The sequence below is a fragment of the Heptranchias perlo genome, chromosome 35, assembly GCF_035084215.1.
Source record: "Heptranchias perlo isolate sHepPer1 chromosome 35, sHepPer1.hap1, whole genome shotgun sequence".
In the NCBI taxonomy this organism is placed as follows: Eukaryota; Metazoa; Chordata; class Chondrichthyes; order Hexanchiformes; family Hexanchidae; genus Heptranchias; species Heptranchias perlo.
This window is the reverse complement of record NC_090359.1, coordinates 21,524,596-21,759,297: the sequence shown is the minus strand read 5'-3', so window position 1 is coordinate 21,759,297 and position 234,702 is coordinate 21,524,596. Positions and strand designations below refer to the sequence as shown.

Here is a 234,702-nt window from a genome sequence, read left to right as displayed (position 1 = left end):
TTCACCTCCCGTGTCTACGGAGTGTGTGGCTAAGGTCGGGAACTCTGGTGTGGAACATCAGTCTTGTATTCTGCTTTCCCAATGGCTCAGCGAGTAGCTGAGTGATACAGACCATAAGGTTCCTTCGCCCCACTCTTGGCAGCCGTGCCTTCAGCTGTGTAGGCCCTAAGTTCTGGAATTCCCTCCCTAAACCTCTCTGCTTCTCCACCTCTCTCTCTCCTTTAAGACAATCCTTAAAACATAACTCTTGGACCAAGCTTTTGGTCCCCTGTCCTAATGTCTCCTTTGACTTGGTGTCAATTTTTTTGTCTAAAGCGTCTTGGGATGTTTTACTATGTTAAAGGCGTTATATAAATGCAAGTCGCTGTTGTTGATCACTGGTCTATGTTGAATTACCTATTCCGGCTGGAGCGGCAGTAGGGTAGGCATTAACAATTGGCTTCAGGGTCCCTAGCTCTGGGGGAGGTAAATCAACCAGGTATCCCACTCCTGATCCCTTTCCAGCAACCCCTGCTGGAAGTGTGCAGTTGTGGATATTAGAGTAGGGTGGCGTCAGGGTGTGCTATGATGCTCGTCACGAACGAATAGCCCGTCGACACTCAATTTCAAGGCTCATACGTGAATTATGGCCACTTTGGGGTTAGGTTTTGGAGGTTGACTGGCACCTGTGGAACTGTCAATATTTTAAGGAGAGAAGGGAGTGAGAAAATTGGCAAAGAGAAAACCTTTCATTCCACACTGCCGCTCTTTGCTGCTCCAATACATTGTGCCCCCTTAATGAAACATTTAATTTTTTTGTAAATATCTCACCAATGGTCACATAATTTAATATTTAGGAAATTTAGGACTAGTTATCTAGTCATATATTTATTGAGGAACGTTGCAGTAATATAAATTAATAATTGAGAAACTTGCAGTTATCTATATATATTAAAAATCTTATGTTTGTATGCACATCCAATCCGCGTTAGTTCCTATGTCAACATTTATAATTGAAAAAGCCCCATAGGAACATGTCACCATTTGTAATGGGAAAAATCTTACTTGAAGGTCTCAGTCTCTCCCAAAAGCTTAAGCTTGGACCGGATATTTTTGCCCAGAGCGGTGACTCTGTCAGCCAAAGGCCGATCCTGCAGTCTGAGCATGTACATTGTGCCCAGGGTACACCAGCACCCTTTTCTTTGGCCCTGTTGGGCCTTGGGCAACCTCAGGAGGAGTGGCTGTGTGACACTCTGCTTTACAAGGGCAGATTGGGGTAGATGGACTGAGATGAGGTGGAATTTCTTCACTCAGAGGATTGTGAATCTTTGGAATTCTCTACCCCAGAGGGCTGTGAATGCTGAGTCGTTGATTTTCAGACTCTAGGGGAATCAAGGGATATGGGGATCGGGCAGGAAAGAGGAGTTGAGGCTGAAGATCAGCCATGATCTGATTGGCGGAGCAGTTTCGAGGGGCCGTATGGCCTACTTCTGCTCCTATTTCTTGTGTTCTTATGCCGCTGTTGCTTCTTTGCAGGGATTTGGTGGCGGGGGGGGGGGGGTTTCTCCGTACTGGGTCTAGGGCAGATAGGGGTTCAGATCTGCCACTTTTGTGCCAGCAGAACGAACCCCAGGAATTTTGGTGCCCAGATATCTAACTCCAACTGGTACATCTTGCACACCGTCTTGCTGTGTTTTCCCAGCTTTAAAACTAGTAAGGGATAAATGCATAATAAAGGAATATTTATTGAAAATAAAGGCCACTCATTTATGGTTTTCACAGAATAATGGACACAATCATGGAAGTAGATCCCCAAAGCACCAGTAAAAAACCTAGAATATCATTTAATGCGAATTGAATTTTACTTATTCAGTCACTGCAAATCGATGGCACTGATGTTATCCCCTACATTGCATAAACACCCCTTTGTAATAAAATAGAGTAACCTCACTCACTTTCAGAAACACCATGGGAGATCTGCTAGTATATAATGTAACTAATATTTAGGATTAGAACAGATTGTTTGCATGCAAGGACATTTTAAGTTTGGTCAGAGAGGATGTGCAGAAGGAGTATGAAATAGCTGAATGAGAAAAGAAGATGAAAGACTAAACTATAAAACAGAATTGGAAAGAGAAAACAGGCAGAAAGTGGGGACTAAAAGAACAACAGCTGTACATTGTCATTGTAAAATTATGTACATGGAATTGTCAAAATAGTTTTAAAGTATGCAAGAAAATCTTACTAAGTGAAGGACACTATTTTAGACTTTCATTCCTCTTTACCCCCCCAGGGACAAAGCGTGTGACAGAAGGAGACCCGTGTTTACCAGATAATAATTGCGAACTTCACATGAACCAAATTAAACTGTTCAGAGAGCTGAGGTACAGAGAGAGGACCATGAAAGACTTTGAAGGTGCAGTTATCCTAATAACTTTTGATTTTGTATATTAAAACTTTGTGCGTTGAATAAAAATTACAGTTTATTAAAAATTCAAAACAAGAATAGGGTGGTGCTTCAGTGTATGGTACCGTGAAGTGGAGTAATTCAGGTTTAACCTCCCACTCCACTGAGCTCCTTATCTCAGGAGTGCTGCCGTGAGCGAATCTGAATGGTGATCCCGTGTAGAGGGAAAGAATAATTGGACCTCACTGGGCCTCATCTGTATGAACCAGGCTTCCCACCCTGCCGTCTCGGACACAGTGGAAGGATGGAATCAGCAACGGGAGAAGATGGGGTCATAAAAGAGGGTATACGCTCTCGTAGGATGGGATGCACCCTTCTAAAAAATAAAGGATTTAAAAACTAACCATTTCCAAAGGCATACAAAGTGTATAGTAAACAGTGACACAATTATCATAACAACGATGACAGCAAAAAGTAAAAGCAGGCACCTCCAAGCCCAGGACCTGGCTTATAGTTCCCATCACCAGAGTTAGGGCAGGAATTCTCAAAGTGCTAAGCAGTGACATGGAATCAATTGTGCACATAGCTTTAACCTGTGTGCCATACGCCTGGCATATGCAGGTTGCTTATGACTGGATTGACCGTCACACGTCACTAACCTGAACTCTTTATGGCTGCTTGAGTCACTGACCACATAACTTGCTATACTGATTATGAATTGACTGTTTACCCCGATAAGACATCAGGGCCTGCGTCTTTCAAACTCGGAAGCGGAAGGAATTGGGCTGTCCATAATGGCCAGTTGGAAAAAAGGGAAGATTTCTTGTCAGCAACAAGGTGGACGTGTTGCCCCTCGAGGGAGGGAGGTGAAGAAAACAAAGGTTCCTGAGATCCATTACCAGCCAACTACATATTCATTCCTGCCAAGCTATTGCAGGAGAATATCCTGGCTATGGAGTATTGATCATAGTGCAGCACAGCAGGAACACCGGCCAGGTGTAAAGAAACCTGTCTTGCACAACCATGAAGGGAACATGATTTTCTTTTACCTGCGCTATTATCCAGAGCATCTGGACCCAGATGGATCATGATGGCTTCCCCGACTATTGCTAAACGCGTAGAATGTTGTGCCATGCAGGATAACGGTCAGCTAGCTGACCCATCAGTACCATGGGGAAAGTCCATGGTGAAGACAACCAGGGGATCCAAATCGTTACTGCTTTCTGCGATGGATTTGATTCTCCTTGCAGTGCAAAAATACTTTGTTTTTAACATTTTTCCTGCCCTGTTTTCAATATTTTCCTCCCCTTTTTGAATTATCTTTGTCATACCCCATTTCCTCTCTGTGAGGGCTCTCGTGGTTCTCAGTGCCACTTTTGAGGGCGTACCTCTCAACTGTCCTGCTTTAATCAAAAAATTAAAATAGTGCCACTAAGAAAGACCCCCAAACCAGCAAATACATCTGATTTGCTACAGAAAATTGAGCTTCTATCCCAAGCACCCACCCTTTTAACAAGAGGAATGCTTGAAGAGGGCACTAGGAGTTGTGCAGGAGTGCTACAGGGTATGGCACTTTCTGTAGGGAAAGGACTGCAGCTGACGGTCTGATAAAGATGAGCTGCTCTTTGAGGAATCATGGGCATCAATCGGCAATTACCGTGGCCCAACAGATTACAGGCTATGTCAATAAAAGCTAAAGGGATGGAAACCAACAGTCCTGACTGCCCCTGGAGGAGAATTGACAGTGTAGCTGGGGAGTTAGAATAGATTTGAGGAGAAGACTTTATGGGAACAACAAGGAAATGGTACTAGTAAGGGTGGCTGCTGATATAGCAACTGGAAGTATGAATATTATTGCTACAGTTGCAAGACCAAATGATTGTGAAATATTTAGCCCCAGGTCTTAGAGATCATCACTTGCAGAATCAACTGCATAATGCAGAAGTGATAATGTCTAAAACCTGGTGCTAAATGTGTATAACTTAAAAGAGAGTGCCTATATTTCCCTTTTGCCGGGAGACAATTGCTTTGGTCACTATGTGTAGTGACATTGTAAGTGTGTTCATGAAGATTTCCTCTAGTCTGTATTTATAGCAAAATCATAAAACACATTCAAAAAATATGTCATTACACACAGCAATCAAAACACTTTTCCCCATTGTTGTCATTTATGACACTAGAAAATCAATAATACTTAATTTAAGAAAAGAAAATCTGTGGAAGGATTTTAAATTTTCTTTGATATATTTAACTTTATTATTAATGTGTTTTTTTCTGTTTTAATCATGGTGAGAGCAGTGTAATAACTGGTCATGTAGTCTAGCTTGCAATAATTGAAAGTAGCCTTGTGAAAAAATGGTATCACACTGGTGCTGCCAGACAGGTCCCATGGCCACACCCACTGCATACAATAAGGTAACACACCTCTAAAAAAAATAAGCATTTAATTAATTTGCATTTACTTGCTTTTCTCTAGAGCTGAGGAAACTGTGCTGCACTGATAATCCTGGTGAGATTGAGATGTCTGCAGCAAGTAATGGTAGGTTGCATACAGGTACTTCACTGTAAACATAGAAGTGCCAAACACTACTGTATTTGTTGGGAAAAATAGGTTTTTGTTTGACATTTTCTCATTCTGACAAGAACTATGCCTGAATAGGCCTTTATCATGTAACATCTTTCAGGCATATCCTTGAAATTACACTGCACGGAGATTGCCACATTTGTATTAAATCCTTTTCACTGCCATTTAATGGCAGTGTCAACCCCTTTGTTTTAAATGGTTTAATGCTTCATTTAGAATAATGGACCAAGGAATTTCAAATGAAAGTTTGTACACAGCACAATTCCGAGGACATTGTTTTTATTTTATTTATGTGTCCTGTTTTTAAATGTATTTTCCTTTCCTGCTTTCGGTTCCCTCAGCCCTATGCGACATGACATCCCCTTCACAGTGGCCAGGTGGCCTGCTGCCAGGTCTCTGCCAGTGCTGTTGTTGAGGTGGCTGCTAGGAGTTGTGCATTTCTGGGCTGGGGTGGGGGGGGTGGGGAATGGGACACATCCAGTCAGTGATTCCTCTGTCCATGTTGGAAAGTCATGATGTGGAGATGCCGGTGATGGACTGGGGTTGACAATTGTAAACAATTTTACAACACCAAGTTATAGTCCAGCAATTTTATTTTAAATTCACAAGCTTTCGGAGATTCTCTCCTTCCTCAGGTATACCTGAGGAAGGAGAGAATCTCCGAAAGCTTGTGAATTTAAAATAAAATTGCTGGACTATAACTTGGTGTTGTAAAATTGTTTACAAATGTTGGAAAGTGTCACTGATGGCATGGCTCCTTGCAGAGAATAGCTACCATTTATGTCTTAAGAGGAATGTGCAGAAGAGGAATAAAGAAAAGTTACTTTGAAGAAATACTTTCTGCCTCGATGGATTAGTGGGTAAAGGTACTGCCTTGTGTAGCAGACTAGAAGGTCCATGTTAAGTTCCTGGTCTGTGTTAGCTGACCTCAGCCAGTGTGCTAGTTGGTACCATTACAATTGACCGTAGCACCCTGGGCTAGTTCTCACTCTTGATCACTATCAAGTGACACTGGCTGGACGGTGTGTGTGGATGAGGACGGCATCGGGTTTGCCTGTGATGCCCCTGTGGGAAAGTAGCCCATTAACACCCTGTGTCTTGATGCCCATTCACACATGGGTGAAGAACATGGGCTGCCATCGCCAGTGGAACTATACCCCAGCAAGTAAAAACAGAAAATGCTGGAAAAGTTCAGCAAGTCAGGCAGCATCTGTGGAGAAAGAAACAGAGGTAATGTTTCAGGTCGAAAACCTTTCATCAGAACTGGAAGATGATAAAGAGTTAACAGTTTTTAAGCAAGTACAGAGCCTGGGGAAGGGGCGGGGGCGGGGGAGGGGAGGGAAGGAAAGAACAAAAGGGAAGGTCTCTGATAAGGTAGAGGGTGAGTGATTAAATGACAAAAGGGATGACAGTGCAAGGCAAGGGGGGTGGGAATGGGACAAGTTAAGAAACAAAAGGTGGGTCTAGAGGAGCTGTAAATAGCAACAGCAGAACCAGCAGCTGCCGCACCACAATAAAAATGGAAGCGGTGGTTACGATCTGAAGTTATTGAAATCAATTTTGGTCCGAAAGGTTGTAAAGTGCCTAATCGAAAGATGAGGTGCTGCTCCTTGAGTTTCTGTTGAGCTTCATTGGAACAGCGTAAGAGGCCGAGGACAGAGAGATCAGAGTGGGAGTGGGACGGGGAATTGAAATGGCAAGCGACCGACAGGTCAGGGTCACACTTGCGGACTGAATGGAGGTGTTCAGCAAAGCGACCACCCAGTCTGCGTTTGGTCTCCCCAATGCAGAGGAGACCGCATTGTGAGCAATGAATACAGTATACTAATACAGTGTACTATACAGTACATACCAGTCTCTGAGACTGGACTATTTTGATATTTTAATAATTCCTAAATAAGGATACAGTATTCCAAAGTGTTTTGTAACTATGTAACAAGATTTTTAAATTAAATCTAACGCCCTATAAATAATCTGCAACCCTACTTGTCTCAATTGACCCATCTCAAACTCAAATATTACAAATAAACAAGAAAAACAAAACTACTTACTTTGCATAGGAGGCATGAAGGATTGTGGAATACATCATGCTGAACAAAGCATGATCTTTGTTTGAAACTGGGCATACAAGTTTACAGAGCAAGTCTTCATCTGTTCCCTTTTTGAAACTTGTCAGTTACAAAGATTAATTATAAGTTTTTAAGAACCTTTGGGGGGAAAAGTTCGATGGGGCCTATTATTGGGCGTGGGTAGCGTGATCCGCTCTTCACCTGCGCCCAGTGGATGAGAACTTCGTCCGGCCTGAGGACTCACCATCAAGCTGCGTTGAAATCCAGGCCTTGCGCGTCGATTCAATACAATTCGCATTTTCCACCGGGGGAGCCCCAATCTTTTAAAGGGAGGATGTCTCTTCAAATCTCTTAAAGATAGCCAGTACCTGTTACTTGCTAAAAATAACAATCTGCTGTTTGAATGGAGATCAGACATCGCGCACGTAAAACACAAATGCAGGTCCGTTCCCTGGGCACTAAATTGGGCCGTGTAGCGCCCGTTGTTTCGGCGCGATACGGCCCCTTCAACATTCAAGATGGAGTCTTGTATGCGCACGCATGTTTCCAGACGTGACGTGCGCCAGACGCCATTTTGGTATAGGAGTTAGCGCAGGCGCAGATAACGAACGCTGGAATCATGTAATGTAGGGAGAAATTGGCTTCAATCAGTGTACAACACTGATTTAAAGGATAGACACCATTTTGGGACTTAACGCTCAACTCAATGCACAGTCTTAACCACGACCATCTGAACGTGTCTTAGAGTGCCTGGAGGACACCCCACCGGCGCTATTTAAAGGGACAGTGCAGGATTTACAGGTTAGTGGCTGGATTATTGCTTCTGGCTGCCCAGACATTTGTAACTGTTTTTGGAGGTCTGCTACACTTGAATACTAGGACGCAGGGACATAGCCTAACATTTAGAGCCAGGACATGCAGGAGTGAAGTTAAGAAATGCTTCTACGCGCAAAGGGTGGGGGAAGTTTGGAACGCTCTTCTGCAAACGGCAGTTGATGCTAGCTCAATTGAGAATTCTAAATCTGAGATTGATAGATTTCTGTGAACCGAGGGTATTAAGGGATATGGGGCTAAGGTGGGTATATGGAGTTAGGTCACAGGTCCACCCTGATCTGATCGAATGTTGGAGCAGGCTCGAGGGGCAAAATGCCACCGCCACTTGCTGCCTCCTGATATGTGCCAGCTTCTCCTGCAAGAAAGCGGGACGTGTGTCTGGGTGATGTGCCTATCATGGTTGAATAGCTGCCAGTGTGTGGGTGGCTTGCAACGGTGGTAATGTGTAAGGGTGAGAGGGTTGAGTACTGATGGAAAGAGTTTGTTGTTATGTGGACGATTGGGGGTGTAGTGCGAGGAGCAATGGATGCGGCTAGTGGTGTAGTTGGTAGGAGACGCCACTTGACAGTTGACCTCACTCACCTTGACCACTCATGTCAAAGCATTGATCTTCTTCCTGTACTGCATCCATGTTCATGATGCTGTGCGCCTGACATTGACTTCATCCCATACTGCCCCCCACTGCCTTTTGGATGTAGGTCTGGAGGGCCTCATGCACACCCCCCACCCACTGCGGATGTAGGATGTCCCTCCTTCCGTCCACCTCTTGCACCAAGGCCTCTGGTGCATCAGCAAAGAACCTTGGTGCACAGACTCTCAGATCGGCAGATTGGTGAGGTCTGGCATGCAGATTGGAGGATGTGTGAGATTTAGTGGTTCACAACCTTTATTCAATGTTTTAACATAACTGATCAGGATGTAAAAATAGGGATGGGACCTGCAACTGTGCTTTACGTGTGCAATGTCTGATCTCCGTTCAGACTCCATGCAGACAGCAGGCTGTTATATTCAGCAAATAACAGGTACCAGCCACCTTTAAGAGATTTCTAACAGACAGCCTGCCTTTAAGAGATTGGAGTTTCCCTCTGCTGGTGGAAAGTGCAAATTGCACGGAATCCTCGTTCAACGCTGATTTCCAACGCAGATTGCAGGTAAGTCCTCAGGCCTGACAAAAATCTCGTCCTGCCTGCGCAGGGACCATTGGGCGCGGGGTAATAGCGGATCGTGCTACCCCCGCCCAAAAACAGGCCCTATCCAATTTCCCCCCCCTATGTTTCCACACTGATGAGTTATGTTATAACATTGAATAAAGGTTGAGCACTACTAAAGCCCACATCCTCCAATCTGCATGCCAGACCACACCAATCTGCTGTTCTGAGTTGCTACCAGGCCTAGAAGAGTGCGTGCACCAAGGTTCTCTGCTGATGCACTACAGGCCTTGGTGCAAGAGATGGACAGAAGGAGGGACATCCTATATCTGCGGGGGTGGGGGGGGGGGTGGCGGGTGGCAAGAGGCCCTCCAGACATATGCCCAAAAGGCAGTGGGAGGCAGCGCGGGACGAAGTCAATTCCAGGCGCACAGCACCACGAACATGGATGCTGTGCAGGAAGAAGTTCAATGCTTTGATACGAGTGGTCAAGGTAAGTGAGGTCAATTGTCAAGTGGCGTCTCCTACCAACTACACCACTAGCCCCATCCACTGCCTCACGCACCACACCCCCATCACTCACATACCAACAAACTCTTTCCATCCGTACTCAATTCTTCCAATCAGATGCTTCCTCTCACCCTTACACATTACCACTGATGCAGTCCGCCCACCCACAACTCACAGGCCACACACACTGGCAGCTATTCAACCATGACAGGCACATCACCCAGACACACGTCCCACTTTCTTGCAGAAGAAGGTGGCGCATAACAGGAGGCAGCAAGTGGCAGTGGCATTTAGCCCCTCGAGCCTGTTCCGCCATTCAATGAGATTATGCTGGACCTGTGACCTAACTCCATATACCCGCCTTAGTCCCATATCCCTTAATACCCTTGGTTGACAGAAATTTATCAATCTCAGATTTAGAATTCACAATTGAGCTAACATCAACTGCTATTTGCAGAAGAGCGTTCCAAACTTCTCCCACACTTGCGTGTAGAAGCGTTTCCTAACTTCACTCCTGCACGTCCTGGCTCTAAATGTTAGGCTATGTCCCCGCGTCCTAGTATTCAAGTATAGGAGACCCCCAAAAACAGTTACAAATCTATTGGCAGCCAGAAGCAATAATCCAGCCACTAACCTGTAAATCCTGCTTGGTCCTTTTAAATAGCGCTGGTGGAGGTCCTCCAGGCACTCTAATACACTTTCAGATGGTCGTGGTTAAGACTATGCGTTGAGTTGAGCATTAAGTGCCAAAATGGTGTCTATCACTTTAAATCAGCATTGCGCACTGATTGTATCCATTTTCTCCTAACTTTACATGCTTCTGGCTTTCGGTATTTGCGCTTACGCTAACTCCTATACCGAGATGGCGTCCTGGAAACGTGCATGTGCAGCCAAGACGCCACCTTGGATGATCGAGAGGCCGCGTAGCGCTGAAATAACGGGCGCCACACAGCCCAATTTAGCACCCTTTATATTTACACCCTTTTGTTTATTTTTTTAAACAGTGAGTATTGCTTCCTTGCATCCTTGGTGCATAAATTAAATTCATCACATGGGATGAAAATTTCATCTGCGTGCTAGGTCGACTGAAATTGTAAACTCATTCTTTATTAACATGGTTAAGGTTTTGCAATATCCAGTGCATGGAAGGGAAACTTTCCTCCATAGCATGGTACTGAGCCATGCAGACCAGGGAGATCCCACCTACATTCCCCAGTCTGTGTTACATTAGCTGATCTCAGCTGGAGCTGTGGTGGGAGGGAGAGAAATACAGTTGGCCTCAATGTCTACGGCTAAGCATTCAGAATTCCTGCTCCTGATCATTATTCAGGGGAGAAATGTGTATGTGGTGGCGGGGGAGGGGGGTGTGGAGAGAGAGCATTGTCAGATGATGATAAATGTCACGCTGAAACTTCCTGCTGACAACTCTTTTGCCCAGGCTGACACGTGGCCACTTGAGTAAGGTGCCAAAGATCCCTTGGAAACATACCCTGGCATAAGTCATCACTTTAAAGGGAGGTAGACTCAAGGGAGAAAACAGGTGGGAAAATTGGAGTGAGGGATACAAAATCAGTGGCGATGTCATCAGGGGAACATAATAACATAAGAAAGCATGGATCATGAAAAGGTCTTTCAGCCCTTTGAGCCTACTTTTTGCAGTGGAGCATGTTTGTGTACATTCCACAATGTCACCATAAGTTATATTGGCTGGGAGGTGTTCCTGTGCCTAACAGTTTGTTGCAGCTGTACTACTGCACATGGTTTGAATGACAACATTGTTGAAGTATCTCCTGGATTAACAACTATCAATTTTGATGTTAGTTCAAGCCTCCTCATACAGTGATCTTTGAGCATTCCTTTTAGCTTATGCCCTTCTAATTTTCTGTCCACGTATCCTGACTTTGTCTTGGGTACGGCCATTGCCAGCCCTCCAGTACCTCACCCAAATGTCCAATCCTCCCCACCTGCACATTTTCCAGCAGGAATCACTGGATTGCAATTAACAGTTAGAATCCTAGTTGATTTTATTCCTCACCCTATTCTGGAACACTGAGACTAATAGTAGCTCCCCGAACTGCTACTCTGGCTAAGATCAGCTAACTCGGCACAGACCAGGAATTAAACCGGGAACCTTTTGGTTTGTATCTTCAGTACCACATCAGGAGCTACACTTATAAATCAGGTCACTGGGTCGCTGGACTTATGTTTTAAAAATCAACAAAGAAAGAAACAAAAAATGGTAGAAAAATAATCATATTTTCTTTGTTTCGGTTTAAATTTTTTCAAAAGGGTTCTTGTTAAACTTGAGCTTGCAAAATCAAATTCAGTTACCTTGTTGCATGATATAAAATTAGTGTTAATTCATCTGCTCCTTATGTTCTACTTCATATGTAATATGAAGTAATATTAAAACAGATTATAAACAGCCCCCACATACCTAGGAGTTGAAATTTGTCTTGGGCGATAATGCAAGACAGGCAGTATTGCACTGCCCACCTGTTTTACAACCCGCCTGATATTTAGTTCTATTGAAGTCAATGCAACTGAATATTAGACAGGATATATAACAGGCGTCCAATGCGATACCGCCTGTTTTGTGTCCCTGCCCATGTTCACCCCCATACGCTCCCAATTTCAATTTATTTTTATTTTTAACCTTCCAATTTTCCTCCCCTTTGCTGTGGGGGAATGCTTGCTTTCTGCTCGGTACCATCCCAAATGGAGTGGTTCGGATGAGGAGCGCTGTGTGCTGCTAATCCATGGAGCGGTACTTTAGCGCTGCAGGGTGCACTGCGATTTCTGCCATACCGTGTGGAGAACTGTTAAAACAGAGTGTATGGAAAATGAAAGTGCCTTGTCACATTAGATCTTTAAATATTCAGGTATCGAGAAGAATGTGAAGAAAGGCACGAGCTTTGTAGCTCCTAGTGGGACGGACAACATCCTGAAACTGAAGAAGAATAAAGAGGTGCTATGTGAGAATTCCTCTGCCGTAATTGAGAGTCAAAATGGAGACAGCACGTGTTCAGATATGGAAAAGAAAGGCCAGAAAAGCTTTGCACTGAAGAAAAAGAAAGCTGTGCTAGAAAAGAAACAGGCCAAGACATGTCTCGAGGAAAGCTGCATAGACAAACCAGGAAAAATCAGTAACAAGAGTCATGAAGAGAAGGCTAAACGCAAAACCAAGTGTGTTGGAGGCACAACTAAAACAAATAAGGTGTGTTTCTGATAGAAGCCATCTGCATATCTGGATAGATTAAAAACATGCTGGGATTGATACAGATACTTCCTTAACAATGCCTGGATTAAGTATGTCAAGGTTTAAGTTAGAAAATTAACAAAATCGTAGCTTGTGGAATGGTTAGTTAAAGGCAATGCTAAAATCTCTGATGGTTAAAATAACAAAAGGTATCAAGCCTACTCGGAGGAGGGGAGGAGGGGGAAGACCTTGAAATGACGATATTAAAATGTGAATATTTAATGAGTTCATATTAAATTACTCTGTCTGCTCTCTTAATGGAGACAGTAACCTGATTGAACTAAAGTTAGATTAGGAATTTCATACAAACGAGTTTATCACTAATTGTGCGCCACTCAGTTTCAGGACACAGGTGTAGTGGCTTGGAGACCAACATGGGTAATCACAGATTTAGTCCACATCTGTTCAATTTAGGGTTGCCAACTCTGGTTGGACGTATTCCGGGAGATTTCATCCAGCCGCCACACTCCGGCCATTGGTCTTCTGACACGTCCATCCTCGCGGCGCGCTACCTGCCTATGCCAATTGGAAAGCTAGCGGACTATTTGATACCCAGTTGTATGATTCTTGGCTGTCAGTCAAACAACCTTTTTCCTCATCTCCGATATTTCTTTTTATGCCCCTATGATTTTTCGCCTGGATTGTTCGCAGCAGTGTCTGGGAGATTAATCTTTAATCCCTGGAGACTCCAAGGCAGCCTGGGAGGGTTGGCAACCCTAGTTCGATTTGATCTATTTAAGTATAAGAAAGGAAGTCTAGATTTGATGTCAAGAAGAAAAGGTGGGGAGGGTGGAGATTGGTGTAAAGGAGGAAGGGTGCTTTTGATGTAAGAAAGGTGGAGTTTGATGTTTTTAAGGGGAGAGAAAGAGAATTAGTGAGAGTGGATGGTGTAAGAGTAAATTCGGGGTCGGGGGAAGAGGTCTTCAAAGTATGAAGAGTAAGAGCTCAGTGGCATTCAGCCTCGCATCGAAAAAACACAGGCAGTGCAATATGGTGTACAAACACCTAACACGTTTTACAAAATTCTGTTATCCGCTGTTTTAACAGCCTGTTTAAAACAAGTGGTTAACGTCTTTGTTAAAAAAGCAGACAGAAGAATTTCATATTTATGTGATAAGCGTTTGTTCACTTATACTGCGCAACATAATTTTACGATCATGATTCCTTGCGTAGCAGCTAGATAATAATTACCTATAAACCTGTGGAATTTTTTCTTTTGATTGTTTTTAAAAAGTGTTACCTTTGCTTATATTTTCAGGAGATTCCAACACTCAGTGACAGTCAGTATGAAAAGCTCTTCCAGTCTGTCATAGACAAGTCTCTAGAGGAATGCATAGGTACTGTACCTAGACGTATGATTAGGATTTTGTTCAGTCTTGCGCCACATTGTGTTGTAATTGTTAGTCAGTCCTCACAGTAACAGCTACACAGTCAGCGGTGTGTAAATTGTGGGCAGTGCACACCTGAAAACCTAATTTGCGCTGCCAGCAGGTGAGGTACTTAGCCAGCAGCAGGGACTCGAAAGATGCCCCCACTGTCTACTTAATGATAGAGGTCTGTTATATTTAGTAGCCACCCAATCACAACTAAAGCATGTTCCAAACAAATATCTGTGGGTCCAACATTTTAGCATGTGCTGGGGAATGTCCACTGCAAATCTCCACTGCTAACCTCGCTGGACTTTCTGGGGTCAAAAGATTCCCTCAGTAGAATATTAACAGCTTATTAATATTTGCCCATCTTAGGTGCCTGCCACAAGAAGGAGACGAGGGCAGGAAATGCAGTACTGGCTAATTACTCGAGGAGAGGACAAATGGAACCTTCATTGTCCCCCTTTATAACAGTTTTCTAAATCTTAAAGCCTGGTAACTCCTGGCCTGGGAGTCCCCTCCTCTGGCTACACCCCTCTGACGCAGGTGATTCTGTTTGGGGTGTGCGGAGGTTCCGTCCCAATCGAGGTCCTCCAGTGGTGCGCCAGTAGGCCTGCGGAAGTTTGGGCCGTTGTCCCCAAAGTTGATGGGGTGGTAACTGTTACATTTCAAAGAAATTTTGAAGTGAGATAAACACCTTTCAAAGAGATGGGCTAAGATATAGCAGATGGATTTTAATGCAGATAAAATAAGGTACAGGAAACAGGAATGTATACACGATGAAGAAATGTCCATTAGCAAAAACGGAAAGGGCATTGGGTTAATTATTAATTACTCACTGAAAGTTGCACGTGAATTTGAAGCTGTTATCAGCTAAGTTGATGAAGTATTGGGATACGTTTCACAAGCATTTGACTGTAAATCAAAGCAATTTATTCTAACCGAGTACAAATCGTTGGTGAGGTTCCATTCGGAACATTGCATGATATCTTGGGGCCCCAATCTTTAATGGCATATGTGGAACAGGCTCCTAGTAATAGCATTTGAGGCTGAGCCTGTGATGGCTCTTTGCTAGAGCAGTCCAAAACAAATCCCACTGTTCTGCTGTCTCCCCATAGTCCTGTACTTCCTTTGTTTCAAATATTTATCCAGTTTTCCCATAAAAGATGCAATGGTCTGTGCCCCCTACTCTATGTGACAAAGCATTCCGTGCACCAACAATCTTTTGTGTAAAGACATTTCTCCTAACCCCTCTCCTCATTCCCTAAGAGTAGATTTGGATAGTGCTTATCTGAGCACATAAACATTGCAGAGTTTTGCTTCATTCACCTTTAGAGATTGCGTGTATCCATTCAAAACTTTCTCTCAGGAGATTAAATGGGGAGAACGGAGTCTTAAAGTAGGGAAATTGTAGAAAGGAAGAAAGAACTTGCACTGATATCGCACCTTTCATGACCTCAGGACATCCCAAAGCGCTTTACAGCCAATGAAGTACTTTTTTTGATGTGTAGTCACTGTTGTAATATCGGACACACAGCAGCCAATTTGCACACAGCAAGATCCCACAAAGAGCAATGTGATAATGACCAGATAATCCATTTTAGATGTTATTTGAGTGGTAAATATTGGACAGGACACCGGGGATAATTCCCCTGCTCTTCTTCAAAATAGTGCCATGGGGTCTTTTATGTCCACCTGAGAGGGCAGACGGGACCTCCGACAGTGCAATGCTCCCTCAGTGCTGGACTGGAAGTGTCAGCCTAGAGTTTTGTGCCCAAGTCTCTGGAGTGCAATTTGAACCAACATCCTTCTGGCTCAGAGACGATAGTGCTACCCACTGAGCCATGGCTAACAGAAGGAGCTGGCTTCATGGGCCTTTTCTTATTCCATGCTTTTTTTTAACATATTTTTAAAAAAATGTTCTCCCCTCCTAAAGATGCTGACTCAGCCTGGGGTTTGGTTTCACAGGTACGTCAGCCCTCCAGTACCTCAACCAAGTAACCATTCTACTTGCGTGAATCCAGACGGTGAATGTTGGCAGGTTGTTCAACTGTGAGGGGTATAACATCCGAGCGCAAATCTGGCCTTGTAGCTACAGTCACTGACTAGTGTTCAGGACTGAAAAGATTTACTAGAATGGTTCCAGGGATGAGGGTCTTCAGTTACATGGATAGACTGGAGAAGCTGGGGTTGTTCTCCTTAGAGCAGAGAAGGTCAAGATCATGAAGGGTTTAGATAAAGTAAATAAAGAGAAACTGTTCCAATTGGCGGAAGGGTCGAGAACCAGAGGACATAGATTTAAGGTGATTGGCAAAAGAACCAAAGGCAACATGAGGAAAAACTTTTTTACCCATCGAGTAGTTATGATCTGGAATGCGCTGCCTGAAAGGGTGGTGGAAGCAGATTCAATCATGGCTTTCAAAAAGGAATTGGATAAATACTTCAAGGGAAAAAATTTGCAGGGCTGAGGGGGAATGGGATTAACTGGATTGTTCTCACAAAGAACCGGCACGGGCTCAATGGGCCGAATGGCTTCCTTCTGTGCTGTAACCATTCTATGATTATATGACTGGGAATCCTGGCTGAGTTTTCCCTCCCAAACCCAGAGGTGCGGAGGCTAATTGTAGCAGCTCTACTACAGCCCTGCCGGAGATCAGCTAATTCAGCACAGGCGAGGGACCAAACCTAGGGGCCTTCTAGGTCTGTGTCACTCAGTACTTCCATTCTTTTATTCTTCTCTACGGTACTTACTGGGTAAAAAAGCAGTAGTTCACTCACGTCCCATTCTTGTGTCTGTCTCGGTGTGAGCTCCTATACAGGTACAGTTAATCACATCTAGTACCAGAGGGGTTATGTGTCTCATTCTAATATAATGTTAGATTGATATCCTAGAGTTGTTAATTGTATCCATGTGATTTATATCAATTAGTGTTAATTGTATTCAGGTGGTGGGTATCATTTGGGGACTCCCTTGTATCCATTTATAGGAGGGAGCTTATCTAGGGAGTGCACTGGGTGTAATGGGATCTCTGAGAATAAAGGCTTGGAAGCAACTGAAGACCAGGTTCTAGTATTCTATCTTCCACCACCTGGCTATCTGACTTTTTACAGAGTTACTACCCCATTTACCTTTGGATACCAGGGTGACATTTTACACATTTACCTCTGATTATTTACCTCCTTCAAGATGAAATTCCTCTTTTAATGAAAAAAAAGGGAGAATGCCAGTTTATCTTGATAATTAGTAATCCACTGACGAAATCGCAAGCTCAGAAATCACACATTTCATAGCTGCATATTCTGGTGATTTCGATAGCAGGAAGAAAAACAGGCATTCCCCTGGTTTTTGTTAAAAGAGGAATTTCAAGCCCCAGATCCACTAGGGAGAGCCTATTACTGCAAAATGTAAACAGTGTTTGGAAGAAGTTGACTCAGTTAGGCAATAGACCATTTCTCATTCCATGTTTTATTATGTTCTTAGATTGTCAGTGTTGGTTACTGTAAATGTAGAGTAAACAATGGTGTAAAGTACAGGAGTGCCTATCTATATCTGTACAGTATTCTCCATTTTATACAGCGTTCTCTATCTCTACCGCACAGTGCTCTCTATTATCAGAACATGCTCCATACTCGTACTTTCCAAAGTAGGAGCATTAGATACTGGAAACACACAGCAGGCCTCGGAGTATTTCAAAAGAGAAAAGACAAGTTAACATGCACTCTCTGTAAACTGGAGCTCATCCAAAACTCTAATGCCTGTATCCTAACTCGCACCAAGTCCTGTATATCCATCACCCTTGTGCTCACTCCCGGTCTGGCAGCACCTTTATTTTAAAATTCTTATCCTTGTTTTCAAATCCCTCCATGGCCTCGCCCCTCCCTATCTCTATAACCTCCTCCAGCCCCTACAACCCTCCGAGATCACTGCGCTCCTCCAATTCTGGCCTCTTGCGCACCCCTGATTTTCATCATTCCACCATTGGCAGCCGTGCCTTCAGCTACTTAGGCCCTAAGTTCTGGAATTCCCTCCCTAGACTTCTCCGCTACTCTACCTCTCGCCTCCTTCAAGATGCTTCTTAAAACCTACCTCTTTGACTAAGCTTTTGGTCACCTGTCCTAATTTCTCTGCTTATGTGGCTCGGCGTCAAATTTCGTTTGATAACGCTTCTGTGAAGCGCCTTGGGACGTTTTACTACGTTAAAGGCACTATATAATTGCAAGTTGTTGTTGTAAGTAAGAGGCAGCTGAAAGATGGCAAAGAGAGGGATATCGGAGAGGAGGTTGAGAGCGAGATGAGTGATATTATGATGGATAAAAAAAAATTTAGATAAATTATTTGGGCTAAAGGAAGATAAAGCACCGCAGGGTCCAATAGGTTACATCCTAGGATCCTGAGGGAGGACATTGCCGAAGCCCTAAACATTAGAGGTAGGCTGCTCAGGAGTGAAATGAGGAAGCACTTTTTCACACAAAGGGTAGTGAAAATGTGGAATTCTCTCCCGCAAAAGGCTGTCAATTGAAATTTTCAAGACTGAGGTTGATAGATTTTTGTTAAATAAGGTTATTAAGGGTTATGGAGCAAAGGCGGGTAAATAGAGTTAAGATACAGATCAGCCATGATCTGATTGAATGGTACAACCAGCTCGAGGGGCTGCATGGCCTACTCCTGTTCCTATGCAGTACTCTAGGGCACTGTTGATGATTGACCAGACAGCCTGGCTCGCTAATCGGACCTGACGGGGTAGACTAGTTGGGAGCTATGATTCTTCTTTGGCTCCAAATAACTCTGCAAGCCAGTGCCCTTTCGGGTAGGTTGGTTCTGGCTGGACATGCAGTGGGAAGCTTACCAGCGCTCTGTGCTAGTAGACTGCTTGGTTTTTACCTGGTCAAGCAGCACATTTGCTCTTGCGGGCCTGCACTTAAGCTCTCTGGATGGATGTAGGTAAGTAGCGTTTGTCCCTCTGGGGAAACTGTGTGTTCAAATCAGGCAGATAGAAACTCTAACCTGTGGATTTGTCGGTAGTTTGGAGACTCTTACACACCGTGGCCGGTTTCTGTGCATGTTACACATCTGACTGACAAAAGAAAAATTCAGAAGCAGTACTGATGATGGGGTAAAGGCAGGGGAATTGGACTAAGTGCATAGCTCTTTCAGAAAGCGGCAATGGGCCAAAAGGCCTCTCCTGGGGTAAATTTCTGTATCAGAAAAGTTAGCATTTTACTTTGTGCAGTAAGGCCAGTAGAGGGTGCTCTTAGATTCGAAACAATCAAGAGCTGGCAGACTCAGTGCAGAGTTAGGTGATAGGAGTCAGAAAATCTGTAGGGCAGCAGGCCATTGGGATGTGCCCACTGGGAACCTCCGGCACTGACCCTGTCGATGTATGCGAGTCTAGGGGCGGTTTCCTCATTAAAATATCATTGGTGAAGCCTGGAATCTGGGCATAGGCTGCCTGTACTGGAGGGGGAGTGGTGCCAGGGCTGATCTGCACTCTTCCCCTGTCCCTCTACCTCCTGAAAACATTCTGTAAATGAGCCATTGAACCTCTTTATAAGGGGGAAATAAAAAAAATAATCTTCAGGGGCCCATGCCACGACCGGACTAGGTAGGCCCAGCTTTTGTCGGCTAGAAGGCTGGCATGCCTTATTTCACTAGGCAGCTTCCGAGGCGGGGGAACGAGAAAACTCCTGGGATGGGAGTGCCCGTGGATGCAGTTGACCTTGTTTGGGTGGGCATTGTGGCAGTGATGCCCAGTGCCCGGCCCGCCAGTGAAACCTAGCAGCAGGCAGGACTGTAGCCAGAAGAGTGCAAGTTAAGTTTTATTTTTTTTGAAGGTTTCCTTGTGAGCCAGGTGGAACAGGAGTATTCCTCTGGGCCCCATAAGGAAACCTTGGGCCTCTCCTTCCCCAGGCTTTCCCCTCCGAACCCAATTGCGTCAAGATCCCCCCCCCCCCGCCCCTTACACTCTTACCTTATGCCGGGGACTGTTCCCTCAGCTCCTCGGTCATAGCTTCCAGCCGCTCAAAATCCTGCTGCTGCCCACCAGCTAGGTTGCATTTCCCGCTCTCTTCAGGGGGTCTCTTCAGGGGGCTGGGGTGGGTGAGGGGAAGTCCAATTTAAATGAGGCCCTTGAGTTAAAATCTCCTGAGCCTCAAGCTGCGGGGTGCCGGACAGTTTGCCGCCTGCCTCAGCCACCACACTCAGCACTTACAACCCGAGTTAAAATTAGGGCTTTGCTGTCAAAGATCACACATGGATATTGGGTGCTTGGGCAAGGAACGAAAGCGTGACCTGCACCTGTGGAATAATACCCCAACAAGGAGTCAAAGACTTCAGCAAAAGAGCGAGAAGAGAAAATTGGTGAAATTTTTTTCATTTGTAATTTAAAAAATAGTTACAGTGCAAATTAAATGAGATTATTAATGGGTAAATTCAGTTGCTTGCCTTTTAAATTCTCATGTTTGCTCCTGTTTTGAAATTAAACGTCTAAGAATAATGAAACTGACTTTTATTTCATTTTATAACAGCTAGCAGTAAGAAGCTAATGCATGAAGTACAAAGCTTGCAGGAGAACAGTGAACTGCTGCTTGTCAGGTTAGTGTCCAGATACTAATGTCTTGAACGATTCATGAGTCCTTGCCTCTACCACCCTACCCGTATCACCATTCCAAGTATTAATCATGATGTGGAGATGCCGGTGATGGACTGGGGTTGACAATTGTAAACAATTTTACAACACCAAGTTATAGTCCAGCAATTTTATTTTAAATTCACAAGCTTTCGGAGGCTTCCTCCTTCGTCAGGTAAATGTCAGGAGCTCCTCGAAGCCTACGCATTTATACATATAGAACAATACATGGTGTTTACAGACTGCCCCTGCAACTGCCCGTTGCCAAGGCAATCACCGTGTTCAGACAGAGAGGTGTCACCTGCAGAACCCCCGAATACACATTCAACAAAAAAACAAACAGGAAAAAAAACAGAGAGAGGCAGAAACATCCGGAAGGCAGAGAAAGCCAGCAAATGACCCATTATATTAAAAACAGATAACATTTGTTCGCTGGTGGGGTAACGTGTAGCGTGACATGAACCCAAGATCCCGGTTGAGGCCGTCCTCATGGGTGCGGAACTTGGCTATCAATTTCTGCTCGACGATTTTGCGTTGTCGTGTGTCTCGAAGGCCGCCTTGGAGTACGCTTACCCGAAGGTCGGTGGATGAATGTCCATGACTGCTGAAGTTTTCCCCGACTGGGAACACTTCAGCAGTCATGCTGAAGTGTTCCCAGTCGGGGAGTCATGCTGAACTTCAGCAGTCATGCTGAACCCTCCTGTTTGGGGAACACTGAAGTGTTCCCCAAACAGGAGGGTTCCCTCCCAGTCGGGGAACACTTCAGCAGTCATGGACATTCATCCACCGACCTTCGGGTAAGCGTACTCCAAGGCGGCCTTCGAGACACACGACAACGCAAAATCGTCGAGCAGAAATTGATAGCCAAGTTCCGCACCCATGAGGACGGCCTCAACCGGGATCTTGGGTTCATGTCACGCTACACGTTACCCCACCAGCGAACAAATGTTATCTGTTTTTAATATAATGGGTCATTTGCTGGCTTTCTCTGCCTTCCGGATGTTTCTGCCTCTCTCTGTTTTTTTTTCCTGTTTGTTTTTTTGTTGAATGTGTATTCGGGGGTTCTGCAGGTGACACCTCTCTGTCTGAACACGGTGATTGCCTTGGCAACGGGCAGTTGCAGGGGCAGTCTGTAAACACCATGTATTGTTCTATATGTATAAATGCGTAGGCTTCGAGGAGCTCCTGACATTTACCTGATGAAGGAGGAAGCCTCCGAAAGCTTGTGAATTTAAAATAAAATTGCTGGACTATAACTTGGTGTTGTAAAATTGTTTACAAGTATTAATCACTCAGGTGAAGAAGTGCTTCCCGCCAAGATTCCCTGAAGTTGCCTTTAACCAGATTAATGATGCAACCGTTAACTTACTAAAAAGGTGGTGATAAGAACATAAGATAAGAACATAAGAAATAGGAGCAGGAGTAGGCCATACGGCCCCTCGAGCCCCTGATGCACCTGTTTTCATCTGTGCTCATGTGAAATGTTTTTGTCCCACACAGCGAGAGCTCTGTGCCGTCAGAGCCTTCCGTAACCAAAGGCAATGAGGATTCAGAAATGCAGGGTGTTCGGCAAACAAAGACCAAAGCAAAGGACAAGAAAGTCAACAAACTGTCTCGGAAAAATAAGGTTCTCATCGATACAAGTAAGCAATGAGTAAAGTCTGTACAGATTAAGCAAATAATTGATAAAGAAAGAAAGGAAGTCGAACCCTGGGGAAACTGACTCTTTGTATTTATTCTGCAGTTATTGATTTATGAATAAAGTGCTCCACAAAGGGAAGAATAATTAAAATCTGTTGATGCTTTGTAATTGTGACAGAAGGATAATAGGAGGCTTCTAAAATGAACAGGTTAGCGCCTCCGTTAAAATTGCAGACAGAGGAATGCCATACAAACACATTAAGCGTTCAGCTAATACTGGCAACAGTAATGTTTTGCTTTCTGCCTTACCTTCCTCCTACAATCTGCAGCTTTTTAAAACCCCAGGTTGGTGACACTCTTGGGTAAATTCGCTGAACCCTTGCTACTAGTTGGGGAGAAGTACTTGAAGGGTTCATGGGTCAGAGAATCGGCATTACAATGTCGTAGCCCTGTCTCTGACCCATGCTCACTTTTGAGTGTGACATGATCAAGATCAGTGAGTTTACCCGTTTATTACTATTACCTCATTTATCATGTTTTATTTACTGTTTTCAGCCTTGGTGGTGTTTAGTTGTGCACCGTGGTACTTAGCTCTTCATTCTGTTTTTTTCAAATTTAACAAACATGACAATGTTTAAGTTTTTAGTGGAGTCCAGTGGATCTCTGTGGGACATTGCTTGCGAGACCGAGGAGTAGGTCAGCTTCTCCCCCGTGGCGTAAGAATGGTGTTGTGAATTGGCCACCCGTTATGGAAACCAGGCGATTTCCATTTCCGTTGATCTCAATGACGATGACAATCGGGCAGTTTCTATCACTGCCGGCTGATCCACAGTTTTATGTTTGGGTGCAAGTTGAAAATCTACCCCACTTCCTCTAAATTGGCAGACAAATTATAAACTGACAAAAAAAAAACCATGAGTGGTGGAGGGAGGGATGTCGGTCAGGACGCTTCCCTGCTCCTCTCCAAATAATGCCGTGGGATCTTTAACTGCCCTCTGAACCACTGGAACAGGCAGACAGGGGCTCGATTTATTGCCTCACCTTGGGACAATGCAGCACCTGCTCAGTACTTGACAGGAGTTTCATCTTTGATTATGAATTCAATTTTCTGATATTGGGACTGAGACCCACCACCATCTGATGCAGAGACAAGGACGCTACCAACTGAGCCAAGGCAGACAGATGAATAATCAGCAGGGACCCATTTTAATTTTGTTGGAGCAATGTGATAATTGACAAATGTGTGCTCGGAAATATCTGCAGAACGGTAAATCAGATTACAATGCAGATTGTTGTAGGTGAAAGTTTTAACATTTATGGAATAAATATGTGGAAAATTCATGGAAACATCATGGAAGTTCCATGACAGCGGATCTGCACTGACTCTGGTAGTAAAGAAAGAGCTTGTATTTATACAGTGCCTTTCACAAACTCAGTATGTCCCAAAGCGCTTTACAGCCAGTGAAGTACTTTTGAAGTGTAGTCGCTGTTGTAAAGTAGGAAATGCAGCAGCCAAATTGTGCACAGCAAGCTCCCACAAACAGCAGTGTGATAATAACCAGATAATCTGTTTTTTAGTGATGTTAGTTGAGGGATAAATATAGGTCAGGACACCGGGGAGAACTCCTCTGCTCTTCTTCAAATAGTGTCATGGGAACTTTAACGTCTACCTCGTGTCAGCCTAGATTGTGTGCTTGTCCTGGAGTGGACTTAACCCACAACCTTTTGACTCAGCGACGAGAGTGCTACCAACTGAGCCACGACTGACACAGTACATTTCCTGCGTTCACGTGTATACTGTGTGGAGGAGGAAAAAAACTGATTGCTCCGAAGAACATGTAGATTGTAAGCACTGACTGTCTACCACACAACTTGAAGGGTGATGGGTTGAGGCAGTGAGAGTTGAGGAGAGTGAGAGTTAAATATGTGACCCACAGTATATAATATCAAATATATATATATATATATATATATAAAATAATGAGTAGTACTTTCTAATAAAAACCTGTACATTATCACTGAATTACCTAAAGCAATGATATCTTTTTATTAATTCTCGGAATGTGGGCTTCGTTGGCAAGGCCGGCATTTATTGTCCATCCCCAGTTGCCCTTGAGAAGGCAGTGGGGTGGGCTTTCTTCTTGAACCATTGCAGTCCGTACGTTCTTTGTAGCGGTTTAATACAACTGAGTGGCTCTTTAGGCAGTTTAGAGTCAACTATGCTGGTGTGGGACTGGAATCGCGTGCAGGCCAAGACCGGGTAAGGACGGCAGGATTCCTTCCCTAAAGGACATTAGAACATTTACAGTAAGAATATTTTATGCATCAATTACATGGAATATTGATGTCTCTCATGACACCTACCATTCACAAAAAATGAAAACATATTTATTAGAAAAGGTCATAGATACTGAAAATTGCAAAATACTGGTGCAAAGCATACTTTGTGCAACCCAAGGATGGTAGCACAAAATTGATTTTCTGGAAGACCTTTGCACTAAATGTGGTAGATTAAACTGCACAAACATAGGGAAAATTATTTGTCAACACTATTTATGGGAGGGATTTCCAGGCAGTAATTTTTTTAACAACTCTTTCATTATTAGATGAGATAAATGAAGTAAACAAGGAAGGACGAAAGCACAAGCGAAAAGGCCAGCCAAAGAAAATTGTTCAGGACTACACCAAATTTATTGATGACGACGAGGAAACCGCATTAGGTAAGTCTGGTGTCTGTCCACTTGTGGAACTTAAATTTGTGGGCGGTTGGCATTCTTGGACACTGTTGTGTGTGTATGTGAATAGTGTTTATAGCTGTGCGTGTGCACATGTTTGGTGAGGACAGGATCGGACGTGGCTGCGTGTGGTCACCGTCAAACAGCATTCTGCGTTTATAGTTGGCTGTAGTTTAGATGTGCAAACCATTGATTTCCTTTCTGAATAGCACTCAGACTTCTAATACATTTATTTTATATTCCTTTCTCCCTTCTCCTCTGCTTCTCTTCCTGAAGCTATTGGCTCTGAGGAACATAGGAACAGGAGTAGGTCATTCAGCCCCTTGAACCTGTTACACCATTCAGTTAGATCATGTCTGATCTGTATCTCAACTCTTTATCCGCCTTGCTTCCCTTTCCTTTATTAACCTTACCGAACAAAAATCCATCAATCTCAGCTTTGAAATTTTCAATTGACCCCCAGCCTCAGCAACTTTTCGGTGGGGGGAGAGAGTTCCAGATTTCCTTGCTGGGTTATGGTTCCATGAGTGCCAAGCACCATCTCCTATCTCACCTAAGTGGCCATTACTCATTTGTGAACCTTAACTGAGTTTCAGCACGCTGTTTAACTGTGGAAGCATTACAGCTGAGCCCGATTCTGTCTCACTCAGAATCCACACATAGACGTTTTCAGCAAGAGTCACTAGGTAGTGGTCGGAAGTGGGCATCCAATAGGACTTTTATCTCTCTAACCCAAGGGCATAGTGGCCAATTGCTGTCTTGTCTGAGATCCTTTAACTCAGCACAGATTGGTGATCAAACCTGAGACCTTCTTGTGTTTTTAATATATCATTCTTCGGAACGTGGGTGTCGTTGGCAAGGCCTTCAAGACCAATGCAGGTGGCGGTGGGGGAACATATATAACCAGCAGTCTGTCCTCCCTCCCTTCCACAAATGAATCAAACCTTCCGAGCTCATTTCCACAGAGGCTACGTCTGGTGTTAGAAGTTGAAGCCAATGGTGCTGACTAACTACCACCATCCGAGACATTATAGACGAGGCAGTCTTGTTTGCCATTCTGCGCACCAGCTTATTTGAAGGCATACTTAATGTAAAACCATTCCACGTGTTACAGAACACACAATATTTTTTTAAAACTAACTGATCACTAATGACGTTGCTTCCGGGTAGCCTGGGGTCTCGAGTACTATTGAGAATGTTTAGCTGTTGTGTTTAATCTGTCCTATTCCATTAAGGCAGCTGCTCAGCGTCTTCCTGTGGGGAAGTGGTCTAAATGGGGGAATCCCAAGGTCAATCACAGGTAATTGTTCTGAGGGAAGTTTCTTAAATGTGCAAATCACAACTCCTCCACTTAGGGAGAGGCAGGTTATCAAGGACATAAGAAATCAGCAGGAAATTACTGACTTTCCTTCTCTTTTTAATACTTAAAAAAAATATTGTTCAGTTGTGACTTGTTGTTGTTTAATTGAGTTAAACAAGGTTTAAGTTAACGTATACTTTGTACATGTGACAAAGTGTGTTACATTGAGGTGTGATACTTTGAGGTGTGACGGACACATAGATGTAAGACTTTTATAGACAGTCACATAGAAGATTTGTTTATAATTTTCCTTTCCATGTTGAGTTACTTTTTTAACTCATTTAGATTTGGCGGTATCACACATCATTCCCAGCTCAGGAGGGTGAACAGGTGACCTAATCTCAGGCTTCTCTTTATGTCCCTTAAGGAAAAGTTGAGGAAGTTGGGCTTGTCCTATTTGGGAAAAGGGACGTTTTAAGGAGACTGATTGTCAAAGTTGATCCAGGTAAACTGTTCACAGTGGCAAAGGATTCAAATACCAGGGCATACAAGTTAAAAGTTAGGAAGCTAGGCGCAAGAAAGGAAGGTAGACAGAACTTTCTTTACGCAAAGGGTGGTATCATAAATAGCACAGGCCATAGATCATTCCTGGTCTGATTGTTCCGCATGGTACTTTCACCCACTTAATTATAGGGAACCTGATTGAAGAGGGGGTTGGGTTGAATGGATTCATGGGATTGACAAAAATAAAATGGTGCTAGATATTTTATTGAAAATACAAACATTACTCAACTGGGTGTTTCTCAATAGTCATCAGGATAGCAAACCTGGTTTAGGAGATCAGTACCCCGGCCTTCTTCTTTCATTCTCATTACTGAGCCATGAAGGTAGTTGGTTAAATGTGTAGGGCAACGGGGTCAAAGATTCATATTTGATACTGTAATATCTCAATGGTTCTCATCCTCAGAGTTCAGCAACCGTCCCAGCCCCTCCTTCATCGCCACATCCAGGTCAGACACCACCAGAGGGAGCGGGTCCATGGAGCCTTCTCGTGGGGATAGTAGCCACGATATGCCAGCTGGCTACTCCGATCCATGGGCCACTCCAGCGGCTATGAGAGAATACCTGCCAAAGGAGGAGGAGGAGAGTGTCCAGGATAGTCCAGCACAAAGTGCTTCCACGAGTCTTTCTAGGGGTACCAGGGAAGTTGGCCAATGCAGAAATGCTGCGTTTGGGGGCCAACAGCCAGAGGGAGAGGTAGAGGAGGTTCTTGCTTCCAAATTCTTGGAGCTACAACAGGAAGGGTTTCACATCTTGCATAGAGATCTGATGCAGCTGCAAGAAATCTTGGGGGAAGGAATCAATAGTTTTTCCCGGAAACTGGGCAAGAGGCTAGTTAGACTGTCCAATCAAATGTCAGTTTTGGTGGAGCTCCTGCGTAACATTAATACCGCCCTGGTGCCCAGTCCCTCTGTACAGAGCTCAGTCGCCTGTCAAACCACCAATAAGGAGGTTCAAGACCCTTCTGGGACAATGTCTTCCCTCACCTCCACAACAGAGCAAGCTGAGCCAGAGGCCATAAACAGCAGGGTGTCCGCCACTCCTCTGCTGTCTGCCACACTCAGGAAACGTCGGTCACCTGCAACAACAAGGAGTGGTGGAACACCCTCAAAAGTAGTTAGAACAGGTATATAAGAATAGACTATCGACTGGGGTGCAGTTTGTCTGAAGTCTCGAAACTGTTGCTCGGTCAATGGAATTTGTATAATATCCTGTTATTTTAGCAATTGTTTTTGGCTAACTTGATATTTTTATAATTTTGGAAAGGGGAGCTGTTTTATTTGGTGAGGTGGTCCGATCGTGGAGGCGGCTCCGTGTTGATAGTTTGTTCTGTGGTTGAAAACAGTGGATGTGGGAGGGTGCAAATGGATGCCAAGGTTTCCCAACCATTTGTTAGTTAACAGAAGTGTGTGAGAGAATGGATTATCTCGGGGATAAATGATGTAAAATTCCACAGTTTGTTTACTTCTGTTCAAAATGTTCTTGGTTTCTGTTTCCCGTTAGATGCCATGTGAATTTCCTTTTTAATTGGGGAAGGGTGGCAGTGGTGCGGAAACTGTGAACTTGGAAAATGCTTAAAAGGGAAGCCCAAGGCTACAGTGCATCATTGTTTCATGCACTGTCTCACAGAGAGGTAGGGTGAGTTTTGCCATCTGCAGTGCGCCTGCTTGATGAGTTCCTGATCTTGCCCAGCCTGTCAGGAAGAAATGCTGGGCGGAATTTATCTCCATAGGGAGAATAAACAACAGGGTAAATCAGCCCGTTCTGCACTCATGTAATTCTGAAGGGTGATGCCTTGGCAGAAGCCATGAAACAAGCTATCTGCGCATCTTCATAGTTGGTGACTGGTGTATGGAGCTGGTGTAGGGGGAAGGGACAAAAGAAGAGAGTAAAGGGGGCTTAAAATGAAGAGCAAAAAAAAACCAATTTTGTGTTTCCAACTGTGAAACAATAAATGGTCCTGTCAATGCAATCCCTTAGTTTGGTGTTATTTTTCTTGTTACACTACATACAATGCATGTCTACGCCTCCTTGGAGAACAGCTGGGCAAAACAAGCATTATAACACAAAATCCAATTTGCCTTGATGTCCTTGATGTGAGCAATTAAGGATCCAGCTTAATGTGCTGTAAACTTGAGATCATGTTGGGCCTTTAGACATGCAACAGCAAGAAGCAGGTCACCTGATGGCATTGGTGTACGATCACAGTGCTGCCTGCTTCTTGTGAATCTCTATGTGATCTGGCCGTGCTGGAGGTGCCCGAGTGTAATTGAAGAAACTCTCGATAGGGAGGGTGGCTCTCATTCACCTCCTTATAAATAATCACAGATCACAAATTGGATTAAGTAAACTGTGAAATAGTGTGTTTGGAGGTTGTGTTAAAAGGAAAAAGAAAGTAACTTAAAATGGTGAACAAAAATATGCATTTTTTTAACGCAAAGGAAGAAACAGAAAATGAAAGTCAAAATAGGTAAAAAGACAAATATCCCAGTTATTTCAGTGTACAATTTAAAAAAAAACTTTTCTTGAATTATCTGGAACAATAGCTCTGAATTCGAGGTCAGTACATGTACAACCCTGGAGCAGTAACTCAAAAATAATTTTGCAATCCTGTGTCTTTTGCTGAAGTCTTAAGAATGGACTAATGGAGTAAGCAACTAGTGTTGCAGACTGTGACGTCTGTCACCCGCAGAGGAAGAAGACTTACCATGATAATTGAGTTAGCTTTCATTAGGCATATTACATGCTCCTCCATGCCAGCAGACGTCTAAAACATAAAAGATCGGAAACTTAATGTAGCAAACACATGGGAAATGTTGAGATCTCAGACTGCCTGTAGATCCACAGACACTCCGATCACAGACTAAAGTGTTTGTTTTGTAGAAGGGCACATGATTCAACATGTGTGCAGCTGACAGAAATCAGGACCCTGGGGAAGGCAGTGTGTCAAAAAAAACAGGTACAGAATAGTGCCTGCTTTGCCAGTACAGCTGTTGACTGTTTTATGTAGTTTGACATTGTGAGCTGCCCTATGATGTCACCTAGTAAAGTCTGAAAGGAGCTGTTAATGCAGGAGAAGGAAGCACTCACTGCTGCTGGCAGAGCTCAATTCATCTTCACTGCTCGTGAGAGAAAGACAGACTTGTGTTTATATAGCGTCTTATCACACCTCACAGAAATATGCCAGACCACTTCACATCACTGAATTAAGTATGAAATGTAGTGACTGTTATTTAGGCAGCTGCAAAAGCCAATGTGCACACAACAAAACACCATAAACAGCCACTGGATAACTGACCAGTTTATCCATTGGCTGTTTGTGGTGGTGGCTGAGGGAGGAATGTTGGCCAGGACACCAAGAGAACCTGCTCTTCTTCAAGTAGTTCCAGTGGTTTCTTTAACATCCATCTGAACCACTTGAACAGTCAACTTGGGGCCTTGGTTTAACATCTAATCTGAAAGACAGCTGATCTGACAGTGCAGCACTCTCAGTACTGCACAGGTATGTCATCTTAGATTATGCGCACGAGCCCTGGAGTGGGACTTGAAACCAACAGCTTACTGACTCAGAGGCAACCATGCTACCAGCTGAGCCAAGATGACAACAGTGCTAAGGCTGGACTCACCAACTTACCCGCACTGTTTCTGGCAAGGCTAAACTTACCTTCACGGTTATTGGCGAAGCTGGACTAGCCATTTCTGCTACTGACAAGGCTGGACTAGCTTTCACTGTTCCTAGCAAGGCTAGACTCGCCTTCACTGTTGCTGGTGAGGCTAAACTGGCCTTCACAGTTACTAGAGAGGCTGGACTAGCCTTTTCTGCTACTGCTAAGGCTAAACTGGCCTTCATAGTTACTAGCGAGGCTAGACTAGCCTTCACGGCTACAGGTGAGGCTGGACTCGCGTTCACTGTTACTAACAAGGCTGGACCAACCTTTACTTTTACTGATGAGGCTGGACTAATCTGCACTGTTACTAGCAAGGCTGGACTAACCTCCACTGTTACGAGACTGAACTAGCCTTCACTGTTACTAACCAAGCTGGACTAACCGCTGTTATTAGCAAGGCTGGACTAAACTTCACTGTTATGAGGCTAGACTTGCCTTCACTGGTACTGATGAGGCTGGACTAACCGCTGTTACTAGCAAGGCTACTAACCTTCACTGTTACTGACAAGACTGGACTAGTCTTCACTGTTACTAGCAAGGCTGGACTAACCGTCACTGTTACGAAATTGGACCAGTCTTCACTGTTACTAACCAAGCTGGACTAACTGCTGTTACTAGCAAGGCTGGACTAACCTTCACTGTTACGAAATTGGACTAGTCTTCACTGTTACTAACCAGGCTGGACTAACTGCTGTTACTAGCAAGGCTGGACTAACCTTCACTGTTACGAGGCTAGACTAGTCTTCACTGTTACTAACCAGGCTGGACTAACTGCTGTTACTAGCAAGGCTGGACTAACCTTCACAGTTATGAGGCTGGACTAGCCTTCACTGGTATTGATGAGGCTGGACTAACCACTGTAACTAGCAAGGCTGGACTAACCTTCACTGTTACTGACGAGACTGAACTAATCTTCACTGTTACCAGCAAGGCTGGACTAACCTTCACTGTTACGAGACTGGATTAGCCTTCACTGTTACTAACTAGGCTGGACTAACTGCTGTTACTAGCAAGGCTGGACTAGCCTTCACTGTTACTAACCAGGCTGGACTAACCACTGTTACTGATGAGGCTGAACTAACCTTCACTGTTGCTGGCAAGGCTGGACTAGCCGTCACTATTTTTGCCAAGGCTGGACTAACATTTACATAGCACCTTTCATGTCCTGAGGACATCCCAAAGCACTTCACAGCCATTAAATTAATATTGAAGAGTAGCTTCTGTTATGTGGGCAACACAGCAGCCAATTTGTGTACAGCAATGACCCGCGAACTACAGTGAAATTTATAACTAATTAATAGTACATCAGGTGTATCTTTTACATACACCTGAACGGGCAAATGGGCCTTTGTTTAATATCTCATCTGAAGGATAGCAGCTCCAACGTTGTGGCATTGGACTGTCAGCATAGATTATGCGCTCAAGCCCCAGAGTGGAACTTAAACCCACATCCTTCTGACTTAGAGGTGCGAGTGTTACCCACTGAGCCCACCGTTATGGTATTTGCAGAAAGGTAATTATTTAATATGGTGGGACTTGTGTCAAAGATACACGAATCTTCAAAAATGTAGAAATTTAAGTCATCATCCTAAATTAAATACAGCAAACTAAACATTTGAACGAGTTGCAGATTCCTTATTAAAATGATAATGTTTAAAATCTGGAATGACATAAATTCAGTTTTAATGTCAAATTTATGTTGCTTTGCCCCCTTTAAGTGGACTGTTTTACTGATAATCTAATGGGCTGAATCTCAGGCGGATGTCGCATTGTGTTTTGAACTCACAGTTATAATTGAACCAGATTGGCCCTCACCTTTAAGGAGGAGTGGAGGCCCTGTAGACGGTGCTGTTCTGTGGTAAAATACAAACCATTAATCTCATACGAAAGCATAGCCATCTGCTGGTAGGAGCATGGTACTGCTTTAGCACAAAAAAAACTGGTGTTCTTGGCTAAATAAAAGTGTCAAAGGAGAGGGAAAATTCAACAGTTTTTTTAATCCTTTCTACTGATATACACTACAAGAAAAGATCAATATCCTTCCAAGTTTTTGATCACTGGATTTAATGGTGGAATGTCATGCAGTTCTTTCAAGGCATTGCTTTGTCTGTGCGATTGGCCAATGTTAGAAACATAGAAAATAGGAGCAGGAGTAGGCCATTCGGCCCTTCGAGCCTGCTCTGCCATTCAATATGATCATGGCTGATCCTCTATCTCAATACCAATGTTCAGTCGTGCTTTGCACTCCTTAGCCAACGTGACCGAGTCCACGCGAATGCATTTCTAGCCATGTTTTTGTGTCGGCACACTGACATTTTTTGCTCGGGCATCAGGAAGGAAATGGCCAGGCATAAATTCAGAGACCATTTCCTCCCCTGGATGAAAGGACAAGCATCATTTAAAAAGCACAAAAACAAAAATGTATTTTTAGGTATAAGTTTTATTTACAACTTAAAAGAAAATTAAAATACTTTATATTTTAAAATAAATTATATGCCTTATGTATACTTTCTTTCATGAAGTATTTTTTGAGTGTTGAGGTTGCACTAATTGTACCACCTGAAAACTATTGCTGGATTAATATAGACTCTGCCTATTCCTGTGTGGGGCATTGCAACATAAATGTGTCAAGGAAAATGGGGAAGGGAAGAGAGGAGATCCCCAGTGTTGCAAGAGGGGAATTCTGTATGCAACACTAAAACACATTCTTGTTACAACACAGATTGATCAGCATTCAGCCTTGATATAAGACTCGGTGGGCCCTCAAGATACTTATTTGTTATTTCGTTGCTCCACCATTGGTGGTCGTGCCTTTAGCTACCCAGGCCCTAAGCTCTGGAATTCCCTCCCTAAACTTCGCCGCCTCTCTCTGCTCCTTTAAGACCCTCCTTAAAACTTAACTCTTTGACCAAGCTTTTGGTCACCTGTCCTAATATCTCCTTATGTGGCTCGGTGTCAAATTTTGTTTGATAAAGCTCCTGTGAAGCACCTTGGAACGTTTTTACTACGTTAAAGGCGCTAAATAAATGCAAGTTGTTGCCCATTATTTCTTTAAGTATTGTTCCTGCTTTCGGTCTCCTCGTGCGTCATTCCTCCATCTGAGAGAGTGGGCAGGTGGGTGACCTGTTTTCAGGTCTTTGCGAAAAGCTACAAGGTGACCGAGCGTGTCGTGGGTTGAATTGCCCTCTGATTTCCCCTCCCCTTCTTCCCTCTGGAGAAGAGTCTTGCTTTCCTATGATATTTCAACAACTAGGTTGCCAACCTGTTGTGCGGGGGACCATAAAGCTCCTCTGGTTTACCACAAAACCCTGTTTTGGTCTGCCAGCTTAGAGAATAGCTGTGACTGCTTTTAACTCAAATCACATGCCATTACTGCAGATGCCATAAAAATACTTGGATATAAGTATAAATATTGTGAGGGATTTTGATAAAGTAGATGGGGAGAAACTGTTTCCGCTGGCAGGAGAGTCGGTAACCAGATTTAAGATAATTGGCAAAAGTATAAGAGGGGAGATGAGAATTTTTGTTACGCAGCGAGTTGTTATGATCTGAAATGCACTGCTTGATAGGGTGGTGGAAGCAGATTCAATAGTAACTTTCAAACGAGATTTGGATATATACTTAAAAAAAAACATTTGCAGGGCTATGGGGGGGGAGAGTGGGACTAATTTGTAGCTCTTTCAGAGAGCCGGCACAGTGAGGATGGGCCAAACGGCCTCCTTTTGTGCTGTACGATTCTATAAAGAAATCTGAATATGTATGAACTGCAAACTTGAGGTTGCTGCATTCAGTCTCTTTTCACTCCTGGGTAACCGGTTGTTTACTGAAGGTGGCCTCTGCTGATTCAATGTCCTTTGTTTCCTTCCAGATAATTATGTAGCCTGGGTTCAGTGCAGCAGGAAGAAATGTGGGAAGTGGAGACGGTTGGAAGACAATGTGGATCCAGCGACCCTGCCACAGGACTGGATATGCAGTCAGAATCCAGGTACTGAGTAATACTCCCATAACAAACATGATAATTGTAAACAATTTTACAACACCAAGTTATAGTCCAGCAATTTTATTTTAAATTCACAAGCTTTCGGAGGCTTCCTCCTTCCTCAGGTGAACGTTGTCCACAAACATGATAATGTTATTGCTCAGATTAGTCTGCCCTCCACACGAGGCGCAGTCAGTTGAAAATCATTACTGAAACTATTTTTAATATTGTCGTCAGAAGTAAAGTAAATACTAAGCGCCTTGGGACGTTTTACTACGTTAAAGGCGCTACATAACTGCAGGCTGTTGTTGTTGAGTTGGGTAAACACCAGAGGCCAGCTAGAGATAAAAAGAAAAACTGGAAAAGTGAAATTAAAAAAAAAACAGTCCTGAAATGGTCTGCTGGGTAGGATAATGGAGGTAAAAACCTTCAAGATCCAGTTATATAACATGATGGCATAAATCATAGAATTATAGAATAATACAGCACAGCAGGAGGCTTCTCAGCCCATCGTGCCTGTGCCGGCTCTCTGAAAGAGCTACCAATTAGTCCCACTCCCCCCCCCGCCCCCCCCCCCCCCCCGCTCTTTCCCCATAGCCCTGCAAATTTTTATTATTCGAGTATATATCCAATTCCATTTTGAAAGTTACTGTTGAACCTGCTTCCACCACCTTTTCAGGTAGTGATTTCCAGATCATAACGGCTCGCTAAGTTAAAAAAATACTCAATTCCCCCCCCCTGGCTTTTTTGCGAATTATCTTAAATCTGTGTCATTTGGTTACCGACCCTCCTGACAGCGGAATCATTTACTTTATCAAAACCCCTCATAATTTTGAACATCTCTATTAAATCTCCCTTTAACCTTCTTTGCTCTAAGGAGAACAATCCCAGATTCTCCAGTCTCTCCACATGACTGAAGTCCCTCATTCCTGATAGCATTCTGGTAAATCTCCTCTGCACCCTCTCCAAGGCCTTGACATCCTTTCTAAAGTGCGATGCCCAGAATTGGACTCAATACTCCAGCTGAGGTGTAGGTTTTAAAATCCTGGATGGATGAATCCTACAAGCAAGTGGGGGTGGGGTAGGTGTGTGGGGGTGGGTGTGTGGGAGTGTATGGGTTCAGCACAGAAGATGCAAAGATAAAGCTGTAGCCTTGAGTCTGAGCAAGGTATCAGCTGTCGCTCAGTGGGTAGCACTCCCACCTACTGAGTTAAGAAGGTTGTGGGTTCAAGTCCTACTCCAGAGACTTAGGGCAGAGTTTTCACTTCCAGCCAGGAAGGGAGCAGGGGGAAGATTTTCAGGCACAAAACCCTGAAGGTGGGATCGTACCCTTAATGAGGCCAATAAATTTTACTTCTGGGATTCGCACTCGGCAGCCAGCCTGCTTGACAGGCTGGCTGGCTGTCGGGCAGGAAAGCCTGCTAAAGCAGGCCGCAGCCGGGGATCAGAGGTGGGTAGGGATCATGGGGGCGGGGAGGAGATTGAGGGGCGGGGAGCAGATCGCGGGTGGGGCAGGGAGGAGATCGGGTGTGGGGCGGGGAGGAGATCGGGGGTGGGGCGGGGAGGAGATCGGGGGTGGGGCGGGGAGGAGATTACGGGCGCGGGGAGGAAAACCCAGGGGGGAGTGGGGAGAAGATCGGGGGGAGGGGGGCAGAAAAGAGATCGGGGTGGGGGGGGGCCGGGAAGAAGATTGGGGGGGATCGGGGGTGGGGGGGGGGCCAGGATGAAGATCGGGTGGGCTGGGAAAAAGACCAGGGGGGCCGGGAAGAAGATCGGAGGTTTCTGCAGGTCGGGTGAAAGTGGGGCTCCACCATCGGTCGGGGAGGCGGGGGTGGGGGGCAGCCGATCGTGGGGGTCCTGTCGGTCAGGTGAGCTTGTTGGGCCTGGATGAAGCACTCCCGTTCCTCCGGGCCCACAAGCAGTGCAATAAAGTCCATCACCTCATGGATCTGGCCCTTCCTGCCTGCTTTCACCTGACGTGATCCGGAAGCGATGGGAAACCCAAACAGGTACGGTTAAATTCATTTTAATTTTCCAATATCAAAATATTAAATATCTCAAGTATTTCAATGAGGTACATTGATTGCCCCTTTAAGTATCAGCCAGCTTTAAGTGGGGGAACATCCTGGCGTCTGCTACGCACACACACACAAACCTGCTTGGGTTAAACCCAGAAATGGACGAGTTGGAGCCGGGATGTGGTCCCGCTCCAAAAAGCTGTTATTCCAACCTCCCACCCACCCCAAACCCACCCGTTCTTGGGGGTTGAAATTTACCCCAGGGCACAAAATCTAGGCTGGCACTCCTGTGCAGTACTGAGGGAGTCCTGTGCCGTTGGTGCCGTCCTTCAGATGAGACGTTAAACCGAGGCCCCGTCTGCCCTCTCATGTGGATGCAAAAGGTCCCGTGGCACTATTTCGAAGAAGAACAAGGGAGTTCTGGTCACCGGTGTCCTGGCCAATATTTATCCCTCAACCAACATCACTAAAGAAACAGATTATCCGGTTATTATCACATTGCTGTTTGTGGGATCTTGCTGTGCGCAAATTGGCTGCCGCGTTTCCTGCATTACAACACTTCAAAAGTACTTCATTGGCTGTAAAGCACTTTGGGACGCTCTGCAGTCGTGAAAGGTGCTATATAAATGCAAGTCTTTTCTTTCTATAATGAGGGAAAGCTGATGCCCCAGTTGTACAGACATGCTGGTAGCAGATGCTTGTTATCCGGAGTAACATTGTTGAACTGTGTGTTGCAGACCCCCTGTACAATATATGTGACCTACCAGAAGAGGTCTGGGATGGAAGAGAGAATGACATCATTTACGCTGAGCTGGTTCCTGGTTCCGTAGTGTGGGCCAAGCAGTTTGGATATCCATGGTGGGCTCATCAGTACAGTACACAGAGACTATTCCTGTTTTTTTAATATGTTGCTATTCATTTCCCCTCCCATTTTTTCAGATACATTTAGCCTGCTGTCTAGGTGCCAGTTTGGTTTATGGTTGCATTATTGCTTCAGAGTCAGAAGGTTGTGAGTTCAAGTCCCACACCAGGACTTGAGACCATAATCTAGGCTGTCATTCAGTACTGAAGGAGTGCTCCATTGTAAGATGTGCTATCCTTTGGAGGAGACATTAAAACTGAAACCTTGTCTGCCTGTTCCAGTTGTCCAGTCCTCAACAAACACCAAACAAAGAGCACATTAACTGGCTTTTACAGGATCTAGTGTGCAAAATGGCTGCTGCATTTGCCTACATAACAGCAGTCACTGCATGTCCAAATAATCCATTGCTTGTGAAGTGCTTTGACATTCCTAAGAGATGTGATAAGCTGCTGCGTAAATGCCATAAATTACTTTGATACGCAAGTAAACACGTTGGCTCGTTCTTTCTTTCTTTCTATCCGCAACCTGCTCAGCATTACTCACCTGAGAAGAGAGCCGTCTGACCTGCTCCTTAGACTCTGTGAATGCTAGTATGGATTAGCTGCAGAGTTCTGATGAAGGGTTGCACCTGAAATGTTAATTTCCCTTTCTCTTTCAGACCCTGATTGACCTGCCGCACATTTCAAGCAATTTCTGTTTTTCTTTTAACAATTAAATCCCATTCTTTGATTTTTTTTTTCTGATGTTTAATGTGAGATCACTCATGTCCACCTGAGCAAGTAGACAGGCCCTCGTCTGAATGACAGTGTCACCAACAATGGAGCTCTTCCTCCATACTGCATAGAAGTGTCAGCTTAGATCAGTGTTGTCCAGTAGAAATTGCTGACTAGTTACGGTGACACTAGTCAAATTCTGTTTCTGCATTCAAATTCTGTTTTTAAAGACAGTGAGTTCAACTGTTCTATTATTGTATTTAGGTGGCCAGGGATGGTGGAACATGACCCTCAGACTGGGAAGTACTTTATGTTCACAAACGACTCAGATCAGTTTCCGGTCAGTATAAATTCTACTTTCTAGTGTAGCACTGAGCCACAGTCACCAAAGGTAACAGGTCCAATCCTCGATCTATGCTGAGTATTTGTTCTCTGGGTGTGGGAGTGGCTGTATTTCCTACCCTTACCTAGTTACTTGAAAAGTGGCAGTATAACTTTTTTTATATTTCAGTATGTACTTTATTTCATAAAATTTAAAGATACACACAGTTCATGTAAAAGGACACAATTTCAAGCGATAGAGTTCAAACCAATACAATATAGGTCGCACACACTATGATCTCATTATTACAATACAAAACACAGTATATATCTTCTAATACATTCTGTACAATACAAGGTGGAGTGGCCTTACACGGTGGCTTCTCCCCATAGGGTCTTTTCGTAGGCCGCACCTCGCTTCAGTGCGTCCCGCAGCACATACTCCTGGACCTTGGAGTGTGGCATTCGGCAACACTCGGTCGAGGACAGCTCCTTCAGCTGGAAGACCAGCAGGTTTCGGGCAGACCAGAGGGCCTCCTTCACCGAGTTGATGGTCTTCCAGCAGCAGTTGATGTCTGTCTCGGTGTGAGTCCCGGGGAACAGCACGTAGAGCACAGCGTCCTGAGTTACTGAACTTCTGAGGATGAACCAGGACTGATACCAACAGATCTCTCTCCACACCCTCTGCGCGAAGGAGCAGCCCATCAGGAGGTGAATGATGTTCTCCTTCCCGCCGTAGCCTCGCGGGCAGCTTGCGGTGTCGCTGAGATTCCGTGCATGTTGGAAGGACCACACTGGGATGGCCTTTCTCACCACCATCCAGGCTACATCCTGGTGCTATTGCAATTGTTGTTACAACTGAGTGGCTAGCTAGGCCGCTTCAGAGAGTATTGAGATTCAACCACCTAGTATGGAACTGGGGCCACATATAGGTCAGATTAAGTAGCAGTGGCAGGTTCCCTTTCCTGAAGGACATCTGTGAACCAGTTGAGTTTTTTATGACAGTCCGGCAGCTTTCATGGTCATTTTTTTCCCTGGTGCCTGCCCACTATTTACCAGATTTATTGAACTGTGAATTTCACAACTCAGCTGTGGTAGGATCTGAACTTCTGCATTGCTAGTCCAATGTCATAACCACTATATTACTGAACCCCCAATAGTACAATTCAGCAAGTCAGTATCTGACTCATAAACAGTGTCTCTGGGAGGCTTAGAGAGTTGATTGCTCATAATCAATCAACAGTGCCCTATGCTGGTCGGGTTTTGGTTAGGTGGGTGGTACGGTGAGTTGGAAAGGTACACCCACTGCTGTAGAAATCAGGCCCAGACTATTTTAACTCGAGGGCCTCATTAACCTGCCAGTGGTCCACTTCCCACCCAGAAGTGACCTCTGGAAAATTGGACCCTGATCTGTATATTTAAAGAAGGACCCTGCCAGCTTTGGGCAGGCGGTTTAGCTCTTCCCACCCCCACCCACCTCCCCAAAACCCATCCGGATGTGTACCGGGCAGGTATGGTTAAAATTGCCCCCTGCGTATGGACGTTGAGTGGGGAAAGGATTGCGCTGGGTTGTGATACCCCTCAGTTGAAATGGCCTCCTGACGCGCACTGTCTAGCCTCACATGCGAATGAATAATGGGCCCTTGGGTGAGGTACTGAGGGACCACAAGTGCCTGTGGAACCGTCCCCCGTTAACAATCATAGAATGATACAGCGCAGAAGGAGGCCATTCGGCCCATCGTGCCTGTGCCAGCCCTTTGAAAGAGTTATCCAATTAGTCCCCACTCCCCTGCTTTTTCCTCAAACTCCTGCAGTTTTTTTTCGCTTGAAGTATTTATCAAATTCCCTTTTGAAAGTTACTGTTAAATCTGCTTCCACCGCCCTTTCAGGCAGTGCATTCCAGATCATAACAACTCGCTACATAAAAAATGTTTTCCTCATGTCGCCTCTGGTTCTTTTGCCAATCGCCTTAAATATGTGTCTTCTGGTTACCGACCCTTCTGCCATTGGAAACAGTTTCTCCTTATTTACTCTATCAAAACCATCCGTGATTTTGAACGCCTCTATCACATCTCCTCTCAGCCTTCTCTGTTCCAAAGAGCACAATCCCAGCTTCTCCAGTCTCTCCACATAACTGAAATCCCTCATCCCTGGTACCATTCTAGTAAACTTATTCTGCACCCTCTCTAAGGCCTTAACGTCCTTCCTAAAGTATGGTGCCCTTCAGGCAGGGAGAAAATTGAGGGGGGAGGGGGCAATCAGTCTTACTGTGGAACTGAGTGACAACCACATTGAACAGTCTACATACAATGATGTCCCTTACCAGAGCAATTGAGCAGCTGCTGCCTGCAGACACTCTTATTTTTCAACACGCTACCTGACATTTAATCAGAAGTATAGAAAATCCTGAATTGTTATATCTTTTTGACATCCTTTTCCAACTTTCTCCCACCCTCTTCTGAAGGCGCTGACTCATGCTGGCATTCAGTTCCTCAGGCAGCAGCAATCCTTCAGTACCTCATCCGGGTGACCTTAAAGCGTACCTCTTTGACCAAGCTTTTGGTCGCCTGTCCTAATATCTCCTTATGTGGCTCGGTGCCAATTTTTTGTCTGAATCTGCCCCTGTCCCCATGTTGTGCCTTGGGACATTTTACTACGTTAAAGACGCTATATAAATGCAAGTTGTTGTTGTCCCACACCCTACGATCACACACACGTGCGGTTTACTGCAGGGGTCATGGGGTAGTAATCGGGGGCAGGAACCTTGGTTGATTTTATTTTCCACTCCCAAGCCCAGTCATCACTAAGGCCAATTATGGTGCCCCCCTGCGCCCGCCCCTGGTTGAAATCAGCTAACTCGGCATTGACTGGGATTGAGCATCTTCTTGAACTGTATAACTTAATTCTACATTGGAGGATGGGGGGAGGGGTGCATTTTGAGCCATGTGTAACTGGTTAAAAGTATCATTGTTGAACAGTGTGAAGTGAATATGTTGATTGCGATGCCCTTGTTCACTAAACACCTGTGTTGCATTTTCAGTCAAAATACCATGTTACATTTTTTGACAATATTGTAAGCCATGCATGGATCCCTGTATCACTGATAAAGAGTTTCCAGGAACTTCCTCTGGAGAAAAATGTGTCAGTGAGTAAACTTCATTAACAGAATTTCTATTGCACGAAGCGCCCTTTTCTTCTCAAGTTCTTTTAAATGAATAAGTAGCGTCTGCTCCATGTGAGATGCATGGGCTTGATTTTAACTCCCCCTGCCTGGCGGAAACCAGGCGGAGCGGCGGTTAAAATGGAGTGGGGGACTTACCAATTCCTTTCTAGTCCCGATTTGGCCGGTTGCTTTTTTAAATTGCAGGCAACAATTACGCCCGCCACAAGCTGGCGGGGTCCTCTTTAAATATGTCATTATTGATGTCAACAAGGGCCTGATTTGGCATTTTAACTTGAGGCCTGAGCGGGAGAGCAGCGATGGCTTCCCCACTAGACAAAACCTACCGGGTAGAGCAGCCAGGGCCAGAAAAACAGGTTTTTAAAAAATATTTTTAGTTTCCTTGTGGGCCAACAGGAGCAGGAGTGCTCCTTCAGGCTCCACCAGGAACCCTAGGGCTTCCGCTGCCCCAGGCTTTCTCCCCCGTACCCCGACCGGGATTCCCCACTTACCATGTCCCAGGAGCCATATCTCTGGGTCCCCGGCAGCGGCCTCCTGCAGCCCGATTTTAACGGCCGGGCAGCTACTTCCTGATGTGAAACGAAATTTTGGCCTGTTTTTGGAGTGGCCGGCTGCGGTCCCTTTAAGAGCCGCTCGTTAAGCCGCTCCACGCCAGGAACCAATGAGTGTGCGCACACCCCGTTGATTGGTCCACAAAAATTGCGTCAGGGTCGTACAACGGGTGTAGGACCCCGATTTAAATACTGAAATAAGGCTCCCGCCGATTTCAGGCAGGGCCGCTGACCACCCATTTTGAGGCCTGCTCGAAGAGCAAGTGAGGTTTCCAACAGGCAGGGCTTATTTTATTAAAAAAAACATTTGTTTGCCTGAGCCCTGTTCTGCAAGCATACGGAAATTTTTCCCATGTTGTGCCTTGTTCCTTTGTTAACAATCTGGCCTCCGGGTCAGGGAAGTTGTAGGTTGAAGCCCCGCACATCATCTAGGCAGACACTTGAGTGCGGTACCGAGGGAGTGCTGTATTGCCAGAGGTGCTGCCCTTCCGATGCGACAATGAACCAAGCATTAATTTTTCCTGTTGCAGTCATTTAGAATGCGCTTAAAGACCCTGTGGCACTATTTGAAGGAGAGTAGGGGACAAGTGTCCAGGCCTACATCCCTCTCAGCCAACACCACCACGAAAAGCAAGGCTAACTGACCATTCATCTTGATGCTGTCTGTGGTGCACTGTTCCTGCAGAATGGATGCTCATTTTGCCTGAACAGCAGACACTATAGATTTTCAAATGCTTTGAGACGTTTCAGTGATGTAATAAGGTGCTACATAAACACACATTTGTTGAACTATAAAAGACGGTTATGGGAAGAATCCAGCATTGTTTCATTTTATTTCTCTTGAATCCAGAAACGTGATTTCGTGAAGAGGATAGAAGCTGGTAAGAAGATGGCTGAAGAAGCACAGAAAGTGGAAATACAGGTGTTTTAGCATCTCTTGTTACTTTTGTGATTCTCAGCATTAAAGCCAGGTAGGCTGCCTTCTCTTGTATCTCTTGGAGTTATTCAAAGAAGGCACCTGCTTTGAACTTCGCCTGATAAACTAGTGAGAAAACAAGAGCGTAACCAAATTGCAATGAGGCAGAACACCTTCCCTGTCCTGACCATACATTAGAAACATAGATGTCGTTCTATTCTTTTATCGTGCTCATCAAGATGAGGGATATTAGTGCTGATAAGGGGACAGCCATTTCAGGCTCCCGGTCACAGAATTAAGCACTCCCCGGTCAGGTACAGCACAGGTTAGTTACAGAGTAAAATTCTCTCTGTGTTGCCCTGACAACGGGCATGATTTTAACGCGGAAAAACGGGTGGGTGGCGGGGGGGGTGGCAATAAAAATTTTAAACATCTAAAACCCGCCTCCAACCCACCCATTTCCGGTTTTAACGGAGGCGGGATGGGGGGGCGCAGGCAACCAATACGCTCTCAGGAGGCGGATGGGTCACTAAAAGCTTTCAAGGAGGCTGCGGGCCTCCATTTTAACAGAGTACATTTGACGCATACCCGTGTTCGGTGTGAGAACACATCTGGTGCAAGTGTGTGTGTGTGGGGATGCACTATTGTACTATAACACTGTTTTGTTTTTATTAATTATTTTATTTGGCAGGACCGACTGTCTCACTTTGGCTTTGTTGTCCGATACAAGGGAAATGGAGATGCTGAACTTTCCGCAGACAATTCCAGTCAGGAATCACTGGGTAACTATATGTTGTGTTATATTTGCTGAATTCACAATTTCTCCCAACACATTGGAAAAACTTAAAGATGCTATTTTCTTTGGCAAATGCATTCTCTACAAATAAATTTTATTCAAAAATGCACCATTTTAAAGTAAATTGTAGGTATGTTAACACCGCGTAAGAATGTTAGTTGTAGCAGACAAGACGCAACTTATAGTGGAGACACTGGGGCAGAAATCTGTCGCCGCCCGGTTATGGGCGGGAAGGTGGCAATGCAGGCCCAACGTGCACCCAATCCGGGAGGCCCGAGGCCGGTTCGAGACTGGCTTTATCTAAATAATCCGGGCGAGATACCGGCGCCTGTCGCACCTCCACAGGCAGCTTGCTGTTCTGCACGGACGAATTTCAGATGCCTGCCTCACCAGCAGCGGCCTCAGGTGAGTGCTGGAAAGGGGCGGGGGGAGGACAGTGGGAGGGGGCTGATCTCAGCCGGCAGGGGTGCTGTGGATAGCGACCGGTTCTTAAGCCACCTCCACGCCAGGTGAGGCTGAGTGGAACCTGCTCCACATCCTCAGGACACCAATTTCCCGAGAGGTCCTAAAACAGGTGTCTGGTCACTCATTTACATACGTAAGGGACCTAATGTAGGCGGCCGCTAGAGATGCCTGAAAAATCGCCCCACCCAATTTCAGGTCGGATAACTGTCAAGCGTCCTTGGACGTCGGTCCCTGAAATTGGGCCTCGTTGCACCTGAAGGAGGTCCAATTTCTACCCCACAGTACCACCATGGGGTAAAACTTCCTCTGATTGCAACGTAGAGTGACACTGTAGATTGGTTTCTCCATTTGCTATTTCTAGCAATGTGCTTAAAATGCTGCTACAAACAACGATCAGAGGAATTTTTACCCCAACTGTCGCTGGCTTTTTTGAATTATTGCAAATCGCACATGAAATATAAGCCCATTTACAGAACACCTGTTACAGCAGTGTATAAGGGAGACAGTTCAGCCAGGTTCACTGAGCAGAATTCATGGGATGACACGATATTGACAGATGAGGATCACCCTGAAGTTCTCCCATTGTTGCATCCAGTTAGCTCTTAAATTATTCCATGATTTTTGCTACACTAAATATTCATAAGTCCATTCCGTGTGTTGATCACTCTGTGCATGAAGAAGCAGTTCCTGATATCAGTCCTGAATTTGCCTTTTACAGTCCTGTTGTCCTACTCTCGCACATTAATTTAAAGTATTATTCGGGACTTACTTTTTGCATTTCCTTCAGTATCATATTATATTCCTCTATGAGATCACCTCTCAGACGCCTCATTTCCAGGTTGAAAAGCCCAAGTGTCTCCAGTCTTTCCCCATACCTCAGATTTCTGACCCTGGGAATCAACCTCATGTCTCTTCTCTGCACTGCCTCCCATCGCTTGAACTTAGAGATTGAGAGGTGGGAATGAGAAAACACACTGATCATGCGCACCCAGTGAACGTGACTGTTCGTTCTGTGCGGCTACATGTACAGAATCATCAGCACTGAAGCAATTACTTTTGTTCCGCAGAAACTCCCTGGAACGGCAAGGGCTCAAAAAGCTCGAAGTCCAGGAAGAAGGAGGATATTTGGAGTGAGGTAGGTCTCAGCAAAATGTTCAGACCAAGAAAGTCCCTAGTCTGTGCCAAGTCACCTGATCTCAGGCAAGGCGGCTGTAAGGGCACTGCAGTTAGATCTCGGCATCTCTGGGCTAGGAAAAGAAAATGCAGCTAGAACTTCCACTCGTGGTCACGATTCAGCGATCCTTGCTGGAAATTGCATGCTTGTGAATGTCAGGATGGGGTGTGGTTGTGATGCCCCACATGGCTGAATACAACAACAACAACTTGCATTTATATAGCGCCTTTAACATAGTAAAACGTCTCAAGGCGCTTCACAGGAGCGTAAATCAGACATAATTTGACATCGAGCCACATAAGGAGATATTGGGACAGGTGAGGTAGGTTTTAAGGAGTGACTTAAAGGAGGAGAGAGAGTTGGAGAGGCGGATAGATTTAGGGAGGGAATTCCAGAGCTTGGGGATTAGACAGCTGAAGGCACGGCCGCCAATGGTGGGCCGAAGGAAATCAGAGATGCGCAAGAGGCCGGAATTGGAGGAGCGCAGAGATCTCAGTAGGGCTGGAGAAGGTTACAGAGGGGCGAGGCCATGGAGTGACGGACCGGGAGCCAGTGTAGGTCAGCGAGCACAGTGGGTGATGAGTGAATAGGACTTGGTGCGAGCTAGGATACGGGCAGCAGAGTTTTGGATGAGCTCGAGTTTACGGAGAGTGGAAGACGGGAGGCCGGCCAGGAGAGCATTGGAATAATCGAGTCTGGAGGTAACAAAGGCATCAACAGTCACTATCTAAGCTCACATGTGAATTACGGCTATTTTGGTGGGGTACCGGCAGGCTACTGGCACCTGTCAAGCTGTACCCCAACAAGAATCAGCACATTCAGGACAGAGGGGGAGGAAGGGCAGCAGATTTAAAGTTTTTGTCAAGTGTGCATTCATGCATGTGAACACATAGGTAAATATGAACTTGTTCCCGGGCACATCAGTCAGTGGAGTGGAATCAATGGAGCTGAACTCAGGAATTCGCTTTGATGGGGCATCACAGGGAAGTGATGCTGCTGAACTGTAGAACCCAATCCTGCCGAGATACAACAAAACGCCTTTGTTGTATCACGACATCGGTGTTTCAACAATTCTTGCATTACACAGGGAAGGTTTACTCTATCACACATGGAAAAGCGATGACCAGGGAGTGACCTCTCATTTAGTTGAGGGTTCAGATTTGATTATATATTGAACAATAGCGGATACTTGGAAATGAGCAACATGCTGTAATTTAATCATGCAATTAGGATGGTTTATATACAAAATAGTTGGATACCTGGTAAAAGAGTTTGAAGCTGTAATCGGGATTCAGATGGCTTATCTGCAAAGTAATTAATACCCAGAAATCAGTTACAGATCGCAATCTAATCAAGGAGATCATTGTGTATGGATTGTGTAATCCATAACAGTCCTTGTAATAATTCCCTGATATTTTAATTTTCATGCACTTTTTGGGGAGGACGTTATTCAGTTTTTGGTCTGTTTTTGCACTGACATAAATAGGGAGAATTTTAACTCCCTCTGCCTGGGGAGTGGAACGGGAGTTAAGATCCAAGTGCTACTCTTACTGCTCACTTTTCGCCCCATGGCTATTTTAAAACCGTGACTTTCTGGGCGGTCAAGGACTCAAGCAGAAGCCTCATAAATGTAGGCAAATCTGGGCCCTATCATTTAGAAACGGCCCCAATGCAATTTTAACTGCCTGCTTCTGTTCCTCCGGGCCTCAAAGAAAGTTTGGGCCCTGGGCTCTCTTCCCCCCCCCACCACAAAACCCTCCTGAACTTTCCCCCCGCTCCCTCACAACTCACCTGACTGGTGGCTTCCAGGCCTGCCTCTGGATGCCTGTATGACGTAGGCAGCTGGTTGGCAGGATGTTAATGAGGCCCAGCTGTCAAAATGGACTGGGCCATTCAGTGCAGGCCACATGTCCCACCGGCATCCCCCCTGGGAGCTTAAATGTCCCCCTTAAGTGTCAGTATGGACATCGATTGCCAGAGTGATGTGCGATGTTAATGCTGTGGGCTTAACCTTTGTAATATCAGTACCACAAGTTTATTAAAAAATACTTACATTTATAGAGCACCTTCCCACATTGTCGAAATATCTCAAAGATGTTCAAACAGTGAAGTACTTTTGGAGTGCAGTGACTGTTGTTATGTCCCCCAGTGGCCTAATGGGTGAAGAAGTTGGCTGGTGCAGTACTGAGCTATTCACACCTTAATATCCCAGGTTTAATACCTGGTCTGTGCTGAGTTAGATGATCTCAGCTAGGGCAGTTCCACTTTGCATCAGTGCCTTTGGGCTGGGAGTGGAGGGCTAAATTAGGTAGGGTTCCCACTCCTGGTTGCTATGCAGCGACCTCTACTGAAAGGGCCTGTGCATGGATGTCGGGTGAGGACAGAATTGGGCTCTACACTTCAGCAGAATGCCAACACCCACTGTCTTAGCTTACACACGAAGAATGTGCATTTGGGCGAGGTATTGGAGGGTGTCCAGTGCCTGTGGAACTGTATTCCGGCATAAGTCAGCACTTTTACAACAAGTTGACATAAATCAGGAAGGGAATAACTGTAAGTATTTCGTAAAATAAAAATCTCTCACCGGGATCAAAGAAATTAGATAATAAACTTTCTATTTGCATGTGATAAAATTCATTTCTACTTATTCCTTTAGAAAAGTGTTCCTTTAGTAGCTAATTTACTAAGGTAGTGCATGTCTGTCTCCCCTCATCTACACGCACACAGTTTCAGCAGAGGTTGCTGGATAGTGATCAGAAACAGAATCCTGAATAATTTTCCCCACCCTAATGCAGGGTTGCTGAGGCTAATTCTAGCACTTTACTGCACCCCCCACCCCACCATCGCCAGCTGAGATCAGCTAACTCAACAGGGAACTCAGATTGACCCTGGGATATTCCTGTTCTGTATGGTTTAGCTACTCAAGGGATAAGCTAGTAAGTAGCTGATCCAGAGTACCATGTAGGGAATCTCAATTGTGGGAATGTGTGGGGATTCTTGATTGTGGGAACGTGTGGGGATTCATCTGATGATTCCCAATTGTGCCTAGTGCTGCTGTACTCTCTCCTTGAGTTATAATTAAGACTAGCTATAACAAGGAACCGTCACACATCAAAGCTTAACAAATGCTTGCCATTTTATGCTTTGTAATTTCAACTCCTCTTTATTTACAAAATACAATATATGTTTGCTTATAGGACAGTGCAGAGAAGGTGTCTATTATGGCTGAAACTCACCAGCAGAAAGCAAGAAAGGAAAAAGGGAAGTACGGTATTTTTTTAATACACATATATATATGTTGAGAAACCTAGATAAAGGACCAAGTCTGCTGGTGCGAGACACAACCAGGATTGAAAAGAGTAGAAGGTGAGATAAATAGGAAGTACTGATCAAGAGGAACTTGAGAGAGAGTTGTATAAGCATCCTTACAATGGTGAGTCTTTCGTTTGGATTACAGGAGACTGGCATGCATGAATCAGCTCCCCCCCCCCTCGCCGCTCCCCCCCATTTACACTGCTAAATCCAGCTTTCTTACCACGGTCAGAAAAGAGTGCCTGATATGGCAACGTAAACATAGGGACCTGCTAGTGTATGGGTGAGGGTACCCTATGATCCAGATTAAATAAACACCAGTGTAAAAGTGCCTTATAAGAATGAAATAGAAGGAGAGACAGTGGGGCAAAAAAGGCTCCAAAAAACCACTGTGGGAACCCTGAACATTCCCGTGGGACTCAGCAGTGTCTATTATCCCACTACAGAGACTTGAGCACATAATCCAGGCTGACACTTCAGTGCAGTGCTGAGGGCGTGCTGCACTGTTGTAGGTGCCGTCTTTCGAATGAGACGTTAAACCGAGACCCCATCTACCCTCTCAGGTGGATGTAAAAAATCCCATGGCCACTATTTCGAAGAAGAGCGGGGGAGTTCTCTCCAGTGTCCTGGGCCAATATTTATCCCTCAACCGACATTACTGAAACAGATTATCTGATCATTATCTCATTACTGTTGGCTGTCGTGTTTCCTACATTGAAAGTGACTACACTTCATTGGCTGTAAAGTTCTTTGGGACATCCTGAGGTCATGAAAGGCGCTGCATAAATTTCTTTCTTCTTTCTCTTTCTTTCCTTCTTGGTGGTGGTTCTGCCCCAGGTGATGCAAGATTGCAACTGCTGTCGCTGCAACTATACATTGAGAGGGAGGGGAGGTTCCCAGCTTACATCAGGAGCAGCTCTATTCATTTGTACAAAGATCTGTTCCTCCGCCCAGTCTTCAGGCTGATCCAGTAGTGTTTGAGCCAGGAACAAATTGCCCGGTATTAATTTCACTGACGCAGATGCCTGCAGGCCAGACTGAAGTGCTAAATGGGAGTTGGTTATATTGGAACCACTGTGGATAAGAGCAGAGACCCGAAATAACAGGAGGTGGCAGTGCTACCCCAGGTGATCTAGTACTGGAAAGTACGCCCCCTTTTCCTATAACTCTCCAAGCTCGTCCATGAAGAGAGGTCGCTTAGGTGAGTTACCAGAGGGCCAGGCAACCTGGTGGAGCTAAACCCAGAAAGACTCACCAGGGGGTGAAATTCAACTTGGGCAGGGATGCAAAACGGGCGGTATTGCATCTGCCGCCAATAGTACGTCCCGCCCAATATTCAGTACCGTTGACCATCATTTTCCAACCCTCCTTGGATACAGGCGTCGTGCCGGAGGATTGAAGGACTGCTAACATTGTACCGTTGTTTAAAAAGGGAGAGAGGGATATACTGAGTAATTACAGGGCAGTCAGCCTGACCTCGGCGGTGGGCAAATTATTGGAATCAATTCTGAGGGACAGGATAAACCATCATTTAGAAAGGCACAGATTAATCAAGGACAGTCAGCATGGATTTGTTAAGGGCAGGTCGTGTCTAACTAACTTGATGGAACTTTTTGAGGAGGTAACAAGGAGGGTCGAAGAGGGTAGTGCATTTGATGTAGTCTACATGGATTTTAGCGAGGCTTTTGACAAGGTCCCACATGGCAGACTGGTCAAAAAAGTACAAGTCCATGGGATCCAAGGGAAAGTGGCAAGTTGGATCCAAAATTGGCTCAGTGGCAGGAAGCAAAGGGTAATGGTCGACGGACGTTTTTGTGACTGGAAGGCTGTTTCTAGTGGGGTTCCGCAGGGCTCAGTACTAGGTCTCTTGCTTTTTGTGGTATATATTAATGATTTGGACTTAAATGTAGGGGGCATGATTAAGAAATTTGCAGATGATACAAAAGTTGGCTGTTTGGTTGATAGTGAGGAGGAAAGCTGTAGACTGCAGGAAGATGTCAATGGACCGGTCAGGTGAGCAGAAAAGTGGCAAATGGAATTCAATCTGGAGAAGTGTGAGGTAATGCATTTGGGGAGGGCAAACAAGGCAAAAGAATTGACAATAAATGGGAGGATACTGAGAGGTGTGGAGGAAGTGAGGGACCTTGGAGTGCATGTCCACAGATCCCTGAAGGTAGCAGGCCAGGTAGATAAGGTGGTTAAGAAGGCATATGGTACACTTTCCTTTATTAGCCGAGGCATAGAATATAAGAGCAGGGAGGTTATGCTGGAACTGTATAAAGCACTAGTTAGGCCACAGCTTGAGTACTGTGTACAGTTCTGGTCACCACATTACAGGGAGGATGTAATTGCATTAGAGAGGGTATAAAGGAGATTTACGAGGATGTTGCCAGGACTGGAGAATTTTAGCTATGAGGAAAGATTGGATAGGCTGGGGTTGTTTTCTTTGGAACAGAGGAGGCTGAGGGGTGATTTAATTGAGGTGTAGAAAATTATGAGGGGCCTAGATAGAGTGAATAGGAAGGACCTATTTCCCTTAGCAGAGAGATCAATAACCAGGGGGCATAGATTTAAAGTGATTGATCGAAGGAATAGAGGGGAGTTGAGGAGAATTCTTTTCACCCAGAGGGTGGTGGGGGTCTGGAACTCACTGCCTGAAAGGCTGATAGAGGCAGAGACCCTCAACTCATTTAAAAAGTACTTGGATATGCACTTGAAGTGCTGTAACCTACAATGCTATGGACCAAGTGCTGGAAAGTGGGATTAGGCTCGGTGGCTCATTTTCGGCTGGCGCGGACACGATGGGTCGAATGGTCTCCTTCTGTGCTGTAAATTTTCTGTGATTCTATGAAGTCAGTGGCGCTGAATATTGGACAGGGCGTATAAGAGGCGCCAGAAGCAATACCGCTTGTATTTGATTTCTCGCCCAAGTTGAATTTAGCAGGGAAAATAGAATCTATTATTAAGGACGTAGTAACAGGGCACTTAGAAAATCATAATATGATTAGACAGAGTCAACATGGTTTTATGAAAGGGAAATCGTGTTTGACAAATCTATTGGAGTTTTTTGAGGGTGTAACTAGCATGGTGGATAAGGGGGAACCAGTGGATGTAGTATATTTGGATTTTGAAAAGGCATTCGATAAGGTGCCACATAAAAGGTTGTTACACAAAATTAGGGCTCATGGGATTGGGGATAATATATTAGCATGGATTGAGGATTGGTTAATGGACAGAAAACAGAGAGTAAGAATAAACGGGTCATTTTCGGGTTGGCGGGTTGTAACTAGTGGGGTGCCGCAGGGATCGGTGCTTGGGCCTCAGCTATTTACAATCTATATTAAAGATTTAGATGAAGGGACCAAGTGTAATGTATCCAAGTTTGCTGACGATACAAAGCTAGGTGGGAAAGTAAGCTGTGAGGCGGACGCAAAGAGGCTGCAAAGGGATATTGACAGGTTAAGTGAGTGGACGAGAAGGTGGCAGATGAAGAATAATGTGGGGTAATGTGAGGTTATTCACTTTGATAGGAAGAATAGAAGAACAGAATATTTTTTAAATGGTGAGAAACTATTAAATGTTGGTTTTCAGACAGATTTGGGTGTCCTCATACAAGAAGCACAGAAAGTTAACATGCAGGTACAGCAAGCAATTAGGAAGGCAAATGGTATGTTGGCCTTTATTGCAAGGGGGTTGGAGAACAAGAGTAAGGAAGTCTTGCTGCAATTGTACAGGGCTTTGGTGAGACCACACCTGGAGTAATTTTGGTCTCTTTGCTTGGGGAAGGATATACTTGCCTTAGAGGCGGTGCAACAAAGGTTCACTAGATTGATTGCTGGGATGAGAGGGTTGTCCTCGGAGGAGAGATTGAGTAGAATGGGCCTATACTGTCTGTAGTTTAGAAGAATGAGAGGTGATCTCATTGAAACATATAAGGTTCTAAGAGGGCCGCTGAGAGGCTGTTTCCCCTGGCTAGAGAGTATAGACCTAGGGGACATAGTCTCAGGATAAGGGGTCAGATATTTAGAACTGAGATAAGGAATTTCTTCACTCAGAGGGTCGTGAATATTTGGAATTCTCTACCCCAGAGGGGCAAGGATACTCAGTCGTTGAGTACATTCAAGGCTGAGCTCGATAGATTTTTGGACTCTAAGGGAATCAAAGGATATGGGGGTCAGCCAGGAAAGTGGAGTTGAGATCAGCCATGATTGTATTGAACGGTGGAGCAGGCTCAAGGGGGCATATGACCTACACCTTCTCCTATTTCTTATGCTCTTATGAATTTCACCCCCACCGTCTTTGGGTGAGGGGTGGGGAAATCCCCCTACAACACATTCTCAGAATTACTCGTTATTAAAACAGCAACAACACCAACTAATGATGACTTATCGTTTTAAAATGCAGGTGTCAATCATATTAGTGCTGAACCAAAGAGACGACGGAAACAGGAATCTCCAGTGCAGTTGGTGAGGAAGGTGTTTCTGACTCACCCCAAACGGTTTAGAGACCCCACGGTGAAAAAGAACAGCACAGGGGACAATCAGAGAGGTCAGATAAATAGAAGTTACATATTACATTGAATTACATAGAATACACAGCACAGAAACAGGCCATTTGGCCCAACTGGTCCATGCCGGTGTTTATGCTCCACATGAGCCTCCTCCCACCCCTCTTCATCTAACCCTATCAACATAACCTTCTATTCCTTTCTCCCTCACATGTTTATCTAGCTTCCCCTTAAATGCATGTTACTGGGCAGCAGCTTAAATGCAGCATTGAGTGGGATATAATAACGTAAACGGGGCAAATATGAACCTGCTGAATATTTTTGGCAAATTTGCAGAGAATCTGGCAGAAATGTTCCCATGTCGCAATCACTAAGAACCCTATTATAATACATTCAGCACTTAAAAGAAACCATATGCAGAAAATAATGTTGCCATTTGGCATTATTTTGTTATCATCAACATTTTTAAGCGGGCGTCAAATTGGTCTACTTCATAGTCGGCTCAGTCTTGACCTAACTTCGTTAAGATTTGAATTTTTATTGTTGCACAGCAGCTGATTGACAGGTGGATCAAAATAACAGGGCAGCGTCTTTTTTTTTATTCGTTCACGGGATGTGGGCGTCGCTGGCAAGGCCGGCATTTATTGCCCATCCCTAATTGCCCTCGAGAAGGTGGTGGTGAGCCGCCTTCTTGAACCGCTGCAGTCCGTGTGGTGACGGTTCTCCCACAGTGCTGTTAGGAAGGGAGTTCCAGGATTTTGACCCAGCGACAATGAAGGAACGGCGATATATTTCCAAGTCGGGATGGTGTGTGACTTGGAGGGGAACGTGCAGGTGGTGTTGTTCCCATGCGCCTGCTGCCCTTGTCCTTCTAGGTGGTAGAGGTCGCGGGTTTGGGAGGTGCTGTCGAAGAAGCCTTGGCGAGTTGCTGCAGTGCATCCTGTGGATGGTGCACACTGCAGCCACAGTGCGCCGGTGGTGAAGGGAGTGAATGTTTAGGGTGGTGGATGGGGTGCCAATCAAGCGGGCTGCTTTATCTTGGATGGTGTCGAGCTTCTTGAGTGTTGTTGGAGCTGCACTCATCCAGGCAAGTGGAGAGTATTCCATCACACTCCTGACTTGTGCCTTGTAGATGGTGGAAAGGCTTTGGGGAGTCAGGAGGTGAGTCACTCGCCGCAGAATACCCAGCCTCTGACCTGCTCTCGTAGCCACGGTATTTATATGGCTGGTCCAGTAAGTTTCTGGTCAATGGTGACCCCCAGGATGTTGATGGTGGGGGATTCGGCGATGGTAATGCCGTTGAATGTCAAGGGGAGGTGGTTAGACTCTCTCTTGTTGGAGATGGTCATTGCCTGGGACTTATCTGGCGCGAATGTTACTTGCCACTTATGAGCCCAAGCCTGGATGTTGTCCAGGTCTTGCTGCATGCAGGCTCGGACTGCTTCATTATCTGAGGGGTTGCGAATGGAACTGAACACTGTGCAGTCATCAGCGAACATCCCCATTTCTGACCTTATGATGGAGGGAAGGTCATTGATGAAGCAGCTGAAGATGGTTGGGCCGAGGACACTGCCCTGAGGAACTCCTGCAGCAATGCCCTGGGGCTGAGATGATTGGCCTCCAACAACCACTACCATCTTCCTTTGTGCTAGGTATGACTCCAGCCACTGGAGAGTTTTCCCCCTGATTCCCATTGACTTCAATTTTACTAGGGCTCCTTGGTGCCACACTCGGTCAAATGCTGCCTTGATGTCAAGGGCAGTCACTCTCACCTCACCTCTGGAATTCAGCTCTTTTGTCCATGTTTGGACCAAGGCTGTAATGAGGTCTGGAGCCGAGTGGTCCTGGCGGAACCCAAACTGAGCATCGGTGAGCAGGTTATTGGTGAGTAAGTGCCGCTTGATAGCACTGTCGACGACACCTTCCATCACTTTGCTGATGATTGAGAGTAGACTGATGGGGCGGTAATTGGCCGGATTGGATTTGTCCTGCTTTTTGTGGACAGGACATACCTGCGCAATTTTCCACATTGTCGGGTAGATGCCAGTGTTGTAGCTGTACTGGAACAGCTTGGCTAGAGGCGCAGCTAGTTCTGGAGCACAAGTCTTCAGCACTACAGCTGGGATGTTGTCGGGGCCCATAGCCTTTGCTGTATCCAGTGCACTCAGCCGTTTCTTGATATCACGTGGAGTGAATCGAATTGGCCGAAGACTGGCTTCCGTGATGGTGGGGATATCGGGAGGAGGCTGAGATGGATTATCCACTCGGCACTTCTGGCAGAAGATACAATGCTGATTGGGGGATGTAAAGGGGCAAATGACTGACTGGTGCATCAAAATGTATGTTGATCTCCAGTGATATTGTGCATGTACAGAAACAAAATGTTGCAGCCAGAAATTCCAAGAGCAGAGAATTTGCTGAGAAACTCTTATCAGATAGGTCTTATGTCAGTGACACCCTGCCCGTCATATCCTGCCCACTCCAGAACTTATCTCTCGAAACATTGGCCGACACAGAAAACTGACAATATAACCAGAACCAAAGAGACACCTTATAGTCAGTCCAACCTGCTGAACACATACAGTCAGCATCACGGTCACATTATTAGGATTATATTAGGATACCTTTTCTCGCTGTGAGGTGACCTCACTCCCCATGGCTCCTGCTGTGAGGGGAGCCCCACTCCCCACTTGGGAGGCAGCTTCGTTTCTTAACGTCTCCCTTTGGGAGGCTGTTGCCCTCCCCATATCTCACGATGAGAGGCAACATCCTTGCTCCCTACATCTCTCATTGTGAGGTTACCCACTCCCCCGCATTTCCCACGTATTTCCCAGTCTGAGGCAGTACCTCCAGCCGTGAGGTGACCCACTCCTCGTGCCTCCTTCTGTGAAGTAGCCCTACACATCACTTCTCCCACTCTTTGTCATATGGGTGGGAAGAGACAGTGTGCACACCTGCTGAGAATATTCCAGAAGTGCTGTTTCATTTTCAACATTTACCTTTACAAGAATTGACAGTAAGGTAAAATTAGAAGTAATTTACTGTCGTAATTCATAAGAATCTAATGTAAATGTTTTGATATTGTTATTAACCCCCAGTACACTGTGTAAGTTGAGGAGCAGCCATTTTAATTCCCAGTGCCAGCCTGGCTATATCTACTCCAGCCCAGCTCTTTTACTTTTTTTTAATCACTTTCAGGGTACTAGCCATGTCACATGGTTTTCATGGACCAATCAGTTTTCCAAAAAGGGACAGACAGCGACAGAATTTTTTTTCAATAATTGTTGCCAGGGCGAGCAGCCATTTTGAAAGAGGCAACGGCCATTTTAATGAGCATTGGTGATATAACGTGGCATAATGGGGTAGATTTTTGTCTTCGCTGTCTGGGCGGTAATCTGGCGGAGTAGATCGCCCGCTCGTTATAGAACCCGCCTGATTTTCGTTCCTTTGAAATCACTGAAATGAAAATGGTACAGGTTCTATAACACTGGGCAATCTGCTCCGCCAGATTACCGCCCAGTCGGTGAAGACGAAAATGCGCCCCAATGATCCACAAATAGAAACAATAGTGTCACTTCAAGTTTGAGAATACCTGAGTTTTCCAGCGATCTAAGAATCACCCTTTTTATTACCTTCTTGTAGCAACAGCTGTGTTTTGTATGTTAGTGCTTATCGAGGTTAAATTCTGTTTCTCTGACTCAAGTAGTTTTATTGAATAGCAGGAGATGCTGATAGGGCGAGATGAAGTAAGGTGGGAGGAGGCTTGTGTGGAGCATAAACACCAGCATAGTCCAGTTGGGCCGAATGGCCTGTTTCTGTGCTGTAATTTCAATTGCAATTTCTCTTACAAGGATGTCACTTTTCCCAGTTTTGCTTCAAGACTCATTTTTTGAGTTATAGTTTTGAATCCAAAAAAGATTTACCCTTAAATTAAACACTTACCTTATTTCTTTTTCTTTTTAATTTTTCTCTCCTCCCTCCAACCTGTCTGGCGAGAGTGTGACTTCACAGATGCAGCTAGCCCTCCAGTACCACCACCCAAGTAGTAGCCATTCTTCATGTGTGCACCTAGATGGCGGGTGTTGATAGGCTATTTAACTGTAAGGGGCAGCACAGCCAAACCAATCCTGTCCTTGCCTGATGTCCACACAAACAAGGGTCACTGGTTGTAGATAGAAGCAGGAACTGTGGCTGTTTTCCCCCTCCCCAACCCAGGCATCCTGACTTTCTGCTCCAGCTGAGATCTACTGAGATATTAGCACAGAGGAAACTGGGATTCAAAGTATGAGGAGGATTCGAGAAGGTAAATAGCGAAAAATTATTTTCACTGGCCATTGAATCAGTAACAAGAGGGCATAAACTCAGGATTTGTACGAGAAACACAAAGGAGACGTTAGAATAAATGCTTTCATGCATTAGAATACGAAATACATTACCACAAGTGAGAGGTTTTGATAGAGCAGATAGGGAGAAATTGTCTCCACTGGCAGGAGGGTCGGTAACCAGAGGACACAGATTTAAAATAATTGGCAAAAAAGCCGGTGGGAGAAGAGGAGAAATTTTTTTGCTCAGCGAGTTGTTACGATCTGGGACGCACTGCCTGAAAGGGCGGTGGAAGCAGATTCAATAGTAACTTTCAAAAGGGAATTGGATAAATACATGAAAAGGAAAAATTTGCAGAGCTATGGGGAAAGAGCAGGGGTAGTGAGATTAATTGGATAGCTCGTTCAAAGAGCTGGCACAGGCACGATGGGCCGAATGGCCTCTTTTTGTGCCGTATGATTCTATAAGCAGTTATTGAAGTTGACTCAGTCACACTGTAAAACAGGGAATAAACATTTGGAGAAGAAAAGTATTGAAGGGTATAAGGAAAGAATAGGCAAAAGAGAGCTTTGACGTGGAGCTAGCACCAGGACAGGCAGATGGATCAAATGAACACCTTCCGTGCTGAAATGTCTATGACTCTAATCCTCGTCTGTTTGGCTAAGTACCACACCCAGTAGCGTATTTACCAACTGAGCCAGCATGGTGTTTCTAAGAGGCCTGCGAGATATTGCTGTACATGTTAGTGAGGTTGAAGGAGAATGTTTCATCATTAAGGACTCTTGAAAATAAAAAAGTTTTTTAAAGAGATATGATTAACTTTAATATCCTTTTGTTCCTCTGTTTATTTTTTATTGACTTTGAGCCAAGTACTGATGACATCAGTGGTGGAAGTAGCAGGGAGCAATTACTGAACCTGAAAGTGTCTAGAAGCCTGAATGCCTTCAGCAGAGGAATGAAAATTGGGGTGGGGGAAAGAAGGAAATTCAATCTTCTCACTATAATGACCTCGTTCAATCTGGCTGTTGAGACTTGCGGTCACCCAGTAAATTGAGAAATTCTACACTTAAAAGCAATAAGCCCAGAGTTCATCCCCCAGACTGCCTGTCACTCAATTACACGTCCTCCAGAACGAGGAAGTTCAGCCGCTCTAGGTGAGGCTTCTGGATGGAGTGTATGGAAGAAGGTAATTGAGCTGGAGTGAAAACCATCTGTTACCCTCATCTCACTGCCTGAAACAGTACATTTCCCCCCAGCCCCCAGCTGAACTACCAGTAGTGGTGCAAACCTGGAAATTAAGGTGTGTGGTATCACACAATTATTGAACGTGTTCACATTAAATTCCGCTGTCTGCTATTTTAATGGTGACGCTAATCTGTCCATTGTGTTAAACCTCCTATTAAAATAGAGACCAGAGAAATTTGATCCGAGCACATTAAGCGTTGATACAATATCAGGCTATCGTTGTTTACCTTTAACTGCTTTTAACTGATTCAGTGATTGTGCAATTTCAATTTTGCACATGCAAATTCGGCCCCCATACACTGATGCCTCGATATTAACAGGGAGGCGGGAAGGGTGCGGGGGAGCCCGGTAGTGGGCGATGAACCCGGCAAGGCCGGGGACGTGGAGGCCCAGTAGGGCCTCATTTAAATAAAAATATGCAGAGTCTCGCCCGACATCCGGCCAGATTGACTACCTGACCGGCAGGGCAGGAGCGGGAATTTGCGGCAGGAGGCCGCAGCCGGGGACCTGTGGGAACGGTGGTTGTGAGCAGAAAAATGGCAGGGTAGGTGTTGCACGACCATATTCGGATTGTTATGACAGAAGTGCCAGATGTTAAATACACCCACCCATGTTTTGACAGGTGTAATGAAATGATACACCAATGACAAGAATATTCCATCAGACACATTTCCTATTAATTAAGCCTTAGCAACACTGGCTGTCAGATACGCCATGGCTCAGAGGGTAGCACTCCCACCTCTGAGCCAGAAGGTTGTGGTTTCAAGTCCCACTCCAGAGACTCGAGCACACAATCCAGGCTGACACTCACAGCCCAGTATTGAGGGAGCGCTGCACTGTCGGAGGTGCCGTCTATGAGATGAAACGTTAAACCGAGGCCCCGTCTGCCCTCTCAGGTGGAGGTTAAAAGATCCTATGGCACTGTTTCAAAGAAGAGCAGCAGAGTTCTCCCCACGGTCCTGGCCAATATTTATCCCTCAACCAACATCACAAAGAAACAGAATATCTGGTCATTCTCATATTACTGTTTGTGGGATCTTGCTGGACACAAATTAGCTGCTGCATTTCCTACATTGCAACAGTGGCTACACTTCAAAAAGTAGTTCATTGGCTGTAAAGTGCTTTGGGACGCCATGAAAGGTGCTGTATAATGCAACTCTTTCTTGCTCTCCTGGTGTTCAGTGTTGCAGGGGTGGGGGAGATTCATAATTAAAGGGCTGTTTTGCCTAGTGGAAGGACAGTTGATTTGCACTGGGCAAGGCACCAGGGCTTGCTTCAGCCCTGGTGGGCCACTGGCCGTGCTGCACTGCAGGAGATGCTGCAGCCATTTCTTTCCCTCCACCCGTGACGGACAACCCAGCAGCAGCAGAAATACCGCTGGACACCCAGCAAAATAAAAAGTCAAATATGCCCCACTTCGCAAGAGCAGATTGGGGTCAGCATTTCTGGAGCGTGATTACTTGCTGGATCAGAAAATAGAGGCCAGTTAATCGAACCTGAGCCGTTATACTTTGTACAGCTTAGGGTTGTGCCTGTATCCGCCAGGCCATCAAGGGAGCAGGTTAATCGTCTTTATAAATGGTGGGTTGCTGCTGTGCAAGAACAACAACAACTTGCATTTATACAGCGACTTTAACGTAGTAAAACATCCCAAGGCGCTTCACAGGAGCGATTATCAAAGAAAATTTGACACTGAGCCACATAAGGAGATATTAGGACAATTGACCAAGAGGTAGGTTTTAAGGAGCATCTTAAAGGAGGAGAGAGAGGCAGAGAGGTTTCAGGAGGAAATTGCAGAGCTTAGGGCCTAGGCAGCTGAAGGCACGGCAGTAGTGGTGGAACGATGAAAATTGGGGGATGCACAAGAGGCCAGAATTGGAGGGGTGTAGAGATCTCGGAGGGTTGTAGGGCTGGAGGAGGCTACAGAGAAAGGGAGGGGCGAGGCCACGGAGGGATTTGAAAACAAGGATGAGAATTTTAAAATCGAGCCATTGCTGGACCTGGAGCCAATGTAGGTCAGTGAGCACAGGGGGCAGTGGGTGAACGGGACTTGGTGCGAGTTAGGATACGGGCAGCAGAATTTTGGATGAGCTCAGTACTCCTTGTATGTTAAGCTAGCCATGCTGTCTGGCAGGTGGTGGAATGAGATGCTGAGTGGAGGCCTAGTACTTAAACCAGAGGAGCAAAGAGAAAATTGGAATGGAATCATGTTGGGGAGCCTGTTACAGAGTGGCATTAATATAGAACTAAGAGGAGGTTGCCTCCTGCCACCATTGGGAAAAATAAAACAAATCCTTTACAAATAAATGTCAATTATAGATTCACCAATCCTGCATTCCCAGGAGGTAGCATCCACTCGAAGGGAGTGTGGGTCAGAGGTAGGGCTATTACATTGTAACGCTGATTCTCCAACCAGAGATTTCTTCAAGCATGGCTTCCTGCTGGGAGCACTAAATTTACCTTTATGCATTTGCTGTTGGGCGCGTTTAATACTAATGCATCATTGCTCTCTTTCACAGTTGCTGAGAAGTCGGCAGTCTCAAATGGGATTAAAGAACCAGAGCTGGGTCTTCTGAAAGCAAAGGTAACTGAGGACAAAATCAGGGGGCATGATCACAGTAAGAGCAAGTCCAGCCTCAATCCGGACCTTTACACCATGGAGTTGAGCGTTGTGACTGATCTGAATGAAGAGGAACATTCAACGGAGCAGAAAGTTCTCCACAAAGATCCCATCATGTCTCACAGAGATGACCAGAACAATGAAGATTTTGCCGAATTGTTTGAGGAAGCTGTTGAAAAAAACAAAGAAGCTGACTTGTTCTCGGATGATGACATGGCAATTTTAACGTCGAAGAAATCAGAAGAGGAAGAAGAGTTTGCTGAATTCATGTTTGAGGAATAATTGAGAGTATCTGTCACAAGTATCTCAATTTCATTCTCAACTGCAGAATGTGTAATCTAATGCAAAAAAGGTTATCACACGTGGGGTCTGTGATACAGTGGTTTGTAATAATGGTCCCACATTAGTTGTCTGCAAACCATGTGTTTATTGTAGGGCTACCACATGTTTGGGCTGTCCACCAGGGGTTTATTGTAGGGCTACCACATGTTTGGGCTGTGATCCAGGTGTTTATTGTAGGGCTACCACATGTTTGGGCTGTCCTCCAGGGGTTTATTGCAGGGCTACCACATGTTTGGGCTGTGATCCACAGGTTTATTGTAGGGCTACCATATGTTTGGGCTGTGATCCAGGTGTTTATTGTAGGGCTACCATATGTTTGGGCTGTGATCCAGGTATTTATTGTAGGGCTACCACATGTTTGGGCTGTGATCCAGGTGTTTATTGTAGGGCTACCACATGTTTGGGCTGTGATCTAGGGGTTTATTGTAGGGCTACCATATGTTTGGGCTGTGATCTACGGGTTTATTGTAGGGCTACCATATGTTTGGGCTGTGATCTAGGGGTTTATTGTAGGACTACCATATGTTTGGGCTGTGATCTAGGGGTTTATTGTAGGGCTACCACATGTTTGGGCTGTGATCCAGGTGTTTATTGTAGGGCTACCACATGTTTGGGCTGTGATCTAGGGGTTTATTGTAGGACTACCATATGTTTGGGCTGTGATCTAGGTGTTTATTGTAGGGCTATCATATGTTTGGGCTGTGATCTAGGGGTTTATTGTAGGGCTACCACATGTTTGGGCTGTGATCCAGGTATTTATTGTAGGGCTACCACATGTTTGGGCTGTGATCCAGAGATTTATTGTCGGTCTACTGCATGTTTGGGCTATGCTCCAGCGGTTTTTTGTAGGGCTACCACATTTTTGGCCTGTGGTACAGGGGTTTATTGGAGGTCGACCACATGTTTGGGCTTTGATCCAGAGGTTTTTTTGTAGGTCTACCACATGTTTTGGCTATGATATAGGGGTTTATTGTGGGGCTATCAAATGTTTTGGCTGTGCTCTAGGGATTTATTGTAGGACTACCACATGTTTTGGCTGTCGGGTTACTGAAGTTTGTCCTCAGGACTTTATTGTAGGTTTTGTTTCATGTATGAATCAAGATTTATTGACATAGCGGGGGTAATTTTGACTTCAAGCGATAGTGTAATATGTGCGATATTTGCTCGGCCACCCGTTAAAACACTTCTCTTGATTTACATATCAGGACGGGTGTTTAATGAGTGGTCGAGCTGATATTGCATCAAAATTACCCCCCATAATGTGATGATGCAGGTCTCTGCCCCCCACCTTTAGTTCCTTCTCTTTGATTTAGTGACTCTCCCCTTTTTATCTGAATAACTAAGATGGTTGCTTTTTGTGAATGTCTTGCCAGCAGTGTAGTTCAATACTAGTTTTATTTTGGCCAGTTGTAAGAGTAACCCCAATTAGATTAAAGTAGATATGTTTTATATTATTTCAGCAGCCGGGCCCTTTATTAAGACTCAGTGATGAAGTGTTTAAAATTCTGAATCTACATCTTTTGTTCTATTGTTAAAATTACTTTTCTAACTCCCCCAGTCGCTTAGCAGGTGTGTGCACTGTGTGTCGTGCTACAAGCCATAGAGAGCACGAAGGTACCAGGTATGATTTCCTGTCTGTGCTGCGTTAGCTGCTCTCTCTGTGTTCAGTGTATCCTCATCCAGGTCAGCAATTGGGGTGTTACAATTATCTTCAATATCCCAGGGTTAGGGAGAGGAAATAAACAGCCCCTGGTCCTGACACATATCCTGCTGGAAAGTGTGTTAATGTCAGCTGAGGATAGGGTTGGGCTATTCCGAGGCTCCTACATGAAGTATAACCCCTTGGTTGAGTTACCTGAGGGCTGCCAGCGCCCATGGACCTGTACCCCAGAGTCAGTGCCTTCGATAAAGAAGGAATAAAATAGGGGGGGGGGGGGGGGGGAGGGGGACTTCATTAAAAAAAAATGTGTTCAGAATTTTAAACGGTATAAGGGCTCTCTCTTTTTAAAGTCTTTTTTAAAAAGTTGGCCATTGTTAATTCAAGGAGTCACGTTAGAATGAAGAAGAGGAAGGAACCACCAAGGTTAATGGACAGGCTGGCGTCACGTCCAAAAGCAGCTTAATAATGCCGTACCAATGTCAGACCTTTCATTTGTCCTTAAATAGAAGGAGCTGTTAATGGACGGAGATGCTTCTTGACAGCATAAGTTTGTTTGACTGTTACTAATGACCTATTATCCTAAATTGTTTACAGACTAAGGGTGGAGGACTGAAACGCAGGGCAGGAAATGCTAGGATAGCAACCAGCACTCTACCTTTTTATACGTTGCTATTGACATTTCCTTTTCGCTTTTTGTGGGGAGTGTCGGGTGGTCTGGGCTCTGGACCTCTCCAGGCCACCCACTGTCACTGTTGTTGGGTGAGTGCCTGACAGACTCTTGTCAGTTTCTTCTCCCACCAGGGATAGGCGGCTTCACTGCCAAGAACTCACCCAATTAGCTTGAATGTCTGTCAGTAGCACTGCCAGGCTGCGGTACATTTTAACGTTGCTATGGAAACTGTATGCCGTTGCGATGATACTCAGCAGACTTTCAGACTCCGCTGGCTGACTGCTTCTCCCTTTCCACTTTAACATTCTTCAGGGCGTCACGATAGGCCCAACAAAATAATAAATACGCAGTAGATTTATGTTTTGTAAAAAGTGACTGAGGATCTAACAAAATATATGTATGTGTGTGTGTGTGAGTGTGTGTGTGTGTGTGTGTGTGCCTTCATCCTGGTGAAATGGGCATGGCAGTAGATGGCTAAGTGCACCATGCCAGTGAGCTGGCAGAAAGCAGTAATGTATAAATAAGAAAGATGGTGTGTAAAATCTCCTCTGTGTGGGGATCAGGCAAGCACTTCCGCTGGGTTTAAAAACAGGCTAGTGGCAGCAACGATTTGCAGTGTGACCCTGATTCATTGCTGTACGTGTACAGCTAGCTGTCATATGTCACACACTGCTACTGCCAAACAATTTATTTCTTCCAGTAATCACTCGCACCGTCACCTTGCAGAGAAAACAGTTTCTTTAGTGTCTCAATATAATTACCATCAGACCTGGTTTCACCAGCCTCGGGGTGGGGGGGGGGGGGGTGGAAGGGGGGGCTCCAACATCTGCTCTTCCTTCACAATAGCATTTGATAATAGAGATTATGAGGCTATATTTCTGTTTGCAGGACAGTTCAGCATTCATTTATAATCGTGGATATGTCCAGAGTTTGTAGGGTTTTTTTTGGTTTTGTGGATTTTGCATTAATGCCCAACCAGACATACTGATTTTAGAAATTGTCGGCGTGGAGCTTCCTGATCACAGCTTTGTCATCTCTGAAGAAGGAAGGTTAATGGGGTTATACCAGTTCTCAAGAGAAATGTGGGAGAGTTACCTGCAAAGGCAGACCTCCAGAATGGAGGCTGTGTCAGTACATTTTTCCACTTTCACTGATCTGAATACTGGGACATTCTGATTTTGATTTTTGGAGGAGAGGATCAGAATTGGGGAAAGTATCTGTTTTATAACTGTCGGAACGTGTGGAGTAGATTGAATGGAAACCAATATTTTTTTTTTCCATTCCTCGCACGAGCCTGGTCTCACGTACAGACAGGTTGATAGTTATAACTGTTTCTAAGATCTGGCTGGGGAGCAACGACTTGTTTTCAACAATGAGCTCTGCAACGCATGGAAGCCACTTAAGCCACTGTGCCATGTGGAGTGCTCGTATTTAATGCTAACTGCTTCTCTTTTCACACTATTGTGAAAGCATTTGATATTTCTAAAGTGTTTGGAACATTTAGGTCCTTGTAATTTATTATTGAGATGCACGTGTTTCGTTTCTAAAATAGAGAAACAGGCATTCCATTTGTAAATCGTTGATATTTTTCTTCTTGACGATTATATAGAATGCTAAATTCAGGTTTGTCATGTTCCCTGTGATTCAGGGCCAAAGCTCCTTGTGTATTTATCGTAAGTATGAATGCTCACAGATATATCTGCCAAGAGAGGAAAAATATATTTGAACTGCTCTTACGGGGAATTTCAAAAGTTGATTTACATTAAAAGAATATTGAATTTTGTGGCCAAAGTATTGAAAATTGTCTTGCGTTCCTTGGTACTTATGCTTGTTTCCACATACCTAATTATCCTTAATTGGCAATCACACTTCAGAGAGGTCACAAGATGGCTGGTGCAGGAAATGGAAAATACCACAGTAGTTGTAGCAGAGATGGCTCTTCTGAGTTGGGGTTAAGGCACTTTACATAGGCAGAATGAACATAAGAACATAAGAACATAAGAAATTGGAGCAGGAGTAGGCCAATCGGCCCCTCGAGCCTGCTCCGCCATTCAATAAGATCATGGCTGATCTGATCCCAACCACAAATCTAAAGAACACAAGAAGTCGGAGCAGGACCCGGCCACATAGCCCCTGGGCCCTCTCCGCCACCCACAGGGCATTGACCGATCCGAACTCAGCTTCATGTCCAATTTCCTGCCCGCTCCCCATAACCCCTAATTCCCTTTACTTCTAGGAAACTGTCTATTTCTGTTTTAAATTTATCTAATGATGTAGCTTCCACAGCTTCCTGGGGCAGCAAATTCCACAGACCTACCACCCTCTGAGTGAAGAAGTTTCTCCTCATCTCAGTTTTGAAAGTTGTAAACAATTTTACAACACCAAGTTATAGTCCAGCAATTTTATTTTAAATTCACAAGCTTTCGGAGATTTTCTCCTTCCTCAGGCAAATGAAAGAGCAGCCCCTTATTCTAAGATTATGCCCCCTAGTTCTAGTTTCACCCATCTTTGGGAACATCCTCACCGCATCCACCCGATCAAGACCCTTCACAATCTTATACGTTTCAATAAGATCGCCTCTCATTCTTCTGAACTCCAATGAGTAGAGTCCCAATCTACTCAACCTCTCCTCATATGTCCGCCCCTGGAGGGAGCCTTAGTTTGCATCTAACCTGTGCTGCCCTTGACAGCTTTATTTACTGGGCACTTGAGACCGCAAAGTGTTCCATTCCCCAGCAGTAACACCTTGATTAGTGCAACATTCATAAAAAGTAAAAAAAAAACAGGATATTTTGTGAATTAATGCATTATTTGAAATTATGTGATAAAATAGATTCCTTTTCGTGGTCCATTGACATGCTGTGCTGAGGAGGGATTGAGCAGAAATCTGAATGCAGGCTTCCTCACATGGTGAGTTCTAAATCTCGGCCTGATCATTGGGATGCAGTGAAATGCTTCCCCCCCCCCCCCCCCCCCCCCACACTTAGGGATGAGGAATTCGGAAAGAATGAGTCATCCTGGATTACCCTTGGATATTCCTGGTGGTGGGTTATAGTGACATTTATTAGAGGCATGGCCGGGGCGGGGGGGGCGCGTATCATCGACCTCCCCATTCGTTTGGGGAGAAATAGTGTGTAACATAAAAGGGACCCTGAAGACAACAGAAAATGGAGACGGTACTACACTGGAGGAACAAGTGATTGACATACAATGGTGTTGACAATAGCAACGGGTGAAGGTGAAAAGGAAATAGGGTTGTTTGTTGAGTCGACATTTAATGGGATAGATTTTCAGTTTGCCTCCCAGTTGTAACACTGCCGCTGTGGATCTGCCGCTGGTCGTAGAAACTGTCCGAATTTAATTTTCTTGAAACCAATTACTGTGGAGCAGCAATCACAACATATTAAATGCTGAACTAGTTTGTTAAATCGGTGCAGTGCAGGTCAGAGGATGTCACACTGAAACTGTCCAGTTGCTGTGGCTAGACAGTACCTTGAGTAATGTGTACAGTTTTGGTTACCGCGGCACTAGGGAGGCATTCAAGCCTTAGAGGTTGCAGAGAAAGGGCCATTAGGCTGACCCCTCGCTTCAGAGGACTGAAATAAAGACAGAAAATGCTGGAAACGCACAGCAGGTCGGTCAGTTTCTGCGGAGAGGGCAGACAAGTTAACCTTTTGGGTGAGGACCCTACTTACGAACAATGACGGACAGGAAAAAAATCCTTTGGCCCATCCAGCCTGTCCCACACAATTGTGATACCTACCTTGTGTATCACAATATATATATACTCCCCACCCCACCCAAAACCATGTGATCTCCTGGGAACATAAGAGGAGGGCAGGCATTTTGATGCATTCTGACAAAAGGGACAAGGGAAAATACATACTTAAAAAAAAACACTGACGAACCCAGAGAGGAATCTTGAGTGGAATGCATGCAGCAGATCATCTCAGTTAAGTAATGGACAAAAGCATTTAGTTGAGATACAGATCAGCCACAATCTAATTGAGTGGAGGAACAAGCTCGAGGGCCTGAACGGCCTACTCCGGTTCCTATGACATTAAAGAGACCGAGGGTGTGTAAAACGCTAAGGAACAGGGAGACCTGGGGAAATGGGAGAGACGGAAAACCTGGTGGTCAGGTACGAAATTAAAGCAAATTAAAAAACGAGGATCTAGCTAAAATTATCTTATGTTATTTTCACACATGCTGCCTGAATTAGACTGTGGTTTCCAAGGATCTTGCTGAGCTGGTGTTGCTTTGATTTCACTGATCTTACAAAGACAGCAATGAAGGTGTAGAATTAAAAGATAGGAACCAAGATCTTGCATTTATATGGCACTGTTCACATCCTCAGGACATCCCAAAGCACTTTATAGCCAATTAATTACTTTTGAAGTGTAGTGACTTGTTTTATAGGTAAACATGGCAGCCGACTTGTGCACAGCAAGATCCCACAAACAGCAAAAGTTTGCTTTGGTGGTGGTGATTCGTTGATAATGAATGGTGGCCATGACACTGCAAGAACTCTTCAGAAAGTACCGTGGGATCTTTTACATTCACCCAAACAGTGCCCTGGGGCCTCGGCTTAACGTCTCATCCGAAAGGCGGCACCTCCGACAATGCAGTGCTCGGTACCGCACTGGGAGTTTCAGCTTGGGATCTGTGCTCAAGACCTCGCGCAGGGCTCGAACCCACAGCTGTGAGAGGGCTACCAACTGAGTTAAGTTGACAATGTGACAAAAGAGGGGAATGAAAACTGCTTTATAAGAGGGTTTGATACTTACTCCCTTATTTGTCGGTGAGTCAATAACTAGAGGGCTTCAATTTAAGATCATCACCAAAAGAATAAAGGGAGAGGCTAGGAGAAATATTTTTATGCAGAGGGTTGTTAGGGAATGAAATGCCATACCATAAACAGTGGGGGAAGCACAATCCGTAATAGCTCATCCGTAACAGGTCATTCGGCCCAACTGGTCATAGAATCATAGAATGGTTACAGCACAGAAGGAGGCCATTCGTCCCATCGAGCCTGCGCCGGCTCTTGTCAAGAGCAATGCAGTTAGTCCCATTGCCCCGCTCTTTCCCCGTAGACTTGCAAATTTTTTTCCTTCAAGTATTCATCCAATTCCTTTTTGAAAGCCACGATTGAAACTGCTTCCACCTCTCATTCAGGCAGCACATTCATACAAACATACGAATTAAGAGCAGGAGTAGGCCATTTGGCCCCTCGTGCCTGCTCTGCCATTTGATAAGATCATGGCTGATCTGATTGTGACCTCAACCCTACTTTCCCGTCTACCTCCTATAACCTTTGACTCCCTTGTTAATCAGGAATCCATCTAACTCAGCCTTAAAAATATTCCATGACCCTGCCTCCACCACTCTCTGGGGAAGGGAGTTCCACAGACTCACGACCCTCTGAGAGAAAAAAATTCTCCTCATCTCTGTCTCAAATGGGAGATCCCTTATTTTTAAACTGTGGCCCCTAGTTCTAGTCTCTCCCACAAGGGGAAACATCCTCTCAGCATCTACCCCTTCTAGTCCCCTCAGGATATTATATGTTTCAATAAGATCACCTCTCATTCTGCTAAACTCCAACGTATACTGGCCCAACTTGTCCAATCTTTCCTCATAAGATAACCCCCTCATCCCAGAGATCAGTCGAGTGAACCTTCTCTGAACCACCTCCAAAGCAATCATGTCCTTTCTTAAATAAAGAGACCAAAACTGCACACAGTATTCTAGATGTGGTCTCACCAATGCTCTGTACAATTGCAGCAAAACATCTCTACTTTTATATTCCATTCCCCTTGCAATAAATGACAACATTCCATTTGCCTTCCTAATCACTTGCTGTACCTGCATACTAACTTTTTGTGATTCATGTACTAGGACACCCAGATCCCTCTGTACCTCAGAGTTCTGCAATCTCTCTCCATTTACATAATATACTGCTTTTCTATTCCTCCTGCCAAAGTGGACAAGTTCACTTTTTCCCACATTATACTCCATCTACCAAATTTTTGTCCGCTCACTTAACCTATCTATATCCTTTTGCAGACTCCTTGGGGGTGATTTTAAACCCCAAGAACGAGTGGGTTGGGGGTGGGTGGGAGTTAAAATCAGTTGTTTTTTTGGGTCACAACCGCAAAATTTTTGGACTTGGCATTCCCAGTGGGAAGCCTGCACTTTTCCGCCACGACGTTAAATCCGGACATAAAGCCGGGTTGCGATCGCGACCCAAAAAACAATTGTTTTCAACTTCCACCCGCCCCCAACCCACCCGTTCTTGGGGTTTAAAATTCCCCCCCTTATGTCCTCTTCACAACTTACTTTCCTATCTACCTTTGTGTCATCAGCAAATTTAGCAACCATATTTTCAGTCCCTTCATCAAAGTCATCGATATAGATTGTAAATAGTTGAGGCCCAAGCACTGATCCCTGTGGCACATCACTCGTTACATCTTGCCAACCTGAAAATGACCCATTTATGCCTACTCTCTGTTTCCTGTTAGCTAACCAATCCTTTATCCATGCTAATATGTTACCCCCTACACCATGAGCTCTTACTTTGTGCAGTAGCCTTTGATGTGGCAACTTGTCAAAAGCCTTCTGGAAATCCAAGTACACCACATCCATAGGATCCCCATTATCCACGTTGCTTGTTACTTCCTCAAAGAACTCTAATAAATTAGACAAACACGATTTCCCTTTCACAAAGCAGATCATGGTCTATGCCGGTGTTTATGTTTCACACAAACTTCCTCCCATCCTACTTCATCGAACCCTATCAGCATATCCTTCTATTCCTTTCTCCCTCATGTACTTATCTAGCTTCTCCTTAGATGTATCTACGCTATTCACCTCAACTACTCCTTGTGGTAGCGAGTTTCACATTCTCACCACTCTCTGGGTAAAGAAGTTTCTCCTGAAATCCCTATTGGATTTATTAGTGACCATCTTATATTTATGGCCCTCAGTTTTGGTCTCCCCCACAAGTGGAAACATCTTCTCTACCTTATCAAACGCTTTCATAATCTTAAAGACTTCTATCATGTATGGGACACTTGGCTTTGTAAATAGGGGCTTTGAATACAAAAACAAGGAAGTCATGCTAAACATTTACAAATCACTGGTTAGGCCTCAGCTGGAGTATTGTGTACAATTCTGGGCACCACACTATAGGAAGGATGTCAAGGCCTTGGAGAGGATACAGAGAAGATTTACCAGGATGATACCAAGGCTGAAGGACTTTAGTTATGTGGAGAGTTTGGAGAAGCTGGGATTGTTCTCCTTAGAGCAGAGAAGGTTAAGGGGAGATTTAATGGAGGTGTTCAAAATAATGAGGAGTTTTGATAGAGCAAGCAGGGAGAAACTGTGAAACTGTTTGATTTGGTAAGTGGGTCGGTAACCAGAGGTCACAGATTTAGAATAATTGGCAAAAGAACTAGAGCGGAAATGAGGAGAAATGTTTTCACACAGAGGGTTGTTAAGATCTGGAACGCACTCCCTGAAAGTGTGGTGGAAGCAGATTCCATAGAACTTTCAAAAGGCAATTGGACACGTACTTGAAGAGGACTAATTTGAAGGGTTATGGGGAAAAAGCTGGGGTGTGGGAGTAAATGGGACAATTCTTTCAAAGAGCCGGCACAGGCACGATGATCCGAACAGCTTCTGCTGTAAGATCCTATGATTCTACGTCACCTCAGAGCCCCAGCTTGTTCAGTCTTTCCTGATAGGTATGACCTCTCAGATCTGGTATCAAGTAAAAGATGTTTGCATCTCCTCCAGTGCTTCTATATCCTTTTTATAATATGGAGACCAGAACTGTGCACTGTACTCCAAGTGTGTATAATATGGAGACCAGAACTGTGCACTGCACTCCAAGTGTGTATAATATGGAGACCAGAACTGTGCACTGTACTCCAAGTGAGCATAATATGGAGACCAGAACTGTGCACTGTACTCCAAGTGTGTATAATATGGAGACCAGAACTGTGCACTGTACTCCAAGTGTGTATAATATGGAGACCAGAACTGTGCACTGTACTCCAAGTGTGTATAATATGGAGACCAGAACTGTGCACTGTACTCCAAGTGAGCATAATATGGAGACCAGAACTGTGCACTGCACTCCAAGTGTGTATAATATGGAGACTAGAACTGAGCACAGTATTCCGTATAATATGGAGACCAGAACTGTGCACTGTACTCCAAGTGTGTATAATATGGAGACCAGAACTGTGCACTGTACTCCAAGTGTGTATAATATGGAGACCAGAGCTGTGCACTGTACTCCAAGTGTGTATAATATGGAGACCAGAGCTGTGCACTGTACTCCAAGTGTGTATAATGTGGAGACTAGAACTGTGCACTGTACTCCAAGTGTGTATAATATGGAGACCAGAACTGTGCACTGTACTCCAAGTGTGTATAATATGGAGACCAGAGCTGTGCACTGTACTCCAAGTGTGTATAATGTGGAGACCAGAACTGTGCACTGTACTCCAAGTGTGTATAATATGGAGACCAGAACTGTGCACTGTACTCCAAGTGTGTATAATGTGGAGACCAGAACTGTGCACTTTACTCCAAGTGTGCATAATATGGAGACCAGAGCTGTGCACAGTACTCCAAGTGTGTATAATGTGGAGACCAGAACTGTGCACTGTACTCCAAGTGTGTATAATATGGAGACCAGAACTGTGCACTGTACTCCAAGTGTGTATAATATGGAGACCAGAACTGTGCACTATACTCCAAGTGTGTATAATATGGAGACCAGAGTTGTGCACAGTACTCCAAGTGTGGGAAGTGGATAAATATTTGGAAAAGTATGGGGGGAAGGGCAGGAGAATGGGGTGGAGTGAATAGTTGTTTGAGAGAGCTGGCACATGGGCTGAATGGCTTCCTACGATTCTAAAAGCAATTCTGTATGAACTCGCTGCTTATTAATATTGCGCAGCACAATTTCAACCAAGTATGATTTTCGTGAAGAGTTAAGAGGATTCAGAGTGGTTGGCTCACTCCAATTACGCCGCGCCCAGTCAGGGTGGGTCCGCCATCACCCCTAGACTGGCTGATGCCACCATGCACACCAGTCAGTCCGCAATGCCCAAAGTCACCATTGCTGCACTAAGTAGGGTACCTCAATGTATCAGCTTCCCAATGCTCCCACAGTAACAATACAAGGGAGGCTTTCGTCACTTCTGTCATCTCTATGTTATGAAGGTAACATTTTTAGGAATAGTAAAAGAACATTAGGCCCAGCAAGCCCAACTACAACAACAACTTCCATTTATACAGTGCCTTTAACATAGTAAAACGTCACAAGGCGCTTCACAGGAGCGAAAATTTGACACCGAGCCACATAAGGAGATATTAGGACAGGTGACCAAAAGCTTGGTCAACGAGGTAGGTTTTAAGGAGTGTCTTGAAGGGCGGAGAGGTTTAGGGAGGGAATTTCAGAGCTTAGGGCCTAGGCAGCTGAAGGCACGGCCGCCAATGGTGGAGCGATTAAAATCGGGGACACACGAGAGGCCAGAATTGGAGGAGCGCAGAGATCTCGGAGGGTTGTAGGGCTGGAGGAGATTACAGGGATAGGGAGAGGGGCGAGGCCTTGGAGGGATTTGAAAACAAGGATGAGGATTTTAAAATCTACCACGCCTTCTCACTGTATCCCTCTACCCCATCTCTAAAGAAACAAATCTAGTAGCCCCATGAACCAATTTATGCTGTCTGATTGCCTGGTAACTCATATCTAGAATACAGGTCCATGCAAGGACAGACTTGCAGCCAGCTGCTGGTAAGATCTCTGTTCTAGAATCATAGAATCGTTACAGCACAGAAGGAGGCCATTTGGCCCATCGAGCCTGTGCCGGCTCTTTGTGAGAGCAATCCAGTTAGTCCCATTCCCCCGCTCTTTCCCCGTAGCCCTGCAAATTTTTTCCCTTCAAATATTTCTCCAATTCCTTTTCGAAAGCCACGATTGAATCTGCCTCCAACGCCATTTCAGGCAGCGCATTCCAGATCATAACGACTCGCTGCGTAAAAAAGTTTTTCCTCACGTCTATTTATAATTATTTTCTGAGTAATGCTACTTTCTCTTTCTGGCAGGTGACAAAAACGATGGTGGGGAGCTGCAGTCACTAATTCCAGGGGCGAATCCCCCAAACCTGACTACGAAACAGGTAGTACAGTGCACACTAACACAAGGATAGTCATTATCAGCTATAATTAAATTGCAAGGGCTATAAGGAGTGTGCATTTGGCATTTTGGAAACCTAGATTAGAATCATAGAATCATACAGCACAGAAAGAGGCCATTCGGCCCATCTTGTCTGTGCCAGTTCTTTGAAAGAGCCATTCAACTAGTCCCACTCCCCCCCCGCTCTTTCCCCAGAGCCCTGCAAATTTTTCCACTTCAAGTATTTATCCAATTCCCTTTTGAAAGTTATTATTGAATCTGCTTCCACCTCCCTTTCAGGCAGCGCATTCCAGATCATAACAACTCGCTGCGTAAAAAGAATTTTCCTCATGTCGCCTCTGGTTCTTTTGCCGATTACCTTAAATCTGTTCACTCGGTTAATCCCGGGGATGAGGGGGTGGACATATGAGGAGAGGTTGAGTAGATTGGGACTCTACTCATTGGAGTTCAGAAGAATGAGAGGCGATCTTATTGAAACGTATAAGATTGTGAAGGGGCTTGATCGGGTGGATGCGGTAAGGATGTTCCCAAGGATGGGTGAAACTAGAACTAGGGGGCATAATCTTAGAATAAGGGGCTGCTCTTTCAAAACTGAGATGAGGAGAAACTTCTTCACTCAGAGGGTAGTAGGTCTGTGGAATTTGCTGCCCCAGGAAGCTGTGGAAGCTACATCATTAAATAAATTTAAAACAGAAATAGACAGTTTCCTAGAAGTAAAGGGAATTAGGGGTTACGGGGAGCGGGCAGGAAATTGGACGTGAATTTAGATTTGAGGTTAGGATCAGATCAGCCATGATCTTATTGAATGGCGGAGCAGGCTCGAGGGGCCGATTGGCCTACTCCTGCTCCTATTTCTTATGTTCTTATGTTATTATGTCCTCTGGTTACCGACCCTCTGCCACTGGTAACAGTTTCTCCCTATCTACTCTATCAAAACCCCTCATGGTTTTGAACACCGTTATTAAATCTCCCCTTAACCTTTTCTGCTCTAAGGAAAACAATCCCAGCTTCTCCAGTCTCTCCATGTAAGTTCCGCATCCCTGGTACCATTCCAGTAAAACTCCTCTGCAAGGCCTTGACATCCTTCCTAAAGTGCGGTGCCCAGAATTGGACACAGTACTCCAGCTGGGGCCTAACCAGCGTTTTATAAAAGGTTCAGCATAACTTGTAGGCAGTAGTGGTCACCCTATTATAGAAAGGATATGATTAAGCTAGAAAGAGTGCAGAAAAGATTTACTAGGATGCTACCGGGACTTGATGGTTTGACTTATAGGGAGAGGTTAGATAGACTGGGACTTTTTTCCCTGGAGAGTCGGAGGTTAAGGGGTGATCTTATAGAAGTCTATAAAATAATGAGGGGCATAGATAAGGTAGATAGTCAAAATCTTTTCCCAAAGGTAGGGGAGTCTATAACGAGGGGACATAGATTTAAGGTGAGAGGGGAGAGATACAAAAGGGTCCAGAGGGGCAATTTTTTCACTCAAAGGGTGGTGAGTGTCTGGAACGAGCTGCCAGAGGCAGTAGTAGAGGCGGGTACAAAGGGCCTGTTTCCATGTTGTAACTTCTATGATTCTATTCTATGATTTTCACTTCTGGGACCAGGGGTTCGAATCGGGCCAGGATGGATGAAAGTCCCCAGGTTCGATTCCTGGGCTGCCACAGTTGGCCTCAGAAGCCCTGGGTTAATAGAGGACAATAATCAATGAGGTGTCCAATCCCAAGTTAGGGATCGATATGCAGTGACTGCTGTTGGAAAATGCCTGTGTGTGAATCTGGAGTGAGGACATCATCGGGCTCGGCTCTGTTGATCAAATAGCCTGCCAACACTCACAGCCTAGGCTCACACATGAAGAATTGCCACTTGGGCATGGTCTGTGCTGTGTTAGCCAATCTCAGCTACGTCAGCAGTTGGATGCTGGGATTGGCTTAGTAATTACTGGCAGGGTGCAGTTGGATTCCAATACTCCCAAGTCCCTTTTTTCAACTCATTAGACTGCCCTTACAGTGTGTGCTTCTTAACTCTCCAAGTCTAGAAAACATTGAGGCCGTGTGATCGGTCTGACACACGCACACGCCATTTCCAAGTAATCTTACACCAACATCAGTGAATATGAAATGTCCTAAACATAAAGATCAGCACTTTGCCTCATTATATATCCCCTTACAATCAGTGAATTACTTTTGAAGTGCAGTCACTGTTGTTATGTAGGCAAGTCCAGCAGCCAATTTGTACACGGCAAAGTTTCACAAGCAGCAAATGGGATTTCTGAATGCAATGATATGTTTTTTTAGGGGTGTATCTTGGAGGAGGAATGTCCAGGATGTTGGGAGAATTCCTTGCTCTTCTTTGAATAGTGCCTTGGGTCCTTTTATGTCCAACTGAAAGGGTAATTGTCTCATCGGAAAGAGTGGGTGCATGGAACAATGTGGTAAGCAGATTTTAAAACTTTGTAATTTTCAAAGACACAAAACACACTCACATGCAAATTCATGATGCAATGTCGGGCTTCAAAATACGGCACAGCATAGAGTGTGTTAAAGCACTTTGTTAGCCAGAACTTAAGGCAATAACATCAAGGTGATACCTGGGTCCCGATTTTAAAATGGGGGTTGGGGCGGGAATGGTGCCCGCGAGCCCCAAAGTGGGAGGCGCACCCGGAGGGTCCGGGGACGTGGAGGTCCAGCTGATCAATTCATAAAAGTTCCCGCAGGCGATCGGTGGGGAGGTGGTGCAGAGTCTGGAGGTGATCGATGGGGGTGTAGAGGCTGGAGGGGATTGGCGGGGGTGCAGAGGCTGGAGGGGATCCGGGGGGGGGGTGCAGAGGCTGGAGGGGATCGGGAGGGGGGCAGAGTCTGGAGGGGATCGATGGGGGTGCAGAGTCTGGAGAGGATCGATGGGGGTGTAGAGGCTGGAGGTGATCGATAGGGGGTGCAGAGGCTGGAGCGGATCCGGGGGGGTGCAGAGGCTGGAGGGGATCGGGGGGGAGTGCAGAGGCTGGAGGGGATGGGGGGGCAGAGGCTGGAGGGGATCGGGGGGTGCAGAGGATGGAGGGGATCAGGGGGTGCAGAGGATGGAGGGGTGCAGGACCCCCCCCCCTGACTTTTATGGACATGCCAGCTTTTGGATGAGACAATAACATCTGGCATTCTCAGGTGGACATTAATAATTCAAAGAAGTGCAGGGAATTCTCCCTGTATCTTGGCCAATATTCCTCCCTGAACAACACCACCAGAAATAGATCATTGAACGTAGAATTATAGAATCTTACAGCACAGAAGGAGGCCATTCGGCCCGTCATGCCTGTGCCAGCTCTTTGAAAGAGCTGCCCAATTTACTCCCACACCCCAGCTTTTTCCCCATAGCCCTGCAAATTAGTCCTCTTCAAGTACATGACCAATTGCCTTTTGAAAGTTCCTATGGAATCTGCTTCCACCACCCTTTCAGGGAGTGCGTTCCAGATCTTAACAACCCTCTGTGTGAAAACATTTCTCCTCATTTCCCCTCTAGTTATTATTTTAAATCTGTGACCTCTGGTTACCGACCCACTTACCAAAGGAAACAGTTTCTCCCTACTTGCTCTATCAAAACACCTCATTATTTTGAATGCCTCTATTAGGCCACCCCATAACCTTCTCTGCTGTAAGGAGAACAACCCCAGCTTCTCCAATCTCTCCACATAACTGAAGTCCCTCGTCCCTGGTATCATCCTGGTAAACCTCCTCTGTACCCTCTCCAAGGCCTTGATATCCTTCCTATAGTGCGGTGCCCAGAATTGTACACAATACTCCAGCTGAGGCCTAACCAGTGATTTGTAAAGGTTTTTGTGTTCGCTGCCCCTATTTACAAAGCCAATTATCCCGTACGCTTTCTTAACCGCCTTATCAATTTGCCCTGCCACCTTCAAAGACCTGTGAATGTGCACCCCCAGGTCCCTCTGCTCTTGCACCTCCCTCAAAATAGCACCATTTAGATTATACTGCCTCTCCATGTTGTTCCTCCCAAGGTCCATCACTGCATACTTAATTGCATCTGCCATGTGTCTGCCCATTTCACCAGTCTGTCTATGCCCTCCTGAAACCTGCTACTGTTCTCCTCACTATTTACCACATTGCCAAGTTTTGTATCATCCGCAAACTTCAAAATTGTACTCTCCATACCCAAATCCATGTCATTTATATATAAGAAAAGTAATGGTCCTAATACTGACCCCTGGGGCACCCCACTGAATACTTCACCACTACTCTCTGCCTCCTATCCCTTAGCCAATTATGAACCCAAGTTACTACGGTCCCTTTAATCCCATCTGCTTCTATTTTCCGAATAAGACTGTTATGTGTTACTTTATCAGATGCCTTTTGAAAGTCCATATATACAACATCAACTGTACGACCTTCATCGACCCTCTCTGTTACTTCATCAAAGAACTCAATTAGGTTAGTCAGACACGATTTGTCTTTAACAACGTGCCGGCTGTCCCTTATTAACCCATTTCTCCAAGTGAGAATTAATTTTGTCCTTGACAGTTTTCTCTAGTAGTTTTCCCGCCACTGACGTTAGACTGACTGGCCTGTAGTTACCAGGTTTATCCCTCACCCCTTTTTTGAACAGGAGTGTAACGTTTGCAATTCTCCAGTCCTCTGGCACCACTCCCACATCCAAGGAGGATTGAAGATTGCGGTCGGAGCTTCTGCTATCTCCACCCTTGCTTCCCTCAGCAACCCAGGATGCATCCCACCTGGACTGGGTGAATTGTTAACTTTGAGTGAGGCCAACCTATTTAGCACCTCCTTTCTATCTATTTTTGTCCTATCCAATATCTCTACTCCCTCCTCCTGTACTGCGACATTAACTTCATCCTCTTCGGGGTTACGGGGAGCGGGCAGGAAATTGGACATGAAGCTGAGTTCGGATCGGTCAAGGCCCTGTGGGTGGCGGAGAGGGCCCAGGGGCTGAGTGGCCGGGTCCTGCTCCTACTTCTTGTGTTCTTTAGATTTGAGGTTAGGATCAGATCAGCCATGATCTTATTGAATGGCGGAGCAGGCTCGAGGGGCCGATTGGCCTACTCCTGCTCCTATTTCTTATGTTCTTATGTTCTTTTGTGAAGACAGATGCAAAGTCCTCATTCAGTTCCTCGGTCATGTCCTCTGCCTCCACAAGAAGATTTTCTCTTTTGTCCCTAATCGGCACCACCATTCCTTTTAACTATCCTTTTACTTTTCATATGTTTATTGGATCACTCGTTCATTTGCTATTTGTGGGACCTTACTGTGCACAAATTGGCTGCATTGTTTGCCTATATAATAATAACAGCAACTGCACTTCAAAAGTCATGCATTGTTTGTAAAATGCTTTGAGACATCCTGGGGGCATGACAGGCACTGCAAATTGTTTCTATCTTTCTTAACAATCTGGGTGGAGTCTTGGAGCATCTTTTTTTAATTTTCAGTTTTCCCCTCTCCTCTCCAAAAAGTGCTGGCTGACTTATTGCTCGTTTTTAATACTATGCTTGTTCCTCTACCTTTAAGGGTGCTTGCTGGTTGGCTTAATTGCAGCTCTGCTGCCCGTTCCTTGCTGGTTGTTTAGCTGTCTCTTTGAGGGTCCTCACTGGTTGGTTTTATTTTTTCCATGTTGCACGTCCCTTTAAGGGCTCTTACTGGTTGAGCGCTCTACAGTGCCTGCCCCTTTAAAGTCTCCTATTAACTGGCTGACTGAGTGCTGTGCAGTGCCGATCTCTTGACGGGCTCCAACTATCTGGCTGACTGAATGCTGGCTGGTACCTGTCCCTTTAAGGGCTCTGACTGGCTGTTATGCCGTGCCGATCTCTTTAAGGGCCCCGGCTGGCAAACTGGCTGTTGTGCTGTGCCTGTCCCTTTAAGGGCTCTGACCAGCTGTTATGCTGTGCCTAGCTCTTTAAGGTCTGCGACTGGCTGAGCTGTGCCTATCCCTTTAAGGGCTCTGACCGGCTGTTTTGCTGTGCCTACCTCTTTGAGGTCTGTGATTGGATGTTGTGCTGCGCCTACCTCTTAAAGGTCTGTGACTGGCTGTGCTGTGCCTACCTCTTTAAGGTCTGTGACCGGCTGTGCTGTGCCTACCTCTTTAAAGGCTCTGACTGGCTGTGCTGTGCCTACCTCTTTAAGGTCTGTGACTGGCTGTCGTGCTGTGCCTAGCCCTTTAAGATCTGTGACTGGCTGTGCTGCGCCGATCCCTTTCAGGTCTGTGACTGGCTGCTGTGCTGTGCCTATCCCTTTAAGGTCTGTGACTTGGCTGTCGTGCTGTGCCTATCCCTTTAAGGGCTCTCTGGCTTTGCTGCCATCCCGGCTTTCCAGGGCTGGAATTCAGCGGAAATCCGACCCCTCGGCGCCGGATACAGTCCCTTGCTCCTTGCAAGAACACAAGACTTCAAGCTATTTATATATATATATATACACACACACACACATAGTGTGTATATATATAAAAAAACACCCTTTAAGCATCGCAGGAAGAGAAAGAAAAAGAAGCAGAAGGCACACGTCGGATCGAGTGCTAGCGACGATCCAAAAACCCAGGAGCAGCGTCTCCAGCCCGCCCTGCAGATGAATCAGGTTGGTGCAGATGAAACCTCCAGTGCCAGACATTTCCTGATCTGTGTTTGTCTGGGTGCATTTTTTTCTCTTTGCACTTTCCCAGTTGAAGCTGGAGGGAGAGGGGGTGGTGGTGGTTTTGCTTTCCTCCCCATTTCATTCCCCACCCTGACTTGCTACAAAGAAGAAACCCACCCCACCAGCATTGGCCCAAAACACTCATCCAGACATTTTGAAGAACCAGAGAGAGAAAAAAAAATGCAGTGACAGCCCCAAGGGCTGCATGTCAAGTAAGTACCGATGCAGTATAGGAACAGGCCAGAGCTTCTCTTTAAACACACTTGTGCACTTTCTGTTGTTTGGACCCCCCACCCACCCCAAAAAGCGGCCTTAATCCCTTCAGAATGCAACATTTTTTCTTTGCATCTTTAAAACACTGCCTGTCCTTCTAGCTTAAAAAAAGACCCAGGCTTTTATTCATCCTCCAGCACAGTCAAGTCAGGCCTAAATCTATCGTTTCACCCCTTCCCCACTTTTAAAAAAAAATAGTAATTATGCAACAATTAAAAGGATATGTTCACGTTCCTGCCAGCATGTTTAGTCATTTTAAACTTTTGATTATAGATGCACTGAATTTTTATATTTAATTTCTTTTGGTCGGTGTTAAAGGGTTGCAATTTTGTATATTTTCCACGACTACGTATGCCTTGTTGTGCAGAATTGGGTACACAATAGTTTACAGGTTTTCTGGGAGTCACAGAAGGTGATCAGATTTGTATGTCGCAAATACTTTGGTCACACTGTGAACACTGTCCTGAGAATTCAACGTTTTTTATATATATATATATATATTTTTAAACTTTATTTGACTGGCAAGTTATTTCTGTTGCTGTACACTAGTAACTGTTAAGATGGGGGAATCCTTTTGTGTTAATATTCCTAGGTTCTTCCAACCCCCCCCCCCCCAAAAAAAAACTCCCACAGATGAGTTTTGACAACTGCTGCTTTAATGTGTGAAAGGGGACTCTGGAAGGGGGGGGGGGGAAGAATAGGGTGGAAATTAAATTACTGACCATTTTTTCGGGTTCGTAAAGTACCCCTCTAGTGATGCTGCCTAACTTGCTTGTTTCTTGGCTAGCCATTTGCCACTACTCTTACATCCTCTCTGTATTGAAAACACGTGAATCATCGCTTCTGTTTTTCGTACATTTTGTGAAGTTACACTTCAGGGCTGGCAGGAATTCCTAATCTTTTGGAAAAGGCACATTCCCACACAGTAAACAGTGTTTGTCGTGCTCGTGACCTTTACGCTCATGGTGTAGTGGTGCTGTTGCTCGATTTCGCAGTGAAGTGTATTGGTGGTTGTGCAAAAAAAAAGTTTTGTACTGTGGCTGTTGGAACTGTGAGAAGCTCAGCCGCACCCCCCCCCACCCCACAACTCGGGTTGTTTCTGGAGAGAGCATAGAATTTTACAGTGCGTAAAGAGGCCATTTGGCCCGTCGTGCCTGTGTTGGCTCTCTGCAACAAAAAAAAATTCTCCCAAGCTCTGGCTTTGTCCTTTTTGTGAAGCAATACTGGTTGCAGGACTGTGTTTGGTGGAAATAATTTCATATAATCATACGGCACAGAAGGAGGCCATTCGGCCCATCCTACCTGTGCCGCCTCTTTGTGAGAGCTATCAAATTAATCCCAATACCTTGAAAATTTTTCAAATTGATTTTGAAGTGACTATCAAACAAGAAACATATTAGCACACGTTTTAAACCAGTTGTATAATTGCATTCAATAAGCCTAGTGACCTGGCTTCAAAACAGAAAGCAGAAAGTAGGAGTTAAAAGTAGTTACTCAGACTGACGGAAGGTGGGAAGTGGCGTTTCACCGGGATCAGTGCTGGGGCCACTGTTATTCAACATTTAGTACAGTTTCGAAATTTGTGGACGACACCAAATTGGGGGGGTGTAGTTAATACTGAGGAGGACTGCGACAAAATACAGGAAGACGTTAATAAACTTGCAGAATGGGCTTGTAATTGGCAAATGAATTTCAATATAGATAAGTGTGAGGTGGTGCATTTTGGTAGGAAGAATAAGGAGGCCACATACTGCTTGGATAATAAGAGTCTAAATGGGATAGAGGAGCAAAGGGATCTGGGGGTACAGATACACAAATCACTAAAAGTAGTGACACAGGTTAAAAAGGCCATAAATTAAGGAACCAAGCACTGGGGTTTATTTCTAGAGGGATAGAATTGAAAAGCAGGGAAGTTATGTTATACTTGTATAGAACCTTGGTTAGACCACACTTGAAGTACTGTGCACAGTTCTGGTCTCCATATTATAGAAAGAACATAGCGGCACTGGAGAAGGTACAAAAAAAATTACTAGGATGATGCCAGAACTGAGAGTTTATAACTGTCAGGAAAGGTTGAACAGGCTGAGGCTCTTTTCTCTAGAAAAGAGAAGACTGAGGGGTGGCCTGTCAGAGGTCTTTAAGATTATGAAAGGCGTTTGATAGGGTAGACGTAGAGAAGATGTTTCCACTTGCGGGGGAGAACAGAACTAGGAGCCATAAATATAAGATAGTCACTAATAAATCCAGTAGCGAATTCAGGAGAAACTTCTTTATCTAGAGAGTGGTTAGAATGTGGAACTCGCTACCACAAGGAGTAGTTGAGGCGAATAGCATAGATTCATTTAAAAGGGAAGCTAGATAAACACAGAGGAGATCTACCAGAATGATACCCGGGGATGAGGGATGTGGAGAGACTGGAGAAGCTGGGGTTGTTCTCCAAAGAGCAGAGAAGGTTAAGGGGAGATTTAATAAAGATGTTCAAAATTCTGAGGGGGTTTTGATAGTGAACAAGGAGAAACTGTTTCCAGTGGCAGGAGGGTCAGTAACCAGAGGACACAGATTTAAGATAATTGGCAAAAGAATCAGGGGGGAGATGAAGAGAATTTTTTTTACCCAGCCAGTTGTTATGATCTGGAATGCGCTGCCTGAAAAGGCAGTGGACGCAGATTCAATAGTAACTTTCAAAAGGGAATTGGATAAATACTTGAAAAGGAAAATTTTGCCGGGCTATGGGGATCGAGCAGGGGAGTGGGACTAATTGGATAGCTCTTTCAAAGAGCCGGCCCAGGCACGATGGGCCAAATGGCCTCCTTCTGTGTTGTATGATTCTATGATGGGGTGTGCGCAGAACATACCACGTGTCATGGCACCTCTTCCCCCTTTTATAATTTTGAGCTCTTCGAGGTGAAAGATGTCGGTACTGGGCAATGGAACACTTTTGTGGCCTGTGTCAGCACTGAGTGCTCCTAGGTTAGGTGTGGCCCGAGGTATATGCCACCACTACGTTGTCCCAGCAATAGACCTTAACACCAACCTCAACAAGAGTGCCCTTAGTGCACCTTTGTGACAGGTCACATCCCACACCAACCCTTTTTTGTGGGTCTCACTAAGCAAGATTGCCCATTCAGTGCCAGACGTACAGGAGGCTTTGTGCCTAGGAGCCACATTGATATGGCCCAAACCCATTCCATGTAGGACTCTTCAGAGAATCATAAAATGACACAGCACAGCAGGAGGCCACTCGGCCCGTTGTTCCTGTGCCGGCTCTTTGAAAGAGCTATCCAATTAGTCCCATTCCCCTACTCTTGCCCCATAGCCCTGCAGATTTTTCCCCTTCAAGTATATATCCAATTCCCTTTTGGAAGTTACTATTGAATCTGCTTCCATCGCATTCCAGATCATAACAACTTGCTGCATGAAACAATTTTTCCTCACACCCCCCCCCCCCCCCCCCCCTCTGATTCTTTTACCAGTTACCTTAAATCTGTGTCTTCTGGCTACCGACCCTTCTGCCACTGGAGACAGTTTCTCCCCATCTACTTTCATCAAATCCCTTCTTACAGCCAAAAGAGAAGGGACTCTTTCAACTCATCAGTCAATCAGCTAGATTTGAACCCGAATCACGGAGGTGAAAGGACATGATGCTTTTTCCATTTGATCTAGCCAGTCCTGGGTATTCATTACTCAACACGTGAATTTTTTTTTTTATTATTCGTTCATGGGATGTGGGCGTCGCTGGTGAGGCCGGCATTTATTGCCCATCCCTAATTGCCCTTGAGAAGGTGGTGGTGGTGAGCCGCCTTCTTGAACCGCTGCAGTCCGTGTGGTGACGGTTCTCCCACAGTGCTGTTAGGAAGGGAGTTCCAGGATTTTGATCCAGCGACGGTGAAGGAACGGCCGATATATTTCCAAGTCGGGATGGTGTGTGACTTGGAGGGGAACGTGCAGGTGGTGTTGTTCCCATGTGCCTGCTGCTCTTGTCCTTCTAGGTGGTAGAGGTCGCGGGTTTGGGAGGTGCTGTCGAAGAAGCCTTGGCGAATTGCTGCAGTGCATCCTGTGGATGGTACACACTGCAGCCACTGTGTGCCGGTGGTGAAGGGAGTGAATGTTTAGGGTGGTGGATGGGGTGCCAATCAAGCGGGCTGCTTTATCTTGGATGGTGTCGAGCTTCTTGAGTGTTGTTGGAGCTGCACTCATCCAGGCACTAACCACGGTGGGTTCTAAGTGTTTACAGTTCTTCCCTCTCAACTTCAGAAGGTTGCTGATTTTTGTTGGAATTGAGATGATGGGGTGATTTGTGGAGGGGGCTTCGAATTATAAAGGGATGGGACAGAATGGACAGAAATAGACTGTTTCCACTGGTTGAGGGGTATAGAATGAGGGGACGTGGCTATAAGAATAAGAGATTTAGGATAGAGAGCAAGAGGGAGCTTTTTTTACACAGTGGGTTGTGAATTTGTGGAATGCACGACCGGAGTTAGTAATTGAAGCAGAGACCACGTCAGCATTTAAGAACAGGTTAGACAGGTGGTTGGAAGAAAGAGGGATAAAGGCACATGGGATCTGGACTAAAAAAAATCCAAAGTTGATGCCCTTTTCGCCTTCCTGTGGCTCAGTGGGCAACACTCTTGCCTCCGAGTCAGAAGGTCGTGGGTTCAAGTCCCGTTCCAGAGATTTGAGCCCCATAATCCAGGCCGTCACTCCCGGGGCCAGTACTGAGGGAGCGCTGCACTGTCGGAGGTGCCGTCTTTCGGATGAGACCTTGAACCGAGGCCCCCGTCTGCCCCTCTCCAGGTGGACGTAAAAAGATACCACGGCCACTATATCGTAGAAGAGCAGGGGGAGTTCTCCCCGGTGCCCCGGTCGATATTTATCCCTCAACCAACATCACTTTTTAAAAAAAAACAGATGGTCTGGTCATTTTCACATTGCTGTTTGTGGGAGCTTGCTGTGCGTAAATTGGCTGAAATGTTGCAACCAGTGACTGCACTTCAAAAGTACTCAATTTGGCTGTAAAGCGCTTTGGGACGTCCTGAGGACATGAAAGGCGCTATGTAAATGAAAGTCCTTTCGTTATGTTTATGAATGACCAAAAAAAACCTGAAGCCCGACTCCTCTCGCTCTTTCATGACTGAAACAGCGAATTCTGCTGCAGTCAGCGCAGGGGAGCAGCTGACTCTCTCGCTGAGTACAAAGTAGGAGTTATCTTCACTTTGCAATGCAGCTAGAACTGCACAAAATATGCTGTCTGTCGGGACTCCCAGCGCAGTGCGCCACGAGAAGCAGGTCTGCGTCTGTGGCTTTTTGTCTTCCTTTCCTTTCCGTCTTGACGAGTCATTCTCGGCCATCCTTTTGTGAGGCCTGACCGCAAAGAGAGGTACAGCCGTTTCCCCCCCACCCACTCCCTTGCCCCCAACTCCACAAGGAAGGCGGGCATCCAGTGCTGGAGTCGTCGTGCCTGCTCTTGTGCTCTCCCTATCTGCCAGTCACAGGGCTACAGAGCTTCCAACCCCATATCCTCTCCATCACTCTACTTCCACCTCCGTAACATCGCCCACCTCCGTAACATCGCCTGTCTCCGTCCCTGCCTCAGCTCATCTGCTACTGAAACCCTCATCCCTGCCTTTGTTACCTCCAGACTCGACTATTCCAATGCTCTCCTGGCTGGCCGGCCTCCCGCCCTCCGTAAACTTCAGCTCATCCAAAACTTTGCCCCGTATCCTAACTCGCACCAAGTCCCGTTCACCCATCACCCCCTGTGCTCGCTGACCTACATTGACTCCCGGTCCGGCAGTGCCTCGATTTTTAAAATTCTCATCCTTGTATTCAAGTCCCTCCCTACCTCGGTAACCTCCTCCAGCCCTACAACGCTCCGAGATCTCTGCGCTCCTCCAATTCCGGCCTCTTGCGCATCCCTGATTTTTATCGCTCCACCATTGGCGGCCGTGCCTTCAGCTGCCTGGGCCCGAAGCTCTGGAATTCCCTCCTTAAACCTCTCCGCCTCTCTCTCCTCCTTTTTAAGACACTCCTTAAAACCTACCTCTTTGACCAAGCTTTTGGTCGCCTGTCCTAAAATCTCCTTATGTGGCTCGGTGTCAAATTTTGTTTGATAATCGCTCCTGTGAAGTGCCTTGGGGAGGTTTATCATGTTAAAAGCGCTGTATAAATGCAAGTTGTTGTTGACATTGGTAGAGATGTAACAGCAAGTTACATTTTGGAGGGGGGGGTGCGGGAGAAGGTTGTGATTCACCAGGAAGGAGAGAAAAAAAAATTAGATTTGAAACTGGGCCCTGCAGTGTCTCAGTAAGTGGCTGAGAAACCCCCCACCCCCCCCCCCCCCCAACAACCCCTCCGGCCCAAGAATATTCCAGGTCTGATCCCAGCTTTGTGCTGAGTTAGCTCAGGGAGAGGCTGTGGGGACGGAATAGTTGGACTCGGTGGGATTGGATATTGACACCAATATCGGGTGTAAAACGGGCTGCCGATTCGTTATCGCCCGTTTTGTGTTGCTGCTGCCGATGTCGAATTCCCCCCCCCACCCGCTCTGGAAAACGTTGGGTGAGGATGAGATTGGGCTCAGCCGAGTTGACGTCCCCCGTGGTCAAATTTTGGACACTAGAACTGGTTAGGCCACAGCTTGAGTACAGTGCGTACAGTTCCGGCCGCCACATTACAGGAAAGATGTGACTGCACTAGAGGGGGTACAAAGGAGATTTACGAGGATGTTGCCAGGGCTGGAGAATTTTAGTATGAGGAAAAATTGGATAGGCTGGGGTTGTTGCCTTTGGAACAGAGGAGGCTGAGGGGAGACTTGATTGAGGTGTATAAAATTATGAGGGGCCCAGATAGAGTGGCTAGGGAGGACGTATTTCCCTTAGCAGAGGGGTCAATAACCAGGGGGCATAGATTTAAAGTAATTGGTAGAAGGATTAGAGGGGTTCTGGAACTCACGGCCTGAAAGAGTGGTAGAGGCAGAAACCCTCAACTCATTTAAAAAGTACTTGGATGTGCACCTGAAGTGCAGTAACCTACAGGGCTACGGACCAAGAGCTGGAAAGTGGGATTAGGCTGGATGGCTCTTTTTCGGCCGGCACGGACACGATGGGCCGAATGGCCTCCTTCTGTGCCGTAAATTTCTATGATTCGAAGGGATACGGGGGATAGGGCGGGAAAGTGGAGTTGAGGTCGAAGATCAGCCGTGATCTTATTGAATGGCGGAGCAGGCTCGAGGGGCCGTACGGCCTACTGCTGCTCCTATTTCTTATGTAAGGACTTGCACAACACCAGGTTATAGTCCAACAGTTTTATTTTAAATCACAAGCTTTCGGAGCTTACCTCCTTCGTCAGGTGAGAAGGAGGTAAGCTCACCTGACGAAGGAGGTAAGCTCCGAAAGCTTGTGATTTAAAATAAAACTGTTGGACTATAACCTGGTGTTGTGCAAGTCCTTACATTTGTCCACCCCAGTCCATCACCGGCATCTCCACATCATGCCTATTTCTTATGTTCTCAATTGCCAGCCTGTCGCGAGGGACTCTGTGAATAATGACCCAGGAACCCTGGTTGTTTTTTTTTCCTCTCGTGTTCTCTCGTTTTCCCCCTGTCCTGTTCCCCCGCAGCCACGCTGAGGGCAGTTTTAGCCACTTTTGACTTCCCTCTTCCTCACCAACTGGGGAAAAGAATGTGGGGACCTTTCTGGCTCAGCTGCGCACTGTGGGGGGGCGTGCCTTTATCTTGGCCGCTGTGGAGCTTCACGGCTTGTGGTACACACAGCTGCCCCGCGGCAGCTCCACGGTTACCTATTTGTCAGATCATCCTTTGCAGAAAAGATTAAAAAGGTCCATTATCTGGGGACCACAAGGCGGCTGCTCGGTGGAACAGGAAGATGCAGGTTCAGGCCCGTGAGACGTTTTGTTCCACTTGTAGTTCTTATCTCAATCATGTCTCTGTGGGGAGAGGTCAAACACCGCCTCCCCCCGCCCCCCCGAGATAGATAGGTAGATACAGTGCCTCAGAGGAAAATCTGAGGCCTAGTCTTGGTAGGGCTGCTCTTGTGCGCCTTCTAGTGGCCCCTGTTAATTGTATCCGTGTGATTTATATCAATTAGTGTTAATTGTACTCAGGTGGTGGGTATCAATTGGGGACCCTCTATCCATTTATGGGAGGCAGCTTATCTAGGGGGTGCACGATGTGAAAGGGGGGATCTCTGAGAATAAAGGCTTGGAAGCAACTGAAGACCAGGCTCTAGTATTCTATCCTCCACCACCCGGCTGTCCGACCTTTTACAGCCCGCAGAGGAGGAGAGGCCTCGAGCAGGTCCTCGGCTTGTCTTCCCAGCCAGGGAAGTTCATAACCTCCCACAGCTGTACACCTCACGAGCTCATCTGCAAAGGGATAGGTGAGCAAGCGAGAGAGATTAGATCAGCATCCAGTAAAATCATTTCAAAGAAAGAACTTGCATTTATATGGCGCCTTTCACCACCTCAGGGCGTCCCAAAGCGCTTTAAAGTACTTTTTATTTTGAAGTGTAGTCACTGTTGTATTGTAGGGAAGCCGATTTGCGCACAGCAAGATCCCACAAACAGCGATGTGATAATGACCTGATGAGCTGGTTTTTAGGTGTCGGTCGAGGGATTAATATTCGCCAAGGCACCCGGGGGAGAACTCCCCTCTGCTCTTCTTCCACTGGTGGCCATGGGATCTTTTAGCTACATCATTAAATAAAATTAAGCTACATCATTAAATAAATTAGCTGCATCATTAAATAAATTTAAAACAGAAATAGACAGTTTCCTAGAAGTAAAGGGAATTAGGGGTTACGGGGAGCGGGCAGGAAATTGGACATGAATTTAGATTTGAGGTTAGGATCAGATCAGCCATGATCTTATTGAATGGCGGAGCAGGCTCGAGGGGCCGATTGGCCTACTCCTGCTCCTATTTCTTATGTTCTTGCCGTCTGCCCTCTCAGGCGGACGTTGCCTCGGTTTAACGTCTCATCCGAAAGTCGTGTTCCGACGGCGCAGTGCTCTTCGGTACAAAAATGTCCTTTTCGGGGCCTCTCCGTGTCCCGACCCTCTTCCGACCGGCTTCGAGCCTGGCAGGGAAACCACGGGGACCTCAAATTAAAGCCGAGTTAAATTTGCAATGGGGGCCTGATGACATCATCAGACTTGATTTGCATATTTAAAGAAAGACCCCCGCCGGTGTCAGCTGGGTGCCTTTGCCGCCTGCGCGGATCGGCAAAAGAGATGAGATTTTTTTTTAACGCAGCGAGTTGCAATGATCCGGAATGCGCCGCCTGAAAGGGCGGTGGAAGCAGATTCAGTTGTAACTTTCAAAAGGGAATTGGATAAATACTTGAAGGGGTGAAAAATTGCAGGGCTTTGGGGAAAGAGCAGGGGGGGAGTGGGTCTAAATTGGATGGCTTTTTCAAAGAGCCAGCACAGGCGCGATGGGCCGAATGGCCTCCTTCTATGCTGTATGATTCTAAAAGCAGATTAAAATCGGGGTTGGCGTATAGCTGGCAGGAAATTGGCGGGTAAATCATCTTAACTGCCCACCTGCCCTGTTAAAATGCCCCCCTCTCTCTTTCTCTTTCACCCCCCCATTCCCACTGCTGCTCCAACACTATTGGGGTGGCAGTGGGGATTGGGTGGGGGGGGGGGGAAAGAGTTGACCCTGAAGCTTATGATATCATTACACCAATCAGCATAATTATGTCACAGACTGAATATGTCGTTCGAGGCTCCTGCATGTGAGATGTAAAGTGCATCAGCGTACACAAGAAGGAACTTGCATTTATATAGCGCCTTTTACAACCTCGGGACCCCCCCAAAGCGCTTTACAGCCGATGAAGTAGTTTTTGAATTGTATTCACCGTGTTGTAATGTAGGAAACACGGCAGTCAACTTGCGCACAGCAAGGTCCCACTAACAGCAATGTGATAGTGACCAGACAATCTGCTTTTTAGTAAAGTTGGTCAAGGGATAAACATTGGCCCAGGACACTCCCCCTGCTCTTCTTCCAATAGTGGCCGTGGGATCTTTTACGTGCACCTGAGAGGGCAGACGTGGCCGTGGTTTAACGTCTCATCTGAAAGACGGCACCTCCGACAGTGCAGCACTCCCTCAGTACTGGCAGTGGGAGCGTCGGCCTGGATTATGTGCTCAAGTCTCTGGAGTGGGGACTTGAATTTCTTTTAAATGTGCCCCGTGCTACTCCTCACAGCCTCGTCCTTGGCTGATTTGATACAGAAAGTGACCTGGACGCGCGATCCCCTCGCTTGAGGGAACAACTACAGTGACACAAGGCAAAAATATTCAAACCCCAAGTTTTAAAAGAAAAAAAAATAAGGAAATCAGGCACAACATTTTCCAGAGAGGAGTTGTGGAATTAGTTACCAGGGAAGGCCGTTGAAGCAGACCTCATCAACGGGCTCAAGAACAGTGGTTTTCATCCTTTTCTGTGTGAGGAGCTTCCTGCAAATACCGGCGCGCCCCCTCCGCGTACCGGCGCGCCCCCTCCGCGTACCGGCGCGCCCCCTCCGCGTACCGGCGCGCCCCCTCCGCGTACCGGCGCGCCCCCTCCGCGTACCGGCGCGCCCCCTCCGCGTACCGGCGCGCCCCCTCCGCGTACCGGCGCGCTCCCTCGCGCCCCCTCCGCGTACCGGCGCGCTCCCTCGCGCCCCCTCCGCGTACCGGCGCGCTCCCTCGCGCCCCCATGCAAATACTGATACACCGCTGGGGACTCCATGCATATATTCACACTCCCAGACCCCCCCCTGCAATCGCCGGCATATTCCTGGGGACCCAGGTTCTAAAAGTCCATGTCAGTTCCTCAAAGGAAAACAGCGCCATCATTGCAGAAAACCCGTTTTGTTAATCCATAGCATTTTAGTGATTCAACAAATCCAGAAATCCAGTGATGGATGAACGGAGTTCTGGTGACCCCACAAATCCATTCTGATCTCAAAGACTTGCATTCCTATAGAGCAACCTCAGGCCGTCCCAAAGCGCTTTACAGCCAATGAAGCACTTTTCGAAGTGTGGTCACTGTTGTAATGTAGGAAACGCAGTGGCCAATTTGAGCACAGCAAGATCCCACAAACAGCAATGTGATGATAATGACCAGATCATGTTTTTTTTTAGTGATGTTGGTTGAGGGATAAATATTGCTCCAGGACACCGGGGAGAACTCCCCCCTCCCCCCCCCGGGCTCTTCTTTGAAATAATGGCTGCGGGATCTGTTACCTGAGAGGGGCAGAGGGGGCCCTCGGTTTTAACGTCTCATCTGAAAGACGGCACCTCCGACAGTGCAGCGCTCCCTCGGTACTGGGACTGGGAGCGTCGGCTTGGATTACGTGCTCGAGTCTCCGGACCGGTGGGGCGCAGACCCGCGAACCTTCTGACTCAGAGGCGAGAGCGAGCACAAGTCTAGAGACGTGGGGCTGAAAGGCTTCGAGCTTTCTGGGGTGGGTGGGGGGGGGGGGGAATATTCAGGGAAAATAGTCAGATCAGGTGCTGTAGCTTAATGTGGAACATTTTTTTAAAAAAAGAATTAAATATTTTTAAATTCTCTAAATCCACCAGTGTTGATTCCAGCCGAACGTCCTTGAAGTCTGGTGTGAGCCCGTGGCTGACAGGAAGGGTGATATTTGTTTTCCTGCTGTATTTATAAAGATCTCAATGTTACATCACCATCGTATCCATCTGGTCCCAATAACAAGCTGAAGTGTTTTTGTTCATCCACACCAAATTCTGTTGAACCTTGAGCCATCGCAGTTCATTTGGAACTGTGATTTTTGTGTGGTTTGGGCAACATACGAACAGGAGGAGGCCATTCAGCCCCTCGAGCCTGTTCCGCCATTCAATTAGACCGTGGGCTGATCTGTATCTTTGCTCCATCTCCCCGCCTTGGTTCCCTAATCCTTAATACCCCCACCCAACAAAAATCTATTACACTCAAATTTGAAATTTTCAATTGATCCCCGGCCTCAACAGCTTTTTTTTGGGGGAGAGAGTTCCAGATTTCCACTCCCCTTTGTGTGAAGAAGTGCTTCCTGACATCACCCCCTGAACGGCCTGGCTCTAATTTTAAGATTACGCCCCCTTGTTCTGGACTCCCCCCACCAGAGGAAATAGTTTCTCTCTATCGACCCTATCAAATCCTGTAATCATCTTAAACACCTCGATTAGATCACCCCTTAATCTTCTATACTCCAGGGAATACAAGCCGAGTCTGTGCAGCCTGTCCTCGTAATTTAACCCTTTTAGCCCCGGTATCATTTTGGTGACTCTGAGCTGCACCCCCTCCAAGGCCAATGTATCCTTCCTGAGGGGCGTTGTCCAGAACTGCTTGTTTTTTCTTCCCCCCCCTACTTTTCGTCGCCCTCTTCCTTAAGGTGCTGGGGTACGGGTTCTCTGATATCGAAACCCACTGTTAACCCATCCAGCTATGCTTCATATGTGTCAGTTGGTAGCACTCTCGCCTCTGAGTCATAATCCAGGGCTGACGCTCCCGGTGCAGTACTGAGGGGGGAGTGCTGCACTGTCAGAGGTGCCGTCTTTCAGATGAGACGTTAAAACCGAGGCCCCGTCTGCCCCTCTCAGGTGGACAGAAAATATCCCTCGGTCGCTATTCGAAGAAAAACGGGGAGTTCAACCTCAACCAACTCCACCAAAAGCAGACTCCATGTTCATTTATCTCATTTGCCGTCTGTGAAATCTTGCTGTGCGTCAATTAGCTGCTGCGTTTGCCTACATTAACAACAGTGACTGCCCCTTCACAAGTATTTCGGTGTATGTGAGACGTGGTGCTATATAAAATGCATATTCTTCCTTTATCATATGCTCATTTTCCAACAGGGAGTCACTGGGTAGTGATCAGGAGTGGGAATCCGGGTCGTTTATTGCCCCTTCCCCAAGCACCCCCCCCCCCCCCCCCCCCCCGGCCTTCCAAGCGCAGAGGCTTTGAGGTCAGTTGTAACACCCTAACTCATCAAACTTGGGGTGGACTGAGGATTGAGCCCAGGATCTTCTGCTCTGTACCATCCATTGAAAGAAAAAAAAATGTAAAATTAACTTGGAGGGTGTTTCACTAATAACTCCACGAGGTCCGTTCATTTTATTTAAAATGATTTTATTCAATAACAACATCATCAAACTGCATTTATATAATGCCTTTAAACGTCCCGAGGCGTTTCACGGGAGCATAATTGGACAAAGTTGGACACCGAGCCGCATAAGGAGATATTAGGACAGGTGATCAAAAAGCTTGGTCAAAGGGGTTGGTTTTAAGGAGCCTCTTGAAGGAGGAGAGAGAGTGAGAGAGTGAGAGGTTTAGGGAGGGAATTCCAGAGCTTAGGGCCTAGGCAGCTGAAGGCACTTTGAAAAGCTGTCCACAGGCTGCTCCGATGGCTCAGCCAGTGAACAGCTGAGCCGTTGAGAACACATGGGTTCCCGGCTCAGTTACCAGGTCTGTGCTTGAGCTAGCTGATTCCAGCCAGGGGGCAGGGGGTGGAGAGGACCGGGCTCAGCCGCGATGGTCCTCTCTCTCTCTGCAGTTTAACAGCCTGAGTTACGGCCACTGGGGTGAGATGCCGGTGCCTGTATCCCAGAAGGGGGAGCAAGCGCCTTCAGGAGGGAAGAAAATGGGAAAATTAAAAACTCCAGGAAGGTGACCAAAGAATAACTTGGGACCACGACTCTCCCTCCTCCTCCCCTTCTAGTTCTGTCTTCTGTTTGCTCTTTCGTTCCCTCTCTTCTGCCCCGTCCGTCCTCTCAGTTGGAGGGAAAAGATCCCATGACCACTATTTCGAAGAAGAGCAGAGGAATTCTACCCAGCGTCCTGGGGCCAATATTTATCCCTCAACCAACATCACTAAAACAGATTTTCTGGTCATTTATTTCGTTGCTGTTTGTCGGAGCTTACTGTGAGCAAATTGGCTGCTGTGTTTCCTACACTACAACAGTGAGTACACTTCAAAAGTACTTAATTGGCTGTAAAGTGTTTTGGGATGTCCTGAGGTGGTGAAAGGTGCTATATAAATGCAAGATCTTTTTTCTTTCTTCTCTCCCTCCTCTTCTATGCCTCTGTGTCTCTTTGTCTCTCTCTCTCTGCCTTTCTTTTTTCTTCCTCTCTGTCTTTCCATTCTCTCTCTGTCTTTCCATTCTCTCATTCTCTCTCTCTGTCTTTCCATTTTCTCTCTCTGTCTCTCTCTGTGTGTCTTTCCATTTTCCCTCTGTCTTTCTTCTGTGTCTTTCCTCTGTCATTTTTCTCTCTCTCTCTCGCTCTCTCTCTCTCTGTATTTCCGTACTTCCTTTCTCTCGCTCTTTTTCTCTCTCTCTCTCTCTCGCGCTCTCTTCTTTCTCTCGCACTCTCTTTTTCTTTCTCTCGCGCGCTCTCTTTTTCTTTCTCTCGCGCGCTCTCTTTTTCTTTCTCTCGCGCGCTCTCTTTTTCTTTCTCTCGCGCGCTCTCTTTTTCTTTCTCTCGCGCGCTCTCTTTTTCTTTCTCTCGCGCGCTCTCTTTTTCTTTCTCTCGCGCGCTCTCTTTTTCTTTCTCTCGCGCGCTCTCTTTTTCTTTCTCTCGCGCGCTCTCTTTTTCTTTCTCTCGCGCGCTCTCTTTTTCTTTCTCTCGCGCGCTCTCTTTTTCTTTCTCTCGCGCGCTCTCTTTTTCTTTCTCTCGCGCGCTCTCTTTTTCTTTCTCTCGCGCGCTCTCTTTTTCTTTCTCTCGCGCGCTCTCTTTTTCTTTCTCTCGCGCGCTCTCTTTTTCTTTCTCTCGCGCGCTCTCTTTTTCTTTCTTTCTCTCGCGCGCTCTCTTTTTCTTTCTTTCTCTCGCGCGCTCTCTTTTTCTTTCTTTCTCTCGCGCGCTCTCTTTTTCTTTCTTTCTCTCGCGCGCTCTCTTTTTCTTTCTTTCTCTCGCGCGCTCTCTTTTTCTTTCTTTCTCTCGCGCGCTCTCTTTTTCTTTCTTTCTCTCTCTCGCGCGCTCTCTTTTTCTTTCTTTCTCTCTCTCGCGCGCTCTCTTTTTCTTTCTTTCTCTCTCTCGCGCGCTCTCTTTTTCTTTCTTTCTCTCTCTCGCGCGCTCTCTTTTTCTTTCTTTCTCTCTCTCGCGCGCTCTCTTTTTCTTTCTTTCTCTCTCTCGCGCGCTCTCTTTTTCTTTCTTTCTCTCTCTCGCGCGCTCTCTTTTTCTTTCTTTCTCTCTCTCGCGCGCTCTCTTTTTCTTTCTTTCTCTCTCTCGCGCGCTCTCTTTTTCTTTCTTTCTCTCTCTCGCGCGCTCTCTTTTTCTTTCTTTCTCTCTCTCGCGCGCTCTCTTTTTCTTTCTTTCTCTCTCTCGCGCGCTCTCTTTTTCTTTCTTTCTCTCTCTCGCGCGCTCTCTTTTTCTTTCTTTCTCTCTCTCGCGCGCTCTCTTTTTCTTTCTTTCTCTCTCTCGCGCGCTCTCTTTTTCTTTCTTTCTCTCTCTCGCGCGCTCTCTTTTTCTTTCTTTCTCTCTCTCGCGCGCTCTCTTTTTCTTTCTTTCTCTCTCTCGCGCGCTCTCTTTTTCTTTCTTTCTCTCTCTCGCGCGCTCTCTTTTTCTTTCTTTCTCTCTCTCGCGCGCTCTCTTTTTCTTTCTTTCTCTCTCTCGCGCGCTCTCTTTTTCTTTCTTTCTCTCTCTCGCGCGCTCTCTTTTTCTTTCTTTCTCTCTCTCGCGCGCTCTCTTTTTCTTTCTTTCTCTCTCTCGCGCGCTCTCTTTTTCTTTCTTTCTCTCTCTCGCGCGCTCTCTTTTTCTTTCTTTCTCTCTCTCGCGCGCTCTCTTTTTCTTTCTTTCTCTCTCTCGCGCGCTCTCTTTTTCTTTCTTTCTCTCTCTCGCGCGCTCTCTTTTTCTTTCTTTCTCTCTCTCGCGCGCTCTCTTTTTCTTTCTTTCTCTCTCTCGCGCGCTCTCTTTTTCTTTCTTTCTCTCTCTCGCGCGCTCTCTTTTTCTTTCTTTCTCTCGCGCGCTCTCTTTTTCTTTCTTTCTCTCGCGCGCTCTCTTTTTCTTTCTTTCTCTCGCGCGCGCTCTTTTTCTTTCTTTCTCTCGCGCGCGCTCTTTTTCTTTCTTTCTTTCTCTCGCGCGCGTGCTCTTTTTCTTTCTTTCTCTCGCGCGCGCTCTCTTTTTCTTTCTTTCTTTCTCTCGCGCGCTCTCTTTTTCTTTCTTTCTTTCTCTCGCGCGCTCTCTTTTTCTTTCTTTCTTTCTCTCGCGCGCTCTCTTTTTCTTTCTTTCTTTCTCTCGCGCGCTCTCTTTTTCTTTCTTTCTTTCTCTCGCGCGCTCTCTCTTTCTTTCTTTCTTTCTCTCGCGCGCTCTCTTTTTCTTTCTTTCTTTCTCTCGCGCGCTCTCTTTTTCTTTCTTTCTTTCTTTCTCTCGCGCGCTCTCTTTTTCTTTCTTTCTTTCTTTCTCTCGCGCGCTCTCTTTTTCTTTCTTTCTTTCTTTCTCTCGCGCGCTCTCTTTTTCTTTCTTTCTTTCTTTCTCTCGCGCGCTCTCTTTTTCTTTCTTTCTTTCTTTCTCTCGCGCGCTCTCTTTTTCTTTCCTTCTTTCTTTCTCTCGCGCGCTCTCTTTTTCTTTCTTTCTTTCTTTCTCTCGCGCGCTCTTTTTCTTTCTTTCTTTCTTTCTCTCGCGCGCTCTCTTTTTCTTTCTTTCTTTCTTTCTCTCGCGCGCTCTCTTCTTTCTTTCTTTCTTTCTTTCTCTCGCGCGCTCTCTTTTTCTTTCTTTCTTTCTTTCTCTCGCGCGCTCTCTTTTTCTTTCCTTCTTTCTTTCTCTCGCGCGCTCTCTTTTTCTTTCTTTCTTTCTTTCTCTCGCGCGCTCTTTTTCTTTCTTTCTTTCTTTCTCTCGCGCGCTCTCTTTTTCTTTCTTTCTTTCTTTCTCTCGCGCGCTCTCTTCTTTCTTTCTTTCTTTCTTTCTCTCGCGCGCTCTCTTTTTCTTTCTTTCTTTCTTTCTCTCGCGCGCTCTCTTTTTCTTTCTTTCTTTCTTTCTCTCGCGCGCTCTCTTTTTCTTTCCTTCTTTCTTTCTCTCGCGCGCTCTCTTTTTCTTTCTTTCTTTCTTTCTCTCGCGCGCTCTCTTTTTCTTTCTTTCTTTCTTTCTCTCGCGCGCTCTCTTTTTCTTTCTTTCTTTCTCTCGCGCGCTCTTTTTCTTTCTTTCTTTCTTTCTCTCGCGCGCTCTCTCTTTCTTTCTTTCTTTCTTTCTCTCGCGCGCTCTCTTCTTTCTTTCTTTCTTTCTCTCGCGCGCTCTCTTTTTCTTTCTTTCTTTCTTTCTCTCGCGCGCTCTCTTTTTCTTTCTTTCTTTCTTTCTTTCTCTCGCGCGCTCTCTTTTTCTTTCTTTCTTTCTTTCTCTCGCGCGCTCTCTTTTTCTTTCTTTCTTTCTTTCTCTCGCGCGCTCTCTTTTTCTTTCTTTCTTTCTTTCTCTCGCGCGCTCTCTTTTTCTTTCTTTCTTTCTTTCTCTCGCGCGCTCTCTTTTTCTTTCTTTCTTTCTCTCGCGCGCTCTCTTTTTCTCTCTTTCTTTCTCTCGCGCTCTCTTTTTCTCCCTGTATATCTTTCCATTCTGTCTGTCTTTTCCTTATCTTCCTTTATCTAACTCTCCAATAGACTGTCTGTTCCCACAGTGTTGCATCTTTATTCTGGCTGTGTAAATTGACTCCGCTATTTGCTCAGAGGGCACTTGCTGAAAGTGGCTGAGCATAAACCATGTAGAGATTTTCAAAGCCTCTCTTCATATCTGTGGTCTTAAGATAAACAGAACGATTATGCCATGAGGACTTTGATTTTGGTGCATTGTTCTATTGTAGTGGCCAGTGGTTAGCAGGTTTCTAAATTGGCTGTTTTTAAAAAAAAAAAAAATCCACAATTCAAATTACTCCAGATCTTTTACGTCCACCCGAGAGGGCAGGAGGGACCTCGGTTTAACGTCTCATCCGAAAGACGGCACCTCCGACAGTGCAGCACTCCCTCGGTACCGGCACTGGGGAAGGTCGGCCTGGGATTATGTGCTCGAGTCTCGGGGAGAGGGCGGGAGAAGACTCCTGATGTGTATTCTAGGAAGGGAGCATTTGACAGGGGAGGACGTTGCTGGTCTCTGTTCAGACAAGAAGTGTTGCAGGGCGGAACGTTCCTGGTGACCCATCAGAAGTGGGAATTCTGGATCCCCTGCCGCAGTGTGAAGGGTATTCCCAAGGAGAAAGTATCCTGTTTGGTAACGTCTCCCTCCGGCAATAAGTCAACAGGCTTGAACTAACCCCGCACAAACCGTTTCCTTTCTTTGTCGATCCAAATGAGTTCACTTTTTGTCATCTTTTCTTCCCTTGTGCCAACTGAGAATTTTCCTGCTCCCCCCCCACTCCCACACTCTTTTTTTGCAGCTGCTAATGTCTAGCGGGCAAAGCCAGTGAGTCCTGCAGAAAGGCAGCTATTGTGTTCCGTTTGGGTTGGATTCAGAAAGCCTGTCTTCATTTGGCCGAGGCTGGGGATTCTTTTGAGTATGCGAGCCTTCTTGGTAATAATAAAGAGCGGGATTATAATGAGATTTTATTGACTACCGCAAGGCTCTTGCTCGTAAGCTTGTGTGTGCCCGTGCTTCTGTTTGCCACACGGTGTCAGTTGGTTCAAGTCCCACTCCAGAGACTCGAGCGCATAATCCCAGGCCGACACTCCCCGGCGCCGGTTCTGAGGGAGCGCCGCGCTGTCGGAGGTGCCGTCTTTCGGATGAGACGTTAAAACTGAGGCCCCGTCTCGGGTGGACGTAAAAGATCCCACGGCCACCATTTCGAAAGAAGACCAGGGGAGTTCTCCCCGGTGTCCCGGCTAATATTTACCCCTCAACCAACTTCACTAAAACAGATTATCCGGTCGCTATCGCGTTGCTGTTTGTGGGATCTTGCTGTGCACAAATTGGCTACTGTGTTTCCTACATTACAACAGTGACCGCATTTCAAAAGTACCTCATTGGCTGTAAAACGCTTTGGGAGGTCCTGAGGTCACGAAAGGCGCTGAAGAAATGCAAGTCTTTTTTCTTATTTTTTTTTCTGTCTGATCTGGATGCCTGATAGCTGAACGAGCTTCCCAAATCCTTCCCCCGTTACTACCCCGAGGACCGCTTGCAACGCGGTCCAGTTAAGGTGAGAAACGTGCTCACACTTACCCATTAGACAGTGCATCCTGGTGTAGCTCCCTTCCCCCCCCTCTCGCTGGGAATGGGAAACTAGGAACTCCTGTTCCCAATTTCAGGAAAAACTCTGGGAAGCTGTGCCCTCCTGACAATCTGCCATCACAGAGTTGCATAGGAGTCTCAGCCGTGGCTCAGCGGGCCGCACTCTAGCCTCTTGACTCAGAAGGTTGAGAGTTCGAGCCCCACTCCAGGAACTTGAGTGCATAAATGAGAGCGAGGGAGTGCTGCATTGTTCGAGATTCTGGCCCCGATTTTAAAACCGGGGGCGGTAACGGTGAGAGGGAGCCCCAAAGTGGCGGAGAGTCAGGGGACGTGGAGGCCTTGCCCATCTTAACGGCAGGGCCTCGTTTAAATAAATGCTCCCGGAGTCCCGCCCGACACCCGGATAGGCAGGCGGGAGCGGGAATTTGGCAGCAGTAGGACGCAGCCAGTAAGTGGACTGGGCTTTATTTTAACCCCTTCCCATGCACCATTCTCGCTGTTAAACTGTGGCCCCCCCCGTTGTCTTGTTCAGCAACGATGTAAAAGGTCCCATGGTACTATTCGAAGAAGAGCAGGGACTTCTACTCTCAACGCCACCAAAAGTGGATTAACTGGCCGTGTATCTCATTTGTTGTTTTCTGGGAATTCGTTGTGTGCAGATTGACTGCCGTGTTTACTTACATAACAGTGACCACACTTCAAAAGTAATTTATTGGCTGTGAAGCACTAGGGGACGTCCTGAGGATGTGAAAGATTCTATTTAAGTCAGTGTTGTCCATTACACTCCGCCCCCCCCCACTTGCCAGATGTAGCTAATTGGGAATCCAGATGTGGCTAATTGCATTTCTGATTTAATTTTTAAAAAAAATCAGAAATAGACACCGTCCTTGGTCGTGTGATCTCAATGCTCATACTCGCACGGAGAATGCGTGTGAACTTTAACCTTTTTGTGCGTTTGTTGGTAAAACGGTAAGAGGAAAAGCAGAGCGTGCGAGTGTTTTTTGATCGCTGCGAGTGCTTTACGTCCTAGGTTACTGAATGGCGATGGATGGTTGTTAAGTAAATATACACGTGTGAAGTACATTTACCTGTACTGTGTGAGTGCACGAAGGCGTTTTCTGTTAAAATGTGTGCATGTGGTTAAAACAGTGTTGTTGGAGCCACACCTGTGTTTAGTCAGCAATATCTGTTGGGATATTGTCTGGTTTAAGTGCAGGACCTTTCTTTTCTTGCAGTATCTGATCACAAGATTAAATGTAATCCCATGGTACAATATGCTCTCTTCTAGTAGAAGCTTATTGTCCACAGACCAGAATGGGGTTTTCTTGGGTTAAAGTAACTAATGTATTTATGTATAATTCATGGAAATATGAAGCAAAAAGGGATTCGACAAACAATATTGAGTATACTATAAAACAAATTCCTCCCAAACCCATGACCTCCACCACCTGGAAGGACAAGGGCAGCAGGTGCATGGGAACACCATCGCCTCCAGGTTCCCCTCCGAGTCACACATTGTCTCGACTTGGACGTATATCGGCCGTTCCTTCATCGTCACTGGGTCAAAATCCTAGATCTCCCTCCCTAACGGTACTGCGGGAGCACCTTCACCACACGAGACTGCAGCGGTTCAAGCAGAAGGTGGCTCACCACCACCTTCTCAAGGGGCGACTAGGGGTGGGCAATAAATTCCGGCCTCGCCAGCAATGTCCGTACCCCCAGAATTAATTTTTGTAAAAATTAATCTGATTCTGTAATGGGTTAATTACCCCTTTTGAACAACTTATCCTGAAGGTCCTTCCGTTTTGCAAAGTAACGTCCTTGTTACCGGTGAGGGGAATTCACCAGGTTTCCATCCATCTAGGGAATTGGTGTTTGATGTATGTAACATTAGCGTCACATTATGGAGTCCAGCAGTTTACATCCAGCAGTACACTTAACAAATCCCAAATGACATTTTCATCTACTGGGAATCACTCCGCAAACAATATTCCAGCTTTCACGGTGGATGTAGCACCGTGAAAGGGAGAGGGAGGCTTCGTGGGCGCACAAGTGTCCGCCTTGGCTCAGTGGGTAGCAGTTTCGCCTCTGAGTCAGAAGGTCATGGGTTCAAGCCCCACTCCAGCGCTTCAATCACATAATCCAGGCCGACACTCCCAGTTCAGTACTGAGGGAGTGCTGCACTGTCAGAGGTGCCGTCTTGCGGATGAGATGTTAAACCGAGGCCCCTGGACGTAAAAGATTCCACTGTCACTATTTCAAAGAAGAGCAGGAGCGTTCTCCCTGGTGTCCTGGGCCAATATTTATCCCTCAACCAATGTCACTAAAACAGATTATCTGGTCATTTATCTCATTTGCGGTTTGTGGGATCTTGCTGTGCACAAAATAGCTGCCGCATTTCCTACATTACAACAGTGACCACACTTCAGAAGTACTTCATTGGCTGTAAAGCGCTTTGGGACTTCCTGAGGTTGTGAAAGGCGCCATATAAATGCAAATCCTTCTTTCAGAGTGGGCGAGAACTCTGCTTTGTTCTGTGGAGAGCAGGGGTGGGAATTCTGACTCGTAACTCCTGTTTCTCCTTTGCTGGCCTGAAGCCTTTTGTTCCTTGTGGCCGATTGCCCAGAGAGACCAGGTTTCTGTGTAAGATGCTCACTGTAGTTCAGGCACGTCGCGTAGAGAGCTGTGGTGCTGTGGGCCCCGGTTTCCTGTGTGTTCATCAATGACCTATTTATGCTTCTCCCCAGTCGAATTACCTAAGTCGTTTCAATTCCGATAAGAAAGCGAAAAGAATTTGCTGGTAGTTAATACTTCTGGTTAAAGGGGCACGAGTCTCTGAGTGAGGGGAAGACAGGCAGCTGAGTTAGCTTAACTAGTCCAATTGTTACAACAGGATAGATTCCCTCCGTTTTTCTTGAACCGCTGCAGTCCCGTGCGGCGAAGGTGCTTCCACAAGGTGCTGTTGGGGAGGGAGTTCCAGGATTTTGACCCAGCGACGACGAACGGCCGATATATGTCGCAGTCGGGATGGTGTGTTTCTCAGAGGGGAACTTGGAGGTGATGGCTGTTCCCATGCACCCGCTGCCCTTGTCCTTCTAGGTGGTGGAGGTCGCGGGTTTGGGAGGTGCTGCCGAAGAAGCCTTGGCGAGTTTCTGCAGTGCATCCTGCGGATGGTACGCACCGCAGCCACGGTGCGCTGGCGGTGGAGAGAGTGGGTGTTTATGCCTATGAGCCCAGACAGTGTCCGCAGGATATTTGACCTTGGAGACCATCACGAACATACCCTATGTCCACACATCGGAACTTTCCAGCTGGTGTCTTTGGATAGCGATCAGGAGTAGGAAGTCCAGGTGATTTTTTTTTCTCTCTCTCTCCCTTCCTGCTTAGCCCAGATGTGCTGTGACTGGTCATGGTAATCCTGTACCTGCCCTGAAACCAACTCACACCGCACAAAGCAGGGATTGAATTTGGGACCTTCTGGGTCTGTGTAACTCAGTTTCACACCACCCAGTAAACTAACCAACTAAATTCGTGGGAACAGGAGCAGGCCATTCCGCCCCTCTAGCCTGCTCCGCCATTCAGTTAGATCATGGCGGATCTGTATCTCAATTCCATTTACTTGTCTTTGCTTCATATACCATAGTACCCTTATCTATTGATCTCAGCCTTGAAATTTCCAATTGACCCCCAGCCTCAACAGCTTTTTGAGGGAGAGTTCCAGATTTCCACTCTCCTTTGTGTGAAGAAGTGCTTCCTGACATCACTCCTGAATGGCCTAGCTCTAATTTTAAGGTTATGCCCCCTTGTTCTGGACTCCCCCCACCAGAGGAAATAGTTTTTCTCTCTCTCTCTTATCAAATCCTTTTAATCATCTTAAATACCTCAATTCTATACTGTCTCTAGGAGTGTTGAGTGTTGTGTTTGATGGGACAGTGTAGAGGGAGCTTTACTCTGTATTTAACCCGTGCTGTACCTGCCCTGAGAGTGTTTGACGGGACAGTGTAAAGGGAGCTTTACTCTGTATCTAACCTGTGCTGTACCTGCCCTGGGAGTGTTTGATGGGACAGTGTAGAGGGAGCTTTACTCTGTATCTAACACGTGCTGTACCTGCCCTGGGAGTGTTTGATGGGACAGTGTAGAGGGAGCTTTACTCTGTATCTGACCCGTGCTGTACCTGCCCTAGGAGTGTTTGATGGGACAGTGTAGAGGGAGCTTTACTCTGTATCTAACCCGTGCTGTACCTGCCCTGGGAGTGTTGACTGGGTGGCTGAATTGGAAATCTATACACTTTCGCTTCTTTCAATGAGCAAAATAATTGTCATGGAGAATACTCTTATGAGACTCTTCTCTAAAAGGCTTATCTGGAGACTGCTGTACATTCTGCAGATTAAAGAAATGGAGCTTTAAACTCTGCAGTTATTTTTGTTTTATACTGGATTTAGGCATCAGTCCAGGTGTTGCTTTCTCTTATCCCTTCTGCATCAGGTCTCCGAGGGACCCAGCGGGTTTTGGGCGCCGTTTTTGAGTGTGACGTCTGGAAATTATTAAGATGTAATCAGACATTGAAAATCTTTTTGTTTTACAGCAAGAACTTGCATTGATATTAGCACCTTTTTAACGTAGTAAAAAGTCCCAAGGCACCTCACGGGTGGGATTATCAAACAAAATTTGAAAGCGAGCCACGTTTGGAGATATTAGCACAGGTGACCAAAAGCTTGGTCAGAGGTTTTAAGGAGCATCTTAAAGGAGGGGAGAGAGAGGTGGAGAGGTTTAGGGAGGGAATTTCAGAGCTTAGGGCCCAGGCAGCTGAAGACACGGCCGCCAATGGTGGAGCGAAGGAAGTGGGGGATGCTCAAGAGGCCAGAATTGGAGGAGCGCAGAGATCTCGGAGGGTTGTAGGGCTGGAGGAGGTTACAGAGATAGGGAGTGGGGGGCGAGGCAAGGATTGAACACCTTCGTGAGAGGAAGGGGGATAGTTCCTGGGGGATAAAATAAAAGCCAATATTTTTTTTTAAACCCACTTCCGTCTCTTCATGGTACTAAGGTATCTTTGACGGGCAACTGAGGACCAGGTCATGTTCCTATCCCTGCCCTACCTCCCACCAGGTAGAATTACATAGAATTTACAGCACAGAAACAGGCCATTCGGCCCAACTGGTCTATCCCGGTGTTAATGCTCCACACGAGCCTCCTCCCACCCTACTTCATCTCACCCTATCAGCATATCCTTCTATTCCTTTCTCCCTCATGTGTTTATCGAGCTTCCCCTTAAATGTATCTCTGCTATTCGCCTCAACTACTCCTTGTGGTAGCGAGTTCCGCATTCTCACCACTCTCTGGGTAAAGAAGATGATTATGAATTCCCAATTGATTCATTGACGATGAGTTTACGGCCCCGAGTTTTGACCTGCCCTCCCCCCCCCCCCCCCCCCAACAAGTGGAAACGTCGTCTTGATGAATGGCGGCCAGACCGTAGTTGCCCTCGTGCAACGCTGTCTACTCCTGCGGTGTTCGTACAGCGGGCGGGAAAGCGGGCTCTTTCCCCCCAACCCCCCCCCCCCCAATCCCTTGGCTCCTCGCCAGACTCCAAGCACCACCCTCCTCCTGGTGCAGTTCAGAGCCTGTCACCGGGTCCCGGGACTTTTTGCCCGCCCATCGGGCTTCCCTGGAATCTCCGCTCGCTCTCTCTCTGCTGCGTTCAACCGCGTTGCTGGTTACGAAAGCCGCACTTTCTTTTTTTTTCAGCCGCTGCCCCATCCCCTCCCCATCCCCTCCCCATCCCCTCCCCATCCCCTCCCCATCCCCTCCCCATCCCCTCCCCTCCCCTCCCCAGCTGCTTTGCATTCTGCCAATCGTAGCAGAAGACCTGTGTGCGCAGTGAGTTGGTCTCCACGCGTCGCAGGAGCTGAAGCATCTTGATTCGGGAGAACGTCGACCTTGTCTCCAGAGATGCAAATCGCGCCCTTCCTCTGGGGCCGAGCCACGCAAACATCTCGGGAAACTTTTAGAGACTGTAATCCGGGAAAAAATTGATTGATTTGGCACTTGGAAAAATATGGGTTAATAAATGAAAACCAGTACGGGTTTGTTAAAGGCAAATCGTGTTTGACTAACCTGATTGAGTTCTTTGATGAAGTAACGGAGAGGGTTGATGAGGGTAGTGTGGTTGGTGTTGTGTATATGGACCTTCAATAGGCGATTTATAAAGTGCCGCATAATAGACTTGTTAACAAAATTGAAGCCCATGGGATTAAAGGGACAGTGTCAGCGGTGGATACAAAATTGGCTATGGGACAGAAAGCAGAGAGTAATGGTGAATGGTTGTTTTTCAGACTGGAGGGAAGTATACAGTGGTGTTCCCCAGGGGTCATCATTAGGGCCACTGCTTTTTTTTGATATATACTAATGACCTGGATTTGGATGTTCAGGGTATAATTTCAAAGTTTGCAGATGACACAAAAATCGGGAATGTAGTAGTGAGGAGGATAGTAACAGACTTCAGGAGGACAGAATCAGATTGGTGAAATGGGCAGACGCGTGGCAGATGAGATTTAACGCAGAGAAGTGTGAAGTGATTCATTTTGGTAGGAAGAATGATGAGAGGCAATATAAACTAAATGGGACAATTTTAAGTGGGGTGCGGAAACAGAGAGACCTGGGGATGAATGGACTCAAACCTTTGAAGGTGGCAGAACAAGTTGAGAAGGCTGTTAAAAAGCATACGGGATGCTTGGCTTTATAAACCGAGGCAAAGAATACAAAAGCAAGGACTTTATGCTAAACCTTTATAAAACACCGGTTAGGCCCCAACTGGAGGATTGTGTCCAATTCTGGGCACCGCACTTTAGGAAGGATGTCAAGGCCTCGGAGAGGGTGCAGAGGAGATTTACTAGAATGGTACCAGGGACGAAAGACTTTAGTTACATGGATAGACTGGAGAAGCTGGGGTTGTACTTGGAGCAGAGAAGGTTAAGGGGAGATTTAATAGAGGTGTTCAAAATCATGAAGGGTTTTGATCGAGTAAATAAGGAGAAACTGTTTCCAGTGGCAGGAGGGTCGGTAACCAGAGGACACAGATTTAAGGTAATTGACAAAAGAACCAGAGGCGAGATGAGGAAATTTTTTTTTTCCGCAGCGAGTTATGACCTGGAATGCGCTGCCTGAAAGGGCGGTGGAAGCAGATTCAATAGTAACTTTCAAAAGGGAATTGGATAAATACTGAAGGGAAAAAATTTGCAGGGGAGTGGGACTAATTGGATAGCTCTTTCAAAGAGCCGGCACAGGCACGATGGGCCGAATGGCCCCCTCCTGTGCTGCCGTGAAGGACGCCAAAAAAATACGGTGAAGAAAGCGCCATCAAAGGAGAGACGGCCGAGGGAGGAGAGCCGCTCCATTTACGTCTACAAAGGTTCACCCTCCTCGCCCCGTGACACCGGCATCTGCTCCAAGGCACAAACATCGCGAGCTCCTTTTCTGTGAACGATATTTCCGAGGGCATCGCGGGTGAAGCTTTCCCCGTTTTCCCCCCCCACCCATTACAACAAGCGGCCGGTACCCATCAGCTTCTGGGGAGACCCAGACCGCTCTGCGTCCGCTGCTCCCCGACGCGGGGGGGAGGGGGCTAGCCGAGCACGGGCCGTGTCGGAAAGGGGGCAAAGGCAGTGACCCAAGTTACACGAGAGAGAGAGAGTGGGGGAGGGAGAGGAAGCTGTTGAAGATTGTAAATTTGGAATTAAGATGTGCATTTTTTGGCAGGTTTTAATTGCTCAGCATTTGCTAAATTCAGAACTGTTGTTGAATGAGACGAGTCCCCCACTGTGGCCCCCTGGTGTCTTCTTAAACAACATTCTCTTGAGCTTGGTTTGCATTGCCCCGAGTTTAGAAGGTTGAGGGGTGACCAAATGGAGGTGCTCATTCGATAGGGGGGAGTTACAGGGAAACTCTTTCCGGAATCCGCAACAAGGGGGCATGATCTTAAAATTAAGGTTAGGGCTTTTAGGATTGAAATCTGGAAGGACTTTTCACGCAAAGTGTACTGAAAGACTTTGCATTTCTGTCGCGCCTTTCACAACCTCAGGACGTCCCGAAGCGCTTTACAGCCAACTAAGTACTTTTTTTTTGAAGTGTTGTAATGTATGAAACGCAGCTGCCAATTTGCGCACAGCAAGATCCCACAAACAGCAATGTGATAATGACCAAATAATGTTTCTTTGTGATGTTGGTCGAGGGATAAATATTGGCCCGGGACACCGGGGAGCACTCCCCACTGCTCTTCTTCGAAATAGTGGCCGCGGGAACCTTTTACGTCCACCCAAGGGGGCAGACGGGGGGCCTCGGTTTAACGTCTCATCCGAAAAAGGGCAGCTTCGGCAGTGCGGCGCTCCCTCGGTCCTGGCACTGGGAAGCGTCGACCGTGCTCGAGTCTCTGGACTAGGACTCGGACCCACGACCTTCTGCCGACCGAGCCAAGCTGACACGTGCCAGGGAAGTGTGGTGGGGAACATTCTAAAAGGCCCTGAGAGTTTCTGTGAAGGAAATTGAGATTGTGTGTGTGTGTGGTGTGTGTCCTGCAGAGCAGCCGAGGAGCCCTGCGGTAAACAGGATGCACTCTTGGCCCGTGTAGCGGCATCAGCTCCGCTGGGAGCAAGGACAGGGCTTCACCACAAGTGTGCCTCCTGCAGCAGCCAGGGGTCATTCAGAGTGTCGGCCTTGTTTGAAGCAACCGAAAACAAAACCCAGCTTTTTTTTTAAAAACTGCCGATTTTAATCTGAAATGAAGGTGGAAAAAATTTGCATGTCTTGGGGAATCTCCCCATCCTCTTCCTCTTACGTCCGTCAGTATCTGCAAAGATCGACCAATTAATTGGTGCGTAGACTCTTCCATCAGAGCCAGTGAGGGAAGGAAAGTCCATAACTCTGGGGAGGGATCTGAACCTCTTTGATGAGGGGGTGGGGAGAGTCTAGTTAACCCCGTGTATGCAGCAGGAGTATCGCGATACAGTCATAAAGGTGGAAAACAAATCTCTGGAACCCCTCCCCTTATTTTCCTTGATAAACAGCGGTGACTGTATCTGTCCCTCTCCTTCTCTCTTCTCTCCTCTCCTTTCTCTTTTTCTCCTCTTCTCTCTTCTCTCCTCTCCTCTCTTTTTCTCCTCCTTTCTTCTCTCTTCCTCTCCCTTTCTCTCTTCCTCTCCCTTTCTCTCTTCCTCTCCCTTTCTCTCTTCCTCTCCCTTTCTCTCTTCCTCTCCCTTTCTCTCTTCCTCTCCCTTTCTCTCTTCCTCTCCCTTTCTCTCTTCCTCTCCCTTTCTCTCTTCCTCTCCCTTTCTCTCTTCCTCTCCCTTTCTCTCTTCCTCTCCCTTTCTCTCTTCCTCTCCCTTTCTCTCTTCCTCTCCCTTTCTCTCTTCCTCTCCCTTTCTCTCTTCCTCTCCCTTTCTCTCTTCCTCTCCCTTTCTCTCTTCCTCTCCCTTTCTCTCTTCCTCTCCCTTTCTCTCTTCCTCTCCCTTTCTCTCTTCCTCTCCCTCCTTTCTCTCTTCCTCTCCCTCCTTTCTTCTCTCTTCCTCTCCCTCCTTTCTTCTCTCTTCCTCTCCCTCCTTTCTTCTCTCTTCCTCTCCCTCCTTTCTTCTCTCTTCCTCTCCCTCCTTTCTTCTCTCTTCCTCTCCCTCCTTTCTTCTCTCTCCCTCTCCCTCCTTTCTTCTCTCTCCCTCTCCACCTCCAGTTTAATAATTAGAGAAACTGCTGCGCTCTTGAGTGCTTTTCACTGCTCAGCAGGTCTCCGTGCTTTTCAAGGACGCTCCTGTCCCAGTGGTTAGGTCAGGATAGCACTGCAGTGTAAATAAATTGATGTGTTTTCTTAAACTGTGTTTTGTTTAGATTGTTGTGATTGAGTCTGAGGTGTTTTTTGTTAAATTTACACGCAAATTCCCCGAAAGGGGTTTCAGTGATACAGGACCTCCCGTCTCTATATTTTTCTTGCCTTTCTAATTGTACTCGAAATATTCTTTATTCCTCTTTTCTCTTTCCCCCCCCCCCCAGTTCCCCACTTCCCTGTCCGCCAGACAGTCCCGACTCTCACTGGGGTTCAGCCTAACGAGCGCTGACAAGCCTCTGGGAACCCCTCCATTATTCGTATGTGAGTCTAAATTGTGAGAAGTGATGGGCTATTCGACCAAGTGGGGCATTGCAGTTGGGCCTGATCCTCTTCTCTGTGCTGCCTGCCACAGACCTGGCAGATATTGAGTGACCAGACACAGACGGGGAGGTGGGGGGGTGGAATCGAACATGGGACCTTAAAATCTTTAGTAAGATAATGAACTCATGCCAGTGGTCCCAGCTCTCTAGAGATTGTCTGGAATAGGGAAAGTGGGTGAGGCTGCTGGTGGGCAGGTTCAGTCTGTTCTTTCTGCCCGCAGGGCATCTGCTCTGGCAGGTTAGCTTCAATACTGAATCCGGTGTCAGCCGTGGCTCAGTGGGCAGCGCCCTCGACTCTGACTCTGGTTCAAGTCCCACTCCAGACACTTGAGCACAAGACCTAGACTGACACTCCCAATGCAGTACTGCCGGAGTGCTGTACGGTCAGATTTACTTAAAAGATCCCACAGCACTATTTCGCAGAAGAACAGGGGAGTTCTCCCTGCTGTCCTGGGGCCAATATTTATCCCTCCACCAACATCACTAAAAGCAGATTATCTGGTTATTATCACATTGCTGTTTGTGGGAGCTTGCTGTGCGCAAATTGACTGCACTGACAACAGTGTCTACATTTCAAAAGTACTCCATTGGCTGTAAAGCGCTTTGGGACGTCCTGAGGTAGTGAAAGGCGCTATATAAATGCAAGTTCTTTCTTTCAAGCCTTTAATAGTGACCTGCTTGAAGCTCTGCATAATATTTATTTAAAGGAAAATGAGTGATTCTTACGCCACTGATGGGTAATCAGTCACCTAAATATTACTTGGGGAGTAGAAATAGCCAAACCACAGCACGATAACTTTCAAATCAGAGCTCCAGAAACGACAGAGCTGTTTAACCGAACCTTAGTATACAGGCAGGCAGGCTTAATGAGTTTATTAACCTATAGAGTACTTCCACCTCCGTAATATTGCCCGTCTCAACCCCTGCCGTAGCCCACCTGCTGCTGAAACCCTCACCCAGGCTCTTTGTTACCTCTAGACCCGACTATTCCAAAGCTCTCCTGGCCGGCCGCCCATCTTGCACCTTCTGTAAACTTAAACTCTGCTGCCCCGTATCCTAACTCGCACCCACTCCCGTTTACCCATCGCTCCCTCGTGCTCGCTGTCCAACGTTGGCTCCCGGTCCCCGAACGCCTCCGTTTTAAAATTCTCGTCCTCCTGTTCGAATCCCTCCGTGGCCTCGCCCCCCCCCCTCCCTATCTCGGTAACCTCCTCCAGCCCGTACAACCCTCCGGGAACTCTGCCTCCCTCCGACTCTGGCCTCTTGTCCAACCCCCACTTCCTTCGCCCCACCATTGGCGGCCGCGCCTTCAGCTGCCTAGGCCCCGAGCTCTGGAATTCCCTCCCTAAACCTCTCTCTCCTCCTTTCTTAAAACCCACCTTATTAACCAACCTTTTGGCCTCCTGCCCTAATATCTCCTCCTGTGGCTCCGGGTCACGGTTTTGTCTGATTACGATTCTGTTAAGGGCCTTGGGACATTTTACTACATATAAGGCGCTATATCTCAACCGATTTGACCATATAACCCAGTATCCTAATTGCTTTTTTGTTGCCTGAAAGTTTTGGACATGTTGAATAGTGCATCAACTAATGCCCTTAAATCTCTTTCAATTTCTTCCTTAGCTAATTCTAACCTACCCAGGCAGGACTGGTGCCCCTTTGTTCTTCCACTGTACAGTTCTTTGAATTTCCCTGTATTAAACTTCAGCCCAGTACAAACTTTCGAGCTCTCCTTGTGGAAAGGGACGTCTCAGAGAGAGAGAGGACCTTTACAGGGGTGTATAAGGTACCTGCGTAGCATTACGTGGAAATGACAAAGAGGCCGTTCGGCCCAACCAGCCCGTGCTTGTGTTTGTCCTTCACACCAGCAGTAGTCCTAATCCCGTGTACCTAACAGGACGCAGAAAGCAAACTGGAACCAGTACTCTCTGACACATGGTGGGAGCACAGGATCGGGCCGTGAAGGGCAAGTTTAGGACCCGCCTATTTATACAAGAGGGGGGGATCGACAGCTGGAACAAGTATGGTCAAGGCCGGGAGATTTAAGAAAGGGCTGGATGGTTAATGGCGAGACTGTGGGGGTTGGTACTGCGGAAAGGTGAGACCAAATGGGCTGAAAGGCCTGATTCATTTTGCGAAGCGCATCGCTCCTTTAATCTCCGCATGTAAGGGACAAATTGGATAGGGCCTGTTTTTGGGCGGGGGTAGCACGATCCGCTATTACCCCGCGCCCAATGGTCCCTGCGCAGGCAGGACGAGATTTTTGTCAGGCCTGAGGACTTAACCTGCAATCTGCGTTGGAAATCAGCGTTGAACGAGGATTCTGTGCAATTCGCACTTTCCACCAGCAGAGGGAAGCTCCAATCTCTTAAAGGCAGGCTGTGTGTTCGAAATCTCTTAAAGGTAGCTGGTACCTGTTATTTGCTGAATATAACAGCCTACTGTCTGCACGGAGTCTGAACGGAGATCAGACATCGCACACATAAAGCACAGTTGCAGGTCCCATCCCTATTTTTACAGACTGATGAGTTATGTTAAAACATTGAATAAAGGTTGCGCACCACTAAATCTCACACATCCTCCAATCTGCATGCCAGACCTCACCAATCTGCCGATCTGAGAGTCCGTGCACCAAGGTTCTTTGCTGATGCACCAGATGCCTTGGTGCAAGAGGTGGACGGAAGGAGGGACATCCTACATCCGCCGTGGGGTGGGGGGAGGGAGCAAGAGGCCCTCCAGACCTACATCCAAAAGGCAGTGGGAGGCAGTAGGGGATGAAGTCAATGTCAGGTGCACAGCATCATGAACATAGATGCAGTACAGGAAGAAGTTCAATGCTTTGACATGAGTGGTCAAGGTGAGTGAGGTCAACTGTCAAGTGGCGTCTCCTACCAACTACACCACTAGCCGCATCCATTGCTCCTCGCACTACACCCGCAATCGTCCACATAACAACAAACTCTTTCCATCAGTACTCAACCCTCTCACCCTTACACATTACCACCGTTGCAAACCATCCATCCACAACTCACAGACCACACACACTGACAGCTATTCAACCACGATAGGCACATCACCCAGACACACGTCCCGCTTTCTTGCAGGAGAAGCTGGCACATGTCAGGAGGCAGCAAGTGGCGGTGGGATTTTGCCCCTCGAGCCTGTTCCACCATTCGATCAGATCAGGGTGGACCTGTGACCTAACTCCATATACCCACCTTAGCCCCATATCCCTTAATACCCTCGGTTCACAGAAATCTATCAATCTCAGATTTAGAATTCTCAATTGAGCTAGCACCAACTGCTGTTTGCAGACGAACGTTCCAAACTTCTCCCACCCTTTTGCGCATAGAAGCATTTCCTAACTTCACTCCTGCTCGTCCTGGCTCTAAATGTTAGGCTATGTCCCTGCGTCCTAGTATTCAAGTGTAGCAAACCTCCAAAAACAGTTAAAAATGTCTGGGCAGACAGAAGCAATAATCCAGCCACTAACCTATAAATCCTGCATTGTTCCTTTAAATAGCGCCGGTGGGGGGGTCCTCCAGGCACTCTAAGACACGTTCAGATGGTCGGGGTTGAGTTGAGCGTTAGACACCATTTTGGGACTTATCACTTTAAATCAGCGTCATACACTGATTGAAGCCTTTTTCTCCCTACTTTACACGATTCCAGCGTTCGTTATCTGTGCCTGAGCTAACTCCTATACCAAAATGGCGTCTGGTGCACGTCACGCTGGAAACTTGCGTGCGCATCCAAGACGCCATCATGGATGTCGAAGAGGCCGTGTCACGCCAAAACAATGGGCGCTACACGGCCCAATTTAGCGCCCTATCATTTTTGTGACCAGGGTCCCTCGAGGAGTGGGAATATTGTAGGAGTTTCAATTTGTGCATAGCAGAGTTCAGTGTTCCCTTTGAGTAATTGTTAACGGGCAGCAACAGCGGTGTCGAGTTGCCTTTTATTGTAGGTTTATTTTCTGCATAATTTAAGGAGCGGTACATTGTTCGCCTTAATTCTTGATGGCGAAACACTGACGAACCAGTGAGTTGGGAGCGTGATATTCCAACCAGGCTACCAGTGAAGAGCTGGTGGGAGTGGGAAATTGATCATAACTGCGCCCTTTTTCCAACCGTGGAGAGACAATTACAGATCTTGTTCGTTCCGAACCGGGATTGTGTGTTTCTGGAGAGAGCATTTTGAGCTTGGTAATGCCGAGGTGAAGTACTGGTAACCGCGTGGAACGTCTTAAAGGCGCTATATAAATGCAAGTTGATGTTGTTGAGTACGGGCTTGTTCTTGAAATCCTCGTGACGACAAAGATTGACTAGGATGATACCAAAACTGAGAGGGAAAGATCGAACGGGTTGTGGCTCTTTTCTCCAGAAAAGAGAAGGCTGAGGGGTGACCAGACCGAGGCCTTTAAGATTATGAGGGGGTTCGATAGGGTAGACGTAGAGAAGGATGTTTCCCAGAACTAGGGGCCATTAACTAAGACTCTCTTACTTCGGTAAGAGAAATCCTCTGGTTACATCGCTGTGCCACTCTTGAATTCTCAGTCAGTTTGTTGTACCTCCATGTGGTCCTGCTGGAAACGACGTTAATTTGTTGGCTAAATCGACTGCGCAAAGAATTCAAGATGGCTAAGGTGATCTGCGGAGATCAAATCCCCAGCAGGGAAGGGGAAGCAAGCCCTCTTATTTTTTTTAAAAAAAACACAAATCGGATGACCCCCAGGGGTTCATCCAAGCCGGAAGGGACGAGGACCGAGCAAACAACCTCCCCGCCACGGAGTTACCGGTGACCCTTGGTGAAAAATACATCGGCTGGACTACTGCTAGACCTCTCCCTACGAGGCAAGCAACTAAAACCTCATACACACAAGCAAGTGAGGATGACTTCATGATGATGAGACCAATCCAAATGCCCAATAGAAAACCTACTCCGGTTGTTAAAGACCGAGAGAGGGGTATATTAATTGGTGAAGACAAGACAAAGAGTGAGGAAGAGCGACCTTCGGGGATAGAACCCCAAAAGGAAATGCCAACCATTAAAAGCAGGATCATTTATAACTCAGGGCCTCAAAGTCTCACCTAAAGAAAACAATACAGAGAGCGAAAAGACCAACAACGGGGATCCAGAAGAGGACCAGTAGACCCGGTTTGCGCTCCATGTGGTCGGACGTCAACGCTTGGTGAAATTTTGAGACTCGGTGATAGGACTTTCCCATAACAACGGCCTCCCCTACTCTTCCCCGCCCAGTACCCGCTGCTCCCCCACCCTTGCCTGTTGTGTAACCGGACTTTACCACATGGACGAGCCACGTAAAGACTCGAAACAGGCACTCATTCAATGGAATCGTGTTCCACAAGTGTATCTAAGATGATGACTAATAAATCCAATAGGGAATTCAGGAGAAACTTCTTTACCCAGAGAGTGGTGAGAATGTGGAACTCGCTATCACAAGGAGTAGTTGAGGTGAATAGAATAGATACATTTAAGGGGAAGCTGGATAAGTACATGAGGGAGAAAGGAATAGAAGGATATGCTGATAGTGAGGTGAAGAAGGGGTGGGAGGAGGCTTTTGTGGAGCATAAACGCCAGCATAGACCTGTAGGGCCGAATGGCCTGTTTCTGTGCTGTAAAATTCATTGTAACACTGACTTGCTGACATTCCTCTGTTTTCTTTTTATCTCCCCTCCCCTTCCCAGCTAATCCAGGTACCTGCATCGACGACCGTGAGTTGAGGGACCGTCTGCGACTAAACCCCCGCCCAGGATGCCCCCTCGTCCATCCTCGGGGGAGCTATGGGGCCTCCACTTGATGCCCCCCCGCATCCTGGTGGACTGCTGCCTGCCCAACGGGATGATCGTCACGCTGGAGTGCCTGCGAGAGGCCACGCTGATCAGCATCAAGCACGAGCTGTTCCGAGAGTCCCGCAAGTACCCGCTCTTCCACCTTCTGCAGGTTAGTCGCTCTGCGGGGCTGCCGATCCCGGTTTGGGGGGGGGGGAGCGCGGGGCAGGAGGGGCGGTCGGCCCCATCGTCAAGCGCGAACTCCTTGCCTGGGTTCGGTTCCATCGCCCTCCGTTACCTCACCCCAAAAGCCTTGACGGTGGGTGTCAGCCAGCAGTGCAGGGCAACGTGACCCATATCGCGCGCGCGCACACACGCGCGCACACACACACGCACACACAGAATAACGGATGTCAGCTGTGGCTCAGTGGGTAGCACTCTCGCCTCTGAGTCAGAAGGTCGTGGGTTTGAGCCCCGCTCTGTGGGCTGACGACTCCCAGTGCCAGTACCGAGGGAGTGCTGTGCTGTCGTAGGTGCCGTCTTTCGGATGAGACGTTAAACTGAGGCTCCCGTCTGCCCCCTCGGGTGGATGTTAAAGATCCCACAGCACTATTGGAAGAAGAGCAGGGGAATTCTCCCCAGTGTCCTGTGACGAGCATTCCTCCCTCAATCAACACCAACAAAAATCAGATTAACCGGGGCTTCATCTCATTGGCACTTGTGGTCTGTTGGTGGTGGAGATTGGCTGCCATGTTTGTCTACATAACAACTGCTTTACCACGGTAATTTAATGGGTGTCGAACTTTGAGATATTTTGATGATACATTTTTTCTTTTTCCAAACCATGTTCTTTTTCAACACCATCCCCAATCTGTTTTTGACCTTCATGAAGAGTGGTAGCCTCTATCTGTGGCTCCCGTAACCCCGTTCATGATCCATCCATAGTCAACTGGAGTTGCCGGGGCTGGGCGGAGATGGGGATACGGTAGCGTAGTGGTTATGTTAACGGACTGGTAACCCAGTCCCTTTCAACCTGAGTTCAAATCCCACCCTGGCTGTTTGAGAGTTTGAAAATTCTGTCAATGATGAGTACGGCAGTGTGGTGGTAATGTTACCGGACTGGTAATCCAGAGGCCTGGTCTGATCGTCCACAGAACGTGAGTTCAAATCCCACCAGAGCTGTTTAATTTTTTTTTTAAAATGGAAATAAAAAGCTGGTCTCAGTAAAGGTGACCACGAAGATGTCGGATTGTCGTAAAAATTCGACTGGTTCACTGATGTCCTTTAGGGAAGGAAACCTGCCGTCCTTACCCGGTCTGGGCCTATACGTGACTCCAGTCCCACACCAACGTGGTTGACTCTTAACCGCCCTGTGAAGTGGCCTGGCAAACCCCCCAGTTGTATCAAACCTGCCACCAGAGGGTTCAAGATAAAGGCCCACCAACAACTTTTCAGGGCAACTAGGGATGGTGCAATAAATGCCAGCCTGGCCAGCGATGCCCACATGGATTAAAAGAAAAGCCGGGATGCCAAGATGCCAATGATCAGATTAATTGCTGTTTGGCCGGCTGGCGACCCCCCCACCCTCGCATGAACCGCCGGACTTGGGCATGCGGGTAACTTCACCGTGCAAGTTACGTCCGTTCTCCCGTAGGATGAATCCTCGTATATCTTTGTGGGAGTAACCCAGGAGGCGGAGAGGGAAGAGTTCTACGACGAGACGCGGAGACTCTGTGACCTGAGGCTGTTCCAGCCCCTCCTTAAAGTGATCGAGCCAGTGGGCAACAGAGAGGAGAAAATCCTCAACCGGGAGATCGGTGAGTGCCAGCTTCACCCATTACCCGTCGTCGGCGTGGAAAATAACTGTCAAAATAAGACCTTAGCGAGGGCGCAGAGGAGATTTATCAGCACGGTGACAGGATGAGGGGTTTCAGTTTATGTGAGAGAAACTGGGGTGGTTCTCCTTGGAGCAGAGAAGGTTAAGGGGAGATTTAATTGAGGTGCTCAAAATTATGAGGGGGTTTCGATAGAGTGGATGGGGAGAAACTGTTTCCACTGGCCGGTAATGAGAGGACACAGATTTAAGATAATTGGTAAAAGAACCAGAGGAGGAGATGAGAATCTTATTTATGCAATGAGTTGTTCTGATCTGGAATGCGCTGCCTGAAAGGGCGGTGGAAGCAGATTCAGTAGTAACTTTCAAAAGGGGGAATTGGATAAATACTTGAAAAGGAAAAATTTTCAGGGCGGTGGGGAGTGGGACTAATTGGATGACTCTTTCAGAGAGCCGGCACAGGCACGATGGGCCGAACGGCCTCCTTCTGTGCTGTATGTTTCTACGATTCTAAGTGATTGTTTCGTTACATTTCCCTTCTGTGTGTTTTAGTGCATCGGTCAGCACCTTTTGGGTGAATTACTGCCCACTTTTTTTTAATGCAGATGTTAATGGGTTAACGCCTCCATTAAGGTAGCACAGAGTGGGATTTACACTGGGATTATTTCAACCGGAGCAGAGAAAGCTAAGAGGAAGAGTCAGTGGAGGTTTTTTTTAAAGGGTGTGAACAGGGACTATATCCTCTGGTTCAGGAGTCACTGACGAAGGGTCATACTGTCACTAAGAGAATGAGGCAGAGAGGTTAGGAGAAATTTCTTTAAACAGTTGGTTGTTTTGCCACAGGGAGTGGTTGAGGCAGAGACCGTTGGATCTTTGAAGGGAAAATTGGATATATTTGAAGCAGAAGATGATACAGGGATTTGGGGAGAGAGTGGGGCAGTGGGATTGGTTTGGGATTGATACAGGGCTATGGGGAGAGAGTGGGATAGTGGGATTAGTTTGGGATTGATACAGGGCTATGTGGGGCAGTGGGATTAGTTTGGGATTGATACAGGGCTATGGGGAGAGAGCGGGGCAGTGGGATTAGTTTGGGATCGATACAGGGCTATGGGGAGAGAGTGGGGCAGTGGGATTAGTTTGGGATTGATACAGGGCTATGGGGAGAGAGCGGGGCAGTGGGATTAGTTTGGGATTGATACAGGACTATGGGGAGAGAGTGGGGCAGTGGGATTAGTTTGGGATTGATACAGGGCTATGGGGAGAGAGTGGGATAGTGGGATTAGTTTGGGATTGATACAGGGCTATGGGGAGAGAGCGGGGCAGTGGGATTAGTTTGGGATTACTCTATCAAAGTGCTAGCACAAACGATGGACCAAATGGCCTCCTCCTGTGCGGTAAACTTCTATGGTTCTGTGTGAATGAAAATTACAGGTAGGTGAAATGAAAGCCACCGGGGGTGATTTTATGAGTCAGGGATGGGGGGCCTCACAAATTCAGGCTGCCAGTGAGTTCCGCGACCATTAAACAAACGGTTGGACAATCGGGGGCAGTGGGTACATCCCCACTGTACCCACCCTCCCCCCCCCCCCCCCCCAGTCCGTGGATAAAGGTAACACCCAGTGTAGCAGGGAGGGTGAAAACCCAGCCGAGCTCCCTGACCTTGCTGGAAAATGTGGGGTGAGGACAAGGATGGGGCCGTGATGGCCTTTGTGGTCGAATAGCCAACGATGCTCTAATGTCCAGCTTCAGCTACAAAGAGCGGCCACTCGGGCAAGTGGCCAGTGGCCCCCTCCCCACCACAAACATTCCCCAAGCCAGAGTCAGTACCGTCAGGGCAAGAGGGGTGGAAACCAAGGAGGGAAATGGCGGGGGGGGGGGTTGCAAGAAAACCACTCAGTAACCATGTCCTCCCCGACTTTAGGGTTCGCAATTGGAATGCCGATCTGCGAGTTCGAGCTGGTGAAGGACTCGGAGGTTCAGGATTTCAGGCGCAACATTCTAAGCGTCTGCAAGGAAGCCGTGGAGCTGAGAGACTCCAATGGCCCCCAGAGCCAGTCCCTGTACGTGTATCCTCCCAATGTGGAATCTACGGCCGACCTGCCCAAGCACATCTACAACAAGCTGGATAAAGGTGAGTGTGGGGATTTGGGGAGGGGTGGTGGGAGGGGGGGGGGGGGGAAAGGATGCTGTGTGATTCACCTGAGCAAAACCAGCCACGTACCCAATCGGGTCTGAGAGGGAACTCCCGGACTTAATTCATCAAATCTTACAGCGCGGAAGGAGGCCGTTCGGCCCATCGTGCCTTGTAACCGAGGCCCCGTCTGCCCCTTTCAGGTGGACGTAAAAGATCCCACGGCCGCTGTTTCGAAGAAGAGCAGGGGGAGTTCTCCCTGGGGCCAATATTTATCCCTCAACCAACATCACTAAAAAAAAAAACAGATTATCTGCTCATTTTCACATTGCTGTTTGTGGGATCTTGCTGTGCGTAAATTGTCTGCCGCGTTTCCTACATTGCAACAGTGACTACACTTCAAAAGTACTTAATTGGCTGTAAAGTGCTTTGGGATGTCCCAAGGTTGTGAAAGGTGCTATATAAATGCAACTTCTTTCTTTATCTAATTACTGACCTCAATTGTTTAATCCCAAGAGTCAAAGGCTCATCCTGTCTCAGCAACCCTCACCCCACCCCTTTCCATCCCACCTTCGCTGCTAAGGAACGAAGAACGTACCTAAACAAGTCGGCATCCATATTACGAAAGAGAACAGGGAAGATATGGGGAATGGGACTGAGGGGAGAGCTCTTTCAGAGAGAGAGAGGAAATGAGGGAGATGGGCCGAATGGGGCTGAGGGGAGGGGAGGATCGTAGCTCAGACGACTACGCCGTCCTTATTGGAGGAGTGCAGTCGGTGAAGCATCCAATTGGGAGGACGGTAGACTGCGGGGAAGATGAAGGAGCATGCTCAGGTACCAGCCCTCTGGCTGCTGCTTTATGAGGGTGCGACCTATTGTAAATGATAAGGTGCACCATGCTGACAGTGGCCCGAGTTCTGATTTGCAGTTGATGAGAGCTCGTTGGGTCCCTTTAAAGCCGAATGCCTCGTCCTTGTAAGGTACGGGAGAAATATGAGGGGTTTTGATGAGGTAAGGTGGGGGGGGGTGCAAAAACTTATTTCCATTGGCCAGTGACGGCATGGATTGAAGACCACACTAAAGGAGCGAAGAAGAAATCTTTTTACACGCAGGGTTGTTAGGACGTGGAATGCCTGAGCAGAAACAGTGGGGGAAACAGAATCCAGAAAAGGGAAGTGGAGCAATATTTAAAAATTTTCCTTTTTCCAAGAGTGGGACTGAGTGGATAGGTCTCTCAGAGAGAGAGCACGGGCGCGATGGGCTGAGTGGCCTCTTGCTGTGCCGTCACATTCTACGATCCTACATCACAAACAATCGAAAATTTTGACATCTGGTTTACATTCCAGATATTTCACCAGCTCCAAAGCTGGGCCTGTTGCCAGCGGGACCCTGGTTACAGGAGCAGTGGTTCCGATCTTGATTTTAGAGCGAGCTGCTAATTTGTTTTCCTGAACTGGAATTTTGAATTCCCCTCTTCCCATCCCCTAACCCGCCCCAATTTGCAGGCCGTATAATCGTGACGATCTGGGTAATCGTCTCGCCGACCAACGACAAGCAGAAGTACACCCTGAAGATCCCGCACGACTACATGCCGGAGCAGGTGATCGCCGAGGCCATCCGCAAGAAGACCAGGAGCATGCACCTCTCCCTGGAGCAGCTGAAGCTGTGCGTGCAGGAATACCAGGGCAAGTACATCCTGAAAGTGTGCGGCTGCGACGAGTACCTTCTGGAGAAGTATCCCATCAGTCAGTACAAGGTGAGTCGCTCGTCCTGTTGGCAGGGTGTGGCTGTGAGAAAGAGAGGGGATACCTCGCAATACTGCCCTTCCCCCCCCCCCACGGCGGGGAGCCCCTCTCGCAGGGAGTGCAAGCCGGAGCATCGGAGCTACAGTGCAGCTGCCCCGTCTCTGGCCCGTGCTCCCTCTGGGTGAGCCTCCCAGCTGGGAGCGCGAGACAGCAGAATTGCCCCTAAAGTCTCAAAGCGCGACCAGCGACACCCAGTGGCTGGAAACCTGCCCTACAGGATCATTAGGCACCCATCCCAATTCCCCTTCTTGTACTTACAGCTGAAAATTATGTTATTCCCTCCTAAAGGATCCTGTGAAATCAAACGGAAGGACTCCATCTCTCTCCCTGGCTGAACCAGACTGTTCGTAACCTTGGCGTCCTATTTGCCCCTGAGCTGAGCTTGTTTTGTTTTTTCTGGTCCCTTAGCTTATGGGAGCTAACCAATTATAGCATCCCAACAATGCTGGTCCCAGTTGTTTTATTTAATTAAAGAAAAACTGTACGTACGTTGAGAACACATTAGTACTGAGGCTCAGTTAAGAATGCCCCAGGATTAATACACTTGCTCCCCGTGCCCCTCAGTACATAAGAAGCTGCATTATGATCGGGCGTCTGCCGCACCTGATGCTGATGTCGAAGGAGAGCCTTTACACCCAGCTGCCAGCGAACACGTTCGTGATGCCCTCGTACGCCCGTCGCATTTCCACTGCCACCTCCTACATGAACGGAGAGGTGCCCGCCAAATCCCTGTGGTCCTTCAACAACTTGCTGCGGATCAAGATCCTCTGTGCCACCTATGTGAACGTCAACATCCGGGACATCGACAAGGTAAGCGGGGACTCGCGTCGAACTACGTCCAAGCTACGGCACAGGAACAGGCCACTCGGCCCAACCGGTCCGCGTTTATGCTCGACACGAGCCTCCTCCCTCCCTACTTCATCTCACCCTGTCAGCATATCCTTCTATTTCTTTCTCTCTCTTTCTCCCTCGTGTTTATCTCGCTTCCCCTTAAATGCATCTGTGCTATTCGCCTCAACTACTCCTTGTGGTAGCAAGTTTCACATTCCCACCACTCTCTGGGTAAAGAAGTTTCTCCTGAATTCCTGATTTGGATTTATTAGTGACTATCTTATATTTATGGCCACTAGTTTTGGACTCCCCCACAAGTGGAAACATTTTCTCTATGTCTGCCCTATCAAACCCCTTCATTATCTTAAAGACCTCGATCAGGTCACTCCTCAGCCGCCTTTTTTCTAGAGAAAAGAGCCCCAGCCTGTTCAGCCTTTCCTGATAAGTATATCCTCTCAGTTCTGGGATCATCCTTGTGAATCTTTTTTTTTGAACAATCTCCAATGCCTCTATATCCCTTTTATAATATGGGGACTGGCGACTCTTTCTCCATAAGTAGCCCCCTCGCAATCATAGCCGACACACCCGTCTTCACCCCTTCCGAGCTGAGCTTCTGTCCCCGGATCCGCTCCATTACCAACACCGCCAACTTCCACCTCCGTAACATCACCCCGTCTCCACCCCCTGCCTCGGATCATCTGCTGCTGAAACCCTCATCCGTTCCTTTGTCACCTCCGGACTCGACCATTCCAACGCTCTCCTGACCGGCCTCCCATCTTCCACCTTCCGTAATCTCCAGCTGATCCAGAACTCTGCCGCCCCGTATCCTAACTCGCACCAAGTTCCGTTCGTCCATCACCCCCTGCGCTCGCTGACCTGAGTTGACTCCCGGTCCGGCAACGCCTTGAGTTTAAAATTCTCATCCTTGTGTTCAGTTCCCTCTGTGGCCTCGCCCCCCCCCCCCCTCCCTATCTCTGTAACCTCCTCCAGCCCTACGACCCTCCCGCGATCTCTGCGCTCCTCCAATTCTGGCCTCTTGCACGTCGCTGAATTCCTTCACCCCACCATTGGCGGCCGTGCCTTCAGCTGCCTAGGCCCCAAGCTTTGGAATTCCCTCCCTAAACCTCTCCGCCTCTCTCTCCTCCTTTTTAAGATGCTCCTTAAAACCTACCTCTTTGACCAAGTTGACTTAATATCTCCTTATGGGGCTTAGTATCAAATTTTGACTGATAATCGCTCCTGTGAAGCGCCTTGGGGATGTTTTACTATGTTAAAGGCGCTATATAAATGCAAGTTAGCATTCCTGAGCAAGCGAGTGTTGAAGGAGATGGGACATTGCAAATTAACCCTTGCACGTACTTTTAAGCACAAGTCACTGGATAATGATCGGGGCCAGGAACCCTCGTCGAGTTTCCCATCCTCTCCGTTCCCCAGCTGAGAATCGGCAGCTACCGGGGACTGCACCTGGGTCCTTCCTGGTCTGTACGGCAGAGAACTACACCCAGCACTGCACTTTCTAACTGAGCCATTGAGGCAGCTCCTCAATTTTTAAGCTTCTTAAGCAATATTCTTACCCCACCCACTACGCGCAAGCCTGCACTCGGGTGTCGGCCATGGCTCAGTGGGCAGCACTCTCTCCTCTTGAGTCAGAAGATCGTGGGTTCAAGTCCCACTCCAGATACTTGAGCACACAATCCAGGCGGACACTCCCAAGTGCCAGTGCTGAGGGAGTGCTGCACTGTCGGAGGTGCCGTCTTTTGGATGAGACCTTAAACCGAGGCTCCGTCTGCCCCTCTCGGGTGGACGTAAAAGATCCCATGGCCACTATTCGAAGAAGAGCAGGGGAGTTCTTCTTGGCCAATACTTATCCCTCAACCAACATCACTTTTATATAAAAAAAAGATTATCTGGTCATTATGTCATCGCTGTCTGTGGGATCTTGCTGTGCACAAATTGGCTGCTGCGTTTCCTACATTGCAACAGCGACTACACTTGGGGGGAATAAAGTACTTCATTGACTGTAAAGCTCTTTGGGACGTCCTGAAGTCGTGAAAGGTGCTGTTATAAATGCGGGTCTTTTTTTAAAATCATTTTCATGCAAATAGTGGAAACACGAAGCCAGTTCATCGAGTTGAGAAAAGACGAGCTAGCCCTTAGGTTTGAGACTGTACGTCGGAACCCGTTTTATATGCTGTTGGGTATTGCCTGGTCACGCAGGAGGACGCAGACCCTTCCAAACCTCTGAGATCTGACTTTCAATCCAACCACAGCAGGATGAGCCCCTTGTGGCTTAATAATCTGCAGGAGTTCGGGTTCATGTCTTTTATCTCTTGTTTAGTTTGCGCCGTGAACCTCGTCTCGAGTGGGAAGCTGAAGTAACGTGTGTGTATGTGTGTTTTGTTCCACTCTCCAGATCTACGTGAGAACGGGGATCTATCATGGGGGAGAGCCACTGTGTGACAACGTCAACACTCAGCGAGTGCCCTGCTCCAACCCACGGTAAGCAAACTGCACACTTGCTCACTCTGAATCATACAGCACAGAAGGAGGACGTTCGGCCCATCTTGCCTGTGCCGGCCCTTTTGAAAGAGCTCTCCGATTAGTCCCGCTCTTCTCCCCCCCCCCCCCCCCCCCCCCCCATAGCCCTGCACATATTTATGCAGTTCCCTTTTTGAAAGTTGCTATTGAATCTGCTTCCACCACCACTTTCAGGCAGTGTGTTCTATATAAGCAAATCACTGCCCTCAGCCGGGAAGCTGTACCTTTTCTATACTCAGCTGCGTAAAAGAAAGAAATTGCATTTCTATAGCGTCTTTCACGACCTCTGGGCGTCCCAAAGTACATTACAGCCAGTTAAATATTTTTGAAGTGTAGGATTGTAGGGAAACACGGCAGCAAATTTGCACACAGCAAGATCCCACAGACAGCAATGAGATAAGTGACCAGATAATTTTAGTGTATGTTGGCTGAGGGGTAAATATTGGCCGGGACACCAGGAGACCTCCCCCTGCTCTTCTTCGAAATAGTGGCCGTGGGATCTTTAACGTCCACCTGAGAGGGGCAGACGGGACCTCGGTTTAACGCCTTAAGCGAAAGACGGCACCTCCGACAGTGCAGCACTCCCTCAGTACTGCACTGGGGGGTGTCAGCCTGGATTATGTGCTCAAATCTCTGGAGTGGGGCTTGAACCTATGACTTTTGGACTGAGAGACGAGAGTGCGACCCACTGAGCCAAGGCTGACACCCGAGTGTAGGATTGGAATCACATGTAGGCCAGACTGGGTAGAGGAAGCATCTTCCCTTCCTTGACAGACATTCATGAACAAGTTGGGTTTTTACAACAACAGAAGCTTGCATTTATAAAGTGCCTTAAACGTCCCAAGGCACTTCACAGGAGCGTATTCAGACAAAATTTGACACCGGGCCACATAAGGAGAGATTAGGACAGGTGACCAAAAGCTTGGTCAAAGAGGTAGGTTTTAAGGAGCGTCTTAAAGGAGGAGAGAGAGGCGGAGAGGTTTAGGGAGGGAATTCCAGAGCTTGGGGCCTAAGCAGCTGAAGGCACGGCTGCCAATGGTGGGGCGAAGGAAATCGGGGATACGTAAGAGGCCAGAGATGGAGGAGCGCAGAGATCTCAGAGGTTTGACGGGCTGGAGGCATTCCGACAGCTTTCAAAATTACCGGGTTTTTTGAGTTCTGTTTCATACCGTACCATGATGGGATTTAAAAGACCACCGGGCTGCTGTCTCTGAAACACTGCATTCTGTTGGTCTCATCTCCTCCCCATGCTTCCTGTGTCAGTGTATTGTGTCTCTTTCGTTCTGAGCGTGCCCATAATTTTCCAAAGAACTGCTTCCAGTTCCTGGAACTGGAACGCCTTAGCTCACTGGTGACACCGCTGCCTCTGAGTCAGAAGGTCATGGGTTCAAGCCCCACTCCCCCAGAGACTTGTGCTACATAATGTGTAGGGTAACAGTGAGGGAGCGCTGTCCTGTCGGAGGTGCCGTCTTTCAGATGAGGCGTTAAACCGAGGCCCCTTCTGTCCTCTCGGGTGGACGTAAAACATCCCGCGGCCACTATTTTGAAGACTAGGCGTTCTCCCCGGTGTCCTGGGCCAACATTTATCGCTCAACCGACATCACTAAAAAAAAACAGATTATCACATATTGCTGTTTGTGGGATCTTGCTGTGCGCAAATTGGCTTTTCCCTACATTACAACGGTGACCGCACTTCAAAAAAAGTACTTCGCTGGCTGTAAAGTCCTGAGGTCGCGAATGGCGCTGTATAAATACAAGTTGTTTCGTGTCCTTCTTTCGTTCTCTGGGAGTGGCCCGCTTTGCTCACTGGGACTCGAGCCTGCCTTCTCAGGCTTTTGTGGTTGGTCCGCTCGGAGAGTTCAACGTCGGTGGGTCAGCCTGCGTCACGGTGTACTTGTTAGAATAAGCACCAGGGACTCCGAGCTCAGGCAGCTCCTTCGACAAAGCTGTTGGGTGGGAATTTTCTGTGTGCGCTCGCTGTATTGCAGAGTCTGTATCGTGGTGACTATGGCAACAGGGAGTTGACTCATTTTAACCAAGCCCGCGCTGGGATCTCAACTTGCACCTGCTTGTATTCCCTCGAGTATAGAAGATTAAGGGGTGATCTAATCGAGGTGTTTAAGTTGATTAAATGAGTTGATAGGGTCGATTGAGAGAAACTATTTCCTCTGGTGGGGGGAATCCACAACCTTAAAATTAGAGCTCGGCCGTTCAGGGGTGATGTCAGGAAGCACTTCTTCACACAAAGGGGAGTGGAAATCTGGAACTCTGTCCCCCAGAAAGCTGTCGAGGCTGGGGGTCAATTGGAAATCTCAAAACTGAGATTGATAGATTATTGTTGGGTGAGGGTATTAAGGGTTATGAAACCAAGGCAGGTAAATGGAGTTAAGATACAGATCAACCCATGATCTAATTGAATGGCTGAACAGGCTCGAGGGGCTGAATGGCCTCCTCCTGTTCCTGCTGCCTAGGGCTCGGGGGCAGGTGGAACAAAGGCTGGTGCTGCAACAACAATGTGGATTTATATAAGGCCTTAAATGTAGGGAGAGAAAAGAAATGTCCCAAGGGGCAGAAAGGAAAACTGGGAAGGTTGGGAACTTGGGGTGGGAGGGAGAAAAACACAACAACAAACGCTGGATAACACAGCAGGTCAGTCAGGGATCTGAAAGAGGAAATATTTCTGGTGCGGTTCTCTGTCTGAAACGCTTAGCCTGCCCTCCTCTCCTCCGGTGCTCATTCACCGGTGTATTTCCAACATATTTTGCAGCATGCCGCAGACTTTACATGGAATTGCACAGAATCTACAGCACAGAAACAGGCCATTCGGCCCAACCGGTCCATGCCGGTGTTTATGCTCCGCACGAGCCTCCTCCCTTACTTCATCTCACCCGATCAGCATATCCTTCTATTCCTTTCTCCCTCACGTGTTTATCTCGCTTTCCCTTAAATACATCTCTGCTATTCGCCTCAACTACTCCTTCTGGTAGCGAGTTCCACATTCCCACCACTCCCTGGGTAAAGAAGTTTCTCCTGATTTCCTTATTGGATTTATTAGTGATTATCTTATATTTATGACCTCCAGGTTTGGATTCCCCCACAAATGGAAACAGCTTCTCTCCATCTACCCCATCGAGGCCCCTTCGTGATTTTAAAGACCTCTATCGGGTCACACCTCAGCCTTCTCTTTCCTCGAGAAAAGAGGCCCAGCCTGTTCAGTCTTTCCTGATGTTATAACCTCTCAGTTCTGATATCATCCTAGTGAATCTTTTTTTTGCACCTTCTCCGGTGCCTCTATATCCTTTTTATAATATGGAGACCAGAACTGTGCACAGTACTCCAAGTGTGGTCTAACCAAGGTTCTATACAAGTCTAACATAATCTCTCTGCTTTTCAATTGCATTCCTCAAGAAATGAACCCCAGTGCTTGGTTTGCTTTTTTTATGGCCTTGTTAACTTGCTTTGCTATGTTTAATGATTTGTGTATCTGTACCCCTAGATCCCTTTGCCCCTCTACCCAATTTAAACTCTTATTACTCAAGGAGTTTGTGGCCTCCTTATTCTTCCTACCAAAATGCACCACCTCACACTTATCTATATTGAAATTCATTTGCCGTTGTCTTTGGCCTGAAGAGTTTGGGGTACAATTTCAGCAGGGATTTCCCTGATCTCCCTCAGTAACTTCAGCAGAATCCGCTCCCCCCCCCCCCCCCCCCCCCCGGAGAAACGGAACAAACCCCGCTTTCCGAGATCACGGTGGGAGATTGGGAGGGGGCGCCCCCCCCCCCCCCCCCCCTGTGGAAACCCTAGCCCTCCCCATTGTAGAGCGAGGCAGCTGCTGAAACCCCGGTCCTCATTGCTGCTCTCTTTCCAGGTGGAACGAGTGGCTTTCGTATGACATCTACCTCATTGACATCCCGCGTGCCGCTCGCCTCTGCCTGTCCATCTGCTCCGTCAAGGGAAGGAAAGGAGCTAAAGAGGTAGGAACTTTGAAAATCGAGAAGGCTGGATGGAGGGCGCAAGGCCCAGGTAGTGTAGGTGCACCTCGATTTGAGAAGACTAGGAGAGAAGATTGGGTGAATTGAGTACAGTCCCCGCCTGTTAGTAGCGGGTGCGTTCGCGGAGAACGTGATTCACCCGCGATACGCTGTGGCCGCTATAGATATTTCTGGTGGGTGTCACTTTTGCTGCCATCCATTGTCTGAAACCAGACCAGTGCATGAGTTATGCTCCAGCTATTAACGTGGTAGCAGCAATATAACACACAACCAGCTTGTGCCTGGTGCCATCCTAAATGATGTATCAAAGCCCCATCAAAAAAAAAATCGATTTCCGGTTCAATAATTTCCCTTATTAGTTGATTTGTTTCTTCATTTCTCCAACAGTGGCTCCTTATTTAATTCTTCATCTACAATGTGGCTTAATTCATGTCAGATTGAATCCGGTGATCGATCGTTCGACCATAAACATTTAAAGTTTGTTTGCTTGCCAACGCTACTGGCAGACCCTCGATAAGGTCCCCTTTTAATTTTTTTTTTGATGGACGACTGACCTGTGGATTTTCACGATGTGTCTGCAGCTTACTGCACAGAAGGAGGCCACTCGGCCCGTCGTGCCTGTGCCGGCCCTTTGAAAGAGCTGTCTAATTTAGACCCACACCCCAGCCTTTTTCCCCCCATAACCCTGCAAATTAGTCCTCTTCAAGTACAGGTCCAGTTGCCTTTTTGAAAGTTCCTATGGAATCTGCTTCCACCGCCCTTTCAGGGAGTGCGTTCCAGATTTTAACAACCCTCTGTGTGAAACGTTTCTCCTCATTTTCCCCTTTTGCTGATTATTATAAATCCATGACCTCCGGTTCCTCCATAAATCTTAGCCCCCATTTTCTTATTGCCTCCAAATTCAAGCGTAGGTAACTAACTACGGGGTCTTTGCTTTACAGTCCCCACCGCTTACAGCGAGATCCAGAGAGGAGGGGGAGAAACACACAAATCTTAAAATATTTTTGTTAAATATCAGAATAATTTTTTTTTTAAAAAGGTGCATTAGTTTTGTACCTCGCTCGTACAATATCACAGGGGATGATTCTGGAAACGGCTGTTTCTGCCCGAAATAAACAGAGCACTTAAGACGCTGTTTCCAGCAACTTTGTGACGTTGACGTCAATGCAAACCATTTTTCGGCTGATGTAAGCAGCTACCCGTTTTAAACGCGGTCCTTTTTTTAAAGTGGTGGGGACGGTAGGCGGTGATTAGATGACGCCCAAGCTTGGGCTTTAAAAGCCTGTGTCGCCTACGGGAGAAAGGGTAAAACTGTGGGAGTTAAAGGGCTCTGCTAGTTTTTGAGGGTTGTGGTCCTGGGAAGATATCGCACCGAAGTAGGAGACGGGTGCAGTCGTCTTGGATTGTCAGCTCCGTGCGTTTATAAGAGAGAGGAGGAAGACTGGGGAGGAGAGAGCGAGTTTTGGAGCTCGGGAGGGACAGGAACAGAAAGTCCCGAGGGGAGAATGACTATTGCAGCATCAATTAAAACACAATTAAGAAAGATTGTGGGGGAGAGGAGGAAAGCTCAGCCATATATTCGCGCTGCGGTAAGGTATGGGATGGGGTGATGTTCTGAAATCAGGGCATATGATTACAGTATTTAAGGGGCCCGCGCTCTGCGCTCCCAACTTCAGTAATAACCCAATTTTTACAAGAGTGCGTTGTCTTTGAATTTACCTTTTAGCGAAGACCCCTAAGTTTAATTAGCGTCAGTCTGCACTTTGGCTGTCTTGTATAATTCAAAAGGCTGTGCTTTCCCCAGGCTCCTGATGGTGTTTTGCAGTGGGAGTGGGGTGTACCACTGTAGTGGTTCTGTAGCCTCCTGATGGCAGCTCTGATCCCCGTTCCCCCCCACTACCCCACCCTCAAACCCTAGCGTTTCCTTTGTTTGAGGTTGACTTCTCATTTATTTTACCGAATTCACATTCTGCAGGAACATTGTCCGTTGGCCTGGGGGAACATTAACTTATTCGACTACATGGACAACCTGGTGTCGGGAAAGATGGCCCTGAATCTCTGGCCTGTGCCTCACGGCCTGGAGGACCTACTGAACCCCATTGGAGTGACGGGGTCCAACCCCAATAAGGTGAGGTTAGATCTAGGTGACCTTGGGTTGGGGTGTGGTGGGCTACAATTGGCCTCGGCCAAGAAGTGAAAAGCTGGATAGGGTCCCCACTCCAGATCACTATTCAGTGACCACCCCCATCTCCCTACCAGCTCAAATGTGTATGTGTTTGGATAGCGGTTGAGGACTTGATGTCCCCATGATTGACTGACCGAGAGGATGTCACGGTTCAGGTGCGTGGCTAAAGATCAGCTGAGATCATCTAACTGAGCACATAGAGATAGAAAGGAAGGACTTGCATTTAAATAGCGCCTTACACCTCCTCAGGACATCCCAAAGCGCTTCACAGAGGCGCTTCCATGGCCTCTCTGTAACCTCCTCCAGGAGGACTCCTCCTGGGATCTCTGCGCTCCTCCAATTCTGGCCTCTTGCACATCCCCGATTTTAATCACTCCACCTTTGGCGGCCGTGCCTTCAGCTGCCTAAGCCCTAAGCTCTGGAATTCCCTCTCTCCGCCTCTCTCTCTCTCCTCCTTTTAAGACGCTTCTTAAAACCTACCTCTTTGACCAAGCTTTTGGTCACCTGTCCTAATATCTCCTGATGTGACTCAGTGGGACTTGAACCTTCAAACTTCTGACTCAGAGGCGAGAGTGTGAACCACGGCTGACACCTTGATATGCGCTCAGGCCCTAGAGCAGGGCTTGTGCCCACGACCTTCGGACTGAGGCGAGAGTGCGACCCGCTGAGCCAGCGCTCATAGCATCAGAAGTGCAACCTGTGACCTTCTGGTCTGCATGGGTCACGCTGTGCAAGGGCGCGAGGAAGCCAAGTGTTGACGGGTGATATTCAACCCAGTGTGCATTGATTTTTTTTTTCAATGCGGAGATTTCCAAAGCTATGATGTAATGTTGTACTTTCCCTTCCCTTGTTCCTCAGGAAACCCCCTGCTTGGAGTTGGAGTTTAATTGGTTCAGTAACTCTGTGAAGTTCCCAGTTGCCGCGGAGATTGAGGAACACGCGAACTGGAGCATGTCCCGGGAGCTGGGCTTTAACTACTGCCTGGTGGGCCTGGTAAGCGATCGTCTGTGCCCCTGGTCCGAACCAGGTGTTTCGACGCTCGGGGGCGAGAGGGAATAGAGCACGTCTGAGTCGGGCTGAGGTTCTCCCGGGGAAGGGAGGTCGAGGAGGCCAGCTCGCGGGTACTTTGATAGACTCTTGACCCTGCCTCCCCCTCTGGTTCACGTGTGGCCCAGAGGGAGAGAGCGGGAGAAACAAAGCAAGACAAATGAAGGGGAGAAAAACATCCCACAGAATAAAGACAAACTTGCATTTATATAGCGCCTTTCACATCCCCAGAGCGTCCCGACGTGCTTTGCAGCCAGTTAAGTACTTTTTTGAAGTGTGGTCACTGTTGTAATGTAGGAAACGCAGCAGCCAATTTGCACACAGCAAGATCCCACAAACAGCAATGTGATAATGACCAGACAGTCTGTTTTTAGTGATAAATAGAGTTTCTCCGCATCTACCCTATCTTCTGATGGGGGGAATCAAGAATGAAGGGGGGCATAATCTTAAAATTAGAGCTGGGCCCTTCAGGGGTGAAATCGGGAAGCACTTTTTCACACAAAGGGGAGTGGAAATCTGGAACTCCCTCCCCCCAAAAGGCAGTGGATGCTGGGGGTCAATTCAGCTTTCAGGACTGAGATCGATAGACTTTTGTTGGGTGAGGGTATCTAGGGACATGGGGCAAAGGTGTGTAAATAGAATTGAGTTACAGATCAGCCATGATCTGATTGAATGGCGGAACAGGCTCGAGGGGCTGAATGGCCTCCTCCTGTTTCTATGTTAAACACCTCTCCCGTATTTCATTTCCGTTTAGGTACGAAATTCGGGAGAGGTGTTTAACGGGTGGTCGAGCCGATATTGCCCGTTTTACACTACCGCCCAAAATCAAAATTACTCCCATTAGGAACAGGAGGAGGCCATTCAGCCCCTCGAGCCTGTTCCGCCATTCAACCAGATCATGGCTGATCTGTATCTGAACTCCATTTTCCCGCCCTGGCTCCGTAACCCTTAATACCCTCGCCTAACAAAAATCTATCAATGACCCGTTCTGCTCCCATCTATGCTGTTTACTGTGCCACCTAACTTTGTGTCATCAGCAAACTTAGGTTTATGGCTCTCTATTCAGTCAACCAAGTCATTTATAAATACAGTGAAAAGCTGAGGCCCCAGTACAGATCCCTGGGGGACATCGCTAGTCACATCCTGCCAATTTGAGGGCGTACCCATTATCCATACTCTGTCTCCTACCTCCTAACCGATTCCCGACCCCTGTCAATAGGTTGCCTCTAATTCCATGCGCTCTCAATTTTGTTAACAGAATTAACATTGAATTCTAGGGGGCGATTTTAACCTAACCCGCTGGGCAGGAATTCCACGGGATCGGGTGGAACGCTGGTTTTACATCCCGCCCGATATTACTCTCCGTTCACTTCAACGGAGGGTAAAATCAGGCTGAAGGTCAGGTTTCAATCTCCCCCCACTCCCCCCCCCCCCCCCCCCACAGAAGTCGGCCGTTGGGACTCCGCCTGAGTAATTCCTCCTGTGTCCCGCAGAGTAACCGCCTGGCACGAGACAGCAACCTGACGGACAGCGACATCGAGCAGCTGCGGAATGTCTACAACCGCGATTCGCTGTCTGAGATCACTGAGCAGGAGAAGGACTTCCTTTGGAGACACAGGTAAAGGAAGGGCTGAGGGAGGCGACTCTGTCACTGCGGGGAGGGGGGAAGCAGGGACTGGGATTCATGGTGGGTGAAATTTCCATACTCTGTCCACTGGCCTGGATGGCAGCAGCCGCCAACAACGTTCGAGAAGCTCGACACCATCCAGGGCAAAAGCAGCCCGCTTGATCAAGCAGCCCATCCAGCACTTTAAACATTCACTCCCTCCACCACCGGCGCACCGTGGCTGCAGTGTGTACCGTCTACAGGATGCACTGCAGCAACTCGCCAAGGCTTCTTCGACAGCACCTCCCAAACTCGCGACCTCCGACACCTAGAAGGACAAGGGCAGCAGGTGCATGGGAATAATATCCCCTCCAAGTTCCCCTCCAAGTCACACACTGCCCCAACTTGGAAATATATCGTCGTTCCTTCGTAGTCACTGGGTCAAAATCCTGGAACTCCCTACTTGTGGGAGAACCTTCACCACACTGACTGCAGCGGTTCAAGAAGAAGGCCCACCGCCACCTTCTCAAGGGGCACCAAGGGATGAGCAATAAATGCCAGCCTGGCCAACAACGCCCACAAACCCAGAATGAATAATAAAAACTTTTTTATATTACTGAGGGGGGAGAAACAGCCAACAGCACAATTAAAGACTCTGTCCTTCCAAACTTGTGTGTTTTGAGAGAGCACCTTGTCACTGTATAACACTGGGGTACAGTACTAGTGGGTACAGGTCTGTCACTGTATGACACTGGGGTACAGTACTGGTGGCTACAGGTCTGTCACTGACACTGGCGTACAGTACTGGTGAGTACAGGTCTGTCACTGACACTGGGGTACAGTACTGGTGGGTACAGGTCTGTCAGTGTATGATACTGGGGTACAGTACTGGTGAGTACAGGTCTGTCACTGACACTAGGGTACAGTACTGGTGGGTACAGGTCTGTCACTGTATAACACTGGGGTACAGTACTGGTGGGTACAGGTCTGACACTGTATAACACTGGGGTACAGTACTGGTGGGTACAGGCCTGTCACTGACACTGGGGTACAGTACTGGTGGGTACAGGTCTGTCACTGTATAACACTGGGGTACAGTACTGGTGGGTACAGGTCTGTCAGTGTATAACACTGGGGTGCAGTACTGGTGGGTACAGGTCTGTCAGTGTATAACACTGGGGTACAGTACTGGTGGGTACAGGCCTGTCACTGATACTGGGGTACAGTACTGGTGGGTACAGGTCTGTCACTGTATGACACTGGGGTACAGTACTGGTGGGTACAGGTCTGTCAGTGTATGACACTGGGGTACAGTACTGGTGCGGACAGATCAGGGTAGAACTCCTCTGCTTTTCCTTGGGATCTTTTACGTCCACCTGAGCGGGCAGACAGGGCCTCGGTTTAACATCTCATCCAAAAGACGGCACCTCCGACAGTGCAGCACTCCCTCAGTACTGCACTGGGCGTGTCAGCCTGGGTTATGTGCTCAGATCTCTGGAGTGGGATTTGAACCCACGACCTTCTGACTCAGAGATGTGGGCTTGAGAATTCAGCCCAGGTTTCGCACTCCAATATCCCCTGCATGCGGACATCCGGTGAGGACGTGGCTGCGCCACGCTGCCTTCCGTGGTGGAAGATCCTTCTGACGCTCAATGTCACACCTGAAGAACGTGCAGGTGGTAACAGGACTTCCCAGTAGTAGCGACCCCTTTAGGAAAGGAGAGAAAATGAGGGGATACGGGGCGTGGTCTGTGATGAACAGATGGAGAACTCCCGTGAAGCGTAACTCGTTGCCTTTATTTGCCTCTTTAGACATTACTGCGTGAACATACCGGAGACCCTCCCCAAGTTGCTGCTGTCGGTGAAGTGGAACTCCCGGGACGAAGTGGCTCAGGTAACGAAGGATTGGGGTTTTTCCCCCCGATATCTGCGCCCGCCGGTTCTGAGAGGGGGCTTGCTGTCCACCTCCAGCGAGCTTCATTTTACCGGGACCGTTCGGTTCCGGGAACGCACACGTCTCGGGACAGACAGACAGAGAGAGAGAAAGCACGAGACAAAATACAAGAAGACGTTAATAAACTTACAGAATGGGTGTGTAAATTGGCAAATGAATTTCAATATAAATAAGTGTGAGGTGGTGCATTTTGGTAGGGGAAATAAGGAGGTCATAAACTACTCGGATAATAAGAGTCTAAATGGGGTAGAGGAGCAGAGGGATCTGGGGGTACAGATACACAAAGTAACGACGCAGGTTAACAAGGCCATGAGAAAATGCAAACCAAGCACTGGGGTTCATTTCTAAAGGGATAGAATTGAAAAGCAGAGAAGTTGTGTCAAACTTATATAGAACCTTGGTTAGACCACACTTGGAGTACTGGGCACAGTTCTGGTCTCCATATTATAGAAAGGATATAGAGGCACTGGAAAAAGTACAGAAATGATTTACAAGGATGACGCCAGAACTGAGAGGTTTTAACTATCGGGAAAGACTGAACAGGCTGGGGCTCTTTTCTCTAGAAAAGAGAAGACTGAGGGGTGACCTGACAACGGTCTTTAAAATTATGAAGCGGTTCGATAGGGTAGACGTAGTGAAGATGTTTCCACTTGTGGGGAAATCAAAAACTAGGGGCCATAAATATAAGATAGTCACTAATAAATCCAATCGGGAATTCAGGAGAATTCTTTACCCAGAGAGTGGTGAGAATGTGGAACTCGCTACCACAAGGAGTAGTTGAGGCGAATAGCACAGATGCATTTAAGGGGAAGCGAGATAAACACATGAGGGAGAAAGGAACATAAGGATATGCTGATAGGGTGAGATGAGGTCGGGATGGGAGGAGGCTCGTGTGGAGCATAAACACTGGCATAGACCAGTTGGGCCGAATGGCCTGTTTCTGTGCTGTAAATTCTAAGAGACCAGTCGGAAACCCTCGCAGGCGCACGCTTTTGTGCTCACATGTCCTGCGTACACTTTGCCTCTATGTGTACTGCCTCTGACTTGTATTATGCACTCCTCCTGATAAAAGCACACTACAGGTGGCAGTATAGTGAGTAGCAGGCAAAAGGCACTTCACAGTGGGTTGGTAACGATATAGTGACTTTAAAATGTGTATCGCTGGGCTCTGCAAAATCATGCCAAAGATTTTTAGGAATGATTTAGCAAGGAATCATAGAAAGGTTACAGCACGAAAGGAGGCCATTCGGCCCATCGAGTCTGCACCAGCTCTATGCAAGAACAATCCAGCTAGTCCCGCTCCCTCACCCTATCCCCGTAGCCCTGCAAATTTTTTCCTTTCAAGTACTTATCCAATTCCCTTTTGGAAGTTACGCTAAACTTTTATAAAACACTGGTCCGGCCTCAGCTGGAGTATTGTGGCCAATTCTGAGCACCGCACTTTAGGAAGGATGTCAAGGCCTTGGAGAGGGTGCGGAGGAGATTTACTAGAATGGTACCAGGGATGAGGGACTTCAGTTATGTGGAGAGACTGGAGAAGCTGGGATTGTTCTCCTTAGAGCAGAGAAGGTTAAGGGGAGATTTGATAGAGGGGTTCAAAATTATTAATGGTTTTGATAGAGTAAATAAGGAGAAATTGTTTCCAGTGGCAGGAGGGTCGGTAACCAGAGGACACAGATTTAAGGTAATGGGCAAAAGAACCAGAGGGGGAGATGAGAATTTTTTTACACAGCGAGTTAATATGATCTGGAATGCGCTGCCTGAAAGGGCGGTGGAAGCAGATTTAATGGTAACTTTCAAAAGGCAATTGGAAAAATACTTGAAAAGGAAAGATTTGCAGGGCTATGGGGAAAGAGCAGGGGAGTGGGACTAATTGGATAGCTCTTTCCAAGAGCCGGCACAGGCACGATGGGCCGAGTGGCCTCCTCCTGTGCTATGGTGATTCTATGATTCCTACAGGAATGTCACATGTGACATGGCTGCTGTAGTGATGCAAGAGGCGGCACAGGCTCGAGGGGCTGAATGGCCTACTCCTGTTCCTCTGTTCCATTGACTTTCTCAGCCGTTTTGTTCTGTGCGGTTGTGAAGGACTTTGCGAAGGTTTCCACCTGTCGTTTCCAGTAGTTTCTGAAGATATTCCTTCAGTCTGGATGTGAGATTTTCCCCCTCAAGGTAACTTTTGTCACCTCTCTACATGCCTTGGGGGGCCACAAGCAGGGGGAGTGGGGCCCTGGTACTTTCCCCACAGGGAGGGGGAGGGAGGGAGGGAGGGAGAGGGAGTGGTGTTCACGTGCCTCCTTGTGGTCGGTAATGGAACTGCACGAGCAGAGGCCTGGCCGTTGACTCGGGCGCAAGGCCTCGGCTGGGGTAGTTACCCAGAGATCTCCTGCGGGGGCCGCAGTTGACCGTGGCAACTCCAGCGGCGAGGGTGGGCTTTGCGGAGGAGAATTAGGTGGGATTCCTGCTCTGGGCCACTATCCAGTGACCTGTCCCCCGGGAGTTCAGATGTGTGGACTTCACACATCAGAAAGAACTTGCATTTCTATCGCGCCTTTCACGACCTCCGGACGTCCCAAAGCACTTTACAGCCAGTGAAGTACTTTTTTTTAAAAAAGTGTTGTAATCTAGGAAACGCAGCAGCCAATTTGCGCACAGCAAGATCCCACAAACAGCAATGAGCAACCTGTTAATCTGTTTTAGTGATGTTGGTTGAGGGTTAAATATTGGTCCGATGGGGGGGATCTCCCCTGCTCGTCTTCCAATAACGCAGTGGGATCTTTTACATCCACCCGAGAGGGGCAGACGGAGCCTCGGTTTAACACCTCATCCGAAAGACAGCATCTCTGACGGTGCAGCACTCCCTCCGTACTGCACTGGGAGTGTCGGCCTAAACCTTTGTGCTAAAAGCGTGACCAAAAATCATAACGTCTATATATAACGGGCTGGCTGCTCTCCTGTCGGACTTTTTTTTAATCTCCCCCGCCAACCCTCTCGCTCCTTTTTGTTTCCCTCCGTTGCTTCTCACCGCAGTTTCTCTCTCACCAGATGTATTGCCTGCTGAAGGACTGGCCTCTCATTAAACCAGAGCAGGCGCTTGAGCTGCTGGACTGCAACTTCCCCGATCCCATGGTGCGAGAGTTTGCGGTGAAGTGTTTGGTTAAAGGGCTGACCGACGACCGACTGTCTCAGTACCTCATACAGCTGGTTCAAGTGAGTGGAGACCACACTGTCACCTTTGTGGCATGTTTCAATCACCCCAACCATATCGTATATTTTTAAAGCAGTTCATGTCCGTTGTAACGATAAAGCCTCTCGTTTATACAGCGCCTTTCACGACCTCAGGACGTCCCAAAGCGCTTTACAGCCAATTAAGTACTTTTGAAGTGTAGTCATTGCTGTAATGTAGGGAAACACGGCAGCTCAATTTGCGCACAGCAAGCTCCCACAAAACTGCAATGTGACAATGACCGGATCATTTTTTTTTAAGCGATGTTGGTTGAGGGATACATATTGGCCCAGGACTCCCCCCTGCTCCTCTTGGAAATAGTGCCATGGGATCTTTTACGTCCACCTGAGAGGGCAGACTTTAACGTCTCATCCGAAAGACGGCACCTCCGACAGTGCAGCCCTCCCTCAGTGCTGGCACTGGGAGTGTCGGCCTGGATTATGAGCTCAAGTCTCTGGAGTGGGACTCGAACCCACGACCTCCTGACTCAGAGGCGAGAGATTGCGACCCACTGAGCCACGGCTGGTTTGTGAGCATTCCCAGAGTTACAGGAAGAACTTTGAGGGGAGAACAAAGATGTGTTAGAAGCGACCTTGTAGAGGCACTAAACAGGATTACACCGCCTTGCAGTTATCAAGCATGTTTTTAATGTAGAAAAGCATCCCAAGGTGCTATCACAGAGGCGTGAAGTAAAACAGACAGAAAATATAAACCCAGAACAATACTTTCAGATAACAGCAGGGTAGCAGAGCGAGAGGGCCCGGGGTCAGGGGTGTGAAGCGTAATCAGCTCCTGGAACAGGTTGGAATGGCAGTGGAGTTGTTTTAAGAGCTGGCGAGATTCTGTAATGGGGAGAGGGTGGGATTGGTATTCAGGAGGAATGGAATCAGATGGGCTGAATGGTCGCCATCATTGAGAGACAAACTTTTTTTTAAAAGACGAGGAAATTCTGAGGTCCAGGAATCATACAGCACAGAAGGAGGCCATTCTGCCCATCGTGCCTGTGTCGGCTCTTTGAAGGAGCTATCCAGTTAGTCCCACACCCCCTGCTCTTTCTCCATAGCCCTGCAAATTTTTCCTTTTCAAGTATTTATCCAGTTCCCTTTTGAAAATTACTATTGAATCTGCTTCCACCGCCCTGCGTTTAAAAATAAAATTCTCCTCATCTCCCCCTTGTTATGTTGCCAATTATCTTAAATCTGTGCCCTCTGGTTACTGACCCTCCTGCCAGTGGGAACAATTTCTCCTTATTTACTCTATCAAAACCCCGTCATGATTTTTGAACCCCTCTATTAAATCTCCCCTCAACCTTCTCTGCTCTAAGGAGAAAAGTCTCAACTTCCCCAGTCTCTCCGCATAACTGGAGTCCCTCATCCCTGGTACCATTCTAGTATATCTCCTCTGCACCCTCTCCAAGGCTTTGACATCCTTCCTAAAGTGCGGCGCCCAGAATTGGACACAATATTCCAGCTGGGGCCTAATCAAGATCTAATTGATGTTTTTATATGAAGGAAAATTACAAACTTGCTGCAGGCAATTTGTTCACTGTAAAAGTTTCAAACGCAGAGCTACACAAGATTAAAAATAAGGGCCTTCTGACATAGGGACTCTGGCCTGTATTATCAGCTCTTTTTTAATCTGCTTAAAAATCTTGAAGCTAGAGGGACATGCAGGGCACACCGATCGTAGTAGGGCACATACTTGGTGGAAGGAGACTCCGGGTGAGAAATTCAGGGGTGGGGGAAGAACTGGGGAGACTCCAGGCGAGAAATGGGGGAAGAATTGGGGACATTCCAGATGAGAATTGGGGAGACTGTAGGCGAGAACTAGGCGAATTCCAAATGAGGTTTGGGAAAAGGGAGTTGGGGAGATTCCGGGTGGGAAATGAGCATGGAACTGGGGAGACTGTAGGCAGGAATTGGGGAGACTCTAACTGAGAAATGGGGGACTCCCGGTGAGAATTGGTAAAGGGACTTGGAGGGGGACTCCAGGTGAGAAATGGGGATATTTGGGGAGACTCCGGGTGAGAAGTGGGGGATATTTGGGGGGACTCCAGGTGAGAAATGGGGATATTTGGGGAGACTCTGGGTGAGAAGTGGGGAGACTCCGGGTGAGAATTGGTAAAGGGACTTGGAGGGGGACTCCAGGTGAGAAATGGGGATATTTGGGGAGACTCCGGGGGAGAAGTGGGGGTGTTTGGGGAGACTCCGGGTGAGAAGTGGGGGGTGTTTGGGGAGACTCCGGGTGAGAAGTGGGGGGTGTTTGGGGAGACTCCGGGTGAGAAGTGGGGGGTGTTTGGGGAGACTCCGGGTGAGAAGTGGGGGGTGTTTGGGGAGACTCCGGGGGAGAAGTGGGGGGTGTTTGGGGAGACTCCGGGTGAGAAGTGGGGGGTGTTTGGGGAGACTCCGGGTGAGAAGTGGGGGGTGTTTGGGGAGACTCCGGGGGAGAAGTGGGGGGTGTTTGGGGAGACTCCGGGGGAGAAGTGGGGGGTGTTTGGGGAGACTCCGGGGGAGAAGTGGGGGGTGTTTGGGGAGACTCCGGGGGAGAAGTGGGGGGTGTTTGGGGAGACTCCGGGGGAGAAGTGGGGGGTGTTTGGGGAGACTCCGGGTGAGAAGTGGGGGTGTTTGGGGAGACTCCGGGGGAGAAGTGGGGGGTGTTTGGGGAGACTCCGGGTGAGAAGTGGGGGGTGTTCGGGGAGACTCCGGGGGAGAAGTGGGGGGTGTTCGGGGGGACTCCGGGGGAGAAGTGGGGGGTGTTCGGGGAGACTCCGGGGGAGAAGTGGGGGGTGTTTGGGGAGACTCCGGGGGAGAAGTGGGGGGTGTTTGGGGAGACTCCGGGGGAGAATGGCAGTGGGGGGGAGGAATGGAGCTGTGATGCCTGCTTCACCTGTTGCCCTGGGTTTCTCTGCAGGTCCTGAAGTACGAGCAGTATCTGGACAACCCACTGGGAAGGTTCCTGCTGAAGAAAGCATTAACAAATCAGAGGATAGGACACTTCTTTTTCTGGCATCTGAAGTGAGTATGTGACCCTGGGCCGTGCTGGGCTACCGTGGGCTCTGGGCCTTGCCAGGCTACCGTGGGATATGTGCCCCTGGGACGTGCCAGGTTACCGTGGGATATTACAGCAGGATTTATTCACGAGTGTCGTTGTTGACTTTAGAATTGGCTACTGCTGAGAATTACCGAGCCACGCCCAACGGAAACGGGCCAAATCAGAATTATTTTTTTCCTCCCTCTCCACCTCTTCCATCCCCCAGGGATAGCACTAAGCTGTACAGAGCAGAATATCCCAGATTCAATGCACTTTCCCCCCTCCCCCAACCTTGCTGGAAAGTGGACTGTTCTCAGAGTCGAGTGCGATGTTGTGATGGCTTCCACTGTCGAATAGTATTGTCAATGACTGTGTCCAGGCTCACATGTAAAGAAAGGATACATGAGGGTATAGTCCTTTTCCCCCGCCCCCCCCCTCCCCCACCAATACCCTAGTGGGGATGGGCAGTCTAATAGTTAATGATTCTGGACTAGCAACCCAAGTGTAAATTCAATAACTCTGGTGATTTGTGGGCTGGTACCAGGAAAAAACGGCCATGGAAGCTGTCGGATTGTCGTTAAAAACCCAACCGGCTCACCAACGTCCATCAGAGAAGGGCACCTCCTACTCTTCCCCGTGGTTGTCTCTCACTGACCTCTTAAAATGGCCTAGCAAGCCATTCCGTTGTAGAAACGATGTCTGGGAGGGGGCCCACCACCACCTGCTCAGGATGGGCAACAGAAGCCAGCATCGCTCACAACAACTTTCATTTTATATATACCCGCATACGAAATCGACGGGCAGGAAATGACCTGCTGGTCCATCGAGCCTGCCCCACACCCCACGATGGCTAGAGCATCATGACTAGATGCTTCTTCCCTCCCCCTCGCTCCCTGGGAGAGGCAAAAAAAAAAAACACCGAGGAAAAAATTCACGGCCAGTAAGGGAAATTGTAATAAAATGTCCTTCACAGGAGCCCAATCAGACAAAATTTGACACCGAGCCACCTAAGGAGATATTAGGACAGGTGACCGAAAGCTTGGTCAAAGATGTAGGTTTTAAGGAGCGTCTTAAAGGAGGAGAGAGAGAGACAGAGAGGTTTAGGGAGGGAATTCTGGAGCTTGGGGCCGCCAATGGCGGGGCGAAGGGAGCGGGGGATGGACAGGAGGCCAGAATTGGAGGAACGCAGAGATCGTGGAGGGTTGTAAGGGGCTGGAGGACGTTATGGAGACATTATTCATGGAGCGTCACGCGTGATTGTTGTGCGTCAAGGTGATCCTAGTGCCCGCCCTCCGCAGGTCCGAAATGCACAACAAGACGGTAAGCCAGAGGTTCGGCCTGTTGCTGGAGTCCTTCTGCCGAGCCTGCGGCATGTACCTGAAGCACCTGATCCGGCAGGTGGAGGCCATGGAGAAGCTCATCAACCTGACGGACATCCTGAAACAGGAGAAGAAGGACGAGACGCAGAAGGTGGGCAAGTGAGGGACAGGGGTTAGGAACGGGAGCAGGCCATTCAGCCCCTCGAGCCTGTTCCGCCATTCAATCACATCGTGGCGGATCTGTATCCTAACTCCATCCACCCGCCTCGGCTCCATAGCCCTTAATTCCCTTGGCCAGCAAAAATCCATCGATCCCAGATTTTAAATTATTAATTGAGCTGGCATCTACTGCTTTTTGTGGGAGAGAGTTCCACACGTCTACCACCCTTTGTGTGAAGAAGTGTTTCCCGACTTCTCCCCTGAATGGCCTGGCTCTGATTTTAAGGTTATGTCCCCTTGTCCTGGACTCCCCCCACCAGTGGGAAAAAGATTCTCTCTATCCACCCTATCAATTCCTTTCAAAATACTAAAAAAAAACCCTCAGTCAAATCACCCCTTAACCTTCTATATTCCATGGAATACAAGCCTAGTTTATGTAATCTCGCCTCATAATCTAACTCTTGGAGCCCTGGTAACGTTCTGGTGAATCTGGGCCGCACTCCTTCCAAGGCCATTATACCCTTTCCAAGGTGCAGTGCCCAGGTGTACTCCAGATGTGGTCTAACCAGGGTTAGACGCAGTTTGGGTCAGAGATAATCCCAGGGCTGAGAGGCGTTAGCTATAGGGGAGAGAGAGAGAGCGAGAGACCAGAGAACCTGGGGCTCTTCTCACTAGAGAAGAGAAGGTTAAGGTAGAGGTATTCAAAAGTTAATGAGAGTGTTACCGATTCGGGATCTGCCGCAGGTATCTACTTGGCTTCGTTGGTCTCAGTCGCTCCCTTAAGCAGCCTGGTTGACTTTTTTTTAATGGAAGCTGTCTTCAGCCACGGCTCAGTGGGTATCACTCTCGCCTGAGTCTGAAGGTTGTGGGTTTGAGTCCTACTTCAGAGACTTGAGCGCATAATTTAGGGCCGACACTCCCAGTGCCAGCACTAAGGGAGTGCTGCACCGTCGAAGGTGCCGTCTTTCAGATGAGACATTAAACTGGGGCCCCATCTGCCCTCTCGGGTGGATGTAAAAGATCCCACGGCCACTATTTCGAAGAAGAGCAGGGGGCGTTCTCCCCGGTGTCCTGGTCAATATTTATCCCTCAACCAACATCACTTTTTTAAAAAAAAACAGTTGATCTGTGCATTATCACATTGCTGTTTGTGGGATCTTGCTGTGCGCAAATTGGCTGCTGCGTTTCCTACATTACAACAGTGACTACGTTTCAAAAGCGCTTAGTTGGCTGTAAAGCGCTTTGGGACGTCCTGAAGGTTGTGAAGGGTGCTATATAAATGCAATTCTGTCTTTCTGTCTCACTGCCCAGTATCTACTGTCGCAGTGGAGGGACCCGGGAGAGTAACAATGAAACTCCCTTGCGATCTGGAGCAGATGTCCACTTCTTAAGCACTTCGTACCCATTTAAATCCCCCTGAAGCCGGACCGAGTTAAACCTAGGCGAGGCGTCGTCCGATTCAGTTCATAAGCTGCCCGACACATACAGAACACTGAGTGCGATGAAAGTCACTTGTTACCATCAGTTCGACTTCTGTATTTGTACCGTTACAAAAATAAATAACAGCAACTTACATTTATGCAGCACCTTTTAACGTAGCAAAACGTCCCAGGGGGGCATAATCTAGGCAAAAATTGACACCGAGCCAAAGAAAGGGACGTTAGAACAAGTGACCGAAAGCTTGGTCAAAGAGGTAGGTTTTAAGGAGCGTCTTAAAGGAGGGGAGAGAGAGAGGCGGAGGGGTTTAGGGAGGGAATTCCAGAGCTTAGGGCCTAGGCAGCTGAAGGCACGGCCGCCAATGGTGGAGCGAGAGGCCAGAATTGGATCTCGGAGGGTTGTAGGGCTGGAGGAGACAGAGATAGGGAGAGGGGGCGAGGCCATGGAGCGATTTGAACACGAGAATAAGAATTTTAAAGTCGAGGCTTTGCCGGATCAGCACTCGTCAAATTGGCCACTTTTTTGAGGGGGGGCGGGGGGCGATTCCAAACGTAGAAAGATTGATTCGCTCTGCTATCTGTCCTGCCAACAAATTCAAAGGATATCTTTCTCTCGCAGCCTTTCTGCTGTTTTACCGGGTGGGATTTTAACCTGACCTGCCGGGTGGGTTTGGGTCTGTTGCCTGTTTTACACCCCAGCCGATTTTACACTCCATTGGGGTTTCCCGCCTGGCACGTTAGGTTAAAATCACCCCCGCTGACTTGCGAGCGAGCGCGGGAGCGTTGGTGCGAGCGAGCGAGCGCGGGAGCGTTGGTGCGAGCGAGCGAGCGCGGGAGCGTTGGTGCGAGCGAGCGAGCGCGGGGGCGTTGGTGCGAGCGAGCGAGCGCGCGCGGGCGTTGGTGCGAGCGAGCGAGCGCGCGCGGGCGTTGGTGCGAGCGAGCGCGCGGGCGTTGGTGCGAGCGAGCGCGCGGGCGTTGGTGCGAGCGCGCGCGCGGGCGTTGGTGCGAGCGAGCGCGCGCGCGGGCGTTGGTGCGAGCGAGCGCGCGCGGGGGCGTTGGCGTGAGCGCGGGAGCGATGGCGCGAGCGGGGGAGTGTGTTGTTGAAACCTCTTCCTTCTCCCTCCCCAGATGCAGATGAAGTTCTTGGTGGAGCAGATGAGTCGGCCGGATTACATGGAGGCGCTGCAGGGGTTCATCTGTCCCCTTAACCCCGTGCATCAGCTGGGCAACCTGAGGTAACCACAGGGGTCTCTCTCCTCTCCCTCACCGATGGACTGACGTGGAGGGGGAGTCGAGCGAAGGCTCCTGCTTACGATGGCTGTCTGACTCCTGCTGGAACGCAAGTGTGAGTGTGAGAGAGAGAGTGTGTGTGCGTGCGTGAGTAAATGTGTGCGGAGGTGTACGTGTGTGTGTGTGGAGGTGTGTGCTTGTGCTTGTGCTCCAGGGTCGAAATGCCTGCTAACGTCCAGTCTGGGTTCACGTGGGTGAGATACCAGCGGGTTCCTGGGAAACCTGTACGCAGCGAGCGTCTACGCCTTCAGGACAGAGCAGGGTGCAGTGGGCCATTTGAACACATTAAGGGCTCAATCCCTATTGTCGCCAGCTGCGGTTTTAAGCCTGTCGCTGTGGATATAGCCTGCCCTTGACATCAAGGCAGCGTTTGACCGAGTGTGGCACCAAGGAGCCTTAGTAAAATTGAAGTCAATGGGAATCAGGGGGAAAACTCTCCAGTGGCTGGAGTCATACCTAGCACAAAGGAAGATGGTAGTGGTTGTTGGAGGCCAATCATCTCAGCCCCAGGACATTGCTGCAGGAGTTCCTCAGGGCAGTGTCCTAGGCCCAACCATCTTCAGCTGCTTCATCAATGACCTTCCCTCCATCATAAGGTCAGAAATGGGGATGTTCGCTGATGACTGCACAGTGTTCAGTTCGATTCGCAACCCCTCAAATAATGAAGCAGTCCGAGCCTGCATGCAGCAAGACCTGGACAACATCCAGGCTTGGGCTCATAAGTGGCAAGTAACATTCGCGCCAGATAAGTGCCAGGCAATGACCATCTCCAACAAGAGAGAGTCTAACCACCTCCCCTTGACATTCAACGGCATTACCATCACCGAATCCCCCACCATCAACATCCTGGGGGTCACCATTGACCAGAAACTTAACTGGACCAGCCATATAAATACTGTGGCTACAAGAGCAGGTCAGAGGCTGGGTATTCTGCGGCGAGTGACTCACCTCCTGACTCCCCAAAGCCTTTCCACCATCTACAAGGCACAAGTCAGGAGTGTGATGGAATACTCTCCACTTGCTTGGATGAGTGCAGCTCCAACAACACTCAAGAAGCTCGACACCATCCAAGATAAAGCAGCCCGCTTGATTGGCACCCCATCCACCACCCTAAACATTCACTCCCTTCACCACCGGCACACAGTGGCTGCAGTGTGTACCATCCACAGGATGCACTGCAGCAACTCGCCAAGGCTTCTTCGACAGCACCTCCCAAACCCGCGACCTCTACCACCTAGAAGGACGAGCAGCAGGTACATGGGAACAACACCACCTGCACGTTCCCCTCCAAGTCACACACCATCCCAACTTGGAAATATATCGGCCGTTCCTTCATTGTCGCTGGGTCAAAATCCTGGAACTCCCTTCCTAACAGCACTGTGGGAGAACCTTCACCACACGGACTGCAGCGGTTCAAGAAGGCGGCTCACCACCACCTTCTCAAGGGCAATTGGGGATGGGCAATAAATGCCGGCCTCGCCAGCAACGCCCATGAATGATTAAAAAAAAATATATATATAATACATGGTGTTGAATGTCACTGGGTAAATTTGACTTTGGGCGAGAGTGTAATCCGGTATCACCCGTTTTACACCATCCCGAAAAGTCAAAGTTACCCTCATCGTGTTTTTCTTCCCCAGGGTGTTACCCTCCTAGGACAGATATTTCATGTCTCCACTTCCCCCTGGTAATATCCTCCGCCCAAGACTGTATGTGCCTGGCTTCGAGCCACTCTGCTGACTTTAACTGCAACTGGTGCAATGTGCATCCCTCCTATGTGGAGCTGCCTCACTGTGTGTGTCCCTCTCCTGTCCTGTGTGGAGCTGCCTCACTGTGTGTGTCCCTCTCCTGTCCTATGTGGAGCTGCCTCACTGTGTGTGTCCCTCTCCTGTCCTGTGTGGAGCTGCCTCACCTCGAAACGGCACCCAGTGTATTCCATAGGAGGTTAAAAACAGACCTTGGGGGAAAGGAAACCTCTAGGACTGGCAAAATGTAAGAATAAGTTTTCGAATTTAAGCACTCCCGAACAGAGCTTCACCCGACGGGAGCAGGTATCGAGAATTCAGGCTTGTGGCCTGCATAACCTCCCCCTCTCCCCACCCCCTCCGTAACGCACAGAAAATCACGTGGGCCAGCTGCCAGGCATCGGGTGACACCCAGTACCCAGATTGTAAGATATACTCCATAATTACAAGTCTAGGAGGAGAGCGTTAAACAGAAAACACCCCTCGCCCCCCCCCCCCCCGCCCTCTCCCCTACAGTCCTTCTCTTTAAACAGCAGTGACTACATTTCAAAAGTGCATCATTGGCTATAAAGCACTTTGGGACTTTGGGATGCCCTGAGGTCGTGAAAGGCGCTATATAAATGCAAGTCTTCCGTAAAGGCACTGTTCTGTTGGCGGGGCGGGAGGCCTACAGCTTTAAGTGGCGGAGCAGCCTGACTCCCATCGTCAACGCGTTGTAAACCTCTCCGTCTGATTGTCGCACGGTCTCTGAGCTGTCTCCCTCTCATCCCCGCAGACTGGAGGAGTGCCGTATCATGTCCTCGGCCAAGCGGCCGCTCTGGCTGAACTGGGAGAACCCGGACATCATGTCGGAGCTCCTCTTCACCAACAACGAGATCATCTTCAAGAACGGAGACGGTGAGCCTTGCATTCCAACGGGTCCCCCGCCGCCCCTCTCTCCTCCCGTTAACCACCTCCTCCTCCCTTAAGCACCTCTCCCCCTTTTCGAAAAAAAAATTAGTAATTAAGAGCGAGAACCGCTAGCCATTTGCATCAACGTCAATTTCAAAGTCACGGTTTCAGCGGCCTTAAGGGCTCCTCTTTGGGATTTTCAAAAGGCCTTCGATAAGGTACCGCATTGCAGACTCATGGCTAAGGTCAGAGCGTGTGGAGTCAGAGGACAGGAGGCAGAATGGACAGCAAGCTGGCTACAAAACAGAAAACAGAGAGTAGGGGTTACGGGTAGCTGCTCAGACTGTCAAAAGGTGGGAAGTGGTGTTCCACAGGGATCGGTGCTGGGACCACTGTTGTTCACCATTTACATAAACGATTTGGACTTGGGACTCGGAAGTACAGTTCCAAAATTTGCGGATGACGCCAAATTTGGTGGGGGTTTAATACAAAGGAAGAATGTGTCAAAATGCAAAAGGACGTTAATAAACTTGCAGAATGGGCGTGTAATTGGCAAATGAATTTCAATATAGATAAGTGTGAGGTGGTGCATTTTGGTAGGAAGTTTAAGGAGGCCACATACTGCTTGGATAATAAGTCTAAATGGGGTAGAGGAGCAGAGGGATCGGGGGGTACAGATACACAAATCACTAAAAGTAGCAATGCAGGTTAATAAGGCCATAAAACAGGCAAATCAAGCACTAGGGTTCATTTCTAGAGGAATAGAATTGAACAGCAGAGAGATTATGTTAGACTTGTATAGAACCTCGGTTAGACCACACTTGGAGTATTGCGCACAGTTCTGGTCTCCATATTATAGAAGGTGCAAAAAAGATTCACAAGGACGATACCAGGACTGAGAGGATATCCTTTATCAGGAAAGGCTGAACAGGCGGGGGCTCATTTCTCTAGAAAAGAGAAGGCTGAGGGGTGACCTGATAGAGGTCTTTAAGATTGTGAAAGTGTAGACGTAGAGAAAATGTTTCCACTTGTGGGGGAAACCAAAACTCGAGGTCATAAATCTAAAATAGTCGCTAATAAATCCAATAGGGAATTCAGGAGAAACTTCTTTACCCAGAGAGTGGTGGGAATGTGGAACTCGCTCCCACACGGAGTAGTAGAGGGCGAACAGCATAGAGGCATTTAAGGGGAATCCAGATAAGTACATGAGGAAGAAAGGAATAGGAGGGTATCTTAATAGGTTTGGATGAAGTAGGGAGGGAAGAGGCTCTTGTGGAGCGTAAACACCAGCATGGACCGGTTGGGCCGAATGGCCCGTTTCTGTGCTGTAGTTTCGATGTAAATCGATATTTATTTCAGGCAGAAACGGCTGTGTTTACTCACTGGCTCGCAGTCATCACAGCCCTTAGGCTTCCGTTTCTTTTACAATTTTAAAATACAGATTTAGTATCACAGAAAAGCCACAGAACACACTTGGTCCGTGCGATCTCCTGGGACTGGTTTCGATCGCCCGAGCTGGGGGGGGCGGGGGGGGTTAGAGAGGAAATTCCCCAGAGTAATTTTTCCCTTATTGGCCCTGGGGTTTCTTTCCTCTTTTTTTTTTGCCTCTTCCAGGCGGTTACATTGGGCGGGGGGGGAAATCAAGTGTCTAGTCATGATTGTCTGGCCACCATGGTGTGTGGGGCAGACTTGATGGAACAGCTGGTCATTTCCTGCCTGTTAATTTTGTATGTTTGTGCGTCCACAATACAGTAGGTTGGAGGCAGTGAATCACAAGACTGCAACTCTATTGAGTGGTGGTATTAGAAACCATGGTGGTGGGACATCAGTTTGTTAGTATCTGAACCCTCGGAATAAACAGCAACAACTTGCATTTATGGCGTGCCCTTAACGTAGTAAAACGTCCCAAGGAGCGATTATCAAACAAAATTTGACACTGAGCCACATAAGGAGATATTAGGACAGGTGACCAAAAACTTGGTTAAAGAGCTAAGTTTTAAGGAGCGTCTTAAAAAGGAGGAGAGAGAGAGAGGCGGAGAGGTTTAGGGAGGGAATACCAGAGCTTAGGGCCTAGGCAGCTGAAGGCACGGCCGCCAGTGGTGGAGCGATTTAAAATCGGGGGATGCGCAAGAGGCCAGAATTGGAGCAGCGCAGAGATCTGGGAAGGTCATAGGGCTGGAGGAGGTTACAGAGATAGGGAGGGGGGCGAGGCCATGGAGGGATTTGAAAATGAGAATTTTAAAATCGAGGCGTTCCTGGTCCAGGAGCCAATGTAGGTCAGCGAGCACAGGGGGTGATGGGTGAACGGGACTTGGTACGAGTTAGGATACGGGGCTGTCCACCCACTGCTGTGTGCATTCTGTGAAATTTGTTTTGAACCTCTGCTTAATTTTTAATTTTATTAACCAGCCACGGCGTCTAGCGGGCGAATCGTGTGTGCACGAAGCCGCCCGCTGTAAGCACTGAGGACTGTAGTGGGTTGTGTGGCCATTGCAACAGTCGGCAGCAGTTTTAACATGACTGCTGCAATCTTTTGATTGGAAAAATATTTTTTTTGCACGTGTGACAACACACATCTGGGATCAGCTGGCTCTGGGGGCTACTGATGCAGCTCTCTGAATCACAATGTGTTTTTTTTTTTGGATTTCACACAATCTTTAATTAGACACTGCAGTGAAGTGGATTTTATTTGTTTTGCCAAGCCCATATCTTCAGGCTTTCAGGTTTTCAACCTTTGTATAATTGGCTGTGTTTTTTTTTTGTTTTCGTCTCGTCAAATTCAATACATGGAAAGAAAGAGTTTGCATTTATGTGGCGCCTTTCACGACCTCAAGATGTCCCAACACCTGCAAAGGAAGAAAAGTTCAGCATACAGGGGGCTGTTGGTTCACCATCAGCCCGCTTTGCGTTACTGGCGCAGAACAGTTTAACCCCCACGAGTCAGCCGTGGCTCAGTGGGCCGCACTCGGGGCTCTGAGTCAGAAGGTCGCGGGTTCAAGCCCCACTCCAGAGACTTGAGCACAAAATCTAGGCCGACACTCCCCCAGTGCCGGTACTGAGGGAGCGCAGCGGGCCCGGTCCTGTCCTGTTTTTCCTTAACGTGTAAACAACGGCTTGAAATCCTCCCCTCACTGCCCGTACCCCGTTTGTACTGTGGCTCCGTTCCCACCCGTTCTAGTTCTGGCGACCCCAATTGCGTCTTCGTTCTTCGTTAACCCTGCGGGGCCCCGGTTTTCCCTGGCGTGCGGTTACGCAGAGATCACCTTCCGGGAGTTTACCCCGCTGGCCGGCCGACGCTCAACTCCCGGGGAGAGTACACGCTGCTTCTCGAGACTCATATAGCCTCCATCGCTTATAGTCCAGCCCTCCTTCTGAAGCCAGGGCTCGGGTATAAACAGGGTATCATCAGCTTGAGTGAATCTCTGTGTGAGGGGTTTTTGTTTTGATGTGGGATTAGGCAGAGTCTGTTCTGCCGAGTAATGCGTTTAGGGAGTATTCTGCTTTGTAACCCACTGTTTTTCCGTTACAGATCTACGGCAGGATATGCTGACACTGCAGATTATTCGAATCATGGAGAACATCTGGCAGAACCAGGGGCTGGACCTCAGGTATGTTTAACTGCCCAGCCTGTACAGCCCGATTATATACACGTCCGGTCTGGTACGGCCCCCTGTCCCATGTACGTCCGGTCTGGTACGGCCCCCTGTCCCATGTACGTCCGGACTGGTACGGCCCCCTGTCCAATGCACGTCCGGTCTGGTACGGCCCCCTGTCCCATGCACGTCCGGTCTGGTACGGCCCCCTGTCCCATGCACGTCCGGTCTGGTACGGCCCCCTGTCCCATGCACGTCCGGTCTGGTACGGCCCCCTGTCCCATGCACGTCCGGTCTGGTACGGCCCCCTGTCCCATGCACGTCCGGTCTGGTACGGCCCCCTGTCCCATGCACGTCCGGTCTGGTACGGCCCCCTGTCCCATGCACGTCCGGTCTGGTACGGCCCCCTGTCCCATGCACGTCCGGTCTGGTACGGCCCCCTGTCCCATGCACGTCCGGTCTGGTACGGCCCCCTGTCCCATGCACGTCCGGTCTGGTACGGCCCCCTGTCCCATGCACGTCCGGTCTGGTACGGCCCCCTGTCCCATGCACGTCCGGTCTGGTACGGCCCCCTGTCCCATGCACGTCCGGTCTGGTACGGCCCCCTGTCCCATGCACGTCCGGTCTGGTACGGCCCCCTGTCCCATGCACGTCCGGTCTGGTACGGCCCCCCTGTCCCATGCACGTCCGGTCTGGTACGGCCCCCTGTCCCATGCACGTCCGGTCTGGTACGGCCCCCTGTCCCATGCACGTCCGGTCTGGTACGGCCCCCTGTCCCATGCACGTCCGGTCTGGTACGGCCCCCTGTCCCATGCACGTCCGGTCTGGTACGGCCCCCTGTCCCATGCACGTCCGGTCTGGTACGGCCCCCTGTCCCATGCACGTCCGGTCTGGTACGGCCCCCTGTCCCATGCACGTCCGGTCTGGTACGGCCCCCTGGCCCATGCACGTCCGGTCTGGTACGGCCCCCTGGCCCATGCACGTCCGGTCTGGTACGGCCCCCTGGCCCATGCACGTCCGGTCTGGTACGGCCCCCTGTCCCATGCACGTCCGGTCTGGTACGGCCCCCTGTCCCATGCACGTCCGGTCTGGTACGGCCCCCTGTCCCATGCACGTCCGGTCTGGTACGGCCCCCTGTCCCATGCACGTCCGGTCTGGTACGGCCCCCTGTCCCATGCACGTCCGGTCTGGTACGGCCCCCTGTCCCATGCACGTCCGGTCTGGTACGGCCCCCTGTCCCATGCACGTCCGGTCTGGTACGGCCCCCTGTCCCATGCACGTCCGGTCTGGTACGGCCCCCTGTCCCATGCACGTCCGGTCTGGTACGGCCCCCTGTCCCATGCACGTCCGGACTGGTACGGCCCCCCTGTCCCATGCACGTCCGGACTGGTACGGCCCCCTGTCCCATGCACGTCCGGACTGGTACGGCCCCCTGTCCCATGCACGTCCGGACTGGTACGGCCCCCTGTCCCATGCACGTCCGGACTGGTACGGCCCCCTGTCCCATGCACGTCCGGACTGGTACGGCCCCCTGTCCCATGCACGTCCGGACTGGTACGGCCCCCTGTCCCATGCACGTCCGGACTGGTACGGCCCCCTGTCCCATGCACGTCCGGACTGGTACGGCCCCCTGTCCCATGCACGTCCGGACTGGTACGGCCCCCTGTCCCATGCACGTCCGGACTGGTACGGCCCCCTGTCCCATGCACGTCCGGACTGGTACGGCCCCCTGTCCCATGCACGTCCGGACTGGTACGGCCCCCTGTCCCATGCACGTCCGGACTGGTACGGCCCCCTGTCCCATGCACGTCCGGACTGGTACGGCCCCCTGTCCCATGCACGTCCGGACTGGTACGGCCCCCTGTCCCATGCACGTCCGGACTGGTACGGCCCCCTGTCCCATGCACGTCCGGACTGGTACGGCCCCCTGTCCCATGCACGTCCGGACTGGTACGGCCCCCTGTCCCATGCACGTCCGGACTGGTACGGCCCCCTGTCCCATGCACGTCCGGACTGGTACGGCCCCCTGTCCCATGCACGTCCGGACTGGTACGGCCCCCTGTCCCATGCACGTCCGGACTGGTACGGCCCCCTGTCCCATGCACGTCCGGACTGGTACGGCCCCCCTGTCCCATGCACGTCCGGACTGGTACGGCCCCCTGTCCCATGCACGTCCGGACTGGTACGGCCCCCTGTCCCATGCACGTCCGGACTGGTACGGCCCCCTGTCCCATGCACGTCCGGACTGGTACGGCCCCCTGTCCCATGCACGTCCGGACTGGTACGGCCCCCTGTCCCATGCACGTCCGGACTGGTACGGCCCCCTGTCCCATGCACGTCCGGACTGGTACGGCCCCCTGTCCCATGCACGTCCGGACTGGTACGGCCCCCTGTCCCATGCACGTCCGGACTGGTACGGCCCCCTGTCCCATGCACGTCCGGACTGGTACGGCCCCCTGTCCCATGCACGTCCGGACTGGTACGGCCCCCTGTCCCATGCACGTCCGGACTGGTACGGCCCCCTGTCCCATGCACGTCCGACAGACGCACCAGTGTCCGGTCTGGTACGCACCCCCAGTGTTGTGCAGTGGTCTGTACTAGTTTGGCTCAGTGGTAGAGCTCTCTGTCTGAATGTTACGGGTTCGAGTCTACACCCGGACTTGATGGCTGTTCCACCAAAGCTCGTCCCTCTCGTACTCGCACTCCCCCGTTGAAGCTCGTCCCTCTCGTACTCGCACTCCCCCGTTGAAGCTCGTCCCTCTCGTACTCGCACTCCCCCGTTGAAGCTCGTCCCTCTCGTACTCGCACTCCCCCGTTGAAGCTCGTCCCTCTCGTACTCGCACTCCCCCGTTGAAGCTCGTCCCTCTCGTACTCGCACTCCCCCGTTGAAGCTCGTCCCTCTCGTACTCTCACTCCCCCGTTGAAGCTCGTCCCTCTCGTACTCTCACTCCCCCGTTGAAGCTCGTCCCTCTCGTACTCGCACTCCCCGCCGAAGCTCGTCCCTCTCGTACTCTCACTCCCCGCCGAAGCTCGTCCCTCTCGTACTCTCACTCCCCGCCGAAGCTCGTCCCTCTCGTACTCTCACTCCCCGCCGAAGCTCGTCCCTCTCGTACTCTCACTCCCCGCCGAAGCTCGTCCCTCTCGTACTCTCACTCCCCGCCGAAGCTCGTCCCTCTCGTACTCTCACTCCCCGCCGAAGCTCGTCCCTCTCGTACTCTCACTCCCCGCCGAAGCTCGTCCCTCTCGTACTCTCACTCCCCGCCGAAGCTCGTCCCTCTCGTACTCTCACTCCCCGCCGAAGCTCGTCCCTCTCGTACTCTCACTCCCCGCCGAAGCTCGTCCCTCTCGTACTCTCACTCCCCGCCGAAGCTCGTCCCTCTCGTACTCTCACTCCCCGCCGAAGCTCGTCCCTCTCGTACTCTCACTCCCCGCCGAAGCTCGTCCCTCTCGTACTCTCACTCCCCGCCGAAGCTCGTCCCTCTCGTACTCTCACTCCCCGCCGAAGCTCGTCCCTCTCGTACTCTCACTCCCCGCCGAAGCTCGTCCCTCTCGTACTCTCACTCCCCGCCGAAGCTCGTCCCTCTCGTACTCTCACTCCCCGCCGAAGCTCGTCCCTCTCGTACTCTCACTCCCCGCCGAAGCTCGTCCCTCTCGTACTCTCACTCCCCGCCGAAGCTCGTCCCTCTCGTACTCTCACTCCCCGCCGAAGCTCGTCCCTCTCGTACTCTCACTCCCCCGTTGAAGCTCGTCCCTCTCGTACTCTCACTCCCCGCCGAAGCTCGTCCCTCTCGTACTCTCACTCCCCGCCGAAGCTCGTCCCTCTCGTACTCTCACTCCCCGCCGAAGCTCGTCCCTCTCGTACTCTCACTCCCCGCCGAAGCTCGTCCCTCTCGTACTCTCACTCCCCGCCGAAGCTCGTCCCTCTCGTACTCTCACTCCCCGCCGAAGCTCGTCCCTCTCGTACTCTCACTCCCCGCCGAAGCTCGTCCCTCTCGTACTCTCACTCCCCGCCGAAGCTCGTCCCTCTCGTACTCTCACTCCCCGCCGAAGCTCGTCCCTCTCGTACTCGCACTCCCCCGTTGAAGCTCGTCCCTCTCGTACTCGCACTCCCCCGTTGAAGCTCGTCCCTCTCGTACTCGCACTCCCCCGTTGAAGCTCGTCCCTCTCGTACTCGCACTCCCCCGTTGAAGCTCGTCCCTCTCGTACTCGCACTCCCCCGTTGAAGCTCGTCCCTCTCGTACTCGCACTCCCCCGTTGAAGCTCGTCCCTCTCGTACTCGCACTCCCCCGTTGAAGCTCGTCCCTCTCGTACTCGCACTCCCCCGTTGAAGCTCGTCCCTCTCGTACTCGCACTCCCCCGTTGAAGCTCGTCCCTCTCGTACTCTCACTCCCCCGTTGAAGCTCGTCCCTCTCGTACTCTCACTCCCCCGTTGAAGCTCGTCCCTCTCGTACTCTCACTCCCCCGTTGAAGCTCGTCCCTCTCGTACTCTCACTCCCCCGTTGAAGCTCGTCCCTCTCGTACTCTCACTCCCCGCCGAAGCTCGTCCCTCTCGTACTCTCACTCCCCGCCGAAGCTCGTCCCTCTCGTACTCTCACTCCCCGCCGAAGCTCGTCCCTCTCGTACTCGCACTCCCCGCCGAAGCTCGTCCCTCTCGTACTCGCACTCCCCCGTTGAAGCTCGTCCCTCTCGTACTCGCACTCCCCCGTTGAAGCTCGTCCCTCTCGTACTCGCACTCCCCCGTTGAAGCTCGTCCCTCTCGTACTCGCACTCCCCCGTTGAAGCTCGTCCCTCTCGTACTCGCACTCCCCCGTTGAAGCTCGTCCCTCTCGTACTCGCACTCCCCCGTTGAAGCTCGTCCCTCTCGTACTCTCACTCCCCCGTTGAAGCTCGTCCCTCTCGTACTCGCACTCCCCCGTTGAAGCTCGTCCCTCTCGTACTCTCACTCCCCCGTTGAAGCTCGTCCCTCTCGTACTCTCACTCCCCCGTTGAAGCTCGTCCCTCTCGTACTCTCACTCCCCCGTTGAAGCTCGTCCCTCTCGTACTCTCACTCCCCCGTTGAAGCTCGTCCCTCTCGTACTCTCACTCCCCCGTTGAAGCTCGTCCCTCTCGTACTCTCACTCCCCCGTTGAAGCTCGTCCCTCTCGTACTCTCACTCCCCCGTTGAAGCTCGTCCCTCTCGTACTCTCACTCCCCCGTTGAAGCTCGTCCCTCTCGTACTCTCACTCCCCCGTTGAAGCTCGTCCCTCTCGTACTCTCACTCCCCCGTTGAAGCTCGTCCCTCTCGTACTCTCACTCCCCCGTTGAAGCTCGTCCCTCTCGTACTCTCACTCCCCCGTTGAAGCTCGTCCCTCTCGTACTCTCACTCCCCCGTTGAAGCTCGTCCCTCTCGTACTCTCACTCCCCCGTTGAAGCTCGTCCCTCTCGTACTCTCACTCCCCCGTTGAAGCTCGTCCCTCTCGTACTCTCACTCCCCCGTTGAAGCTCGTCCCTCTCGTACTCTCACTCCCCCGTTGAAGCTCGTCCCTCTCGTACTCTCACTCCCCCGTTGAAGCTCGTCCCTCTCGTACTCTCACTCCCCCCGTTGAAGCTCGTCCCTCTCGTACTCTCACTCCCCCGTTGAAGCTCGTCCCTCTCGTACTCTCACTCCCCCGTTGAAGCTCGTCCCTCTCGTACTCTCACTCCCCCGTTGAAGCTCGTCCCTCTCGTACTCTCACTCCCCCGTTGAAGCTCGTCCCTCTCGTACTCTCACTCCCCCGTTGAAGCTCGTCCCTCTCGTACTCTCACTCCCCCGTTGAAGCTCGTCCCTCTCGTACTCTCACTCCCCCGTTGAAGCTCGTCCCTCTCGTACTCTCACTCCCCCGTTGAAGCTCGTCCCTCTCGTACTCTCACTCCCCCGTTGAAGCTCGTCCCTCTCGTACTCTCACTCCCCCGTTGAAGCTCGTCCCTCTCGTACTCTCACTCCCCCGTTGAAGCTCGTCCCTCTCGTACTCTCACTCCCCGCCGAAGCTCGTCCCTCTCGTACTCTCACTCCCCGCCGAAGCTCGTCCCTCTCGTACTCTCACTCCCCGCCGAAGCTCGTCCCTCTCGTACTCTCACTCCCCGCCGAAGCTCGTCCCTCTCGTACTCTCACTCCCCGCCGAAGCTCGTCCCTCTCGTACTCTCACTCCCCGCCGAAGCTCGTCCCTCTCGTACTCTCACTCCCCGCCGAAGCTCGTCCCTCTCGTACTCTCACTCCCCGCCGAAGCTCGTCCCTCTCGTACTCTCACTCCCCGCCGAAGCTCGTCCCTCTCGTACTCTCACTCCCCGCCGAAGCTCGTCCCTCTCGTACTCTCACTCCCCGCCGAAGCTCGTCCCTCTCGTACTCTCACTCCCCGCCGAAGCTCGTCCCTCTCGTACTCTCACTCCCCGCCGAAGCTCGTCCCTCTCGTACTCTCACTCCCCGCCGAAGCTCGTCCCTCTCGTACTCTCACTCCCCGCCGAAGCTCGTCCCTCTCGTACTCTCACTCCCCGCCGAAGCTCGTCCCTCTCGTACTCTCACTCCCCGCCGAAGCTCGTCCCTCTCGTACTCTCACTCCCCGCCGAAGCTCGTCCCTCTCGTACTCTCACTCCCCGCCGAAGCTCGTCCCTCTCGTACTCTCACTCCCCCGTTGAAGCTCGTCCCTCTCGTACTCTCACTCCCCGCCGAAGCTCGTCCCTCTCGTACTCTCACTCCCCGCCGAAGCTCGTCCCTCTCGTACTCTCACTCCCCGCCGAAGCTCGTCCCTCTCGTACTCTCACTCCCCGCCGAAGCTCGTCCCTCTCGTACTCTCACTCCCCGCCGAAGCTCGTCCCTCTCGTACTCTCACTCCCCGCCGAAGCTCGTCCCTCTCGTACTCGCACTCCCCCGTTGAAGCTCGTCCCTCTCGTACTCGCACTCCCCCGTTGAAGCTCGTCCCTCTCGTACTCGCACTCCCCCGTTGAAGCTCGTCCCTCTCGTACTCGCACTCCCCCGTTGAAGCTCGTCCCTCTCGTACTCGCACTCCCCCGTTGAAGCTCGTCCCTCTCGTACTCGCACTCCCCCGTTGAAGCTCGTCCCTCTCGTACTCGCACTCCCCCGTTGAAGCTCGTCCCTCTCGTACTCGCACTCCCCCGTTGAAGCTCGTCCCTCTCGTAGTCTCACTCCCCCGTTGAAGCTCGTCCCTCTCGTACTCTCACTCCCCCGTTGAAGCTCGTCCCTCTCGTACTCTCACTCCCCGCCGAAGCTCGTCCCTCTCGTACTCTCACTCCCCGCCGAAGCTCGTCCCTCTCGTACTCTCACTCCCCGCCGAAGCTCGTCCCTCTCGTACTCTCACTCCCCGCCGAAGCTCGTCCCTCTCGTACTCTCACTCCCCGCCGAAGCTCGTCCCTCTCGTACTCTCACTCCCCGCCGAAGCTCGTCCCTCTCGTACTCTCACTCCCCCGTTGAAGCTCGTCCCTCTCGTACTCTCACTCCCCGCCGAAGCTCGTCCCTCTCGTACTCTCACTCCCCGCCGAAGCTCGTCCCTCTCGTACTCTCACTCCCCGCCGAAGCTCGTCCCTCTCGTACTCGCACTCCCCCGTTGAAGCTCGTCCCTCTCGTACTCGCACTCCCCCGTTGAAGCTCGTCCCTCTCGTACTCGCACTCCCCCGTTGAAGCTCGTCCCTCTCGTACTCGCACTCCCCCGTTGAAGCTCGTCCCTCTCGTACTCGCACTCCCCCGTTGAAGCTCGTCCCTCTCGTACTCGCACTCCCCCGTTGAAGCTCGTCCCTCTCGTAGTCTCACTCCCCCGTTGAAGCTCGTCCCTCTCGTACTCTCACTCCCCCGTTGAAGCTCGTCCCTCTCGTACTCTCACTCCCCCGTTGAAGCTCGTCCCTCTCGTACTCTCACTCCCCCGTTGAAGCTCGTCCCTCTCGTACTCTCACTCCCCGCCGAAGCTCGTCCCTCTCGTACTCTCACTCCCCGCCGAAGCTCGTCCCTCTCGTACTCGCACTCCCCGCCGAAGCTCGTCCCTCTCGTACTCGCACTCCCCCGTTGAAGCTCGTCCCTCTCGTACTCGCACTCCCCCGTTGAAGCTCGTCCCTCTCGTACTCGCACTCCCCCGTTGAAGCTCGTCCCTCTCGTACTCGCACTCCCCCGTTGAAGCTCGTCCCTCTCGTACTCTCACTCCCCCGTTGAAGCTCGTCCCTCTCGTACTCGCACTCCCCCGTTGAAGCTCGTCCCTCTCGTACTCGCACTCCCCCGTTGAAGCTCGTCCCTCTCGTACTCTCACTCCCCCGTTGAAGCTCGTCCCTCTCGTACTCTCACTCCCCCGTTGAAGCTCGTCCCTCTCGTACTCTCACTCCCCCGTTGAAGCTCGTCCCTCTCGTACTCTCACTCCCCCGTTGAAGCTCGTCCCTCTCGTACTCTCACTCCCCCGTTGAAGCTCGTCCCTCTCGTACTCTCACTCCCCCGTTGAAGCTCGTCCCTCTCGTACTCTCACTCCCCCGTTGAAGCTCGTCCCTCTCGTACTCTCACTCCCCCGTTGAAGCTCGTCCCTCTCGTACTCTCACTCCCCCGTTGAAGCTCGTCCCTCTCGTACTCTCACTCCCCCGTTGAAGCTCGTCCCTCTCGTACTCTCACTCCCCCGTTGAAGCTCGTCCCTCTCGTACTCTCACTCCCCCGTTGAAGCTCGTCCCTCTCGTACTCTCACTCCCCCGTTGAAGCTCGTCCCTCTCGTACTCTCACTCCCCCGTTGAAGCTCGTCCCTCTCGTACTCTCACTCCCCCGTTGAAGCTCGTCCCTCTCGTACTCTCACTCCCCCGTTGAAGCTCGTCCCTCTCGTACTCTCACTCCCCCGTTGAAGCTCGTCCCTCTCGTACTCTCACTCCCCCGTTGAAGCTCGTCCCTCTCGTACTCTCACTCCCCCGTTGAAGCTCGTCCCTCTCGTACTCTCACTCCCCCGTTGAAGCTCGTCCCTCTCGTACTCTCACTCCCCCGTTGAAGCTCGTCCCTCTCGTACTCTCACTCCCCCGTTGAAGCTCGTCCCTCTCGTACTCTCACTCCCCCGTTGAAGCTCGTCCCTCTCGTACTCTCACTCCCCCGTTGAAGCTCGTCCCTCTCGTACTCTCACTCCCCCGTTGAAGCTCGTCCCTCTCGTACTCTCACTCCCCCGTTGAAGCTCGTCCCTCTCGTACTCTCACTCCCCCGTTGAAGCTCGTCCCTCTCGTACTCTCACTCCCCCGTTGAAGCTCGTCCCTCTCGTACTCTCACTCCCCCGTTGAAGCTCGTCCCTCTCGTACTCTCACTCCCCCGTTGAAGCTCGTCCCTCTCGTACTCTCACTCCCCCGTTGAAGCTCGTCCCTCTCGTACTCTCACTCCCCCGTTGAAGCTCGTCCCTCTCGTACTCTCACTCCCCCGTTGAAGCTCGTCCCTCTCGTACTCTCACTCCCCCGTTGAAGCTCGTCCCTCTCGTACTCTCACTCCCCCGTTGAAGCTCGTCCCTCTCGTACTCTCACTCCCCCGTTGAAGCTCGTCCCTCTCGTACTCTCACTCCCCCGTTGAAGCTCGTCCCTCTCGTACTCTCACTCCCCCGTTGAAGCTCGTCCCTCTCGTACTCTCACTCCCCCGTTGAAGCTCGTCCCTCTCGTACTCTCACTCCCCCGTTGAAGCTCGTCCCTCTCGTACTCTCACTCCCCCGTTGAAGCTCGTCCCTCTCGTACTCTCACTCCCCCGTTGAAGCTCGTCCCTCTCGTACTCTCACTCCCCCGTTGAAGCTCGTCCCTCTCGTACTCTCACTCCCCCGTTGAAGCTCGTCCCTCTCGTACTCTCACTCCCCCGTTGAAGCTCGTCCCTCTCGTACTCTCACTCCCCCGTTGAAGCTCGTCCCTCTCGTACTCTCACTCCCCCGTTGAAGCTCGTCCCTCTCGTACTCTCACTCCCCCGTTGAAGCTCGTCCCTCTCGTACTCTCACTCCCCCGTTGAAGCTCGTCCCTCTCGTACTCTCACTCCCCCGTTGAAGCTCGTCCCTCTCGTACTCTCACTCCCCCGTTGAAGCTCGTCCCTCTCGTACTCTCACTCCCCCGTTGAAGCTCGTCCCTCTCGTACTCTCACTCCCCCGTTGAAGCTCGTCCCTCTCGTACTCTCACTCCCCCGTTGAAGCTCGTCCCTCTCGTACTCTCACTCCCCCGTTGAAGCTCGTCCCTCTCGTACTCTCACTCCCCCGTTGAAGCTCGTCCCTCTCGTACTCTCACTCCCCCGTTGAAGCTCGTCCCTCTCGTACTCTCACTCCCCCGTTGAAGCTCGTCCCTCTCGTACTCTCACTCCCCCGTTGAAGCTCGTCCCTCTCGTACTCTCACTCCCCCGTTGAAGCTCGTCCCTCTCGTACTCTCACTCCCCCGTTGAAGCTCGTCCCTCTCGTACTCTCACTCCCCCGTTGAAGCTCGTCCCTCTCGTACTCTCACTCCCCCGTTGAAGCTCGTCCCTCTCGTACTCTCACTCCCCCGTTGAAGCTCGTCCCTCTCGTACTCTCACTCCCCCGTTGAAGCTCGTCCCTCTCGTACTCTCACTCCCCCGTTGAAGCTCGTCCCTCTCGTACTCTCACTCCCCCGTTGAAGCTCGTCCCTCTCGTACTCTCACTCCCCCGTTGAAGCTCGTCCCTCTCGTACTCTCACTCCCCCGTTGAAGCTCGTCCCTCTCGTACTCTCACTCCCCCGTTGAAGCTCGTCCCTCTCGTACTCTCACTCCCCCGTTGAAGCTCGTCCCTCTCGTACTCTCACTCCCCCGTTGAAGCTCGTCCCTCTCGTACTCTCACTCCCCCGTTGAAGCTCGTCCCTCTCGTACTCTCACTCCCCCGTTGAAGCTCGTCCCTCTCGTACTCTCACTCCCCCGTTGAAGCTCGTCCCTCTCGTACTCTCACTCCCCCGTTGAAGCTCGTCCCTCTCGTACTCTCACTCCCCCGTTGAAGCTCGTCCCTCTCGTACTCGCACTCCCCCGTTGAAGCTCGTCCCTCTCGTACTCGCACTCCCCCGTTGAAGCTCGTCCCTCTCGTACTCGCACTCCCCCGTTGAAGCTCGTCCCTCTCGTACTCGCACTCCCCCGTTGAAGCTCGTCCCTCTCGTACTCGCACTCCCCCGTTGAAGCTCGTCCCTCTCGTACTCGCACTCCCCCGTTGAAGCTCGTCCCTCTCGTACTCGCACTCCCCCGTTGAAGCTCGTCCCTCTCGTACTCTCACTCCCCCGTTGAAGCTCGTCCCTCTCGTACTCTCACTCCCCCGTTGAAGCTCGTCCCTCTCGTACTCTCACTCCCCCGTTGAAGCTCGTCCCTCTCGTACTCTCACTCCCCCGTTGAAGCTCGTCCCTCTCGTACTCTCACTCCCCCGCCGAAGCTCGTCCCTCTCGTACTCTCACTCCCCCGCCGAAGCTCGTCCCTCTCGTACTCTCACTCCCCCGCCGAATCTCGTCCCTCTCGTACTCTCACTCCCCGCCGAAGCTCGTCCCTCGCGTACTCTCACTCCCCCATTGAAGCTCGTCCCTCTCGTACTCTCACTCCCCCATTGAAGCTCGTCCCTCTCGTACTCTCACTCCCCGCCAAAGCTCGTCCCTCTCGTACTCTCACTCCCCGCCAAAGCTCGTCCCTCTCGTACTCTCACTCCCCGCCAAAGCTCGTCCCTCGCGTACTCTCACTCCCCCGCCGAAGCTCGTCCCTCTCGTACTCTCACTCCCCCATTGAAGCTCGTCCCTCTCTTCCCCCGTTGAAGCTGCTCTGTAGTTTGGTTTTGAGTGGTGCAGACTTTGATACGGTATTTGTTCCTCCCTCCCAGGATGCTGCCCTATGGGTGTCTGTCGATAGGAGACTGCGTGGGTCTGATTGAGGCCGTGCGGAATTCACACACGATCATGCAGATCCAGTGCAAGGGCGGCCTGAAGGGGGCGCTCCAGTTCAACAGCCACACGCTGCACCAATGGTTAAAGGACAAGAACAAGGGGGAGGCGTGAGTCTGGTTTCAACCTTTCCTCCCGCGCATCCAAACAAGTACTTTTGTGGGCAGGCGTGGTCTGCAGGGTAGCAGTGTAGCTCAGGAGAGGGGGGGGGGGGGCATGGTTTAGTTACAGTAAAAGCGTTTGCACGTTGAGGCTCAGTAGGTAATGGCACTGTTCAGGGTGACCGTAAACCATTCAGACCAGTTAATCCCCAGTCTGTGCCAAGTTGCCTGAGGCAGCGATGGGGGTTTTACAACTGGATTTAAGCCCCAATCTCCCTACCCCCCCCCACCACCTCCGACGCGGGTCCCTGTTCCAGATCACCATCCAGAGACCCATGTGGGAAAGTGTAGGCATCAGGTGAGGGGAGGCATCAGTTTCGACTACGACTGATCCCCATGGCCAAATAGCTGTGACGAATATCCACTTGGGCAACGTACTCAAAGGTGCAGGCGCATGTGGAACCGTACAGTGTATCGACAAAATCTAATTCATCGAGTGGAAGCCCTCACAAATGCCAGTCGATTGGGCAGATATGTGGCAAGCGCAGTTTAATGTAGATAAATGTGAAAGGGGGAAGAACAGAGAATAGTTGCCCCTTGAGGAGGTGGTGGTGAGCCGCCTTCTTGAACCACTGCAATCCCGTGTGGTGAAGGTGCTCCCACAGTGTTGTTCGGGAGGGATTTCTAGGATTTTGACCCAACGACGATGAAGGAACGGCCGATATGTGTCCAAGTCGGGATGGTGTATGACTTGGAGGGGAACCTGGAGGCGATAGTGTTCCCATTCGCCTGCTGCCCTTGTCCTTCTAGGTGGTGGAGGTCGCGGGTTTGGGAGGTGCCGCCGAAGAAGCCTTGGCGAGTAGCTACAGTGATTTCCTGCGCATAGTAATAGTAATGTACCCTGAATGTTAAAATTCTCAATGGAGTGGAGAGATCTCTGGGTACAGACCTTTAAAGGGTAGATGGAAAAAGCCATAAAAAGGGGCAGGTAGGATTCTAGATTTACATAGAGGGCCGTCAAGTACAGAAGGAACGAGGTGGTGATGAATCTTCACTGGCCACAGTTGGGGCACTGTGTGCAGTCATGGGCACCCATAATGGAAAGGATATTGGATGCCATAGTTAGTAGCGTTGCATTCAGTGGAGCAAAGAAAGTTAAGGGTGCCTGAAGGGGCGGTGGAGGCAGATTCAGTAGCAACTTTCAAAAGGGAATTGGATAAATACTTGAAGACAAAAAATTTGCAGGGCTATGGGGGAAAGAGCAGGGGGGAGTGGGACTAATTGGATGGCTTTTTCAAAGAATCAGCACAGGCACGATGGGCCGAATGGCCTCCTTCTGTGCCGTATGATTCTACGGGGAGAAGTGTTCGGAATTATGAAAGGGTTCGAGAGGGTAAATAGTGATGGATTTTTTCCAACGGTTGGTGAATCATGAACCAGAGGACATGGCCTGCGGATTCATACTAGAAATATAAAGGGGAGGAGATGAGAAGGAATTTGTTTCGTTGTTAATGGTTATTGGGACCTTGATTGGTTATTGAAACCCAGTCAATCACAGTATTTAAGAGGGAATTAAATAAACACCGCGAGGGGAAAATTATTAAAGAGCAGGGGGACCTGGGATTACAGTGCGTAGTTCTGACCTGGAGCCCGGACTGACACAGGGCACAATGGGCCGGATGGCTGAGATTTCTATGATTCTTTATATAATGCGTTTGTGCTCGAACACACCATGGGCGGGAAATGACAATGGGATATTTTTCAAGAGCCGCACAGAAAGACTTGCATTTATATAGCGCCTTTCACATCCCAAAGCGCCTCGCAGCCAGTGAACTACTTTTGAAGCGTAGTCGCTGTTGCAGTGTTGGAAATGCGACAGCCAATTTGCGCACAGCAAGATCCCACAAACAGCACTGAGATAAATGACCAGTTAATCTGTTTTAGGTGATGGTTGAGGAATATTATGAAGGGGGTTCGATAGACGGAGTGAAGATGTTTGCGCTTGTGGGCGATTCCAAAACTAGAGGCCGTAAATATAAGATAGTCATGAATAAATCTAATAGGGAATTCAGGAGAAACCCTTTGCGTGTAGAAGTGTTTCCTAACTTCACTTCTGAAAGTCCTGGCTCTAATTTTTAGGCTATGTCCCCTCGTCCTAGACTCCCCAGCCAGCGGAAAAAGTTTCTCTCTATCTACCCTCGCAGTTCCCCTTGATATCTTGAAAACCTCGATCAAATCGCCTCTTAATCTTATAAATTCCAGGGCATACAATGTTAGTTTGTGTAATCTGTCCTCGTAATTTAAGGAGGGAGAAAGGAGTAGAAGGACATGATGATGGGGGTGAGATGAAGTAGGGAGGGAGGAGGCTCGCGTGGAGCATAAACACCGGCACGGACCTGTCGGGCCGAATGGCCTTTTTCTGTGCTGTAAGTTCTCTGTAAATTCTATGTTTTATATAAATGTGTGATTCTCTTGGTTACTAGTTACGATGCTGCGATCGATCTGTTCACCCACTCCTGCGCTGGATACTGTGTGGCCACGTTCATCCTGGGGATAGGAGACCGACACAACAGTAACATCATGGTAAAGGATGACGGTCAGGTGAGCGGGCTAAAGGCGGGGGGTGGGGGGGGGGGGGGTGGGAGGAGGTGCAATAAACGACGTTCTCCCTGTAGCTTTCCAACAAGTTGATGGCGAGCATGCAAAACCAAAAAAAAAAATCAGGACAGGAGCTTAGAGATGGAACCTTGGGCCCTCCAGCTCTGTTCCTCCCTTGACTGTTGGGGAGAGGGAGGGGGGTGGAATAGTGCTGCTTATTTTAATGTGTGCTCCCTCCCCTCTTCCAGCTGTTTCACATCGACTTTGGCCATTTCCTCGATCACAAGAAGAAGAAGTTTGGCTACAAACGAGAGCGAGTCCCTTTTGTCCTGACCCAGGATTTCCTGATTGTCATCAGTAAAGGTGCCCAGGAGTGCACCAAAACCAAGGAGTTTGAGCTGTAAGTAGGAACATAGGAACAGGAGGAGGCCGCTCAGCCCCTCGAGCCTGTTCCGCCATTCAATCACATCATGGCTGATCTGTACCCTAACTCCATTTACCCGCCTTGTCTCCATATCCCTTATTACCAGTGGCCAGCAAAAATCCATCGATCCCAGATTTTAAATTATTAATTGAGCTGGCATCTACTGCTTTTTATGGGAGGGAGTTCCACACGTCTACCACCCTTTGTGTGAAGAAGTGTTTCCCGACTTCTCTCCTGAATGGCCTGGCTCTGATCTTAAGATTATGTCCCCTTGTCCGAGACTCCCTCCACCAGTGGGAAAAGTTTCTCTCCATCCACCCAATCAATTCCTTTCAAGATCCTAAAAGCCTCAATCAAATGATCCCATAACCTTCTATATTCCGGGGAATACAAGCCTAGTTTATGTAATCTCGCCTCGTAATTTAACCCTTGGCGCCCTGGTAACATTCAGGTGAATCTGCGCTGCACTCCTTCCAAGGCCAATATATCCTTTCTAAGGTGCGGTGCCCAGAACTGTACACAGTGCTCCAGATGTGGCCTAACCAGGGGTTTGTACAGCTGTAGCAAAACTTCCTCCCTTTTATATTCCAGCACTCTAGTTACAAAGGCTAAGCCTTTTTGATGATTTTTTGTACCTGACTATTGCATTTTAGTGATCTGTGTACATAGACCCCCTAAATCTCTTTGGGCCTCCAGTGTTCCTGGCGATGCACTATTTTTAAAAAAATACTTGAATCTATCCTATTTTGGTCCAAAAGTGCGACGTGTAACCAGTCAAAGATCCATTTGAGAAAGATGGGGTGAGATAGGAATGGGATGCAAAATATGCATTGAAACAGGATGGGATGCAGAGAATGCATTGAGATGGGATGTAGAAGATGCATTGAGATGGGATGGGAAGGGGAGAATGCGTTGGGATGGGATGGGAAGGGGAGCATGCGTTGGGATGGGATGGGATGGGGAGAATACGTTGGGATGGGATGGGAAGGGGAGCATGCGTTGGGATGGGATGGGATGGGGAGAATGCATTGGGATGGGATGGGATGGGGAGAATGCGTTGGGATGGGATGGGAAGGGGAGCATGCGTTGGGATGGGATGGGATGGGGAGAATGCGTTGGGATGGGATGGGAAGGGGGGAATGCGTTGGGATGGGATGGGAAGGGGAGAATGCGTTGGGGTGGGATGGGAAGGGGAGAATGCGATGGGATGGGATGGGAAGGGGAGAATGCGATGGGATGGGAAGGGGAGAATGCGTTGGGATGGGAAGGGGAGAATGCGTTGGGATGGGATGGGAAGGGGAGAATGCGATGGGATGGGAAGGGGAGAATGCGATGGGATGGGAAGGGGAGAATGCGATGGGATGGGAAGGGGAGAATGCGTTGGGATGGGATGGGGCGAATGCGTTGGGATGGGATGGGTTGGGACGGGGAGAGTGCGTTGGGATGGGATGGGACGGGGAGGATGGGATGGGGAGAGTGCGTTGGGATGGGATGGGGAGAGTGCGTTGGGATGGGATGGGATGGGGAGAGTGCGTTGGGATGGGATGGGATGGGCTGGGCTGGGGAGGATGGGATGGGATGGGATGGGCTGGGGAGGATGCGTTGAGATGAGATTGGTGAGGCTGGATGTTGGTGGGTGGGATGTGGAGGGCCCTGAAATCTCGCTGAATGTAGGATTCATGCTCTCTCTCTTTCCCTCCCACCCCCATGAACGTATCGCAGGTTTCAGGAGATGTGCTACAAGGCCTACCTGGCCATCCGGCAACACGCCAACCTCTTCATCAACCTCTTCTCCATGATGCTGGGCTCGGGAATGCCCGAGCTGCAGTCGTTTGATGACATCGCCTACATCCGCAAGACCCTGGCACTGGACAAGACGGAGCAAGAGGCCCTGGAGTATTTCACTAAGCAAATGAACGATGCCCATCATGGGGGCTGGACGACAAAGATGGACTGGATCTTCCACACCATTCGCCACATGCCCTGAGCGGATTCGGACATTCGACCAAGGGAGTCGATGAAAACTGCTTATTCTCTGAAGTCAGAGGCCCTGCAGGCAAGGGACCGGTCATTGCTGACTTGAGCTAGGGTTACCTTGGAAACCAGGCAACATTCCTACCGTAGGATTGGCCACGGCCGATCTTTTTCTAACACTACACGTTAACTTTTTGCACCGACAAGGAGTTGAACTCTGTATAGGGTCTGGGTGAATTTTTTTTTTCCCCCCCCACTGTTGGAAGTGGGCAGCGGGCAGAAGTGGATTTTTTGAGACGATAAATTCCGTCTTCAGTGATGTACGCTGACTGGGAAAGGGTGAGGTGCGAGGAATGACCGAGAACCAACACGGCTCAGAATCCGAAGGGGCTTCAATCCGCTGGTTTTAGCACGGAGCAGTTTTCTCTTCCTTTGCCGCGACGAGGAGTGTTCGACGCCTTGGTTTGGCCAGGTCCTCGCGTGGAGTTAGGTACCAGGGACCGAGAGGCAGAAATAAAAACCTGACTGGGCCTGCGGGCAGGGAGAAGGGGGGGGGAAAAAGCTCCACCAACCTTTTAATCGTTCTATATTTCTGCACTCAGGAAGTTCCTCGTTTTAGGGAAAACAAAAAGAAACCCGAGGAAAACCAACGGATCCGAAGGAGCGGGAGAACTTTGAACTCGCGGGTTTGTACGCTGAGGCTTCCTCGGTTGAGTTTACGGTTGAGTGCGTCGTCGATGAGGCCCAACTTAACTGGTTGGAGAATCCCTCTTTTTGGAGAGTTGGGGTTTTGAAAAAAAAACATGGTTCTAAAATCTGTTGTAAACGGTGGTGAGAAGCTGGTCGATTCTTTGAAGATCTTTCTATTTATTGTCGGCAATGGGCTGGTTGACCTCCACTGGATTGTAGGCATTTGGTTGGGAGGCCTGCATTGGGTTGTAGGCATTGTTCTGGGCGGCCTCCATTGGGTTGTAGGCATTGGGTTGGGTGGCCTCCATTGGGTTGGTTGGCCAATTGTTTGTTGCTAAAGGCTGGGACCTCTTCAGCAACGGCGTCAATCTCCCCTCCCTCTCTTCCGTTCGCTGTGCAGTTCCGAGTTATCGCTGCAGCCTTTCCTTGGCACCTTGGGAGGCGAGGGAGACGAAGGGGGATCGAGTGTTTGCTGCCATCTCGTTCCCCCTTTTCCCCCCCCCCGACCCCTTTTTTTGTTTTGTTGCACTATTCCCTTTTAAAAAGGAAACTACCACCCATGAAGGAAAAAGCAAAGATAACCCCATCCTCCAGGGAGACCTCCCTGGCTGCAAACGTTTAATGAAGGAACCCCACCTTCTCTGTCCTGTCCACGCTGCTGTCTCCTCAGGAGATACCAGATGTTGACTGAGCTCTTTGCTTGGAGCGAATCAGGCCTGAAAGTAACCCTATCGTCAGGAAGGAACTACCATTGATTCACCATCAGTATCTGGCTGCAATGAGCCTCAGAATTCCCATGGGATGTAATGCAAGTACCTACCAGTATTAAAAGTAGCTGCGGATTTTTTTTCGGGGGCGGTGGGGGTGGGTGGGGGAGGGGGAGTCTTTTGGGAATGTTATACATCAGCGTTTTGTGGGACTATATTCTCCGGTTGGGACACACACACAGATGCCCGTTGATGGTTATCATCGCAGCCTGCCGTCGGAAGCTGTGAAACAGCCACAGCTGTAGTATGCGTGCATGAGATGAGTGAGACTGGGGTCAGATGTAGGGGAGTTTTCACTTTGAAGCCACTCGGTGGTAGCTACCGCCCTCGCTCGATCTCCGAGACTCGCGGGAACGCAGGGGTGGGGGGGGTGACTGAAGTGTGAGGGGGAGACCGGAATTTCAAGTGGGCGGTTAGAGGTTAAAATGAAGAATGGGACCCCCCCCCTCCCCCCTCCCTCGCCGGCAGGGTGCGAAAGTTAAACCTTTTCAGTGCAAGCTTTGATAATGAATCATCCGACTAATTATCGGACCCTTCCCCTTTCCAACCTTAAAATCAGAGCCAAGAGGGAAATCAGTTAGCACAAAGGAGAGTGGAAATCGGGAAGTCTCGCCCCCCCTCCCCTCCCCCCCCCCCCCCCCCCCCCCCCCCCCCCCAAAAAAAAGGCTGTGGATGCTGGGGGTCAGTTGGAGCTTTCAAGACTGGGATGGATAGATTTTTGTTGGGTAAGGGTATCGAGGGATTATGGATCAAAGGAGTTGAGGTACATAATCTGGCTGACTGCCTTTCATAGTATCATTGTATGTTACAGCACAGAAGGTGGCCGTTCGGCCCATCGTGCCTGTGCCAGCTCTTTGAAAGAGCTATCCAATTAACTCCACTCCCTCCGTCCCCCCCCCCCCCCCCGTTCTTTTTCCCCCGTAGCCTTGCGGATCATAACAACTCGCTGCTGTAAAACAAATTTTCCTCATATCCTCTCCACACACCCACCCCCCACCCACCCACTTTTGGCCAGTGATTTTAAATCTGTGTCCTCTGGTTACCGACCCTCCTGACTCTGGAAACAGTTTCTCCCTCTCTACTCTATCAAAACCCTTGACAATTTTGAGCACCTCTATTAAATCTCCCCTTTTAACCTTCTCTGCTCCAAGGAGAACAATCTCACCTTCTCCAGTCTCTCCACATAACTGAAGTCCCTCATCCCTGGCACCATCTCTAGTAAATCTCCTCTGCACCCTCTCCGAGGGCCTTGACATCCTTCCTAAAGTGCGGTGCCCAGAATTGGACGCAATACTCCAGCTGGGGCCCAATCAGTGATTTAGCGTGAGGTCAGGCATAACTTTTGTACTCTGTGCCTCTGTTTATAAAGCCAAGGTTCCCCACAAGCTTTTTTTTTTAAATCAGCCTGTCGTGATTTTTTAATTTCATTTTCTGTCTTGAAGTTTATTTTAGATATTTTCCGGGGGGACACCTCGTTGGGAGGCACTCGGCGCCCGAAGAAGTCTAGCGAGCGTGCGAGTGTCGTTTCCTGCTTCGACCCCGCGCCCTGACTTGCGGTGCTGTAATGCGAGGCCGTTTAATGCCCTCCCTCCCCCGAGTACGGGCGGGCCGGCCGGTTCGATCCACCGTGCGAGCAGACCGCTCGCGTTCCGGTAGCCCGTTTGGAGGAAACTGCGCTCGAATCGGCCGGACTTCCCCGACCCGGGTGGGAAACGCAAGACGGCCCGTTTACTCTGCGTCTCCCCTCGCGCAATAACTCCCCGCCTCTCGAGTAGAGGGGATTCTGGCTTCCGAGAACCGCGCACGGCCGCGGGCCGGAGATTCCGATGCTCGCCTCTGCGAGAGCGCGAAGATGGGAAAACCGTCCCCCTCTTTTTTTTTTCCTTTTTTCCCCCCCCACCCCGGTACCGGAAAGTCAGTTGTTTAAACTGAAAGGACTTTTCTTCTAATGCTTCGCCTGTCGAAGATGGGAATAGATGTCGTGGTCGTGCCATCTTAATGAGAGGGAAGATGTGAGTTAACAAAAAAATAAGCTGGTGCAGGGGACGTCTTTGATGGAGGACGGGAGTAATATTGAGCACCAGTACAAGTGGAGTGTGTAAAACGAGTTATTTGTTCTCCGTGGGGAGTTAGTGGCGTTGGGAGTGGAGATTAAATGGGGTTGCAACTTTACACAGACTATTGCTGTAGAATACGAACACCCTTGTTTCTGCCCCCAGTCCACCACCCTTTTTATTTTTACTCTTTCCCCCCCCCCCCCCCCCCCCCCACCTTGTCCGAGCCTAGAAAGTCAGCAGGATATTCAACTGTGGGGGGCGTCACCGCTGAGCCCGATCCTGTTCTTACCCAACACTTTCCAGTGTGGGATGGTGGGGATTGGCTTTTTCCCCCGCCCCTCCTCCTCCTCAAGGGCGCCGAGGCAAACTTTTAGCCTCCCGAACCGGGCTGAGGATCAGCGCCGAGCCAAGAATTAAATCTCAGGCCCTCCTGGTCTGGCTTACACTGGCCGCTTACCCACCGATCGGTAACATGTGGATGGAAGGAGATCCCATTCGCAGCTTATAATAACACAAGATAAGACTCTCCTTCCTCACCGTTGCTGCCCCTGTCTGGCCCCTGTCACCCCTGCTTTAAAACTCATCCCTGCACCAAGTGTTGCAGTCAGACTCCATTGATAGAGCAAGACAGTTGCCACTGTTAACACACCCTCCACTTTTGGCTGACACTCCCAGTGCCGGTACTGAGGGAGCGCTGCACTGTCGGAGGTGCCGTCTTAACGGATGAAAACATTAAACCGAGGCCCCGTCTGCCCTTTCAGGTGGACGGAAAAGATCCCGCGGCCATTATTTCGAAGAAGAGCAGGGGGGGGGGGGGAGTTCTCCCCGATGTCCTGGGGCCAATATTTATCCCGCAACTAACATCACTAAAAAACAGGTTATCTGGTCATTTATCTCATTGCTGTTTGTGGGATCTTGCTGTGCGCAAATTGGCTGCCGTGTTTCCCTACATGACAACAGTGACTGCACGTCAAAAGTACTTCATTGGCTTTGGGACGTCCTGAGGTCATGAAAGGCGCTATATAAATGCAAGTCTTTCTTTCTTTAAAGGCATCGTTTATGTAGTTCCCCAGCCAGGAAGTGTGGGGGTTGGGTGAGGATACGATTGGGCCTCAGCACCATCTCCATTCACACACGCAAGGGCGAGATTGTCTGCCTGGGGAATTGGGGTCAGCTCAATGGGTTAGGTACTGACCTTTCACCTGGGTTCGAGCCCAGCCTAGGCTGCTGGGATGAAATACAGCTCCGTGTGCTGGCTGGAAGGGTTCTGAGTGAGACGGGTTTGAACGGCCGCTGCCCAGTTCCTAGTGGGAAACAGAATTGAAACACAAAAAAACTCATTTGGCAATATCGTTCAGAGAGACTGCAGGAAGACTGGTTTTGGAAATTAGAAAACAAAAGCAGTAGGGGGCGCTCTTCTGAGCTTGCGGCTGAGCAGTGTTTGATGGGACAGTGTAGAGGGAGCTTTACTCTGTATCTAACCCGTGCTGTACCTGCCCTGGGAGTGTTTGATGGGACAGTGTAGAGGGAGCTTTACTCTGTATCTAACCCGTGCTGTACCTGCCCTGGGAGTGTTTGATGGGACAGTGTAGAGGGAGCTTTACTCTGTATCTAACCCGTGCTGTACCTGCCCTGGGAGTGTTTGATGGGACAGTGTAGAGGGAGCTTTACTCTGTATCTAATCAGTGCTGTACCTGCCCTGGGAGTGTTTGATGGGACAGTGTAGAGGGAGCGTTACTCTGTATCTAACCCGTGCTGTACCTGCCCTGGGAGTGTTTGATGGGACAGTGTAGAGGGAGCTTTACTCTGTATCTAACCCGTGCTGTACCTGACCCTGGGAGTGTTTGATGGGACAGTGTAGAGGGAGCTTTACTCTGTATCTAACCCTGTACCTGCCCTGGGAGTGTTTGATGGGACAGTGTAGAGGGAGCTTTACTCTGTATCTAACCCGTGCTGTACCTGCCCTGGGAGTGTTTGATGGGACAGTGTAGAGGGAGCTTTACTCTGTATCTAACCCGTGCTGTACCTGCCCTGGGAGTGTTTGATGGGACAGTGTAGAGGGCGCTTTACTCTGTATCTAACCCGTGCTGTACCTGCCCTGGGAGTGTTTGATGGGACAGTGTAGAGGGAGCTTTACTCTGTATCTAACCCGTGCTGTACCTGCCCTGGGAGTGTTTGATGGGACAGTGTAGAGGGCGCTTTACTCTGTATCTAACCCGTGCTGTACCTGCCCTGGGAGTGTTTGATGGGACAGTGTAGAGGGAGCTTTACTCTGTATCTAACCCGTGCTGTACCTGCCCTGGGAGTGTTTGATGGGACAGTGTAGAGGGCGCTTTACTCTGTATCTAACCCGTGCTGTACCTGCCCTGGGAGTGTTTGATGGGACAGTGTAGAGGGAGCTTTACTCTGTATCTAACCCGTGCTGTACCTGACCCTGGGAGTGTTTGATGGGACAGTGTAGAGGGAGCTTTACTCTGTATCTAACCCGTGCTGTACCTGACCCTGGGAGTGTTTGATGGGACAGTGTAGAGGGAGCTTTACTCTGTATCTAACCCGTGCTGTACCTGCCCTGGGAGTGTTTGATGGGACAGTGTAGAGGGAGCTTTACTCTGTATCTAACCCTGTACCTGCCCTGGAGTGTTTGATGGGACAGTGTAGAGGGAGCTTTACTCTGTATCTAACCCGTGCTGTACCTGACCCTGGGAGTGTTTGATGGGACAGTGTAGAGGGAGCTTTACTCTGTATCTAACCCGTGCTGTACCTGACCCTGGGAGTGTTTGATGGGACAGTGTAGAGGGAGCTTTACTCTGTATCTAACCCGTGCTGTACCTGCCCTGGGAGTGTTTGATGGGACAGTGTAGAGGGAGCTTTACTCTGTATCTAACCCGTGCTGTACCTGCCCTGGGAGTGTTTGATGGGACAGTGTAGAGGGAGCTTTACTCTGTATCTAACCCATGCTGTACCTGCCCTGGGAGTGTTTGACGGGACAGTGTAGAGGGAGCTTTACTCTGTATCTAACCCGTGCTGTACCTGCCCTGGGAGTGTTTGACGGGACAGTGTAGAGGGAGCTTTTACTCTGTATCTAACCCATGCTGTACCTGCCCTGGGAGTGTTTGATGGGACAGTGTAGAGGGAGCTTTACTCTGTATCTAACCCGTGCTGTACCTGCCCTGGGAGTGTTTGACGGGACAGTGTAGAGGGAGCTTTACTCTGTATCTAACCCGTGCTGTACCTGCCCTGGAGTGTTTGATGGGACAGTGTAGAGGGAGCTTTACTCTGTATCTAACCCGTGCTGTACCTGCCCTGGGAGTGTTTGATGGGACAGTGTAGAGGGAGCTTTACTCTGTATCTAACCCGTGCTGTACCTGCCCTGGGAGTGTTTGACGGGACAGTGTAGAGGGAGCTTTACTCTGTATCTAACCCATGCTGTACCTGCCCTGGGGGTGTTTGATGGGACAGTGTAGAGGGAGCTTTACTCTGTATCTAACCCGTGCTGTACCTGCCCTGGGAGTGTTTGATGGGACAGTGTAGAGGGAGCTTTACTCTGTATCTAACCCGTGCTGTACCTGCCCTGGGAGTGTTTGATGGGACAGTGTAGAGGGAGCTTTACTCTGTATCTAACCCGTGCTGTGCCTGCCCTGGGAGTGTTTGATGGGACAGTGTAGAGGGAGCTTTACTCTGTTTCTAACCCGTGCTGTGCCTGCCCTGGGAGTGTTTGACGCTGACACTGGGTGCTTGAAATGGGGAAAGTCCTGTTCCCCATCTCTGACCTCCCTCCCTCACCTTGATGAACCCAAAAATATTTTTAAGAAATTCCACTCATTCAAAATCCATGGACAGTAAATCCAGACCCCAAGAATGGCCACTTGGATGTGCTTTTGGGGGCTTTGGTGCCCACAGGGCAGCAACGACCCTGACCCAGCATGAGCTAGTTGTGGGGGGGGGGGGGTGGGGGGAGGTAAGGAAATTGTGTTTGGGAGGGGGGGGTTGGTGGTTGGAGGAACGAGTCTCCCAGGATGATCAGACTTATCACAGTGGGGTGGGGGTGGGCCTCGTCATACCCTTGCATTGCTGTGTGTGGGTATTATGGTCACTTCCATCCTCCTGAGAACGACCGCACCCCCCTCCCTCCCCGAGAACGACAGCACCCACCCCCCCCCTCCTCCTCCCCGAGAACGACCGCACCCCCCTCCCTCCCCGAGAACGACAGCACCCACCCCCCCCCCTCCTCCTCCCCGAGAACGACCGCACCCACCCCCCTCCCTCCCCGAGAACGACCGCACCCACCACCACCCCCTCCCTCCCCGAGAACGACCGCACCCACCACCACCCCCTCCCTCCCCGAGAACGACCGCACCCACTTGACGGATACGCGGTTAACCCTCTCCCACACTCCCGTTGAATCTCTGCTCTGCCGTCGGGAAGGAGGCTGCGATTTCCCCATGGCAACAGCAGTTTGCAGACCTGTGCAGTGGGCCTCATTCCCGCCCAGAGCTCCCACATTGCTTACTGCATGTGCATGTGATAGAAGCAGCGATAGGGACTGTCACCAGCAGCCTTACTGGGATTTTTTGTGTGTGTGTGTGTTTGCGTGTGCGTGCACGCGTGTGTTTTAAGGATCCGTGCAAATTAATCTTGATTCGGATGTGCGTGTGAATGAGGCTGCTTGTGTAAACTCACCACAGATTGTGTGTGTGTGTGTGTGTGTTTTTTTTAATTAAAAAAAAAAATTGTATTTGCACTTTTGCAAAAAAAAACAAAAACCTTGTACAGATGTAAAGTCAGACCAAAAGCACTCGACGTCTCTGGGCTCCCGCGTGGCGTTTTAATAAAGATGTCAGCTATTGTTTTAAGTCCAGTGCGTCCTCTCAGCTCGTTGTATTCCACTTGTCCGTCTCTCTCTCTCTCTCGTTGGTCAAAGTTGATGTTCGTGACTCGCTTGTGGGCCTCACCGTTTTTTTTTCTCGTGTCAGTGAAAGGCCAAGGGTCGTAGTGCAAGCCACCGAGGTTGAAAAGAGTTTCATAGAATCAGCACAGCACAGGAGGAGGCCGTTCGGCCCGTCGTGCCCGTGCCGGCTCTTTGAAAGAGCTATCCAATTAGTCCCGCTCCCCCCTCCTCTATCCCTCAAAACCCTGCAAATTTTTCCCTTTCAAGTATTTATCCAATTCCCTTTTGAAAGTTACTATTGAATCTGCTTCCTTTTCAGGCAGCGCGTTCCAGATCAGAACAACTCGCTGCATAAATAAAATTCTCATCTCCCCCCTCTGGTTCTTTTGCCAGTTATCTTAAATCTGTGTCCTCTGGTTACTGACCCTCCTGCCACTGGAAACAGTTTCTCCTTAAAGAGATTATCTGGTCATTATCTCATTGCTGTTTGTGGGAGCTTGCTGTACATTACAACAGTGACTACACTTCAAAAGTACTTCATTGGCTGTAAATCGCTTTGGGACGTCCTGAGGTGATGAAAGACATGATAGAAATGCAAGTCTGCTTTCCTTTCTTTCCCTTTTCTCTTTTTTTCTTTCTCAAAACCCTCCATAAACCCTTTTAACCTCCCCCCGCACCCCACCCCATCCCCCCCCAAAACTCGAGGGGACGCCAAGGCCGATTGCAGTGTCCCCCAGCCGCGGTGACGAGTGAAACCAGCCGATAGGGGATCACTGAGCGAGTAGCCCGCGATGCGTCTTAATCTCCCAACACAGCGAGGATGCAGAGGGAAGGAACAGCATGTCACGGGGAAAGGAGAGAGACCAGAAGGACTGACCAAAACATCAAATGGAAGAGTGTTGAGGTAAGAGAACGATCGCCCCCATCTCCCAAAGAGGGTTTCAGTGCCTGCAACAGCATCTGGGCTGGAGTCAGGGCTTCCATGACTGGTGGACATGGTGTTAAAGAGGCATAGAAAGTGGCTACCAATAGACACAGTCATACAACAACAACCACTTGCATTTATATAGCACCTTTTATCATAGTAAAATATCCCCAAGGCCCTTCACAGGAGTGTAAATCAGACAAAATTTGACACCAAGCCACATAAGGAGATATTAGGACAGGTGACCAAAAGCTTGGTCAAAGAGGTAGGTCTTAAGGAGCGTCTTAAAGGGGAACAGAGGTGGAGAGGTTTAGGGAGGGAATTCCAGAGCTTGGGGCCCAGGCAGCTGAGGGCACGGCCGCCAATGGTGGGGCGATGGGAGCGGGGGATGGACAGGAGGCCAGAATTGGAGGAACGCAGAGATCTCGGAGGGTTGCAGGGCTGGAGGAGGTTGCAGAGAGAGAGAGAGAGAGAGGGAGGGGTCGAGGCCACGGAGGGGTTTGAACAGGAGATCGATAAAGCGGGTACTCCTTTCATCCTACAGCCCAAGTAGGCGAGACATTCGCCCTTTTCTGGTCTCCCTCACGGGCATTGGGGGAGATCGCTCATCTCTGCCTCAGCCTTGCTGGTGTTTTTGGTAGCTGTTCGGACATCACCGGGGAGGGTACGGGGAGGGGAGAAAAAGAGACCGAGACAATCTTGTAGTTTCAAAGTAGATTTTTTTTTATTGAGTTACGATAAGCTGAAGCATTTAACGTGTCTCTGACTGGTGTCGTGCCCGTCCAGCACACTCACAGTCCCGAGAGATGTTTAAACAGAGCCGCAGACACCCAATCAACCATCAGTGCAGTGAGGTCACCCACTCACTCCCCTGTCGTCCCCTTGTCAATTAAACTTGCTTATAAAAGGAGGGAAAGGACTTGGGTTTATACAGAGCCTCAGGACGTCCCAAAGCACTTTACAGCTCATGAGGCACTTTTTGAAGTGGAGTCACTGTTGTAGTGTAGGGAAACGCGGCAGCCAATTTGTGCACAGCGAGATCCCACAAACAGCAACGTGATAATGACCAACTCATCTGTTTTTAGTGATGTTGGTTGAGGGATAAATATTGGCCCCAGGACACCGGGGAGAACTCCCCCTGCTCGTCTTCAAATAGTGGCCGTGGGACCTTTTACGTCCGCCTGAGAGGGCAAACGGGGCCTCGATTTAACGTCTCATCTGAATGGCGGCACCTCTGACACTGCAGCACTCCTTCAGTGCTGCACTGCGAGGGTCAGCCTGGATGAAAAGGTGTGGGGAGCGAGCAGGAGAGTGGGATTAGACTGGGTGGGATATTAAAGGGTATGGGGAGAGGGAGAGTGGGGTTAGACTGGGTGGCTCCTGTGGGGCTAACACCCGGGTACACTTAATGGGCCAAATGGCCTGTTTCAGTGCTGGAACATTTTATGAAAATTGGGGATGTGCAAGAGGGCAGAGATCTCAGAGGGTTGTAGGGCTGGAGGAGGTTACAGAGATAGGGGAGGGGGGAGGCCATGGGGGGATTTGAACATGAGGATGAGAATTTTCAAATTGAGGCACTGCCGGACCGGGAGCTAATGTAGGTCAACGAGCACAGGGAGATGAACGAGACTCGGTGCGAGTTAGGATACGGGGCAGCAGAGTTTTGGATGAGCTCAAGTTTACAGAGGGTGGAGAAAGAAGAGGACGGCCAGGAGAGCAAAACTCTTCCCAAACTCTTCTTTCAGAAGAAACGCTGAACCCCCAGTTCTCAGTCCAATGAGCTGTGGGCTTGTCTTTTCTGAAAGGAGGGCTTAAGGGCGGGGTCTTGGGGACAGGGGGCAGTGGGTATGACCGTCAGTGGCTGCAGGTTGAGATTACACGACACGGAGGAGCCCCTCAGCACAGAGCCGTCCGACAAACCAAACCGAACCGTCCCGTCGCGCGAGTAGACAGGCCTCGAAACAAATTCAGCAAACTACCCGTCCGTATCAACGTAACAAGAAAACAGAAATGTACTAAAACTATGAGAAACACTGTTCCCGATAATTCATCGTCCAGCTGGAAAAAAAACATGCTAACGGCAGTTTTGGTATTGTGGAAACAGTCTCCCGACACTGGCCTGACGAGCTTGACGATATCATGAGGTGGGCCGCTGCCATGTGTTGGGGATACCCGGTAACCTCACTCCTGACTTAATCTGTGCCCAAGCCCAAAGCCAGCCAAGATAGCAGAATAAGGGGGTGTGTGGAGGGGAGAGGAGGGATGATTGTTTTTTTTATTTGTTCTCTGGTTGTGAGCATCGCTGGCAAAACCTGCGTTCATTGCCCCCCGTCCCTAGTTGCCCCTTGAGAAGGTGGTGGTGAGCCGCCTTCTTGAACCGCGTCCGTGTGGCGAAGGTTCTCCCACAGTGCTGATGGGGAGGGAGTTGCAGGATTTTGACCCAGCGACCATGAAGGAACGGCCGATATACGTCCCGATGGGGAAACTTGGAGATGATTGTCTTCCCAGGTTTGATTCACTGCTGATGAGAATCCATCAGCAACTTGAGGAGAAAAATACTGGGCTTCTCTTTCAAAACAAACAAGTTTTTATAGTCTGGTTTACATTTCGGGAAAGCTTTTTAGTACAAGGCAGGTTAGATGCAGAGTAAAGCTCCATCTACTTCAGGTGCTGAGGAGCTACACCCCAGAGGAATTATAACTATGTTGGCAGACACTACTAATGGCTGCCTCAGAGAAGGAGGACACTGCAAATGGCTGGCCCCGGAGCTGGGGGACGACTGCAAATGGCTGGCCCCGGAGCTGGGGGACGACTGCAAATGGCTGGCCCCGGAGCTGGGGGACACTGCAAATGGCTGGCCCCGGAGCTGGGGGACGACTGCAAATGGCTGGCCCCGGAGCTGGGGGAACACTGCAAATGGCTGGCCCCGGAGCTGGGGAACACTGGAAATGGCTGGCCCCGGAGCTGGGGGAACACTGCAAATGGCTGGCCCCGGAGCTGGGGGACACTGCAAATGGCTGGCCCCGGAGCTGGGGGAACACTGCAAATGGCTGGCCCTGGAGCTGGGGAACACTGGAAATGGCTGGCCCTGGAGCTGGGGAACACTGGAAATGGCTGGCCCCGGAGCTGGGGGGACACTGCAAATGGCTGCCTGACTGTCCCGGGCATTGCTACCCCCCTCTGCCACCTCATGACATCCTGGCTCATTATAAGCAGATGCTGCTTTTTCATTCAAAGACAGTACAACTGTCATAATTATGGAAGGCACTGCTTCCGATAATTATTAATATATTAAAAAATGTCTTAATTCTTATAAAATAATTTATAGTGATCACTGTCCCTGATAAATTAAATAATCATTGCTGACAACCAGAGTATAGACACAAGCACTAAATATGGATACACAAACACGCAATGTAGTTTAATTAACTCGCTGACTAGTGCGTTCACATTAAATTCCTGCTTTTAACTTTTTTAACCCACAGGATGTGGGTCATAATGGCAAGGTCACATTTACTGACTGAACAGGCTGGGGCTCTTTTCTCGAGAAAAGAGAAGACTGAGGGGTGATCTGACGGAGGTCTTTATGATTACGAAGGGGGTTCGATAGGGTAGACGTAGAGAAGATGTTTCCACTTGTGGGGGAGACCAAAACTAGGGGCCATAAATATAAGATAGTCACTAATAAATCCAATAGGGAATTCAGGAGAAACTTCTTTACCCAGAGTGGTGAGAATGTGGAACTCGCTCCCACAAGGAGTAGTTGAGGCGAGTAGCAGAGATACATTTAAGGGGAAGCGAGATAAACACATGAGGGAGAAAAGAATAGAAGGGTATGCTGATAGGGTGAGATGAAGAGGGGTGGGGAGGGGGCTCGTGTGGAGCAGTTGGGCCGAATGGCCTGTTTCTGTGCTTTAAATTCTACGTAACTTTGGGGAGGTGGGGCTTTGGAAATTATCAGATTTTTAAAAGAAAAATTCCATTTCACACTTTGCCAACGGCAGGATTCGAACTCCCGACCTCCTGGCTTTGCCGGTTCAATGCCATCCTGGACCCTACATTGGAGACGCTGAAACTGTTTAAGGTAAATAGATCAAAGACCAGGGTTAAAACGGGTACAGGCGGGAATTCAGTGTAAACACATTAATCCGGAGGAAATTAGACGCCCGAGAGAGAGAGAGAATTCATGCACATGTAACACCCAGGAAAGAAAACCAGTCTACAACAGAATTAGAGATCTTTTTCCCGTACGGGAGAATATCTGTAACTTGCTTGTCAGCCGAATTACAGAAGTTGTCATGTTACTTGAGAAAAAATAAATCTATGTGCGTGTGTTTTTAACTTTCACGCTTAGGGTACAAGTTCAGTGGAAGAGATCAAAAGAACTGGAAGAGTTTTTATCTCTTAAATCTTAATTAGGTTCCCTCCAGAATCCTTGAGCGGGACATTGTTACCTGGGGCAGAAATCCGAGTGTTTCAATCACGTCTCTCTCCACACCAATTTTGGGGACACGCGGTGAGCTAAGCAAGGACGTGCATTTATATAGCGCCTTTCACGTCCTCAGGATGTCCCTCAGCCCTTCACAGCCAATGAGGTGCTTTTTTGAAGTGTAGCCACTGTTGTACCTTAGCAGCCAATTTGCGCACAGCAAGCTCCCACAAACAACAGGATAATGACCAGATTATCTGTTTTTAAGCGATTGTTGGAAGAGGTAAATATTGGGCCCAGGATACCAGGGGAGAACTCCCCCCGCTCTCCTTCAAAAATAGTGACCGTGGGATCTTTTACGTCCACCTGAGAGAGCAGACGGGGGCCACGGTTTAACGTCTCATCCGAAACACTGCGCCGCCGCCAGTGCAGCACTCCCTCAGTACTGGCACTGGCAGTGTCGGCCTGGATTACGCACTTAAATCCTGAATGTTTCCTGCATTCTGACAGCGATTGCACTGCCAAAAAGTACCTCATTGGCTGTAAAGCGCTTTGGGACGGCCTGAGGTCGTGAAAGGCGCTATATAAATGCAGATTCTTGCTTTGGCCGACGTGGGGTAGAATGAAGCCAGCCCAGGGTTCCACGTCCCTTCAAAGCTCTGGAGGAGAGGCCAACAGTTCCACTGTAAACTGTGCACGTGCGGTAAAGAGAGAGAGAGAGAGGGCGCGTCCGGCCTAGCTGGGGAAGAGAGAGGGGCCCAGCGGCCCATAGCAACAACCATTCGCGCGCTGCAGAACAGAGGACGATTACAAAGGAAGAAGGCGGGGCAGATAAAAGCTCCCCCCCCACCGATAACGAGAGTGGTTGTTTTTTTTGTTTTTGGGGTAGACGTGGTTTCTTCCTCGAGGTTTGCAGAGTGGCCGAATTTGGTTAGAAAGCGATGGGCCTGATTGAATTCCAAAGGAGAGTCCTTTTCACTGCGGTCTCTGAGCGGGGTTATCCGAGGGTGAGGGAGGATGGGAGGGGGACAGAATCCCCAACGGAGTTGGCAAATGGCACCATTCCCTGACCGGTACTGACGCCGGGCGGCGGGTCTCCTGCGCCCCCCACTCCCCCAGCGAAGAACGGGTGACAAGTGAGACGATCCCCCCCGCCTCCCGCCGCAGTGACGTGGACCCTCCCCTCTCCCGCCCCGGCCTTTAGAAGCTGTTGTTGTCGAGGCTCCACACGTCCCCACTCAGGGCGTTGGCTGCCCCCTGCAGGGTCCACGTCACCAGGGCCAGCTGTCTGCGGAACTTCTTCTCGTCAAAGCGGGCGGGGTCCACGGCCAACAGCTGGGCGTGCTCGCAGAGCGCGTCCAGCGTGTGATCCCCCCGGCCGTGCAGAATGTGCCGGAAAGGAGAGTCGGTGGCCGAGACATACTGAGACAGAAAGTAGAACTCCACCTAAAAAAAAAGGAAGGAGGAAGAATTACATTTGTTGTAACGATGTGATAAATGACCAGATCCGCTGGGATGTTGGCTGAGGGATAAATATTGGGCCCAGGACACAGGGGAGAACTCCCCTCCCTCTTCTGGCCGTGAGATCTTTCACGTCCACCTGAGAGGGGCAGACGGGGCCTCTGTTTAACCTCTCCTCCGAAAGACAGCACCTCCGACAGTGCTGCACTCCCTCAGTACCGGCACTGGGAGCGTCGGCCTGGATTATGGGGCTCAGGTTATTTTTTTGTTCGGTAAGGGTATTAAGGGTTACGGAACCAAGGCGGTTAGATAGAGTTAAGGTTCAGATCAGCTCATGATCTAATTGAATGGCAGAACAGGCTCGAGGGGCTGAATGGCCTCCTGCTGTTCCTATAAGTCTCTCGAGTGGGACTTGACCCCATGACCATCTGACTCAGAGGCGGGAGTGCTACCCACACAGGCTGACACCGAAGGCAGCAGCTTCAATAATTGGGTGGTGTGATTAGTGGATCTTTTTGGGCCCAGTTTCTGCCCACTCTCCTGAGGTAGTGACTCGACTCGGCACACCCAGCCTTCAGCACCTCATCCAAGCAGCCACTGTTCCAGCAGGAGATTAGCCAGTGATATCCGAACATGGGGGGCATCGCACAGTCCTACCCTGCCCTGCTGTCCACACGCACGCACGCACACGGATACATATAGATACACACATGGACACACACCATACAGATACACACAGACATACACACATAGACACGCACACACACGTATACATACAGATACACATACAGATACACACAGACAGATACAGAAACACACACACAGGTATACATACAGACACACACATAGACACACAAAGATACAGAAACACACAGATATACACACATGGACACATACATGCAGATACAGAAACACACACACACACAGATACATACGCAGATACACACACGAGAGACAGAAACACACAGATATACACACATGGACGCACATACAATACACCGATATACACACATGGACACATACAGTACACACACAGGCGGATAGACACATACGGACACACAAGCACAGATACAAACCTATACACACATCACACATACAGATACACTCAGACATATCTTCCAGCAGGAACCCAGGCCGACTCCTCCCCTCCCCCAGCCCAGGGGTGCTGAGGTTACACCCAGCGTCTCCAACCACGGCCTGGACCGAGATCAGCTGACTCGACACGGCCCAGACATCAGAGCTGGACCCTTCCCGGTCTGTGTGGCTCAGAGGAGGGGACGGGCGGGGTGGGGGAGTTACTGACTGTCACAGGGCTGATCTCAGTTACAAAGACCGTCTGTGAGGAGGCACTGCTCGGATCTAAGGCCTGGCTCCCCCCAGTAATTACCCTCATTATCTTATCATTGTAGATGCGATTGAGCCTCTCGTCTCTCTCGTTCGACGTCCTGATGGAGCTGGTCAGTCTCTCCGCTGCTCGGCTGAAGTCTCCTCGGGCAGAATACAGCCACTGGAGGGTGAGGCCCCGACTCTGTGAACACAGGCCAAAAGGGAGAGGGAGAGAGGGAGAGGAATAGGGGGGAGAGAGATGAAGAGGGCGAGAGAAAGAGAGGGAGGGGGAGAGAAATCATTAGATACAGAGTAAAGCTCCCTCTACACTATCCCGTCAAACACTCCCAGGGCAGGTACAGCACAGGTTAGATACAGAGTAAAGCTCCCTCTACACTGTCCCATCAAACACTCCCAGGGCAGGTGCAGCACGGGTTAGATACAGAGTAAAGCTCCCTCTACACTGTCCCATCAAACACTCCCAGGGCAGGTGCAGCACGGGTTAGATACAGAGTAAAGCTCCCTCTACACTGTCCCATCAAACACTCCCAGGGCAGGTACAGCACGGGTTAGATACAGAGTAAAGCTCCCTCTACACTGTCCCATCAAACACTCCCAGGGCAGGTACAGCACGGGTTAGATACACAGTATATATACACAAGGACAGCACTGCGGATAAGGTCATGATGCGGGTGTGTGTGTGAAGCAGTGTTCTCCCAGTGCCCAGTCTACTGCTGTTGTTGGTGTGAGGGAAACAGGCCGTACCTGTAGTTCGTTTGCGAAGGAGCGGAGCTGGATCAGGTAGTTGAGAGTCACGTCACTGTACGCGCGGTAGTTCAGGGGCAGCAGGTCATTGTGTGTCAGTTTAATCACCATCTGGCCGACCATCTCTGCCACTGCCTGACTGACGTCTGCCAACCGGCCGTTCAGCTTCCTGTTCAGGGTGTCGTAGGTGTCCAGCTTGGTGTTGAGAAACGGGTACACCCGGTCGAGCTGGGGGAAGAGAAACCAGCAGACGTAACGATCCAGGGCGCAGCATTACGAGACTGTTACGATATCTGTTCTACTTAGTGCAGCTTCAGAAAGAAAGAACTTGCATTTATATAGTGCCTTTCACAACCTCAGGACGTCCCAAAGCGCTTTACAGCCGATTAAGTACTTTTTTTTTGAAGTGTAGTCACTGTTGTAATGTAGGAAACGCGGCAGCCGATTTGCGCACAGCAAGATCCCACAAACAGCGATGTGATAATGACCCAGATCGTCTGCTTTAACGATGTTGGTTGAGGGATAAATGTCGGCCACCGGGGAGAACTCCCCCCTGCTCTTCTACCAAATAGTGGCCGCGGGATCTTTTACATCCACCCGAGAGGGGCAGACGGGGCCCTCGGTTTAACGTCTCATCCGAAAGACGGCACCTCCGACAGCGCAGCGCTCCCTCAGTGCTGGCGCTGGGAGCGTCGGCCCGGATTATGGAGCTCGAGTCTCTGGAGCGGGGACTCGAACCCCACGACCTTCCTACTCCGAGGTGAGAATGCTGCCACGGCTGACGCCTAATCCCATCGTTAAAGGGCCGGAACCACGGCCGGGGTGGGGGTCCGGCCTGAGATTTCTCGAGCAGCGAGCGCTCCGCCTCGCTGGACCGTGTCCGATGGCCGAGTCGGCCCTCTCGGTCTGACCCGTACAGAAACCCGCTGGAGAGTCTCCGAAAAGAATCATTGAGAAACCCAGACACGGGACAGTTTCTGTCTGCCCGAGTCGGAGTGTAACAGTCTCCCATTGAGGGACTCGTCGCACCCTCCCCAAGCTCAGGGAGCTCAGCGGCAGAGTAAGGACCAGCCAGTTTCAATCTGGTCGAAATCGTTTCATAGAATCATAACAGCGCGGCAGTAAGCCGTTCGGCCCATCGAGCCTGTGCCGGCTCTTTGAAAGAGCTAGCTGATTCATCCCACTCTTCCCCCCGCCCGCCCCCCCTCTTCCCCCACAGCCCTGCAAATTTACTCCCCTTCAAGTATTTTATCCAATTCCCCTTTTGAAAGTTACTATTGAATCTGCTTCCACCGCCCTTTCAGGCAGCGCATTCCAGATCAGAACAACTCGCTGCATAAAAATATTCCTCCTCATCTCCCCCCCTCTGGTTCTTTCGCCAATTATCTTAAATCTGTGTCCTCTGGTTACCGACCCTCCTGTTAGTGGAAACAGTTTCTCTTTATTCACTGTGATTAAAACCCTTGATAATTTTGAACACCTCAATTAAATCTCCCCCGTAATATTTCGTGCTCTAAGGTGAACAATCTCAGCCTCTCCTGTCTCTCCACATGACTGCAGTTTTTTAAATGTGGTTTACATTTGATTTTTGCTCACGTCTTGTTCGCATCAAAGCGCCTCCTGTTGGCTGCTCTGTTATTGCTCACATTATTCCACGTCCTATTCTGCCCTCTGCCCTCTAAGTCTTGTGCCCTTTTTATTTCCTCTCCTCCCACCCTCTCTGCGCTCCCCCCGCCCCCCCCCCCCGGCTGATGTCGCTGGCATTCCACAGGTTCCGGCAGCCCTCTCCCTCATACCCCGCCATCCTACATGAGTCTTTCGCCGGCTGTTTGACTGTGGGAGGCAGCATGGCCGAGCCTGTTTCGTCCCTCGTCCGCACGCTTTCCAGCTGGGATCGCCAGCGATTAGGAGCCAGAGCCCTGGCTGATTATACATTCACCCCACCTCCCACCTCCCTAACGCAGAGGCACTGAAGCCAACTGTATCCTATAATCCCCACATGCCTCTTCTGTTCTGTTTAGCCCAGCACCACCCCATTACTGGGGCCTTTAACACTAGTGGCCACCATGGGGGAGGGAGCAGTCTCCTTAGTGCAGCTTCCTCAGCCTGGCTAAAACCCACACCTCCTGGCTGGTCTCTCCCATCTCCCACCCTCCGTAAGCTTCAGCCCATCCAAAACTCTGCTGCCCTGTATCCTAACTCGCACCGAGTCCCGTTCACCCATCACCCCCCTTGCCCTGTGCTCGCTGACCTACATTGGCTCCCAGGCCGGCATCTAAAATTCTCATCCTTGTTTTCAAATCCCTCCACGGCCTCAACCCCCCTCTGTCCCTATCTCTGTGACCTCCTCCAGCCCCTACAACCCTCCGAGATCTCTGCGCTCCTCCAATTCTGGCCTCTTGCGCATCCCCGATTTTAAATCGCTCCACCATTGGCGGCCGTGCCTTCAGCTGCCTGGGCCCCAAACTCTGGAATTCCCTCCCTAAACCTCTCCGCCTCTCTCTCCTCCTTTAAGACCCTCCTTAAAAACCTACCTCTTTGACCGAGCTTTTGGTCATCAGTTCTAATATGTGGCCCGATGTCAAATTTTGTTTGATAATCGCTCCTGGGGACGTTTTACATCGAAGGCGCTATATAAATGCAAGTTGTGGATATTGCGGTGGACGAGGGAAGGGGGAAGAGTGGGGGGGGCTTCTGGCAGCTGTAACTCACCTCATCAAAAGTGAGTTCCATGGCGGGCACACCAGCAAAGGCAGTGAAGGGATAGGCGCTGCTGTCCATGGTGAGGGACTGCGTGCTGTGCAGAGAAGAAGATGGAACAGATTTAATACGGCGGTCCGTTGGCTACTTTTAACCTGCTGGCGGTTATCTCTGGCTCCTGCCTTAAGTTGACATCCGTTACTCCACGGTACACCGGGAGCTGAAGGCTTCATCGAATCACACAGCACCGAAGGAGGCCAGTCGGCCCATCGTGCCTGTGCCGGCTCTTTGAAAGAGCTGTCCAATTAGTCCCACTTCCCCCCCCTTACTCTTTCCCCACCGCCCTGAAAATTTTTCCCCTTCAAGTATTTATCCAATTCCCCTTTCGAAAGTCACTATTGAATCTGCTTCCTCCGCCCTTTCAGGCAGCGCGTTCCAGATCGTAACAACTCCCTGCGGAAAGTAATCTCCGAATTTCCCCCTGGTTCTTTTGCCGATTATCTTAAATCTGTGTCCCCTGGTTACCGGCAGGAGCTGCGGGCGAGCGCGCTGCAGGCGAGCCGCGGCCCGTGCGACTGGGGCGTGCGCGCTGCGGGCGAGCCGCGGCCCGTGCGACTGGGGCGTGCGCGCTGCGGGCGAGCCGCGGCCCGTGCGCTACAAACACACTAAGGTTCCAGTTACAAAGCCTCCTGCGTGATCGGATTTAGTCAGATGATGGAAACGAAGAGTGCAACGTGCGGGGGGAGGGAGCCCCCACTCGTGCTAAATCAGGAAGAGCCATTCTTAGACAGTTTTGAGCTTGGCGGGAGGAGAGCTCCCTGTCTCGTTTGCATCTCTGGGATGACAGGAGGGATGTCTGGATACAGTTGCAACGCTGGGAGAATTGCAGTCCGTTCTGAGACGTTCCCCTCCCCATATTAATATTGTACGTACATTTGGTCGATCGAGTCAGGATCTCGGGCCATGATCTGGTCGTAGACACTCTGACCACTTTGCTTCGGGCTGCCAACCTGTCACAACAAAGTATACATTGGACCAGAGCGTACAGCTGCAGGTGTGTGTGTGTGCACGTGTTTGTGTTGGAGTGCGTGCGTGTCCATCCGTCCGTGTGCGCGTCTGCACGTGTGTGTGTTTGTGTCGGAGCGCGTACGTGTGTCCATCCGTTCACGCGTGTGGGGGTGTGTGTCCGTGCCCACTATCTATTTGTGCTTGATAATACCTCGTCCCCTACTGCTACCCTGTGACAGTGGAGTCTGGGGATCCTGTCATCTACACTCACTCATACACACACACACGCATGTATTCACACACACACGCATGTATTCACACACACACGCATGTATTCACACACACACACGCACACAAAGACACACACACACACGCAAGGTGGTAGTCGGGCCTGAGACTTTTCTCTCCTCGGCTCAACTAATCTCAGCATCTCTTCTCGTGTCGGAGTGTTCGAGTCCTCGATCTCGCCCTGCCCTCGATCTCCAGTGTCGGGGGTCTGACTTATGAGGAAAGACCTGAGAAAGTTGGGCTTTTCGACTTTGGAAGAAGATGCCCGTGAGGTGATCCCACAGAGGTTTATGAGGTAGTTACTATTACCTCAAATTTAATCGTGCCTGCTTTAAGGAGCGATCCGATGCGTCCTAAATGAGGAAAAGCCAAATACCCGGCCTCTAATCCCCCTTCTCCTGGTTTCCACTCCAGTGAGCTACAAGAAGGCGGAAGAATCTAGAAGCAGCCAGCGTTACGATAACGTACCTGCTTAATCACCATCTCAATCAGGTTGTGGAGAAGAGGACTGGACTGCATATATAGTCTGTCATCGCCTGGAAAAGGAGCAGGGTGTTAGTCTGTTTTCTTACTGGTGGTGAACCACTGGTTGGGCCGCAGTTGGATTCAGGCCCCCAATATTGCTCCCTCCTCCCCTTGCCTGCGCAGTTCTGGGGGGGCTACACATGTTCTGCCTGTCCTTGCTGGCCTGCCCCCAAATTTGGTGGGCCAGGCTATTAGCACGGCCTGGTTTCACCGCCTACCGTGAAGGCCTAAGGCTGGCAGGGCCTTGAACCAGGAATTGGGGGGTGGAAGCAGGAGCCTAGCCTGAGAGGCCTACAATGGCAGGTCCCACTTGCCTTCTGACTGCTGTTGGAGAACAAGAGCCAGTAGGCCCCAAAGCCTGGGTCTCTGGTAGAGAAGGTGCGCACCTAGCTGTTTTGGGCCTGCTGCCTGGGCCCCTCAGACCTCTGACTCTTGTGGGGGGGGCGGGGAGACTTTGGGCACAAGGAACGACTGCCAACCTCTCTAAGCGTCACTGTAAATGGATCCCCCAGGGACCATGAGGCGAGGAGGGCCCAGGATCGGCTCCCGTCCCCTACATACCAACGCTGGGCCTGCACCCACTACAGGCCCAAGGCCTGCTCCGTCCTTCTGGGGAAGCCCTGGGAATCCCGGGGCAGTGGACTGGATCACCACCTTGCTTTTCCTCTCAGTAGTACCCGAGAAATGAGCGTTCCACAGAGAGGGATGGGTTCGGCCATTTGACTGTGTTTGTGAGCACATTTATTTTAGGAATGTCCATGTAGCCTAAGGTGACCCAGTGCAGTCACTGTTGTGATGTACCCTACAATCTGCCAGATAGCGGTCGGCCAGCTGTGTCGGAGGTCGGGGGAAATGGGCAACAGTTAGCCCTCGGACTGCAGAGAAGGAGGTCACAATCTCCGACCCCCCGATGGATTTATCGAATGGCTCTTACCCAAGACGGCCTTATCGAGACTGAAGTATGCGGCTGCCTTAAGGTGCATCATGGTCAAGTAACCCTGGAGGGAGAGGCAGAGAGTCAATATCGTTAGGGAACTGGTCACTGTACAATGTATACAGGGCTGTTCATATAATAAGCACTCCCAGTCTTAAAGGGTTAAATGACGAGGACAGGTTGCATAAACTCGGCTTGTATGAATTTAGAAGATTGAGGGGGTGATCTGATCAAAATGATCATTTTATGGCGTTGACCGTGTCTCGGTGGGTCGCGCTCTCTCATTTCGGAGTCAGAAGGTCGTGGGTTCGAGCCCCCGCTCCAAGGACTTGAGCGTAAAATCCAGGCCGACACTCCCAGTGCCGGTACTGAGGGAGCGCCACGCAGTCGGAGGGGCGGCGCCGAGGGAGCGCCGCGCAGTCGGAGGGGCGGCGCCGAGGGAGCGCCGCGCAGTCGGAGGGGCGGCGCCGAGGGAGCGCCGCGCCGTTGGAGGGGCGGCGCCGAGGGAGCGCCGCGCCGTCGGAGGGGCGGTACTGAGGGAGCGCTGCACTGCCGGAGGTGCAGTCTTTCTGCTGAGATGTTAAACTGAGGCCCCGTCTGCCCCTCTCAGGTTGGCGTAAAAGATCCCACGGCCACTATTTCGAAGAAGAGCAGGGGGAGTGCTCTCCAGTGTCCTGGCCAATATTTGTCCCTCAACCAACATCACTAAAAAAACAAATCACATTGCTGTTTGTGGGATCTTGCTGTGCGCAAATTGGCTGCCATGTTTCCTACATCACAACAATGACGACACTTCAGAAGTGCTGTAAAGCACTTTGGGACGTCCTGAGGTTGTGAAAGGCGCTATATAAATGCAAGCTCTCTTTCTCTTTTGATAAAAGGATTTGATAGGGGAGATAGAGAGAAACCATTTCCTCTGGTGGGGGAGTCCAGAACAAGGGGGCATAACCTTAAAATTAGAGCCAGGCCGTTCAGGGGTGATGTCAGGAAGCACTTCTTCACACAAAGGGGAGTGGAAATCTCGAACTCTCTCCCCCAAAGGGCAGTGGATACTGGGGGTCAATTGGACCTTGCAAGACTGAGATGGATGGATTTTTGTTGGGTGAGGGTATCGAGGAATAGGGAGCACAGGAGGGTGAATGGAGTTGAGGGACAGATCAGCCCATGATCTAATTGAATGGCGGAGCAGGCTCGAGGGGCTGAATGGCCTCGTCCTGTTCCTAATGTTCCAGTCTGAAATACACATGGTTTCTTCCTGAACTATGTGTTAATCGTTAATCCTGTTAAAAACTTCCCTGTAGATTAATATCATTTGTACACCATTAAGAAACACGCGATGGGGTTAGTGTATTTTTTTTTTAAAGAGGCTGCATGTAGCAATGCCACCATTCCTGGGTAAATTCTCCCGTCAATCACACCTGAGTTCTGTTGGTCGCAGTTTCCAAACAGACTGTAAACAGACCTTGTTTGCATTGCTGCTCGCTGGGTAAATAAACTTTTGTTTGCTGTAAAAGACACTGTTGGGGTGAAAGTCCTGCCAGCCATAAGTCCTGCCCTCCGCCTCCGACACATTGGCCAAGACAGGGGTGTTAATATTAACTCCCCATTTCTTTTTAAATTGAGTAACAATGGTGCTAGGCCCAAAGCAAAGAGATGAGTCTCGATAGCAACAGAGCGAAGGTACAAGGAGGAGGGGGAGCGTTCAGGACACGTTGGTGGGGGGAGAGGGGGTTTGAAGTTTAGGAGGAACAAGAGTGGAGCGTTCAGGGGAGCACTGACCAGAGGAACTAATGGCTATAAACTTGGGACATTGTCTGCACATCTTGATAGATTACTGTCTGGTAATCACAGCCATGTGTGTCGCTGGGAGTGAGCGAGAAAGACTTGCATTTATATAGCGCCTTTCACCACCTCAGGACGTCCCAAAGCGCTTCACAGCCACTGAAGTACTTTGTGAAGTGCAGTCACCGTTGTAATGTGGGAAATGCGACAGCCAATTTGCGCACAGCAAGATCCCACAAACATAATGACCAGATTATCTGTTTTTTAGTGATGTTGGTTGAGGGATAAATATCGTCCCCAGGACACCGGGGAGAACTCCCCCCTGCTCTTCTTTGAAATAGTGGCCCTGGGATTTTTTACATCCACCTGAGAGGGGCAGACGGGGCCCTCGGTTTAATGTCTCTTCTGAAAGACGGCTCCTGCGACAGTGCAGCGCTCCCTCAGTACTGGCACTGGGAGTGTCGGCCCGGATTATGGGCTCGAGTCTCTGGAGTGGGGACTCGAACCCACGACCTTCTGACTCAGAGGCGAGAGTGTTGCCCACCGAGCCACGGCTGACGCCTAAAGCCTGGGTTGGTATCGTGCCTGGTCCTCTGGACTGGGGGGGGGAGGCGGGTGGGGGGTTCCGGGGTCAGAAGTCCCCAGTGCTGGTCCGTGGGGTAGAAAGAGACCTCATGAACGTCAGAGGGGGTCATGACCTCAGCGCCCCTCCCCTCACCGTCAAACGGCCCCCCCAACAAGAATTACCCGGGGGGGGGGTTACAGGAATCGACTGTCCAGTCACCCTCTGTCCCCCTGTTGGAAGCCAATCACTGGGACAGGAGACAGGAGACTGGAAACCTCCCTCCTTCATAAAGGAATAAACTGCTCAGGGCAATTACCCGCCCGAAAGAAAAAATGGATTTAACAGCTGGCAGCTAAACTCCACTGGCAGCAAATGAGCCTCCCCTCCAATCCTAGCCCCGCCCCTCCCCTCCCCTCCCGGCCCCACCCCGCCAATCTCAGCCCCTCCCCCCTAGCTGCGCCCCTCCCCTCCACTGCCGGCCCCTCCCCTCCCGGCCCCTCCCCTCCACTCCCGGCCCCACCCCTCCACTCCCCTCCCCTCCACTCCCAGCCCCGCCCCTCCCTCCACTCCCGGCCCCTCCACTCCACTCCCGGCCCCGCCCCTCCCCTCCCGGCCCCACCCCTCCCCTCCCGGCCCCGCCCGTCCCCTCCTGCCCCGCCCCTCCCCTCCCGGCCCCGCCCCTCCCGGCCCCAGCCCCGCCCCTCCTGGCCCTCCCCTCCAGTCCTGGCCCCGCCCCTTACCTCCACCCTCCACTCCCAGCCCTCAATCCACCTCCCCTCCCGGCCCTGGCCCTCCCCTCCACTCCCGGCCCCGCCCCTTCCCTCATTGCCCCGCCCCTCCATTCCCGGTCCGGCCCCGCCCCTCCATTCCTGGCCCCGCCCCTCCCCTCCACTCCCGGCCCCGCCCCTTCCCTCCTTGCCCCGCCCCTCCATTCCCGGTCCGGCCCCGCCCCTCCACTCCGGCCCCGCCCCTTCCCTCCCAGCCCCGCCCCTCCCGGCCCTGCCTCTCCCAGCCCACCCCCCCAGACCAAAGTCCTACCTCCAGCCATTCCGTGGCCCCCACGCTGCCAAACTCTCCAGCATCCCAGCTCGCGAACAGCAGAGTCCGCCGAGGCTGAACCCTGAGAGAAAGAAGGCCAGAGTTATTATGGGATGGAACAATTCAGTTCGAGGATCAGCGAGGTTGATTGGCTTCGCTTAAATCCAATCTCCGCCCCCCTGACGATGCGGAGTCCTCGCTGGGGGTCAAGCTGCCCCTCCACTACTTGGCCCGAGCGGCCATTCTCCACGTGTGCGTGGAGGCTAGGCAGCGATTGTCGGCGGGATATTCGGGCGTGGGGTGCATCACAGCCGAGCCCAATCCTGTCCCTCACCCGACATCGACACACCTGCACTCTTGGGGCCAAGAGTCACTGGATAACGATCAGGAATGGGACACCCCCCATCCAACCCCTCCTAGCAGATAGTCCCCCTCCTAAACTCAAACCAGCCGTCTCCCGCTCCCTCCCTGGGCTGAGATCAGTCACCGCTCGTAAACAGGCGATTGGACATGTACGTGCAGTACGACGTGATTGGGGGGGGCAGGCCCTTCCTAAAATCCTTCTGATAGAGAGATCCCGCTCATTCACTGGTGGCCTCTGCACTCAGGCAAAAATAGGAGCTCTCCGAGATGGTCCAGCAGGACTGTCCAACAATAACCTGCATTTATATAGCGCCTTCAACGTCGTAAAACGTCCCAAGGCGCTTCGCAGGAGCAGATTATCAGACAAAGCTTGACACCGAGCCACATAAGGAGATATTGGGACTAGCTTAGTGGTATAAACTGGGCGACATGGACATGTTGGGCCGAAGGGCCTGTTTCCATGTTGTAACTTCTATGATTCTATGATTCTATATTAGGACAGGTGACCAAAAGCTCGGTCAAAGAGGTAGGTTTTAAGGAGGGAGAGTGAGGCGGAGAGGTTTAGGGAGGTAATTCCAGAGCTTAGGGCCCAGGCAGCTGAAGGCACGGCCGCCAATGTGGGGTGAAGGAAATCGGGGATACGCCAAAGGCCAGAATTGGAGGAGCGCAGAGATCTGGGAGGTTTGTAGGGCCTGACGAGGTTACAGAGATCTGAGAGGGTTATAGGGGCTGGAGGAGGTTACGGAGATCTGGGAGGGTTTGTAGGGCTGGAGGAGGTTACGGAGATCTGGGAGGGTTGTAGGGCTGGAGGAGGTTACGGAGATCTGGGAGGGTTTGTAGGGCCGGAGGAGGTTACAGTGATCTGGGAGGGTTTGTAGGGCCGGAGGAGGTTACGGAGATCTGGGAGGGTTTGTAGGGCCGGAGGAGGGTTACGGAGATCTGGGAGGGTTTGTAGGGCCTGACGAGGTTACAGAGATCTGGGAGGGTTTGTAGGGCTGGAGGAGGTTACGGAGATCTGGGAGGGTTTGTAGGGCTGGAGGAGGTTACAGAGATCTGGGAGGGTTTGTAGGGCCGAGGAGGTTACAGTGATCTGGGAGGGTTATAGGGCTGGAGGAGGTTACAGAGATCTGGGAGGTTTGTAGGGTTGGAGGAGGTTACGGAGATCTGGGAGGGTTTGTAGGGCCGGAGGAGGTTACGGAGATCTGGGAGGGTTTGTAGGTCCGGAGGAGGTTACGGAGATCTGGGAGGGTTTGTAGGGCCTGACGAGGTTACAGAGATCTGGGAGGGTTTGTAGGGCCTGACGAGGTTACGGAGATCTGGAGGGTTTGTAGGGCTGGGGGAGGTTACAGAGATCTGGGAGGGTTTGTAGGTCGGAGGAGGTTACAGAGATCTGGGAGGGTTGTAGGGCCTGACGAGGTTACAGAGATCTGGGAGGGTTTGTAGGCTGGGGGAGGTTACGGAGATCTGGGAGGGTTTGTAGGGCTGGGGGAGGTTACAGAGATCTGGGAGGGTTTGTAGGTCCGGAGGAGGTTACAGAGATCTGGGAGGGTTTGTAGGGCCTGACGAGGTTACAGAGATCTGGGAGGGTTTGTAGGGCTGGGGGAGGTTACGGAGATCTGGGAGGTTTGTAGGGCTGGGGGAGGTTACGGAGATCTGGGAGGGTTTGTAGGGCCGGAGGAGGTTACGGAGATCTGGGAGGGTTTGTAGGGCCTGACGAGGTTACGGAGATCTGGGAGGGTTTGTAGGGCTGGGGAGGTTACAGAGATCTGGGAGGGTTTGTAGGTCCGGAGGAGGTTACAGAGATCTGGGAGGGTTTGTAGGGCCTGACGAGGTTACAGAGATCTGGGAGGGTTTGTAGGGCTGGGGGAGGTTACGGAGATCTGGGAGGGTTTGTAGGGCTGGGGGAGGTTACGGAGATCTGGGAGGGTTTGTAGGGCTGGAGGAGGTTACAGAGATCTGGGAGGGATTGTAGGTCCGGAGGAGGTTACGGAGATCTGGGAGGGTTTGTAGGGCTGGGGGGAGGTTACGGAGATCTGGGAGGGTTTGTCGGGCCGGAGGAGTTTACAGTGATCTGGGAGGGTTGTAGGGCTGGGGGAGGTTACAGAGATCTGGGAGGGTTTTGTAGGGCTGGAGGAGGTTACAGAGATCTGGGAGGGATTGTAGGTCCGGAGGAGGTTACGGAGATCTGGGAGGGTTGTAGGGCCGGAGGAGGTTACGGAGATCTGGGAGGGTTTGTAGGGCTGGAGGAGGTTACAGAGATCTGGGAGGGTTTGTAGGGCTGGAGGAGGTTATAGAGATCTGGGAGGGATTGTAGGTCCGGAGGAGGTTACGGAGATCTGGGAGGGTTTGAGGGCTGGAGGAGGTACGGAGATCTGGGAGGGTTTGTAGGGCTGGGGGAGGTTACGGAGATCTGGGAGGGTTATAGGGCTGGAGGAGGTTACGGAGATCTGGAGGGTTTGTAGGGCCGGAGGAGGTTACGGAGATCTGGGAGGGTTTGTAGGGCTGGAGGAGGTTACGGAGATCTGGGAGGGTTATAGGGCTGGAGGAGGTTACAGAGATCTGGGAGGGTTATAGGGCTGGAGGAGGTTACGGAGATCTGGGAGGGTTTGTAGGGCCGGAGGAGGTTACAGAGATCTGGGAGGGTTTATAGGGCTGGAGGAGGTTACGGAGATCTGGGAGGGTTTGTAGGGCTGGGGAGGTTACAGTGATCTGGGAGGGTTTGTAGGGCTGGAGGAGGTTACGGAGATCTGGGAGGGTTTGTAGGGCTGGAGGAGGTTATGGAGATCTGGGAGGGTTGTAGGGCCGGAGGAGGTTACGGAGATCTGGGAGGGTTTGTAGGGCGGAGGAGGTTACGGAGATCTGGGTGGATTTGTAGGGCCGGAGGAGGTTACGGAGATCTGGGAGGGTTTGTAGGGCCGGAGGAGGTTACAGTGATCTGGGAGGGTTATAGGGCTGGAGGAGGTTACGGAGATCTGGGAGGGTTTGTAGGGCCGGAGGAGGTTACAGTGATCTGGGAGGGTTTATAGGGCTGGAGGAGGTTACAGAGATCTGGGAGGGTTTGTAGGGTTGGAGGAGGTTACGGAGATCTGGGAGGGTTTGTAGGGCCGGAGGAGGTTACGGAGATCTGGGAGGGTTTGTAGGTCCGGAGGAGGTTACGGAGATCTGGGAGGGTTTGTAGGGCCTGACGAGGTTACAGAGATCTGGGAGGGTTTGTAGGGCCTGACGAGGTTACGGAGATCTGGGAGGGTTTGTAGGGCTGGGGGAGGTTACAGAGATCTGGGAGGGTTTGTAGGTCCGGAGGAGGTTACAGAGATCTGGGAGGGTTTGTAGGGCCTGACGAGGTTACAGAGATCTGGAGGGTTTGTAGGGCTGGGGGAGGTTACGGAGATCTGGGAGGGTTTGTAGGGCTGGGGGAGGTTACGGAGATCTGGGAGGGTTTGTAGGGCTGGGGGAGGTTACGGAGATCTGGGAGGGTTTGTAGGGCTGGGGGAGGTTACGGAGATCTGGGAGGTTTGTAGGGCCGGAGGAGGTTACGGAGATCTGGGAGGGTTTGTAGGGCCTGACGAGGTTACAGAGATCTGGGAGGGTTTGTAGGGCCTGACGAGGTTACGGAGATCTGGGAGGGTTTGTAGGTCCGGAGGAGGTTACAGAGATCTGGGAGGGTTTGTAGGGCCTGACGAGGTTACAGAGATCTGGGAGGGTTTGTAGGGCTGGGGGAGGTTACGGAGATCTGGGAGGGTTTGTAGGGCTGGGGAGGTTACGGAGATCTGGGAGGGTTTGTAGGGCTGGGGGAGGTTACGGAGATCTGGGAGGGTTTGTCGGGCCGGAGGAGTTTACAGTGATCTGGGAGGGTTTGTAGGGCTGGGGGAGGTTACAGAGATCTGGGAGGGTTTGTAGGGCTGGAGGAGGTTACAGAGATCTGGGAGGGATTGTAGGTCCGGAGGAGGTTACGGAGATCTGGGAGGGTTTGTAGGGCCGGAGGAGGTTACGGAGATCTGGGAGGGTTTGTAGGGCTGGAGGAGGTTACAGAGATCTGGGAGGGTTTGTAGGGCTGGAGGAGGTTACAGAGATCTGGGAGGGATTGTAGGTCCGGAGGAGGTTACGGAGATCTGGGAGGGTTTGTAGGGCTGGAGGAGGTTACGGAGATCTGGGAGGGTTTGTAGGGCTGGGGGAGGTTACGGAGATCTGGGAGGGTTATAGGGCTGGAGGAGGTTACGGAGATCTGGGAGGGTTTGTAGGGCCGGAGGAGGTTACGGAGATCTGGGAGGGTTTGTAGGGCCGGAGGAGGTTACAGTGATCTGGGAGGGTTTGTAGGGCTGGAGGAGGGTTACGGAGATCTGGGAGGGTTATAGGGCTGAGGAGGTTACAGAGATCTGGAGGGTTATAGGGCTGGAGGAGGTTACGGAGATCTGGGAGGGTTTGTAGGGCCGGAGGAGGTTACAGAGATCTGGGAGGGTTATAGGGCTGGAGGAGGTTACGGAGATCTGGGAGGGTTTGTAGGGCTGGGGGAGGTTACAGTGATCTGGGAGGGGTTGTAGGGCTGGAGGAGGTTACGGAGATCTGGGAGGGTTTGTAGGGCTGGAGGAGGTTATGGAGATCTGGGAGGGTTTGTAGGGCCGGAGGAGGTTACGGAGATCTGGGAGGGTTTGTAGGGCCGGAGGAGGTTACGGAGATCTGGGTGGATTTGTAGGGCCGGAGGAGGTACGGAGATCTGGGAGGGTTTGTAGGGCCGGAGGAGGTTACAGTGATCTGGGAGGGTTATAGGGCTGGAGGAGGTTACGGAGATCTGGGAGGGTTTGTAGGGCCGGAGGAGGTTACAGAGATCTGGGAGGGTTATAGGGCTGGAGGAGGTTACGGAGATCTGGGAGGGTTTGTAGGGCTGGGGGAGGTTACAGTGATCTGGGAGGGTTTGTAGGGCTGGAGGAGGTTACGGAGATCTGGGAGGGTTTGTAGGGCCGGAGGAGGTTACGGAGATCTGGGAGGGTTTTGTAGGGCTGGGGGAGTTTACAGTTCAATCGTAGTCAGTGCGGAGTTAGCTGATCTCAGCCTGTAGCGATTCTACAATCACACTCAGCGTCTCCGAGCTTAGGGAAGGGGTTCTCCCCCCCCCACCTCCGCCTGCCTCGCCCGTTGCTATCGAGTGCCCCTTGACTGGGACACGCAGGTGCGTGCGCAGACACCGAAACGGTGAGGTCCAGCTCAGACTTGCTTGCGATGCTGTTCATGGTCGAACAGCGAGTGTCGCTGGTGGTGTGAGCAGTGAAGAGGCACACCTGGGACAGGCCCCCCACCCCCCCCGGGGGAGCATTGTGGAGAAGATTACTAAAAGAAAGAGACAGAGAGAAAAAAACAACAGGGGGAGTTTATCTCTTTAAATCCTAAAGGGGGAAGCTGGATCAGTACATGAGGGAGAAAGGAGTAGAAGGATATGGTGATAGGGTGAGATGAAGTAGGGAGGGAGGAGGCCCGTGTGGGCATAAAAGGTCAGCATGGTCAGTCGGGCCGAATGGCCAGTCACCGCGCTGTAAAATTCGATGTAATTCTATCCCAAAGGCCTCTTACCGTTTGCCACCATTTCGGACAGTGCGTGGGCGAGCTCAAGAAGAATCGCGGGTCCCCACCCCCGACTTTGCTGCTCCAGGCCCCCATGCATCTCGCTGTGCCCCCAGGATGATGTATCGATCTGGAAAAGAGAGAGATAACAGGGGGTTTAGCGAGGGCTGTTTGGGGCAGAATTATTTCCACACATCAACGACAACCTGCATTTATATAGCGCCTTTGATCTAGTGAAACGTCCCAAGGAGCTTCACAGGAGCGATTATCAGACAAAATTTGACACCGAGCACATGAGATATCAGGACAGGCGACCAAAAGCTCGGTCCAAGTGGCTTAAAGGAGGAGAGAGAGGGCGGAGAGGTTTAGGGAGGGAATTCCAGAGCTTAGGGCCCGGGCAGCTGAAGGAACGGCCGCCAATGGTGGAACAATGGACGCGCAAGAGGCCAGAATTGGAGGAGCGCAGAGATCTCGGAGGGTTGTAGGGCTGGAGGAGGTTACAGAGATAGGGAGAGGGGGGCGAGGGCCATGGAGGGATTTGAAAACAAGGATGAGAATTTTAAAATCGAGGCGTTCCCAGACCGGGAGCCAATGTAGGTCAGCGAGCACAAGGAGGGTGATGGGTGAACGGGACTGAGAGTTAGGATATGGGGCAGAGAGGGTGGGTGGGAGTGCGGGAGGGGAAGGAGGAGGAGGAAGGAGGGTGGGAGTGTGGGGGAGGAGGAGGAAGGAGGGTGGGGGAGGAGAAGGAGGAGGAGAAGGAGGAAGGAGGGTGGGGGAGGGGAAGGAGGAGGAGGAAGGAGGGTGGGGGAGGAGAAGGAGGAGGAGGAGGGAGGGGGAGGAGGAGGAGGAGGGAGGGTGATGGGGAGGAGGGAGGGTGAGGGGGAGGAGGGGGAGGGGGAGGGGGAGGAGGAGGAAGGATGAGAGGGAGAAGGAGGAGGATGAGGGGGAGGGGGGAGGAGGAGGATGAGGGGGAGGAGGAGAATGAGGGGGAGGAGGAGGAGGTGGGAGGGTTAGTGGGAGGTGGAGGAGGGAGGGTTGGTGGGAGGAGGAGGAGGGGAGTGAGGGGGAGGAGGAGGGAGGGTGAGGGGGTAGGAGGAGGGAGGGTGAGAGGGGGAGGAGGGGGGGAGGATGAGGGGGGAGGAGGAGGAGGGAGGGAGGGTGAGGAGGAGGAGGTGGGAGGTTAGTGGAGGAGGAGGAGGGAGGGTTGGTGGGAGGAGGAAGAGGAGGGTGAGGGGGAGGAGGAGGAGGAGGGAGGGTGAGGGGGAGGAGGAGGAGGAGAAGGAGGGGGAGGATGAGGTGGAGGGAGGGGAGGGTGGGTGAGGAGGAGGGAGGGAGGGAGGGTAAGGAGGAGGAGAGGGAGGGAGGGTGAGGAGGGAGGGAGGACGAGTGAGGAGCAGGAGGAGGGGAGGAGAGGAGGAGCAGGAGGAGGAGGACGAGTGAGGAGGAGGTGGAGGGAGACGAGTGAGGGTGAGGAGGAGGAGGAGGAGGACGAGTGAGGTGTAGGAGGAGGAGGAGGGGAGGAGGAGGGGGAGGTAGGAGGGGGAGGTGAGTGAGGAGGAGGAGGAGGTGAGGACGAGTGAGGAGGAGGAGGAGGGAGGACGAGTGAGGAGGAGGAGGAGGGGAGGCGAGTGAGGAGGAGGGAGGACGAGTGAGGAGCAGGAGGAGGGAGGACGAGTGAGGAGCAGGTGGAGGGAGGACGAGTGAGGAGCAGGAGGAGGAGGAGCGAGTGAGGAGAGAGGGAGGAGGGGAGGGACGAGTGAGGAGGAGGAGGGGAGGACGGTGAGGGGAGGAGGGAGTGAGGGAGGAGGAGGGTGGGGAGGAGGAGGTGGAGGGGGAGGAGGAGGTGGAGGGGAGGAGGAGGTGGAGGGGAGGAGGAGGTGGGTGGATGGGGAGGAGGAGGCAGGAGAGGAGGGGAGGAGGAGGTGGTGGGGGGGGGAGGAGGAGATGGGGAGGGTGAGGGGAGGGGAGGGTGAGGGTAGGGGAGGGTGAGGGTAGGGGGAGAAGGAGGAAGGGTGGGGGGGAGAGGAGGAGGGAGGGAGGGAGAGGAGGAGGAGTGGAGGAGGAGGGAGGGAGGGGAGGAGGAGGGGAGGGAGAGGGGGGAGGAGGAGGGAGAGGGGGAGGAGGAGGAGGGAGGAGGGGAGGAGGAGGGAGGGAGAGGAGGAGGAGGGAGGGAGAGGGGGGAGGAGGAGGGAGAGGGGGGAGGAGGAGGAGGGAGGGGAGGAGGTGGAGGAGGAGGAGAGGGGGGGGAATGTGCGCTGCCTCCGGCTGCTACCGTCAATCCGACCTGCCAATCACCCCAGTGCCCTCACCAGGTTCCGTGAAGCCATCGATGGACCCGAAGACGTTGTTGATCACCGTGGAAACCATGCGGTTGGCGACTCCCAGTTTGAGCTGATTTCCTGGCTCGGTGAAGTTGGGGCCGAGGTTGTAGTTGGTGTGAGGCAAACCGCCTTTCCAGCTCGGGGGGGCCTCCCGTCCCCCCATCTTACTGCACGACAAAGGAAAGACACAAAAAGCCATGAGAATCCGAGCACCCCCTGGGGTTTATTTCTTCCTCCTGTACTGACTGGTCATCGGACTCTTGCTGGGCTACGTACAGGTTCCACGGGCGCCTTCCAGTACCCCGGCTATTCCTCTGCATGAGTCGTCATATCACCTCATACCTGAGCCCTGCACCACTCGCACCCCTCACAACCCCTCATCTGTGCCCTAAGCCCAACATCAACTCTGTGAGCTCCCTACACGCAGGTTTAAAAACTTTTTTCTTTGGGGGTACCTCCCTCCTCCGCAAACATTGGCACTTTCCCGGGGACCCCCTGTAAATACTGACACACTCCCGGGGACCCCCCTGTAAATACTGACACACTCCCGGGGACCCCCTGTAAATACTGACACACTCCCGGGGACCCCCTGTAAATATTGACACACTCCCGGGGACCCCCTGTAAATATTGACACACTCCCGGGGACCCCCTGTGAATACTAACACACTCCCGGGGACCCACTGTAAATACTGACACACTCCCGGGGACCCACTGTAAATATTGGACACACTCCCGGGGACCCCTTGTGAATACTGTCACACTCCCGGGGACCCACTGTAAATATTGACAACACTCCTGGGGACCCCCTGTAAATACTGACACACTCCCCGGGGGACCCCCTGTAAATACTGACACACTCCCCGGGGACCCCCCTGTAAATACTGACACACTCCCGGGGGACCCCCTGTAAATACTGACACACTCACGGGGACCCCCTGTAAATACTGACACACTCCCGGGGACCCCCTGTAAATACTGACACACTCCCCGGGGGACCCCCTGTAAATACTGACACACTCCCGGGGGACCCCCTGTAAATACTGACACACTCCCGGGGACTCCCCTGTAAATACTGACACACTCCCGGGGACTCCCTGTAAATACTGACACACTCCCCGGGGGACCCCCTGTAAATACTGACACACTCCCCGGGGGGACTCCCTGTAAATACTGACACACTCCCGGGACCCCCTGTAAATACTGACACACTCCCGGGGACCCCCTGTAAATACTGACACACTCCCGGGGACCCCCTGTAAATACTGACACACTCCCGGGGACCCCCTGTAAAATACTGACACACTCCCGGGGACCCCCTGTAAATACTGACACACTCCCGGGGACCCCCTGTAAATACTGACACACTCCCGGGACCCCCTGTAAATACTGACACACTCCCGGGGACCCCCTGTAAATACTGACACACTCCCGGGGGACCCCCTGTAAATACTGACACACTCACGGGGACCCCCCTGTAAATACTGACACACTCCCGGGGACCCCCTGTAAATACTGACACACTCACGGGGACCCCCCTGTAAATACTGACACACTCCCGGGGGACCCCCCTGTAAATACTGACACACTCCCCGGGGACCCCCCTGTAAATACTGACACACTCCCGGGGGACCCCCTGTAAATACTGACACACTCCCGGGGGACCCCTCTGTAAATACTGACACACTCCCGGGAACCCCCTGTAAATACTGACACACTCCCGGGGACCCCCTGTAAATACTGACACACTCCCGAGGAGGCGGCATTGTTCAGGGGCACCTGCTTACTTCATCAGCTTGGAAGCAGTGTTGGCACTGATGGGATGTGCTGGGATCCCGGGCAGAGCAGACGAGTTGATAGGAGGGAACTGCGTGTGATTGAACGAGGGGAATCCAGGAGTGAATGGGTCACCGGTGCCCAGATGGACCTGGAGGAACAAAAGGGAGACGGAACAGGTCACCCTCCGAGACGGGCCGTCAGGTACAGTGCAGGGCGAGAAAGAATAGAATCGGAGAGTTTTACAACGCAGGAGGCCTTCGGACTCTGTACACCTCTCTCTGAAAGAGCTCTCCTCTTGGTCCCGTCCCCCTCCCCTTTTAATTTTCCTTTTTCAAATATCTCTCCGCATCCCTTTTAAAAGCAATCATGAATTCTGCTTCCCGCACTGTCCCTGATCGGGCAGTCCATATCCTAACTACCCCCGGTGTCAAATAATCCCTCCCAACTTCTCCGTTCCTTTGGTAATGAAATTAAAATTAATGCCTTCTAGTTACCGACCAGTGGAAATAATTTATCAAAGATTCCTCATCATTTTGAATCCCTCCATCAAATCCCCTCTGAACCTTCTCCGCACCAATGAAAGGAGTCCCAGTGTCTCCTCACAACTAAAGCCCCTCATCCCTGGGACCACCATCTTCCTTGGAGCAGAGGAGGTTAAGGAGAGATTTAATAGAGAGGTTCGAAAATTTTGAGGGGTTTTGAGAGAGTAAATAAGGAGGGTCGGTAACCAGAGGTCACAGGTATAAAGTAATTTGGTAAAAGAACCAGAGGTGAGATGGGGAGAAATTATTTTTACGCGGCGAGTTGTTCTGATCTGGAACGCGCTGCCTGAAAGGGCGGTGGAAGCAGGTTCAAAAGGGAATTGGATAAATATTTGAAAAGGAAAAATTTGCAGGGCTGTAGGGGAAAGAGCGGGGGAGTGGGACTAATTGGAGAGCTTTTTCAAAGGGCCGGCACAGGCACGATGGGCCGAATGGCCTCCTTCTGTGCTGTATGATTCTACATGGCCTCAAGTTAGAACCATAGAAAGGTTACAGGGCGGAAGGAGGCCGTTCGGCCCATTGAGTCCATGTCGGCTCTATGCAAGAGCAATCCAGCTAGTCCCACTCCCCCGCCCTATCCCCGTAGCCCTGCAAATTTTTTCCTTTCAAGTACTTATCCAGTTCCCTTTTGAAGGCCATGATTGAATCTGCCTCCACCACCCCCTCGGGCAGTGCATTCCAGATCCTAACCACTCGCTGTGTAAAAAAGTTTTTCCTCATGTCGCCTTTGGTTCTTTTACCAATCACCTTAAATCTATGCCCTCTGGTTCTTGACCCTTCCGCCAATATCTACTCTGTCTGGACCCTTCATGATTTTGAATACCTCTATCAAATCTCCTCTCAACCTTCTCTGTTCCAAGGAGAACAACCCCGGCTTCTCCAGTCTATCCACGGAATCCACTGACAGATTATGTCCCCTCGTTCTTGATTCCGCCATCAGTGGAAATAGTTTCTCTGTATCGACTCTATCGAATTCCTTTTACCATTTTAAACACCTCAATCAGATCATTCCACAACCTTCTACACTCGAGGGAACACAAGCCTAGTCTGTGCAACCTGTCTTCGTAATTTAACCCTTTTAGCCCCGGTATCATTTTGGTGAATCTGCGCTGCACCCCCTCCAAGGCCAGTATATCCTTCCTGAGGTGCGGTGCTCAGAACTGAACGCAGTGCTCCAGATGGGGGTCTGACCCCGCTGTTCGGGGGAGGGGGAGGGTGGGTTGTATCACTGCGGTCTTACGTGTCCAGAGATGGCTGTGTTGCTGCACAGGCCGAGCCCCCTGGGGTTCTGAGGTATGTCTTCAGGGTCAGGGTAGATCAGAACACCAATTGCTCCGTACTGCTGGGCAAAGTTAACCTGCGGGAGACACACAAGGAGAGCAATTTACAAAACAGCGAGGAACCCCCAACTGTGAAGTAGAGGAAGGATTCTCAGGGTGATTAACAGTCTGATGGGGTGGCATTTACAATGAGGGGTGTTGGAGCACATTCCAATTCAGGTACATAGTGTCAGGATTAGATACAGAGTAAAGCTCCCTCTACATTGTCCCATCAAACACTCCCAGGGCAGGTACAGCACGGGTTAGATACAGAGTAAAGCTCCCTCTACACTGTCCCATCAAACACTCCCAGGGCAGGTACAGCACGGGTTAGATACAGAGTAAAGCTCCCTCTATACTGTCCCATCAAACACTCCCAGGGCAGGTACAGCACGGGTTAGATACAGAGTAAAGCTCCCTCTACACTGTCCCGTCAAACACTCCCAGGGCGGGTACAGCACGGGGTTAGATACAGAGTAAAACTCCCTCTACACTGTCCCATCAAACACTCCCAGGGCAGGTACAGCACGGGTTAGATACAGAGTAAAGCTCCCTCTATACTGTCCCATCAAACACTCCCAGGGCAGGTACAGCACGGGTTAGATACAGAGTAAAGCTCCCTCTACACTGTCCCGTCAAACACTCCCAGGGCGGGTACAGCACGGGGTTAGATACAGAGTAAAACTCCCTCTACACTGTCCCATCAAACACTCCCAGGGCAGGTACAGGGTTAGATACAGAGTAAAGCTCCCTCTACACTGTCCCATCAAACACTCCCAGGGCAGGTACAGGGTTAGATACAGAGTAAAGCTCCCTCTACACTGTCCCATCAAACACTCCCAGGGCAGGTACAGCACGGGTTAGATACAGAGTAAAGCTCCCTCTACACTGTCCCATCAAACACTCCCAGGGCAGGTACAGCACGGGTTAGATACAGAGTAAAGCTCCCTCTACAGTGTCCCATCAAACACTCCCAGGGCAGGTACAGCACGGGTTAGATACAGAGTAAAGCTCCCTCTACACTGTCCCATCAAACACTCCCAGGGCAGGTACAGCACGGGTTAGATACAGAGTAAAGCTCCCTCTACACTGTCCCATCAAACACTCCCAGGGCAGGTACAGCACGGGTTAGATACAGAGTAAAGCTCCCTCTACACTGTCCCCATCAAACACTCCCAGGGCAGGTACAGCATGGGTTAGATACAGAGTAAAGCTCCCTCTACATTGTTCCATCAAACACTCCCAGGGCAGGTACAGCACGGGTTAGATACAGAGTAAAACTCCCTCTACACTGTTCCTTCAAACACTCCCAGGGCGGGTACAGCACGGGGTTAGATACAGAGTAAAGCTCCCTCTACACTACCCCAATGACGTGCATTAACCTCAGAAGACTGCCCTCTAATGCACCAGGCTGGTATATTTGCATCTCCTCCGGCTTTCCTCAATGTGAGAGCCAATGGACCGCAGTTCAGTGCAATGGGCCCAGGACCACAGGACTGGGACTGTCCTACTCCACTTCACAGAGCACCTGAAATCTGGCAGGCGGAGGGGATACCGTCCCAACAGTCTCCACTGGATTCAAAATCCAAGAAAATAACTCAGTTATATAAAAATCCTTTCAAAAGTGAAATTACAGAGAGGAGGAAGACCAATGCTGTCTGGGACTGTGTGGGGTGCACCAGACATGTCATGTCAGGGACAGACAGCTAAAGTGACCAACCTTTTCTGCAAAACTTATTTTCCCCACTCGGAGGATGACAATGTTGCCTTGGACATTGACGCTCAGCTCTCTCAGTCTCTGAAAGTCCTCGTCTCTCCCGTAGAAACCGTAGACCAGGCCTCCCTGCAATAGACAGGAACAAATTCACAGACGGCTGGTTATCCTTCAAACAATTTACTGTCTGTCCGACTGAAAAGGGTAACACGGGTTAGATACAGAGTAAAGCTCCCTCTACACTGTCCCCATCAAACACTCCCAGGGCAGGTACAGCACGGGTTAGATACAGAGTAAAGCTCCCTCTACACTGTCCCATCAAACACTCCCAGGGCAGGTACAGCACGGGTTAGATACAGAGTAAAGCTCCCTCTACACTGTCCCATCAAACACTCCCAGGGCAGGTACAGCACGGGTTAGATACAGAGTAAAGCTCCCTCTACACTGTCCCATCAAACACTCCCAGGGCAGGAACAGCACGGGTTAGATACAGAGTAAAGCTCCCTCTACACTGTCCCATCAAACACTCCCAGGGCAGGTACAGCACGGGTTAGATACAGAGTAAAGCTCCCTCTACACTGTCCCATCAAACACTCCCAGGGCAGGTACAGGGTTAGATACAGAGTAAAGCTTCATCGCCTCAACCTGGCCTGCATTTGAACCCGGGCTGCTGAGGTGAAAGGTGAAAGGCCATCCATACAGTGCTATCCCAGTAAGGTCCACACCGTGTGCAATGACACGTACCGTGACTGTTCCGCTGGGACTGTACGCGAGGTAAACATCCTGGTCCTCCAGTGGGATGGTTTCACGGAGCGCCCCATTCGAATCCATCACACAGAGGGAGTTGGAAGAATCCCTGGGGGGGCAGGGGGTAAAGATATATCAGAGAGTGTTACAGTGAGGGGTGTGGGGTATATCAGAGAGTGTTACAGTGAGGGGTGTGGGGTATATCAGAGAGTGTTACAGTGAGGGGTGTGGGGTATATCAGAGTGTTACAGTGAGGGGTGTTGGGTATATCAGAGAGTGTTACAGTGAGGGGTGTGGGGTATATCAGAGAGTGTTACAGTGAGGGGTGTGGGGTATATCAGAGTGTTACAGTGAGGGGTGTGGGGTATATCAGAGAGTGTTACAGTGAGGGGTGTGGGGTATATCAGAGAGTGTTACAGTGAGGGGTGTGGGGTATATCAGAGAGTGTTACAGTGAGGGGTGTGGGGTATATCAGAGAGTGTTACAGTGAGGGGTGTGGGGTATATCAGAGAGTGTTACAGTGAGGGGTGTGGGGTATATCAGAGAGTGTTACAGTGAGGGGTGTGGGGTATATCAGAGTGTGTTACAGTGAGGGGTGTGGGGTATATCAGAGAGTGTTACAGTGAGGGGTGTGGGGTATATCAGAGAGTGTTACAGTGAGGGGTGTGGGGTGTATCAGAGAGTGTTACAGTGAGGGGTGTGGGGTATATCAGAGAGTATTACAGTGAGGAGTGTGGGGTATATCAGAGAGTGTTACAGTGAGGGGTGTGGGGTAAAGATATATCAGAGAGTGTTACAGTGAGGGGTGTGGGGTATATCAGAGAGTGTTACAGTGAGGGGTGTGGTGTATATCAGAGAGTGTTACAGTGAGGGGTGAGGGGTATATCAGAGTGTTACAGTGAGGGGTGTGGGGTATATCAGAGAGTGTTACAGTGAGGGGTGTGGGGTATATCAGAGTGTTACAGTGAGGGGTTCGGGTATATCAGAGTGTTACAGTGAGGGGTGTGGGGTATATCAGAGTGTTACAGTGAGGGGTGTGGGGTATATCAGACAGTGTTACAGTGAGGGGTGTGGGGTATATCAGAGTGTTACAGTGAGGGGTGTGGGGTATATCAGAGTGTTACAGTGAGGGGTATGGGGTATATCAGAGAGTGTTACAGTGAGGGGTGTGGAGTATATCAGAGAGTGTTACAGTGAGGGGTGTGGGGTATATCAGAGAGTGTTACAGTGAGGGGTGTGGGGTATATCAGAGTGTTACAGTGAGGGGTGTGGGGTATATCAGAGTGTTACAGTGAGGGGTATGGGGTATATCAGAGAGTGTTACAGTGAGGGGTGTGGGGTATATCAGAGAGTGTTACAGTGAGGGGTGTGGGGTATATCAGAGAGTGTTACAGTGAGGGGTGTGGGGTATATCAGAGAGTGTTACGGTGAGGGGCGCGGGGTATATCAGAGAGTGTTACAGTGAGGGGTGTGGGGTATATCAGAGAGTGTTACAGTGAGGGGTGTGGGGTATATCAGAGAGTGTTACAGTGAGGGGTGTGGGGTATATCAGAGAGTGTTACAGTGAGGGGTGTGGGGTATATCAGGGAGTGTTACAGTGAGGGGTGTGGGGTATATCAGAGAGTGTTACAGTGAGGGGTATGGGGTATATCAGAGAGTGTTACAGTGAGGGGTGTGGGGTATATCAGAGAGTGTTACAGTGAGGGGTATGGGGTATATCAGAGAGTGTTACAGTGAGGGGTGTGGGGTATATCAGAGAGTGTTACAGTGAGGGGTGTGGGGTATATCAGAGAGTGTTACAGTGAGGGGTGTGGGGTATATCAGAGAGTGTTACAGTGAGGGGTGTGGGGTATATCAGAGAGTGTTACAGTGAGGGGTATGGGGTATATCAGAGAGTGTTACAGTGAGGGGTGTGGGGTATATCAGAGAGTGTTACAGTGAGGGGTGTGGGGTATATCAGAGAGTGTTACAGTGAGGGGTGTGGGGTATATCAGAGAGTGTTACAGTGAGGGGTATGGGGTATATCAGAGAGTGTTACAGTGAGGGGTGTGGGGTATATCAGAGAGTGTTACAGTGAGGGGTGTGGGGTATATCAGAGAGTGTTACAGTGAGGGGTGTGGGGTATATCAGAGAGTGTTACAGTGAGGGGTGTGGGGTTTATCAGAGAGTGTTACAGTGAGGGGTGTGGGGTATATCAGAGAGTGTTACAGTGAGGGGTGTGGGGTATATCAGAGAGCGTTACGGCGAGGGGCGCGTCAGCGTTACGGCGAGGGGCGCGTCAGCGTTACGGCGAGGGGCGCGTCAGCGTTACGGCGAGGGGCGCGTCAGCGTTACGGCGAGGGGCGCGTCAGCGTTACGGCGAGGGGCGCGTCAGCGTTACGGCGAGGGGCGCGTCAGCGTTACGGCGAGGGGCGCGTCAGCGTTACGGCGAGGGGCGCGTCAGCGTTACGGCGAGGGGCGCGTCAGCGTTACGGCGAGGGGCACGTCAGCGTTACGGCGAGGGGCACGTACACTGCGCCCTGGTCCTACCTGTCTGGGGTTGGCAGTGTGACGTAGTGTGAGTCTGTCCAGACGTGATTAAGCCGGTAGGTGTGGAACTTCTTGTGGATGTGTGTGACCAGGTCCTGGAGTTGCTGCGACCCAGTTGGGTGAGGCTTCTCGCTCATGATCCTGGGAATGACAGCCATCTCTCTCGGTTAGTCCCCGTCCGTGAAGCAACTATGACCAAAATCTTACAGCACAGGTTCAGTTCTGGTACGGTGAGCGTTGTCATAGAATCATACAGCACAGAAGGAGGCCATTTGGCCCATCGTGCCTGTGCCATCTGCTTTGAGAGAGATCTCCAAGTCCCACTCCCCCCCGCCCTTTCCACATGGCGCCTCTGGTGGCTGAGATGAGAACAGCGGTTTCCCCGTGTGTTGGGGAGTCAAACAGACCGGAAGGTGCCAGGCCCGATTCCCCACCCACCCCCACCCTGTACTCGTGTGGATGTCAGCTGAGCACAGGATCGGGCTTACTTGCGACGCACCCCGTGGCCAAACAGCCCTGCATCGATCGCACTTGAAGAAGGGACGCTAGCGTGAGGTACCAGAGGGCCCTCGTTTAATGGTACGCCAGTGAGAGTCAGCACCTCGAGAGGAGTGGAGCGGGATGGAAATGTTTAACAACGCAAGTTAACAAGGCCATAAAAAAATCAAGCCGACCACTGGGGTACATTTCTGGAGGGATAGAATTGAAAAGCAGAGAAGTTATGTTAAACTTGTATCGAACCTTGGTTAGACCACACTTGGAGTACTGGGCACAGTTCTGGTCTCCATATTATAGAAAGGACATAGAGGCACTGGAGAAGGTGCAAAAAAAGATTTACAAGGATGATACCAGAACTGAGAGGTTATAACTAATCAGGAAAGACCGAACAGGATGAGGCTCTTTTCTCTAGAAAAGAGAAGACTGAGGGGTGACCTGATCGAGGTCTTTAAGATTACGAAGGGGTTTGATAGGGTAGACGTAGAGAAGATGTTTCCACTTGTGGGGGAGACCAGGACTAGGGGCCATAAATATCAGATAGTCACTAATAAATCCAATAGGGAATTCAGGAGAAACTTCTTTACCCAGAGAGTGGTGAGAATGTGGAACTCGCTCCCACAAGGAGTAGTTGAGGCGAGTAGCGTAGATGGATTTAAGAGGAAGTGAGATAAACACATGAGGGAGAAAGGAATAGAAGGATATGCTGATAGGGTGAGATGAAGTAGGGAGGGAGGAGGCTCGTGTGGAGCATAAACGCCGGCATAGACCAGTTGGGCCGAATGGCCTGTTTTTTGTGCGGTATTCTCTCTCACAAACAGCGGCCGAGCCCCACCTGATATTTTTGGTGATTTCCTCCTTGTTCAGGTACTTGTGGAGCATCGTCTTGAGGTCGTTCCAGTACAGGATGCCCTCCGAACTGGGGTACCTGGACTGCCAGTCGTACTCGTCCTCGTTGAGTGTGGCAGTGCATTCCGAATTGATCTCCACGCAGGACCTACAGGTGTTGCGAAAACTGACATATCCGAGCAGGAAGGCTGGGCGAGTACAGAAGGGAAAAAAAAAAACAGGCTAGACAAGACTCCAGGTACGTTCCCCGGTCTACGCTGACTGAGGTGATCTCCGCCTCAGTATCTCCCCACCCCTCCCTCCCCGAGATAGTTGGGGGGAGAAGAGAAAGGGCTTTCCATTCCTGATCACAATCCAATGACCCCCCCCCGCCCCTCTCATCCACCACCTCCTTTTATTTTTTCGCTGGAAAATAACCGGCTTTAGATGTTGGGCGATTCCCCCCATGGTTGATTTGCCTGTCAACATTCGCTCGCTTCCTGAGAAACTGAGGTGAGGGGGCCCAGGACCCGGAGGGTCGGATACTGACTGCAAGGTTGGAAAGAGTCAGGCGGGTGGGGGGGGGGGGGTGGTGGGAAGGAAATCAAGAAATGGTGTCCGGGTGATGCTAGGTGTTGCCAACTCTGGTTGGACGTATTCCTGGAGGTTTCATCATATGACCTCCCACCTCCAACCACCCCAACAGGTCAAAACAGCCTTTCTTCCCCCCCCCCACCCACCCAAATCTCCAATATTTTTATAACTAATAAACAAATGAAAATAGCACAGTGTCCTGTAGATTAATCGTCAATTCTTGGAGACTCCAGGACAATCCTGGAGGGTTGGCAACCCCCTAAGCGACATCGAGCTTGAGTTTTGAAGGCATGGGGTTGATTTGGAGAAAGGGAAGACCGAGGGAGGTGAGGGGCTGCACAGGTAGTGGAAGTGGAGTGAAGGGCGCAGCGGGTGTGGAGAGAGGTACCTTGGTATCAGACCTGGTTCGTCCGCAACAGTTCGGTCACACAGGACGCTGTGCTCCACGGGCTGTTCCCCGGGACGCGCACCGAGACAGGCATCACCTGCGGCTGGAAGACCATCGACTCGGTGAAGGAGGCCATTTGGCCCGCCCGAAACCTGCTGGTCTTCCAGCTGAAGGAGCTGTCCACGACCGAGCGTTGCACACTCGGAGTACGTGCTGCGGGACGCACTGAAGCGAGGTGCGGCCTACGCAAAGGCTCGATGGGGATTTGAGTACAGGAGCAGGGATGTCTTACTGCAGTCGTACAGGGCCTTGGTGAGACCACATCTGGAGTACTGTGTGCAGTTTTGGTCTCCTTATCCGAGGAAGGATGTCCTTGCCATGGAGGGAGTGCAACGAAGGTTCACCAGACCGATTCCTGGGATGGCAGGACTGACGTACGAGGAGAGATTGGGCCGACTAGGCCTATATTCACTAGAGTTTAGAAGAATGAGAGGTGATCTCATCAAAACATATAAAATTCTAACAGGACTAGACAGACTAGATGCAGGGAGGATGTTCCCGATGGCTGGGGAGTCCAGAACCAGGGGTCACAGTCTCAGGATACGGGGTCTGCCATTTAGAACCGAGATGAGGAGAAATTTCTTCACTCAGGGTGGTGAACCTGTGGAATTCTCTACCACAGAAGGCAGTGGAGGCCAAGTCATTAGATGTATTCAAGAAGGAGATAGACATATTTCTTAATGCTAAAGGGATCAAGGGATATGGGGAAAAAGCGGGAACAGGGTACTGAGTTAGACGATCAGCCGTGATCATTTTGAATGGCGGAGCAGGCCCGACGGGCCGAATGGCCTACTCTTGCTCCTATTTTCTATGTTTCTATGAAGGGCCACCGTGTAAGGCCACTCCACCTTGTATTGTACAGAATGTATTAGAAGATATATACTGTGTTTTGTATTGTAATAAGGAGATCATAGTGTGTGCGACCTATATTGTATTGGTTTGAATTGTAATTGTGATATTTTCATCGAACTGTGCGTATCCTTAAATTTTATGAAATAAAGTATATTTTGAAATTTTTTTTAAAAAGGTGAAGGCGCCATGGGTCAAACAGCCTTCTCTCGTTCCACGATTCTCATAGCTGGGATCTTGCCAGGATTTGGAGCACGGTGCCCTGACTCTGTCAGAGGTTTCAGAGACAGAGACAGACCGTGCACTTCCCAAGGCAGATAACCGTTTGAAGGACTCGCATTTAAACCGCATCTTTCACAACCTCAGGACGTCCCAAAACACTTCACAGCCAATGGAGCACTTTTTGAAGTGTAGTCACTGTTGTAATTGGCGGCAGCCAATTTGCACACAGCAAGATCCCACAAACAGCAATGTGATAAATGACCAGATCATCTTTTTTTTTTAAGGTGTTGGTTGAGGGATAAATATTGGCCCCAGGACACCGCCCCCTGCTCTTCTTCGAAATGGTGGCCTGTGGGATCTTTTACATCCACCTGAGAGGGGCAGACGGGGCCTCAGTTTAACGTCTCAACCGAAAGACGGCACCTCCGACAGTGCAGCACTCCCTCAGTGCGGGCACTGGGGGGTGTCGGCCTGGGATTATGGGGCTCAAGTCTCCGGACCCACGACCTTCAGAGGCGAGAGTGCTACCCACTGAAGTGTGGCCAATGTTGTAATGGCAGCAGCCGATTTGCGCACAGCAAGATCCCACAGAGGACAGCAGCAGTCGTCAAGAACGGCCGACTTGGCGAAGTTCACCAAGGCCCATCGAACAGGTTCGAGGGGCTGAATTGGCCTCCTCCTGTGCCTAAACGGTGGGACCAAGGCCCCCCCCTGCTCTTACCGACAACCAGGAGCAGCAGCGAGACCAACACCAGGTACGTCAAGGCTTTCTTTCTGTTGCTAAGCCTCCTCGTGATCAGGTACACCATGTCACTGGTGACTGAAGGGTCCTCCATCTCGCCCTCCTCCACCTTCATCGCCATGTCGCTCAGCTCTCCCTCGTCCATGCCTTGCCTCTTGTAGACTGTGTAGGAGCCTCGTTTCCCTCCCTGCTGGGCCAAAAGGCAACGCTCGTTAGATAAAATTAACGAGCCGTTAGAAATTAACGGGTTAATCGATGACAGCCAGCACAGATTTGTTAAAGCTCGACAAATTTAGTAAGAGTTTTTTTTTGAAGGAGTTACCGGCCATATCGATAAAGGGGATGGTGCTGATGCAGTGTATATGGATTTTCAGGAGGCATTTGATAAGGTGCCTCAGGAGAGGCTGGTTAGATTTGCTAACACTGGTTAGGCCTCAGCTGGAGGATTGTGTCCAATTCTGGGCACCGCACTTTAGGAAGGATGTCAAGGCCTCGGAGAGGGTGCAGAGGAGATTTACCAGAATGGTACCAGGGATGAGGGACTTCAGTTACGTGGAGAGACTGGAGAAGCTGGGATTGTTCTCCTGAGAGCAGAGAAGGTTTAAGGGGAGATTTAATAGAGGGGTTCAAAATTTGATCGCGTCAATAAGGAGAAACTGTTTCCAGTGGCAGGAGGGTCGGTAACCCAGAGGACACAGATTTAAGCTAATTGGCAAAAGAGCCAGAGGGGGAGATGAGGAAACATTTATTTACGCAGCGAGTTGTTCTGATCTGGAAGGCGCTGCCTGAAAGGGCGGTGGAAGCAGATTCAATAGTAACTTTCAAAAGGGAATTGGATAAATACTTGAAGGGGAAAAAAATTTGCAGGGGAAAGAGCAGGGGGTATGTGGGACTAATTGAACAGCTCTTTCCAAGAGCCAGCACAGGCACGATGGGCCGAATGGCCTCCTCCTGTGCTGTACCTACTATGATACTATGAAAAGGAGATGGGTTTTTACAGGGTTATCAGCCATGTAATGCCTTACTGCCGGCTTTCTGGATGGCCCAGTCAGTTTATTTATTGAGCAGTGTGGCCATAAAACAAACGACGTGCATTTATATAGCGCCTTTAACGTAGTAAAACCTCCCCAAGGCGCTTCACAGGAGCGATTATCAGACAAAATTTGACACCGAGCCACATAAGGAGATATTAGGACAGGTGACCAAAAGCTTGGTCAAAGAGGTAGGTTTTTAGGAGCGTCTTAAAGGAGGAGAGAGAGGCGGAGAGGTTTAGGGAGGGAATTCCAGAGCTTAGGGCCGAGGCAGCTGAAGGCACGGCCGCCAATGGTGGAGCGAAGGGAGTGATGGGGGGGATGGACAAGAGGCCAGAATTGGAGGAGGGCAGAGATCTCGGAGGGTTGTAGGAGCTGGAGGAGGTTACAGAGATAGGGAGAGGGGGCGAGGCCCATGGAGGGATTGAACACAAGGATGAGAATTTTAAAATCGAGGCGTTCCCGGACCGGGAGCCAATGTAGGTCAACGAGCACAGGGGGGGTGATGGGAGAACGGGACTCGGTGCGAGTCAGGATACGGGGCAGCAGAGTTTTGGATGAGCTCAAGTTTACGGAGGGTGGGAGACGGGAGGCCGGCCAGGAGAGCATTGGAATAGTCGAGTCTGGAGGTAACAAAGGCAGGGATGAGGGTTTCAGCAGCAGATGAGCTGAGGCAGGGGGCGGAGACGGGGCGATGTTACGGAGGTGGAAGCAGGCGGCCTTGTTGAGGGCGGGGACATGGGGTCGGAAGCTCAGCTCGGGATCGAATAGGAAGCCGGGGAATACGGACCGGGAAGATTCCAGATTCGGGACCTCAGCTGGAGCAACACTTGGGGGGCAGTAAAGTCGACCTCAATGCCTCCTCCATCCCACCCCCACCCCACCGTGGTAAGGAAGAGTAAGCTAGCCAGGATTCCTTTCCCCCCCCGCCATTGTGGAAAACGCGAGAGTGTTAGAGCACGCTCAGACGAGATGGTGACGCCCTCCACAGGCGAATAACCCCGCGGACTCCCGCTGCCTGGGCTCAGACATGAAGAATGGCCCTGTTGGGTGAGAGCCTGTGAAACCCGAACCCGGTTTCCAGGAGAGATTGAGGGGGGGCAGGGGGCAGGATGAGAAAGGCGTTGGTTGATTTTGAGATTAGGGTCTTACCGCACTCGGCTCCTTGGATCTGAATGTTTCCATTCTCTTTGGACTCACTGCTGCCCCGACTCCAGGTGACCCTGGACAGATAAAGGACCGTAATTACTGCAGGTTAATCAACTCTACCCACTCCTGAGACTTGAGCGCGTAATCTCGGCCGACACTCCCAGTGCCAGTACTGAGGGAGTGCTGCACTGTCGGAGGTGCCGTCTTTCGGACGAAACGTTAAAACCGAGGCCCCCGTCTGCCCCCCCTCAGGTGGACGTGAAAAATCCCGGAGCCACTATTTTGAAGAAGAGCAGGGGGAGTTCTCCCCGGTGTCCTGGGGCCAATATTTATCCCTCGACCAACACCTAAAACAGATTATCTGGTCGTTTATCACATTGCTGTTTGTGGGATCTTGCTGTGCGCAAATTGGCCGCTGTGTTTCCTACATTACAACAGTGACTGTAAAGCGTTTTGGGACGTCCTGAGGCCATGAAAGGCGCTATATAAATGCAAATCTTTCTTTTCGTTGTCTGATTGTCGTCCTAGAAATTAACTTGGAGCCAATTCTTCAGTGAGAGAAACTCAACCAATCTTCATCATTAAACTGAGCGCAATGGGGGGGGAATCTTAAAATACCCCCTCCCCCGCCTCCGTCCCCCTCACAGACACCCCCCTCCCCCGCCGTCCGACCCCTCCCCCGCCGTCCGTCCCCCTCCCCCCGCCGTCCGTCCCCTCACAGACACCCCCTCCCCCGCCGTCCGTCCCCCTCCCCCGCCGTCCGTCCCCCTCCCCCGCCGTCCGTCCCCCTCACAGACACCCCCTCCCCCGCCGTCCGTCCCCCTCACAGACACCCCCTCCCCCTCCGTCCGTCCCCCTCCCCCGCCGTCCGTCCCCCTCACGGACACCCCCTCCCCCGTCGTCCGTCCCCCTCCCCCGCCGTCCGTCCCCCTCACGGACACCCCCTCCCCCGCAGTCCATCTCCGCCCTTCACCTACTTTCCACTCGGATAATATTTGCCCCACCCCCTCTGTCACCCCCTCCCCCCCGCCCCCTCTGTCAACCCCCCGCCCCCTCCCCCTCTGTCAACCCCCCCCCCCTCAAATTGAACCCGCGACCTTCTGACTCGTGAGGCGAGAATGTTAATCAGTGAGCCAGGGCCGTCACCCAGTTGAAAGGCCGTTTTTTTTAATGAAAACCCTTCTGTCGGGAGTTTCGAGCCTCTGAAACTTGGGGTTTTTCCTCCTCGTGTGTGATATTGCTGAAAGAGACACCACAGTTTGCCTGACACCCGCTCCCTCTCAGCGAGTTAGCAGCAGTGGCTGTGCCGAGCCCTGGCCCTCTCCAATACAGCTCGTCGTGAGGGAGGAGATTCGGTCCCTATGACTCCTCGGCTAATTTGTTCTCACATTCACTCACAGGGCCTGCGACAAAAAAAAAAATGAGTCCGGCAGGAGCTCGGTGGCACCCAGTAAAAGGCCTTTGCAATTTTCCACCCGTTCTCAGTAACCGGTCAATCATAATCGGTTTCACAATCATAATCATAATTTCTTTCTATGGACCCACGGCAAGGAATCACTAAAGAGACTACACGATAACATCAACAAGTTCCATCCCACCATCAAGCTCACCATGGACTACTCCTCAGAATCAGTTTCTTTCTTGGACACACGAATCTCCATCAAAGACGGGCACCTCAGCACCTCACTCTACCGCAAGCCCACGGACAACCTCACGATGCTCCACTTTTCCAGCTTCCACCCTAACCACGTCAAAGAGGCCATCCCCTATGGACAGGCCCTGCGAATACACAGGGTCTGCTCAGACGAGGAGGAACGCGATGGACACCTACAGACGCTGAAAGACGCCCTAGTAAGAACGGGATATGACGCTCGACTCATCGATCGACAGTTCCGACGGGCCACAGCAAAAAATCGCATAGACCTCCTCAGGAGACTAACACGGGACGCAACCAACAGAGTACCCTTTGTCGTCCAGTACTTCCCCGGAGCGGAGAAACTACGCCATGTTCTCCGCAGCCTTCAACATGTCATCAATGAGGACAAACACCTCGCTATGGCCATCCCCACACCTCCACTACTCGCCTTTAAACAGCCACCCAACCTCAAACAGACCATCGTTCGCAGCAAACTACCTAGCTTTCAAGAGAACAGCGTCCACGACGCCACACAACCCTGCCACGGTAACCTCTGCAAGACATGCCAGATCATCGACACAGATACCACCATCACACGAGATGACACCACCCACCAGGTGCATGGTTCATACTCCTGTGACTCAGCCAACGTTGTCTACCTCATACGTTGCAGGAAAGGATGCCCCAGAGCATGGTACATTGGCGAGACCATGCAGACGCTGCGACAACGGATGAACGGACACCGCGCAACAATCGCCAAACAGGAGGGTTCCCTCCCAGTCGGGGAACACTTCAGCAGTCATGGACATTCATCCACCGACCTTCGGGTAAGCGTACTCCAAGGCGGCCTTCGAGACACACGACAACGCAAAATCGTCGAGCAGAAATTGATAGCCAAGTTCCGCACCCATGAGGACGGCCTCAACCGGGATCTTGGGTTCATGTCACGCTACACGTTACCCCACCAGCGAACAAATGTTATCTGTTTTTAATATAATGGGTCATTTGCTGGCTCTCTCTGCCTTCCGGATGTTTCTGCCTCTCTCTGTGCTTTTTTCTCTCTGTTTTTTTTCCCTGTTTGTTTTTTTGTTGAATGTGTATTCGGAGGTTCTGCAGGTAACACCTCTCTGTCTGAACACGGTGATTGCCTTGGCAACGGGCAGTTGCAGGGGCAGTCTGTAAACACCATGTATTATTGTTCAATATGTATAAATGCGTAGGCTTCAAGGAGATCTTGAAACATTTGCCTGAGGAAGGAGAAAATCTCCGAAAGCTTGTGAATTTAAAATAAAATTGCTGGACTATAACTTGGTGTTGTAAAATTGTTTACAATAATCGGTTTATCCTGAGGTAAAACCCCTGCCCTCTGATGTGGGAGCACGCCGCGCACTGACAGGTTCTGGAAGTTTCCGCCGTGCCTCGTAAACGGCAGCGCCAACGACTCGCGTGCAAACAGCGCCTTTAACGCGGTGAAACGTCCCCAAAGGCGCTTGACTGCAGCGTAACAGGGGGAAAAAAACGGACACCGAGCCACATAAGGAGATGTTAGGACAGGTGGCCAGAAGCTCGGTCAAAGAGGTAGGTTTTAAGGAGCGTCTTAAAAGGAGGAGAGAGAGAGAGGCGGAGAGGTTTAGGGAGGGAATTCCAGAGCTTAGGGCCTGGACGGCCGAAGGCACGGCCGCCGATGGCGGAGCGATGGAAATCGGGGGGCTGCGCAAGAGGCCAGAATCGGAGGAGCCACAGAGATCCGAGAGGGATCAAGGGCTGGAGGAGGTCACAGAGATAGGGGAGGGATTCGAACACGAGGGTGAGAATTTTTAAAATCGAGGAGTTGCCGGACTGTCGGTCAGCGAGCACGGGGGATTGTGGGTGAACGGGACTCGGTGCGAGTTAGGATACGGGGGCGGTCGAGTTTTGGATGATCTCAAGTTTACGGAGGGCGGGAGGTGGGAGGCCGGCCAGGGGTGCGTTGGAAGGCTACAGAAAAATGACATACAGTTTACGGATTCCAGCTCCGGCTTTGCTAGTCTAAAACGTGGCCACAGGTGAAAGGGCGGTCAACGGTCAAAGGTCGTGTTGACAGTTTGCCTTGCACTTGTTTATTTATTACCTCAATCCCTTCGGGTCGAAGGGTGAACGTCCCAAAAGGTGAAGGTTGCCCCCTCCCCCACTTGTTTGAAGGTCAGCTCGTTCGCGTGGGCCCCCCCCACCTCGTGATATCTCACTGACTGAACGCCACGGCACGAGAGACGGTTGTCTCCCAAGTGCCATTGACCGTCAGAACCGGTGACCTGAGCGAAAGGTCACAAAAATTCCCACTAACTCAACAGCAACCTGCATTTATATAGCGCCTTTAACGTAGTGAAACGTCCCCGAGGTGCGTTAATCAAACGAAACTTGACGCCGAGACGCATAAGGAGATATTAGGACAGGGAAAGAGGTAGGTTTTAAAGGAGGGCAGAGAGGCGGAGAGGTTTAGGGAGGGAATTCCAGAGTTTAGGGCCTCGGCAGCCGAAGGCACGGCCGCCAATGGCGGAGCGATTAAAGTCAGGGGATGCGCAAGAGGCCAGAGTTGGAGGAGCGCAGAGATCTCGGAGTGATGTAGAGGAGGTTACAAAGGTCCGAAATGAAAAGGCCTGGTTACTGCTTGTTTGGTACAACATGGGGTAGAACAGGCAACACAACACCCAGTAAGGGACCAATTGTCAATTTGGTATCTTAATATCGCTCCTCCCATCCGAGACCAACCCATCAACACTTGTCCTGTCCAGTGTGGCCAATCCTGGTTGAATGTCCTCCTGGGGGTTTCATCACATGACCTCCTGCCTCCAACTGCCCCGCCATTGGTCAACCAACACATCCATCATCATGGTGCCCCGCCTTCCCACAGCCAACTGGGAACCAACCAGACTCTTCGCTATTCGATTGGACGATTCTTGACTCGCAAACAGCCCTTACTTGCCCCATCTCGAATATTTTTATAACTAATAAGCAAAAGTGTTCAAAGAAAATGAAAAAGAACCACACAATTCTTTTTTTAATGCCCCCGATGATTTTTCTCCCGGGTGTTTTGCTCGCGGTCGTGTCCAGGAGACTCCGGGGACAATCCTGAAAAGTTGATAACCCCTAGTCCTATCAGTGTGAGTCCATCACCCATCAGACTACAGCCCAAGGGGTGGGATAGACTGAGTCAATCACCCATCAGACTACAGCCCAAGGGGTGGGATAGACTGAGTCAATCACCCATCAGACTACAGCCCAAGGGGTGGGACAGACTGAGTCCATCACCCATCAGACTACAGCCCAAGGGGTTGGGATGGAGTTTGGTCCAATGGGATTCTATACCATGGGAGTGAATGGGAAGGGGTTTGGGGTATTGGGATTCCATACAATGGGAGTGAATGGGAAGGGGTTTGGGGTATTCGGATTTTATACAACGGAAGTGAAGGGGAAGGGGTTTGGGGTATTGGGATTCCATACAACGGGAGTGAATGGGAAGGGGTTTGGTCCATTAGGATTCTACACAATGGCAGTGAATGGGAAGGGTTTTGGCGTATTGGGATTCTGTACATTGGGAGTGAATGGGAAGGGGCTTGATTGAGTTTGAAGTTGATGTAGAGTAGAGACCATGTGGGAGACTCACTCAGCAGGCGTGGTCCTAAGACGATGACACCCCCCGAGACCTTGGATACCAATTCCCACCCCTCGCCCTCGCCTGGGGTCTACGGCGGGTCACTGCGCCTCCATTTACACTCCGCCTGAACAGTGGGACGTTGGCTGGTCATGGGATCATTTCCTTGCTTTCCTTCAAAAGAAGGTGTCAGGAATCCAATGAGGAGACCGGGCTCTCCCAGTTTCCACAGCGAGCGAATGGGCCTCATTAAAAATGGACCAATCGGTCCTGTCACCTTTGACCTTTGCCTCTCCTCTCCACCCACCAGTACCTGGCCATCTCTAAGCCACTGCCCACTGTAGCATTACTGAAGCAAAGAGCTCAGTGTCGAGAGCAGGCAAGTGAAAACCAATTCCTCTTTAGTGCGTGATGCAATATTCCCAAAAGTGCTCTCCCCACCCACTCCCCCACCCCCCGTCAGTTAGGATTACAACCCGATAGGTACAGCGTAACGCGTTTCGAAGAAATCAGTCACCGTGTGTGCACCGCCCATCCCCGAGCGACTTGGATATCGGGCTGCACATTGAGGAGGCCACCAGTATCGTGAGCCCTCCTCCTCCTCCTCCTCCTCATATCGCCCTCACTTGTGCTCCGAACTGATAAAGTCAGACGACAAAAAGTTCAGTCACCCACTCACAAAGCACTTGGCCCATTCGAGGCCGGAAAGTCTTTTGGGTCAATGAAGAGACAATGCTGTAAAACTGGGCAATGTCCAGCGGGCATGGTGAAGGGGTCAGGACGGTGTAATGAGGGGTCGGCAAGGCTGTAAAACTGGGCAATGTCCAGCGGGCATGGTGAAGGGGTCAGGACGGTGTAATGAGGGGTCGGCAATGCTGTAAAACTGGGCAATGTCCAGCGGGCATGGTGAAAGGGTCAGGACGGTGTAATGAGGGGTCGGCAAGGCTGTAAAACTGGGCAATGTCCAGCGGGCATGGTGAAAGGGTCAGGAAGGTGTAATGAGGGGTCGGCAATGCTGTAAAACTGGGCAATGTCCAGCGGGCATGGTGAAGGGGTCAGGACGGTGTAATGAGGGGTCGGCAATGCTGTAAAACTGGGCAATATCCAGCGGGCACTGTGACACTGGGTCAGGACGGTGTAATGAGGGGTCGGCAAGGCTGTAAAACTGGGCAAATGTCCAGCGGGCACTGTGACACTGAGTCAGCAGGATTACTGACCCAGGGTTGGCATGGTGCAGTTGCAGCTTGCTCAGTCGATAGAGTATTAAACTCGGCACTAGAGTTTAGGGTTGCCAACTCTGGTTGGACGTATTCCTGGAGATTTCAACAAATGACCTCCCGGCCTCAGCCGCCTCACCCAGTCAAACAGCCTTTTTTCCATTTTCCAATATCTTTATAACTAACGAACCAAAGTGTTAAAAAATGAAAAAAAAAAACACACAATTTTTTTTTTAATGGCCCTGTGATTTTCCTCCCGAGTGTTTTTGCTCACATTAGAGTCCTGGAGTTAATCTTTAATTCCTGGAGACTGCAGGACAATCCGGGAGGGCTGACGACTCCCTATCGTGGGGTCAAATCCTGGCTGAGTACGGGGGGGGGTTGGGGTCTCTGGGGGGGGGGGGTCAGGGTCGAGGCGCTGGGTATCGGGGTCGGGGGGGGGGGGGGGTCGGGGACTCCGGGGAACTGTCCCGTCCTCCGACAAACGAGACAGTTGCAGCCAGACTTTACGGTGACGTCAAGCACAGCACAGGCAAATGACCCACTGTGACCGGGAGCCCTAACACGAGACGAAGCCAAGGGAGGTTCAAACAAACGCGGGCGACGTGGGAGTCAGTACAGTGCGTGTTGTTTAGAAAGGCCTGTGTCCAGGTGCCTTGGTTGAGTCACACTGGCTTGTCACGCCATTCGACGAGCAGCTGGAACATGCTGTCCTGGGTGACGCACGCTGTTTATTCAGTACCTTGTTAAGACTGACCTTTGGTACGGTCCAATGGGGTTTGCAAAGCTGTCCCCAGCCCAACAACCCTCACATGTAACGTCAGTAGGATATCAAAGAAAGGTCGGGCTTGCATTTATATAGCGCCTCAGGATGTCCTTCAAAGCGCTTTACAGCCAAGTAAGTACTTTCGAATTGTAATCACTGTTATAATGTAGGTAAATGTGGCAGCCAATTTGCGCACAGCAAGATCCCACAAACAGCGACGTGATAATCACCAGATAATTACTGAATCGCCCACCATCAACATCCTGGGGGTCACCATTGACCAGAAACTTAACTGGACCAGCCATATAAATACTTTTTTTTATTCGTTCACGGGATGTGGGCGTCGCTGGCGAGGCTGGCATTTATTGCCCATCCCTAATTGCCCTTGAGAAGGTGGTGGTGAGCCGCCATCTTGAACCGCTGCAGTCCGTGTGGTGACGGTTCTCCCACAGTGCTGTTAGGAAGGGAGTTCCAGGATTTTGACCCAGCGACGATGAAGGAACGGCTGATATATTTCCAAGTCGGGATGGTGTGTGACTTGGAGGGGAACGTGCAGGTGGTGGTGTTCCCATGTACCTGCTGCTCTTGTCCTTCTAGGTGGTAGAGGTCGCGGGTTTGGGAGGTGCTGTCGAAGAAGCCTTGGCGAGTTGCTGCAGTGCATCCTGTGGATGGTACACACTGCAGCCACAGTGCGCCGGTGGTGAAGGGAGTGAATGTTTAGGGTGGTGGATGGGGTGCCAATCAAGCGGGCTGCTTTGTCTTGGATGGTGTCGAGCTTCTTGAGTGTTGTTGGAGCTGCACTCATCCAGGCAAGTGGAGAGTATTCCATCACACTCCTGACTTGTGCCTTGTAGATGGTGGAAAGGCTTTGGGGAGTCAGGAGGTGAGCCACTCGCCGCAGAATACCCAGCCTCTGACCTGCTCTTGTAGCCACAGTATTTATATGGCTGGTCCAGTTAAGTTTCTGGTCAATGGTGACCCCCAGGATGTTGATGGTGGGGGATTCGGCGATGGTAATGCCGTTGAATGTCAAGGGGAGGAGGTTAGACTCTCTCTTGTTGGAGATGGTCATTGCCTGGCACTTGTCTGGTGCGATGTACTGTGGCTACAAGAGCAGGTCAGAGGCTGGGTATTCTGTGGCGAGTGACTCACCTCCTGACTCCCAAAGCCTTTCCACCATCTATAAGGCACAAGTCAGGAGTGTGATGGAATACTCTCCACTTGCCTGGATGAGTGCAGCTCCAACAACACTCAAGAAGCTCGACACCATCCAGGACAAAGCAGTCCGCTTGATTGGCACCCCATCCACCACCCTAAACATTCACTCCCTTCACCACCGGCGCACTGTGGCTGCAGTGTGTACCATCCACAGGATGCACTGCAGCAACTCGCCAAGGCTTCATCGACAGCACCTCCCAAACCCGCGACCTCTACCACCTAGAAGGACAAGAGCAGCAGGCACATGGGAACACCACCACCTGCACATTCCCCTCCAAGTCACACACCATCCCGACTTGGAAATATATCAGCCATTCCTTCATCGTCGCTGGGTCAAAATCCTGGAACTCCCTTCCTAACAGCACTGTGGGAGAACCGTCACCACACGGACTGCAGCGGTTCAAGATGGCGGCTCACCACCACCTTCTCAAGGGCAATTGGGGATGGGCGATAAATGCCGGCCTCGCCAGCGACGCCCACATCCCATGAACGAATAATAAAAAAAAAATCTGTTTTTTAGCGATGTTGGTTGAGGGATAAATATTGGTGCAGGACTCCTTCGCTCTTCTTCGAAATAGTGTCCGTGAGTCTCAGGGCAGAACGTGCCAGCTTTCAAAAACAACCAGAACAATTAAAACTCGTGGAAACCTCAAGGCTCCCGAAGGGTTAACGCCTGCCCTCCCAGAGGTGGAGGTCAATCTGCGAGAGGGCGTTAGTCACCCTGGACATACAGAGTCATATCTCACAGACCCAGATACAACTAAACAACTTGCATTTTATACAGCGTCTTTAACAAAAGTAAAACATCCCCAAGGCGCCTCACGGGACGATTATCAAAGATTTGACACCGAGCGACATAAGGAGATATTAGGACAGGCGACCAAAAGCTTGGCCACAGAGGTAGGTTTTAAGGAGCGTCTTAAAAGGAGGAGAGAGAGGCGGAGAGGTTTAGGGAGGGAATTCCGGATTTGAACGCGAGGATAAGAATCAAGATCAAGGATGAAGACTCGGTCTCAGTTTACGCCGCACGGATCTACAAGATGTCAAAAAGGCCAACCGGAGGGTTTCAATCTAGTCCCTTCTCCAGTGTTCGCCCCTGCTCACCACACCCCCCAAAACATCACTGACCCTCGGGGAGGTGCAGTTCCACAAGGATCGGCAGCCAACTTGTCCAAATGGCCATTCGCCACCTGCGAGCCCAGGCGGAGAGCGTTGGCCGGCTATTTGACCTCGGGAGGCATCACGGCCGACTCTGATTCTGCCCTCACCCGGTCTCCACAGGCAGTGATCTGGGGTCCCACCCCTCCCTCAACCCCACCTAATCCCGGCTGTGAAGATCGATAGATAGATAGATCTTTTTAAACAGTTCACGCGACCCACGCAGTGGGTGCGGAACTCCTGCGGCCTCACTGGACCTCAGCGTTTCCCAGAATCCAAGAAGACCGGACCGTAGGCGAAACTTAACAAAAGTTCAGGCGTATCCCGACAGCCTACGAGGCTCGTAACAGGACGAGAATGAAACAGAGAGCGAGAGGACAGGAACACAGCAACAGGAGGAGGCCATTCAGTCCCTCGAGCCTATCCCACCATTCAATTAGATCACGGGCTGATCTGTATCTTAACTCCATCGACCCGCCTTGGTTCCTTAACCCTTAATTCCTTTACCCAACAAAAACCGATCAATCTCAGTTTTGAAATTTTTCAATTGACCCCCGGCCTCGACAGCTTTTTGGGGGGAGAGAGTTCCAGATTTCCACTCCCCTTTGTGTGAAGAAGTGCTTCCTGACATCACCCCTGAACGGCCTGGCTCTAATTTTAAGGTTATGCCCCCTTGTTCTGGACTCCCCCCACCGGAGGAAATAGTTTCTCTCTATCGACCCTATCGAATCCTTTAATCATCTTAAACACCTCGATTAGATCTCCCCTTAATCTTCCACACTCGAGGGAATACAAGCCCAGTCTGTGCAACCTGTCCTTGTAATTTAACCCTTTTAGCCCCGGTATCGTTCTGGTGTATCTGCTCTGCACCCCCTCCGAGGTCGATATATCCTTCCTGAGGTGCGGTGCCCAGGACTGAACGCAGTGCTCCAGATGGGGGTCTGACCAGAGCTTTAGATAAACTGTAATTGTATTCCAGCCCTCTTGAGAGAAAGACCAACAATCCATTAGCCTTTTTGATTTTTTTTTTGGTACCTGTTCACTCGTTTCTGGCGGTCTCTGTACTCGGACCCCCTTACCCCTCGCTGAGCTCCCACCTGCCAGCGTTTCGCCCACTCGCTTAATCAAGACAGGAAGAACTCGTCGCAAGTTAAGGAGTACTCACCAGCGTCGGTCCCAGAGTTCGAATGTCCAGTAGTGGCTGCCCCACCTCCAAATGATGCAGCCCGCCCCGCCCCCTTGTGACATCACTACTGCCCCCCCCTCCCCTGGTGACATCACTGCTGCTCCTCCCCTTGTGACATCGCTGCCCCCCCTCCCCTTGTGACATCGCTGCCGCGCCCCTCCCCTTGTGACATCGCTGCCCCCCCTCCCCTTGTGACATCGCTGCCCCCCCTCCCCTTGTGACATCGCTGCCCCCCCCACCTCCCCTTGTGACATCGCTGCCCCCCCCACCTCCCCTTGTGACATCGCTGCCCCCCCCACCTCCCCCTTGTGACATCGCTGCCCCCCCTCCCCTTGTGACATCGCTGCCCCCCCCTCCCCTTGTGACATCGCTGCCGCCGCCCCTCCCCTTGTGACATCGCTGCCCCCCCCTCCCCTTGTGACATCGCTGCCCCCCCTCCCCTTGTGACATCGCTGCCGCCCCTCCCCTTGTGACATCGCTGCCCCCCCCTCCCCTTGTGACATCGCTGCCCCCCCCTCCCCTTGTGACATCGCTGCCCCCCCTCCCCTTGTGACATCGCTGCCCCCCCCTCCCCTGGTGACATCGCTGCCCCCCCCCTCCCCTTGTGACATCGCTGCCCCCCCCTCCCCTTGTGACATCGCTGCCCCCCTCCCCTTGTGACATCGCTGCCCCCCCCTCCCCTTGTGACATCGCTGCACCCCCCCTCCCCTTGTGACATCGCTGCCCCCCCCTCCCCTTGTGACATCGCTGCCCCCCCTCCCCTTGTGACATCGCTGCACCCCCCTCCCCTTGTGACATCGCTGCCCCCCCCTCCCCTTGTGACATCGCTGCCCCCCCCTCCCCTTGTGACATTGCTGCCCCCCCTCCCCTGGTGACATCGCTGCCCCCCCTCCCCTTGTGACATCGCTGCCCCCCCTCCCCTTGTGACATCGCTGCCCCCCCTCCCCTGGTGACATCGCTCCCCCCCTCCCCTGGTGACATCGCTGCCCCCCCCCTCCCCTTGTGACATCGCTGCCCCCCCCCCCCCCCCCCTTGTGACATCGCTGCCCCCCCCTCCCTGGTGACATCGCTGCCCCCCCTCCCTTGTGACATCGCTGCCCCCCCTCCCCTTGTGACATCGCTGCCCCCCCCCCCTCCCCTTGTGACATCGCTGCCCCCCCCCCCTCCCCTTGTGACATCGCTGCCCCCCCCCCCTCCCCTTGTGACATCGCTGCCCCCCCCCCTCCCCTTGTGACATCGCTGCCCCCCCCCTCCCCTTGTGACATCGCTGCCCCCCCCCCCTCCCCTTGTGACATCGCTGCCCCCCCCCCCTCCCCTTGTGACATCGCTGCCCCCCCCCCTCCCCTTGTGACATCGCTGCCCCCCCCTCCCCTTGTGACATCGCTGCCCCCCCCCCCCCTCCCCTTGTGACATTCGCTGCCCCCCCCTCCCCTTGTGACATCGCTGCCCCCCCCCCCCCCCTTGTGACATCGCTGCCCCCCCCACCCCCCCCCTTGTGACATCGCTGCCCCCCCCCCCCCCCCCCCCCTTGTGACATCGCTGCCACCCCGCCCCCGCCGACCGCCGACAGCCAACCCCATTGGCCCGATCCGGCCATGGCCCCCTCCCACCCACGGTCTGGGCTGGTTAACCTCGGTTGCCCAGAACTCAGTGCCCTCCCCCCCTCCCCAACAGCGGGCACCCCCCGGGTCATGATATGCGTTAGATTTACCCCCCCCGCCCCCCCCCCCGGGTACAAGGTTATCAGAAGCTCCCCGGTCTCATCGGGAGTGATTCTCCTTCACTTCTTTCTTTCATTCTCTGGAAAAGGTTGAGCAGGGCGGCCTGATAGAGGCCTTTAAAATGATGACGGGTGTTTGATAGGGTAGACCTGGAGAGGATGTTTCCACTTGCGAGGGAACGAGAGCCAGGGGCCCATAAATGTAAGATGGTCACCGATAAATCCAGGAGGGAATTCAGGAGAAACTTCTTTGGAAATAAAGATTTGCATTTCCATAGCGCCTGTCACGACCTCAGGACGTCCCAAAGAGCTTCACAATCAAGTTCTTTCTGAAGTGTGGGTCACTGTAGTAATGTAAGAAACGCGGCAGCCAATTTGCGCACAGCAAGATCCCACAAACAGCAATGTGACAATGACCAGATTATCAGTTTTTTTAGTGATGTTGTTTGAGGGATAAATATTGGCCCCAGGACACCGGGGGGAGAACTCCCCCCTGCTCTTCTTCGAAATAGTGGCCGTGGGATCTTTTACATCCACCTGAGAGGTCAGACGGGGCCTCGGTTTAATGTCTCATCCGAGAGACGGCACCTCTGACAGTGCAGCGCTCCCTCAGTACTGCATTTGAGTGTCAGCCTAGATTTTGTGATCAAGTCTCTGGAGTGGGATTCGAACCCACGACCTGCTTTAACCAGGGAGTGGTTAGAATGTGGAACTTGCTACCACAAGGAGTAGTTGAGGCAAATAGCGTAGATGCATTTAAGGGGAAGCTAGATAAACACATGAGGGAGAAAGGAATAGAAGGATATGCTGATAGGGTGAGATGAAGTAGGATGGGAGGAGGCTCGTGTGGAGCATTAATGCCGGCATAGACCTGTTGGGCCGAATGGCCTGTTTCCATGCTTAGACTCGATGTAATTCTTTCTTGGTTTAAAACAGGACCTGTTTGTTCACCAGTGAACTTCTCTCAATGGGATCGAAACCAGGGGGTGGGGGGGGAGGGAGAGTTGGATACTGGTTGTGAACAGTGGCTGCAACTCGCCAAGGCTTCTTCGACAGCACCTCCCAAACCCGCGACCTCCACCACCGAGAAGGACAAGGGCAGCAGGTGCATGGGAACAACACCACCTCCAAATTCCCCTTCCCAGTCACACATCATCCCGACTTGGACATAAATTGGCCGTTCCTTCATGGTCGCTGGGTCAGAATCCGGGATCTCCCTCCCCAACAGCACTGTGGGAGAACCTTCACCACACGGACTGCAGTGAAGCTACAACTCAGGACTACATGCATGCTAAACAGCGGAAGCAACGAGCTAAAGACAGAGCTAAGCGATTCCACAACCAACGGATCAGGTCAAAGCTCTGCAGTCCTGCCACATCCAGTCGTGAATGGTGGTGGACAATTAAACAACTAACAGGAGGAGGAGGTTCTGTAAATATCCCCATCCTCAATGAAGGCGGAGCCCAGCACGTGAGTGCAAAAGACAAGGCTGAAGCGTTTGCAACCATCTTCAGCCAGAAGTGCCGAGTGGATGATCCATCTCGGCCTCCTCCCGATATCCCCACTATCACAGAAGCCAGTCTTCAGCCAATTCGATTCACTCCACGTGATATCAAGAAACGGCTGAGTGCACTGGATACAGCAAAGGCTATGGGCCCCGACAACATCCCAGCTGTAGTGCTGAAGACTTGTGCTCCAGAACTAGCTGCGCCTCTAGCCAAGCTGTTCCAGTACAGCTACAACACTGGCATCTACCCGACAATGTGGAAAATTGCCCAGGTATGTCCTGTCCACAAAAAGCAGGACAAATCCAATCTGGGCAATTACTGCCCCATCAGTCTACCTCTCTCAATCATCAGCAAAGTGATGGAAGGTGTCGCGACAGTGCTATCAAGTGGCACTTACTCACAATAACCTGCTCACCGATGCTCAGTTTGGGTTCCGCCAGGACCACTCGGCTCCAGACCTCATTACAGCCTTGGTCCAAACCTTGGTCCAAATTCCAGAAGTGAGGTGAGAGTGACTGCCCTTGACACCAAGGCAGCATTTGACCGAGTGTAGGCACCAAGGAGCCCGAGTAAAATTGAAGTCAATGGGAATCAGGGGGAAAACTTTCCAGTGGCTGGAGTCATAGCTAGCACAAAGGAAGATGGTAGTGGTTGTTGGAGGCCAATCGTCTCAGCCCCAGGACATTGCTGCAGGAGTTCCTCAGGGCAGTGTCCTAGGCCCAACCATCTTCAGCTGCTTCATCAATGACCTTCCTCCAACATAAGGTCAGAAATGGGGATGTTTGCTGATGATTGCAGTGTTCAGTTCTATTTGCAACCCCTCAGATAATGAAGCAGTCCGAGCCCGCATGCAGCAAGACCTGGACAACATCCAGGCTTGGGCTGATAAGTGGCAAGTAACATTCGTGCCAGACAAGTGCCAGGCAATGACCATCTCCAACAAGAGAGAGTCTAACCTCCTCCCCTTGACATTCAACGGCATTACCATCGCCGAATCCCCCACCATCAACATCCAGGGGGTCACCATTGACCAGAAACGTAACTGGACCAGCCATATAAATACTGTGGCTACAAGAGCAGGTCAGAGGGCTGGGTATTCTGCGGCGAGTGACTCACCTCCTGAC

The 234,702-nt window shown here is 50.1% G+C and overlaps 3 protein-coding genes across 5 annotated transcripts; 2 read left to right on the top strand and 1 right to left on the bottom strand.

Moving 5' to 3' along the window:
* Positions 1–23,666: 23,666 nt before the first annotated feature.
* Positions 23,667–28,928, top strand: LOC137302305 (uncharacterized). Its single transcript, XM_067971945.1, has 3 exons — positions 23,667–23,694; positions 25,034–25,147; positions 27,430–28,928. The coding sequence occupies exons 1-3, from the start codon at positions 23,667–23,669 to the stop codon at positions 28,155–28,157; spliced, it is 870 nt and encodes a 289-aa protein (XP_067828046.1). The 3' UTR covers positions 28,158–28,928.
* Positions 28,929–80,924: 51,996 nt separating this feature from the next.
* Positions 80,925–172,241, top strand: LOC137302418 (phosphatidylinositol 4,5-bisphosphate 3-kinase catalytic subunit alpha isoform). Of its 3 annotated transcripts, none has more exons than XM_067972068.1 (22): positions 80,925–81,141; positions 116,512–116,767; positions 118,250–118,412; positions 120,351–120,560; positions 122,066–122,316; positions 122,930–123,175; positions 125,610–125,695; positions 129,606–129,711; positions 131,705–131,857; positions 132,773–132,907; positions 134,455–134,579; positions 136,380–136,461; positions 139,567–139,731; positions 142,658–142,761; positions 144,076–144,247; positions 146,820–146,926; positions 149,502–149,623; positions 153,147–153,225; positions 165,006–165,176; positions 167,651–167,750; positions 168,014–168,165; positions 169,912–172,241. In XM_067972068.1, exons 2-22 carry the CDS (start codon positions 116,579–116,581, stop codon positions 170,174–170,176), a joined length of 3,183 nt encoding a protein of 1,060 aa, XP_067828169.1. In that variant the 5' UTR covers positions 80,925–81,141; positions 116,512–116,578; the 3' UTR covers positions 170,177–172,241. The 3 variants fall into 3 exon arrangements, with proteins under 3 accessions (XP_067828169.1, XP_067828168.1, XP_067828170.1); XM_067972067.1 differs by having other exon boundaries at positions 167,651–167,768; XM_067972069.1 differs by lacking the exon at positions 139,567–139,731 and having other exon boundaries at positions 167,651–167,768.
* Positions 172,242–180,189: 7,948 nt separating this feature from the next.
* Positions 180,190–230,354, bottom strand: LOC137302417 (transferrin receptor protein 2-like). Its single transcript, XM_067972066.1, is given in 20 exon segments — positions 180,190–185,365; positions 186,768–186,908; positions 187,472–187,699; positions 190,184–190,268; positions 191,105–191,181; positions 191,936–192,003; positions 192,927–192,990; positions 196,312–196,393; positions 202,230–202,285; positions 202,287–202,357; positions 204,540–204,718; positions 206,338–206,477; positions 208,112–208,228; positions 209,911–210,033; positions 210,649–210,760; positions 213,181–213,321; positions 214,511–214,712; positions 217,338–217,545; positions 219,542–219,612; positions 230,330–230,354. Coding segments are annotated over 19 exon segments (2,373 nt in total). The 5' UTR covers positions 219,575–219,612; positions 230,330–230,354; the 3' UTR covers positions 180,190–185,119.
* Positions 230,355–234,702: the final 4,348 nt, after the last annotated feature.

Coding starts and splice junctions, on each gene's coding strand:
- LOC137302418 (XM_067972067.1), top strand. CDS start 116,579: ATGCCCCCTCGTCCATCCTCGGGGGAGCTATGGGGCCTCCACTTGATG. Junction 118,413..120,350: donor AATCCTCAACCGGGAGATCG/GTGAGTGCCAGC, acceptor CCCCGACTTTAG/GGTTCGCAATTGGAATGCCG. Junction 129,712..131,704: donor GAAGGAAAGGAGCTAAAGAG/GTAGGAACTTTG, acceptor CACATTCTGCAG/GAACATTGTCCGTTGGCCTG.
- LOC137302305 (XM_067971945.1), top strand. CDS start 23,667: ATGTGTGCTCGGAAATATCTGCAGAACG. Junction 23,695..25,033: donor TCGGAAATATCTGCAGAACG/GTAAATCAGATT, acceptor TTTCATTATTAG/ATGAGATAAATGAAGTAAAC. Junction 25,148..27,429: donor CGACGAGGAAACCGCATTAG/GTAAGTCTGGTG, acceptor TCTCATCCTCAG/AGTTCAGCAACCGTCCCAGC.